The sequence below is a fragment of the Ovis canadensis genome, chromosome 2 (genome assembly GCF_042477335.2).
Source record: "Ovis canadensis isolate MfBH-ARS-UI-01 breed Bighorn chromosome 2, ARS-UI_OviCan_v2, whole genome shotgun sequence".
Classification (NCBI taxonomy): domain Eukaryota; kingdom Metazoa; phylum Chordata; class Mammalia; order Artiodactyla; family Bovidae; genus Ovis; species Ovis canadensis.
In genome coordinates this window covers 225966969-226222225 of record NC_091246.1, presented here as the reverse complement: position 1 = coordinate 226222225, position 255257 = coordinate 225966969, and the positions used below count along the sequence as shown (strand labels likewise).

Genomic DNA, 255257 nt, shown 5'->3' with positions numbered 1-255257 from the left:
GGGTGTAAGAAAAAACCACAGATGCAGGTCCCAGGGGAGGAGGCAGATCTGAGAAAGGAAGGATGAGCAAGTGGAGAAGAGAAAAGAAATGGAGAAACGTTGGCCTAGGCACACAGGGAAGCCCCTGGGTTTGCTGGGACCCCCACCCTAGGGCCGCGGTGTCCAGGTTCAATCAGCCTAACCCCTTGTCCTGGGGACTGAGAGTTCTGGTGAGGGTACTGGAGTGCTCTAGAGACGGGGGCTAGTGGCTGAGAGAGGTAGGGGGCGTGGCCCAAGTGCAGCCCCTCCCATTTTAGCCTTTAATAGCAACCAGATGCCAGGCACAGCCTCTGCACCTCTTAATTTTGGACCCAGTTGCCGTTTCTGTAGGGCAGTGCCAACTCCGGACCCTGCACACTCAACAATGCAGCCGAGGTTGGGCCCACACTCAGGCCAGATGGTGCTGAACAGGCGGCTGGAGGGCTCTGGCTGGGGGTGGGGGGAGGTCCCTAGAGGCTGCAGGTGGCCAATGACCAATCCCCTGGGAACTATTGCCTGGGTTCCGAACCCTCTGCCCCCCCCCACCCCCACCCTGCTACTGTTATTACAGATTATGAAATGCTCTCCTGATCCTGCATTCTTCTCCGAGGCAAGAATTTTAATGTATTTGTCTTTGTCATCAGGGGACCAGGGCTCTGGGACCGCCCTGCTTCTGCCTGAGGAGGGAGCGCCCCAAATCTGGTCCCTGCTCCCTCCAGACCTCAGCCTCTCTCCACTACCACCCCCTCATGCCCTAGCCCTGCCCCTCACCTCCCCCCTCCTAAGACACGGTCTCTCTGTGGGGTGGATAAAAATGATGTTATTGAAACAACAGAATTGGGAGCAGTGGCAGGGAGCAGGGATCAGCTCAGGAAACTGGGGCGTTTGCCAAGAAGCCTTCTCCCCCGCAGGCGGCCTTTCTGCCCCCACCCCCCACCTTTCCTACAAACACACACAGAACGCCCCACCCTCCTGCAGTACTCTCTCTGGCCAGACCTTGTAGAATATTTGGCCACCCCTGGATTTCCCAAGTCCTCATCCTTCCCCCGACTCAAGCACCCCAGAATCCCATTCCAGAAACAGCTGGCCCACTAGTGCCTATGGAAGCACTGGGGCAGGGAGGGGTGGGCTGCAGTCGGTGATGGGCAGGTCTCCTGAAGCCTCAATTCTCAAGGCCTCTGTTCCAAGGGCAACCTTGCCTCTGGTCACTGCTTTCTGCCTTCTCTGCACCCCCATCTAGGAGTTGGCTGGCATCTGGGCAGATTGAGAGCCATGACTTCACTCCCGAAGCCCTCAAACCTTCACAGAGATGAGTTCAGATGTTCCTGAGGCTTCAAGCCATCACTATCACCTTGGAAGACCCTCCACGGAGAAGGGCTGGGAAACTAGGAGGTGGAAACAGAGGCACACAAAGACAGATCAAGACGCATACACGTGCATGCGCGCTCACACACACCCACAGCTGGGCATAGGTTTCCAGACAGCCCTGCAGAAACCACAGGAGGCCTCCCCTCTCCTAGACGATGCTGGTAACGTTCATCCACAGGTAGGGCTGGCCACACAGGTGGGCTGGCTCAGACTGAGACACATGCTGGCTTTCCTGGAGATCACGCACACACACGTGCACACACACACCACCTCTGTAGCATGGATGGAGTGCCACTCTGCTCTCTTTCTCTCTGTCCTCCAGGCCCCTTCCACCTCTTCCCCCATCCCTCCACCTTAGGTCTAGGCCTGTCCAAAAGAGAGGCGGGGAAGGAGAAACAAGGTTGTCTGGCTATGGGGTTGGAGAGGAAGGAGGGGCAAAAGTGGGGACTGTGGAGGGGGAGAGAGGCAGCTGGGGATAGATAACATCAGATTCGCTGCAGGGGAAAGCGGAGCCCTCTGTCGGATTCTCTCTCTCTCTCACTGTCTTTCTGTGTGTCTTTTCACGTCTTTTCCATCTCCATAATTCGGTCTCTGTTTGTATCTGTCTCTAAATCATTTTCTCTGTTTCTCTGTTTCTCTGTTTCTCAGAACGACTCAAGCTGCAGGAGCCCAGGAATTTGGGCCTGTGACCCTTCCGCTCCCAATTACCTCTCTCTCCCTCTCGCTCCCTCCCCACCATCCTCCCTTCCTCCTTCTGCAGCAATGAGACCTGACTCTAATTCCTTTAGGGTGGTGATGGGACTTGAGAATTCCTCAGGGTCCTGGGTCTCTGGGTCCCAAAAGAGAGAGAGAGGAAAGGCCAGCCCTCTAGAGAGATGGAGAGAAGGAAAAAGATGAAAGGAGGAACCGCTGTCCTTTCTGAATCCCAGATGCTAGTCCAACTTTTTCCAGCCCACCTGAAGTCATGAGAATGTGCCTTTCCAGCCCAGAGTGGGAACTCAAACGCCTGGTTCCCAGCTTTAGCCAGTCTAGGTCAAGTGTCCCCTGAGATTGCCTCTGGGCCTTTGTCCAAGGGAACCCCCACCCCAGGCCCTAGTTCCCCATAGAACCCACCTGCCTTATATCTTCCACATCTCTCAACCCTATCCGTGCTCCAGCCTTCGCATCACTCCATCAGTCAAAGGGAGAAAGAACTCGGTGGGGTGGGAGGGTGGGACAGGGGGAGGGGGAACAGAGGCTGAGAGGGAGGGATTGCTGCTCGCCCACCAGGACTGGGCTGGTGGGAAGCCAGGGAACATTTGTTTCCACTTAGCTCAGCCCCAGTGGCCCCAAGGAGGAGTGGTTGGGCCCAGGAGCCTCCCCAGACATCCCTGTCCAGGCCTGGCTCCAGCATTAGAGGCCATGGGGTAGGCAGAAGATCCCTGGCATGGCCTCTGCGGTTCTGGAGACAAGTCCCTATCCTCTTCTCACACTATCACTCCTTCCCAGGTCACACCGCCTATCCTCACTGCTTCAGCCCTCACCTCTCAGGGAATCAGATCTCCTCCACCCAGACCCAGACTCCCTCCTAACCGCGTTGGTGTCTGCTGGCTCTCTCTCCCTGGATAACAGTCAGCAATTTTTTTTATAGATCACACACTATGTGCCAGTTGTTGTTGTTATTTAGTTGCTCAGTCATGTCCAACTCTTTATGATCCCATGGACTGTAGCCCACCAGGCTCCTCTGTCCATGGGATTTCCCAGGCAAGAATACCAGAGTGGGTTGCCATTTCCTTCTCCACCGATGTGCCAGGCACCCAGCTAAATAGTGGAAAGACAATGGTGAGCAAAAGCAAACATAATCCTCACTTTCATGGAGCCGACGGTTTTTAATCATATCATCTCACAAACAAATGGAAAAATCACAACTCTGACCTGTGCTTCAGAGAATAGAGACCACTGTGAGAGGCTCAGGCAGACGGTTGATCAAGTCAGGGAAGGTGGAGAAGGCCTCTCAGAGGGGGGAACCCCCCAAGTGAGATACAAAAATAAGTCAGAATTAACTGGGAGCTACAAGGGAGGGAAGAGCATTTCTGGCCAGGGGAGCAGCTGAGAAAAAGCCCTGCAAGGATATGAAGAAGGCATCAGGGTGGGGGTGGGGAACATCCACTCAAGGTTGGCTTGAAACTGACAAGAGAGTAGAAAGCAACCTGGTGGGAAAGAGGCTGGAGGGACAGGAGCAGGGGCTGATCAGACCAAGCAAAACCTTACAGGAATGGAAGGGAAGTTTTTTCTTACTTTAAAACCAATGTCAATTCTTTTAAATACATGTGAAGAAGGGAGCATAAAAGATAGGGGGGAACTGCTAGATTAAAAGAGAACTAACAGACGTAAATTTTAAAAACCAGCCAAATATTTTGGGAGCTCTAACATTTCAGGATGCAGGCTTGGATCACAAAGAAGCATCTGTGGATGCTTACCATAAAAGTCAGGTTAGTGGTTTCTCTGGGGGTGAGGGAAGGTGGCACATGGAGTGGGATGGTAGCCAAGTTCTGCCTCCTTTCATGGCAGCTGGTTACAAGAGTGTTTCATTTGTACATTGGGTCTATACTCTTTTCTGTATCATCTTAATAAAAAAATGTTTTTAAGCAATGGGAAGCAGTGGAGATTTCACTGGGACAGTGGGTAACACTATCAGCTCTCCATTTTGAAAAGAGGGGGTTGGAGAGGAGCAAAAGTGCATGTAAGAAGATCAGTTAGGAGATTCCGCAGTGGCCCTAAGTGGTCCAGGAAAGCCTCTGCAACTTCCACCTGCGTGGACCACACAGAGGTGAGGAAAGAAGCTGCCAGTGCTGACTGCTGTGGAGGAAGTAGAGTCAATGGTCTTGGGGAGAGGTTGGAAATGGGATGAGGAAGAGGGAGGGGGCAAGGGTGGTGCCTCTGAGATATTTAACTGGTCCCACAACAGAATGAATGCCGGGAAGAGGACCAGCGTTTGGCGAACTTGAGTGGGAGAGTTTGAGTCATGAATTGAAGATGCTTTGAAAACATTCAGAAGGAGCTGTCAAAGAGGCAATTGGATATATGGGTCTGGAGCTCAGAGGGGAGGCCTGAGACATCCTGAGGTCGGGTGTAATTAAGCTGAGCCCAGAGGAGAGTGCGGAGTGAGAGCAGCCTTCGTGAAGTTGTGTTTCATGGCTGGATGAAGGGGAAGAGGCTGCAAAGGAGACTGAGGCAGGTCACAAAGGCAGGAGGGGGCAAAAGCGTCACTCTTTCCCAGAAGCTGAGGTGGCTCAGTGATAAAGAGTCTGCCTGCCAGTTCAGGAGACACTGGTTGGATCCTTGGGTCAGGAAGATCCTGTGAAGAAGGAAATGGCAACCCACTCCAGTGTTCTTGCTTGGGAAATCCCAGGGACAGAGGAGCCTGGAGGGCTGTGGCCCTTGATGTATCCACAGAACACGCTTAGGAAAACCACTGAATCAGTTAGATCTCAGGCTATTTTGCCAGAGCACAAGGATAAACCCGACCATTTTATTGCTGTGACACTTTCATGAGCATACCTCTTACAAAACCAAGTCCATGCTTCTTGGTGTGGCATTCAGGCCACACTACAATTGGGCTCTCTTGGGGTCTCACCAACCTCATCTGCCTGTTAGTCTCCACCAGAGCTCCAGACTCACAGTTGTTCTTGGTCAGGCCCCCACCCCTGGCCCCTACCTCCTCCCCTCCATGCTCTGCTCACCTGCCTCTTGTCCCAGCTGACCCAGCTCAGCCCCCATGTCCGCCAAGATCCCACCCCGTAGTTGGAGACAATCTTTCCAATTCCCAATCCCTCAGCGCACTTGGAAGCTGTTTTATAGGAAGTATAGCATTTCAAGTTGATTTTGTCCTCCACTTGCTTGTGAGTTTTTGAGAAGGTGTGATCTATGTCTCCAGTCCCATCATTTCATGGCAAGTAGATGGGGAAAAAATGGAAACAGTGACAGACTTTATTTCTTGGGCTCCAAAATCACTGTGGATGGTGACTTCAGCCATGAAATTAGAAGACACTAAAAAAAGAAGATGCTTGCTCCTAGAAAGCATATTAAAAAGCAGAGACATCACTTTGCCTACAAAAGGTCCATGTAGTCAAAGTTATGGTTTTTCCAGTATAGATGTGAGAGCTGGACAATAATTGATGCTTTCAAAGTGTGGTGCTGGAGAGACTCTTGAGAGTCCCTTGGATTGCAAGGAGGTCACACCAGTCAGTCCTGAAGGAAATTAACCCTGAATATTCATTGGAAGGACTGATGCTGATGCTGAAGCTCCAATACTTTGGCCACCTGATGCGAAGAGCTGACTCACTGGGAAAGATTCTTATGCTGGGAAAGATTGAAAGCAGAAGAAGGAGGCCACAGAGGATGAGATGGTTGGATGGCATCACCGGCTCAATGGACAGGAGTCTGAGCTAACTCTGGGAGATGGTGTAGGACAGGGAAGCCTGGCGTGCTGAAGGCCATGGGGTGGCAAAGAGTCAGACAGGACCTAGTGCCTCAACAGGTCTATGTCTGGCCTGCAGTGGAACGAGGGTGGTAGATACACCACTAGTGGGGGCAAAGCAGATTCAGCAGGGGGCGGGTGTCACCTCCTCACCCAAACCAGGTCTTTCGGACCTCAGGTGTGAAACTGGGGTTCCGGTGGGGAAAACCAGAGGATTTCTTGATATCCCCTCTCCTGGTACACACACATACACACACACCCCGCCGCTAACAGGCTGCTTAGGCTGTCTCAGGAAGCCTAAGCACAGAGTCACAGCGCCATCTCTTGGCAAGATGGGACACTGGTCCCTAGGCCTTAAGAGAATACTTTCTGCAAGGTCACCATAACAGAACTGCAAATTTAAAAAATATTAGAACCAAGAAGAACATCAATTTGTTAAGTCAGTAACAAAATTTTAGAAGGTATTTCTAAATTCAAAACTGACCGAGAAAACCCTTGCATATTGCTTGTGGCACTATGAATTTGACCATGCTTTCCAGAGGGCATGCTGACAAAACTGATCAATCATATGCTTTGCATGATTTTACCTCTGAGGTGATACCCAGTGTAAGCTACGTAAGAGGAAAAAAAAAGAACTTATTCTATGCATACAAATGCAATTATAAATATGTTTTTCTATGTTGGTGAAGATCTAGAAGTTTATGCAGTACTTAGCCAGTAATAGGATTTAGTTAAACCAAGTATGATCTGATCATTCAGTAGAATATTGTGCAGGCATTACAATGACAAATACATTCACTGTATTGAAACAAGAAACAGTTCCTATAAAATAATGCCAAGTGACCAAAAGAGCACCCAAATTGTTATTTTTACAATAAAGACTATGCAGGACTTCCCTGGTGGTCCAGTGGTTAAGAGTCCATCTTGCAATGCAAGGGATACAAATTCTATCCCTGGTTTGGGAAGATACCTAATGCGATGGAACAACTAAGCCCATGTTCCACAACTACTGAGCCCACAAGCCCAGCGACTGGGCCCATATGCCCAGAGCCCACACTCCGCAACAAGAGAAGCCAAGAAATGAGACGACCATGCGTGGCAGAGAAGAGCAGCCCCTGTTTGCTGCAACTAGAGAAAGCCCCAGTAGCAATGAAGATCCAACGCAGCCGAAAACAAATAAATAAGTTTTTTAAAAGACTATGCAGTGGAAACAGCGAGAGCAGCAATAAGGATCAAGGGAGGATTTTTAAATCTTACAAGTAGTTGGACCATAAAGAAGGCTGAGCACCAAAGACTTAATGCTTCCGAACTGTAGCGTTGGAAAAAACTCCTGAGAGTCCCTTGGATTGCAAGGAGATCAAGCCAGTCAATCCTAAAGGGAATAAACTTTGAATATTCATTGGAGCTGAAGCTCCCATACTTTGACCACCTGATGTGAAGAGCCAACTCATTGGAAAAGACCCTGCTACTGGGAAAGATCGAAGGCAGGAGGAGAAGGGGGCAACAGAGGATGAGACGGTTGGATGACATCACCAACTTGATGGGCATGAGTTTGAGCAAACTCCAGAAGATGGTGAAGGACAGGGAAGCCTGTCATGCTGCAGTCCATAGATCACAAAGAGCTGGAGAAAACTGAGCAACTGAACTGAACTGATAGTCAATTAACAGTGTTGTGGTAGTTTCAGGTGAACAGCGAAGGGACTCAGCTATACATATACATGTATCCATTCTCCCCCCTGGAGAAGTCAATGGCAACCCACTCCAGTACTCTTGCCTGGGGCCAGAATCCCAGGGACAGAGGAGCCTGGTAGGCTACAGTCCAGGGGTCGCACAGAATCGGACACGACTGACGCGACTTAGCAGCAGCAGCAGCAGCAGCGTTCTCCCCTGCAACCCCTCTCCTGTCCAGGCTGACACATTGCACTGAGCAGAGTTCCATGTGCTATGTAGTAGGTCCTTGTTAGTTATTCATTTTAGATATAGCAATGTGTCTATGACCTTCCCAAAGTCCCTAACTATCCCTTTCCCCCAGCAACCATAAGCTCATTTTCTAAGTCTGTGAGTCGTTTCCTATTTTGTAAGTTCATTTGTATCATTTCTTTTTAGATTCCGCATATAAGTGATGTCATTCGATATTTCTCCCTTTCCATCTGACTTAGTGTGACACTCTCTAGGTCCATCAATGTTGCTGCAAATGGTATTATTTCATTATTTTAAATGGCTGAGTAACATTCCCTTGTATTAATATATTTATTTCTTTCCTTATTTATTTGGCCATGCCAGGTCTCAGGTGAGGCATGCAGAATCTTTTTTGTTGTTGTGTTGCAGCATGTGGGATCTAGTTCCCTTACCAGGGATCAAACCTGGGCCTCCTGCATTGGGAGCTTAGAGTCTTAGCCACTGGACCACCAGGTAAATACCTGTATTAATAGATATGTACCTCATCTTCTTTATTCATTCCTCTGTCAATAGATGTCTGCTGCTGCTGCTAAGTTGCTTCATTCGGTTGCTTCTATGTCTTGGCTATTGTAAACAGTCCCACAATGAATGTTGGGGTGCACGTATCCTTCAGCTCATGTTTTTCTCCAGATAAATGCCCAGGAGTGGGATTGCAGGGTCATATGGTAGCTCTATTTTTAATTTTTTAAGGAACCTCCATATTGTTCTTCATAGTGGCTATACCAATTTACATTTCCACCAACGGTGTAGGAAGGTTCCCTTCTCTCCACACCCTTTCCAGCAAGTAATGGTTTTTATTTTGTTTTTAAAGGGAGGAATTCTGGGTGGGATCAAGTCTTCTTGCACTAAATGCAGACAGCGAGGGCTCAAAGACAATTCCGAGGGAACCAGATCCATCTATGAGTCATCACCCAGGGAAAAGCGATTCATTCCCTCAGACTTTGAAGTTTAAAATGAGACATTTTAAAGAAACATATTAAGTAAATTATAATCTGAGTGACTCGTGGACATGCAAAATCCATGAAGGAAGCTGTGAATGATGAAGTTTGGGGAAGCACAGGCTATGCCTAGGGCATCATTAAGTCCATCCAGACTCTGATGGGAGCATTGAGGTGTATTAAAAAGCAGAGACATTACTTTGCCAACAAAGGTCTGTCTAGTCAAGGCTATGGTTTTTCCAGGAGTCATGGATGGATGTGAGAGTTGGATGATAAAGAAAGTTGAGAGCCGAAGAACTGATGCTTTTGAACTGTGGTGTTGGAGAAGACTCTTGAGAGTCCCCTGGACTGCAAGGAGATCCAACCAGTCCATTCTAAAGGAGATCAGCCCTGGGATTTCTTTGGAAGGAATGATGCTGAAGCTGAAACTCCAATACTTTGGCCACCTCATGGAAAGAGTTGACTCATTGGAAAAAGCCCTGATGCTGGGAAAGATTGAGGGCAGGAAGAGAAGGGGATGACAGAGGATGAGGTGGCTGGATGGCATCACCAACTCAATGGAGATGAGTCTGAGTGAACTCTGGGAGTTGGTGATGGACAGTTCATGGGGTTGGACACTACTGAGCGACTGAACTGACTAAACTGAGAGAGGGCAGTAGGGCCACTGCCCTAGAATACAGCAATGGAAAGGTCCAGCTCAACATTCAGTCCCTCCCCAACATGGCAGGAGGGCTCCTGAGGATCCATGTGGAAGGTGGCCTTTTCCCCAGCCTTGGAGTCAAGTCTGCCATCTCCTATGTCTTCTGCATTTCTTCCAACGACGGTGTGCCAGAAAGAGTGCAGAAAGAAGGGTCAGAAGGCCCAAGTCTTAGCCCAAGAAGTTTCTTTGCTTTGTGTTCTGGATCCATGCTGCCTCAGTTTCCCCTATGACTTTGGGGAATGAAAGAGCTGTTAAGTTCAGTGCAGGTAGGGTGGTCCTTTAACGATTGTGGTGAATCCTCAAAGCCAGCAGAGGGCGCCAGACCCTAAGGAGCAGATTCGAGGCACCCCTCAGACCCAGTAAAGGGAGCAGATAGCCACAGCGGGACAGGAAGAGTGACAGCTGCCAGCAGAGATGGCGTAACCAAGGGACTGACTGGAGGGGCAGGACTGCTGAGGAGAAACAGCTCCGTGTGGACGCAGGGCGAGCAGTGTCCTAGCCTGGCTCTGGGCAGGACATTTATCTCTCTGGGCTAATTGCAATGAGAGACCAAACCGACAGTATCCAAGAGCATCTTTCCCATTCCTGCCCTGCATTCTTTTAGGAGCCTCCATTAATTGAGTGGGTGTTGAAAATTAGTCTCTCTCTCCCTTTTCTGTCTCTCTTCCTCTCTCTGTCTCCTGCCCTCACAAAAATAGTTTTAAATACGTGAGGAAAAGAAATGTAGCAACAGAGGAAACTATTGTATTCCCCATAAGACTCATCTAAGTTCACATTATAACAATTAACATTTTAAGCTGTTTAAGTAAGACAGCTCATTAGTATATTACCAGTAATGGTTTTGTTTTAAAGCTATAAACAAATTTCAATGGGAAATAATTATCTAGATTATAGCATGCTGCTGCTGCTGCTGCTGCTGCTGCTGCTGCTGCTAAGTTGCCTCAGTCGTGTCCGACTCTGCGCTACCCCATAGACGACAGCCCACCAGGCTCCGCCGTCCCTGGGATTCTCTAGGCAAGAAGACTGGAGTGGGTTGCCATTTCCTTCTCCAATGCATGAAAATGAAAAGTGAAAGTGAGGTCGCTCAGTCGTGTCGGACTCTCTGCGACCCCATGGACTGTAGCCTACCAGGCTTTTCCATCCATGGGATTTTCCAGGCAAGAGTACTGGAGTGGGATGCCATCGCCTTCTCCGATATTATAGCATATACTACCATAAAATATGGGCTCTCCCGGTGGCTCAGTGCTAAAGAATCCACCTGCCAATGCAGGAGACTGGGGTTCCATCCCTGGGTCAGGAAGATCCTCTGGAGAAGGAAATGGCAACCCAATCCAGTATTCTTGCTTGGAGAATCCCATGGACAGAGGAGCCTGGTGGGCTACAGTCTGTGGGGTCACAAAGAATTGGACGCGACTTACCAACTAAACTTTTTCCATTTAACAGTGTGTCCTGAATACCTTTCTGTATTACTAAAAATATCTTTCCCATCTTCTTCGTTCCCCGTTTCCTAATGTATGTGTTTAATGCTATAAATTTCTCTCTTAGCACTGCTTTAGCCATTTTCAGTTCAGTTCAGTTGCTCAGTCATGTCCGACTCTTTGCGACCCCATGAATCGCAGCACGCCAGGCCTCCCTGTCCATCACCAACTCCATTTTAGGGATGTAGAAATCAAGATTCAAAGAACATAAGTGGTTTGCTGAAAATTACACACGCAGGGGGATACTGTTGGCTGGGCAGAGCAGAAGCTCTGCTGAGGCCCAGACTTCTCAAAAAAACCTCTCTCTGTGCTTCTAGGTAGACTAATCGGACTTCTCAGGACAGAAATCCCTTGAGTTTGCATGCCTCCAAGGGGCTCTGCAGGAGAAAATTTGGCCTGTCATTGGCCTTTAAACATGTGCAGCTGGTGGGCTGGGCTTTCCTGAAGAAGGTAGACTGGGAAGGGCACCCAGGGGAAAGCGAGCCAGCTAACGAGCCCAGAGGCAAAATCACAGCCTGTGAAAGAAATCTGTACTGAGCAGCAGGGCTGGGATGCTGAGGGATGCTGCGAAGCCAGGTGGGAAGTGAGGCTGTGTGTGGGCATGTATACTAAGTCACTTCAGTCATGTCTGACTCTTTGTGACGCCATGGACTGTAGCCCTCCAGGCTCCTCTCTCCATGGGATTCTCCAGGCAAAAATACTGGAGTGGGTTGCCATGCCCTCCTCCAGGGGATCTTCCTGACCCAGTGAGTCTCTTACGTCTGCCTGTGTTGGCAGGCAGGTTCTATACCACTAACGCCACCTGGGAAGCCCAGGAAGTGAGACTGTACTTAACCATAATCCAGTCTGCACTCCACACCCTGAGACTCTGGGAAGAAGGCTCTGGTACAAGGGAATGAAGGATATTTCTAGGGGTCAGAAGTTTGACTATGACAACCCATTTTGAAATAGCTGATCTGAAGTAGGTGGAAAGTTTCTGTTGGCCAAAGAGAGAGTCAGAAGCCCCAGAGGTCTGTGGTCAGAGGAGTAAGGAAATGGCATAGGGAGTGGTGTGGGCAGTGGGGCAGCCTCAGCCGGTGGAGAGAGGGTGGCTAGTGCAAGGGGCAGCAGGGCCACGGGACCCTAGCCCAACACGAAAGAACTGACTGTGTGTAGAACAGACTCGAGCTCAGAGAAGGAGTGGGGGGAAGGGCTAATCCCAGAGCAAAATAATAGGTCTTTTGCTAATCAAAGGGCATCACTTTGAGCTCTGGGATTTTGGCATATCAGAATCAAAAGCAGCATTGTTACAATCAGCAGGTGAGAAATGAGTACACACAACTCATATTGGTTTCTTTTTGTCGTTTTTAAGTTTAAATCAGTTTCACAGCCTCCGTAGCAGACATTTTTAATCTCATTTAATAGCTGAGGAGGCTTAAGCTCAGAGTTTCTAAACGCATGTAACAAGACACACTCACTTCATTCCCCCACCCAGTTTCTCTTAAATCAGGTGCATGTAGCTGACTCGATGGAGAGACGTGTACATCTCCCAGAAATGCTGGGTTTGCACCTGGATGCATAATGAGATGAAGTTTGGATGGTGCTTTTTTCAGTAGTGTGGGAGCACATTTCATTCGGTATGGGCGTTTCTGAAGTGTGTGTAATGAAGCATGGAGGGTGAATGTGAATATTGGGCAACTAAAGGGGAGGACTGTAGTTATGGTCTTCCAGTGAATCCATTCCGTTCCTCCTTATTTTGTAGCAGCCATACCACTAGGAGGATTGACCTCAGTCAAGGATGAGCCTTGGCTAGTCTTACATTCCTTTGCCGGCAAAGGTACGTCTAGTCAAAGGTATGTTTTTTCCAGTAGTCATGTAGCGGGCTACGACTTCCCTGGTAGCTCAGAGGTTAAAGTGTCTGCCTGGAATGCAGAAGACCAGGGTTCGATCCCTGGGTCGGGAGGATCCCCTGGAGAAGGAAATGGCAACCCACTCCAGTACTCTTGCCTGGAGAATCCCATGGAGGGAGGAGCCTGGTAGGCTATAGTCCATGGGGTTGCAAAGAGTCGGACACGACTGAGCGACTTCACATGTATGGATATGAGAGTTGGACTATAAAGAAAGCTGATAGAATTGATGCTTTTGAACTATGGTGTTGGAGAAGACTCTTGCAAGTCCCTTGGACTGCAAGGAGATCCAACTAGTCTATGCTAAAGGAAATCAATCCTGAATATTCATTGGAAGGACTGAAGCTGAAGCTGAAGCTCCAATACTTTGGCCACCTGATGCAAAGAACTGACTCACTGGAAAAGACCTTGATGCTGGGAAAGATTGAAGGCAGGAGGAGAAGGGGACAACAGAGGATGAGATGGTTGGATGGCATCACTGACTTGAAGGACATGAGTTTGAGCAAGCTCTGGGAGTTCATGATGGACAGGGAGGCCTGGCATGCTGCAGTCCATGGGGTCACAAAGAGTCGGACATGACTGAGCGACTGAACTGAACTGAGTCTTAGGTCAATTGTGTTCTTCTGGTGATAGGGATTGGTTCTAGAATAAGTACATGGCTCAGTTTGGGCCAGTAGGATACAAACAGAAGTTTGCGAAGGTTTTTTGGAAGGTATTTCCTTCTCTTAAAAGAAAGTACAGGAAAAGATGGTCTCTTTTCTTCTGGATGTGGTTGGGCTTTGATAAGGAGTTCAAAACTGCTGCTGCCACCTCAGTAGTTGAAGCTGACACAGGAGGAAATCATGACTAAGACAATCAAGGGGGAAGTATATCCAAGCCACTGGATCAAGATCACTGGAAGCCCAGATTGCCCCCGGACACCCTGTTAAGTGAACCAGCAAGACTCCATCTTGTTTAAACCAATTTGAGTTGAGTTTTCTATGATTTGTGCCTGATACTGACTGATACAGCCTGCCTTCTGAGAAATTTAATCTCAATGAAATCAGGGTCTTCTCAGCTCTCCTGGGTTTGTGTCTAAGTTTCTGAGTACTTACACGAAGCTGAGGTTGGAATGCCAGAGTAGGTATTCGGGTTCTCAGTCCAGCTGTCCACCTGGGCATCCACAGAGGCACCCATCACATTACGTGGTCCTTAGCTGATGGACCATATAGGCTGCTGTTATAAACACAGCACAATAAACACTCTTGCCATGTGGATGTTAGGCTAGATCAAAGTCATGTGACTTTCAACAGCTTGGTCTCCTGCAGTGCTTTTGGATGCTACAATCCAAGGAGTGCTCCTCTTACCATGCTGGGTTTGGAGAAACTCTGTAAAGTGACCTAAGGGCCCCTCTCCCCACATAACACCATGTGACACTTCCTACTTTGGATTTTATCTCGGAATTGAGCACAGGCCACCTCTGCTCTCAGATACCTAACACACTAGCCAGAGCGAGGGGTTAGTGGGTATGGGGAGGAGGCAAAAGATAGGCTGCCCCTCTTCAGGGACCCACAGCTGCTCACCCTTACTTCCCATCTAACTCTTCTCTTCCTGCCAAACCACGAGATCTTTATCTCCTCTTGGGGCTACAGAAGTCACTCTGTTTCATATTTATCTTCTGAAACCCTTCAGAGGTACTATTTGTCCCATTTGTTCTGTTGTTTCTTTCTCTCCCATTTCTTCCTTCTTTTATTTGCTAGCTCTGTTTCTGTTCTTTTTACAGCATGCATGATTAATAAATAAAAATTGAAAATTAATCAAAACTTTTTCCTCTTCCCAGATAACACAGAGATTTTCAAATACTTCATATACTCCACTTTCACCACCTCTGATTTGTATGTAATGGTTGGCAATATTTTAATTCTAATCTCACAGGACATTGTAATTCTTAGGCTTAATGTGGTTTTCTGCAGTTATGATTCATTTAGATTTATCTATTTTTTTTAAACCATTTTCCTTGTTATTTCTCATATCTAACATATGGGATCACTTTCTTTCTGAAGCACATTCTTTAGAAATTTCCTTTCCTGAGATGAACTCTGTTTTTGCTTGTCGTAAAATATTTTTTTTTCTCTTCCTTATACATTTTCTCTTTGTATAACATTGTAAGTTGGAAGTTACTTTCTTTCAGCACTCTGAAGGTACTGTACTCAGTTCTGGGTTTCCATTTTCTACCAAGAAGTCAACTATTAGACTGTAATTTTTTTCACATTTTTCCTCTTTTTCTTTGATTTTCTGCCGTTCTCATTATGATGTTTCTACATGTGGGTTTCTTTCATTTATCCTCTTTGGGATTCATAGGCTTTTCAAATCTAGTGATGATTATCATTTATCAGTTCCAGAAAATATCAACTAATCTCTACAGAAAGCACTTTTACCCCTTTCTTTCTCTACTCACCTTCTGAGATTCTATTTAAATATATTGTAGGCTTTTCAACTTAACATCATGCCTCTCACTCTCTATCATATGTATTTTTACAAAGTTTTAAGCTTTCTGTAGTACACTGTGGGTAAATCCTGACCCAATATTCAGTTTTCTCTTCGAGCTGCGTTCCATCTGTTAACCTCATTTATTAAGTTTTTGCTTTCATTTGTGTATTTCTCATTCATTTCTAGTTCTATGTGCTTTTTTTTTTTAAACTGATTTATTTGGCTGCTCCAGGTCTTAGTTGCAGCACATTAAATCTTTAGTTGCAGCATGTGGGATCCAGTTTCCGGACCAGGGATCAAACCTGGGCCCCCTGCATTGGGAATTCAGAGTCTTAGCCACTCAGCCACCAGGGAAGTTCCTATTTGCTTTTTTTAAAAAAATTTAAAATAAGTTTCTACGTTTTTATCTTACTTACTTAATCTTTGTGGCTGCGTACAGGCTTTCTCTAGTTGCGGCGAGCGGGGGCTACTCTCTAGCTACAGTGCATGAGCTTCTCATTACGGTGGCTTCTCCTGTTGAGAAGCATGGGCTCTAGGGCCCAGGCTCAGTAGTTGTGGTGCAAGCCTAGTTGACCTGCAGCAAGAGGAATCTTCCTGGACCAAGGATCAAACCTGTGTCTCCTGCATTGGTAGGTAGATTCTTAACCATTGGACCGCCAAGGAAGTCCCTGCTTTAAAACAAAAAAAAGTCTTGCTTTTTATAGCTTCGCATTTGCTCCAGGCTTTTTCAAACTTGTCTCCTATTTTATTAAGGAAGTATTTGTTATAAATAAAGTGTCTGTAATTCCAGTTTCTGAAATTATTCTGGGTTTATTCCTGTTATGTGTATTTTATGCTGGCTCTTGTTCATAATTCCTAGTTTCCTTGTATATCTAATTATTTTCAACTATGTACTGGATGTTGTTGGAATTGTTTGTGGCTTTGGAAGAGATAATTTTTTCCAGAGAACATTTGTTGTTTGCTTCTGCCAGGCCTTGAGGTCATTACTGACCTTACCATACCCTAAACCAAATTTGAACTTTGACACTCCCTGAACCACTCAGACAGGGAAGACAATGACTGCCAACCTGTGTAAGAGTTAGCTTGCTTCTGGAGTACATGTAGAGGATGTGGTTTTTTGAGATCCCAGTTTTTTATAGATGGGATCTCCTACATACTCCCAACTTGTATGAGCCCTTGGCCTCCATAACCCCATATGGCTCTTGATAGAATTGGCAGGTGCTCTAGAGCAGTGGTCCCCAACCTTTTTGGCACCAGGGACCGGTTTCAGAGAAGACAATTTCTCCATGGACCCGGGTTGGTAAGGGATGGTTTGGGGCTGATTCAAGCACATTACATTTATTGTGCAGTTTATTTCTGTTATTATTACATCAGCTCCACCTTGATTATCAGGCATTAGATCCCAGGGTTTTTGGACCTCTACCCTAGAGCAAAGCCACCTCTTTTCTCACTAACTTCGCTGTGTGCCCATTTTCCTTTCAGTTGGGCCTAGTCTTTACTATCTTATTTTTTCCGTGCTTTTAAGCAGATGCTCTTTATTCACTAAGTGTTTTTAGTGGAATATATTTTCTCAATAACCTAGCCCGTCAAAGCTCTCAAATCCTTTGTTTAAGCCAAAGGTATTCCCAGAAGACTAAATCACTTTTGAAACTCAAAAGCCAGAAGATGCTCTTCTTTATATTGAGTCATTTCTTCCTTGAGACTATAAGCAGAGAAACTCAAATGGGCAAAGGACTATTGGGGAGAAAGAAGTACCCCTCAATTTGGATATTATTTAAAAATATTATCCCTTCACATATGTCAACTGCTTAACTTGGTGCCTAGTCCATAGTTAGGGTTCAGCAAACAGTTGCTGTTATGATTATTATTTCTATGTCCAAACTCATCTTGTCTATGAGGCCTTCCTTCTCTAACTTTGTCCCATTCCAGTTCTTCTTTTACTGCATTTTATCAAGTTAACTTAGCCTGCTATCCCTTGACGTCATCTTGATCACTCCAATTGTGTTTTCAAATGTCCCTTTTTTTCTTGGGAAAGTGCAGTGAATGAACATCATGCCCAAAAGCTTTTGCAAGTGTCTCGGGGTTGTTTCTTTGGTAAATCTGGTATCAGGGCTGTTTCAGCTGCAGGTGGCAGAAGACTCAGTTCAAACTGCATTAAAAAAACAACAACAAAAATATTCCATTGGTTAATGTGACAGAAAAAAAAAACCAACAACAGTATAAAGTCTTCAGGTACAGTTTGATCCAGGGGCTCAATGAACGTCAAAGAGGACCTGATCTTTCTTATTATATCGTGGTTCTTTTACTCTCTTTTTTGTCTTCATTCTCAAGCAGCTCTGCTCTGTGTGGTAGCAGTATCTCCACACATACATCCTCATAGCTTCAAACCCAGTTGGAAAGAGTCCCCATTACCTGTAGCAGAAGTCCCAGGGTTCACTTCTATTGGGCTAATTCGGTCCATGCCCCTTCACTGTGGTCAGGGGAATCTGATGTGCTCATTGGCTAAGTCTGAGTCAGCTGTATACTTCCTGGAATTGATGGGTGAGCTCCTCTGAGATTCAGATGCTCTGAGATTGGAGGAAATGTGGTTCCCTGAAGGAAAACTTGGGCGGTTGCCAAAAGAGGGGTGAAATGGATCCTGGGTAGACCAAAGCACCATCTGTCCATTTCAATCTCCAACAGTTGACAGAAAAAGGCCCAGGAATGGGGCCTGCGGGGCTGACTAAACTGTAGTAGCAAGGTGCTGGTTCAGTCCAGGTCCCTGCGACACCAGCATAGAAGCTGCTTGGTTTCAGCCACACACAGACAAGACAGGAGCTGGGGTCTGGGTGACTGGCATAAAGGTTGCTCCACAGCCTCCCAACCACCCTGGCACAGGGGACCTCCTCTGTGATTTATCAGTAATGGTCTCATCCAGGCTATTCCCTGGACCCCCTCCGGCTGCTTTACTCCTTCTGATATAAAAATAACACTTAAACAGGATCCCAACCCCATGTCCTAGACAAATCAGTGATCCAGAGATGGTGGCCAATTTCACCGTAGGGTCAGAGGGCAGTGTCCTTATTACACCCAGTTTTGAGATGGCGCCGAGAAGGAGGGTTTCAAGAAATATGATACCATTGCCAGAGACTAAACTCTAACACCCAAGAAGTATTTATTTCCCAACCAAAGCCAGTACCTTCTGCTGATTCGCCCAGCCGAAGAGGATGGGTGGGGCTGGGCTGGCTGCAAGAGCAGGTGTGGGAGCTCCTTTTTCACAACTGGAAAATCACTATGATTTTAGTGTTGGGCAGTGCTGGTGCGTGCCCCAGCCTGGCCTTCTTCCATCCCAACCTTGGTGCCACCATGAGATGACTATTGGAGAGTCAGAGACCCCCCCACCACCCTCTCCAAACCCCAGCCTGCCTGCTTTCAGAACCTTGTAGCTAGAGGGTTAGGGGGACTGGAAGCAGGCAGTGAGGTAGTAATTATAGTAACCACTTACTGAGCATATATTACATGCCAGGCCTGTGCTTCGTTTATATTACGCTTAGTGGCTGAAAGTGTGGTGCTAGTTCAGAAACACCAGGTTTGACCCTGGGCAATGTCTTGGGCTTCCCTGGTGGCTCAGCTGGTAAAGAATCTACTTGCAATGTGGGAGACCTGGGTTCAACCCCTTGGTTGGGAAGATCCCCTGGAGAAGGGAGCTGCTACCCACTTCAGAATTCTGGCCTGGAGAATTCCATAGACTGTATAGTTCATGGAGTCTCAATGAGTCGGACATGACTGAGCGACTTTCACTTTCATCTCTCTAGCTCTTGGATTTTGATCAAGTTACTTAATCCCTTGTGCCTTGATCTTGTGATCTGTAGAATCATAGCAGTAAAGCATTCACCACATAGGATTGTGAGGGATACTGCCCACAGTGTGTTTTGCAGTGTCTGGCAGATCTTTAGCACTGCATACATATGAAGCATCATTATGTACATTTGTAATTTTTCACCCTACCCCAATCCTGCCATGTAAATATATTAGTTAGACAGAGGCTTGGCTGCTGTAGCAAAGTTTCTATTGACTAGTGTCTTAAACAAGATAGATGTTTATTTCTTTTTATAACATAACAGTTCAGAGATGAGGAGTGGATGAGATTCTATTATTTTCAACCTCAATTCTATTTTCAACCTCCCACTGACGAGTTGAAATGACCAATCCAGCTCCCACCATCGTATTATAATTCCAGTCATTAGGAGGAGGAAAATCTGCTCCTTCCTCCTGAGGGCATCCTTAGAGGTTGCAGATAACGTTGCTGTGCAGATCCCATTGGTCAAACTTAGTCACATGGCCATGCTATCTGCAAAGAAAGCTGGGAAATATAATCCTGCACTTCATTAAAATTGTGGGGAATTACCAGTAGAGGAAGAAGGGGAAAATAACTATTGCTTTGCCAGAGCCCATACTGGGCCACCCTTCACCCTACCTTGCATTTAGCACCCTCTGAAGAGAGCCACCAGAGCTGAGGCCATCACCGATGCAATGAGCATGAACTTGGGCAAACTCCAGGAGATGGTGAGGGACAGGGAGGCCTGGCATACTGCAGTCCATGGAGTTGCAAAGAATTGGACACGACTTGGAGGCTGAACAATAATAACAATGAAGAGAGGCAAGGCAGAGTTCCATCTAGACTCAGCTCCAGCTCAGAACTCAGAGTATGTGAGGGCCTGGGGACGGATGGGATCCTCAGGGTCTAGAGCCCTGTGAACCAAAAGGCAGGTAATCGGGCCCTCTCCCTCCCCGAAGTAACAGTGGAGGAGGAACAGGATAAACTCCAGAACACAAAGAACGGCAAACACCTGGCAGTCACCTGATCTTTAGCAATAACTAAATCCAGTTGGACAGGAATTGCAGCATGGCTTCCCCACAGAGGAGTGGGTTCTAGGGGAGCTCATCCAGCCACTGCTGGTCCTGCTCTCTGGGAGGGAAGCTTTCTACTCTCCTAGTGGCTTCTGCCATTGCCTCCTGGAAGTTATTTCTCACATGACACCCCCTAGGCTGCTGGTGAACATGGCTGTCCTTGTGGACCTTGCACAGCCCTCTTTCTGCTGGTGCAGATTTCGAGAGCTAGGGACAACTGGGTGAGGGGTGGGGAGCAAACCAGTCTTTGCTGACCAGGCTTAGAGTTTCTCTGCCAATGTTACACCCTCAAAATCTCCCAAGTCTTCTGATTGACTTCATATTTGTGTAACCACAGCCAAAGGTCTCATCATTTTCCTGCTTGATTATTCTGGACTTGGCGTTCTTCCCATTCTCTCTTGAACTGCTGGTGGTTACCTTGAGGTCGTCAAAAAAATATGCTTGGTTATAAAGTGTTAGTCACTCAGTCATGTCCGACTCTTTGTAATCCCGTGGACTGTAGCCCACCAGGCTCCTCTGTCCATGGAATTCTCCAGGTAAGAATACTGGAGTGAGTTTGCCATTCCCTTCTCCAGGGGATGGGGTTCCCCACCCAGAGAGCAAACCTGGGTCTCCTGCATTGCAGGCAGATTCTTTACTGTCTCTGAGCCACCAGGGAACTTTCCTGTTTTGCCCATGGGACTGGTTTCCATTATCTACAGAATTGGGTGCACTCAAGAAAGGTTTGGCACCTTTGCTAAGGTTGCCTCTTTCAAGCCATCACTTACAACTCGCTGCCTGAGTGCATTTTTCTTATAAGACCTTGCCTGTAGCAGCCAGCAGAAGCCAAAACACGCTAGTTTCCATGAGCTACAGGCTCTGTTAGCATATGATGACCTTTCAAGGCATCATAGATGACAGATCATAAGTTTTGCTGTAACATAACAATGGTCACCAGCTTACCAGCATGCAATAGTTTTCTTTGCTACCTGAATTCCAATTTCCAAACCAATGCCACTTGTTTTAGGCTTTTAAAGCAGTGTCACTTCCAGGTATCAGATTTTGCGTTAGTATACATGTTCGGTTGCTATAACAAACAGTAAATTTAAGGATGACTTAAACAAAGGAGTTTCCTTCTCTAGTGTTGTAGTCTCCAGACAGTCTAAACCTGGAAGGGTGACTCTAAAAACTTGAACAAGCATTTTCCATCTTGGCTGTGAGATAGCTGCTTTAGCTCCTGCCATCACATTAGCATTCCAGCCATCAGAGGAGGAAAGGAACTCATACTCTTTCTTTTAAGGCCGGATCCAGAAGTTGCTCCCATCACTACTACTCACACTGGTCAAATTAAGTCTCAAGGCCAGATTTAACTGCAAGGGCTGGGAATTTAGGTCTTTGTTATAGGCAGCCATTCCAATTAAAATTCAAGTGATTCTATTACAAAAGCAAGAAGAGAGAAAGAGTTATTAGGAGGCAACTGGCAGTGTCTGGCACGGAATGTTTTTATCCTCATTTTACATTCGCGGAAACATGCTCAGAGAAAACAAGCAATGCTTTCCAAGGTCAAATGGCAGAACAAGAATTTTAACAAGGTCGATCTGACACCAAAACAGATTTTCCCTCACATCCAACCAACATAGTGTGGTCATCAAGGTACCCAGTGTTCACTAAGAGATAAAAGACATTCACACGTGAATAATTATGTGAGTGCCAGCCCAGTGTACACTGAGATGTGCACACAGAGCATGGCTATAGCATCAGTGCAATGAGGGTGATTGAGCAAACTACCACTCCTAGAGATGGTGAAGGACAGGGAAGCCTGGTGTGCTGCAGTCCATGGAGTCGCAAAGAGTAGGACACGACTGAGTGACTGAGCGACTGAACGACCACAATAAGGGTGATGCCTCAGGGGAGACTTTATTGGAAGAGGAGCCCCTGCTTCTGGTCTTGCAGGTGAAATATGTCTGAGGAAAAGGGGAGAATGAGGTATTGCAGGAGAAGGCAGTGGTGTGAGCTGCACAGGTTCTATATCTGGCTTCGCTGTGAAGGTGTCCAGAGAATAAGGGGATGGGGCTTTACAGGACTGAGGCACTACCTATCTCCGGGGATGGTCTACATGACCTTTCCCCCATTTGAAATGTCCCATTGGCTGTGCCTTTTCTATTCCGTCATCTGGGACCAAACAGGAACAAGCCTCAGGGGCCCTGCAGAAGGGGAACTGCACACTCTCATCCCCAGTACTGACCAAGACACACGTGGCAGGCTAGCCTCTTCCTGGCTCTGTTCTCCTCCTCCATCCCCATAGGCAGTACAGGGGCTTTGAGGGATGATGGGAAATACGTTCACTAAATCAGCAAGAAATCCAGTAACCCATTACGGAGCATCCGTTCACTCCATGGTGAGATCGGGATGGAAGAGGCTGGAAACAGAAGAAGAAGGGGAGGGGGGCAGAGAGGAGAGCTGGAGCAGCTGGGTCAGCATTCCCAATTTGGACGCTGACTCAGGCCCCAGGAATGCTAAGGAAGGGGGGGTGGGTGGGCAGCCACCAGAACCAGCTGGGATCCTGTTGGCCCCAGGAGACGTAGAAACAGCACACACAGTGGCATGAGGGGACAGTGGCTCCTGCACACCTGGATCTACCTCCACAGGTACAAACAGGTGTCTGTCACACTGGAGACAAGTGCAAGCCCACCACACGTCGTCAAGGTGATTCTCAGGACTCCCCACCTGCCTGAACCGTCCAGTTCCAGATCCTTCACCTAGAGAACGGGCCCCTGGGACTCGAATAGTGACATCTGGACACACACTGACCACTCTCTCAGTACCACCCACAAAACTCTTAGCCCCAACCTGCTAGCCGGCTGCAACCTGCCCTTTCTAATTCCAGCACCACCCATGACCCAGGTTTGTACAAGAGAGTTCAGCTCAACTGCCTCTGTTTTTCCTCCTTTGGCACCTGACAAAGATGAGAGGGGCTCTCAGAGGAGAAACCCCAGGGCTCTGAAAGACCCCCTCCTCCCACACCAGCGCCCACCCTCCCCCCACAGCAGGGTCCTTCTCTCCCATCATCGGACACGCAGGAGGCACACAGAACCAGGCATCAAGATTCCAAGTGCACCCCTCCCCTCACCTCCCCAGCAGCCCCCAGGCTTCAGGGCTGGAGCAGCTGCGCGGGTGGACCCCTTCCTCCCCAGTGCCCGACACCCAATCAGAGAGAACCCGATCCGGGAGGGCAGGGTGCCAGGGGCCGGGCCCAGAATAGTGCTGCCCAGATACAGTGTTGCGCACTCGCTCATGGAGCCCGCCGAGCTGGAGCACGCTCTGCGCAGGGTACCGGGGTCCCGGGGGGCCGGAAGCTGGGGCAGCTGAGGCCACAGGGCTGAGAGCACCCTGCCGCATGGATATGTGCGTGCATGTGGGTGTGTTTGACCACGATTTCCTCTGTGTATAGGAGCAAGAGGCTGTCTGCATGTGTATATTCTTGGTGTGAGTCTATGTGCCTGTGTGTGTCTGGAGAGGGTTGAATATGGGAGTTTCTGAGTGTATGTAAGTGTCTAGGTGGGTTGAATGTGTTTATGTGTGTTCGGGGCGGGGGGTGGGTGTTTGAGTTTTGTGGGGGTGTGTGTGGTTGTGTATGTGTGGCAGGAAGGGCAGCTCCTGTGGTTCTGAGTGTAGGATGTTCTCCCCACCCTTTCAGTCACTCTTCTCCACACAGACCCCCTCCTGGAGCAGCTTTGGGGGACCTGAGCATCAAGGTAGGTGGGGCTGCCCCTCCTTATGGGCCCAGCCTCTTCTTCCACTTCCTCTCCTACCACGTCTCTGGCTCCCAACCTCTCCCACCCCACTAGCCTGTCTTCTTCTTTTCCTTCTTTGTTCCTACTTGCTTCTTCTTCCGCCTTTTCCCTCTCTCCTCCTTCCTCTTTCAGAAGAAGAAAGGAGGGGGGTGGATCTAGAGTCTGAAGATTTGGAGCCTCCTGACTTAATCACGTGCTAGCTGTGTGATCTGTGGCAAATTGCTTAACCTCTCTGATCTCAGGTCCCTTGTCAATAAAATAGGGATGATACTAGTGCCTCCCTTACAAGACTGCTATGAGGTCTGAATGAGAAATACACTGGAGGAAAAGACCTTTGGACGTTTGCAAATATGGAATATTATTGTTAATAACATTTCAATTGTTTTACTGTGTTACTCCCATTAACCAAACAGGCTCCATTCCCCCTTCCAGAGATGAGCTTCCTAGAGCAAGGAGACAGCACTTCATGGCCATCACCAGCCATGACCACCAATGCAGAAATAAGCCTTGGGGAACAGAGGACCAAGGTCTCAAGATGGACAAGCCAGGAGGATGTAGAGGAAGGGGAGCTTCCAGGCCTGGAGGGAGGTGAGGCCACGGCCAGTTCTGGGGAGATGGGACTGGGGGCAGTGGGAAGTCCCCGAAACTGGAGCTGGCCTTGCCCTGGATCCCTCCATAACACAGACGCTTGACATCCTGTGGCCTCAGTTTCCCCACATGAGAGAGGGCAACTGCAGTGCTGATCCAGGGGCCCAGCAAGGCCAGCTCAGGACAGAGCCACCCTCTGGTGTGACTCTCTCGGCTCTCTCACTCGCAAAATGGGGACCTCCGCATCCAGGCTTCCCACGCTGCTCTGAGGATGAAGGGAGACAACAGATGGGAACATGCTTTGGAAGATGGAGTTACTGTCCTCTCCCCATGAACAGGTCCCCAGTCCAGGCCAGCTGCTGAGTCCACCGGGCTGGAGGCCACATTCCCCAAGGCCACACCCTTGGCCCAAGCCAATCCCTTGTCTGAGGTGGGCACCCCCACAACAGAGCGAGACAGCCTCCCCGCTGACTGTACAGCCTCTGCTTCCGGCTCCAGCACAGACGGTCTGGATCTGGGCATAGAGTTCTCAGCCCCAGCAGCGTGGGGGGATGAGCTCGGCCTGGTGGAAGAGAGGCCGGCCCAGTGCCCGCCCCCGCAGGTGCCGGTGCTCAGGCTTGGCTGGGATGATGAGCTGCGGAAGCCAGGGGCCCAGGTCTACATGCACTTCATGCAGGAGCATACCTGCTACGACGCCATGGCAACCAGCTCCAAGCTGGTCATCTTCGACACCATGCTACAGGTGAGGCCGCCGTTCTGCCCCACCTGCATACTCACAGCCCCCAGGATCCCCTGCCAGCCCTGCCCGGCTACACATTCCTTCCAGAATTCCTTCTTGGCACCATGGAGACCAGGGGAGGGGAGCTTTTGCTCTCTGTGTGCACCCCCTAATTGTCATCTCAGCTCTACAACTCAGTATCTATAGGGTTTGGGGTAGGTCTTTTTACTTGCTCAGCTCTAAAATGGGGACAGGAATGCCTGCTTTACCCTACAAGTTTCAGAGGACTCCTGGGCCAATCCAGGATGACTGGGAGCATTTTTCACACCCAGAATTGTATAGAAAGCATTTCTTTCTTGCTGTGTATCGAACAGCAGACTGTAGTGTAGAATAGAAACAAGGTATATCTATGACCCACGGTTCACTTTGATTCTAGCGGTATATGAAAAAATATATTTAATTTAGTAGCTTTGCATTTATTTTGATATGTGTTACGAAGCTACAACTAGCATGTATGGATAGTATTGCTTCAGATGAGGCCAAAATGAGTCAATGTAAATATATTTAGAGAAAAATATTTTGTAAATATCAGAGAATTACACCTCTAGTATTTAGATTGGCACAAATTATCCTGTATGCATCTGTACACTTTGGACCTTGGTGTAGAAATACTAGGTTTGTCTCCTATGCCCTGGTGTGCCTGTTAAGGGGTCACCTAGTGCCCCCGGGCACCTGCAGCCTTATCTTTGTAGCAAACGTGCCCATGAGGGTCACGTCGATTGGCAGGCAGGCTCCTGGAGTGGAGGGCCTGTGAGAAGGCCCCTTGGAAGGCCCCTGGTCAGGACAGGGGACTCTGAGGGGTGGTGAGTAACTCACCCTCAACTGTTCTCCCTGTGGCTCAGATCAAGAAGGCCTTCTTTGCCCTGGTGGCCAACGGCGTCCGGGCTGCACCTCTATGGGACAGCAAGAAGCAGAGCTTCGTGGGTGAGGAGGGGCCGGGGAGGGAAAAGGGGGCCTTGTGGGGCGATTCAGGGGCTGAGCTCTGGGGCAGGGCCCTGGCTTGGGGGGAACAGGCTGGCTGGGAGACCCCCATCTGTGGGACAGCTGTAACCAGCTGATGGAGAAGGGGCTGAGCCCTCCACCTGCCTCTGCCACAGGGCCCGGGGTGAACCCCACTCCTCTCTCTCCCCTCTCCCACCCCCACAGGGATGCTGACTATCACAGACTTCATCTTGGTTCTGCATCGCTATTACCGGTCCCCCCTGGTGAGGAGTGGGCTCAGGGTCCCGGGGGCACCCATCTGGACTGGGGCGGAGGGAGTTCAGGGAGCCCACGTCTGACTTGGGAGTTCTGTTGATGTTCTAGGTCCAGATCTATGAGATTGAAGAACACAAGATTGAGACCTGGAGGGGTGAGTGGGTAAAGGGTCCTGCAAAGGGGCTGTGTAGAGGGTGTGGGGGGCCAAGGACCCGGGGTAGAGGATGGGTGGAGGGGAATTCCTGGAGGGGGCAGGGGAAGGATAATAGAGAGCTCAGAGGGCCCAAAGGAGGGGAGATAGTCTGGGGGCTGCTGGGTGAGACAGGGTGGCCAGCACCCTTGCCCTGACTCTGCTTTTCTGCAGAGATCTACCTTCAAGGCTGCTTCAAGCCTCTGGTCTCCATCTCTCCCAGTGACAGGTAAGCATCCCCAAATGACCACTTAAGCCTCCTTGCCCTGCGCAGACCCCCCGCCCCCTTGCCAGCTAATCAGTTCTGAAGTCATGGGCTCATTCTTGGTGGACTGCAGATAAGGCAGCCTCGGCACCCTGTCCTCCTTCCTCGGGGCTGGGATAAAGTCACCTCTCCCCAGGCAGCCCCAGCCTCATTGCTCCAACTTCTGCAGCCTGTTCGAAGCTGTCTACACCCTCATCAAGAACCGTATCCACCGCCTGCCGGTCCTGGACCCAGTCTCAGGTGCCGTGCTGCACATCCTCACACACAAACGGCTTCTCAAGTTCCTGCACATCTTTGTGAGCCTGGGCACAGCCTCAGGGGACGACCAGAGGGGCAGAGAAGGCTTCTGCCCTAGGGGTTGGGAGGGAGCAGCTGGGAGCCCCCTGGGGGCTACTCCACCCTGAACCCTACCTGTCTCCAACCCAAGCAGGGCACCCTGCTGCCCCGGCCCTCCTTCCTCTCCCGCACCATCCAAGATCTGGGCATTGGCACATTCCGAGACTTGGCCGTGGTGTTGGAAACAGCACCCATCCTCACTGCGCTGGACATCTTTGTGGACCGGCGCGTGTCTGCACTGCCGGTGATCAACGAAGCTGGTACCTACACCCAGGATGGGGATTCTGGCTGGGGTGGGGCTGTGGGGAGCCAGGGTCTATGTGGCCTAAGCTTGGGACCCAGGATGGAGTCAGGGCTTGAATCTCTGCCTGCTTTGAGCCTTGGATCAATCATTTAGCCTGTCTAAGCCAGACATCAGGTTCTTGCTCTGAAAATCAGCTGTAAACTGCTTCAAAGTTAAAAATTAGCATAATGAAGTTGGCTCTCAAGAAACGTTTTACTTTATCTTTGATTATGAAAAATTTCAAAAGTATAAAAATGGTAGAGAACACTGCGTAATGAGCCTCATGGATCCACTTGGATTAACTATTAACACATTGCCATAACCAGTTCCTCCTCTTTTTTTTATGCTGAAGTAATTTAAAGTATAGAATCATGTCGTTTCACCGCAACACTTCATCTGCATCTCTTAAATAAGTATATTTCCTACATCACCTGACAAAATTACAAATAATGTATTAATGTTATCTAAAATCCTGTCCTAACTCTCATTTCCCTGTTTTTCCCAAAAGTTATTTTTTTACAGTTGATTTGTTCAAATCAGGATCCAATTAAGGTCTACGCTTTGAATCTGCTTCTTTTATCCCTTAAGTGTCTTTTATTCTAGAACAGTTCCTTCCCCGCTTAATTTTCATGGTATTGATGATGGGAAGCCTGGTTTCTACAGCATGTCCCGTTTCCAGAGATCTGCCTGTTAGCTTTCTGCAGGTGGCCTTTACATTGGTCCTCTGTTCCTGTGTTTCCTATAAACTGAAAATTAGATCTAAAGGCTCACGCAGATTCAGGCTATATATTTGTGGCTAGACTGTCTCAGAAATGATGCCACATACTCATATCTTGTCACATCGGGAGGCACGGTGTTGAGTGTCCGTCTCTGAGACACTGTTTGATCCCTGGGTTCAGGGTGGTGGCAGCCTGATGCCTCGTTATAAAGCCAGCAACCTGGAGGGGTGTGGAGGATGTTGAGGAGTTCATTCTGAAAGCCCACGCTAGGCCCTTGCACAGCATCCTGCTTCTGACCTGACTCTTTCCCCTGTCTTTCTCTCACCTTCCCCCCTGCCCCTCCAACTCCTGCAGGACAGGTCGTGGGCCTCTACTCCCGCTTTGATGTGATTGTAAGTGCCTGGGGGGATGGATTGTAAGTGCTGGGGGTGCCACAGGGAGGCTGTGGTGTGAGGATAGGGATGACCAGGGGGTCCTTGAGCTTTGAGGAGCTGGAGCCTGGGGGAGGGCTGACGAAGAGCACTGCTCCCTCCCTGCCCAGCACCTGGCAGCCCAACAAACGTACAACCACCTGGACATAAGTGTGGGAGAAGCACTGAAGCGGAGGACGCTGTGTCTGGAGGGAGTCCTTTCCTGCCAGCCCCACGAGACCTTGGGGGAAGTCATCGACCGGATTGCCCGGGAGCAGGTACCCCATGCCCCTTCAGACATGCTCCCAGCACATGGGGCCAGCCTTCTCATGAGCAGCTCCAGCTCGCTCTATCCATCAGGCATCTGCCCCATGCTCCCATCACATGGCCAAGCTCTCGGTGTCCACACTGACCAGCTACGGCGCCTGTCCCTGGGGCCCTCGGGCCAAGGGCCCCAGCCAGTGACCACCTCAGGGCAGGCAGAGCTCCTGCTAACTGGGAGACACTAGCTTACTGGGAGACACTCTCTTGCTCTTCCAGTTATGTCAAATTGTTGTCCCTGATTCTTGGTGTCAACCTCATCAGCTGCTGTAGCCATACGGCGCCACCACCTCACTGAGCCTCTGTGGACCCACAGGTGCACCGGCTGGTGCTCGTGGATGAAACCCAGCACCTCCTGGGCGTGGTGTCCCTCTCCGACATCCTTCAAGCTCTAGTGCTCAGCCCCGCTGGCATCGACGCCCTCGGGGCCTGAGAACACCGCAGTCCTCACGCTCGGGCCACCTTCCACACCTGGAAGCCAGTGAAAGGAGCCGGGGACTCGGCCTTCACCTCCCCCATCCCCTTTTGTGGGTTCTGCTCCTGTTCAGGTAGGCTCTGCTCTGTACTACTGACCTCATTCCCAGCCCCTTAGACTCCCCTGGAAACCCACATCTCAGATTGGGGCCCGCTGAGGAGGGGAGGGGCCCAGCTCGGAGCTGAGCAGCCTCATGAAAACTCCAAGGCCACTGCTTTGTCCCGTTCTCAGCTGAGGGGAAGGAGGCCCTCACAAGAGGGGTACACAGGAACCAGAGTAAAGGCAAGGCCAGCGATGTGACTTCAGGGGGCCCCGGAAAAACTGACCTGCCCTCTCAGTGTTCAATTTCAGCCTGCTTGGGCTTCCACTGGGAGAGAGCCAGTTACTAAACCTGGGCTGAATGGAATTTCCACACCCAGTAAGAACTAAGGCTGAAAGGAGAGAGCTTTTCTCTCTAAGTAATCATCGCAGTCCACTGGACATGATCTCACACTCTTTCCTGGCAGCACATTTGCCAGGGGGTTGCAGAGGGTGAGGGCACAGGTTCCCCCTGCTTGGCAAAGGATGGCAAGACTGAGGTTGTCCTATCAGAAAGGCAACCTCCCCTCCTTACTTAGTCTTCCTCTTTCCCTCACAGGCTTCTCTAGCCCTCCCCAATTGCCCCCTGCCCTGCCTGTGCTCCCAGAAGCCCTCAGGAATGCCCGGTCTACCGTGAATGATGAAATTAAAGAGAACAGCTGAGTCAAGCCCGGAGCTCTTGGATCAGAGGCACTAGGTTTACCCCGGGGCTGACTGCTCCGTGCCCCCCACGCCGCTCTCCCCCACCTGGCCCCAGTGGGGTGGGGAGCCCTCAGGCAGGGGCTCTGGATTCCTCCGCTTCTGGATTACCTGGCATCAAGCCCCCAGCTCCTGGAGCCCCAGCTGTGCTTCCCCCATGGGAGCCGCCCCAGCGGCTCCTCCCGACTTTGTCACTGTCCTCCTGCTCCCCCAGCACTGCATTTCAGGGCTGCCTGCAGGGCCCCACAGAGCAGCAGTTTCGTAGAGCTGCCGGTTGGAGTGGGGTTCCCTCTCCATTCTCAGCCTTAGCTCTCACCATCGAGCAGTGTTCTCAGTCCCCAGGGAAGGCCTGCATTTGGATCACTGAGGATGAACCATCGAGACAACAAAAAGGAAACGAACAGCCCATGAACTCAGATTTTATCATTTTCACTCAGAAAATGCTATGGTCATCTGATCTGAACTTGTGGCAAGACCCCCCCGCAACCCCCGCCGTCCTTTCTGAATTCAAAGACCCGAAGGAAAATCTGTAATTGACAAACTCTGCAAGTGGCGTTTCTGTTGCTTATGGAGTGTTATTCCACCGAAATGTCTTTTTCATCGTTTGTTTATAACAAAATTACAAAGAAAATGTTAGTTACTTATGTACTGGGTACAATTCAGACCCCAAACTCTAACCTACAAGAAACATATAATTTTTCTAACATTGAATGCAACTTCTTCTATGAACTCCATTTCACCAGGTGGTAGAAATTAATCTCAGTCAATTTAGGGTTCCCCTTCCACCTTTTCTCAGGGTTAAGTTCAGTGATGGGGGAGGCTTGGGATGTAAGACTTTGCTTCATCCACCCATGCCAGCACCTGCTGAAATATCCCTATTTCCATGTGACTGTCCCTTGGTTGGTCACCAGTGGGTGTGGGCCCTGCTAGGTGCCCCCTCCCTCCCAACCATGAAGCTTCTTTGGGTCTGCCTGCTGGGGTGTGAGGACATTCTAGCTCCTGGTCCCACACCCCTCTAGACTTCAGGAAGCTTTGCAGGGCCATACTAAGCCCACCTGCTGAGACAGGCAGCAAGTGGTCCGGTCTACCCTGACTTTTCCTATTCTCCCAGCCTCTACCTGGGAAACATGGGGCCCAGGGCTTTCCTACCCTTCTCCTCTCTGAACTTCTCTGAGGTGTTTGTCATACTCCCCTCTCACTTCATACACTGCTCCCTCGTCAGGGCCCTTTTCTCATCCCTCCTGCCTATAGTCTCTTTGCTTCCTCAACTCCCACCAGCCTGTGGAATCTACGCAGCTGGGGAAAGCAGGGGCCTTTTGCTCTAGCCTGTCACATATTCTTCCAAATGCACTGTAAGCATCTGAGTTCTTGCCATCTGCCCCACTGAGTCATGCTGGGCTTTGTTGTGTCCCCCCTCCCCTGTGATAACAGACACTGCAGGTCTGCTGTTGTGGTGGTGGGGGGTGTGGGGAGGCTAATGTTTCTAGAATATGATCCTACCCTGTTTACCTAATAGAGCAACAGAGTGGGGCCATCTGTGCTGATAAGTCAGGCAGTAAGTGAAGGCATTTTCTCATAGACACTCAACTTCTGTTTCCGGTTTTGTTATAACCAGTGGATCAGCGCTGATTCTGCTCTGGTCCCACCTAGAGAGGTCCTGGGTCTTGGGTTCAAGTGGGAGGATGGGATGGGGTACCCTCAGCACTGTCTCAAGTGAGTGTCCTTGGGGGAACTGGGGAGAGCTGTCTTGCCCAGCTGTAGGATGAGTATAGCAGGGCAATGCCCCACATGGCTCAAACCAGGGCTGATGGCCTGGTTTTTCACTCTCCAGAGAGAAAGTTGCATGGGAAAGAGCCCACATATTATATCACATCTATCCTGTGGTGTGTGTTTTTCTTTTTCAAATTTGTTTGACTGTGCTAGGTCTTAGTTGTAGGTTTTGGGCTCTAGTTCCCTGACCATGGATCAAATCCAGGTCCCCTGTGTTGGAAGCATGGAATCTTAACCAATGGACCACCAGGGAAATCCCTGTGAATGCTTTCTAAGCCTTATGGGTTTTTTTAAATTGAAGCAGAGTTTATTTACAACATTGTATCCAAAAGGTATTTTATATATTTGAATGAATCATTGACAAAGTATTTTTTTTTCCATTTACACTAAGTGTCTTGTACACACAATGAGATGGAACATAAACTGAGAGAGGCCATTTTTAATTCCCAAGAAAAGCCAAAGAACTTCATGTATGCTAACTGCCATATTTGTTTTTCTATAGGCATATTTCAATAAACAGCCAGTGAGAATTTGCTTTATGACTCAGGGAACTCAAGCCAGGGCTCTGTGACAACCTAGAGGGGTGGGATGGAGAGGAAGGTGGGAGGAGGATTCAGGAGGGAAGGGTATATGTATACCTATGGCTGATTCATGTTGATGTATGGCAGAAACCAACCCAATGTTGTAAAGCGATTATCCTTCAATTAAAATAAAATTTTAAAAATATAAAGAACCTCATGTATAAAGAGACAGCTTCTGACCATGCCCATACTGAATTTTGTCTTTTCCTGTTTTGAGTAGGAGTCTTTGACACTTTTCTTCCCAGAGCTGTGTCTGTGGACTCTCCAGTAGCAAACTCTGGGCAAGGTTTCACAGCTACGTTAATAGCACTTCAGCTCGTCTTTTAGAACACAACCTGTCACTTGTCACTTGCAGGAGGAAGCCTCTGAGGCTGTGCCTACACTTCACCAAAATGTAAGGGGATATAGCCTGCTCTTTGATTCAGCCTCACGAGGACATCATTACATCACCCATCCTCTGAGCTCTTGTCTCGGTTCTCCATCTCTGATTTCTGATTAGAGACTGGATTTTAGGCCCTTCAGATGTACAGCAGGGCACTGCTGCCTCAGTTTTCTGTGGTGTCTTTGGAGATATAACTTCCAGGGGCAGCTATTTCTACAATAATCTCACCAAACTGGTCTTTATTAAAAACTGGTCTTTTTTAAAACTGGTCTTTATTAAAAACTGGTCTTTTTTAAAAATTGAGATGTAACTCACATACTTTTAAATTCACTGTTTCAATGGGTACAATTCAGCAGTACTTAGTATATTCACGTAGTCATGCAAACATCACCACTATCCAATTTCAGAACACACTTATCACCTTAAAGAAACTCTGCATCTGTTAGCAGTCACTCCCCACACACTTCTCCAGGCAACCACTAGCTCACTTTCTGTCTATGGATTTGCTTATTCTAGACATTTTTATGTCAATGGAATCATACAAGATGTGGTCTTTTGTGTCTGGTTTCCTTCATGAACATAACGTTTTCAAAGTCCATCCATGAGGTAGCATGAATCAGTACCTCATTCCTTTTTTATGGCTGAATACTATTCTAACCTACACATATACCAGATCTTCACAGATTTTGATGTGAGATTAGCCTATAAATTCATTAACTGAGCCACAGACCATGAACCTTGACACTCTTCTGCAGCTGCTAAAAACCTCAGTCCCAGCCACATCACATGACTTCCTCCTCCCCTCCACCCTCGACCCAAACTGTGAGCACTGAGGGGTCCCCGTGGTTTGGGCAGCTGACCCGTGGTGGTCTGGAGGAGCAGCCTACTGGGAAAGGCAGCAGTCTGCTCCGGTAGACTTTGTGCAGAGATCCTGGCCCCCTCAGTGCCCAGCCCCCATCCTGGACATTTACAAAGAGCTCTCACTGGTGAAGCCCTACACTGGTGGATTTGAGAGCCATGGGCTTGTAATCAAGCATCCCCACTCAGTTCTCTCCAGGTTTCTCTTTTTAATATGGAAAGCTCTGTAGCCTCCACTCTCCTTTCCTTCCTCCTAGTCTAGTCTCTTCTCATTCAACATTTATTCATTACCTTGATTAACTCTATGCTAGACACAGAGTCAGACAGTGGGATTGTGCCCTCCGCGGGTTTCCCAGCTGGCTGGGGAGACAGTCAGGCCTAGGATGCAGGGAACATGCCGAGTGCTTGCTGTTATGGGTGGACAGGGGATAGCACAAGAGGAAGTGTTCCCACTCGCCCAGAGAGGTCAGGGAAGGCTTTGCAGAGGCGGTGACATTTGAGCTGAGTCCTGAGGAAGAGCAAGTTCTCTGAGACGATACGCCAGTTGGTGAAGAGGGTGTTCCAAGGAGACGGGACATGAAGTACCAAGCATTGAGGCTGGAAAGAGCAGAACGTGCTCGGGGGAAATACAAGGAATTAGGGACCGCTGTGGAAAGGGTGGAGGCGGTGGGCGAGTGCACAGAGCAGGCTGCTGGAACACCAGCCTTCTAAGCCACCGTAAGGACTTTAGACCTTGCCTCAGGACTGAGAGGAGCCATGGAAGGATCTTAATCAGGGCAATGATGTGTGTGTGTTTTTTTTTAATAGGCTCAAACCCAAATCCCTACAGACAGAAGAAAGTCCAGCTTTCTGTGACTAAGCAGAAATTTCCCACTGGGGCTGGGCCTCCTCGAAGCTGGGATTAGTCGATTTTTTAGGCTTGTGTTACTGGGCACTGGATCTCCATGCTAACCTACTTTCCTTCTAGTTGGCTTCCTGTACTGAAGGGGCTGGAAAATTAAAGACTACAATCCCCAGACTGTCTCAGAGCTGGAGTTCCAGGTAGGACCTAGGCTCTGCCTCTTAGCTGTATGCAGGAGATCTGAAAGGTGTTCATGAGGCAGAGACCACCCTCTGCAGCTCCTGTTCCTTCTGCTGTCAGGGCGGTTGGGAGGAGGGGGCATCTTTTCTTTTGGTGTTTAGTCAGCACAGATCTGGGAGACATGGAGTAGCTTTGGGGCCAACAGTCATGGTGAGTTTCCCAAACCCCATCCTCCTGAGTGTGGCTTCCTGGACTGATGAGCCTCCCCAGGGGTGTCCCTAGAATCCTTCCTGTAGGCCTATCCTAGAGCTCTTCCAACCATTTTTGTGACCTCACTGCCTGTATCTAAGCACTTTCTGTTCAAAATACGGTGTCCTCTCTGTGCCTGGGGAGTGGACTGGCAGCTTCTGCCTGGATAGGGCCTCAGCCGATGCTAGGTAAGGCCAAGACTTCTCTGTGAGGCCTGGGAAAGCATAGGATGTGCTCAGCTTCCATGGAGGGAGGTGGCTCTGCCTCCCACCAAGTTTTCTAAGTGAGAGAGCGTGTTCCTCAACCACAGAAAGAGCTTCAGATGCTGGGTTGTCAACAAGAATGACAAAGATCTCCAGTTATGAGATCTTTATTTTATGAGATTAAAAACCCTTTATTCAGTATTTTCCCTCAAGGTTAGCAATGTGCCATGGCAGCAGCCTTTCATTTGAGAGAGAGAGATGCTCAACATGATACAAAGTAGCAAAAGCTCAGGTTCTGCAGGAAGCACCCTGAGGTTCTCCAACCTCTGGCGCCTGGCATATGCTTTCTCTCCATCTTTGTGTGCCCAGAAAGTGGGGAAGCAAGGGCTCAGCTCAGCTCTGTCTCTGCAGGAAACGCAGGCCCACCTTCTTGTTGGGAACCAGAACAATGCGAGCCACACTCGTCACCTCCCCTGTCTCAGGGGCCAGGACCACCTCATACTGCTGGATCAGCTGGGACATAAAAGCATAGGGGCGCTTAGTCTGTGACCTCCATCCACCGCCCTCCTCAGCATGCCCCAAACCGTGCCTCACTCCCCCATCAGCCTCCCTGGCCCACACACCCTTCCAGTCTCTCCCCACTCACCCTTGTCAGCAGCAGCTGCATCTCCAGCTCTGCAATCCTGCGGCCCAGGCAAGCCCGAACCCCATAGCCAAAGGGCACAGAACCAAAAGGGTGCTGGGTTTTGAGGGCATCAGGCTGGTTTTTCCGCAGCCAACGCTGGGGCTGGAAGCTGTCAGGCTCAGGGTAGATGTCAGGGTCCCGGGAAATCACGTAGTGGCACAGCACAAACTGGGTCTGCACACACAGGTTACGGCACATCAGTATAGGTCTGGGAGGGGCCCCCGGGAACCCTGGCTCTCCCGCCCCACTCACATTCTTGGGAAAGAGGAAGCCACCAACTTCAATTTCCTTGTCCACGACAACTCGGGAGTTCACAGGGACCACAGGATAGAGACTGCAGGGAAAAGAAAGTGCAGGCCTGCCTCTGGATCCAAGGAGGGTCAGAGTGCCCACCCTCTCGGCCACACCCCTCTGGTCCCCCAGTCCCCTCTTCCCATTTCATCTCTGACCCTGGCCACAGTCCCTCAGCCCCCACTTCCCACTCCTGTCTCTGAGCTCCCCTCCACACACAGACCCTTGTTCCTGGGGACAGTATCCTACCGCAGAGTCTCCTTAAGCACAGCTTTGAGCAGGGGCATGCGGGCTAAGTCCTTGTGCTGGGGCACCTGCCCAGCAGGCACCACGCCCACCACTTCCTTATGCAAGGCCGCCTGGATCTCTGGGTTCTTTGAAAGATGGTACAGGGCCCACGTCAGCGTGTTGGATGTCTGGGAGGTACAGTAAAAGATGAAGTGAGCAGCGATTTCTAGGAAAGAGGCTCAGTTAGATGGTGGGAAAGTGTTTGCATGTTTGCAAAATGTGGGAGAGAAAGTAAATCGCTTCGAGTATGGCAGGGCTTCCCTGAGGGCTCAGATGGTAAAAAAATCTGCCAGCAATGCAAGAGACTCAGGCTCAATCCCTGGGTCAGGAAGACCCCTGGAGAAGGGAATGGCACCCCATTCCAGTATTCTTGCCTGGAGAATCCCATAGACAGAGGAGCCTGGTGGGCTACAGTCCACGGGGTCGCAAATAGTCAGAGATGACTGAGCGACTAACACTTTTATACAGCAGGATTGGACTCCAGGGTTTATATGACCCTCTCTCCAATGCTCAACGTGGCTTCATGCAGGATAAGGACCGATATGATAAAGAATCACACTGTAACAGCATAGGAGACTAAAGGAGAAACCCAACAGGACAAAAGCACACAAAAGAGGCCCTACTGTGAAGGTGCTATGGGCAAGCTCTTCAACTCTCTGCTTAGATGACAGCATGAAGGAGTAGATTAGGTGTGAGATGAAACTTCCCAGCTGTCAGAGAGGCTCCATGGAGTGAGTGAATCCCTCACACTGGATTCCCTCCTGGCCCACCTCTGTGAGGCTGAATGACCCCCATTTTCCTTCCAGCTCTAAATCCACATTACAGAAAGAGAAGCAGGTACCTGGAGGGACGAAGGTCAGGCTCAGGTGGAGGATAGTGGGGAACTGGCCCAGGATGAGAGCTGGGAGGCCCTGGCCTCCGCGCCCGCCCCTCTCACGCACCGTGTCTACTCCAGCCAAGAGTAGCTCGGGCAGGCTGCCCTCAGCCTCACGAGGACTGAGCTGTCCGCTGGTCAGCAGGAAATGCAGATAACCAGATATCTGGGTCTTCTCTGGATTCCCTGTCTTCAGCTGGGCCTCCATCTCCTCCAATTTCTGATCAATCAGCTTCTTTCCTACAGGGACAATGGGGAACTGGGAGGATGCGGCCAAAAGCCATGCTCTCCAAGGACCGAGGGAGAAAGTCCTGGGAGAGAGTACTGGGGGCTGTTACTGCGCTGACCTTGGGACCCACGCCCCCACTTCTTCCCCTGGACTCCTCACCAAAAGAGAATATGGTGTTCCAGCCATCCAGGTACCGCTTCCAGAAGGGCAGCAGGGGACGAGTCCACTTGGGGAGGAAGGTGGCAAAGAGAGAGTTGTGGAACATGAGCCCGACAGATCTGACGAAAGTCTCGGTGTCCTTGGGGATGGAGCGCTCCAGGCAGCCAATACGTTTCTCAAATAGGATGTAGGAAATAGCTGGAGGTACATGGCGGCCATCATCAGGGGAGAGTACAGCCTACCCCTAACCCACACCTACCCCTGACACACGCCCACCCGGCCCTTCTCCCCACCAGAGTACCTTCCAAGGCAAAGAAGTAGAATTGGTGAGCGATGTCAGGCACGTGGTCCCCCGAGGCACTCTCCGCCCGCAGCTGTTTCAGTTGATCCATGAAGTCATCGATCACCTCATTCAGAGCATCCGTGTAGAGCGCGGCCTCGGCTGGCTTCAGCATCCGCTGGTTCAGAGTCTGGCGCAGCCGGTACCACTGCTCTCCCATCCTGCACACGACGGAAGAGTGATACCAGTGTCAGTATTTGAGGACTGGATTAGGTGGTATCTTCCCACCCTGAGACCCTTACAGAGTTGAGGAAAATCTCAGACTCCTAGACCTAGAATTATGGAATTGCAAGCTCTCAAATGACAGAATCTTCAAATCACAAAACTTCAGAGTTTCACTAACAGCATAAAGGAAGTAGTTAAGGTGAGCATCTGAACCAACCTGTGCCCTGCTAGTGCTAAGTCGCTTCAGTTGTGTCCAACTCTTTGAGACCCTATGGACTATAGCCAGCCAGGCTCCTCCAGTCCAAGGGATTCTCCAGACAAGAATACTGGAGTGGGTTGCCATGTCCTCCTCCAGGGGATCTTCCAGACCCAGGGGTTGACCCCCCCCACCCCCGCCATCTCTTATGTCTCCTGCATTGGCAGGCGGGTTCTTTACCACTAGCACCACCTGGGAAGCCTTCTGAACCAATCTGCCTAGGGTCAAATCATAGGTCAGATGATGTCGGCTGAGTGACCTTAGGCAAGTGACTCAACTCTTCTGTGCCTCAGTTTCCCTTCTGTAAAATGGGAATAATAAGAGCACCTATCTTAGTAGGATAATTAATGTGTTTAGATTGGTGCCTGGCAAATTCGTGATACTTAATGAATGTTGACTGTGATTATCTTAGGATGACACAACTCTGTAATCTTCTGTATGTGAAATGAGCTAGGCAGCTACAGTGGCTCTGGTCCCTCTGTGTCGAGGATGGGGGATAAAAGAGAGCAACTGAGGGTTCTTGTGGTGCTCAGAGGAACTTTGTGCTCTGCTAGGCTCAAGGCGCCAAGGAGATGGAGAGCATTATCTGGCTGATGCTCCAGGTCCTCTTGCCATAGCCATGCAGGAGGTAGCTGGGTCCTCACTCTGGTTAGACAGGGATGCTCATGGGGATGGACACACACTTCCCATTCAGGGGCTTAATGTTCCCATCTTCAGCAGTCCCCCAAACCTGTTACCTTTCCTAAGCAAGCTGGGTATGGGTCAATTTTTAAAAAGCTAGATGTAGAGTAATAAGTACAACATGGTAAAATTTTAAGAGGAAGAGAGGAAACCCTATATATCTACATGCATATCTGTATGCTCACAGAGAAGAATATACGACTTCCCAGGTGGCGGTAGGGGTAAAGAACCCACCTGCCAATGCAGGTAGATGTAAGAGATGCGGGTTCGATCCCTGGGTTGGAAATATCCCCTGGAGCAGAGCATAGCAACCCACTACAGTATTCTTGCCTGGAGAATTCCATGGATGGAGGAACCTGAAGGGCTACAGTCCAGGGGTCACAAACAGTTGGATACAACTTAGCGACTAAACAAGATAAGAATATATACCAAATTGTCAGGATTATTTAGGAGGATGGGATGGGACCAAGGGGTAGGGAGACAATATTTTATTACTGGAATTTTTACAATAAATATTACTTTTGAATTTTAAAAGTTCATAAGGTCTTTAAAAAAGAAAAACATTTACAAGTATTAAGGCAAGAATCAGGTATTTTATTTTGAACTATTGGGCTTCCTGGTGGCTCAGACAGTAAAGAATCTGCCTGCAATGTGGGAGACCTGCGTCCAATCCCTGGTTTGGGAAGATCCCCTGGAGGAGGGCATGCTCCAGTGTTCTTGCTTGGAGAATCCCCATGGACAGAAGTACCTGGCGGGCTACAAAACAGGGGGCTGCAAACAGTTGGATGCGACTGAGTGACTGAGCACAGCACAGCACTGTAAGCCAACTATACTTCAATAAATTTGAAAAATGTATTTTACTTAAATGAAGCTTAAAAAACAAACTAAATAAATAAATAAATGAACTTCAAACCCTAGGAGTTTTCTTTCTTATATTGGTGTGTGTGCTAAGTTGCTTCAGTCATGTCCAACTCTTTATGGCCCCATGGACTGAGCCCACCAGGCTCCTCTGTGCATGGGATTCTCCAGGCAAGAATACTGGAGTGGGTTGCCATGCCCTCCTCCAGGAATCATCCCGACCCAGGGATTGACCACGTTGTCTCTTAGGTCTCTTGCACTGGGAGGCAGGTTCTTTACACTGGTGACATCTTATGTTGCGGAAAACTGCAAAAAGGTAAACTAAAAGTGTGGCTAGAAAAGAAATGAAAACCAGAACAGACCTATTTATTGGAACTTCAGGTTTGGGTGCTTCTTCCAAGAATAAAACTCTCCCAACAATAGGAACAGATTTGCAGAACTTAAATGAGAACCTTTCTGTGGTTGTTAAAATATTTCTTGGGGAAATGATGCTTCAGAAAATGAGATTTTAAATATATATATATATATTAAAACAAAAAAGTCTCATAGGTTAGCAAAATAACTCTTAAATACACATATTATATAACATATTTAGGAAACTGGCTTTAGACAAAATGGGTATAATAGATCACAAAGGGGCATATATATATATATATATATATATATATATATATATATACACGTTTAGCTCCAGTTCTAAATCTGAACCATCAAGTCCAGTGATGGCCTGACCTGGTAAAAAACTGAGACCTAAATCTTTTATTATTATTATTATTGATTTATAATTGACATATAACATTATATTGGTTTCAATGTAATGATTTGACATCTGAATACATTGCAAAATGATCACCATAATAAGACTAGAATGTGGGAGGAGAAGGAGACGACAGAGGATGAGATGGTTGGATGGTATCACCAACTCGATGGACGTGAGTTTGAGTAAGCTCTGGGAGTTGGTGATGGACAGGGAAGCCTGGCATGCTGCAGTCCGTGGGGTCGCAGAGTTGGACACGACTGAGCGACTGAACTAAATTGACCATCTGTCACCATAAAAAAATAAACTTTAAGGATTTACTCTCTTGGCAAGATTTGGGTCTCAAATATTGTACAGCATCCTTGAGACTAAAATCTTGCTCTCGAGGTCAGATATCAGGCTAAACAGCTCTTAAAGAACATTCTCTATTCTCTTCTCAGAACTTAGAAAAAAGGACCCAGGAATTAAGTTCTGAAACCACCCACCTATGAAGGAACTAGGAAAAGAGAAAGCTATGAAATGAGAGAATGAATATACAGGCATCAAAGACATAGAAAATGAACCTTCCAACCAGTCTGTTCCTTTCCAAACATGTCAAGGCAGTAGGTCCTTGCATTCCAGAATCAGAGATATCTATACCACTACTCACTGTGTCACTTCTGGCAAGTAGTACCAAAACCAAACCCTTCTAGGCCTCAGTTTCTTTATTTGTAAAATGGGGATTAATAATACTATCTACTTCCTGGCCTTGTTGTGAGGTTAGAATGAAATAATAAATGTAAAGAGACTAGCTTGATGTCTGGCATGTCATAAACACTTAGTTATTATCAGTGTTGTTGCTATTATTTCAACCACCTGGATTAACTTTAATCCCTTAAAAAATGACTTTAGAAATGTGGATGTCAGACAACTAGGGAAAATAAAAAGCCATTCATTGTTTTGGAAGCTCTTTTAACATACTATAGCAAAAAGAAGCCTGTAATATACCCAATTACAAGTTGTGGCACTGGGAATGGTTTATCACCAATGATTCTCAATTATTTACCTTAATTGGTATTTGAATATATAATATACTCAGCTCATCTTTCAATGTGTCACTGCCAAAATAATCTTAACTTTTCTAGGTATGACTTTGAGGCTAAAACCTACACGTATCTCTCTGTGTTGAGAGCATCCATGAAAGTTATAACCAACAACAAGTATATAATACATAATTTGGAAAATATTCTTAAAATTAAATTGAGCCCTCCCAACTAAGATGATGCTGCTATTTTTTTTCAACTATAAGTAAATATGTCCCAGTACGATTTGAGTTAATATATTTTCAACCATAATACAGAATCATGGAGCTTGAAAGGTCTAAAAGATACCTTGGAGATCCTGTAATTCAAGCTTCCCATTTTATACATAAGAAACATAAGCCCAAAGAGAGTATATTATTCATTTGTCATAGTCATAGGATATATTAGTGGAAAAGCCAATGAATGGTCCATGGGCTTCAGTCCAACCCAACCACCACTTTCTAGACACAGAAGCTTTTTTCTAGACTCAGGCTCGGGGGACACAGGGAGATCCTACTCTGCGCGTTATCCTCTGGCTGCCCAGTGCCACCGTTCCTGGGCCTGGCCTCTGGGGCCCTCTTCCAGTCCCTCCGGCCCCAGCTCACGTGGTGAAGGGCCCATAGGACAGGCCTTGCTGGTCCCGGTGCTCCTTCCATAGTTTCATGTCGTCCCGCACTGGGTACTTGCCCTCTTGGCGCATCACTTGCTCCAGGAGTGGGGCACTGGCCAGGTGCACGTGCATCTGAGGCCCTACTCGGTTTATCCATATTGGGCCGTACTTGGCCTTGGTCAGCACCTGTGGGGTTCAACCAAAGCTGAATCATCATGGCCTAGGCAAGCAGGCACTTCCTGGAGAGGAGAAACAGGATAGAGGAAATGTCCCATGGCCACACCGGAGCAGGTGGGCTGGGCAAAACTCATTGTGTAGGAGGTAGGTGCTGGGATGGCCTGCAGTCTTAAAAGGAGAACCCTGGAAAAAATGGTTACACAGGAGTTAACATATTGAGAGCAATGAGTAGCTGGCAGAACTGGGGGAACTGAGGTCTTAGAGGAACGAAATTTTGGGAAAATGAGATACCTGGTAAACTGGAGTAGGCTGAGGTATTGGGGGTCCAGGGTTTTAGGGAAACTGAGCCCTTAGTGAAGTATAGTAAAATGTCTATGTCCTCTTCATGTGTGTGTGCTCAGCTGCTCAGTCATGTCTGATTCTTTGCATCCCCATGGACTGTAGCCTGCCAGGCTTCTCTGTCCAGGGGATTTCCCAGGCAAGAATAGTGGAGCAGTTTGCCATTTCCTACTCCAGGAGATCTCTCCAACCCAGGGATCCAATCTGAATCTCTTGTACCTCCTGTCATAGAAGGCATTTAAATTTCCTGCAGTTTTCTTCCAAACATAAGATAAGCATCTCGTATAACCAATAAGAAAAAAGAAATACAGTTAGAAATGCCAGGAAAAATAAGAAGCTGAATGAGAAAATCAAGATGTAAGTATGAAGTAAACTATGTGGCATGAATTTTTTTAATAAAAAATTTTATTAGCTGTGTTAAGGAAAGTAATTCTCAATATTTTATCTTAGAATTTCTAAAGCACTTGACAGTTGAGACACATAACATCTGTGAAATTGACATTGCAATGAATGATGTTTTTATAGTTGTTGAAAATAAGGGAGAAAACAATATGTTTTGGCAGGGGGAGGTAAAACTTAAAAAAATCCAGAAATACTAAGATTAAATTTATTAGCTAAATTACACCTATAAACTGAAATAAAATGAAACATAGTGGTTTCCCAAGTACTTCATCTTTCATAATCTGTTACTGAATATGTTTTAAGAGGATCAGAAGTGTTCCAATATCAAAATTAGTCCAAAGGGTTTCTATAAAAGAAACATTATAATTATGGAGACAAGGGACTTCCCTGGTGGTCCAGTGGTTAAGAGTCTGCCTTTCAATGAAGAGGACACGGGTTTGATCCCTGGTTGGCAACTAAGATCCACATTCCACAGGGCAATTGAGCCCACTTGCCGCCACTACCAAGCTGTGTGCCACAACTAGAGAGAAGCCTGCCCATTGTACTGAAAGATACTACAAAGATCCTTCATGCCATAGCTGGGACCTGACACAGCCCAAAATAAAATAAATAAACTTTTTTTTTAATTACAGAGAAGAGATCTATTATGTAAATTATAGAACTCATAGTCCATAGAATCATCAATTTTACTGGGTCTTACTGTTGACATTAAATACTAGGTTCTTATCTGAAGTTTGATTTTTTTTCCTTCTGTTAAGTTCACGTAAAATGACATGTAATGTTTTTATATAACGATGCAAACAATGCTTATCTCTAAGTCATGGTTTATAGATAGTTTCCTTTCTTCTTTATACTGTGATTTGTTTTTCAAGTATTCTACCTTCATCTTGGAATCAGAAAAAAATCATATTTTAAAGGACCAGGTTAATAAGCTTGGGCACCACTTCTTGCCTGGAATCCAAAGCTCCTGGCACCACTTCCTGGCTATTGGTTTGGAATTTTCTGGGACATTTTCCCCCATGCCTAGACATTGCTTTCTTCTCTCTTCCTTCATACTCCTCTTCTCAGTTAGTTTACTCGGTGGAACTTAACAAGGATCTATTTATGTAAGAACTTATTTTAGAAAGACACCGGAATACTTGCTGAGAGATGTGTGCTATGTCTGTGAGCCTACCATTAAGCCGTAACCTGAACCAGTTAGAGAGCCCCAGCGTTCTCAGATAGGTCCTATCTAAATGCCCCTTTGCAGAACCAGAGTCCCCTGGAGATCATCTTCCAGGATGAATGAGAGGGCTAGCCTCCGCCAAGTGAAATTCCAAAGATGGACAGTATTAAATTCATCCAATACTCATTTATTGAGCTCATATCCTGTTCCTCTTATACTGATCTAGGGGCTGGGGATACTGCTGTGACCTACTCGTTTACAGTTTATTTACATCCTAAGGCATGAGCCACATAGTTAAGAATTGGATTACTTATGCTTATAAATCGTTCCTTAATTTTTTTTAAGATTTTTTTTATGTGGACCATTTAAAAAGTCTCTATTGAATTTGCTACAATACAGCTTGTATTTTATGTTTTGGTTTTTTGCCCGAGATGCTTGCAGGATCTTGGTTCCCCAAACAGGGACCAAACTCATACCCCCTGCACTGGAAGGTGAAGTCTTAATCACTGGACCACCAAGGAAGTTCATTTCCCAAATTATTTTGTAGATGTAGATGTCTGTTTCTTTAACTAAATTGAAAGCCTTCAAGGGCAGGAACCATGTACTTCTTTATACCTCCCCTACTGCTAGAAGCAGTGATAAACACATTACAGGCACTCAGTAAATATTTAGCAGTTGCCAACGAATCAAGTGGAAGAATAACAAGCTGCAGATAAGACAGAGCTTATGAGACAGAGTCAGAAAGGAAGCAGGGGAGAGGATACATAGGACACTGATAACAATGGCTCCACTGGGGCAGGCATTAATTTGAAAAAGCCTGGAAGGATAATATGGAAAGGAAATTAAGAGAATAATTCTAATAGATAATTATAATAGCATCTTTTATGGACTGAATGTTTGCATCTCTCCCAAACTCACAGATTGAAGCCCCAACCCTCAGTATATATTTAAAGAAGAGACATCTAAGAAAGTATGATTAAATAAGAGTGGGGCCCTGATCCAGTAGGATTAGTAAGTATCCTCCTAAGAAGAGATATCAGAGAGTTCTCTGTGTATGTGCATATACACACACACACACACACACCAAGCAAAGATCATTTAAGTACACAGGAAAAAGGTAGTTGTCTGCAAGCCAGAAAAACTGCTACCAAATGCAAGTCTGTGTGCCCAATGCACAATGAGGCCAAACAATACCAAAACATCAGAATTTGGAGCAGAGAAAGGCTTACTGCAGGGCCATGTAAGGAGACAAGTGAGTGGCTCATGCCTTAAAACCCCTGAACTTCCTGAAAGCTTTCAGCAAAGCCCTTTTATAAGAAAGATGAAGGAGAAGGAGGGGTATGGTTGTGCTTGCATGCTTAGTTGCTCAGTCGTGTCTGACTCTTTGCAACCCTATGGACCGTAGCCTGCCAGGCTCCTGTGTCCATGGAATTCTCCAGGCAAGAATATTGGAGTAGCTTTCCATGTCCTCCTCCAGGGGGTCTCCCCGACCTAGGAATCGAACTACACATTTCTTATATCTTCTGCATTGGTAGGCCAATTCTTTACCATTAATGCCACCTGGGAAGCCTAGGGCATGGTTTAGTTGTTCCAAAAAAAAATTTTTTTTTCTTGGTGTCAGATCCTTTGTTCTTGAGGTCAGATCACAGTCAGGTCACCATGTACCTGTAAACCTCCACCAAGACAAATGTTATTCTCTATTCTGACAAAAAAGGGCAAGGTCATGGCTCAACTTTCACTCTCTCAGATTCAGGCTAACAGGAGGGGGTCCCTGTGTGGGCTCATGACCCTGTTCAGCAGCATTCATCTAGTACCCGGTCTGGGTCCTCTCGCCAGTGCCCACTCCTGGCTGAAGAGGCGGTTCTCAGCTGGTGGTGCCTTCAGGACTAGGTTCCCAGGCTCAGCCCAGCTGTCATCACTGAGGGAGCCAGGTACCCAGGACCGAGCTGGCCCTCAGGCTTTTCACTTAACTGGAGACAATCATTTGTATAGCATCAATAGGAATACTTGTTGTAGCACATACCAACCAGCTCACAAGAATTGCCCTTCTTTGAAAATAGCCCCAACCACAGAGGTGGACCTGAAGTAGTGACGTGAAATGTCCTTTCAACTTAACCCTGACCTCTGGTCACCTCCTAGGAGCAGATAACCAATCTAAACTGTACCTATTTTTGAAACTTGAATGGAAAGCCTGAAGTTGGATGAAGGTTACTTTCATGGCAGTGTCCAGTTTCTGAGGCCCACATGGACTGTGACCCATGAATACTACCACTGCCATTAGGTTGCAGAGGTGGGGATGGGGGAGAAGTTCACTGCTGCCTTGAAGCCTGGGCCCAGCCAGTGGGCGGCCCTTGCAAGGGCTCAGGAGCTCTTCAGGACACAGCCCCAGCCTTCAGCCCGTCCCTGGGCCTCTCTAGATCACCCCACCAGCCCCAAGACCTGAGGGCCTGGAGTGCCCTGGGGAGAGGACCACGATCCACCTCTTACTGTACCCTTTACCACAAGGACCACAGTGAGGTCTGCTATTGGTAGAGTGGGACCTCAAACCACTGTGCTAAGGGTGTCACACTAACAGTCTCCAGCTAATGGGCATGTGCCCGCTCTACTCCTGTTAGAAAAAGACTCTCACCAGAAATCAACTATTCTGGTACCTTATCTTCTACTTTCAGCCTTCAGAACTGTGAAAAACACTAATTTTGTTGTTTAAGACACCCAGTTTGTGGTATTTTGTTAGAGCAGCCAGAGTAAACTAATATATAACATCCAAAAGAATAAAATTACTAACAATAAATTTAACCAAGGAGGTAAAACACTTGTACACTGAAAACTACAAAACACTGCTGAAAGAAATTAAAGGCCTAAATAAATGGAAAGATATCCTATGTTCACAGATTGGATAACTTAATACTGTTAAAATGGCACTGCTCTCCCAAGTGACCTACAGATTCAATGCAATCTCCATTAAAACTTTCATGGGCTTTTCTCAGAAACCAATCCTCAAACTCATATGAAATTGCAAGAGCCTTAAATGGCTGAAACAATGTTTAATAAGAAAAACAAAGATGGAAGACTCATACTTTCTGATTTTAAAACTTATTACAAAGCTACAGTAATCAAAACAGTTTGGTAATAGCATAATGATACACGTATAGACCCAAGGACTAGAATCAAGATATCCAGAAATAAACCTAAATATCTATGGTCAACAGATTTTTGACAAGAGTGCCCATATCATTCAGGGGGAAAAGAACAATCTCATCAATAAATAGTGTTAGGACAAATGGATAACCAAGTGCAAAAGCGTGAAGTTGGACCCCTACCTCACTCCATATACAAAAATTAACTCAAAATGGACCAAATCCCTAAATAAAAGAGCTAAAACTATAAAACTCTCAGAATAAAACACAGTGGTAAATCGTCATGATCTTGGATTTAGCAATGGTTTCTTAGATTTATGGGGAAACAGTGGAAACAGTGTCAGACTTTATTTTTTTGGGCTCCAAAATCACTGCAGATGGTGACTGCAGCCATGAAATTAAAAGACGCTTACTCCTTGGAAGAAAAGTTATGACCAACCTAGATAGTATATTCAAAAGCAGAGACATTACTTTGCCGACTAAGGTCCGTCTAGTCAAGGCTATGGTTTTTCCTGTGGTCATGTATGGATGTGAGAGTTGGACTGTGAAGAAGGCTGAGTGCCGAAGAATTGATGCTTTTGAACTGTGGTGCTGGAGAAGACTCTTGAGGGTCCCTTGGACTGCAAGGAGATCCAACCAGTCCATTCTGAAGGAGATCAACCCTGGGATTTCTTTGGAAGGAATGATGCTAAAGCTGAAGCTCCAGTACTTTGGCCACCTCATGCGGAGAGTTGACTCATTGGAAAAGACTCTGATGCTGGGAGGGATTGGGGGCAGAAGGAGAAGGGGACGACAGAGGATGAGATGGCTGGATGGCATCACTGACTCGATGGACATGAGTCTGAGTGAACTCTGGGAGATGGTGATGGACAGGGAGGCCTGGCATGCTGTGATTCATGGGGCACAAAGAGTCGGACACGACTGAGCGACTGAACTGAACTGAACTGAACATATGAGCAATAAAAGGAAAAAACAGAAAACCTGGACTTCATAAAAATTTAAAACTTTTGCATATCAAAGGACTTTATCAAGAATGTGAATAAACAATTTACATAATGAGAGAAAATATTGGCAAATCATATATCTGATGAGGGTTTAATATCTAGAATATACAGAAAACTCTTTAAAACTCAACAAGAAGACAGTCCAGTTTTCAAAGGATGAAAGCACTTGACATTTCTCCAAAGATATACAAATAACCAATAAACACACAAAGAGATGTTCAACATCACTGATCATTAAGGAATGAAAATCAAAACCATAAAAAGGAAGCATTTCATATCCACTTGTTGTTTAGTCACTACGTTGTATCTGACTCTTTTGTGACCCCGTGGACTGTAGCCCGCCAGGTTCCTTCATCCGAGGGATTTACCAGGCAAGAATACTGGAGTGGGTTGCCATTTCTTTCTCCAGGGGTTATATCCACTAGAATGATTTAAATCCAAAACACTGAATATAACAAGTTGTTGGCAAGCAGGTAGAGAAACTGAAGCCCTTGTACATTGCCGATGGGAAAGTAAAAATAGTGCAGCTGCTGTAGAAAACCATTTGGCAAGTTCCCAAAAAGTTAAACATTAAGAATTACCATATGATCCAGCAATTCCATTCCTAGGCATATACTCAAGAGAAATGAAAACATATACCACACAGAGACTTGTATAGGAATGTTTACAGCAGGATTACTTATAATCATCAAAAGGTGGAAACAACCTGAAAGTCATCAACGGATGAATGGGTAAGAAAATTGTGGGATATACATACAAGGGAATAGTATTCTGCCATAAAAAGGAACAATCCTGCCACACCCGTGGTAGATTCATGTCAATGTATGGCAAAACCAATACAGTATTGTAAAGTAAAATAAAGTAAAAATAAAAATTAAAAAAAAAAAGGAACAATTCCGCCATAAAAAGGAACAAAGTACGGGAGTACAAGACAAGCTAAAATTTGGATGAAATTTGAAAACATATGCTAACTGAAAGCAGCTGAGACAAAAAGGTCTCATATTGTATGATTCCATTTGTATGATATATCTGAAAAAGGCAAATCCATAAAGATGGAAAGCAGATTAATGTTTATACCAAAGGGTGGCATTAAGGGGAATGAGGAGTGACTAATAACAGGGTCTCTTTCCAGGGTATCGAAACTTGGAAAAGTTATGAAACTAGAGAGAGGCAGTAGTTTTATAACATTAATAATACACTAAATGCTGCTGAATTGTGCACTTTAAAATGGTTCGTTGTTTTATACTTCGTGAATTTCCCCTAAGAAAAAGCCTAGAAGTTTGTGATACTTAAAACCTCCAGAGGCTCAGAAAGGGCCCTGCAGAGATTTCCCCTCAGCAAAGAGAGAACAGAAAGGGAGTGAGGGGGCTTCCCCTGAGTTGGCCCTTCTGTGGTTCCAAGACTTCCTCTCTTGTGAATCGAGAAGAGAGGACCAGACCAACATTTCCTTTGCCTTGCCAGCTACTTATATAGGATTAAAGATCAGGTTTTTAGGGGTGTTTGCTCATTTGTCTATTTGCTCTGGGAAGAAGACACTGGCAGAGACTCTTTTATAATGGGAACGCCCCCTATTGCGCAAAACTGTTGCCCTTATAACTTCTGGAGGATGATTTGGCAGCCAATATATATCAAAGGCCTGCATGAAATCTTTTACTGCACTAATTCCACTTCAGGAGAATTTATTTTAAGGAGCTAATTCACGATGTGCATGATATTTAGCGATAGATATACTTATCAAACCTTTATACATTTAAAAATCTAAACATATAACAATAAGCTTCAGTATATTCTTATGTAGCCACAATGCAATACCCATTAAAAACTGTTACTCAAGTGATAGTAAAAGATATTCACATTAGTAAAGGGCAGGTTATAAAAGAGAGTATATGCTATGCTTTCATTCAAAAAGTACATATGTGGATGATGCATGGGGGAAGTGTGGAAGTCTATTCACCAAAGACAAACAAGCAGGATTAATACCTACTTGCCCTAAAGACTATGTGTATATTTATGCATTCATTTCACAAATGCTTTTTAAAAAAATTCTATTTATTTATTTTTGGCTGTGCTGAGTCTTCATTGCTGTGTGGGCATTTCTCTAGTTGCAGCACGCAGGGGCTGTTCTCTAGTTGAGGTACGCAGGCTTCTCATTGTGGTGGCTTCCCTTGCAATGCACAGGAAGGCTCTAGGGCACAGGCTCAATAGTAGTGGCACGTGGGCTTAGTTGCTCTGCAGCATGTGAGATTTTCCCAAACCAGGGACTGAATCCATGTCTCCTGCATTGACAGGTGGATTCTTTTCCACTGAGTCACCAGGGAAGCCCACAAATGCTTATTAACACCTATGTGTGCCAGACACTTCATATGTAGAGGGTGTTGAGATGGAAGATTTGGATTTTCTTTGTTTTGTGTCTTTATATTTTCTGATTTCTCTACAATACAGAAATTTATCACGTATTACTTCTGCAAATTACTTCAACTAAGTCGAAATGACATGCTCTTACATGAGTTATGTAATCACAAATAATTAGTAGGCAACTCATATTTATTTGCCTTTTTTTAGAAGAAGGGTCATTTTATAAGGAAAAAAAAAATGTGCCTGTCTCATTGTCATGGGTTTTGAATTCAAGTCAGTCATCCACAGCTGTCTTGTTCATTTCAGTTGAGGGGTCAAGGATTGCCTGGAAGGAGACTTTTGTCCTAGTTTCAGTTCCAGCTCAGAGGCTCTGTCACTCTGTTGGATAATAGACTGGCGGTGGCCCCCTCCCAATCTTGCATGTGTCTGCAGACTCAAAGGCTTGAACCCTGTGTCAACCGAGGAAAATGCACAACCTAAAAGTTGAGAATTATGTTTTATTCAGTGAAATTTCTGAAGACTTAAGCCCAGAAGGCAGCCTCTCAGATAGCTCTGAGGGACTGCTCCAAAGAGGTAAGTGAGGAAACAGTATATGTAACAGCTTTTGCAACAAAACCCAGGTAGTTGGAACATCAGAAGATTACTGTTACTTAAAGAAAACCAGACATCTGCAATTAACGAACTTAGTGCTTTTCTATGTGAAACTGTTGGGTGGCATTGTGAGGGTCCTCTGAAGAGCTCTGTGTGGTTCTTTATGTCTCGGTGCAGAAAGAATTCCACAAGAAGCAAAGCGATGACAAGAAGTGATTTATTAGAATAGGATGTTTGTGAGGCTTACAAGCAGGCAGGTGAGGATGCTATACCTCAAGAACTTACTCAGCTACAGTTTTATAATAAAAAGAAAAGTAGGGTGGAGGGAGAACACCTTGTTTTTCTTGAGTAGATGTCACGCTTCCATCATTAGTTCCTCCTCCAGGTTGAGCAGGGGAGTTTACATGTCTTTATATGGTCAAGCTAGGTCCAGAAATTATTGCTTTTTATGTGTGTAGAGAGCGTGTCCTAACTCACTGAGCTCACTGGGCAAGCTGTGGGTCTCATGCCACCATTGTTTTATTGCTTTGGGGCCTGTCTCATGTTTCTATTTGCATGGTTTTGTTGCTCATTAAGCAAGCTTGCTCGGTTTTGTGGTTAAGTAAACCTGCAAGGAGATCCAACCAGTCCATTCTAAAGGAGATCAGCCCTGGGTGTTCTTTGGAAGGAATGATGCTGAAGCTGAAACTTCAGTACTTTGGCCACCTCACGCGAAGAGTTGACTCATTGGAAAAGACTCTGATGCTGGGAGGGATTGGGGGCAGGAGGAAAAGGGGACGACAGAGGATGAGATGGCTGGGTGGCATCACCGACTCAATGGATGTGAGTCTGAGTGAACTCCGGGAGATAGTGATGGACAGGGAGGCCTGGTGTGCTGTGATTCATGGGGTCGCAAAGAGTCGGACATGACTGAGCGACTGAACTGAACTGAACTGAAACCTTCTTAAGTAATCATTAACTTAACAGGGGTATCCTATATTTTTTCTACTTATAATCCCCTAGTAGGATTACTTATTTAATTATCAACTTTGTCCCTTTATTCTGTCCCTGTCACATATATGCAAGAGTCTGGGCTCATTGAAATCATTCCTTTGATATGCACCTTAGCTACCTAGGGCCAGTATCTTGCTCTTTTCTACCCTGGATCCCCTCTCAGCAGATTGCTGGGGGCAGCTCCAGTGGCCAATGACTTAATGACCACTGTATCCTGTGTTGACTGATATGGCAGGCAACATTTTTTTGTCCAAACCAGCCTTCCCTGAGGCCGAATGCCCTTTCCTCCCATAACAGAACTGGAGACCTGCATGTAGCTGTCACCCAGCTATCTCCCTCCCTATGTCCCCTATATCTCCTGACAGGCATAAGTCCTCAAAATCCTGAGAGTTTCCCATTGCCTCTGAGTTCTGACCAATGTAGCCGTGCTGTTCTCCCCTCTGAGAAAAGAGCTACAGATAATAAAATCTCTTCCTGCAGGCTAGCAGGGACTCCCCAACAACCTGGTACTCCACAACTCAGCATCGCAGTCATCTGACCCCTTTTGTTTAGGGCTGTTCTTTAGCGTGTGAGGGGAGGAGGAAAGTGGTGGTGGGTGGAGGGGTTGGGTGGCCAGGTTAGGAGAGAGTAGACTCATCCTGCAGAGGAGTAGGGGGTCTTCTCACAGTCCTATCTATTTTGTCCATAACCAGCCACTGAAAACTGAAATTGGTGCTTTCTGGTAGTGGGTGGGGTTGGCTGCCTGCGCTGGACCCCTGGGCTTCCAGCCACTGTGGAATTCCTGAGGTGCCTGTTCTACATTCCCGTGTCTGGGTTTCTGTAAAAAAAAAAAAAAAAAAAAAGCAACTATAATAGTTTGGGGCAAGAACCACAGTGAAGAGAGAACAAAAGGGGAAGTGATCCTGCAAGTGAGACGTCTGAGGCCATTCCTCCTACTACTTTGGCAAAAATGTGAAACCAGTAATACAATGTTTAATTATGTGACTTTCAAAAATGTTAGGAAACTTCCTCTGATGTCCAAAGTTTTAAATGTATAATGTCTTTTTAAAAAGAATAATTTTATTTATCTATTTATTGTTGGCTGTGCTGCATCTCTGTTGCTGCATGGACTTTCTCTAGTTGAGGTGAGTGGGGAGCTACTCTTTAGTTGAGGTGGGCAGGTTTCTCATCGCAGTGGTTTCCTCTCATTGTGGAGCATAGGCTCAATACTTGTGGTTCTCAGGCTTAGTTGCTCCACAGCACATGGGATCTTCCTGGACCGGGGACCGAACCTAAACCCGTGTCTCCTGCATTGTCTACCACTGAGCCACCAGGGAAGCCCTGAAAGGAAATCTTGATTAGCAAGATAAAGATCTCAGCAGGGTTGACTGCTAAGCCCCAACAAGGTTTGGAGTGAGCTTGTCAAGTGGTTTCCCCAAACAATGTTGGAGTGACAACACAGAATCCCGCTGGCAGTCAAAGAAAAATTGCTATCTTTTACCAACTAAAAAGCAGTATGTTCCTGATATAAATACTGTACTTGCAAAAGGAACCATACTCCAGGGGTGTTGCCCCCCTGCTCCTGACAGACAGACTACATGGGATTTTGAACCCTCTCCTCCCAAATATTGCTGCCAGAAATATCAACAACCTCTGATATGCAGATGATAACCACTGGCAAAAAATAAAGAGGAACTAAAGAGCCTCTTGATGAGAGTGAAAGAGGAAAGTAAAAAAGCTGGTTCAAAACTCAACATTCAAAAAACTAAGATCATGCATCCGGTCCCTTCACTTCATGGCAAATAGACAGGGAAAAGAGGAAGGAGTAACAGATTTTATTTTCTTTGGCTCCAAAATCACTGCTGATGGTGACTGCAGCCATGAAATTAAAAGACATTTGCTCTTTGGAAGGAAAGCTATGACAAACCTAGGCAGAGTATAAAAAATCAGAGACACCACTTTGCCAACAAAGGTCCATATAGTCAAAGCTATAGTTTTTCCAGTAGTCGGGTATTAGATGTGAGAATTGGACCATAGAGAAGGCTGAGCGCCAAAGAACTGATGCTTTTGAATTGTGGTGCTGGAGAAGACTCTTGACGGTCCTTTGGACAGCAAGGATATCAAACCAGTCAATCCTAAAGGAAATCAACCCTGAATATTCATTGAAAGGATTAATGCTGAAGCTCCAATACTTTGGCCACCTCATGCGAAGAGCTGACTCATTTGAAAAGACCTTGATGCTGGGAAAGATTGAAGGCAAATGGAGAAAGGGCAGCAGAAGATGAGACAATTAGACAGCATCACCAACTCAATAGACATGAATGTGAGCAAGCTCTGGAAGATAGTGGAGGACACAGGAGCCTGGTATGCTGCAGTTGATGAAGTTGTAAAGACTCAGACACGACTTAGGGACTGAAAAACAACAACCTCCCCAAAGCTGATAAAGTCACAACATCCTTTTAGAAAAATGAAAGTGGGACCCCAGCAGGCCAACTCACAAGGTATGGAATGGGCTCCCAGTGGGCAGTGGCAGGACCTGATTGCTGGTGTACTTAGCGACAAGGGGGCTGGAGTCCTTGACCGTTGTCCTGAGAGCCTAATGAATTCCACTGATGCTTAGAGTTAAAGAGAAAAGTGTTAGTTGCTCAGTCGTGTCTGACTTTGTGATCCCATGGACTAGCTTGCCAGGCTGTTCTGTCTATGGAATTCTCCAGGCAAGAATATGGGAGTGGGTAGCCATACCCTTCTCAAGGGGATCTTTTCAAGATCCCTGAGCTCAGGGATTGAGCCCAGTTTCAGGGAGATTCTTTACCACCTGAGCCATCAGGGAAGTCCTTTAAAAGGGGCCTTTTAAAGGCTCCACACAGTTTTTTAGAAGCATTCCATGATTGTTCCTTTCCCTTCTGTATCACCAGGAAAGCGAAATTGCCTGGCTAGGACAGGAGGTTATGACCATACATAAAATATCTTTACTCATCCAGGGCAGTCAGCTTCTCAGAGATAGACCAAGATCCCTTCTTACAAGGAGCAGGAAAGGAGAAACTGGAAATAGATTTGGCTAAAAATCTAATGAGACTCTTGAAGTTTGGTTGCTCCCAGTAGCAGATGCAAAAGCCACACCAGTTCTGCTTGTTGAGAAGGCATGGAAATCAATTCATCACCTAATGACTGACTTCAAGCTCCTAGAATTCCAGTTGAGCTATTTCAAATCCTAAAAGATGATGCTGTGAAAGTGCTACACTCAATATGCCAGCACATTTGGAAAACTTAGCAGTGGCCACAGGACTGCAAATGGTCAGTTTTCATTCCAAAGAAAGGCAAATTCATTGCCAAAGAAAGGCAATGCCAAAGAATGCTCAAACTACTGCACAACTGTACTCATCTCACATGCTAGCAAAGTGATGCTCAAAATTCTTCAAGCCAGGCTTCAATAGTACATGAACTATGAACTTCCCAATGTTCAAGCTGGATTTAGAAAAAGCAGAGGAACCAGAGATCAAATTGCCAACATCCATTGGATCATTGAAAAAGCAAGAGAGTTCCAGAAAAACATATATTTTTGTCTTACTGACTACGCCAAAGCCTTTGACTGTGTGGATCACATCAAACTGTGGAAAATTCTGAAAGATATGGGAATACCAGACCACCTGACCTACCTCCTGAGAAATCTGTATGCAGGTCAGGAAGCAACAGTTAGAACTGGACATGGAACATCAGACTGGTTCCAAATAGGAAAAGGAGTACATTAAGGCTTTATATTGTCCCCCTGCTTATTTATCTTATATGCAGAGCACATCATGAGAAATGCTGGACTGGATGAAGCACAAGCTAGAATCAAGATTGCCAGGAGAAATATCCATAACCTCAGATATGCAGATGATACCACTCTTATGGCAGAAAGTGAAGACGAACTAAAGAGCCTCTTGATGAAAGTGAAAGAGGAGAGTGAAAAAGTTGACTTAAAGCTCAACATTCAGAAAACTAAGATCATGACATCTGGTCCCACCACTTCATGGCAAATAGATGGGGAAACAGTGACAGGCTTTATTTTGGGGGGCTCCAAAATCACTGCCAGAAAAGGCAATGGCACCCCACTCCAGTACTCTTGCCTGGAAAACCCCATGGATGGAGGAGCCTGGTAGGCTGCAGTCCATGAGGTCGCTAAGAGTCGGACACGACTGAGTGACTTCACTTTCACTTTTCACTTTCATGCACTGAAGGAAATGGCAACCCACTCCAGTGTTCTTGCCTGAAGAATCCCAGGGACAGAGGAGCCTGGTAGGAGGCCGTCTATGGGGTCGCACAGAGTCGGACACGACTGAAGCGACTTAGCAGCAGCAGCAGCAAAATCATTGCAGATGGTGACTGCAGTCATGAAATTAAAAGATGCTTGCTCCTTGGAAGAAAAGTTATGACCAACCTAGATGGCATATTACCGGAGAAGGCAATGGCAACCCACTCCAGTACTCTTGCCTGGAAAGTCCCACGGACAGAGGAGCCTGGTGGACTGGAGCCCATGGGGTTGCGAACAGTCGGACACGACTGAGCAACTTCCCTTTCACTTCTCACTTTCATGCATTGGAGGAAACGGCAACCCGCTCCAGTGTTCTTGTCTGGAGAATGCCAAGGACGGGGGAGCCTGGTGGGCTGCCGTCTATGGGATCGCACGGAGTCGGACATGACTGAAGCGACTTAGCAGCAGCAGCAGCAGATAGCATATTAAAAAGCAGAGACATTGTTAACAAAAGTCCGTCTAGTCAAAGCTATGCGTTTTCCAGTTGTCATGTATGGATGTGAGAGCTGGACTATAAAGAAAGCTGAGCGCCGAAGAATTGATGCTTTTGAACTGTGGTGTTGGAGAAGACTCTTGAGAGCCCCTTGGATAGTAAGGAGATCCAACCAGTCCATCCTAAAGGAAATCAGTCCTGAATCTTCATTGGAAGGGATGACGTTGAAGCTGAAACTCCAATACTCTGGCCACCTGGTGTGAAGAACTAATTCATTTGAAAAGACCCTGATGCTGGGAATGATTGAAGGCAGGAGGAGAAGGGGACAACAGAGGATGAGGGTTGGATGGCATCACCGACTCAATGGACATGAGTTTGAGTAAGCTTTGGAAGCTGGTGATGGACGGGGAGGGCTGGCGTGCTGCAGTCCATGGGGTTGCAAAGAGTTGGACATGACTGAGCAACTGAACTGAACTGAAATGAAGCTCCTAGCCACTCTGGCCATGAATACCTTACTGATGACATGTGGGTGGAGGAAGAACAGGTAAAGACTAATTAGGGCTTGTTACAGTGAGTCTTTACATCCACAATGAAGCCATCATCTCACAATCACCCACAGATGACAAGAGAGGAAACTATAACTTCCTGGAGGGCCACTGTAACTCAGGCCTGGATTTATAGTGGAAATCACGAATGCCCAGATGATAAGATAGTCACTCAGGGTTAGGTGGAGCAGTTTATTCAATGAGTACCATCAATCTTTAAGGGACAGTTATATCTTCTCTTGTGCCCCAAAGAGAGATGCTGGAAAACTATTTGGTTCTAGGCAACCAATTTTCCAGAATGGAAGCCTAGACACAGATCGAGATAAATGCCCTTCAGGCTAAAAGAGGGTGTTATGGCTTGAACTGGGTCCCACTGGCAAATTTATCTGTTGAAGTCCTAAGCCTAGTACCTCAGAATGTGACCTTATTTTAAGATGATGTCTTTATAGAAGTAATCCAGTTAAAATGAGGTCACAAGGGTGGACCTGAATCCAGTATGACTGGGGCCCCCATAAAAAGGGGAAATTTGGACATAGACGTTCAGGGGAGAATGCCATGTGATCATGATGATAGTCATCTACAAGGCGTGTGTCAGTGACTAACAATTATGCAGACAGAAGCTGTGGCAAAGTTACGTGGCCACTAGGCACTGGCTCTCTAGGGGTTTGGACGTGGTGCTTGCCTGACATCACCACTTAGAACACTCCATTTGAAAGATACTGCCTAGCTTGTTTTTGAGTTCTGGTGGACATTGAGAGATAGACAAAGCAAAGTGTTGCTGTACCCTGATGTGCCTCTCATGAGATGAGTCAGAAAGGAGAACACCAGAGGAATTCCCTAGTGCTCCAGTAGTTAGGACTCTGTACTTTCACTACTGTGGCCCGAGTTCAATCCCTGGTTAGTGAACTAAGATACTACAAGCTGCACGGCAAGGCAAAAAAAAAAAAAAAAATGGTGGGGCGGGGGGAAGACATGAGAACAATGTCCAAGAAAGAAGTAAACCTAGCATTAAGTGGTTAGTCACTCTCTAGATGTGCTGATTCAAATGCAGGGTATATACTTAAACCTTGGGTTTCTTGGGGGCTTCAACACACTGAGGTTCCTGACAATGCCTTGGCCTGTTTCATGGATGGATCAGCTAAGTTGAAGGCCGTGGGGTGTACTGAGCAGCTACTGTTGTGCAACACAAAGAAAAATGTTTAAAAGTATGCATGATCTGCATGGAAGGGGCATCCCTGGCAGTCCAGTGATTAAGACTCTGTGCCCCCAAGGCAGGGGCACAGGTTCAATCCCTGGTCAGGGAACTATGATCCAATATGCTGCAAGGTGCAGAAACTATGCGCAGAAATGCCACTTACTGGGCAGAGTTATGAGCTATGTTATTTGCCTTGAAAAGACCTATCCATAAATACCCTGTTACATTTTCACTGATTCAGGGCAGAATGGGCTGTTACTTGGCTGCAGGATGCCTAGCTAGTCAAGTCTCAGCCTTTCTGAGGATACCATTGTGGCAGCAGATTACACAAGATCCACACTCCCTGTCTGTGACCCAGGTGATGTCTATGGAAAAGGTGTTCTTGGATGAACATCAGTGGAATCAGCAAACTGATAAGATCTGGGATGCCCATTGCACAAGGCATGGTAAACGGTTCACAATTCAAGACTGAGCCCCAAAACAAGTTGTTTGAGCAAAGTCAAGAAAACTTGGCAGACTGCCAGCTACAAAGGCCAGTGGCAAAGGACACTTTGGGGCACATAGCAAAGGGGTACTGGATCTGGCCTGTCCTGGCAAATAGACTGTGTAGGTCCCCTATCATTCTCATAAGGATGGCATTGGACACTGGCTGCAGTAGATACCTTTTCAAGGCATGGCACTGCCATCTTCATCCACACAGCAGATAGGGGTGGAATAGGTGCATAGTCAAAGACCCTTAGATGGACTGTATTACATATTTGGATTCCCAAGAGCATCCAATCAGACAGTGGCACCACCTTTATAGTAACAACTGCCTACCAGCTACTTGGGGGTATTCACTGGATCTTTCATGCCTCATATCACCCCCAGGGAGCAGGTGCCACTGAAAGAGGAAACAGACACTTAAAGGAGAAGTTGAAAAAGATAACTGGACAACCAAGGCTCAGTTCCCAGTGGACACTTAAGAAAATCAGTTTGGACTATAAATGTGGCAGTTCACCAGAAGAGTACCTCCTGTTCAAGCAATTTTTCATTATGATATGGGGAAGGTGGCAAGAGGTCCAGATAGGCTGTAAGAGACCCGAACTACATAATTCCCTCTTCTCATTCTTCCACTTTTCTTCCCACACCTACCTCCTTAGGAAACCAGGCCACCAGAAATTGCAAGTAGAAAGATGAGTCAGGGAGTGAACTACTCAAATGATAGGGGACCTACACAGTCTATTTGCCAGGACAGGCCAGATCCAGTACCCCTTTGCTATGTGCCCCAAAGTGTCCTTTGCCACTGGCCTTTGTAGCTGGCAGTCTGCCAAGTTTTCTTGACTTCAAACAACTTGTTTTGGGGCTCAGTCTTGTTTTGGTGCTTCTTCAGTCCCCATCTTTGCTTGCCGCTGTTGCACAATCATAGATGTTAATGGTAATGACCTTGATATGAGGTGACAACTCCTAAGATGGTCTTGATGTGGCCCCCATGTCAGGAGGTGGGAGATGTTCTAGGGTGGTACCAGGTATACAAGAAAGAAACAACTGAGGCACCTCAGGAGAAACCAGGGATCATGTGAGGGTAAGACCCAGGAGGATGGGGACAAAGAATGGAGTGACTGCTAGAGAGACTGCTCAAACTGGTCATGTGGCCGTGGAAATGACAGGTGCACCTGTGCGGTGTGGGACATTGGAGATCAACCCTGGGAGGCTGGGGGTGGAGGGAGGGACTATTAATCTCTCTCTTTCAATTCTTATCTACAGACATCTTACCAGTTTAATCCAGACTGCTGTCACCACCCTCAACTTGACCACTGGCCAGAGAGAATCTGATCTGAAAACTCTCAGAAATGTCCCAAGATCCAGTGGCATCAGAAAGAACTAGTCTCCACTAAAGATGACAGAGCAAGATTAACTTTCTGGACATTGATTTGGCCTCTTCGGCCTCATCCTGCTACTGCTGGCCTCTTTTGTTTATTCATCAGTCACGGGTTGTTCTACAGGCTTCAGCATGGGTGGCAATAGACAATCACACTGCCCAGAACTTCTGTGGCCCAGCTGAGGTGGGGGAGGTGTGGCTGCTGACAACTCTAGTCGTCCCCTGAACGAGGAGCCTGGGTGCAGTCTGCTGCCGCTGCTGCTGCTGCTAAGTCGCTTCAGTCGTGTCCAACTCTGTGTGACCCCATAGACGGCAGCCCATCAGGCTCCCCCATCCCTGGGATTCTCCAGGCAAGAACACTGGAGTGGGTTGCCATTGCCTTCTCTGGCAGTCTGCTGCAGTCCAAATAGGCCTAGTCAAACTAGAGAGAGTCATGGTTGTAGTGACTTCCACCTGATGGTGCCTAAGACAAACAGAACAGATTTGGTATGAGCTCCTAACAGTAAAATTAGAATATCTATCTGGGGACTTCCCCAGTGATCCAGTGGCTAAGACGCCGTGCTCCCAATACAGGAGGCCAGGGTTTGATCCCTGGTCCAGGAACTAGATTCCATGTGCCACAATGAAGATCTAAGATCCCACATGCCCGATGCAGCTAAATAAATATATAAAAGTAAATATTTAGAATATCTGTCTGATGGGGTGATCTCTGCCCCTGAGAATCCTTAGTTGGATCAGTGAAAGGTCAGGGTTGGAGCCATGGGGCAAACTCACACACATATCCACACATTCAAAGACCTGAGCTACAGCTTAAGAGCTCAAAACGTGAGTTTTGGCAGACTTTGTGATCCCCCTGGAACATGAGAGACTGGAGGACTGTATGGTAGGTCATTATACCTCAAGAAAGCTGTCAGAAGGAAAAAAAAAAACACACATTAAAATCATCTAAAAGTGAAAGTGATAGTCACTTAGTTGTGTTCGACTTTTTGCGACCTCATGGACTGTAGGTAGCCCTCCAGGCTCCTCTGTCCATGGGATTCTCTTGGCAAGAATACTGGAGTGGGTTGCCATTCCCTTCTCCAGGGAATCTTCTTAAACCAGCAATCGAATCCAGGTCTCCTGCATTACAGGCAGGTTCTTTACAGCCTAAAATCTCCCTTCAAAAAAAAACAAAAAAGGAATATTGCCTTGTGATGTTCTATTCTCCTACTCAGGGGCCTGTTTGGTTTACTGATGATGGGTTCTTTGGGGAGGCTCTCAGCGCAAGAAAAACAACACTGAAACAGCAAGTAAATAGTCCTGAGGACAAAAGTGAACTCAAACAACCAGTACTTTTTGGCCAGTGTCAACAAACCTGGCCCGAAAAGCTGGCAACCATCAGGTAGATAAACAGATGGAGAGATGTAACTTCAGGCACAGGGCACCCTTTTGCCTCTCCTGACAGATGCCAGCAAGAGGCATCATTTAGGGTCAAAGGTGAAGAGGAGTCCAGCTGGGACAGCCATGAGTCAGTGCTGTCCAAGTGTCATCAGGAGTTTAGCCTCAACCCCCTCACACAAGTGGAATTCACGTTTCCAAGTGACAGAAGGTGCTAAATATTTAACAGCATTCCCAGGTTCTCCTTGCTCTGAGTCTTGCCTTGAGCGCTCTTCTCAAAGATCAGACCAAGCCAGGGGTCCATATGGACTCATGATGAACATGATTACTTGTATTTTTTATTTTGAATATTTTAATGTGGGTGATTTAAAAACTAACACTATATACTGTCCCTCCAGAATCAAGAACTGTTAATATTTGTCATATTTGTTTTAAATACTTTTTAAACATGAAAGCATTTCAAAGTCCCCTTTTTATCTTTCCCTTTGCCCTGGCCCCAGAGCAACCACTATCTTGAATTTGAAAAGTGTTTGTTCTGTCAATATTTATGTAATTTTGTTACATATTATATGTATATATATATATACACACACTATGATAGCTCATATCATCTTCATGTGGCTTTTAATTTCTAGAAATATTAACAGTGTCTTACATATCATGCTTATTTAAATTATATGCAGAGTACATCATGCAAAATGCCAGGCTAGATGAGTCACAGTCTGGAATCAAGATTGCTGAGAGAAATATCAATAACCTCAGATCTGCAGATGACACAACCTTAATGGCAGAAAGTGAAGAGGAACTAAAGAGCCTCTTGATGAAAGTGAAAAAGGAGAGTGAAAAAGCTGGCTTAAAACTCAACATTCAAAAAACTAAGATCATGTCATCTGGTCCCATCACTTCATGACAAATAGATGGGGAAACAATGGAAACAATGACAGACTTTATTTTTGGGGGCTCCAAAATCACTGCAGATAGTGACTACAGCCATGAAATTAAAAGACATCTGCTCTTTGGAAGGAAAGCTATGACAAACCTAGAAAGCATATTAAAAACCAGAGACATCACTTTGCCAACAAAGGTCCATATAGTCAAAGCTATGGTTTTTTCCAGTAGTCAGGTACTGATGTGAGAACTGGACCATAATGAAGGCTGAGTGCCAAAGAATTGATGCTTTCAAACCATGATGCTAGAGAAGACTCCTGAGAGTCCCTTGGACAGCAAAGAGATCAAAGCAGTCAATCCTAAAGGATCAGCCTGAATATTCATTGGAAGGACTGATGCTAAAGCTGAAGCTCCAATACTCTGGCTAGTTGAAACGAACAGCTGACTCAGTGGAAGATCCTGATGTCGGGAAAGATTGAAGACAGGGCAGGAGGAGAAGAGGGCTATAGAGGATGAGATGGTTGGATGGCATCATCGACTTAATGGACATGAGTTTGAGCACACTCAAGGAGATAGAGAAGGACAGGGAAGCCTGGCGTGTTGCAGTCCATGGAGTTGCAAAGAGTAGGACACAGCTGAGCAACTGAACAACAACACATATCATTTTATACTCAACTTTGGTTCTGAGTTCTATTTCTTTAACGGAAGATAGTTGATTTACAATATTGTATTAGTTTCTAGGTACAGCAAAGTAATTCCACTTGACATATATATATATACACATATGTATATATATTTTCTTTCTCATATTCTTTTCCATTATAGGTTATTACAAGATATTGAATATAATTCCCTGTGCTATATAGTAGCTCCTTGCTGTTTATCTATTTTATATATAGTAGTGTGTATCTGTTAATCCCAAACTCCTAATTTATCCCTCTCCCTGCTAAGTTCTATATTGATATATAAAAGCTTGTGTATTCATTACAACTATTGCATAGTGTTCCACTATATGACTATATCACAATCTATCTACCCTGTTGATGGGCATTTAACATGCTTCTGAATTTTTTATTTTACAAACAAAGCTACGAAAAAAATTTTGTGCATGTGTGCAGCCATTACTTCGATAATCATAAAAATGTCTGCTTTTATGCAAGACAGAAGCACTGTCATAAGGTTACAAAGACACGCACAGGATAGGTGAACAATAAGAATTTCCCTCTGATTGTTTATTGTAGAGAAACAATGGACTGAGAATAGAGGAAGATCTAAAGGTGATCCAGGAAAAGGCACTGCCTGCGACATCTTCAGAGAGGCTATTAGGAAAACAGAAGCATTTCCCATCCAAAAGCCACACTCCTGACACACCCAGAGGCAAACCTCTGTACAACTGTGTACACCTGCAAGTTGGGCTGGTCTGGAGTGGAACAATGAGAGTATCCCAAGAACAAGGACAAGGTGACTAGCAATGGACACAGAACTAAAAAGAGGGTGCAGACGCAGAAGTGGACATCAAAAGTAAGGACACAGAGTCAAACAGGGGTACAAGAGGAAGACCTATTAAAGACTTCAAAATATTATGCTGGACCAGGAAGCTAGGTCAGCCATCCTTTTATCTCTTGCTTTCCATTCTTTTGTTGTTGTTCTTAAAAATTTTTAAGGTAATATGTATATGCACACTGTTAAAATGTAAACAGTACAAAAAGGGCACAAAAAGACTCAAAAGTTGGTGAATTATGCCTGGGCAGGATGAAGCCAGAGGAAACTCTGATGGAGGTTCATAGCAGTCCTGCAGTAAAAAGTTAAGTCTTTCTCCGAAGTCTCATCTCCAGACTCAAGACCCCTACAGAGAAGCAGCCAAAATTACCAATTTCTCGTGTGTCCTCCCAGGGGTATTTTATACACCTTCTCTCTCTCTCAGTAAAAAAATTTCAAACAGTAAAAAAATTTTGCCTGCAATGCAGGAGACCCTGGTTCAGTCCCTGGATCAGGAAGACCCCCTGGAGAAGGGAATGGATACCCACTCCAGTATTTTTGTCTGGAGAATTCCATGGACAGAGGAGCCTAGCGGGCTACAGTCCGTGGGGTCACAAAGAATTGGACACAACTGAGCGACTAAGCACGACGGCATATTATATAGTTTTGGACCTTACTTTCCGCCCATATCACAGTAAGAAATTCATATTAATACACATAGATCTGCCCCTATTCTTTTTTAAAAGATTTAACATTTTAAGATGTTTTTATTTGTTTATTTTTATTTTGGGTCTGCTGGGTCTTTGTAGCCGCATGCAGGCTTTCTCTAGTTGCAGCAAGAAGGAACTACTCCCTAGTTGCAGTGCACATGCTTCTCGTTGCAATGGCTTCTCTTGTTATGGAGCACAGGCTCTTGGGCATGCAGGTTTCAGCAGCTGCAGCACGTAGGTTTAGAAGTTTCGGCTCTCAGGTGATGACTCAGTAGCTACGGTGCACAGGCTTAGCTGTCCTATAAGATGTGGAATCTTCATGGACCAGGGATTGAACCTATATCTCCTGCACTGGCAGGCGGATTCTTAACCAGTAGACCACTAGGAAAGCCTTCCTGCCTCTATTCTTTTTAATGGTTGCATAAAATTCCATTGTATGAATGTACTACAACTTATTTAATTAGTTCCCTACTGCGACATGTAAGTCATTCTAACATTTCCCAATCAGAAATACTGCTATATTGAATAGTCTGGAATATTTCATTGACCACAAATTTTATCTGTAAGATAAAAATTCTGGCAGTGCATTTGCTAAGTTGGTATAAGTGACACTTTATACCCTACTGGTAACGGCAATCGCATCTGACTCTGCGACCCCACGGACTGTAGCCCAACAGGTTCTTCTGTCCATGGGATTATCCCAGCAAGAATATTAGAGTAGGTTGCCACATCCTCCTCCAGGGGATCTTCCTGACCCAGGGATCGAACTCGAGTCTCCTATGGCTCCTGCATTGGCAGGCAGATTGTTTACCACTGAACCACCTATACCCTAATACCTAGTTTCAAATTTCCCATCCCTGAGGCTTTAAAGCGATACATTAGATTCCACCAGAGTCTCAGGGACAATTTGTAAATGTCTGCCAGATGAGACTGAGGAACACTTGAGCCAAGTCAAGGTAACTGGAGGATAATCTCGGGAAGGCTTGATGGTAACCTGAGCACTGGGAAAGAAAATCCATCTAATCAACGGTATTAGCCAAACTGAAGAAAGAATGTGTTAACAGGATGAGACAGGTCATTACAAAACCCAGAAGGAGGAGCCAAACAGCAAAAATAGGCAGTGTTTATCTCTGAAGAGAGAGAGATACTTAATCTAATGAACAGGCACCAGAGAAGCACATTCAGACAGGTTTCTCCAAGGCCTAGAAGAAATTTTTTTCCACGCAATTCTATGCTTTAGTTCTGTACACCAGGCAATCGATTAAAGCAATTACTAATTCCTCTCCCTAGGTACCTGGATTCTAGGAAGAGGTTAAGCCTATTAAAGAGAGCCACATACTTTTTGATATCTCTACCATTAATAGGTCAGGTCTCCATCTTCTTCTCTAGGTTCTGGGTGTGCTCTGTAACTGCTCTGATGGGTAGAATACAGCAAAGATGATGCTATGCCAGTAAGAAACTGGCAACTTCCACTTCCATCTCTTGGAATATCCACTCTGGGGGAAACCAGCACCCTGGAAGAAGTCTTGACTATCCAGAGACCCACCATGCTGTGAGGAAGTCCCAGGCTAGCTATGTGGAGAAAGAGACACTCGGCCATTTTGGTCAAACTAGTCCAGGCACCCAACATGCAACTGAAGACGCCATCTTGGAAATTCCAGCCCCAGCATATGTGACATGAAGAAAAGTTAAGGAAACCAGCTAAAAGTCAGACCTGAGGCCCAAATATATGGCCCTACTTGATCCATCTCAGACATCTTCACCCATTCAAACTAAAGCTCCACTCCACTGTGAAGCAGAGATAAGCCACTTCTGACATGCACTACCCAAATTCCTGACCCACAAAATCATGAGGATAATAACAAACTGTTGCTTTAAGTTGCTAAGTTTCGGGGTAGTTTGACAGGTAGGAGCAACTAGAATAGGGGGCTTTTGTGTGATGAAGTATAAGCTTCCTGGGAGGGCTAAGTTTTGTAAATAAATACTCCACTCCACAATATGTTTCTGTGGGTTTGGCCAATGAAGGTCAGTCCCCAATAGTCTACGCATGCTGAATGAACTGACAAAATTAGGTTCTGAACCTACAAAGCCAAAACCTGAAGGGCCAGTCTTGATCAATATGCCCATCTCCATCATCATCTGTTTTTCACTCTATCTTATGTTAAACAACTCAGATTAGGGAGCTGAGAAGAGTCGCACAAAGTTTACCACCAGATGTAGCTACTGCTCAGTACCACTCACAGCCTTTTGACTGGTACATGAAATGTATTTATTTATCAAACATTACCAAGAACCTCCCCTGTACCCAGAACTGTGCCTAGTGCTGGGGGGACACAGAGCTGGGAAAAACATAGGCCCATCCCTTGGAACGTCACACCCCCGTCTCTAAGCCACATAAACAGGCAATGATAAGAAACAAAGGCATTTAGGGGACTTGCCTGATGGTCCAGTGGTTATGACTTTGTGCTCATAATTCAGGGAGCCTGGGTTCAATCCCTGGTCATGGAACTAGATCCCATATGCCACAACAAAGAATTAGAATGCTGCAATTAAAGACCTGCACGCCACAACTAAAGATCCCACATGCTGCAATGAAGATCAAAGATCCCATGAGCTGCAACTAAGACCCAGCACAGTCAAATAAGTAAATAAACATTAAAAAGAAAAGAAAGAAATACATGCACTTAAATATATAGCAAACCTAAAAGGAGAAAAAGATAGCAATACAGTAGGAGACAGAAAATCCACATCATCATCCAGACAGAAAACCAATACAGAAACATTGACTCTAAATGACACATTAGGTCAGATGAACTTAACAGATTTACACAGAACATTCCACCCAAAAGCAACAACATACACATTCTTTTCAAGCAAATATGGAACATTCTCCAGTATAGATCAAATGTTAGGCCATAAAAGAAACCTTAATAAATTTAAGAAGACTGAAATCTGATCAGGCATCTTTTCCCACATAATGGTATGACTAGAAATCAACTGCAAGAAGACATCTGGACAATTCACAAATACTGGTTAAAGGGATAAAACAACATGGAGATTGTGGAGATTAAACAACATGCTACAGAAACTAGTAAGTCAAAGAAGAAATCAAAAGAGAAGTTAAAATAACTAAAGATGAATGAAAATGGAAAATACACCATACCAAAACTTAAAGGAAGGGGTGCCTAGGTAAAGGAGGCTGGGGATGCAAATGTTTGCTTGAGATATTTAAGGACGATTCCCCAGGTCCTGTGGGGATTCCTGAGCAAGTGAACAACTAATCAAACATGCTTTTAGGGGCACTGATGTGGCAGTGGTGTATGGGCAGATTGTTGTGGCGGATCAAGCAATAATGGAGACCAAGCAGGAGGGAACACCCAGACATCATCCCTTTCCAGAGTCACTATGGGGCTGCCCATGCTGCCAGCCAAGATGCAGACAAGCAAGGAGGTTGACATGGTGATGAAGCTGCTGAACATGGGAATGATATCCTCTGTGTTGGGCAGAACAAAGCCCACTGGGTTCAAAAGGTCACAGATCATCTGGCCTTTGATGTTAATGTCCAGTAGAAGGTGGGAACCGAGGCTTTGGGAAAGGATGCAAAGAGTGGTAAAAGCCAAAATTGATGGCAGGCAGCAAAAACAGTTTCAAGAAGGAAGTTCATAGCAATAAATGCCTACATTAAGAAATAAGAATGATGTGAAAGAAAGAAGAAGAAAAAAAAAACAAGGAAGGTCTCAAACAACATAATGTTACACCTCATGGAACTAGAAAATAGAAGGACAAACTACCCCCAAAGTTATAGAAGGGAAAAATTAAGATCTGAGAGAAAGAAATAGAGACTAAAAAGACAATAGAAAAGATCAGTGAAACTAACAGCTGGCTTTTTAAAAAGCCAAACAAAATAGACAAACCTTTAGCTAGACTCACAAAGAAAAAAAGAGAAGAGAACTCAGATAAATAAAATCAGAAATGAAAGATGAGACATTACAACTGATACCACAGAAATACAAAGGATCACAAGAGACTATTGTGAACAATTAAATGCCAACAAATTTAATAACCTAGAAGGGATGGATAAATTCCTAGAAACACACATCATACCAAAATTGAAACAAGAAAAATAGAAAATCTGAGCAGATCAGTTACTAGTAAAAAGATTGAATCAGTCATCACATCTCTTAACAAACAAAAGTCAAAGATCAGATGGCTTCACTGGGGAATTCTACCAAGCCTTCAAGGAAGAATTAATACCAAACTTTTCCTCAAAAGTGGGGGAGGGGAGGAGGGAACACTTTCAAACTCATTTTATGATGCTGAAATTTGCCTAATACTAAAACCAGACAAGGACACTACAAGAAAAGAAAATTACAGGCCAGTATTCTTGATGATTATAAATGAAAAATCTTCAACAAAATACTACAAACCAAATTCAACAACATATTAAAAAAAAAATTCTCCATGATCAAGACAGATTTATTTCAAGGATGCAAGGATGGTTGAACAACTGCAAATAAATGAGTGTAACAACACATTAAGAAAATGAAGGATAAAAATCATAGGGTCATCTCAACAGATACAGAAAAAAACATTTGACAAAATTCCACATTCGTTTACGATAAAAATGCTAACAAAAGTGGGTATAGAGAGAATGTACTGTTAACATAGGAGTTCTCTTGAGAGTCCCCTGAACTGCAAGGAGATCAAACCAGTCAATCCTAAAGGAAATCAGTCCTGAATATTCATTAGGAGGACCAATGCTGAAGCTGAAACTCCAATACTTTGGCCACTGATATGAAGAACTGACTCATTGGAAAAGACCCTGATGCTGGGAAAGATTGAAGGCAGGAGGAAAAGGGAACAACAGAGAATGAGATGGTTGGATGGCATCACCGACTCAATGGACTGAGTTTGAGTAAGCTCTGGGAGTTGGTGCTGGACAGGGAAGCCTGGCGAGCTGCAGTCCACGGGGTCACAGAGTTGGATACGACTGAGCAACTGAACTAAACTGTTAACATAATAAAGCTTGTATATAATAAGCCCATGGCTAATATCAGAGTAAACTGAAAAGCTGAAAGCTTTCCCTGTAAGATCAGGAACAAGACAGATGCTCACTCTTGCCACTTTTATTCAACATAGTATTGGAAGTCCTAGACAGAGCAATTAGGCAAGAAAAAAAGAAGGTATCCAAATCAGAAAAGAAGTAAAACCATCACTATTTGAAGATGACCTGATATTATATACAGAAAACCCCAAAGACTCTACCAAAACAACTATTAGAAGCAATAACTGAATCCAAAAATCAAAATACAAAAATCAGTTGAATTTCTGTAAGCTAATAACAAATGGTCAGAAAGAGAAAATACTCTTAAGAAAATACTCTCATTTACAATTGTATAAAAAAAATAAAATATCCAGGAATAAATTTAACCTGTTTACTGAAAATTAGACATTGAAGAAAGAAATTAAAGAAGACAAACAAGTGGGAAGATATTCCATGCTCATGGATTGGAAAAACTACTATCCAAAGCAATCTACAGATTCATTGCAATTCCTACTAAAATTCCAATGACATTTTTCACAGAAATAGAACAAACAATCCTAAAGTTTGCATGTAACTAAAAATGACCCTGAATATTCAAAGCAATCTTGAGAAAGAAGAACACAGTTGGAGGGTTTGTGTCCTGATTTCAAAGTATATTACAAAGCTATTATGCCAATAGGTATTGGCATAAACACATATACACACATTAGCGGAAGAACAGAGACCCTTGAAATAAGCCCATATATATATCATAAATTATTTATGATGAGGGAGTAAAGAATATATAATAGGACAGCCTCCTCAATAAATGGTTTTGGGAAAACTCGATAGCCACATGCAAAAGATTACTATCTTACACTATACACAAAACTTAACCCAAAATGGATTAAAGATCTGAACATAAAATCTGAAACCATAAATATCCCAGAAGAAACCATAAGTGGTAAGCTACTTGATGTTAGCCTTGATGATGATTTTTTTTGGATTTGACAGCAAAAGCAAAGGTAATAAAAACAAAAATAAACAAGTTGGACTACATTAAGCCAAATAACTTCTGCACAGCAAAGGAAACCATCAACAAAATGAAAAGACAACCTACCAAATGGGATAAAATATTTGCAAATCATATATCTGATAGGAGTTAACATCCAAATACATGAAGAACTCAAACAACTCAATAGTAAAACAAACAAATAAAATCCAATTAAAATATGGGCAGAGGATCTGAATTGACATTTTCCCATAAAAGACATACAGACGGCCAACAGGTAAAAGAAAAGGTACTCATTGTCACTAATCATCAGGGAAATGCAAATTAAAACTTTAATGAGATATCACCTTGTACCAGTCAGAATGGCTCAAAGACCAAAAAAAAATAAGCGTTGGGAAGGATGTGGAGAAAAGGGAACTCTTGTGCACTGTTGGTAAGAATATATATTGGTACAGCTACTATGGAAAACAGTATGAAGGTTTCTCAAAAAATTAAAAATAGAACTATGATATGACCTAGTAGTTCTACTTCTGGGTATTTACCCAAAGACAATGAAAATACTATTTACCTTAATGTTCACTGCAGCAGTATTTACAATAGGCAAGCCATAGAAGCATAGAAGCAACCTAAGGGTTGATCAATGGATAAATGACTAAATAAAGTGTCTCACACACACACACGGGAATATTATTCAACCATAAAAAACAAGGAAATCTTGCCATTTACAACATGGATATACTTGAAGGAATTATGGTAAATGAAATGTCAGACAGAGAAAAGCAAATATTGAATGATCTCATGTATATGTGGAATCTAAAATCAAAACAAACTAAAACAAAACTCAAACATACGGAAAACCGATCACCATCGGTTGCCAGAGGTGGGGGATGGGAGGAGGGAAAAATGGATGAAAGTGGTCAAAATGTACAAATTTTCAGTTATAAAATAAGTGGGGATTACAGGACTACCTCCCAGGGTGTAATACACAGGATGGTGACTATGACAACACCGTACTGTATATTTGAAAGTTGTTGAAAGAGTAAATCTCAAAGTGCTTCTAGCAGGAAAAAAAATTTTCTTAAGTATATACATATATAAAAAAGAAACATGATACATGAAATGACAAATATGTACAGGAAGCATTAGGGAGTCACCAACCCAGGCAGTCCACAATCAGAGCTACAGAACAGACAGTTGATCTTATCATTCTCAGGGTCGACACCTTTGAAAGATATCAATTTGTTGTAAATTTACATATAAATTTAAGATATGTTCACATTTCACTTTTTCAGCACTCTTGTCATTATTTTAGTTAGAGAAGAGAAGGGAACTGGCATTTATGCACTTGCCTGATTCTCACATGTCTCAATTCCCAGTCCGACCCCTTAAAGTCCTACAATGCTTCCCTAAGCTGATTTTATTAATTTTATGTGTAATATGCAGTTTTGGACAACTGATGGTACAGGGGACATTATGGTCAGCTACCCTTATCTCAATTCCACTCCTCCTCCTATGCAGTCGACACCTATTTAGGTGGCAGGGATCCCAGTCCCAGCTTTAGGAGTGAGCCTGCATGAGTCTAAGCTATAGTGCACCTTTGGCCACTATGATGGGTTCAGGAATGGGCAATTAACCCAGGCCAATCAACTGAGTTCTGTGAGACAGCAGAGCCAAGAGAACTTCAGAAGAATAAAATGGTGGGTTGGATGGTCTCATGAATACCTGGAGCAAACTATGCCTGATGGGCACACAATTATTAGACTTTTCTAATAGGAACCAATAAAGCTGCTTCATAGTTTAAACCAGTGAGAATGGCAACCAAACAGATTTGAACTGATACAAAGTGAGTCACTGGAAGCATCCTCTTACTCAAAAAAAGGGTATTAATGGGCTTTTAAGGATGCGCAGCCCTCCACTCTATACTAACTCACACCAGCCACACAGCGGAGGGGTTAATGTATTGCCCATGGAGCAGCCCAGGTTCATGTGACTCCAGATCTTTGAGATACAAAGGCTGGAGCCAAGAGGCTCTGAAAAATTCGAGTCCTAATCTCTCCTTTAAAAGGCCACACATTTCTGGCTTTCTCCTGCTTCCTCTTCCACTTTCTAGGGCAGTCGAGAATTTCTTTGGTAGTTACTGCTATAGAGATAATCCTGAGGAAAAGTTCCCGGTAAACTTTCCCTGAGAAATGGTAAGAAGTCTTAGTACCCACCCTTGGGGCATCCACTGGGCTGCTCACATTTCTAAAGGTTAAATCAAGCAGGAGAAGCTCTCAGGACTTTGTTTCTTGGCTTACTTGGTTTCTTGGAGCAGAGCACACAGCAAATGATTTTTTTTAACCATCTCTGAGTGCATTGTGACCTGCCCACCATATCTCAAAAACATGAACCCAACAGAGAAGACCCCAGGGAAGATGGCAGTGGCCCAGCCAGGTGCAGAGAAATTGTTCAGTTTGGACTTTCAAAGCCTCACAGTCATTTTCTCTCTCATTGTTAACTCTCAGTCCAGTTTCCAGAGGGTGAGGGGAGGTGGTTGCTCAAATACTGCCATTTCTATTGCTATCAGAGGCTCTGCTTCTCTTGCCCAATCCATCCCATGGCACATAACTGGGCAGTGTCCCTTGGAAGCCATCTTCTCCCCATGCCTGCTCAAGAGCCCACCATGACCCCTCAGAGGAACCCCCAGCACCCACAGTCTGGCCTTCAAGGCCCTCCTCAAAGGCCTGTCATATCCCAAGTCCCCACAGTTCCTCCTCATTTTTCACTACTGCCCAGCATAGCCACTAGGTGACCAGTCAGTTCATCAGCCCAGCCCAAGGGCTGTCTATGCTTCCTGTCAATCACTAATAACCTCACATGTGCCTGCATGGCACAGTCTAATCAAAGGTCCCCAGCCCCAGACTGGCTTCTCCTCCCAGAGCACTCAGGTCTTCTTTCTGAAATTAGTTGATTACTGATTTGTTTACTCCGACTCATTGGAAAAGACCCTGATGCTGGGAAAGATTGAAGGCAAGAGGAGAAGGGGATGACAGAGGATGAGATGGTTGGATGGCATCACCAACTCAACGGACATCATGAGTTTGAGCAAACTCCAGGAGCTGGTGAACGACAGGGAAGCCTGGCGTGTTGCAGTCCATGGGGTGGCAAAGAGTCAGACACCACTTAGTGACTGAAAAACAACAATCCCCCTCTTCCCGAAAAGGAGCATTTAACCTCCATGTGGATATTGGTCATAATTTATTGAAGCTCAGTTCTTAGAAAAGTTCCTGGGGCAGAGTGGGTGCGTTAATATTTAATAGTTATCAGGAAGACAGATCCCACATGAATCTCTTCGGTTCACTTCCTAAAACCTCTCCAACTTAATCAACATTGGGTTTTCCATTGACAGTGGGCTATCCATCCCTGCCTCATAACAGTGTTCCACTGGATAAACCTCTCACTGGATATTGATTTCTTAATAACAAAAATGTGCCTTTTCATTAATGTCTATGATTTTCCTTTCACTCTTTTAAGCAATGACATCTTTCTTTCCATTAAGGGCAAATTTACCCTGCAAATTGCCAAACCTCTGCAATCCTCCAGAAACCACTTCCTTTGAAAGAAGTCTGGTAGGGATAGCACCACAGAAAAAGTGGTTCTATAACATCACGCAGCTTGCACACTTGCATCTGCTATTCTATTACCAAGACAGTTCCCTTCTCTCCCAACCTCTATTCATTTTAATCCTAGCCTCCCGACTCATCTCTTACCTGTGCCCTCCGGCTTCACGCCCCTCCTTGACCTGTTTGTTCATTTCAACTCAGAACCGATTCACACGTCCAAGGTTATGACCACAGCCCCAGTCGGTCCCGGGCTACGTTCTCCTGATGTCCTCCACTTTTTGTTCATTGTCTCCTCATGCCCAGACTCTCTGCCCCGGTGCTCACCGCATCCCTTTGGCGCGAGCCCCACCACCACCACCACCACCCTCCCTCGGTTACCTGGAGCTGGTGCAAATGCAGAACGTAGCCTTGCACCAACAGTTGGAATAAGAGGCGCAGCTGCCCTGGCCCTGAAAGCTCGTCCAGGCTCCGCAGCCTCCGATCTCCAGGCCCGGTTCCGGGAGCCTCAGCCGCCTGGGCCGCAGGGAGGGCGGAGGGGATCGCCGCCTTGGCTCTGGCCCCGTACGAGCCGAGGCCAGGGAGTGCCGCCCGCGTACCCAGCAGCGCCAACCGCAGCCTCGCGGAGCCCAGAGCGCCCATTCGGTTCATGGCTCGCCCCGCCGCGCCTTTGGCTCGCGAGCCAGAGAGCCTGGAATTTGCCCCGAGACAGAACAGCAGGGGCGGGTTCAAGGGTACCGGTGGCCCAGGGCGGGCCGGACTAAGGCGGGCCCTTATTGTTCCCTTTTCCTCGCGGTCTTCAGTCCCTCCAGATATGACCTAAGGGACTCACAGAAGTCACCCTTTCCAACTGGAAGCCTCCTGGCTCGGGAAGGGGCCAGACAACCCCAAGGCAGAAGATGCACGGGGGACTTAGGGGAGCCCGACGGAGCTCTGACGATGGCCGCCCCTCCCGCGACTGCCCACCTCGCACTTCCGCAAGCTCTCGAGGAGAACTCGAAGTTCGCTTGGTCTCAACTCCGGGGAGGAGTGCAGCGAAGTTTTGAACAGCCCCGGAGCCCTCCAAGGCCGCGAGGCCCCACCCAGGGAGACCGGCCTTCGCTTGCCTGGCGGGCTGGCCTCCTCTCTCCCCAGGGGCCAGATGGAGCCGGCCGCTGGCTTTTTCCAATTAGTCCCCAGGATTAATCCCGGAGTCCGAGCACTGAGCAAGGAAAGAGCCAAAAAAAAAAAAAAAAAAATCCTCCAAAGGAAAAACAAAATCCCAGAAAACCCGATCCTGTATCCAGGGTCGTCTGATTCTTTGGAGGGAGGAAGCCAAAGTAACTAATTTAAATATTAGGTGTTTTTTTTTTTTTTTTTTATGCAATTCTACCCTCTCTCCCTCCCCATCACCCACTCACTCCCTTGTCAGCTGCGGGAGGATTTCTCAAACGCTAGGTTGAGATTACTGGGTTGAGATTACGTTTAATGAATGTGACCAAAATGATCTTTTAATAAGATGGAAAAGAATAAAGTAGAACAGAAAATATTTCAAGAAGTATTATTTCATGAAATCTTCGTTTCATATATGTATATTCGAAGTACAAGTTTCAAAAAGTTAAAAACATGACTTATACACATATAAGATAAACAAGGAGTCAAAGTTTACTCAACCCATTGGAGGTGGAACCAGCAGAACTATAAAGTTTGTCCTAAGAGCATTTGAAGGACTGGTTATTCATAGGCAGGCGGAGGCAGTAAAAGCCTGTTAAGATCAAGAGACAACAGTTAGACTGATAGCTCATGTAGCTAGTTGTGGGTTTCTTTTTACTTATCCCCTTAGGGGGTCATAGAGTTTCTTGACTCTGTGACTGAATATATTTCATTAGTTCTGGAAGTTTTCAGACTTTCAAACTTTCCTTCTACCCCATGTACTTTTCTCCTCTCCTTCTAGGACTTCAAATTATATGTTAGACTTTCTAAATGTATCCTCCCTGTATCTTACCCTCTTTTCTGTACTGTTCTATCATTTAGTCCCTTCTAGTTCATTAATTCTCTCTTCAGCTGTGTCTATGTTAAATCTATCCACTGAATTTTAACTTTCTATTATTGTATTTTTCAGTTTTCAATTTTGATTAGTTTTCTTAAATCTACTTTTTAAATATTTCTAATTTTGTACCAAATTCTTAATTTTATTTTTTCTTATCCCCTTTACTTTTGTAAGCATAGTTACAAAAGTTCTAAGGATTATGACCAATAACTCCAATATATGGAAGCTATGTGGAACAATTTCTATTGTCCATTATTTCTGGTGGTTTTGTGCATATTGTCAGGTTTCTTCCTGGGCCTGGTTTCTTTTGATTGTGTGTTCATTCAGAAAATGTATTCTTTTAAGTTTCTGGTGGAAAAAATTTGAAGTTTAGGATGATTTCATTTTCCTCGCAGAAGATTTACTTTTGTTTATTGACAGTTGCCTAAAGGCACCCACAATCCAGAATCACCAGAATTCTAGTTTCAAGGAATGAGATGCTTTGAAGCTGTACTGCCATCCTTTAGAAGGCTAGTGTATTTCTAGTTCTTAATCCTTTGGGGTTCCAACTCAAAGTTTGGGTATAAGAGATTATGGACTTCAGTTATACTTCACATAGCCCCATAAATCTAAACCACTCAGCTTCTCAGCTTCTTTCTCTGAAAATGGGAAATACTACTTCAAGGAACGGGCTTCTCCTGTTGCTCAGTGATAAAGAATCTGTCTGCCAATGCAGGAGACTTGAATTCAAGCAGGAGATGTGGGTTCCATCCCAGGGTCAGGAAGATCCCCTGAGGAGGGCATGGCAACCCACTCCAGTATTTTTGCCTGGATAATCCCATGGACAGAGGAACTTGGTGGGCTACAGTCCATGGGGTCGCAAAGAGTTGGACATGCCTGAGCTTCTGAGCAGCATGCACTAAGAGGACAGTGGTACCTAATACTAACTTACCTTGGGAGTTCTGTCTTCTCCTGGTTCTTATCTGATAACCCTTTATTGCCTTGTTCGTTCTCTGATGCTGATACCTTTAGGAGAATGCTGGTCATATTTGATTCAGCTTTTCAAGTTATCCTTTGAAAGAGAGTTGAGTCCAGTATTAACAGAAGTGGAAATCCAATTTATGCTTTTATCTTTATTCATTTTCTGCATTCTGGTTTCATTTTCTTGATATATTTTATTTTTGTTGTTGTGAAGTCACTCAGTCATGTTCAACTCTTTGCCAGCCCCATGGATGATAGCCTGCCAGGCTCCTTTGTCCATGGGATTTTCCAGGCAAGAATACTGGAGTGGGCTGCCATTTCCTTCTCCAGGGATCTTCCTAACCCAAGGATCAAACCCAGGTCTCCCACACCACAGGCAGACTCTATCGTTTGAGCTACCAGGGAATTCGATTGTATTTTTAATCTTTTTTTAAAAAAATCATTGTTTAATACAATTTTGTTTCCTAATAAATGGATTTAATGCTGCATATTTTCTTTTTTTTTAATATATTTTATGTGTTTGGCTGTGCTTAGTTGTAGCATGTGGGTTCTAGTTCCTCAACCAAGAATCAAACCCGAGCCCCCTGCATTGGGAATGCAGAATCTTAGCCACTGGACAACCAGCAAAGTCCCCATATTTTCATGATACTATTTTGGCCATATCCAATGAGATCAATATGCAATTTCTTTCACTGTCCTTCATTTCCCAATAGTTTGTAATTTCCACTTTGATTTTTTTTTTAATCTAACAGTCATACAGAAAGTTCTTTTTATTTACTTGTAAATGGTTGTAGTTTCCCTTTTATTTTGAAAAGGACCATTCATTTATTATTAATTTATAATATTATTTTGTGGTCAGAGTGTATATGATCTGTTTTTTAGAATTGTTAATGTGTCTTTGATGGTCTAGTCCTTTCTGAATGTTTCACATGCATGTTTGAAAAATATGTATTTTCTGTTTATTAACTTATCAATTTTGTTATTTAAATCTTCTGTAGCTTTACTTTTGTTAATTTCTGAGAGAAGCCCATTCAGGTATTCCCCAAATTTTATGAATTTGTGAACATCTATTTTTCTTGTATTTCCAACATCTTTTGCTTTATATTTTGAAAATCCATTTTTAGTTTCATAAAAACTCATGACTATTTTATAGTCTTGATGGATAGCATCTTTTATAAATTTGAAATATTAAATTGCTTTGGATTTAGTTTGTTTGACTTTAATATTGTTCAGTTCAGTTCAGTTCAGTCGCTCAGTCGTGTCCGACTCTTTGCGACCCCATGAATCGTAGCACGCCAGGCCTTCCTTTCCATTGCCAACTCCCAGAGTTCACCCAAACTCATGTGCATAGACTTGGTGATGCCATGCAGCCATCTCATCCTCTGTCGTCCCCTTCTTATCCTGCCCCCAAACCCTCCCAGCATCAGGGTCTTTTCCAGTGAGTCAACTCTTCACATGAGGTAGACAAAGTATTGGAGTCTCAGCCTCAGCATCAGTCCTTCCAATGAATACCCAGGACTGGTCTCCTTTAGGGTGGATCTCCTTGCAGTCCAAGGGACTCTTAAAGAGTCTTTTCCAGCACCACAGTTCAAAAGCTTCAATTCTCTGGCGCTCAGCTTTCTTCACAGTCCAACGCTCACATCCATACATGACCACAGGAAAAACCATAGCCTTGACTAGATGGACCTTTGTTGGCAAAGTAATATTTCTGCTTTTTAATATGCTATCTAAGTTAGTCATAACTTTCCTTCCAAGGAGTAAGTGTCTTTTAATCTCATGGCTGCGGTCACCATCTGCAGTGATTTTGGAGCCCCAAAAAATAAAGTCTGACACTGTTTCTACTGTTTCCCCATCTATTCCCCATGAAGTGTTGGGACAAGATGCCGTGACCTTAGTTTTCTGAATGTTGAGCTTCAAGCCAACTTTTTCACTCTCCTCTTTCACTTTCATCAAGAGGCTTTTTAGTTCCTCTTCACTTTCTGCCATAAGGGTGGTGTCATCTGCATATCTGAGGTGATTGATATTTTTCCCGGCAATCTTGATTCCAGCTTGTGCTTCTTCTAGCCCAGCGTTTCTCATGATGTACTCTGCATATAAGTTAAATAAGCAGGGTGACAATATACAGCCTTGATGTACTCCTTTTCCTATTTGGAACCAGTCTGATGTTCCATGTCCAGTTCTAACTGTTGCTTCCTGACCTGCATACAGATTTCTCAAGAGGCAGGTCAGGTGGTCTGGTATTCCCATCTCTTTCAGAATTTTCCACAGTTTATTGTGTTCCATACAGTCAGAGGCTTTTGCATAGTCAATAGAGCAGAAATAGATGTTTTTCTGGAACTCTCTTGCTTTTTCGATGATCCAGCGGATGTTGGCAATTTGATCTCTGGTTCCTCTGCCTTTTCTAAAACCAACTTGAACATCAGGAAGTTCACGGTTCACATATTGCTGAAGCCTGGCTTGGAGAATTTTGAGCATTACTTTACTAGTGTGTGAGATGAGTGCAATTGTGCAGTAGTTTGAGCATTCTTTGGCATTGCCTTTCTTTGGGATTAGAATGAAAACTGACCTTTTGCAGTCCTGTAGCCACTGCTGAGTTTTCCAAATTTGCTGGCATATTGAGTGCAACACTTTCACAGCGTCATCTTTCAGGATTTGAAACAGCTCCACTGGAATTCCATCACCTCCACTAGCTTTGTTCGTACTCCTACTTTATTTTTAAGCATTTGTTTCATATATCTTTTATTAGTCTCTCCTATTTTTCAGTCATTCTAGATTATTTTGATTTAGAAGTATCTCTTATAAATACCATGTGGCTAGATTTTTTCTTACCTAACAAGAGACTCTTTAAATAGGAAACATTATTTTTATAACTTGAATGAAAGTTTAAAAGTAAATAAATGAAAGAAAAAGCATAATTAGTGGATAATTCATAGAAGAGGAGATATGCATAGAGGAAGGAATATTGCTCTTTAGCACATGCAAAAATGTTCCACTTTACTTGCAAGAAAGACAAATCAGAATTACATTAGAAACCATTTTTCACCTATAAGACTGACAAAGATCAAAAGTTTGATACCGCTATGCAGTTGAGGGTGTAGGGAAACAAACTCTCCATCATGGTTTAAGGGAGTATAATTGCTGCAGAGTTTTCAAAATTTAAGGTGTACTTACTTTTGAGCCAGAAGTCCTACTTGTAGTGATATTTTTCCTACAAATATACTTGCACATTTGCAAAATCAAAAGTATATAAGGATACTTATAACAGCGTTGTTTGTACAGACAAAGAAAATAATGGAAACAACCTGAACATATCAGTAAGGGACTAATGAAATAAATTCTAATAAATCCATGCAGTGGAATCATTTGGAACTCTTTTGAAAAAGAAACAGTGATACAGCTCTAGGTGTACTGATACACAACAACTTCCAAGATATATTTTTTAAAATAAAAAGCAAGATGTAATGGTATGGTAGGCTACCACATAATGTTTGTATATGCATGGAATATCTCTGGAAGAATACACATGAAATTTGTATTAGTAATGGCCTTTAGGACAAAGGTGACAGGGATGTAACTTCACAGGATGCTTTTTGGCTCTTGGAATTGTGTAATGTGTATTGTAATATGCCGTTTTTTTTTTTCAAGTGGCTTATTCAAAAGCCACTAACAAGAGAAGCCACATAGTAAACCTTTTTTTTTTTGACATTTCTGGAAATTTGTTTCCCAATGTAACATCTGACTGTTAACTTGGTCACTTGGGTCCTCACCTAAAAGTAATTGTTGTTCAGTCACTCAGTCATGTCCAACTGTTTTCGACCTCATGCACTGCAGCACGCCAGGCTTCCCTGTCCTTCACCATCTCTCGGAGTTTGCTCAAACTCATGTCCATTGAGTCAGTGATGCCATCCAACCATCTCATCCTCTGTCATTTCCTTCTCCTCCTGCCTTCAATCTCTCCCAGCATCAGGGTCTTTTCTAATGAATTGGCTGTTCACATCAGGTGGCCAGATTATTGGAACTTCAGTTTCAGCATCAGCCCTTCCAATGAATATTCAGGATTGATTTCCATTAGGACTGACTAGTTTGATCTCCTTGCTGTCCAAGGGACTCTCAAGAGTCTTCTCCAACACCACAGTTCAAAAGCACCAATTCTTTGGTGCTCAGCCTTCTTTATGATCCAAACTCTCACATCCATATACGACTATTGGAAAAACCATGAGTTTGACTAGATGGACCTTTGTTGACAAAGTAATATCACTGGTTTTTAATACACTGTCTAGGTTTGTCATAGCTTTTCTTCCAAGGAACAAGTGTCTTTTAAAAATGTATTAAAACAATTAAATCCTTACATACATACAGTACCTTATTTTTTTCTTTATTTACTTCTTTTTTTCCTCTTTCTTTCCTATTTCAGGGGAAGGAGGTATCTAGAAAGAAGTGTTTGGGGAAAAACATATATTTGAAGATATCCAGGAATTAAGTACAAGGACAAATATTATGCATAAATAATGGTTTGAGATGTGAGAGTAGGTAAAAACTAGTCTGATTCTTTTAATTAACTCATACATTTTGGTGATTTTGCAAATGAAAATAAACAAACAAAAGCTTTCTAAGCCTTCTGAGCATAGACAATTTATGTTTACATTGCTTCCCAAGGAATTAAATTATACAGCAAAACATCCCCAAAGTAAAAATCACCAATAAAGCACCACTTGAAAAAGTATATAAAGTAACAAATTGAAAGATGTCTGCTCTGCTTCCCCAATTACATTCCTTTAAAATGAAGTCCTGTTCATAATTTACTGCATATTCTTCCAGACCTTGTTCTATATTTATATAAACTCTTTTTTTACCTGTCGGTGAAAAAAATCATGTTGATACTTTAATGCAAATCCTTTAAATACTATTAAGTCTCAGGGCTTTAAAAAAAAATATGTCTTGTGACTATTTCTATTTCTTCCATGAAGTCCTTAGTCATATCCTTTGATCTTTTTCCTATTGGATTTTTTTGCCTTTTCTTATTAGTTTGTTGGTGTTCTTTTTCTACTTAGGGAGATCTGTTACATGTATTGCAAGTATTTCCTCCTGGTTGTCTGTTCTTTATATCTTGGCTATTATTTAGGGTACCTTTGTTAATTTCTGTGTGGTGCAATCTAGTGTTTTTTTTTTCCTTTTATGACTTCTGAGTTTCATATTTTGCTTAGGACAATCGCAAGATTATTAGGGAAAAAAATCCTCCTATGTTGTACCTTATATGTGACAACTTCATTATTTTACCTGCTACTTTTTTTTTCACAGTTAGCAATTCAATCCATCTGGAATTAATTTTTGGCTTTGGTGTGATCTAGGATCTTATTATCTAATTATTCCCACATCACTTAATTAAATAATATACACAAATAATTTATTAATTAAATGAATAATAACAATTTAAATAATAAATTGTTCCAACATTTTATTAAATGATAGCTCAGGATTTTGATGGATACCCCATCTCCTATCTGGGAGCAACATTCTTTACATTACAGGACTTAGTTGGAAATTTGATCTTCCATTCCACTCCAGAACATTCCTTTGGTGCCAAGTAGCTCTCAAGAATTGCGTCTAGATCATCCCCTGCTGGGCTTCTCAGGTGGCTCCCACCTGCCAATGCGGGAGACATGAGAGACGTGGGGTTTGATTGCTGGGTCAGGAAGATCCTCTGGAGGAGGGCATAGTAACCCACTCCGGTATTCTTGCCTGGTGAATCCGGTGGGCAGAGGAGCCTAGTGGGCTACAGTCCACAGGGTTGCAAAGAATCGGACACAACTAAAGCAACTTACATGCATGCATACATCCCCTGCTACTGTGATGACTATCTGGAGTTCAGAATTCTAGTCCACTCAAGCGTGACCCTCCATCTCCACTGGAGGCCAGGAGGAGATGGGAAGAACAGGCCTTTCTACCTCATGCCACTCTGCCTCCTCAGTGTTCATAAGACCAGACAACACTTGTCCCTTTAGCAAAAAGTTAGGACACTTCCAGAGGTAAATCCCTGCATAAGAGAATCAAACATGTTAAATCTCACTTCTCCTTTAAGTTGTACAAAAGTGGGCAGCTGGTGGCCCAGACCATCCAGATCCTGTTCTTCAGATGCTTCTCAAGCGGTTCTCTGTGTCCTTTGGTTTGTTCATTGTTCCTCTTGCATCCTCTTCTTCAAGTCTTAGAAGAAACCAGCCCTGCTGAAACCTTGATCTCAGCCTTCTAGCCTCTAAAGCTGTGAGAAAATAAATTTCTGCTAAGTCACTCAGTCTGTGGCACTTGGTCTGCCTTTCTTGAGTCTCTGGCAGCCCTAATAAATAAATACATCACCTCTTTATAAAAAAACCTCCTGCTTATAGCAACTTATTTGAATATAACAGTCTCCCTGAGTAGTTAGAGGTTCTTCTTCTTCTCCCCCCGATAATGTAAATAAAGTTCAGTGAGGTAAAGAACAATAAGTGGGGCAGTCCTAAGATGGCAGAGAAATAGGACGGGGAGACTACTTTAAATTCCACAAAACAACTTCTGAATGTGGGGTGAGGACATCAGGCACCCAGAAAAGCAGTCTTCAAAAGGAGGTAGGAAAAAATATAAAAGATAAAAAGAGAGACAAAAGAGGTAGGGACAGAGATCTGTCCTGGAAAGGGAGTCTTAAAAAGAGAGGTTTCCAAATACCAGGAAACACTCTCACTGGCAAGTCTGTGGTGAGCCTTGGAACCTCAGAGGGCAACATAACCAGGAGGAAAAATAAATAAATAATTAAACCCACAGATTACGTGCCCAACAGTAACTCCCAGCAGAGAAACAGTGCAGACGCCCACATCCACCACTACCAAGTGGGGGCTAGGCATGGAGGCGCAGGCTGCATTTCTTAGAGTAAGGACCGGGCCTGAATACCACGAAGGCAATCTGAGGGAACTAACTTGGGATAGCAAACCAGACTGTGGGACAGCTACCACGCAAAAAGCCATATCCTTAGACACCACCAGGCCCGCTCACAGAACAAAGGACTGACTAGAGCTAGCTGGCTGCGGACCGGCCCATCACCCACTGGAGACAGGCAGGCGAGGGCAGCCAGAGCTGGAATGGGGCAATCGCGGCCCCAGAGAGGCATCATTTACCAAACTGCAAGCAGGCTTCATTGCTAACCAAGACTTCTTGGGATTCTGGACGGTCGGCATCTGCCTGAGGTGTGCTGGTTGTACATCCAGAAAACTGAGCAGCAGGGACAGGGGAGGCGATAAGTCACAGTGACTGTGCTCGCCAAACACCTGGTCACCTGAGCTGCTCAGACCTGAGAAGGGCACAAAACACAGGCCCGACCAAGTCTGCGCCTCTGAGGACTAGCCAAGTGCCTGAACCTGAGCGGCTTAGACCTGGGAAGTGCATACAAGCCAGGGCCAGCCTCAGTTCTTGGCAGAGCAACCTAGAGCCTAAGCAGTGTAGACAGGGAAAGCACACATGCCACGAGCGGGGCAAACCCAGTGTGGCCAGGACACTGCCAACACATGCCAGTGTTATTTGTTTGCAGTGTTCCTCCCTCCCCACAGCATGACTGAACAAGTGAGCCTAAAAAAATGTAGACACTGAAGAGACCAACAAACAGAAGAAGCTAAAACAAACAGAGGGAACTGACTTGGAAGTGACAGATGGAGAAGTCTTGAGGCTTCTGTAAGAATAAGACTGAAAACCAGAGGCAGGAAGCTTAAGTCCAAATCCTGAGAACACCAGAGAACTCCTGACTCCAGGAAACATTAATTGATAGGAGCTCATCAAACGCCTCCATATCTACACTGAAACCAAGCACCACCCAAGGGCCAACAAGTTCCAGAGTAAGACATACCACACAAATTCTCCAGCAACACAGGAACATAGCCCTGAGCTTCAATATACAGGCTGCCCAAAGTCACTCCAAACCCACTGACATCTCATAACTCAGTACCGAACACTTCATTGTACTCCAGAGAGAAGAAATCCAACTCCACCCACCAGAACACCGACACAAGCTTCCCTAACCAGGAAACCTTGACAAGCCACCAATCCAACCCCACCCACAGCGAGGGAACTCCACAATAAAGAGAACTCCACAAACTGCCAGAAAACAGAAAGGCCACCCCAAGCACAGCAATATAAACAAGATGAAGAGACAGAGGAATATCCAACAGGTAAAGGAACAGGCTAAATGCCCACCAAACCAAACCAAAGAGGAAGAGATAAGGAATCTACCTGATAAAGAATTCCAAATAATGATAGTGAAAATGATCCAAAATCTTGAAAACAAAATGGAGTTACAGATAAATAGACTAGAGACGAGGATTGAGAAGATGCAAGAAAGGTTTAACAAGGACCTAAAAGAAATAAAAAAGAGTCAACATATAATGAATAGTGCAATGAATGAGATCAAAAACACTCTGCAGGGGACCAACAGTAGAATAATGGAGGCAGAAGATAGGATTAGTGAGGTAGAAGATAGAATGGTAGAAATAAATGAAACAGAGAGGAAAAAAGAAAAATGAATTAAAAGAAATGAGGACAATCTCAGAGACCTCTGGGATAATGTTAAATGCCCCAACATTCGGATCATAGGAGTCCCAGAAGAAGAAGACAAAAAGAAAGACCATGAGAAGATACTTGAGGAGATAATAGTTGAAAACTTCCCTAAAATGGGGAAGGAAATAATCACCCAAGTCCAAGAAACCCAAAGAGTCACAAACAGGATAAACCCAAGGCAAAACACCCCAAGATACGTATTAATCAAATTAACAAAGATCAAACACAAAGAACAAATATTAAAAGCAGCAAGGGAAAAACAACAAATAACGCAAAAGAGGATTCCCATAAGGATAACAGCTGATCTTTCAATAGAAACTCTTCAGGCCAGGAGGGAATGGCAGGACATACTTAGAGTGATGAAAGAAAATAACCTACAAAAAAAAAAAAAGAAAGAAAGAAGAGAACCTACAGCCCAGATTACTGTACCCAGCAAGGATCTCATTCAAATATGAAGGAGAAATCAAAAGCTTTGCAGACAAGCAAAAGCTGAGAGAATTCAGCACCACCAAACCAGCTCTTCAACAAATGCTAAAGGATATTCTCTAGACAGGAAACACAGAAAGGGTGTATAAACTTGAACCCAAAACAATAAAGTAAATGGCAACAGGCCCACACTTATCAATAATTACCTTAAATGTAAATGGGTTGAATGCCCCAACCAAAAGACAAAGACTGGCTGAATGGATACAAAAACAAGACCCCTATAAATGTTGTCTGCAAGAGATCCGCCTCAAAACAAGGGACACATACAGACTGAAAGTGAAGGGCTGGAAAATGATATTCCACACAAATATAGACCAAAAGAAAGCAAGAGTAGCAATACTCATATCAGATAAAATAGACTTTAAAACAAAGGTCATGAAAAGAGACAAAGAAGAACACTACATAATGATCAAAGGATCAATCCAAGAAGATATAACAATTATAAATATATATATGCACCCAACATAGGAGCACTGCAATATGTAAGACAATGATAACAAGTATGAATGGGGAAATTAACAAAAACACGATAATACTGGGAGACTCTACTCACACCTATGGATAAATCAGCTAAACAGAAAATTAACAAGGAAACACAAAATTTAAATGATACAATAGACCAGTTAGACCTAATTGATATCTATAGGACATTTCATCCCAAAACAATGAATTCGAACCTTCTTGAGGATAGATCACATCCTGGGCCATAAATCTAGCCTTGGTAAATTCAAAAAAATCGAAATCATTCCAAGCATCTTTTCTGGCCACAATGCAGTAAGATTAGATCTCAAATACAGGAGAAAAACTAGTAAAAATTCCAACATATGGAGGCTGAACAACACGCTGCTGAATAACCAACAAATCACAGAAGAAATCAAAAAAGAAATCAAAATATGCATAGAAACTAATGAAAACAAAAACACAACCCAAAACCTGTGGGACACTGTAAAAGCAGTGCTAAGGGGAAGGTTCATAGCAATACACGCATACCTCAAGAAACAAGAAAAAAGTCAAATAAATAACCTAACTCTACACCTAAAGCAACTAGAAAAGGAAGAAATGAAGAACCCCAGGGTTGGTAGAAGGCAAGAAATCTTAAAAATTGAGGCAGAAATAAATGCAAAAGAAACAAAAGAGACCATAGCAAAACTCAACAAAGCCAAAAGCTCATTCTTTGAGAAGATAAATAAAATTGACAAACCATTAGCCAGACTCATCAAGAAACAAAGGGAGAAAAATCAAATCAATAAAATTAGAAATGAAAATGGAGTGATCACAACAGACAACACAGAAATACAAAGGATCATAAAAGACTACTATCAGCAATTATACACCAATAAAATGGACAACTTGGAAGAAATGGACAAATTCCTAGAAAAGTACAACTTTGCAAAACTGTACCAGGAAGAAATAGAAAATCTTAACATACTCATCACAAGCACGGAAATTGAAACTGTAATCAGAAATCTTCCAGCAAACTAAAGCCCAGGACCAGATGGCTTCACAGCTGAATTCTACCAAAAATCAAGAGAAGAGCTAACACTTATCCTACTCAAACTCTTCCAGAAAATTGCAGAGGAAGGTAAACTTCCAAACTCATTCTATGAGGCCACCATCACCCTAATACCAAAACCTGACATAGATGCAACAAAAAAAGAAAACTACAGGCCAATATCACTGATGAACATAGATGCAGAAATCCTTAACAAAATTCTAGCAAACAGAATCCAACAACACATTAAAAAGATCATACACCATGACCAAGTGGGCTTTATCCCAGGGATGCAAGGATTCTTCAATATCTGCAATTCAATCAATGTAATTCACCACATTAACAAATTGAAAAATAAAAGCCATATGATTATCTAAATAGATGCAGAGAAAGCCTTTAACATAATTCAGCATCCGTTTATGATAAAAACCCTCCAGAAAGCAGGCATAGAAGGAACAAACCTCAACATAACAAAAGCTATATATGACAAACCCACAGCAAACATTATCCTCAATGGTGAAAAATTGAAAGCATTTCCCCTAAAGTCAGGAACAAGACAAGGGTGCCCATTTTCACCATTACTATTCAACATAGTTTTGGAAGTTTTGGCCATAGCAAAAAGAAATAAAAGGAATCCAAATTGGAAAAGAAGAAGTAAAACTCTCACTGTGTGCAGATGACATGATCCTCTACATAGAAAACCCTGAAGACTCCACCAGAAAATTACTAGAGCTAGTCAATGAAGATAGTAAAGTTGCAGAATATAAAATCAACACACAGAAATCGCTTGCATTCCTATACACTAATAATGAGAAAATAGAAAGAGAAATTAAGGAAACAATTCCACTCACCATTGCAATGAAAAGAATAAAATACTTAGGAATATATCTTCCTGAAGAAGGCTGAGCGCCAAAGAAATGATGCTTTTGAACTGTGGTGTTGGAGAAGACTCTTGAGAGTCTCTTGGACTACAAGGAGATCCAACCAGTCCATTCTGAAGGAGATCAGCCCTGGGATTTCGTTGGAAGGAATGATGCTAAAGCTGAAGCTCCAGTACTTTGGCCACCTCATGTGAAGAGCTGACTCATTGGAAAAGACTCTGATGCTGGGAGGGATTGGGAGCAGGAGGAGAAGGGGAAGACAGAGGATGAGATGCCTGGATGGCATCACTGATCAATGGATGTGTCTGAGTGAACTCCGGGAATTGGTGATGGACAGGGAGGCCTGGCATGCTGCGATTCATGGGGTCGTAAAGAGTCGGACACAACTGAGCGACTGAACTGAACAGAACTGAAAGAAACAAAAGACCTATATATAGAAAACTATAAAACACTGGTGAAAGAAATCAAAGCAAACATTAATAGATGGAGAAATATACAGTGTTCATGGATCAGAAGAAAATGGATATACTACCCAAAGTAATCTATAGATTCAATGCAATCCCTATCAGGCTATGAACAGTATTTTTCACAGAGCTAGAACAAATAATTTCACAATTTGTATGGAAATACAAAAAACCTCGAATAGCCAAAGCAATCTTGAGAAAGAAGAATGGAACTGGAGGAATCAATCTGCCTGAGTTCAGGCTTTACTACAAAGCCACAGTCATCAAGACAGTATAGTACTGGCACAAAGACAGAAATATAGAACAATGGAACAAAATAGAAAGCCCAGAGATAAATCCACACACCTATGGACACCTTATCTTCAACAAAGGAGGCAAGAATATACAATGGATTAAAGACAATCTCTTTAACAAGTAGTGCTGGGAAAACTGGTCAACCACTTGTAAAAGAATGAAACTAGAACACTTTCTAACACCATACACAAAAATAAACTCAAAATGGATTAAAGATCTAAATGTAAGATCAGAAACTACAAAACTCCTAGAGGAGAACATAGGCAAAACACTCTGTGACATAAATCACAGCAGTATCCTCTATGATCCACCTCCCAGAATACTGGAAATAAAAGCAAAAATAAACAAATGGGATCTAATTAAACTTAAAAGCTTTTCCACAGTGATGGAAACTATAAGCAAGGTGAAAAGATAGTTTTCAGAATGGGAGAAAATAATAGCAAATGAAGCAGCTGACAAAGAATTAATCTCAAAAATATACAAGCAACAATTGCAGCTCAATTCCAGAAAAATAAATGACCCAATCAAAAAATGGGCCAAAGAACTAAACAGAGATTTCTCCAAAGAAGACGTACAAATGGCTAGCAAACACATGAAAAGATGCTCAACATCACTCATTAACACAGAAATGCAAATCAAGACCACAATGAGGTACCATTTCACACAGTCAGAATGGCTGCTACCCAAAAGTCTACAAGCAATAAATGCTGGAGAGGGTGTGGAGAAAAAGGGAACCCTCTTACACTGTTGATGGGAATGCAAACTAGTACAGCCACTGTGGAGAACAGCGTGGAGATTCCTTAAAAAACTGGAAATAGAACTGCCATATGACCCAGCAATCCCACTTCTGGGCATACACACCAAGGAAACCAGAATTGAAAGAGACACGTGTACCCCAGTGTTCATCGCAGCACTGTTTATAATAGCCAGGACATGGAAGCAACCTAGATGTCTATCAGCAGACGAATGGATAAGAAAACTGTGGTACATATACACAATGGAGTATTACTCAGCCATTAAAAATAATACATTTGAATCAGTTCTAATGAGGTGGATGAAACTGGAACCTATTAAACAGAGTGGAGTAAGCCAGAAAGAAAAACATCGATACAGTCTACTAACGCATATATATGAAATTTAGAAAGATGATCATAATAACCCTGTATGTGAGACAGCAAAAGAGACACAGATGTATAGAACAGTCTTTTGGACTCTGTGGGAGAGGGCAAGGGTGGGATGATTTGGGAGAATGGCATTGAAACATGTATATTATCATATGTGGAAAAACAAAAGAAAAATAAGTGGCAGAGCAAACATCAAACCCAAGGCTTTGGGTACTGAGTTTAATGCTCTTTCCACGAGATTTGAGTGGAGGGGGAAGGACTAGGTAATATGAATGTTTCTATTGCAGAAACGGGAAGTCAAGAGGAGCCTACTATCATCCTGGTTACCAGACGCTGGGTGATGGTCAATAAGAAGGTAGAACCACTTACCTGGTCCTGCGTGATGACAGATTTCTGAAGCAAATAGTACTCCTCAGCCCTAGTGACTTCAGGGGTGGGTAGCTCACTGTTATCCCATCCAGGGCATCCGTGCTGAAGTCTCTAAAAATATCAAGGGTATGTGCTGGCCTTCTGAGTCTGCACACTTTTATTTGAAATTCCATTTTGTATCATAAAGTTTTCTTCAGTAAATTTAGGAATACCTGCCACTGTATAATAAACAATCTGTTGGGTCTTTGTCCCAGGTTCCTGAGATAGAGCTTTTAATTGTTGGAATTTTGTCAGTGATAGGAGCGTCTTTGTTATTCATGGTGGATCCCTAGACAGTTTCAGGATGGAAACTGGCCATGCTGGAAAAACTGGTCACATAATTAGATGGTTGAAGCTTCAAGACAGGGGATACCAGCTCAACTTCTGGGAGGGGGAGGGAGGCTGGAGACTGGGTTCATGGCCAATGATTCATTGGCCAATCTCTGCCTATGTAATGAAATCCCAATAAAAACTCTGGACACCAAAGCTCAGTTGAGCCTCCTGGTTGGTGCTAGAAGGGTAACACATCCTGATTCCATGGGAGAAGACATGGAAGTTCCATGTTCAAGACCCTTCTAGAGTTCATCCTAGGGAATTCCTTGGCAGTTCAGTGGTTAGGGCTCTGTGCTTTCACTGCTGGAGGACCTGGGTTCAACCCCTAGTCAGAGAACTAAAATCCCACAAGCTGTGTGGTGTGGCAAAAAAAACAACAACAACAACAAAAAACACCTTTATAGAGCCAGTCTTATAGGTCTCTTCTTTTGGCTGGTCCTGATTCATATGGTTTATAATAAAACTGTAAGTGTAGAGCTTTCTTAAGTTCTATGAGTCATTATAGTGAATTGTCAAACCTGGAGGGGTTGTGGGAAACTGAATTTGTAGTCAGTTGGTGAAAACTACAGGTAGCCTTCTTGTTTAGTTGCTAAGTCGTGTCTGACTCTTTGCAACCCTATGAACCGTAGCCTGTCAGGCTCCTCTGTCCATTGGATTCTCCAGGCAAGAATACTGGAGTGGGTTGCCATTTCCTTCTCCAAGGGATCTCCCTGACCCAGGGGTTGAAACCATGTCTCCTGCATTGGCAGGCAGATTATTTATCACTGAGCCACCAGGGAAGCCAAACTTGTGGCTGGCATCTGAAGTGAGGGCAGTCTAGTTGGGGATGATGCCTTTGACCTGTAGAGTCTGCACGGACTTCAGATAGTTAGTGTCAGAATTGCAGTATTGTACTTGCCCTTTCCCTTCCTTGTGGTTGGTTCTAATTTTGAGGGATTACTTAGTGTCCACATGTGAGGTGCCCAAGCTTGTCCTTAGCTTGGCCTCAGTTCAGTTCAGTTCAGTCACTCAGTTGTGTCCAACTCTTTGTGACCCCATGAATCGCAGCACACCAGGCCTCCCTGTCCATCACCATCTCCCGGAGTTCACTCAGACTCACGCCCATCGAGTCCGTGATGCCATCCAGCCATCTCATTCTCTGTCGTCCCCTTCTCCTCCTGTCCCCAATCCCTCCCAGCATCAGAGTCTTTTCCAATGAGTCAACTCTTCGCATGAGGCGGCCAAAGTACTGGAGTTTCAGCTCTCTGCCTTCTTCACAGTCCAACTCTCACATTCATACATGACCACAGGAAAAACCATAGCCTTGACTAGACGGACCTTAGTCAGCAAAGTAATGTCTCTGCTTTTGAATATACTATCTAGGTTGCTCATAACTTTTCTTCCAAGGCGTAAGTGTCTTTTAATTTCATGGCTGCGGTCACCATCTGCAGTGATTTTGAAGCCCCAAAAAAATAAAGTCTGACACTGTTTCCACTGTTTCCCCATCTATTTCCCATGAAGTGATGGGACTGGATGCCATGATCTTCGTTTTCTGAATGTTGAGCTTTAAGCCAACTTTTTTGCTCTCCTCTTTCACTTTCATCAAGAGGCTTTTTAGCTCCTCTTCACTTTCTGCCATAAGGGTGGTGTCATCTGCGTATCTGAGGTTATTGATATTTTTCCTGGCAATCTTGATTCCAGCTTGTGTTTCTTCCAGTCCAGCGTTTCTCATTTTGTGCTCTGCATAGAAGTTAAATAAGCAGGGTGACAATATACAGCCTTGACGTACTCCTTTTCCTACTTGGAACCAGTCTGATGTTCCATGTCCAGTTCTAACTGTTGCTTCCTGACCTGCATACAGATTTCTCAAGAGGCAGGTTACGTGGTCTGGTATTCCCATCTCTTTCAGAATTTTCCACAGTTTATTGTGACCCACACAGTCAAAGGCTTTTGCATAGTCAATAAAGCAGAAATAGATGTTTTTCTGGAACTCTCTTGCTCTTCCCATGATCCAGCAGATGTTGGCAATTTGATCTCTGGTTCCTCTGCCTTTTCTAAAACCATCTTGAACATCATATGCTGCCATTAACTGAAACATCTTCATTTCTACCTGGCTTCACTTTCTACCCCTATTCCTGACCCAAAAGCTCTCACATCCATCTCTCTCTCCTCTCCCTCCTCTCTCACTTTCTCTCTCCTACTTTCCCACTTCCACATCTTTTATGGGTTCCTGGGAGCATCTGACTCTTTCTGAAAAACTGTAGGTAATCTCAGGGCTATCTACCGATATGCCCAAACATGTAGGTAAGATGTCCTCATCCTTGGCATGAGGGAATTTCTGGGACTTACCTTCCAGGAAGGAGGTACAGGTGTGTCTTGTTCTCAGGTTCTTAGTCATTGGCAGAGAAGTACAGGACACGGTTGCTATATCAGGGACACACATCAGCCTAGGAGGAGGAGCGGTGGAGGAGGAGAAGGAGGAAGAGGAGGAGGAGGAGGGAGAGAAGGAGGATGAAAAGGAGGGAGGGAGGGAGGAGGAAGAAGATTTAACACTTGAGGACTTGCTATGTGCCAGGCACTGTTTTGACCATTTCTAATATGAGTTCATTTGATTCCCTCATCAACTCTAGGAGTTAATAATGTTACTATCTTAATATTTCACAAAACATGGGGCAGAGATTAAAAACAATTTTCTCAAGTCATACAGCTAGTAAAGTCAGAACCAGAATTCAGAGACCAGGGTCCCAGTGATGATGAATGCTCTGTACTGGCTTCTTTTCCAGGAGCCCTCAGCCTCGCTGCCTTCTCTCTTACCAGCTAAGGTAACTCTTTTGCTCTCAGAGCAGAAAATACCGGCCCCCAGTAATCAAATATTTTGTTTGAAATATTCCAACACTTGTCTGAACTTCAGCTTTTGCAAAGCAAATAATTGACTATTTTTTCTCTGCCTGTGTCAATCTTTCCCTAAAGGGAATGAGATGAAACCCTCCAACCACTGCTTCCTTAATGTGGGAGGGCCCCTGGATTACATGAGGGCGTCTGGAGGTGGTGCTGTACTTGGACACTTGAATGGGGCTCCCTATCCTGAAACAAAAGAATTTATTGAAAAAGAAACATCATGATTCAGTGAAAAGAGCATGAATTTTATTAAAATGCTTACAATGTTTCATTAAGAAACAAAAGCAAGTTACAAAACCCTTTCAACAGTTGAGTCTCTGTCTCTCTCTCACACACACACCTTACTGGAAATACACACACCAAATATAATAATGATTCAACTTTATAATTTAAATTATATGATAATTCTATTTTATTCTTTATACTTTTCTGTATGTTTTCTGAATTATTTAACTGAATTTCGTTACAGTTAGAAAAATACTTGCTCACAACAGCAAAGAACATAGGTTGTAAAGCAGTCATCCCCAGTGGCCAGTGGACATCTGCTTTAAGAGTCCTTGTGTTCTCCTTGATCCTTTGCATGTTCAAACACATGTTTTATTATTTTACTTTTTAAAATACTTTTTGATGTATGTTATATAGAGTAAAATGCTCAGATCTCAAGTGTACAATTGACTAGTCTTGAAAAACATATACACCAATGTAATCAACCACCCGTAAAGCACTTTTATTCCTTTTTCCAGCCATCTCCTTATGCCAAAGCAATCACTGTTCTGATTTATATTACTAAAAAAACTAATATGAGGACTTCTCTGGTGGCACTGTGGATAGAAACCCATTTGCCAGTGCAGGGGACATGGGTTCAGCCCCTGGTCTGGGAAGATTCCATATGATGTGGAGCAACTAAGCTCAAGCACCACAACTACTGAGCCTGTGTGCTGCAACTACTGAAGCCCGTGCTCCGCAATGAAGAGTAGCCCCCTCTCACCCAACTAAAGGAAGCCTGAGCACAGCAATGAAGACCCAGCGCAGCCAAAAATAAATAAGTAAATAAATAAAAATTTTAAATTATTTAAAAAAACAACATAAGAGAAATTAGATAGCATGTACCCTTGTGTATGGTTTCTTTTATACAATATAATATTTTGGAGATTTATCCACATTGTTGTATATATCAGTAATCCATACCTTCTTTATTGCTGAGTAATATTCCATTGTAAGAAATATCAAAACTAATGATTTATTTTCCTGTGGCACATTTGGGTTGATTCTTGTTTGGGGATATTATAAGTAAAGCTGGTAAGAACCAAAAAGATTAAGAACATAGGTTGTATGAACATACAGACACAGGTTCTGATCCTGGCCTTGTTGCTTATTAGCTATAAGATTTGGGGCAAGTTATGTAACCTTTGAACAAGCTTCAGTTTCAAACAATTAAATAAAAATGAATAATACATACCAAATTTACATGGCTGTGTGAGAATGAAAGATAATATCAGCAAAGCCCATCAGTTAACAAATGGTCATTATCATAATGTATGGGACTTCCTGGGTGGTGTTAGTGGTAAAGAATCCGCCTGCCAATGCAGGAGATGCAAAAGACTGAGGTTTGATCCCTGGGTCAGGAAGATCCCTGGAGGAGGAAACGACACCCAACTTCAGTATTCTTGCCGGGAAAATTCCATGGGTAGAAGAGCCTGAAGAGCTATAGTCCATGAAGCTGCAAAGAGTTGGACACAATTGAGCAACTGAGCACACCCAGGTAATGACAAGGCATCTGGCCGAAAACCATATACTAAGTAGCAGGGTCTACAGGGATGAAGACACCAGTGATGATGAACTTATAGCTGATTACTTATTGACGTTTTCATACTGGCAGCATTTGTAGATTCCTGGAATGGGCAGGAGGTTGAAGTTCAGGTTTTACTAAGAAGGAAAGGCACCCTCAAGCACTCAACCACTTTTCCCTTAAAGACCTTTACCAAACTCTGGGGATGCGCAGAATGGGAGATTGAAATCTAAGGAGAAAAGCCTCCACAAAGCCGAATGTTGCTTTCATCAATCTTGAGATATATCTAGCATTACAATGTACTGGCTTGGCCAAAGTTTATTTGAGTTTTTCCATGTGGAAAACCCCCAATGAAATTGGCTAACCAATGTTTCAATAGTTAAGAGGTTCTGTTCCCAATTCCAATGGAGTAGAAGTTGTTTCCATACCACCAAACAATGTTCCCATACCAGCTTGGGTGTCCCATAACTACTCAATTCTGACACTAGCTACTCTGATAAGATTCCATGAGTTAGAGGCTCAGTCCCACAAGACTAACCCCCACTTCAGATGCCAATCACAAGTCCAGATTGTTACCCGTGCTTCTAACTAACCAGCTACAGATTGGAGGTTCTCCTTTTCTTCAGACATCAGTCACAAGTCAAGGCTGTTATCTGTACTTCTGATCAACTAGCTATAAATCAGATTCCGACGATTCCCTTCTTGGGTTTGATTAATTTGCTAGAGCATTTCACGGACTCAGGAAACCCATTTACTCATTAGATTACTGGTTTATTACAAAGACTATGAAAGGATACAAATCAACAGATGAAAGGACTAGTTGGAGCAAGGAACAAAGGAACTTTTGTCCCCATATAGTTTGGATCTGGCACAGTGGCATGTGGAAACATTGTTTCCCTAACATGGAAGCTCTCCAAAACCTTCCTTTGGGTTTTATGGAGGCTTTATTTTTTATTTATTTATTTTACTTTACAATACTGTATTGGTTTTGCCATACATTGACATGAATCAGCCACGGGTGTACATGAGTTCCCAATCCTGAAGCCCCCTCCCACCTCCCTCCCCATATCATCTCTCTGGGTCATCCCAGTGCACCAGCCCCAAGCATCCTGTATCCTGTATCGAACCTAGACTGGTGATTCGTTTCTTACATGATAGTATACATGTTTCAATGCCATTCTCCCAAATCATCTCACCCTCTCCCTCTCCCACAGAGTCCAAAAGTCTGTTCTATACATCTGTGTCTCTTTTGCTGTCTCGCGAACAGGGTTATCATTACCATCATTCTAAATTCCATATATATGTGTTAGTATACTGTATTGGAAGAGGGTGCTTGCTATGACCAGTGCATTTTCTTGGCAAAACTCTATTAGTCTTTGCCCTGCTTCATTCCGCATTCCAAGGCCAAATTTGCCTGTTACTCCAGGTGTTCCTTGACTTCCTACTTTTGCATTCCAGTCCTCTATAATGAAAAGGACGTCTTTTTTAGGTGTTAGTTCTAAAAGGTCTTGTAGGTCTTCATAAAGCCGTTCAACTTCAGCTTCTTCAGCATTACTGGTTGGGGGATAAACTTGGATAACTGAGATATTGAATGGTTTGCCTTGGAAACGAACAGAGATCATTCTGTCATTTTTGAGATTGCATCCAAGTACTGCATTTCAGACTCTTTTGTTGACCATGATGGCTACTCCATTTCTTCTGAGGGATTCCTGCCCACAGTAGTAGATAGAATGGTCATCTGAGTTAAATTCACCCATTCCAGTCCATTTTAGTTCACTGATTCCTAGGATGTTGACGTTCACTCTTGCCATCTCCTGTTTGACCACTTCCAATTTGCCTTGATTCATAGACCTGACATTCCAGGTTCCTATGCAATATTGCTCTTTACAGCATCGGACCTTGCTTCTATCACCAGTCACATCCACAGCTGGGTATTGTTTTTGCTTTGGCTCCATCCCTTCATTCTTTCTGGAGTTATTTCTCCACTGATCTCTATTAGCATATTGGGCACCTACTGACCAGGGGAGTTCCTCTTTCAGTATCCTGTCATTTTGCCTTTTCATATTGTTCATGGGGTTCTCAAGGCAAGAATACTGAAGTGGTTTGCCATTCCCTTCTCCAGTGGACCACATTCTGTCAGACCTCTCCCCCATGACCTGCCCATCTTGGGTGGCCCCACAGGGCATGGCTTAGTTTCATTGAGTTAGATGAGGCTGTGGTCCTAGTGTGATTAGATTGACTAGTTTTCTGTGAGTATGGTTTCAGTGTGTCTGCCCTCTGATGCCCTCTTGCAACACCTACCATCTTACTTGGGTTTCTCTTACCTTGGGCGTGGGGTATCTCTTCATGGCTGCTCCAGCAAAGCACAGCTGCTGCTCCTTACCTTGGATGAGGGGTATCTCCTTACAGCCGCCCTTCCTGACCTTCAATGTGGGATAGCTCCTCTAGGCCCTCCTGCGCCCGGGCAGCCACAGCTCCTCAGGTTGCTCCTCCCAGCTGCCGTCCCTGGCCTCCAGAGCGAGGTGGCTCCACCCGGCCGTGGCCCATGGCCTCGGGTGTGAGGTGGCTTCTCTCAGTCGCCCCTGGCCTCAGACGCAGGGTAGCTCCTCTCGGCTCTGGTCATAGCAAACACCCTCTTCCAACAACACAAGAGAAGACTCTACACATGGACATCACCAGATGGTCAACACCGAAATCAGACTGATTCTATTCTTTGCAGCCAAAGATGGAGAAACTCTATACAGTCAACAAAAACAAGACCAGGAGCTGACTGTGGCTCAGATCATGAACTCCTTATTGCCAAATTCAGACTCAAATTGAAGAAAGTAAGGAAAACCGCTAGACCATTCAGGTATGACCTCAATCAAATCCCTTATGATTATACAGTGGAAGTGAGAAATAGATTTAAGAGCCTAGATCTCATAGATAGAGTGCCTGATGAACTATGGACAGAGGTTCGTGACATTGTACGGGAGACAGGGATCAAGACCATCCCCATGGAAAAGAAATGCAAAAAAGCAAAATGGCTGTCTGGGGAGGCCTTACAAATAGCTGTGAAAAGAAGAGAGGCGAAAAGCAAAGGAGAAAAGGAAAGATATAAGCATCTGAATGCAGAGTTCCAAAGAATAGCAAGGAGAGATAAGAAAGCCTTCTTCAGCGATCAATACAAAGAAATAGAGGGAAACACAGAATGGGAAAGACTAGAACGTGAACATGAAGTTGCTCAGTCGTGTCCGACTCTTTGCAACCCCATGAGTAACCTACCAGGTTCCTCTGTCCATGGGATTTTCCAGGCAACAGTACTGGAGTGGATTGCCATTTCCTTCTCCAAGGAATCTTCCCAACCCAGGGATCGAACCCAAGTCTCCCACATCGTAGACAGATGCTTTACCGTTTGCGATCACAGCCAAAAGGCCGAGAAGCAATGAGATCTCTTCAAAAACATTAGAGATACCAAGGGAACATTTCATGCAAAGATGGGCTCGAAAAAGGACAGAAATGGTATGGACCTAATAGAAGCAGAAGACATTCAGAAGAGGTGGCAAGAATACATGAAAGAACTGTACAAAAAGGATCTTCACGACCCAAATAATCATGATGGTGTGATCACTCTTCTAGAGCCAGACATCTTGGAATGTGAAGTCAAGTGGGCCTTAGAAAGCATCACTACGAACAAAGCTAGTGGAGGTGATGGAATTCCAGTGGAGCTATTTCAAATCCTGAAACATGATGCTGTGAAAGTGCTGTACTCAATATGCCAGCACATTTGGAAAACTCAGCAGTGGCCACAGGACTGCAAAAGGTCAATTTTCATTCCAATCCCAAAGAAAGGCAATGCAAAAGAATGCTCAAATGACCACACAATTGCACTCATCTCACATGCTAGTAAAGTAATGCTCAAAATTCTCCAAGCCAGGCTTCAGCAATACGTGAACCGTGAATTCTCTGATGTTCAAGCTGGTTTTAGAAAAGGCAGAGGAACCAGAGATCAAATTGCCAACATCTGCTAGATCTACCAGACATCATCTTGCCAACAAAAGCAAGAGAGTTCCAGAAAAACATCTATTTCTGCTTGACTGACTATGCCAAAGCCTTTGACTGTGTGGATCACAGTAAACTGTGGAAAATTCTGAAAGAGATGGAATACCAGACCACCTGACCTGCCTCTTGAGAAACCTATATGCAGGTCAGGAAGCAACAGTTAGAACTGGACATGGAACATCAGACTGGTTCCAAATAGGAAAAGGAGTACATCAAGTCTGTATATTGTCACCCTGCTTATTTAACTTCTATGCAGAGTACATCATGAGAAACGCTGGACTGGAAGAAACACAAGCTGGAATCAAGATTACCGGGAAAAATATCAATAACCTCAGATATGCAGATGACACCACCTTTAAGGCAGAAAGTGAAGAGGAAATAAAAAGCCTCTTGATGAAAGTGAAAGAGGAGAGCAAAAAAGTTGGCTTAAAGCTCAACATTCAGAAAACGAAGATCATGGCATCCAGTCCCATCACTTCGTGGGAAATAAATGGGGAAACAGTGTCAGACTTTATTTTTTGGGGCTCCAAAATCACTGCAGATGGTGACCGCAGCCATGAAATTAAAAGACGCTTACTCCTTGGAAGAAAAGTTATGACCAACCTAGATAATATATTCAAAAGCAGAGACATTACTTTGCCAACTAAGGCCCATCTAGTCAAGACTATGGTTTTTCCTGTGGTCATGTATGGATGTGAGAGTTGGACTGTGAAGAAGGCTGAGTGCCAAAGAATTGATGCATTTGAACTGTGGTGTTGGAGAAGACTCTTGAGAGTCCCTTGGACTGCAAGGAGATCCAACCAGTCCATTCTGAAGGAGATCAACCATGGGATTTCTTTGGAAGGAATGATGCTAGAGCTGAAGCTCCAGTACTTTGGCCGCCTCGTGCGAACAGTTGACTCATTGGAAGAGACTCTGATGCTGGGAGGGATTGGGGGCAGGAGGAGAAGGGAACGACAGAGGATGAGATGGCTGGATGGCATCACGGACTTGATGGACGTGAGTCTGAGTGAACTCCAGGAGTTGGTGATGGACATGGTAGGCCTGGCATGCTGCGATTCATGGGGTCGCAAAGACTTGGACATGACTGAGCGACTGAACTGATACTGTATTGGTGTTTTTCTTTCTGGTTTACTTCACTCTGTATAATCAGCTCCAGTTTCATCCACCTCATTAGAACTGATTCAAATGTATTGTTTTTAATGGCTGAGTAATACTCCATTGTGCATATGTACCACAGCTTTCTTATCCATTCATCTGCTGATGGACATCTAGGTTGCTTCCATGTCCTGGCTATTATAAACAGTGCTGCCATGAACATTGGGGTACATGTGTCTCTTTCAATTCTGGTTTCCTCGGTGTGTATGCCCAGCAGTGGGGTTGCTGGGTCATAAGGCAGATCAATTTCCAGATTTTTAAGGAATCTCCACGCTGTTCTCCATAGTGGCTGTGCTAGTTTGCATTCCCATCAACAGTGAAAGAGGGTTCCCTTTTCTCCACACCCTCTCCAGCATTTATTGCTTGTAGGCTTTTGGACAGCAGCCATTTTGACTGGTGTGAAATGGTACCTCATTGTGGTCTTGATTTGCATTTCTCTGATAATGAGTGATGTTGAGTATCTTTTTATGTGTTTGTTAGCCATCTGTATATATTCTTTGGAGAAATGTCTATTTAGTTCTTTGGCCCATTTTTTGATTGGGTCGTTTATTTTTCTGGAATTGAGCTGCAATTGTTGCTTGTATATTTTTAAGATTAGTTGTTTGTCAGTTGCTTCATTTCCTATTATTTTCTCCCATTCCAAAGGCTGTCTTTTCACCTTGCTTATAGTTTCCTTTGTTGTGCAGAAGCTTTTAATTTTAATTAGATCCCATTTGTTTATTTTTGCTTTTATTTCCAGTATTCTGGGAGGTGGATCATAGAGGATCCTGTTGTGATTTAAGTCAGAGAGTGTTTTGCCTATGTTCTCCTCTAGGAGTTTTGTAGTTTCTGATCTTACATTTAGATCTTTAATCCATTTTGAGTTTATTTTTGTGTATGGTGTTAGAAAGTGTTCTAGTTTCATTCTTTTACAAGTGGTTGACCAGTTTTCCCAGCACCACTTGTTAAAGAGATTGTCTTTAATCCATTGTATATTCTTGCCTCCTTTGTTGAAGATAAGGTGTCCATAGGTGTGTGGATTTATCTCTGGGCTTTCTATTTTGTTCCATTGTTCTATATTTCTGTCTTTGTGCCAGTACCATACTGTCTTGATGACTTTGGCTTTGTAGTAGAACCTGAAGTCAGGCAGGTTGTTTCCTCCAGTTCCATTCTTCTTTCTCAAGATAGCTTTGGCTATTCAAGGTTTTTTGTATTTCCATACAAATTGTGAAATTATTTGTTCTAGCTCTGTGAAAAATACCGCTGGTAGCTTGATAGGGATTGTATTCAATCTGTAGATTGCTTTGGGTAGTGTACTCAGTTTCACTATATTGATTCTTCTGATCCATGAACATGGTATATTTCTCCATCTATTAGTGTCCTCTTTGATTTCTTTCACCAATGTTTTATAGTTTTCTATAATAGGTCTTTGGTTCTTTAGGTAGATATATTCCTAGGTATTTTATTCTTTTCATTGCAATGGTGAATGGAATTGTTTCCTTAATTTCTTTTTCTACTTTCTCATTATTAGTGTATAGGAATGCAAGCTATTTCTGTGTGTTGGTTTTATATCCTGCAACTTTACTATATTCATTGATTAGCTCTAGTAATTTTCTGGTGCAGTCTTTAGGGTTTTCTATGTAGAGGATCATGTCATCTGCAAATAGTGAGTTTTACTACTTCTTTTCCAATTTGGATTCCTTTTATTTCTTTTTCTGCTCTGATTGCTGTTGCCAAAACTTCCAGAACTATGTTGAATAGTAGTGGTGAAAGTGGGCACCCTTGTCTTGTTCCTGACTTTAGGGGAAATGCTTTCAATTTTTCACCATGGAGGATAATGTTTGCTGTGGATTTGTCATATATAGCTTTTACTGTGTTGAGGTATGTTCCTTCTATTCCTGCTTTCTGGAAAGTTTTTATCATAAATGGATGTTGAACTTTGTCAAAGGCCTTCTCTGCATCTATTGAGATAATCATATGGCTTTTATTTTTCAATTTGTTAATGTGGTGAATTACATTGATTGATTTGTAGATACTGAAGAATCCTTGCATCCCTGGGATAAAGCCCACTTGGTCATGGTGTATGATCTTTTTAATGTGTTGTTGGATTCTGATTGCTGGAATTTTGTTAAGCATTTTTGCATCTATGTTCATCAGTGATATTATGGAGGCTTTATTACACAGGCTTAAGGAAATCACTGGCCACTGGTGACTGATTCAACCTTCAGTGCCTCATCCTCTCCCTGGAATTCAGGGGGTGGAACTGAAAGTTCCATCTCTCAAGGTTGGTTTCTCTGGCAATCAGTCCCCGTCCTTAGGGCTTTTCCAAAAGTCATCTCATTAACAAACAATTGTGGAGGAAAGGGGCTTGTTATACCGGATAATCATTTCACTTTTCCAGTTCTGAAACATTTTCAGGAACTGTGAACAAGAGACCAAATATAACAGAAGATTCTCCCATTGCTCTTATCTCTTAGTACATTCCAAGAGTGTGGGGATGTGTGAGCCAGGAACCATGGATGAAGACCAAGTATATATGAGAAATATATTTTGGCTATCTGAAAAGCCACATACGTATTTCTTATTAATCATGATAATAATGCAAAAGGCAGAAAGGGGTACATGGAGCTAGAGGATATGAACGTTCTAGCATTATGCAATAAAACCAATAATTCATGTTAAACTTTTGTTATTGCTGCCTAATAAAGTGTGCAAGTACTTAGCAACTAAAACAACAGTCATTTTACTATAGGTACGGAGGCTGAACATAAGGAATTTAGAATGGGAACAGTGGGAATGACGTGTTTCTGCTCTGTAATGTCTGAGACTTCAGCTAGGGAGACTTAAAGACCGTGGGTTGGAAGAATCTGGAAAAGCCTGATGACTCAGAGGCAAGGATTGCTGTCCCAAATGTGTCCTCACATGGCCCCTACCTGTGGTTTGGCTTCCTCATAGCATGGCAGCCACAGAGTATAGGATTTACTACATGTCAGCTCAGTGCTGCAAACGTGAATGCTCCAAAGAATAAGGCAGAAGCTGCGTGATGCTTTATGACCCAGCTTCAAAGGTGACACAGCATCACTTCTGCTACACTCTTTAGTCAAAGTAGTCAGATGTTCTCCCCAATTCAAGGGGGAGGATATTAGACTCCATTTCCTAATGAAAGAGTGGCAAGGTCAGTTGTAGATCTGCACGTGTGTTGAAATTGTTGCAACTGCCTTTGGAAAAAACAATCTCTCATGTTAGGCATCATGGAAATGCAAATTCTATATATACCATGTATAGCATAAATTACTCCAGAGATCTGTGTACTAAGACTGATAATGTCATTATTACAGCCTTATCTACTGATCTCATGATTGGTTTCGAGCTGACCTGACATGGAAAACTCCACTCTGATGTATACATTTGTGATGGAGGGAATCGTGTGCCTCCAAATACATGTGCTGACATTCAGATCAAACTGTGACCTTATTAGGGAACAGGGTCATTGCGGACGTAACAAGTTAAGACAAGGTCATACTGGAGTAATGTGCATGCATGCTAAGTCACTTCAGTCATGTCCGACTCTTTGCAACCCCATGGACTATAGCCCTCCAGGCTCCTCTCTCCACAGGATTCTCCAGGCAAGAATACTGGAGTGGGTTGCCTTGCCCTCCTCCAGGGGAATCTTCCCGACCCAGGGATCGAATCTGTGTCTCTTATGTCTCCTGCATTGGGAGGCAGGTTCTTTACCACAAGTGCTACCTAGGAAGCCCATCCTACAGTAGGGTGGGCCCCTCTTCCAACATGACTGGTATCCTGATGAAAAGGGGAAATCTGGAGATAGATATGCACACAGGGAAGATATCATGTGAATGTGAGGGCAGAGATTAGCATGATGCGTCTACAAGCCAAGGAATGCCAAAGACTGCCAGAGTGCCACCAGAAACTAGAAGGGAGGCCCAGAGCACATCCTCCCTCACAGCCCTTAGAAGAAAGAGACCCTGCTGACACCTTGATCTCAGGTTTTTAGCCCCTGGAACTGTGAGACAATAAATGACTATTTGACTATTATTCTCAAGTCACCCAACTGTTGGTGCTTTGTTACAGCAACCCTAGCAAACTAATAGAACATTCAAAAGAACAGAAAAGAGGCCCTCAAGAACATACACACAACATGAACATATAAACAACATGAATGTGCATACAACATGAACACACATACAACATGAACATATACATAACATGAACTCAGACACACGTTCACAACAGCACTATCCACAACAGTAAAAAGATATGGTCCAAATACTCAACAGTAGGTCAACAGATAAATGGTAGTAAATATATATGATGTAACATTATTCAGTTGAAAAAGGAGTGAAATGCTGATGTTACAAAGTAGAGGAACCTTGAAAACATGCTATGTGAAAGAAGTCAGTGGCAGATCACATATTGTATGATTCCATCTATATTAATATGAAATATCCACAATAAGTAAAGCCACAGAGACAGAAAACAGAAAGCAGGGGTTAGGGGTCCAAGAGCCTTGGTTTCCTTTTAGGCTGATGAAAATGTTCTGAAACTAAAGGCCATGGTTGCATAGCATTTTGAATGTACTAAATGCCACTGAATTGTTTACTTTAAAACAGTTGATTTTATGTTACATTAATTTCACTTTTATTTCTAAAACAATTGCTGTCTTCAAATTAAGGCAGAGGTAAATATACTGTCTGATGGGTTTTAACTAGTGCATTACCTACAACATCTGAGTCAAGAATAGAACACTGCCATCACTCCAGAAATTTCCCTTGTACTCCTTTTCTTACTATACTGTTAACTCCCAGAGGGAACCATTGTTCTGATTTTAATCAGTATGGGTTAGTGTCCTCTGCTCTTGAACTCCATATAAATAGAATTATTCAGTATGTATTCTTTTGTGTCTGACTTCTCTCACCCAGGATGTTTTTGAGAATCATGTTGCGTTAATCAGTGATTTATTGCTAAGCAGTACTCCAAACCAGTTTATCTAATCTCCGGTTAAGAGACATTTGAATTGCTTTCAAATTTTTGTTATTATTTAAAAGCAATAAGCATGTTTGATGGACATATGATTTGATTAAGGTGGGGAGAGAACACCTAGGAGTGGAATTGCCAAGTCACAGGTAGGTAGGTAGTTAATTGCCAAGTCATGTCATAGGTAGAGATGTATGTGAACTTAGAAGAAACTTCCAGTTTTCACAGCGATTGAACCTGCACCCTCACACCAGTCATATGTGAAAGCCCCAATTGCTTTACATCTTCTCCAACAGTCGGTCTTGGCTGTATTTTAAATTTTAACTCTTTTAGTGTTCTCTCCATTGTGCTTCTATTTTGAATGTGCATCATGCAATGGAATCTCCTTGGCCTTTTTAAAGTCAGATTTATTTACTTATAATTCACCCATTTTAAGTCTGTAAGTTGATGCATTTCAACAAACATAACAGTTGTAAACCAGCATCACAATCAAGGCATAGAGTTTTATTTCCAACGTGCCCCTCAACAGTCACTTCTGTCATCTAGTCCTTGGCAACCACAGATAAGCTTGCTATCATGAGTGAGCCTTTTCTAGAATGTTACATAAATGGAATCATAAAGTAGGCAGTCTTTTGTTTCCAGCTTCTTCCACTCACCATAATAATCTTGAGATTCTTCCATGTTGTTACATGTGTCAATTTATTCATTTTTTATACCTAAGTCATATTGAGTTTGTTTATTCATTCACAATTTGTTTATTCACTCACTAGTTGCTGGATATTTGGGTTGTGTCCAAGATTTTGCTATTATGAATAAAACAGCTGTGAACATTTGCCCTGCAGGGTCATATGTTGAGTGTGCTTCATTAGTAAGAACCTACTGAGCTATTTTTCAATGTACCATTTTGCATCCCCACCAACAATGTATGTGTTCCAGCTGCTCCATGTTCACAGACACTTGGTATTTTCAGTCTTTTTTCATTTGAGCCATTCTGTGTAAGTGGTGTCTCCGTAGTTTTTTTTTCTTAAGACTCCCCATACCCCACCCCCAACAACCCCCCATCCACCCACCAAACCCTTAAGTTGAGGGCTGACTTTCAATAGATTATAGTGAGTTCTTTGGCTACACAGAAACCCTGACCCAGAAGCAGGCTGTCTACATATGTTTCAGCACCAGGTTTCCCAGGAACGTGCCTTGAGTGACATGCGAGGAGGAAGACATCCTTTCTCTGAACTTCAGGGTCTTGGCTCAGGCCACAGTCCTGCATGCCTTGTGAGTCTCACAGGGAAGGGAGAGGAGAGCTTGGCCACCTGCCTGCAGCAGGGACTGAGGGACCGACCAAGGGAGGTTCAGCCAGGCCTGCCCTGTGATTCTGCCTTGGTTCGATTCTTATTTACAGGTGCAGTTGTAATCCCACAGGTGGTAGCTTTTCCCTATTGGCTCCTCAGCCTGCATCAGTACAGGTTTAATTGCACTTCTCTGACTTAACTAATGTTAAGGACTTCAATCCTTCTAAACGAATTGTCTTGATTAAATCACCTGTTTGCTGTTCCATGTTTATCAGTTTTATAACAGCAAAATGCTACTATACTGGTCCCACTGTAATAGTAACATGCTGTTACATAGTTACTGCTCCTCTATGAAAATGGCTTTGGTAGTGTTAATGCTTTTTCATTTAGAATTGATTTTAAATCTGCATTAGATATGTATCAGGTACTTTGCTAGGTGCTTTATGTATATATATCCTCTCCCTTCCCAACCCTCATAACTACCCACTATATTAGTTACAATTTAGATCATTATCTTTACAAAATTGTTAGATTTCCCCAATGACAGTCTGCAGCATTTCATGCATCTCAGTCCATTGTAATAATTAAGGCACAAATGAGCTTTAGAAAACACCCGCCCTGCTATTGATGCTTCTTGAATTCTTTCACCTATGAGAAATCTGCCAAGGACAACCTAAGGTTGCTCGCAGTTCTCAAGACTCCAAAGCTGATGAAGAGTCAAGTCAAATGAGCCTGAAATTATCAAGGGTGCAAACTGCTACACGGGGATCAAAGGCCGAGTGTTGTTCGAGAGGCTGGATTAGAATGTCAAGTGGCATGAAATGGAGCTCCCTCAACTACACACCTCTGAAAACCATCAGTGTTCCAAAGCAGTCGAGGATTTGAGCCATAAACAGAGCTGAGCCTTAGTCTTAGGACAAATCCAGACGAAGCCAGGAGGGGAAGTCCCCCAGCTGCTTTCACTGACTGTTATTTGTGTAACTGATTCAGCTGTGTCCCTAGATTATCAGCCTCCTTCACTGGCTTGGTACTTGATGGTCCCTGAGCACAATCAGGTGTGTCCTCTCAAGAGGGTGACAGGAGACATAATCACCCTCAACTATTAATAAATAGCCTGAAATCACAAGAATGGACTTATAACCATAAGCGTCCCTTGGCACAGCTGTTGCGTTGGTGCATGTTCTTTGGCTCCAGTTCAAAGTCTCTATTTTCTGTGCCCTGCTCCTCCCTTCTCCAGCCTCTAGGCATCCACTGCTCCCTTGCAGCACCCCCCCCCCCATTTTTTTTTTTGTTGTTGAGGGGGAAAAGACTTTTTTAAAATTAATTTCTTTTAATTGGAGGCTAATTACTTTACAATACTGTAGTAGTTTTTGCCATATATTGACATAAATCAGCTGTGGGTGTACTTGTGTCCCCCTTCCTGAACCCGCCTCCCACATCCCTCCCCATTTCATCCCTCAGGGTCATCCCAGTGCATCAGTCCTGAGTGCCCTGTCTCATCCATCGAACCTGGACTGGTGATCTAGTTCAAATATGGTAATATACATGTTTCAATGCTATTCTCTCAAATCATCACACCCTCGCCTTCTCCCAGAGTCCAAAAGTCTGTTCTTTACGTTTGTGTCTCTTTTGCTGTTTCACATGTAGGGTCATCGTTACCATCTTTCTAAAGTCCATATTTACACGTTAATATACTGTATTGGTGTTTTTCTTTCTGACTTACTTCACTCTGTATAATAGGCTCCAGTGTCATCCACCTCATCAGAACTGATTCAAATGCATTTTTAACAGCTGAGTAATATTCCATTGCATATATGTACCACAGCTTTCTTATCCATTTGTCTGCCGACGGACATCTAGGTTGCATTCCCTTTTTAAGTCAAAGCTTCTCTCTGAATAGAACTGAATAAGCCCAATTCACATACTTTTAATTTACATTCTGTCTGTGAAATATTTAACCAAAGAAATAAATCCCCAACAAAGATTGAAACAGTAGAATGAATAATAGTGATAGGGTTTCTTTGTGCACCGGGGTGGAGGTAGGCTTGATAAGGTATCTAAACCCTGTCCTGGCCTCTTCACTTCTAAAATGTCTCTAGAGTGCCTTCATTCCCCCATGGAAAGGGTTTTACATCTCTAGCCTGCCTTTCCCTACCCATAATTTCCATAACCTTGCAATGCAGGTATTAAATTCATATTATTGTAAAACTTTAAAAAGCTAGATGACATGCCAAGGCTGCACAGAGGAACTAAGATTTGAACCCGATGTCAGACTCCCAAGATCCACACTGTTTTCTTAGCCCCATGCCACCTTTCCATTAAGTATTCATTCTAAGTTCTTGATCAAGCTTGAGTAAATCGGAAGCAAACAAATAGTGACCACCCTCCTTGCTGCTGCCCCTGCACTCAAATCCTTGCTCCAGTGCTTCAGAAATACCCTGTACATGGCATCTTTTGCCTCAAGAGCACTTGCTCCCCTTTCTCCAAACAAGGACTAGGTACATTATCAAGTTAGGAAAAAACTGACATTCAACATTCAAAAAATAAAGATCATGGGATCCAGTCCCATCAATTCATGGCAAATAGATGGGGAAACAATGGAAACAGTGACAGACTTTATTTTCTTGGGCTCCAAAATCACTGCAGATGGTGACTGCAGCCACGAAATTAAAAGACGCTTGCTCCTTGGAAGAAACGTTATAACCAACCTAGACAGCAGAGACACCACTTTGCTGACAAAGGTTCATACAGTCAAAACCATGGTTTATCCAGTAGGATGGATGGACATACTAGTACGTATGGATGTGAGAGTTGGACCATAAAGAAGGCTGAGTGCCAAAAAAAATTGATGCTTTTGAACTGTGGTGTTGGAGAAGATTCTTGAGAGTCCCTTGGACAGCAAGGAGATCAAGGCAGTCACTCCTAAAGGAAATTAAGAGGGTAACAGGCAGGAAGGCCAGGGGTCTCCATACGGAGGAAATAGCCTGCAAGTGTCAGACATTTTTTCTCTCTCTTAAGAGGCAGGAGGAAACAAACTAGCAATATCTTTTCCTTCTCTATACAAATTTAAAAGGAGGTTTCTCTTAACTTCCTTTCTCTGTGTTGCCATGACACTTGCTTTCACCTGAAGTTAACTATTCTCAAACCTAGAGATAACCAATGCATTCCTCTAATGGAAATGTTTATCTTAAGCTATGCTAATGTACTATGCATTTACCCAACTCTGTCTTCAAGTCAGACTTGACAAACCAGTATGTTATATTCAGATATTGTTCCCCTAATCTATGTAAACAAAACTATTTGTATGGTGATCTGCCCTTCTTCAAGATTCAAGTTAATCATTTTATGGCCCAGGATGAACCATTTGGTGCCAAGATGCATCTTATGGGTGAGGGGCCTGGTGCCATCCTGAGTTTTAAGACATTCCTTTCTTTTATTAACAGACTGCTAGTGACTATATTGGAGAAGGAAATGGCAGCCCACTCCAGTGTTCTTGCCTGGGGAATCCCAGGGATGGGGGGGCCTGGTGGGCTGCCGTCTATAGGGTCGCACAGAGTCAGACACGACTGAAGCAACTTAGCAACAGCAACAGCAGTGATTATATAACATCCAGCTGAAGACTAGCAGGGGGGTACTCTTTCTACCCCCTTTGATGCCTATGTCAGAAGCTTTCTCTGTCTCCTTTATACTTTAATAAAACTTTATTACAAAAAAGCTCTGAGTGATCAAGCCTTGTCTCTGGCCCCGGATTAAATTCTTCTCCGGGGGCCAAGAATCCCAGCATCTTTTTCATTCAAAGTCAACCCTGAATATTCATTGGAAGAAGTGATGCTGAAGCTAAAGCTCCAATACTTTGGCCACCTGAAGCGAAGAGCTGACCAACTGATGCTGGGAAAGATTGAGGGCAAGAAAAGGGGGCAAAAGAGGACAAGATGGTTGGATGGCATCACTGATTCAGTGGACATGAGTTTGAGCAGACTCAGGGAGATAGTGAAGGACAGGGAAGTCTGGTGTGCTGTAATTCATGGGGTCGTAAAGAGTGAGACATGACTAACCAACTGAACAACAACATTCTCAAACTTAAACTTTCCCCCAAATCTCATTACTTCCCCCTAATTGCTTATTTAGCCAAACACCTTATATTGTGGGTATGCACTGCTAGTTCTAAAAGGTCTTGTAGGTCTTCATAAAACCGTTCAACTTCAGTTTCTTCAGCGTTACTGGTTGGGGCATAGACTTGCATAACTGTGATACTGAATGTTTGCCTTGGAGACAAACAGAGATCATTCTGTCGTTTTTGAGACTGCATCCAAGTACTGCATTTCAGACTCTTTTGTTGACCATGATGGCTACTCCATTTCTTCTGAGGGATTCCTGCCCACAGTAGTAGATAGAATGGTCATCTGAGTTAAATTCACCCATTCCAGTCCATTTTAGTTCGCTGATTCCTAGAATGTCGACGTTCACCCTTGCCATCCCTTGTTTGACCACTTCCAATTTGCTTTGATTCATGGACCTGACATTTCAGGTTCCTATGCAATATTGCTCTTTACAGCATCAGATCTTGCTTCTATCACCAGTCACATCCACAGCTGGGTATTGTTTTTGCTTTGGCTCCATCCCTTCATTCTTTCTGGAGTTATTTCTCCACTGATCTCCAGTAGCATATTGGGCACCTAATGACCTGGGGAGTTCCTCTTTTGGTATTCTATCATTTTGCCTTTTCCTACTGTTCATGGGGTTCTCAGGGCAAGAATACTGAAGTGGCTTGTCATTCCCTTCTCCAGTGGACCACATTCTGTCACATTCTGCAAAAGCAGGAAGTCAAGAAACACCTGGAATAACAGACAAATTTGGCCTTGGAATGCAGAATGAAGCAGGGCAAAGACTAATAGAGTTTTGCCAAGAAAATGCATTGGTCATAGCAAACACCCTCTTCCAACAACACAAGAGAAGACTCTACACATGGACATCACCAGATGGTCAACACCGAAATCAGATTGATTATATTATCTGCAGTAAAAGACGGAGAAACCCTATACAGTCAACAAAAACGACCAGGAGTTGACTGTGGCTCAGATCATGAACTCCTTATTACCAAATTCAGACTCAAATTGAAGAAAGTAGGGAAAACCGCTAGACCATTCAGGTATGACCTCAATCAAATCCCTTTTGATTATACAGTGGAAGTCAGAAATAGATTTAAGGGCCTAGATCTCATAGATAGAGTGCCTGATGAACTATGGAATGAGGTTCGTGACATTGTACAGGAGACAGGGATCAAGACCATCCCCATGGAAAAGAAATGCAAAAAAGCAAAATGGCTGTCTGAGGAGGCCATACAAATAGCTGTGAAAAGAAGAGAGGCGAAAAGCAAAGGAGTAAAGGGAAGATATAAGCATCTGAATGCAGAGTTCCAAAGAATTGCAAGGAGAGATAAGAAAGCCTTCTTCAGTGATCAATGCAAAGAAATAGAGGAAAACAACAGAATGGGAAAGACTAGAGATCTCTTCAAGAAAATTAGAGATACCAAGGGAACATTTCACGTGAAGATGGGCTCGATAAAGGAAAGAAATGGTATGGACCTAACAGAAGCAGAAGATATTAAGAAGAGGTGGCAAGAATACACAGAAGAACTGTACAAAAAAGATCTTCACAACCCAGATAATCATGATGATGTGATCACTAATCTAGAGCCAGACATCTTGGAATGTGAAGTCAAGTGGGCCTTAGAAAGCATCACTACAAACAAAGCTAGTGGAGGTGATGGAATTCCAGTTGAGCGGTTTCAAATCCTGAAAGATGATACTGTGAAAGTGCTGCACTCAATATGCCAGCAAATTTGGAAAACTCAGCAGTGGCCACAGGACTGGAAAAGGTCAGTATTCATTCCAATCCCAAAGAAAGGCAATGCCAAAGAATGCTCAAACTACCGCACAATTGCACTCATCTCACATGCTAGTAAAGTAATGCTCAAAATTCTCCAAGCCAGGCTTCAGCAATACGTGAACCGTGAACTCCCTGATGTTCAAGCTGGTTTTAGAAAAGGCAGAGGAACCAGGGATCAAAGGGCCAACATCCGCTGGATCATCAAAAAAGCAAGAGAGTTCCAGAAAAACATCTATTTTTGCTTTATTGACTATGCCAAAGCCTTTGACTGTGTGGATCACAGTAAACTGTGGAAAATTCTGAAAGAGATGGAATACCAGACCACCTAACCTGCCTCTTGAGAAATCTGTATGCAGGTCAGGAAGTAACAGTTAGAACTGGACATGGAACAACAGACTGGTTCCAAATAGGAAAAGGAGTATGTCAAGGCTGTATATTGTCACCCTGTTTATTTAACTTATATGCAAAGTACATCATGAGAAATGCTGGACTGGAAGAAACACAAGCTGGAATTAAGATTGCCGGGAGAAATATCAATCACCTCAGATATGCAGATGACACCACCCTTAAGGCAGAAAGTGAAGAGGAAATAAAAAGCCTCTTGATGAAAGTGAAAGAGGAGAGCGAAAAAGTTGGTTTAAAGCTCAACATTCAGAAAACGAAGATCACGGCATCCAGTCCCATCACTTCATGGGAAATAAATGGGGAAACAGTGGAAACAGTGTCAGACTTTATTTTTTGGGGCTCCAAAATCACTGCAGATGGTGATTGCAGCCATGAAATTAAAAGACGCTTACTCCTTGGAAGAAAAGTTATGACCAACCTAGATAATATATTCAAAAGCAGAGACATTAATTCGCTGACTAAGGCCCGTCTAGTCAAGGCTATGGTTTTTCCTGTGGTCATGTATGGATGTGAGAGTTGGACTGTGAAGAAGGCAGAGTGCCGAAGAACTGATGCTTTTGAACTGTGGTGTTGGAGAAGACTCTTGAGAGTCCCTTGGACTGCAAGGAGATCCAACCAGTCCATTCTGAAGGAGATCAGCCCTGGGATTTCTTTGGAAGGAATGATGCTAAAGCTGAAACTCCAGTACTTTGGCCACCTCATGTGAAGAGTTGACTCATTGGAAAAGACTCTGATGCTGGGAGGGATTGGGGACAGGAGGAGAAGGGGATGACAGAGAATGAGATGGCTGGATGGCATCACAGACTCGATGGACCTGAGTCTGAGTGAACTCCGCGAGATGGTGATGGGCAGGGAGGCCTGGCATGCTGCAATTCATGGGGTCGCAAAGAGTCAGACACGACTTGAGCGACTGAACTGAACTGAACTGATGCACTGCTAAGTATGTATGCTGAATGCTTAATAAGCAAGATTTCATTTTCTCTTAAGGTTGAAAGGGAAGTATGATACATAAACCTCATTCCTTTCTCCCATCCAGCAACCCACTCACATCTATCAGACACTCAAAGGTGATGAAAATTTTAAAAAGTACAAACATGTTTTAAACTATTGCTGTACTTAGGTGCTCAGTCATGCCTGACTCCTTGCAATCCCATGGGTTGTAGCCCACCAGGCTCCTCTGTCTGTGGGGATTCTCTAGGTAAGAATACTGAAGTGGGTTGCCATGGTCTCCTCCAGGGGGTCTTCCCAACCCAGGGATCAAACCCAGGTCTCCCACATTGCAGGGAATTCTTTACCATCTGAGCCACCAGAGAAGCCCTTTAAACTACTGAGAACAGTCTGTCCCCACCACTCATTTAATTTCCTCACCACTCACTCCCTTGCCTCTCATCATACTGCAAGGCCAGTCCCTCCTCCAGTTACGGGAATGGAAGTGATTGTGCTCTCTGGGGATTCTCAGAGGCATGGTATTGAAGCTGGTTTCCAGGGAGTAGCACAGCTCAGTCAGGCCTCTGCACCTGAGCCCTTGCACCAGAGGACCAGCCACAGCCAAACAGCTTAAGCAGGTGGCTGGTCTCATAGGAAGGCTGCTTCCTGTCCTCATCACAAGGTTTGTTTTGACATCTGCGCTAGGACATGGCACCCACAGAGGACAAGAGGGAGCTGGCTTCCAGGCTATCAGAAGAGATTGAACAGGACTGTCAAGCACCTCTCCTGTGGCCCTGACTTTGAAGTCCTTGCCATCGAGCAGCAATGCCTCAGGACTTTGCTATCCAGCTTTCTTCCCAACTGTCAACATGGTCTTCACATATCAGCGGTATGGCCTTAAACCCAGTCAGGCCTCTCAGGGCTTTTTCCAGGGTTCCCTTCCAACTCACCACAGAACTCCCAGAGCAGGGAATGGAGCAGGCTATCTTTCCAAAGCTCAAGAACAAAGGCAGAGAAAGCCTTGTTCACAGTCTGGGGTCAGACCATGAGCAGAGCTTCCTGCCTGATACACTAAAGGGAAAACCTGGGTATCAGAATCAAGGGACCAAGTGGCTTCTTGTTGGGCCCTGCTGGGACAAAAATAAACTGAAGTAAGAAGGGACTGTAGGGCTGGGGAGGGGGCCGAGAGGCAACCAGGAGGTGTCAAGTTAAGGAGGCGCATAGTTCAAGTGAAAATAAACTTTCTGGTCGAAACTCTCCCACCTTGGCTTCCCCCTGGGCGGCACTTCAGCCCAGGCAGGAGGAGAACTTCTGGTTTAGGTGTTCGCATTCTGGGAGATCTCCAATTCACGTGAACAACATTTACTAAACACTCACTACTGGCTGAGTCTTGGGGCAGGAGGTAGATCCAGTTCAGTGTATGAGTTTAGCCAGGAGCCTGACTGGAAGGCCACGCTACAGGGGTGGCTGTTTCTGAAACCTGCCAGCCAGGCCACCAGAGTCTGCATGCCCCAGAGACCTGTGAGCCAGACCTCGATCACCAGAGTGAAGGGGGAACATCAGCTCCTCCACCCTTCTCTTGGGATTATCTGGGCTCCTTTACTGCAGCCATGAGAAATTCACAAAGTTCACAGAAGCTCTCACCTAAGAGCTAAAGAGGTAACATCCTTGAGAGGGAAGTCTAGAAAGCTGAACAAGTAGTGATGTGAGGTCAGAGCAGGAAGACCAAAGGCTACTGGCTGGGTGGGTACATGAAAGGAAAAATGGTCTGAGGTGGTGATGCCCCCAAAACAAGGACGATAGGAAACTGGTTCTGCATGTCATGATCTCTGTTTGCCCAAGTACTGAGGAAGTTCTGAAGGTTTCTGAAAGTGACTCCTCAGGATAGGGGTTGGGAAGGGGAGAGGGTGAGACCTGAGGAAATAAGGACCCTCAGGGCAACCTCTTCAATTATATAGAGAGCAAGGGAATTCAGGCCCAAATATGTTCGATATGCTTTCTCCTCTTGACCAAAACCACTGCACCAAAACAAACCACACATGGCTCTCTGAAGGTAGAAACCAAACCCTGCTTTATAAGGCTGAGTAGCCATCATTAGCTTCTCTGCTGAGACATAAGCTGCCAGCCAGTGAACCTGTCTCACCTTCTCCCCCTCCCAACCACCCCTCCAGCCCGCCAAATACCCATCTCTACAATTCAACCACTTCAAAAAATACTCTGAGGAGGGGCAGAGTGGAGGGGGTAGGGGCTCAGGCTGGCCGGCCGGCCGGTTCCCGTGAGGTAGCTGACGCTGGTATGCCTGGGCAGGCTAATGGAGAGAGGCCTGTCACAGGCTCACAGCAGCCAGGAGGGAGCCACCAGCTGACTGGGAGCTGGTGGAAGCGGAGAGTCTTGAAGTCTGCCCAGAGTACTTGATCACAGGTAACAACTGGGTGGAGAGGCTGGGCTCTTTGCTGGTGTCCTCACTGTCCTCTGAGGAACTGAGTTTCCTGGGAGGAGGGGAAAGGCCAGCTTGTGTCTTCTTCAGCTTGGGCATGGTCCCATCTTCAGACAGCGGTATATTTTGCTCGGTGGAGCCATGTTTTCTGAAGGGAACAGGAGGAAAGAAATGGCTGAGACTCTGTGTAACTGAGACTTTAACCCACAGTCTGCTCCCTGTGGAGTACAGAGCAGGCATTCACAGTATTCATTGCAGTATGGCTGAAAATGGCTGCTTCTGGGGATGAGTCTGTGCTCCAGCTCAGCTTTACGAGGCATACCAAAAGCCACCTGGAAGAGGAGGCTGTGACAGAGTATTCTGATAGTCCCACCAACCCCCAACTGGAGAATACTGATCTCATCAGAATCTGGGAAGAGAGGAAGGAAGGAAACTCCCTGAATTCACCCCCAGCACCCTTCCCTTGTCCAGGCAGCACTCACCTCAGCTTGACAGTCTCCTGCTTGGAGAAAGCACTGAGTGTCACATCAGCCTTTGGGACAGTCAGAACTGAGGCCGGGAGAGTCCACTGGAAGCAAAGGAAGCAATGACACCAAAAGGGCTAGGTCAAGATCAGGGGAGAGTCTGGGTCTTGGGCCTCTTTCCCAGCTCCACCTTGGAGTGACTAAAGGGCGACCCTGCCAGAATGGGCCCATGTTGGGGAGAGTAAGTCTTGGCCCCCTCCTGATTCAGACAAGAAGGTGAGGCTACAAAGCACTTTTGATTCTTGAAAGAAAGGTATCCAGGGAATGCCGGAGGCAAGTATCCCTTGAAAGGGAAGGGTCCTGAGACACAGAGGCCTGCGGAACCCTAGGAAGAAGTGAGAGGGTCTGGACCCGCACCCAACCCAGGCTGAACGCTTAGGGCAGGAGAGGGAGGAGCTGAGGCAGGGCCGTCCCCTGTATCCTGGCAGCATCACTCACCACTGGAGCAGAGTCAGAGATGGCTCCTGTGTGGAACCCTTTGTAGCACCAGCTCCGAAGCAGATCTACTCCTAGGATGAGATTAACAAGGGTGGACTCAAGAGGATGGAATCTGAATCGTACTTCCCTGGTGGTCCAGTGACTAAGAATCTGCCTGTTGATGCAGGAGACACAGGTTTGAACCCCAGTTTGGGAAGCTCCCACATACTGTGGGACAACTAAGCCCATGCATCACAACTACTGAGCCTAGGCCCTAGAGCCTGCTTGTCACAAAACTAGAGAAACTCCATCCACAGCAGTGAAGACCTAGTGTAGCCAAAATAATTAATTAATAAAAGAGTCATCTTAAAAAAAAAAAAAAGGTGGAATCAACTGGCCTATTCTTGCCAGAGGCCTGTTTCTTGGTCTACTGGGATTTAATCTTTCATTAAACATGGCCTCCTGGGGGCAGGGAAGACACATCACCTTTGAGCTTGTTGCCATGGTACTTCTGTTCCCACTGGGTGGTGAGAATGTTGAAATATCGTGGCTGCTCAAAAAAGCGGAGATAGCGAGAAGAGATTCGAGATGGGAAAATGCGTTCGAATTGACCACGGCGAGAAAACTCATCCTCCATCTCGACTAGAACCCGAACATCATCTGGTGTCAGGACATCCAGCACAGATGCGTAGAAGTCCTACGGCCCAAAGACCGGGGGTGGGGTGGGGGGCGGGGAGAAAGGAGCGGCAAAGCACGTAAGCCAGAGGCAGAGAATGAAGAAACTGGGGGTGGGGAGCACGGCTTCAGGGTCCTAAGGCTCCGGGACTTTCCAAAGACCACTTAAGGCAGGCTGAGATGGCTAGCTTTGGACCTCATCTATTCCCAAATCTATTGAGCTTATTCAGAAGATGAAGAGATTCTTGGCAGGGGTGAGGAGAGCCAGGGGGCAAGACGTTAAATGATTTGTTGGATGAAGTCAAGATCAGAATCCAGCAACTCAGATCTGGCCACAGCCTTATGTTTGCCATCCTTCTGTCAGACTCCCTTATCTGCTCTGAGAAAGTTAAGCCTTCCAGGAGCTCAGTGCCCCTCTGGGAAAGAAACCCAAAGGGTCAACAGCTCTACAAGAAGGGTGGACTGGTACAGTATTTTGCTAAGAACACTGGTTGTCGAACAAATACTAAAGGCCATCAGCTCTCTCCTCTAATTGCCATTTCCCTCTTCAGGGGATCTTCCTGACCTATGGATCAAACCCAGGTCTCCCACATTGTAGGCAGACGCTTTACCATCTGAGCCACCAAGGTAGTCCCCTCTAGTGACAAACATGCCAGCAAATCCCTGCACGTGGGTATGTAAGAAATCCTGCCTGAGAGGGATGAAGAGCTGTTTGCCTCGGGGCTCCATGGGTTTAACGAGGGAAGCTTTCTGCTGGCACTGTGGTAAAGGCAGTCTCCTACCTGATCAGGAATTTTCTGGGTCAGGTAATAGGCTTTCTTCATCTTCTGTGCAGTGAAGTACTCTGGGGCCACTCGACATCTGTCCCTGGGAGAGCTGGGCAGGCTAAGGCAGGGGGAGGGAAGGGGGCAAGGGGTAAAGTCAGCAGCTTCACATCCTGAGGACATGTATAGAGAAGGTTCAGCCTAGAAAGACATCCTCCTCAGGAGAAGAGAAAGAGGATGGACAGAAGTTTGTTACTGGAGTAGATCAGACTGCAGTGCACTACACTCAAATAGCCCAAGAGTCAAAGATCAAGAACCACGAAAGAACTAAAAGGGTACCAAGCATCCTCTTTAAGATGTATTTAAATGGAAAGAAAAAAAAAAAAGACCATGGAATAATCACTGTATACTTCAGTGTAGTTTAACTGAGCAAACACTTACTAAATACCCAGCTTGGCCCTACTGGCTGTATGATCCTGGATAAGCTCCCTGACGCCCTGCCCCTTACTTCACATTACTACAATTACTACTGACAGACACAAAGACGGCCTCCAAGGAGCTCACGGGGTGGCCCGGGATCAAACAACAACTACAGCACAGAGCCAAGTCTAAAACTATGAGGTACAATGCGGAAAACAAGTCTTGTTGCTACAAACTAGGATTTGAAGCCCAGCTCTATAGCTCTGCAGATCAATGACCTTGGATGGGTCACTTAATCCCAGTGATTTTTCAGTTTCCTCATCTGTAAACTGAGGATACTAATACCAACTTCATGGGCTACTTTGGAGAGAAACTTTAGGCTTTTCTGTACACAAAGGAGATAACAACTAAATATTAGCTCCCTTTCCTCAAGTGTGGTTCTGAGTGTTTTGAGGGTGTGGAGGAGAGCACACATTGAGCTGGTTTCATGTAGAGGTTGCCTTCAGCTAGGCTTGGATGGATGGGTAAGGTCAAAACAGGGAGGTCTTGCTGAGTAGAATTTCAGGAGGAAGGAACCCCACGAGCAGAGGAGGGGACACCATAGGGGAACAATGAGAGGCAGCACACAATTCAGAGAGGAGACTGGACTAACTAATCCTTAAGGATCCTTCCAACCCTGAGGTTCTAAGAGTGATCCAGTTTGTCAGAGCACATGAGCTGGGAAGAGGAGTAAAGGGAGGGGTGCCTGGGAAAAACCGGCTAGGGCCTTGACTGCTTGAGGAATTTAAAGCTGGTTCCTAGGCCCTGTAGGGATTCCCCGGCAGGGGAGCAATTAACCAAACATGCCTTTAGGAACACTGACATGGCAGTGGTGTGTGGATATATTGCAGTGGGAGATGGAGCAGCAAGGGAGACCAAGTAGGAGGGAACACCCAGACGCCATCCCTTCCCAGAGTCAGACAAGCAAGGAGGCTGACCTGGTGGTGGAGCTGCTGGAGCTGCTGGAGCTGGAAGCAATATCATCTGCATTGGGCAGAACAAAGCCTGCCAGGTTCAGAAGGTCACGGATCATCTGGCCTTTGATGCTGATGTCCAGCGGAGAGTTGGAGTGGAGGCTTTGAGGAAAACATGCAAAGAGTGCTACAAGCACAGACACTAAAACTGTTTCCAGTCCAACTGTTTCCAGACACTAAAACTGACATGTCCAAGTCAACACCAGCCACATTTACATCCAAACTCATGACCATCGTGGGGGTCTTCCTGCCCCACAGATAGCGAATAATAACCTCACTCAGGGAGGCTCCTGCCTGTGACTTTGGTTTGCTAGAGGAAAAGCATGCAGTAGGTATCAAGTTTAAAAGAGCAACTTTTAACAGCCTGTCTCCAGTATCAGAAAACCTTGAGATGATGGCAAGAACAAACAAACAGTAAATGGTAAACTAACTATGAAGGGATTTAGGGAAGGAAAGGTCTTCCCCAAATCAGCAAGACTGGAGCAGAAATAGGACCAGGAGGCCAAGAAAAGGCTCCTATTGTGTGCCCTGAGAACACCTACCTGGGGGAGATGTTCACTTCTAGAACCCAGGGCTTGAGTTTCTCATCCAGCATGACATCGAAACCAAAGAGCTCGTGGCAGCTGTAAGGCCGCCTCACGTACATCTTCAGCAAGCTGGTCACATAGGGTTCTGACCTGGTCCCAGGGAAGATAAAGTATTCAGTTCAGCTCCTCCCAAAGACCCTGCCTAGAGCTGCCTAGGCCCATGGAGTGGCTCAGAGATGGGAAAAAAGAAGCCACCCAAGAAAAGCAGCTCTAGAGATGCCTGCGACCTGGAGCCAGCTTCTGGGGATGCAGTTCAGTAGAGCAGGATTTAAGTCTTCTCTATTCCTTCCTAAACCCTGTCCTCAGAAACGGAAACACAGCATGGTCTACAGTCTAGAGAACAGCAGTGTGGAGGCCCACAAGAAAAAGAGGATTTGGTGGCAGGCCCCACACCCAGGGTGGCAGTGTGACTCACGAGATGATGGTTTTGACAACAACATCCTTTATCTTCTCCCAGATGGCATCACTGTTGACTCCCTTCTGGCTCAGGTAGCTCCATAAAGCCTTCAGTGCCCTGTGAGGCAGGGGAGAAGAAGGGAGTATTTAGGGTTAGAATCTATGAATGATCAGCCAAGAGGAAGAAAAAGGAGTAAGAGGCCCAAAGGTATCTTCTTCATATGTCTTCTTTTTATGTTTTGAATTAGGACAGAGAGGAGTTTGGATACAAACACACCAATTCTGAATTGCCAAGTATTTATATAATCTCTGGGTCTTATATTACTCCTCCATTCACCACTCCCCTGAAACCTCCCCAAACCCTAGAACCCTGTATTCCTCCAGGCCTCCACTTGATGGGGACACTGTCTAGGTACCATTTGTGGCCCTGGCAGGCTGTTTCATCTTCATTGGCCTGGTACTCAGCATTCTTTTTATTGACACTGTAGTTGGTCAGATGCATGAATTTGTTGCCAAGGCTCTTCATGGAAGGGGAATACCTGCAAGTGAGAGGAAAGGCAGAGGGGAGATGGAGATACAGCAGATGGATAATGGTCCAAACATTTCTCCAGATCCTGAGCAGGTAAGTGGATAGATCTTTGTGGATGCAAAAGAGTCTGAGAAGCACATCTGCTGGTAAGGTTTCTAGAACACTACAGCTAAACTTATCTCCTATTTTATCCCACCTCAGTCTGTAGAAAGACCCTCCCTGTTTAGTGATGTAGAGAACCCCCTTATTTCCCATTCTGCAGGTAATACTGTGATTTATAATAAATATGTATATATTGGACCCTGCCCCCACTCCCAGACACAGAGCTCCTGAAATCTTTGTAGATTTCTAAGTGATACAAGTACAAGGGGCAACTTTGTTCTCAGATTTGGTGTTTTGACCCCAGTTCCTGACACAGGGGACAGGTTTCCTGCTGAAACCCTTATAATTTCCTGGGTAATAGGAGCATCTTTTGTTCTAACGAGGCGACACTGGGTGAGCTCCTGATGGCTCCTGGATGATAGCCAGTCACTAGAAAGGCCAAGACATAATTAGATGCTTGGAATTTTCAGCTCCCCCCACCCAACTCCCATTATCTTAAAAAAGGGAGAAGGGCTGAAAATGGAGCTAATGATCAATCAAGCCTAAGTGCTGAAGCCTCTGTAAAAATTCCCCAAATATGAGCGCTTCCAGGTAGGTGAACCTGTGGAGATGCTGGGAGAGCGGCCCTCCCAGAAAGGGCATGGAAGCTTGGTGCCTCTCCTCACACACCTTGCCCCGTGCAACTCTTCCATCCCCCTGTTCTGTATCCTTTATCACATCCACTTTTCATAAATCAATAAGTATAAGCAAAGTGTTTTCTTGAGTTCTGTGAGCTGCTCTAGAAAATTAACCAAACTGATACCCCCAGCCCTGAGGAGGGGGGTCACGGGAATCTCTGATCTATAGCCCACTGGTGAGACGCACAGGCAGCCACCCGCACTTGTGACTGGCATCACAAGTGGTGGAGGGAGGTGCAGGTTGGCGAGACTCAGCCTTTGACCCATGGGATCTGATGATGTCCCCAGATAGACATGTCAGAATTGAGTTCAACTGCAGGACAGCCAGTTGGTTTTGTATAGAAATGCTTTGTGTGAGGAGAAAAAAACCCACCATCTGGTTATAGGTGGTGTCAGAAGTGTTTGATGTACAATTAAAGCTATCACACAGGAGAAAAGGAAGACAAGGTTTTCCCAAAGGCACTCCACCTTCTCCTTTGCTAACAAAAACTACCAAAACATTGGCTATTTTCCTGTTTGGTGTCCTTCAGCTTCCCTCCCTGGAGGGAAAGCAAATTCCCTAGGCTGTCAGGGTGAGCCCCCACCACCACCACATACTTGCAACTGGCAAAGCGGACGAGCCCATCTGAAAAGAGGTAAATCCGTAGAGGATCGTAGGAGGTGACGTAAACATAGATCCGTAGATCGAACTTGCTGCCACTGATGAGGTAGGGTTTGTGGAGATACCTACACAGAGAAAGGCCAGCTTCAGGGACAGGACAGATGAGACAGGGCTTGGTAGGTGACTGAGCCACGGCAAAAGCCAGCTAATGGTCCCAGGATGAAGACCTTTAAAGAGTGGGCTGAGGAAGGTCTTTGGCTGGGAGGACAAAGGACAAAAAAACGTGGTGAAAAGGGGCCCTCCGAGGCTGAGGAGGTGGGAAGCAGGGAGCGGGGTCTCAGCTGGAGACGGGCTCACCTCTGTACCAGAAGGGGCCTCCTCTTGGGGAGCTGACTCCATTTGTGAATGACCTGGATGCCGATTCCTCGAGCAGACGCTGGCTAGAGGTCGAGTGGAGAAGAGAGGAGAGGATTTGTCTACCTGGCCCGATACTCTGGCGCTCCCACTCAGGCCCTGCCTGCCACCCACCAGGACCACTCACTGGTTTAACAATCCACTTCTGGCGGCTGCTGCTCTCCCAGGCTTTGCGCAAGAGCTTGGCATCCTGGGGCAGGATGAAGGACTGGGGGAAGAAACTGAACTCCTTCTTGCCAAAACGGCTCTGCATGCGGGACAGGTTCCGCCACAGTCGGTCCTTGCGCCCAATCTGGAATGAACCTGGGAAGTGGTTTAGCTGCAAAGGGGACAGAGGGTGGGAGCAGGGAGAGACAGGGCCATGTGAGACCACAAGGAAGACAGCAAGACTCACTACACCATTCCAATATTCTAGGCTCCTGTTCCATCTGACTGTCACAGTCTAAAGGTCCTTAAGTATCCCGCGCTGAGCATCCACCAAAAAAATGATTAAAACACAAACATAACACAACACAACGTAGTGCCCTTTAGTTCACGATGTAAAAGAGTAACTAAGACAGACATAACATTCACCGTAAAAATAAAGAAAAACCTGTTAAGTCTTTTTCCATGCCTCTAGGACAAAGAAAAGCACCTGGCTTTCCTGGGGAAAAGGGACTGACTATTCATTCCAAATGAGAGCTCTTTACACATATTCAGCTTGGACAAACAGAGGCAATGTACAGTGGTTAGAAGAAAAAATGATAAACTGAAAACAGACACTGTGTCTCAAGATACACCAGAGAAAAAGTGTCTTAGATGCTGTATCTGTCCAAGATACTGTAGCTGACCTACTAGGTGTGCACGATCCACTGGGGGCTCACACAACACCCACCTCCCATACTTTCTCCACCCTCTGAGCCCTCCTGACTTCTCTATGGTCGTCCTTCTCTTCCCTACTTCTACTACCAACTTTTCCTTGCCCAAGTCCAGGGGAAGAGCAGCTCAGAAAAGGCCCCTACCTTCTGATGCTCCTGAATGGATCGGAAGCTAGGAGACTTCATGTGGTGACCCCAGCAGCCCAGCCAGTCATCATTCCCTATAGAAGGCACATCAGGAAGTCAGTCTTGCTAGCAGCTCGGTCCCTGGGACAGAGAGTGGCTCAGAGGCCCCAGAAATACCACCAGAGCCTGGGCATAGCTCCCAGCCCCGGTTTTCTAAGAGTTGCCATGGAGCTGTCTTACATGAGGCCCTGGGGTCAGGACTAGAACAATGGCTCTCTGTCTTCCAATTTTGAGGAACAGGCTCCAGGCAGAGGGATTTCAGACCTATGTCCTCTTATGAAGTTGGAAACTTCAGGACAGGGTCCTCACACAGCAGGAGCTAATCTAGGGGTTCCCTCCTGCCCAGGGCCCATCTGCTGGGGCAGAGGACAGGCTTGAAGTAAGGCAAGTGACTCACTCTTGCTGATCTTGAAGTGGGAACGTCCAATGGTCTGCTTGACAATGTTGGGGGTCACTGTGCTCATCTTCCACCGGAGCAGCTTCCTCTGCTCCCAAGGAAGTTTCTCCACTGGGGAAAACAGGGGGCAGTAGGGGGGGTGGGGTGGGGAGGGTGTGGAGAAGAGCAGGAGAATCATGGTGAGTAGAGGTAAGAGGTGGCACTGTTGCTCAACATACCCTGTAGGCAAGTCAGTAAGTCTTATTCTACGTCAGAGTTTCAAAGGAGCACACTTTGGGGAAGAAAGGGGACTGCACAGGAATGAGGAACACAGAGAGGAGAGGAGGATGAAAAGGGGAGAGATACAAGGTTAAAGGTCAAGAGTGAAGCATGAGGTTACGGGGCCGAGAGGGTCAGCTAAAGGATGGACCAGATAAAGATCCCCTCATCAGCCTGGTGGACCAGGTGGGTGACCAAGCACCAACACAGCCATTCTGGAAAGGCCCTTCCACCCTACTGCCAGCTCCACTAGCATCCTTTTCCCGGGGGCTGTTCCAGGTAGATGCACGGCCAGGCTTACCTCTCTCATCTGGAGTGCCAAAATAGATGGTAGGGGGCACGTTGGGAAAGAGACTGTAGATGAGGGCTGGTCGAACAACTTTCTCATTGGAAAGGGGTTTGGTCAGAAACTCCATGCAGTTCCTAAGAAGAAAAACAGCCATGTGGTAGAGAAAGGCAAAGCCACAACCTTGAGTGCTGTTACTCTTACACATCGTTTCTTTCAGGGTGCTATCTTCTACACTGCGATTCTACAGAGACAAGTGCTCAATAATTACTTTGCAAATATTAATCCATGCTAAGGCTAACCTATACACAATCACACCATAAATGTCACCTAAAGACAAAGTTTTCCAATACTGCATTCTATGATACAACTAAAATTTCCTGTGACGAGCTACAGGCTGGGGAGGTCCCTGAAAAGAGTGGCTCTGAGAGCAAGTAAGGAGTTTAAGTGGATGTCAGTAGAGGAATATGCTACGCTAAGACAAAGAGAAATAGGTGAGGAGACAAAAAGAATGATGTGGATTAAAAAAAAGAGGATGAAAAGCAGAAAAGACAGAAAGAACCAAGAAGTAAAGAGGTTTTTAAAAAGAAAAAGGGAAAAAAGCAACAGAAAGAAAAGAAGCAGTGCTACTTCTAACTCATTTTATATTTATCTGAAGATATATGGATGATTAATGCTCTTCTCTGTTTTGAAAACAGAGACATCAGACATTCGTAACATCAGACTTTTATGTAACACTGTGGTAGTAAGACAGGTCTGGGAATCTGGAGCAGTAGGCCATGGGGTCCCTACTGTCATTTCAATAAAGTCTTGATCAAGGCTAGCTCAAGGAGTCTCAAAATAGGAAGACCTAGACTATCTATTGGATACAAGCTGACAGACCCAGACAATTTCTTCAGATAACATTGAAAATGGAGAGGATAGTTATGACCCTTTATATCAGGCTGATGTGATCCACAAATATTTATTATTTAAGATTAATTTTCAGTTTATAAAGAGATACTCGACCTGTTATTTTTCAGCACAACAGAAATAGGTACTGTACATAAAACACCTCAGTGTTTCAAACCTGAGAAATTTTTAATGAATTTTATTGGGTTGAGTTAAATATTAATTCCAATTAATTAAATAAGTCCAATTAATTCAACTCTATTTCTCATTTCCAAAATTTTTTACTTTAAAGACTTTCCATTTACTGAATATTAGAATTTAAGATTGTTGAAAATCAAAAACAATGAGTTCATATTTAAAAACAAAGACAAGCAGGAATATAAAATGGTATAGCCACTCTGGAAAATAGCTTTGGCAGTTTCTTAAAAAATTAAATGTTCAATTACCATAGAACCCAGCATTTATCTCAGAGACATAAAGACTTAAGGTTCATTCAAAAATATGTACACAATGAGCAGCTTTATCTGTATAGTCAAAAACTGGAAACAAAATATTCTTCAGCAGGTGGCTGGTTAAACAAACTGTGGTCCATCCATATCATGGGCCACTACTCAGCAATATAAAGGAATGAACTATGGATACGTGTAACAACTTGGATCAATCTGTACAGAATATGCTGAGTGAAAAAAGCCAATCCCAAAAGGCTACATATGGCTATCATTCCATTTAATAACATTCCTGAACAACAAAACTATTGGTTATGAAGGGTTAAGAAGGGGATGAGAGTAGGAGGAAAGTAGGCGCGGCTCTCAGGGCAACAGGAGGCATTCTTGCAGTGACAGAAATGTTCACATCTTCACTAAGTTAATGTCTTGGTTACATTATATTGTACTATGGCTGTGTAAGATGTTACCATGGGGGACACTGGGTAAAGAATTCAGGGAATCTCTGTATTATTTCTTAAAACTGCATGAAAATCTATAAATGTTTCAAAATCAAAAGTTTAATTAAAAAAAAAGAAAATCTTTGTTAGCTGCCTCTCAAGAGTACTGAACTTAACCTCAAAAGGCATGACTTTTGGTCTAGCAGTGCTAAAAACCTTGACCTTGCAAATAGTTACTTAATTTCTCTGTTCCTCAATTTTCATATCTGAAAAAACAGAGGCTGAACTTGACCAATGCTATCTCTAAATTCACATGATTCTTAGAAAAAGAATATTCAACAGGAAAAGTAATATACTATTGCTGGACAGAGGAAACAGGTAGTGTTTTCAATTATTTTTCTGTGACTGCAAAATTTTCTATAATAAATAAATAAATCTTTCATAATTGGGGAAAAATAAGACTTCAGCAATCCAAAAAGATGCCTGATTTTAGTTAAAATGCAAAATGGTTTAAAATTCTTCAACCTCCATTTGCTTGACCTCATGTTTTAAGCCTCATATAGACTGTACATTCTGTAGAAATTAATTAATGAACATAGAATTAACAAACACCTTTTGTGAATTTTATCTTAAAAATCAGAAAGGTTAAACAAAGGGCTGTGCAGCTGTCTTGAACTAGGCCTGAAGACAAACCTAGAAGTGTGGAAAAGAGGCTCCAAGTCAATTAAATGTTAAATGTGTTTCTCTTTGAGCAAGTGGAAGTCCTTGGTCAGCATCTAATATATATGGCCAGAAGTAGATTTGCTTATCTGAAAGAGCAATGGGTTAGGCTTAAAGTAACAGAATTTATGCACCAGATTCAGGATACCTATGACAGGATTTCTACCAACCTTCACAGAAAGTCCCTATTCTGTCTCTCCATTTTCTAAACAACTCTCTCTACCTTGCTGGTTTGGAACTCTAAAACTGGGACAGGTGCAGCCACCATCACAGTCAGAGATGCAGCCTGCCTCGTCCATACTAATCTTAGATGAGAATAACTCTTCCTCTTAGCTTCATCTAAGGCAGAGCCAACACAAAGGAAAGCAATCAGAGTTTGGCTGCTCCACATGCTAGGCAAGCCTTGACATGTATAGCCAGATTAGAATTAAAATTAGAATAGGAACTTTGTTTTTTTAACACTTTCAGTAGAAGTTATTTTTCAAAAGAAAAAAACTTTAATGGTTGATACTTTGTGAGGGTTCTTTTTAATACCTAAAAATAATTAATGAAGATAAGAGCCTCATATTGAGACAAGGTTGGAAGTGATGAAGGGAACAAGGAAGATTATACTGAAGAATGTTAACTTTCTACCCAGGGAGGTGGTCTATATGATCTGTAAGCAAGTTCTAAAACTCTTTAGCATAAAGACATGTCCTCATTTACAGTAATTTCCTCTTAGTCCTGTGTTCCTTCCTCCCCCGATTCCACATCTCAGTTATGCACCATTCTACAATTATCTGTTCTACAAAAGAAAGGTCTACATTAAGAGATGGGCTTCTCAGTTTCCTAGGTAGAGATGGGTATCACTCAGATTCCATGAAGGGCAGTCAATAAAATACTCTAGATTATAGCTAGAGAATTTTAAATTTAATTTATTACTAAGGTCAACTTTAGTCTTATAAAACCAACTTCCAAAGGGAGCAAAAGAGCACTGAAAAAGAGCTCCAATTAGTGATATTATCTATCTCAGAACTGTTTCTGACTTGGGGACACATTTAAAATGCAAGGTGGCAAATATCCTCACGTGTGCAGCCTAACTAAGAATCTACCTCAAACATTGTCTCTTTGTGAAATCAGTTATTAATTTTCTAACTACTTCTTGAGATTATTTGCTTTTTACTTGAACAATTTCTTGGAGCCTAAAGACTAAATTGCAGCGCAAGAAGCACAGTACTGATTTTAAGCTCAGCTGATAAAATACACTTCTGTTGCCTCCCACTGATTCCTGTTTGAAAACTAAAGTCCTTACTGTAAAAATTTGGCCAAAGTGAGTTAGGGTTAACAGGGCCATTAATTAATAACTTGGGTGATTCATCCCTTTATAATCCTCAAGAGATGGTAAATGAGTGTCTGCCAACAACCTACACAGTCAGGACTCACCGAGAGATCACTGCTACTGACTCGCTGGGGGAGACAGCACTGCACGAGGAGCACTCTGAGTCTCCTAGGGGGAAGAACAGAGATGGCCCAGGTGGGAGAGGCTGCCACTCAGTCACCAAGCCCAGGTGGCTCTTCCTCGGACATCCTGGCTCAGCTTTCTCGAAGAGCCACAAGCACCCATTACTGCCTTGCACCGCCTCCCCTGAGCTCAACAGCTGCAGGGAGAAGGCAAGACTCGGGGGACAGAGGACTAGAGAACAAGCCCCCTCAAAGCCACTCCCACCCTCAGACCTCTAAGGTGAATGATAAACGCAGGTGACAAAGTGAGTCGAGGAGCTGGTATATAATCGTTAGCCCCCCTTCCAGAGCTGCTGCTGCTCCCCCGTCCCTGGGATTCTCCAGGCAAGAACACTGGAGTGGGTTGCCATTTCCTTCTCCAATGCATGAAAGTGAAAAGTGAAAGTGAAGTCACTCAGTCGTATCTGACCCTCAGTGACCCCATGGACTGCAGCCTTCCAGGCTCCTCTGTCCATGGGATTTTCCAGGCAGGAGTACTGGAGTGGGGTGCTATTGGAGGCAAGAGAGTCCTCTACTCACCCTCCTCCTCTTCGTTCTCATCCTGGCTGCAGCAGTCTTCCAAACCATCTAGTAGTTCTTCTTCCAGATCTTCCGTTTCAACTGGGTCTAGCTGGAGGTCAGTAGCTGAACTGTAAGAAAGAATCATGCCCCCAGCTCAGCCAGCTCCGTAAGAGAGGTCACGCTGGATTCTCCTTCCTTCATCATTTCCCAGTGTTCGTCTCTTCCCTAGTCACCAGTCTGCTGGCCCTTGCCTGGGCCTTACAACCCACTCCTCTTGCTCTCAAGAACTTCGGCCTGGCCACAGTTCCTCAACCCCACATCTCCAGCTCCGCAAAGAGGTACTCTGCCTTCCATTTTCCTTGAAGTACCTCATAGCATATAAATACAAAGTTCTGAATATAAAACACCATCAGTCAATGGGTAGTAACAGACATCAAAGGTCCCTAGACCTCTCTCTAGGAACTCAGAAAAGGCCTTGGTGGACCATGGTTCCAGAGAAATAACAAGGCACAAGAGGCCAATTAAGTGTGTGTCCTAATTCTGAAACAGCTGTCATACCAGGAATGACTGAGAACCTGATTTGGTTTGGAATTAAGCAGAGAAATCACAGTCCCCAACACATGATGTTTGAAATTCTTATTTTTCCCTGGTTATAACCTAAAGCAGGGCTTAGCAAGCTCTTCCTCTAAAGGACCAGAGAGTAAATATTTTCAGTTTTGTGGGTCATTCAGTCTGTCGCAACTATGCAACCCTATCATTAAAATAAGAGAGCAGCCATAGACAGTAGTAAACGAATAAGGCTGCACTTCAATAAAGCCTTATTTACAAAAGCAGGCAGAGGGCAGGATTTGCCCTGAAAGGTGCAGCTTGTCAACCTCTGCCCTAAAGTGAAAACCAACATTCCAGGGCACTTAAAAAATAAAAACCAACCTTCAGAGACACAGGGTCAGTGTCACCAGGTGTGTATACATTCTACTACTTTAAATGGACCAAACACTTTCTTCACTTACCCAACAGTCCTAGGAGGTGAGTTCAGCTCCCTGGCTTCCTTAGGCCCTTCTCTCCCAAGTTTGCCCAGATGGATGGAAGAGAGGCGGGTGGCTACCTCTGCTACACCAAGGGGCTGAGGTGGAGAAGGCAGAACTGGAGTCTTGCCTTCTCCAAGAAGTGAGGAATCGATCGCAGATCCACAGGCAGGGCTATAGCTGAGCCCGTTGGTATGTGAGGCAAGGAGGTGAATGCTGATGCGTTTGGTACAGAAGACTGCACTGTCCAAGCCCCCAGGGTCTGAGACTGCAGGGAGGACCCTGTTGTCTGCTCCAGTGTCCTCCTGAGGGACCTGCTGGCCGGCCACAGGAGGTTTCCACCGCCTGTTCTGGTTGAGGAGATCCCACTGCAAGCTGGGGTTCATGAAGTAAGTCTGTTCAAAATGGTAGCCTTGCCTTGGTTTCTTCTCAAGGCCTCTTGCAGTCAGCTTCCTCACAGCCTCAGTGAACCGAACCTCCTTAGTCAGAGTCTGGGAAACAGGGTCACCATCCAGGCCGTAGGGATGTGACTCAGTCCTGGTGACTAAGTTACTCCGGTTGTAGAGGGAAGAGGCAACACTGGTGGTGGAGGTGTCCAAGGAGCTGGGGGTAGACAGCGTGCTGTGGGCAGGGGTGTCGTCTAGGGCAGGGCCACTGCTCTTGGGCGCCTTGTGCTCAACAGGCTGGGACGCACAGTCTCCAGTGCCCCCTGAGTGATGCCAGGAGATGAGCTGGACCTTGGGTGAGGATACTGGCTTCAGGCCCTCTGTGGCCTGCGATAAAGGCACTTTAGTGCTATTTGGCCGCATGAAGGAGTTGTTGTTCAGCATGGGTTTGTAGGAAGATGAAGAAGAGGAGAGTGGAGATGGGGTCTTCCCTGAGATGGCAGAGGCCAGGCTCCTCCCTGAAAGACTTTCCCCGGCCGCTCCCAGTGAGGAGTATGGTTCCATGGATGAGGACGCCATGGGGATGAGCTTGGAAGATGTGGCCTTGTTGGCAGCGAGTCTGACGGGGAGCCTCTTTTGAGGGAAAGAGAAAGGTCTTTTTTCTGACGGGCCTGAACGCAAGCAGAAAGACTCCAGCTGCTGGTATGCTTTGTGCCTATAGTTGGAGCGGCGGTACAGCAGGGTGCTGCTGAACAGGTCTGGGAGGGAGTGCAGGTAACAGCAGTTGCTGTGGCCCGCAGTGACAGCCGCGGTCCCGGAGCTACATAGAGAGCTGGGGCAAAAGAAGTACGCTGGCTGCGGGGGTGCACCCAAGAGGCCCGGGCCCAACCCTGCTGAAAGTGTCCCCACGTGTTTCTTCTCCAGCCGCCAGATTGGCTTCACCTGCTGATGAGCCTGAGCCCAGACTTTGCCCTCGGAGGGTTTCTCAGGTGACGGGGTAGGCGCTGTGCCTGCGGGCCCACTCTGCTTCAAGCTGTGTCCCCGGCGGAGGCTGATATCGTAGTGCTCTGTTCTTGCTGAGGCCATGAGGAGCCCACATCATGGCCACATGGCCTCATGGCCCGGCTCAGGTGAGGTGCCAGGTGCCTCCAGCAGTAGCAGCTGCATCCTTGAAGTCCGTCAGCCTGAAGGGGAGAGAGACAGCTGGGAATGTTCCAGTCCCAGGACAGACACAAGGCTACAGTGGTACCCTGGCAAGCAAGAGCCCTACTTTAGCACTTCTTGGGCAACCAGTCTCAGTCATCATTCAGGGCCCTGGGAGAAGAACACTAGATTTTGAGGGTGTTCTCCATGGACTTCCTGCTGTCCTCATGCCTTGATGAGCTGGTTTCATCAAGGACTAGGATGTTAAATTGCCACAGGGTGAAATCTGTTCACATGCTCCCATTCTCTCACTCAAAGAGCTCGTTCCTCTTTCTCCAAAGAAAAATTCACACCTTTCTGCCTCATCGTCCACAAGTTTACATGAGTGGCTTCATTCCATCACCTGACACCGTGTGCCTAGGAATAAGGCAAGCCTGGGTGTGGCAGAGAAAACAGCCAACACCTTCCTCCTCATCAACCAATTCTGAATGCTCAGAGATCATGTGAGAAGCAGATTTCACATGTACTGTTCCCTCACCAATTCTCAAGCTGCCCCGGATGTGGTCTGCTTTCCACGGACTAAGTGAGACAAGTTCAGGGATCTCTCCTGTTGACCTCTGGGGTGCGTTCTGTAGCTGAAACAGTAATTTCATCTCTTCAAGAGTCTAGCCAACTATACAGGCTCATGAGATGTTAAGGGTTCCTGGAATAAAGTTTAAAAAATAATTGACTTGAGGGTAATGAATATTTTCTAGGTCAGTTATACCTCCACAAAGCTGTTAAAAATGAAATAATTTTTTTTTTTTCCTGAGGGGATAAGAAAAGTAAAGAACTGCAGAGCATTCTAAAGATAAACAAAATGGCCTCAAACATCTCTTTCTATTTGCTTGGCTAGCTCTGTCCAGTTCCTAGTCCCTCACCTGCCTCACCAAACGCAAGTCTGTTTAGTAGTGTCCTGCCTGCCTTCCCTGGATCCAACTTCTCTTCTTCTAAAGCAACCAGTCTCAGGAATCTCAACCTTCTGCCCCGCCATCTTTAGACAACATTCAGAAGCGGTCTATCTCATTCTGCCTTCCACTTTTTATGGGGCGTTTTGCCTCGAGTTTCTTCCTTAAGTGAGAGTGAATGATGAGCAGCCTATGCTAGAAATACTATGACTGTTGTCTCAAACCACCAGGTCTCCAGAGGCCAGGCCAGACCAAACCAACTTGGACAAGGTATCTATTTCTACAGAAAGTAATTATTCATTACACACTGACTATATCACTCTCCTATATTACAGGAGTGTGTGGCTCTTGGGATCTGCAGTTTCCTTTTCCTCTTCTGAGAGTTTCCCTCAGTCACCAGGGGAACTCAGGACATCAGAAACAGTTCAGAGTCTAGAGTCACAAGATCTCTGATGAGATCACTTTAGTTGCCCAATAGTTATGTAAGAAGATAGAAGTGACTTGGCTGGAATCAAACAGAATGAGGAGTGTAGGAATCAGACACATTTTCTCTTAAGAGATAAATCCCAAACTCTGTCTCCCTAAAGAAAGTTGCAGGAGCATGGAACTTCTGTAAAGACTATTGAGAAAGAAAGGTCAACACGCCAACCTAATGAGAAGGGAGGGCCAATAGAAGTTGAGAGGGGCAGCTCTTATAGAACACAGTTATTGCAAAAGTAGTTAGCCAACCTCAGGGGGTAGAAACAGCTTATAGCAGCTAAAGCTAAAGGAGGTCCATCTGCAAATTACTGAAAAGTGGAAACAGTTGAAGGCTTAACGTAACTAGGGGTTTCCCTGGTGGGATGGGGGAGCCTGGTGGGTTGCGATCTATGGAGTCGCACAGAGTCAGACACAACTGAAGCGACTGAGCAGCAGCAGCAGCAGCAGCAGCAGCAGCAGCAGCAGCAGCAGCAGCAGCAGCAGCAGCAGCTGGTGGCTCAGACGGTAAAGAATCTGCCTGCAATGCAGGAGACCTGGGTTCAATCCCTGGATTGGGAAGATCCTCTGGAGAAGGGAATAGCAAGCCACTCCAGTGTTCTTGCCTGGAGAATCCCATGGACAGAGGAGCCTGGCAGGCTACAGTCCATGGCATCGCAAAGAGTCGGACATGACTGAGCGATTAAGTACATCCTAACATAATTAAGTGACTAGCTCTCCTGAAGCCCTGACCTTCAGCAGCTTCAGAAAGAAACCTTGGGTGAGCTTGAAGGCAGTGGTCCTTAAAGTGTGGGCCCTTTCAGGGGTTCCACTAGGTCAAACTATTTCCATAACAAAACTAAGATATGATTTGCCTTTTTAACTGTGCCAGCCTTTCAACTGATGGCGCAAGAGCAATGGTGGGTCAAACTGCTGTTTCCCAAGTAGGATTCAAGCCAAAGGTACCATGTGAGATTTTTCACCCACCACACACTTCTTCACTGCACAGCAAAGGAAGAAGTCCCAGGTTTACTTAAGAATGTCCTTGATGACACAGTAAAAAATGAAATCCCAATCCTCAAGTACATCTTTTTAACATTCTGTGTGATAAAATAAGTACATATAAAACAGAAGACAACGGTTGTCTGTAAGTAAAGCACTTGTTTGAATTGCAAAATTTTTCTGTGGAACATCATGTTTACTTGAAAGAATGAAGGATACACAAGTGATGGTTATTCAGACTTTGATACTTGGCAGGCGTTCCCTAGAAAATGAAACAGAGGAAGCCTGTCACTTCAAGGGAAACAACTGATGGCGTTTGTTGCCAATGATAAAATTTGAGCTTCCAAGAGAAAATGAGAATTTGGGCAAAATTGTATCCGCCACCATGAGCTTGACAGCTTCGCCATACTTAACCAGTTTTCTGATGACTGTGGTGATATTATTTTTTTATACTGTCAAATAGAATGTGGCAACAACTCAATGAACCAGTATTTTCCAAATTATCTATCATACAATGTCAAAAAATCAGACATGGGTAAAAGATCTGGTCAGAGATAGACCAATGGATTCTAATGTAACAAAGTACGAAAAGCTCCCTGATAACATTTCAGATTCCACAGCAGCTAACCTTCATAACACCACCCCTTGTTAACATCTGTGTAGTACCAAAGAATCAGAGAAGGCACTGGCAACCCACTCCAGTGTTCTTGCCTGGAGAATCCCAGGGACAGGGGAGCCTGGTGGGCTTCCGTCTATGGGGTCACACAGAGTCGGACATGACTGAAGCGACTTAGCAGCAGCAGCAGCAGCAAAGAATACCCACTATCTGAAAAGGCTACAGAAACACTCCTCCCTCTTCCAACTAATTCTCTATATGAGGCTAGATAATCCACATAATTCAACCAAACAGTACACTGAACCAACTGAAACAATAGAAAAAAATAGGAAAATCCAGCTGTCTCCAATTAAACCAGACATTAAGAAGATTCTCAAAAATAATGCCACTCTTCTAACATTCTTGAACAATAGCATTTTTCATGTTTAAAACTGCTACTTATGTTTATTTTTAATGAGTTTATTATTTCTAAGTGAATTAATAAATACTTCAATTTCTAATGTGGAGTAGATATATATTCCACATTAAAAAGAATATACTGAAGATTCCAAAGATCTTTAATAAAAAAGTGCACGTAAGAGACCAAAAAGCTTGAAAGCTCTGGTCTACAACGGCATTGCCTGTGCAGAATATCCAAGAGGCTCCTAAGGATGAGGTCTGTTTGATTTCAGGGCCTAAAAGAAATTAGCATTCTCGGTATTTATTCCAAAACACCAGGTCTGGCTTCCCAATTCCGCCAGAAGAGATGGTGAGAGGTTAAGAGCATTACAGAAAAGTTTTCTCACATTTCACTGACAGATCAAAGCATCTGATTTCATGCTCAAGTCCAGAAAGTCTATGACTAGACAATTCCAAGGTCATAGGATGAAGGAATCTAACAGGAAAGCTAAACTCAACTTCACATTATAAGTACCAGATCCTGTGGTTAAAGGTTCCCTGCAATGCAGAAGACCCCGATTCGATCCCTGGGTGGGGAAGATCCTCTGGAGAAGGGAATGGCTATCCACTCCAGTACTCTTGCCTAGTGAATTCCATGGCCAGAGGAGCCTGGCAGGCTACAGACCATGGTGTCACAAAGAGTCCGACACGTCTGAGCGACTAACAATTTTTCAGTGAAAAACTTTTGTCAGTGAAAAAGTGACTTTTCATTTACGTACTCATTTTTGGATTTGACTTTAAATATTCTGCCTCCCTTCTTCCATCCCTTTTCCCCTATCTACTCCCTCAAAGTCAGTGTCCTCCACATGCAGTCTTCTTTCTCCAAAAGGAGGTACACAATAAGTGCTCAATAAATGGCAGATCCAACTATTAACACAGATTCTCCCAGAGCAGCCTCTTTCATCCCATGACCTCAACCACGTCCTACATTCTCCAATTTTCTTCCATCACTCAGACCTACAGAACAACCACTCAGGCTGAAGGAGCTTCAACTCACCATGTCCAAAGTGTAACTTCTTTACCTTTCTCCTCAAAGCTGCCCCTCCTCCTTCTGCCTCATCCTGCAGCACCACCCATTTGAACACTAAATTCAGAAACCTAGGATCATTCTAGACTGCTCCTTGTCCCACTCTCCTGACATTTACTTTGCTACCAGATTGGGCTTCAGTCCATTGGGTCGCAAAGAGTCGGACACGACTGAGCGACTTCACCTTCACCACTGTTAAAGTGAAAGTCGCTCAGTTGTGTCTGACTCTTTGCAACCCCGTGGACTACACAGTCCATGGAATTCTCCAGGCCAGAATACTGGAGTGGGTAGCCATTCCCTTCTCCAGGGGATCTTCCCAACCCAGGGATCGAACCCAGGTCTCCCACACTGCAGGCGGATTCTTTAACAGCTGAGCCACCAGGGAAGCCCCTACCACTGTTAATCTCTCTCTAAACCCTCTCCCCCATCACAACCACCATAAAGCTCTCATGGTGTCTAGCCTGGTCTCTAGTTTTCTCACTGACTTCCAGATTTCAGTCTAAAATCTTACTTATTCAAACTGCACACTGACACTACGGTAACCTTAAAGACAAATCTGATGTTACCTTCCTGCTAATTATCTTTCCACGGTTTTTCCACAATATACTCTTTCAGATTTTATCCAAGAATTCCCCGAGGAATTTTTAAAACCATATATTCCTTAGGGAGTTCCCTGGTGGACTAGTGGTTAGGATTTGGGCTTTCACTGCCATGGCCCAGGTTCCAATCCCTGGTCAGAGAACCAAGATCCCACAAGCCAGAGGGATGGTACAGGCCAAAAAACAAACAAACAAAAAAATTAAACCCTTGTATTCCTTGTACATCTTGAAGTTGAACTCTAAAATTTTTCATCACAAGTTTCAACAAGTTTATCCTTTTGTTAAGAGAAGGTAGAAAATACTAAACAATTTATAGAAAGAACTAAGGTAAGGGTTAACTGTAATTGAAATAAACATTTCATGATGATTTAGTGAGCTTTAACTATCTGACTGAATAACAGGCATTTAAACTAAAAGACAGGGCTTCCCTGGTGGCTCAGTCAGTAAAGAGTCCCCTGCAATGCAGGAGACCCAGGTTCAATCCTTGAGTCAAGAAGATCCCCTGGAGAAGGAACACTCCAGTATTCTTGCCTGGGAAATCCCATGGACAGAGAAGCCTAGCAGGCTACAGTCCATGAGGTAGCAAAGAGTTGGACACAACTTAGTGACTAAACCACCACCAACCAAACTGAAAGACATCTCTTTTTAAAAATTCTATGCAAGTTTTATCTAATATAGCTTGAAAAATCAGTTGTCCCCAAAACATCTTAGACTCATTTAACTGTTGTATTCTTCTGAATTCAGAATATCCCAACAAAGAACAAGTTTCACCTTAACAACGTGTATTACACATGGGAACACAGTAAACTTTCTGGGTTTGGGGGGTAACAACCAAAGGAGGCCTCCTTGTAATTAGTATTTCCAAAATATTTCGTTTGCCAACCTGAAGTTTTAATTAATTATTTTAATTGGAGTCTAAGTACTTTATAATATTGTAGCGGGTTTTGCCCTACACTGACATGAATCAGCCATGGGTGTACATGCGTCCCCCATCCTGAAGCCCCTCCTCCCACCTCCCTCCCCATCCCATCCCTCAGGGTTGTCCCAGTGTACTGGGTTTGAGTGCCCTGTTTCACGCATTGAACTTGGACCGGTGATGTTTCACATATGGCAATATACATGTTTAAATGCTATCCTCTCAAATCATCCCACCCTTGCCTTCTCTCACAGAGTCCAAAAGCCTGTTCTTTGTATGTGTCTCTTTTGCTGTCTCGCATGTAGGGGCATTGTTACCTTCTTTCTAAATTCCATATATATCATTAACATACTGTATTGGTGTTTTTCTTTCTGACTTGCTTCGCTCTGTATAATAGGCTCCAGTTTCATCCACCTCATTAGAACTGATTCAAATGCATTCTTTTTAATAGCTGAGTAATATTCCATTGTGTCTATGTACCACATCTTTCTTATCCGATGGACATCTAGGTTGCTTCCATGTCCTGGCTATTATAAACAGTGCTGCCATGAACATTGGGGTTCACCTGTCTCTTTCAGTTCTGGTTTCCTTGGTGTGCATGCCTAGCAGTGGGATTGCTGAGTCATACAGCAGTTCTATTTCCAGTTTTTAAAGGAATTTCCACACTGTTCTCCACAGTGGCTGTACTAGTTTGCATTCCCACCAACAGTGTAAGAAGGTATCCTTTCCTCCACACCCTCTCCAGCATTTATTGTTTGTAGACTTTTTGATAGCAGCCATTCTGACCGGTATGAAATGGTACCTCATTGTGGTTTTGATTTGCATTTCTCTGATAATAAGTGCTGTTTGGCATCTTTTCATGTGTTTGCTAGCCATCTGTATGTCTTCTTTGGAGAAATGTCTGCTTAGTTCTTTGGCCCATTTTTTGATTGGGTTATTATTTTGCTGGTACTGAGCTGCAGGAGCTGCTTGTATATTTTTAAAATTCTTTCAGTTGCTTCATTTACTATTATTTTCTCCCATTCTGAAAACTATCTTTTCACCTTGCTTACAGTTTCCTTCGTTGTGGAAAAGTTTTTAAGTTTAATTAGGTCCCATTTGTTTATTTTTGCTTTTATTTCCATTACTCTGGGAAGTGGGTCATAGAGGATCCTGCTGTGATTTATGTCAGAGTGTTTTGCCTATGTTTTCCTCTTGGAGTTTTATAGTTTCTGGTTTTACATTTAGATCTTTAATCCATTTTGAGTTTATTTTTGTGTATAGTGTTAGAAAGTGTTCTAGTTTCATTCTTTTACAGATGGTTGACCAGTTTTTCCAGCACCACTTGTTAAAGAGATTGTCTTTTCTCCATTGCATATTCTTGCCTCCTTTGTCGAAGATAAGGTGTCCACAGGTGCGTGGATTTATCTCTGGGCTTTCTGTTTTGTTCTATTGATCTATATTTCTGTCTTTGTGCCAGTACCATAATGTCTTGATGACTGTGGCTTTGTAGTAAAGCCTGAAGTCAGGCAGGTTGATTCTTCCAGTTCCATTCTTCTTTCTCAAGACTGCTTTGGCTATTCAAGGTTTTTAGTATTTCCATACAAATTGTGAAATTATTTGTTCTAGCTCTATGAAAAATACTGTTGGTAGCTTGATAGAGATTGCATTGAATCTATAGATTACTTTGGGTAGTATACCCATTTTCACTATATTGATTCTTCCGATCCATGAACACATTTCTCCATCTGTTTGTGTCTTCTTTGACTTCTTTCATCAGTGTTTTATAGTTTTCTATACATAGCTCTTTCTATACATAGGTTTCTTCAGATAGAAGAATAGCAAGAAGAGATACGAAAGCCTTCCTCAGTGATCAATGCAAAGAAATAGAGGAAAACAACAGAATGGGAAAGACTAGAGATCTCTTCAAAAACATTAGAGATACCAAGGGAACATTTCATGCAAAGATGGGCTCAATAAAGCAAAGGAATGGTATGGACCTAATAGAAGCAGAAGATATTCAGAAGAGGTAGCAAGAGTACACAGAAAACTGTACAAAAAAGATCTTCACGACCCGGATAATCATGATGGTGTGATCACTCATCTAGAGCCAGACATCTTGGAATGTGAAGTCAAGTGGGCCTTAGAAAGCATCACTACAAACAAAGCTAGTGGAGGTGATGGAATTCCACTGGAGCTATTTCAAATCCTGAAAGATGATGCTGTGAAAGTGCTGTATGTACTCAATATGCCAGCAAATTTGGAAAACTCAGCAGTGGCCACAGGACTGGAAAAGGTCAGTTTTCATTCCAATCTCAAAGAAAAGCAATGCCAAAGAATGCTCAAACTACCGCCCAATTGCGCTCATCTCACATGCTAGTAAAGTAATGCCCCAAATTCTCCAAGCCAGGCTTCAGCAATACGTGAACCGTGAACTCCCTGATGTTCAAGCTGGTTTTAGAAAAGGCAGAGGAACCAGAGATCAAATTGCCAACATCCGCTGGATCATCGAAAAAGCAAGACAGTTCCAGAAAAACCTCTATTTCTGCTTTATTGACTATGCCAAAGCCTTTGACTGTGGATCACAATCAACTGTGGAAAATTCTGAAAGAGATGGGAATACCAGACCACCCAACCTGCCTCTTGAGAAATCTGTATGCAGGTCAGGAAGCAACAGTTAGAACTGGACATGGAACATCAGACTGGTTCCAAATAGGAAAAGGAGTGTGTCAAGGCTGTATATTGTCACCCTGCTTATTTAACTTATATGCAGAGTACATCATGAGAAATGCTGGACTGGAAGAAACACAAGCTGGAATCAAGACTGCTGGGAGAAATATCAACAACCTCAGATATGCAGATGACACCACCCTTATGGCAGAAAGTGAAAAGGAGCTAAAAAGCCTCTTGATGAAAGTGAAAGAGGAGAGTGAAAAATTTGGCTTAAAGCTCAACATTCAGAAAACGAAGATCATGGCATCCAGTCCCATCACTTCATGGGAAATAGATGGGGAAACAGTGGAAACAGTGTCAGACTTTATTATTTGGGGCTCCAAAATCACTGCAGATGGTGACCACAGCCATGAAATTAAAAGACACTTACTCCTTGGAAGGAAAGTTATGACCAACCTAGATAGTATATTCAAAAGCAGAGACGTTACTTTGCTGACTAAGGTCCATCTAGTCAAGGCTATGGTTTTTCCTGTGGTCATGTATGGATGTGAGAGTTGGACTGTTGAAGAAGGCAGAGCACCGAAGAATTGATGCATTTGAACTGTGGTGTTGGAGAAGACTCTTGAGAGTCCCTTGGACTGCAAGGAGATCCAACCAGTCCATTCTGAAGGAGATCAGCCCTGGGATTTCTTTGGAAGGAATGATGCTAAAGCTGAAATTCCAGTACTTTGGCCATCTCATGCTAAGAGCTGACTCATTGGAAAAGACTCTGATGCTGGGAGGGATTGGGGGCAGGAGGATAAGGGGACAACAGAGGATGAGATGGCTGGATGGCATCACAGACTCGATGGACATGAGTCTGAGTGAACTCCAGGAGTTGGTGATGGACAGGGAGGCCTGGCGTGCTGCAATCATGGGGTCGCAAAGAGTCAGACGCGATTGAGCAACTGAACTGATTCCTAAGTATTTTATTCTTTCCATAGCAATGGTGAATGGAATTGTTTCCTTAATTACTCTGTTTTCTCATTGTTAGTGTATAGGAATGCAACAGATTTCTGTGTATTAGTTTTATATCCTGCAACTTTACTATATTCATTGATTAGTTCTAGTACTTTTCTGGTGATGCCTTTGGTTTTCTATGTAGAGGATCATGTCATTTGCAAACAGTGAGAGTTTTACTTCTTTTCCAATCTGGATTCCTTTTATTTCTTTTTCTTCTCTGATTGCTGTGGCTAAAACTTCCAAAACTATGTTGAATAGTAGTGGTGAGAGTGGGCACCCTTGTCTTGTTCCTGACTTTAGGGGAAATGCTTTCAATTTTTCACCATTGAGGATAATGTTTGCTGTGGGTTTATCATATATGGCTTTTATTATGTTGAGGTTTGTTCCTTCTATGCCTGCTTTCTGGAGGGTTATCATAAATATGTTGAATTCTGTCAAAGACTTTCTTTGCATCTATTGAGATAATCATATGGTCTTTATCTTTCAATTTGTTAATGTGGTGTATCACATTGATTTGCAAATACTGAAGAATCCTTGCATCCCTGGGATAAACCCCATTTGGTCATGATGTATCATCTTTTTAATATGTTGTTGGATTCTATTTGCTAAAATTTTGTTGAGGATTTATGCATCTATGTTCATCGGTAATACTGGTCTGTAGTTTTCTTTTTTTGTGGCATCTTTGTCTGGTTTTGGTATTAGGGTGAGGGTGGCCTCATAGAATGAGTTTGGCAATTTACCTTCCTCTGCAATTTTCTGGAAGAGTTTGAGTAGCATAGATGTTAGCTCTTCTCTAAATTTTTGTAGAATTCACCTGTGAAGCCATCTGGTCCTGGGCTTTTGTTTGTTGGAAGATTTTTTATTACAGTTTTGATTTCCATGCTTGTGTTGGGTTTGTTAAGATTTTCTATTTCTTCCTGGTACAGTTTTGGAAGGTTACACTTTTCTAAGAATTCATCCATTTCTTCCAAGTTGTCCATTTTATTGTCATATAGTTGCTGATAATTGTCTCTTATGATGCTTTGTATTTCTGTGTTGTCTGTTGTGATTTCTGCATTTTCATTTCTAATTTTGTTGATTTGATTCTTCTCCTTGGTTAATGGTTTGTCTACTTTATTTATCTTCTCAAAGAACCAGCTTTTAGCTTTGTTGACTTTTGCTATAGTCTCATTTAGTTTTCATTTATTTCTGCCCTAATTTTAATGATTTCTTTCCTTCTAACAACCCTGGGGTTCTTCATTTATTTTTCTAGTTGCTTTAGGGGTAACGTTAGGTTATTTTTCTCGTTTCTTGAGGTAAGCTTGTATTACTGTGAACGTTCTCCTGAGCACTGCTTTTACTGAATCCCATAGGTTTAGCTTTGTCTTGTTTTTGTATCCATTCAGCCAGTCTTTGTCTTTTGGTTGGGGCATTCAACCCATTTACATTTAAGGCAATTATTGATAAGTATGATCCTGTTGCCATTTACTTTGTTGTTTTGGGTTCAAGTTTATAAACCTTTTCTGTGTTTCCTGTCTAGAGAAGATCCTTTAGCATTTGTTGAAGAGCTGGTTTGGTGGTGCTGAATTCTCTGAACTTTTGCTTGTCTGTAAAGCTTGTCATTTCTCCTTCATATTTGAATGAGATCCTTGCTGGGTACAGTAATCTGTGTTGTAGGTTTTTCTCTTTCATCACTTTAAGTATGTCCTGCCATTCCCTTATGGCCTAAAGAGTTTCTATTGAAAGATAAGCTGTAATCCCTATGGGGATCCCCTTGTGTGTTACTTGTTGCTTTTCCCTTGCTGCTTTTAATATTTGCTCTTTGTGTTTGAACTTTGTTAATTTGATTAATATGTCTTGGGGTGTTTCACCTTGGGTTTATCCTGATTGGGACTCTCTGGGTTTCTTGAACTTGAGTGGCTATTTCCTTCCCCATTTTAGGGAAGTTTTCAATTATTATCTTCTCAAGTATTTTCTCATGCCCTTTCTGTCTTCTTCTGGGACTCCTATGATTTGAACGTTAGGGTGTTTAACATTGTCCCAAAGGTCTCTGAGGTTGTCCTCTTTTCTGTTTTTTTCTCTCTCTGCTTCACTTAATTCCACCATTCAATCTTCCACCTCACTTATCCTGTCTTCTGCCTCAGTTATTCTACTGTTGACTCCTTCCAGAGTGCTTTTGATCTCCGTTATTGCATTATGCATAACTGATTGACTCTTTTTTATTTCTTCTAGGTCCTTGTTAAACATTTCTTGCATGTTCTTAATCCTTGTCTCTAGTCTATTTATCTGTAACTCCATTTTGTTTTCAAGATTTAAGATCATCTCTACTATTATTATTCTGAATTCTTTTTCTGGTAGACTCCCTATCTCCTACTCTTGTATTTGGTTTGGTGGGCATTTATCATGTTCCTTTACCTGCTGAATTTTTCTCTGCCTTTATATTTTGTTTAGATTGCTGTATTTGGGTTGGCCTTTCTGTAGGCTGTAAGTTTGTGATTCCTCTGTTTTGTGGAGCTTGCTCCCTGTGGGTGAGGTTGGTCTAGTGGCTTGTCAAGCTTTCCTGACTGGTTAGAGGAGCTTGCGTCTGTGTTCTGGTGGGTGAACTGGATCTCTTCTCTCTGGAGTGCAATAAAGTGTCCAGTAGTAAGTTTTGGGGTGTCTATGGGTTTGGCATGGCTTTGGGCAGCCTGTATTTTAACGCTCAGGGCTGTGTTCCTGCATTGCTGGAGAATTAGCAAGGTATGTCTTGCTCTGGAACTTGTTGGCTCTTAGGTGGAGCTTGGTTTCAGTGTAGGTATGGAGGCTTTTGGATGAGCTCCTGTCTATTAATGTTCCCTGGAATCAGGAGTTCTCTGGTGTTCTCAAGTTTTGGAGTTAAGCCTCCTGCCTCTGGCTTTCAGTCTTACAGTAGCCTCAAGACTTCTCCATCCACACAGCACAAATGATAAAACATCTAGGTTAATGGTGAAAAGATCCTCCAAAGTGAGGAACACCCAGAGAGGTTCACAAAGTTACATGGAGAAGAGGGAGGAGGGAGATAGAGGTTACCAGGAGAAGAGGGGGAGTCAAAACGGAAGAGAGCAACCTAGCCAGTAATCAATTCCCTATGCATTCTCCACAGTCTAGAACACCCAGAGAGGTTCACGGAGTTGCACAGAGAAGAGAAAAGGGAGGAAGGAGATAGAGGTGATCAGGTGGAGAAGAGGGGGGAGTCAAAAGGGGAAAGACCAATCTAGCCAGTAATCAGTTCCCTAAGTGTTCTCCACAGCCCAGAACACCCAGAGAGATTCAGAGTTAAGCAGAGAAGAGAAGGGGGAGGGAGGAGATAGAGGTGACCTGGGGGAGAAAAGGGAGAGTCAAAGGGGAGAGAGCAATCAAACCAGTAATCACACCCCTAAGTGAAAAAAGATACTGAAGATTAGATTCTTAAAGGTACAAAATTGATAACAAATACCAAAAAGCAAAGATTAAAAATCTAGAGGTTAGACTCTCAAAAATACAATGTTAAAAATACAAAAACAAAATCAATCACAAAAATTATAAAATATATATATATATGAAACTTGCTTTAAAATGCAGTCTTTTTTTGCAAGGTAATGGTAAGTTATAAAAATGAAAATTAAAGGAGTAATAGAGAATTTAAAAACAAAAAAATGGTAATAGTAAAAATATATCTAGGAATTTCTCTGGAGCTGTTGTGGGCAGTGTGGGGTCAGTTCAGTTTCAGATAGTTTCTTGTTCTAGCTTGTACTTGTTCTCGAGATCTAATTGGCCCCTTCCAATGCTTAGTCAATGTTAACTAAACGGTTTTACTCTGTTGCACCTGTCACTTTCAGAATGGTTTCCTTGTTTATTTTGGCTTCCTCTTTTTGCAAGTCTCTTCAGTGTCTAATTTCCGCTCTGACACAAAGGGGCAAAGGTGGCCACTTATTTAGGCTCACTTGTTTAGTTGTATTGTGGGGAGGGAGGAACACTACAAACAAATATCACTGGTGTGTGTGGGGAGTGCTCGCAGTGTATGGACCACACTGGGTTTGCCCCAGCTCACTGCAGCGTGTGCTTTCCAGGTCTACACTGCTCAGGCACCAGGTTGCTCTGCAGGGGTACTGTCCAAAGTGGGCCCTGAATTTCGCGCACTTCCCAGGTCTAAGCTGCTCAGGTTCAGGTTCTCAGCTACTCCGCAAGGGCAGACTCAGTTGGGCGTGCATCTTGTGCCCGTCCCAGGTCCGAGCAGCTCAGGTGACCAGGTGATTGGCGAGCACACTGTCCCAGATGGGCCATGTGTTTTAATCACCTCCCTAGTCCAGCCACTCCGTTTCCCAGGTGCGTAGCAAGAGCACCGTCTCAGGTGTGCCATGTCTCCTCTGGGGAGATGATCTCAGGCTGCGACCCTCCTGGCAGAGGTCAACCATCTAGGATCCCAGGAAGACGTGGTTACCAACTGGGAGCCTGCTCGCAGTTTGGTGGAGGATGCCAGTCTCTGGGGCCAAGATTGCCCCTTGCCTTCTGGCTCTGGATGTCACACACCTGCCTCTCTGCCTCTGGTTGGGGAAGAAGCCTGTACGCAGCCAGCTAGCTCTCCTTTGGTATTTGCTCAATCCTCTGTTCTATGATCCGGTCAGGCTGCAGGTTGGGTTAGGTTAGAGCCTTTCGCGGTAGTTTTTTTTTCCCTCTCTGGCTATCCCACAGTTTGTGTTGCTATCCCACGTTAGCTCCCTCAGATTGCCCTCAGGGCATTCTGGCCCAGTCCTTACCCTAAAGCATGCAGCCCGAGCCTCCCTGTCCAGCCCCCCGGTGGCTGGTGTCGGATGCATGCCTACGACTAGGCTACCTCTCCGCTGGGAGTTGCGGTTAGGCGCCTATTCTGTGGGTTTTTTTTTTTTTCCTCCCGGTTATGTCACGCTCTGAGATTCCAAAACTGCCCACAGACCCACCAATGAGAGGGTTTCCTGCTGTTTGGAAACTTCTCCTCCTTCACGACTCCCTTCCCAGGACAGATCTCCATCCCTAACTCTTTTGTCTCTTTTTCTGTTTTATATTTTGTCCTACCTCCTTTCGAAGAGAATGGGCTGCCTTTCTGGGTGCCTGGTGTCCTCCGCCAGCATTCAGAAGTTGTTTTGTGGAAGTTGCTCAGCATTCAAATGATCTTTCCATGAATTTGTGGGAGAGAAAGTGGTCTCCCTGTCCTATTCCTCCGCCATATTGGGACCGCCCCCAACCTGAAGTTTTTATACACAGAATAACACACTATAGTAATATTTGGAAGCCTAAGAGATATGACACTCTCTATCCCTTTTTTTGTAAGGTCAGTTTTAGAAGAGTTCATTTGGAAACTAAGGATCTGGAAATTGATTCTTCTAAAACTGCATGTGGGGCTTCACTTGTTTTCCAGTGCTTGAGACTGAGCTTCCACTGCAACGGGACTCGAGTTTGATTTCTGGTCAGAAAGATTCCCTGAAGAAAGAAATGGCAACCCACTCTGGTATTCTTGCCTGGAATATCCCACGGACAGAGGAGCCTGGCAGGCTACAGTCCACCGGGCAGCAAAGAGTGGGATAGAATTGAGCAGGAAAGTTCCCTCCAAACCCAGCTCAGGTCTGTCAGACTGTTTCCAGTTCTCTTTTCAGGCCTTGCTGTATCTTTACTAAAGCTACTTTGTATCTGGAAGGTCCTCTCACCTCTTTATTCCCAGAAAACATTTGATGATTTTTCAATGCTACATTAAGTCCAATCAATAAAGAGCTGGTAACTTTGGGGAACTAAGGGGGGGGGTGGTTTTCATACAAACAGTACCTCAGTATTTATTGCAAATGACTAAAGATAGAACACTTTCCCAAAGGGTTCCCCTGCTACTTGTTGACTGCCTAAATCAACAGGTAATTAAGTTAAGGAAGATGGAATCTGGAGTATCTGAGTAGGTAGGAGTAACTCGCCAAGGAAGGAAGGATTAAAACATTTCCTAGATGCACAATGGAAATGTGAAGATAATAGAGTTTTCCAAATAAATTTGGGTTAAATATTTTTCTAACGTTCTATTAGAACACACCACACAATATGACAAACGCTGTTTACTGCTTAAAATTTCCCCTAAACTCTGTGCAAACACGCCTGCCGTGTGCACGCCTGTATCCCCCAGTGCCTTCCATAATACCCTGGCTGACTAAGTATTTGTCGATGCTTATTAAAAATTGTTGAATGATTAAAGGAAGTAATAGATTGATGAACACATGAAGAGTTAAATTCTCTACAGTTAAGGAAAGTATTTCTCTACAGACAGTGAAGATGGGGAAGTTAAAAGCGGGGTATTCATGTTAAATTCAGCCGTGAGGCCTGAGAGGAGCTTGGGCTCACACTAAAGCGAGGGGAATTTAAACTACGGCGGGGCGGGAAAGGAAGCGGAGGCCTAGGGTGAAAATATGCTGCAGGGTTCGGGAAACCAGAGGAGCGGCGACCAAGTTCACTGGGCGCGGCGGGAAAGGGGGCAAGAAAGGGTGCAGAGGGGTTCCGACGAGGCGCGAAGACCTGGCAGGGTAGGAGGCCGCGGATCCCTCTCTTCCCAGGTGATGGAGAGGTGGCTGGCAGGAAGTAGGGCTGGACCGGAGCAGCCAGAGGGCTGGAGGCCGCGTCAAAAGGCCCGGGGCAGAAGAAGGGGCGGGAGAGTCGAGCCGGCAGAGGGTCGTTGCCCCGGCTCCGCGGCCACACTCACCCAGCGGACGCAGCTTCGCCGCGGCTGGGCGCCGGCTCCGCGCTGCTTCCTCCCTCGGCCTGCGGGCGAGCTGGCGGCCTCAGGCGCCCCTAGCAACCACGCACGGCCACGCGACCCGCGCTCTCAGCCGCCGGCGCGGCTGCCACCAAACACGCACTGCGCGCGCCCCCAGCGGACGCACCGAGGGCCTGAAGGGGCGATCCCAGCGGGAGGGACGCAGGCGCGCGGAATCTCGGGGCTTATGGAGCTTGGAAAGGCGGTGGTCACAGGGCTCGCGCAAGCGCAGCCGCTTCAACGCGGGTGGGACTCGCACAGCGGCATTCTGGGAGATGTAGTCTCGAGGTTAAAGCCCTGAAAGTCTACGTTCTGGCACGCCAGGACCCTGTATACTTTGATTCTACCTAACCCCTATGGACTCTTTCTTTGGCCGTGCCTTAATTCGCTCCTCTAAAACCAAAGAACTCAGACTTCATTAAATAATTTTCTTGTAGCACTTTCCAATTAAAAGCCTTTCAGTTTGACCCCAGGAAAGAAGAGATCGCCAGATTCGCTATGCTTCGCTCTACCTACCTTCCCCTAACCCCAATCCAAGCAGTAGGCTCCAATTAAAATCACCTGCTTTCTGAGCTTCAAGTGTGAACATTAGCAAACACTGACTCAATTAATTATCTCCCCAGACAAGATAGATAGTGCCCCCTCAGACTCATATGTCCCTGGTTCTAACGAATTCAGAGATCTCAAAAGAATTGGAGGGCGAAAAGAGCTTTTCTAAATAGTCTGCTACAGAAATAATAGGAACAATAAGAGATGAAACTAATTTAAGGAAACCAATCCGAGCCACAGCAAAGATGCTTAATAAATAATTGATTCAGGCAACAGTCATTGATCAGCTATAAATTATATCTCATGATGTGATGCAATTTGAACTACACAGTAACACTAGGAAGTAGTATATTTTTGTCTAAAAATCAGTTGAATCTGAATTCAATCAAGCTTTTAGCTCCAACTTCCAGTTTATAGGAAATAAAGAGAAACAGTGTCACAAGAAGGCCATCTAACAAATCCAGAATGTAGGCCAATGTATAGAGGAATGACCTCATTTCTTCAACATATTTAGAGTATAAAAAATGAGTGAGGTTTCCTATGTTGTAAGATACTTAAGAGACATAATCACATCAATGAGTGGACCTTGTTTAGATACTGATTCAAATAAGCCAACTGCAATTGTCTTTTGAGACAATAGAGAAATCTGAATATAGACAGGGGACATTAAGAACATAGATAACGTTAAGAAATCATTATTAAGTTTTTTTAGTTAGTTTACTGAATGGTGACAACCCCCCTCCCCCCAATATATCCTTGTCTTAATTCTAGGAACCTGTAAATATTACCTTATTTGGCAAAATATGTGATTAATGATTTTGAGATGATCTTGAAAGGATTAAGGAATTTTCCTGGATTATCTGAATGGGCCCTAAATCCAATAAGAAGAATCCCTAGGGAGGCAGAAAGAGATGGGAGAGACACAGAGAAGACAAAGAAAAAAGAAAGAGGCAACTTGTGACCAAGAAGGTAGCAATCAGAGCAAAGTAGAATGCCTGGGGGCACCAGAAGGTGGAAGAGACAAGAATGGATTCTTCCTTAGAATCTTCTGAGGAAATGGGGTTCTTCAGACAGACTGATTTCAGAATTCCGGCTTCTAGAACCATGAGAGAATTTGTTGTTTTAAGTCACCAAAGTTGTGGTAATCTGTTGGCAGCCACAGGATGGATACTGTGACATTATTTAAGAAGATATCCTTATTTTTTACCAGATACTTTAAGGTATTAAACGTCATGATGCCAAGGAGTTGCTTTTGTGTGTGTGTGTGTGTTTGTGTGTGTGATGATGCCAAGGAGTTGCTTTTGTGTATGTGTGTGTGTTTGTGTGCTTTAAAATACTACAGCAAACACTGGAGCAGCAATGAGCACACCTAACACCTAGGTCTTAGTTTCTAATATCACTCCATTACCAGGAACCAGGGCTTCCCTAGTGGTAAAGAATCCACCTGCAATATGGGAGACCTGGGTTCAATCCCTGGGTTGGGAAGAGTCCCTGGAGAAGATAATGGCAACCTACTCCAGTATTATGGCCTGGAAAATCCCATTGACAGAGGAGCCTGGCGGGCTACAGTCCATACGGTCTCAATGAGTTGGACATGACTGAGCGATTAAGCACACCAGGAACCAGGGCTCCTCCGAGAAATGGCTGATTCTAGGACTAGGGCAGGAAATACACAAAATGAGCTGGAAGCACCTGGTAGTGCTAGAAAGAAAGTGTTACCAAAACAAACCAAAACAACAGACTGGTGGGAAGATGTAACAGGAGCTAACTGAAAGAACTCCCAATGACCCAAGTTGGAACAATTTGAGCAATAAAATTAAAGGAACAGTGCTTTTATAACCCAAAGCATGAAACAAATATCCATGAGTCACTGGTATAAATAAATGGTTGAGGACTCCCCTGGTGGCTCAGTGGTGACTCCTGCCTACCAATGCAGGAGACATGGGTTTGATCCTTGGTCCAGGAAGATCCCACATGCTGCAGAGCAACTAAGGCCTTGTGCCACGACTGCTGAGCCCATGTGCTCTAGAGCACATGCCCTGCAACAAGAGAAGCCACCGCAATGAGAAACTCACTCACTGCAACTAGAGAAAGTTTGCATGCAGCAATGAAGAACCAATGAAGCCAAAAATAAATAAAATTTAAAAATAAATAAATGGTTGAATGTGTTCACAAATGTGATAAAGAGCCAAATCTCCTATGCAAAAAAAATTAAAGGAAAAAATGTAGATATTTAGCCCTAAAAGTGGGGAAGCATAACCCACATTCCTTAAGTTTGGGCTGTGCAGAGTGACTTCTTTTCAAAGAGTACAGTATGGAAAGGGGGGTAGCGTAAGGCAAAGGTAGTAACAGTAGAAAAATCTGACAAACATCACTTCAGCCAGGTGATCAAGGTCAACATCATGTAGATAGTATATGCCCTTGATAGATGATGAAAATGGCATTTTGCTTTTGTGATTTTCCTCCCCAAAACTCATAACCCCAGTCCAGTCGTGAGAAACATCAGGCAAATTGCAATAGAGGAGCATCCTGCAAAATGCATGACCAGTACTTCTCAAAATTGTCAAGGTTATCAAAAACTAGATATTTCTAAAGAAACTCTTATAGCCAGAGGAGCCCAAGGAAACAACTAAATGATGTGTAATGAGATCCTGGAACAGAAAAAGGACACTGAGTAACAATTAAGGAACTCTGAATAAAATGCAGGTTTTAGTTGATAATACAGTTCACCCTTAAACAATGTTTGAACCACATGAATTCACTTATTTGTGAATCTTTTTCAGTAAATACATACTACGGTACTGCATAGTACACAGTTGATTGAACCCTCAGGTATGGAGGGCTGACTATAAAGTTATACTCAGATTTTCAACTGTGTGGGGGTAACAGCCCCCACAAGCCCTAAGTTTTTCAAGGGTCGACTGTGTATCAATGTTGATTCCACTAATTGTAACAAATATATCAAAGTAATGTAAGATGCTAATAGGGGAAATTATGTATAGATAGAGGCAAGGTATAATATATGAACTTTCTGTATTATCTGCTCAATTTTTCTGTAAATCTAAAACTGTTCTAAAATATAAAGTCTTTATATATAACCCTAAAAAAAAACCCCAAAAACTAGCAATATAAATTTGCCTAGTCCACCTTAACCAAATCATAGGTGTAACTTCACCAATAATGGAAATAAGTTATATCATCAGCCTCCAGATACAATGTACTAAGAGGACACATCATCACTTACATAGCGTTTCTACCAAAAATGTATAACCAGTATCAAATCACACACACACAAAATCAGATACACCCAAACATCAGATTTACACAAACCACAGAGAAATATCAGACATACTCAAAATATCAATCACGATCATAAAATTAAGGAAGGAATGAGGAATGGTTCTAGATTTGAGGCAAAAGAAATCTCATAACCAAACACAAAGCATGATCTTGGGTTGGAACCTAGACCAGGAGAAAAACTGGTATAAAGAACATTATTGGAACAATTGGGATATGATGGCTGTAGGTTAAATAGTATTATATCAATGTTGAATTTCTTATACTGTGATTATATAAGTAAATATCCTTGATCTTAAGAAATACAAGTCTTGGGGGGTCTGCACTGCATGGCATGCAAGGAAGTTTCCCAACCAGGGATCAAACCTGTGCTCCCTGCACTGGAACTGCAGTCTTAACCACTGGGATGCCAGGGAAGTCCCCAAAAGGCAAGTTTTCTAACAGTAAAGAAGCATGGTATTTACAGCTTAGCCTCATATGGTTCAGAAAAATATGATAAAACCAATTGTGGCAATTTCGTGAATCTGGGTAAAGGGTGTATGAGAATTCTTCACACTGTCCTTATTATTTCCAAAAAATAATTTAAAACTATAGCAATAACAATAAAGAAGACTGAGCACCAAAGAATTGATATTTTTGAATTGTGGTGCTGGAGAAGACTCTTGAGAGTCCCTTGGACAGCAAAGAGATCAAACCAGTCAATCCTAAAGGAAATCAACCCTGAATATTCACTGGAAGGACTGATGTTGAGGGTCAAACTCCAGTACTTTGGCTACCTGATGTGACGAGCTGACTCACTGGAAAAGGTCCTGATGCTGGGAAAGATTGAGGGCAGGAGAGGAAGTGGGTGACAAAGGATGAGATGGTTAGATGGTATCACCAACTCAATATACATGAATTTGAGCAAACTCTGGGAGATAGTGAAGGACAGGGAAGCCTGGTGTGCTACAGTTCATGGGGTCACAAAGAATCAGACACAATTCAGCGACCCAACAACAAATAGCAGTAACAAAATTTAAAATGGAACAGGTAGAACCAGTGTGACAAAATGTTGATAGCAGCTGAATTTGTGAGATCAGGACATGGGTGTTTCACCTGCCATTCTACTTTTTTGTGTTTGAAAACTTTAAGCTCCTTCTTCCCTCCCCAAAAGTTAAAATACATACACCCTTGTATGCACGTATGCTCAGTCGCTTCACTCCTGTCGGACTCTTTGCGACCCTATTGACGTAGCCCACAAGGCTCCTCTGTCCATGGGATTCTCCAGGTAAGAATATTGGAGTGGGTTGCCATTTCCTTCATGTATGCATGTAAAAGAAGCACAAATCCTCAAGCCTTCCAGACATTCTCTAAATCCCAGGCACCACTTAGACTTCACTCCAAATCCCCTCAGCACTGTGATAACTGCTGGGTGTAAAACTGTTTACATATTTCTAATCCTCTAGATTGTAAACTCACAGGGATGGGAAATATTTTCTTATTATGCTTCCTCTAAACTGATTATTGTTTGATACAATACATAGCCTAGAAAGTTTTTACGTAAATGTGACTTCTCTACGTTAAATTGTTTATGTATCAGATAAGCAAGATAGTTCAAGCTAGTATTTAACAAATTATTTGGAAAAGGCAAACAATTCTTTTACAAGGTAATTTCCCCTTCGTTTATCTTTTAAGAAAAAAATATCCAGATTTAAAGACACAATACTGTTTACATATTTGTCTTAATGTAGACAGGCCTTAGGGAAGTACTATGGTTTTGATAAAACCAAAAACCCAAAAGCTCTAATTTGTTAGCGATAAAAGTACTCAAAGATCAGAAAAAAAAAAAAAAGTACTCAAAGTAATCAAAGTATTCATGGATAGCATTATATGCTGTCCAGGATTTGTTTTACAATACTCAAGTAAAAAAGAGGATAAGGTAGCTACTGAAGTGGCGATGGCATTCACTGAAATAATCTTTTTGTGTGTACCTTCGAAAATTTCCAACTAATAGACATAATATATTCAAAATTAAACTTGAGTTTCCCTACCCACTACCACTCCACTAATGGCCTTCCCCATTTCAGTTAACAGGAATTCCATCCTTCCAACTTTTCAGGCCAAAAAGTCATTCTTGACTGCTTTCTTTTGTTACATTCTCACATCCATTCAGTCCAGAAAATTTATTTTCTCCCTGTTCAGAATATATTCAAAATCTGGCTACTTTTTACCATTCCATTGGCACCACCCCAGTCCAGGACACCATTATCTCACAGGAGGAGTATTACAAAGCCTCCTAAGTACTCCCCCTACTTCGCATCCTCCCCATTCCTCTGTCCATTCATACCGCCAGAATGAAGGGCAATCTTCTAGAACATAAGGTAGATCTTAGAACTCCTCTGATCAAACTCTAATAGATCCCTGCTCTGTGTAAAGTACAAGGTCTGCAAGGCCTACATCTGGTCCCCATTACCTTCCTGTCCTCATTTCCTACGATTCTGCCCCTTCTTCACGTCTTTCATCCAAAACGGCCTCCTCACAGCTCCTCCAGCACTCCAGGCACACTTCCATCTCAGGGCCTTTGAAGACCATTCTCCCTGCATAGTTGTTCCCCTGAGAGAGCTGTACTGCTTCGTTCAAATGTTTTTGTTCAAACGTCACCTTGTAAGTAAGGCCTACCCTAGCTATCCAACTCAGCTCTCCTCATCCCCTTCTTCCTGCTTTACATTTCTCTGGAGCTTTTATCACATTCCTACATACTAAACAATTCACTCATTTTAATAAGCTCTCTATCTCCCTGACCAGAATGGAAAGTCTCTGACAAACAAGCACTGTTTTACCTCCAATGCCTAGAATAGTATCTGGCATATAGAAAGGATTCAATAAATATATGTTGTAGAAAACAGACTGGTGGTTGCCAAGTGGGGAGGGGTGTGGGAAAGGGTTGGGTTGGGAGTTTGGGTTTAACAGATGCAAACTGTATATACAGAAAGGTCTCACTACCCTATAGAGCACAAGCAACTATCTTCAACATCCTGTGATAAACCATAATGGAAAAGAATATGAAAAAGAACTGTTGTTCAGTCGTCTCCAACTCTTTGTGACCCCATGGACTGCAGCATGCCAAACTTCCTGGTCCTTCACTGTCTCCCGGAGTCTGCTCAAACTCATATCCATTGAGTCAGTGATGCCATCCAACCATCTCATCCTCAGTTGCCCCCTTCTCCCCCTGCCCTCAATCTTTCCCAGCAAAAGAATATACATATACATATATATATAACCGAGTCACTTTGCTATACAGCAGTAATTAACACAGCATGGTAATTCAACTATATTTCAATAAAAAAATAAATTTAGGGACTTCCCTGGTGGTTTAGTGGTTAAGAATCCGCATTCCAATGCAAGGAACATGAATTCAGTCCCTGGTTGGGGAACTAGGACCCCACATGTGTTGGGGCAACTGAGCTGGCTCATGGCAACTACTGAGCCCACATGCCCCACAACTAGAGAAACGCATGCATCCCCCAAAAAAGATCCTGTGTGCTGCAACCAAGACCCGACACAACCAAATAAATAAATTAAAAATAAATAAATATTGAAAATAAATTTAAAAACAAATTAAATATGTTGAATTGAAATGAAATAACCTGGATAGGAAGAAATTATGGTGGTCTCTAGAAAACATGTTATTTTTGCCGAAATATAAATACAGACAATGGGCAATGAAAATAAGGTCTAAATAAAAGAACCTGCTGGGGAAATTTCAGGAGCTCCAGAAAGGAAGAAAACCTCTCAGGCAGAAGGTGTCCTGGAAGCATGCCCCTGGGGTTAAAAGGCACATTATTGGAGAAAAGACCCTTTGACGTAGAGAAGAAACACATCTCCTCTGGTACCAATAATCATGAAGTTTACTGGTTAAAATCATCCTGAATCTGGGGGAAAGGAGGAGCTTTATACATAAATCTCTTCTAGGTTCTCATTCTCAAATCAGCTGATTGGCGGCTTGTCTGTTTCAGTCTCTTTAGTAGGTGGCTTGTTGAGTAGAAGGAAGGGTTGGCAAAATTAGGGCAACGAAGGTTGGACCCCAGCAAGCTGGGGTCATGTACTGTGTGTTGGCCTCAGGAGGTGGATGAGTTTCCTGCAGTGTTTGGCAGAGGCAGGCCTGGGACTGCTGTGTGGCAGTAACTGATTCCCCAGAGAAAGCAAGGCTAATTTCTCACTGGCGCCCAGGGACACAAGCACCTGTGGGACAGAGAGAGATGACAAAACACGACATGCAGAGTACTCTCATTTGGCCCAGCAATTCCCGCTCTAGAAAAGAAAGCAAAAGAGTACGAGCTCTCAGGGACTCAAAATAGATTATGTGGGAAAAGAAAGATTTTGGAGACAGGAACCACTAGAACCAGACTACTTCCATTCTCTTTGGTCACAGACCATGAAACCAAGGCACCAAAGGACCCATGAACTTGTCCCCAGGAAGAGATAATAAATGCCGCAGCCAGAAGGTGAGACTCCCAACTGTGGATCTAGACCAGTGTGAATTACCACCAAAAATCCCTTTTATTATTTCCCCACACAGACCACAGAAAATTCTGTAGTATATATCATCACCATCCTGTCAAAACTTCTCTTCTGCAAGAACTGCCCAATGCCACCACATGGAGCTATTATAATTTGGGGGTTTAGCTTTATCATGGGCTTCCCTGGTGGTTTAGACAGTAAAGAATCTGCCTACAATGTGGAAGACCTGGGTTCAATCTCTGGGTTGGGAAAATCCCCTGGAGGAGGGCATGGCAACCCACTCCAGTGTTCTTGCCTGGAGAATCCACATGGACAGAGGAACCTGGAGGGCAACAATCCATGGGGTCTCAAAGAGTCGGACATGACTGAGCGACTAAGCACTCACAGCACACAACTTTATCACAGGTAGATGTGTGATTTTCAACTGGGCTGTTTATATACTGAAAATTTAGCAAAAAAAACACAACAGAATAAAGCAGTAACGAGCATGGGCTCTAGGGACAGTCCAATGGTTAAGAGTTCAAGCTTCTACTTCAGGAGCCATGAGTTCAATCAGGAAGGGAACTAAGACCTGGTATTCCAAATGGCATGACAAAAAAGAACACGGGCTCTGAACTCAGACTCTTGAGTTCAAAAGTCCAATCCCACATGTTAGCTATGTGACTGGGACAAGTGATTAAATTCTTTGTGCCTCAGTTTCATTGCCTGCCAAATGAGAAGCATAGCTTAAACCAGATAATGAAGGTAAAATGCTTAGCATGGTACTTTTCATATGGTAAAGCGCTAGAAAAGATAGCATCTTCATGGCCCTCAGAAAAAAACTCTATGCCTCAGCACCTCTAGTCTTCCCTCCCCTTCTCCTGCACAGCCTCCAGAAGAGAGTAACACTGCTCCTTGACAACCCAGGAATTTCCAAGCCCAATGGAGCCCTCTTCAGGCCCCTTCACATCTCCAGGTGGGAGATATTAGGTGAAAAACTCATGTTCAAGTCATGCCCCCTGAGTTTCCTGCTCCCAGAAAAGGAGGCAGCTTGGGTTTCCAGATGTTCCAATTCCTTAAAGACTATCTCAGAAAAAATGTAAAAACAGCCCTGTCGTGGTGATTCACACGTCCCCTGGGATGTACCTGATGGATGCAGGGCTCCTGTCGGAGGCTGCGGAGAGCAACGAGGGCGGCTTCCTTCACATTTGGCTGGGGGTCTCCACACGCCATCTCCAGGAGCCGCTGGGGCACTTGGCACTGTAGCAGCTCCTCCCCCAGACCCTCAGGCCCCAGGTTGCCCAGAGCTGATACGGCATTGCGCCGGATACCAGCCTGAGGATCTTCAAGCAACTGGGTCATACCAGGTACTGCAGCTGCCAGGGCAGGTCCCAGGGGACCAGCTTGGTAGGCTGCATTGCCTACAGCGAAGCTGGCTCCACGCCGCACAGCAGGGTCCTTGTCTCCGAGCCCCAGCAGCAGAAGGTTGAGCAGTCCTGCCTGGCTCTGCAGGGCCCCACGCAGGGCCATGCTGTGTTGGAGCAAGTGTCCCAGGAGCCCGGAAGTACGGGCTCTCACAGAAGTCTCTGGGTGGCTCAGGAGGCTGCGCAGGGGCCGATAGGATTCATCGGAGCCAGCCAGGAGTTCATGGATAAAAGACAAATGGCTAGGAGACAGTAACCGGGCAGTGTGGGCCAGGAGGGAGAGAAGGTCAGACGTCAGCAGAGGCTGGTCACCCAGGAGGGCAGTGGAGAGGAATGAGATGGTGGTTCTAGGGGAGGCAGCCACTGTGTTCACGAACTGGTTGAGAAACGCGGGACCCGAGAGGGCCAGGCGTGTGAGGAGACTGATGGGCAGCTCGACTTGTGTCACTGGGAGATGGTGGCAGCAGACCTGAAGAAGGGGAGGGGTGCAAGCGAAACAGTTCAGGGAGAGGGAGAATGCGCTGCTGAGAAATAACAAGAAGCCCAAAATCTGGGGGAGAGAAGCCAAGTTCTGCAGAGAATACCACAGAGGGCCAAAGACCTGTCACAGCACCGCACTCGAGACAGACACACCCTGGAGCCTGGGAGAACATGTCCTTCCCAAGGCCAGGCTGCGGTCTGCAAGGCCTCGGTCTCTCTGCCTTCAGAGACCCACTCACTGCTTAGTGCCAACCATCGCCAGAGAAGCAATTCCTGGCTGAGGAGCAGCGTCTCCAGGGCCCAGACCGGGATAAGAGAATCAGGAGAATCCAGACAGGGGACTGCTAGAGAGAGGAGTCACCAGCCCAGCTCCCACCACAGGCCTCTGTTTAGGCTTGCATGCTTCCTCCACTCCAGTCTCAGATGCTGTATGCCTCCAGGGACCTGGGAGAGCCCTAGCGCTGTCAGGAAGTGAATGTGACACAAGGGTGACCACTTTCCTTCCTGGCTGGCTTCCCTGGTACCTGCAGTAGGTGGGCGGTGACTTCTGAGTCTGTGAGGTCAGCCAAGACACCTTCAAGGAGGTCAGCATCCACATCCAGGGCAAAAGGGAAGCAGAGGAGCTGGCAGACAGAGAGCACCACGATGGGGAGAAACTCAGACCCTTGTGACCTAAGGAGGGCAGCGGGGAAGGATGGACTCGGTCTGGCTCACCCAGCCTTCCATATTCTTCCCCCAACTCTCCTTCCCCAACCTCAGTAATCACATTTCTTGCCTCACAGGTCAAGCTGTCAGCTCTTTCTCTCCTGCCTCCCCCCTGTCCATCTCACCCATAATAGCACTGAAATTGAAATTTTCAACTCACGCCTGGCCCAGGTGATTCAGGAAGCTGGGCGAAAGCAGATGCTTCAGGGTGGACATGAGGATACTTCCACGCTGAGACAGGTGCCTCAGGCATAACTGGGGCTCCTGGGTAAAGGTGGCCATGGCCAAGCTCAGCAGGGCTGCCATGCCTAGAAACACCAGCAGTGGAGACCCAGTGGAGTAGGCAAGAGGCCTAGATGCCCCTGCATCCCCACGGTTCTCAGGGCCACCACCTGTTCCCTGATCCCTTCCCCATCCTTGAGCAGCTCCTGCACAGACTCTGCCATCCCCTCCCAAGGCAGCAGCACTAGTAGCCCTCTCCATGGGCCAACCCAGTTCCAGGCTGTTTCCTCTTGAAGAAGGATCAGTACACTGGCCTGACAAAAGGAGCCACGCTGTCAGAAGTGAGATACCTTGGGGTGAGATGAGCGTCCAGTCTGGCTCTGAGCTTTGTGGGCTGGACAGTGACACCTCTTCCTGTGTAGATGCCTCCTCAGGGAGCCTCAGAGCCATGAAGAAGCGGTGCCACAGAACGGTCCACATTTCTGAGCTGGCCACGTCCCTTATAGGATTACCCTTCTCCTGCTAAAGCAAAAATTGAGAAGGGGAAAGGGGGAGGTCCAAGTCAGGAGTCAAAAATGCCCTTTTTTTCACACTTCTTCCTGATCTATGAGGAAGGGGAGTCCCAGAAACAATTTTTTCTGTTTTCCCACCTAAGATTTCCCTGTAGTCTCAGTTTCCTCTCTTATCACATCTTAACCCCCCTGACCTCTCAACCCATGTGTATGCTTACTGGAAACCAGGCAATTATGGCTTTCTTTCCACCGAATCCCAAGGGATGCAGCTGAATGGTTATCCTTTAAGGGTCTGTACTGGGGCAGATGGGCCCAATCTTAGGCCATCACTGGTAGTCTGAGAGGGGAGGTGACTGTGTGGCTTATTCCCTCCTCTTGGCCAGTGGCCCCCCAAAGCGCCCAGTTTCTCTCTCCTTAGTTCCCATGCATTCTGGGATGCAGCTGTACCTGGGTAAGGAGCTGCAGCAGAAGGATGAGGAGGCCGTCATAGAATCCACAGCCACCAGGTGGAGTCAGCCGGACCTGGTAGAGAGAGTCAGGAAGACAGTAGATCCCTGAGAGGGGAGAGCTGACCTCACAGACCTGCACAGCCAACTCCAAGTCAGGCAGAAGGAGCTCTTCTTCAGCCCAGAGTAGTGGGGAGAGTTCTTTTGGACTTAGGGGTCTTGGATGGATGGATGCATAGCGTGCTCAATTGTGTCCGACTCTTTGTGACCCCGCAGACTGCAGTCTGCCAGACTCCTCTGTCCATGGAATTTTCCAGGCAAGAATACTGGAGTGGGTTGCCATTTCCTCCTCCAGGGGATCTTCCTGACCTAGGGATCAAACCCACATCTCCTGCAGGTCCTGCAATGGCAGGCAGATTCTTTATCACTGTGTGTCTTGGTTCCTGCCTATTCATTCAACAACTATCTCTGTCCTAAAGACACACAGTTTGGTAGGGTAACCAGCCACAGAAACAATTACAGTTTAGGAAGACACTTACTGAACAAGAGGCTGTGAGGTAGGGGCTGTGGAGAGGGAGGAGGAATAGCTGAGATGCTAACTTTGCCCTTAGAGGTAGGAAACGGATGGGATTCAAAGTTTCAAATGCAGACAAGGAAGGAAGAAGGCACAGCTTATATAAAAGACAGGTCATGAAAGGCCACAGTGAATTTTTGAAATGTGAACTCTTTGGTAGAGGAGGATTAGAGAGCCCAGGGATAACGGATGAGCTCTGTGTAGCCTGCTAGCAAATGTGGACATTAACCCAGAAACTCCATGGGAAGCTGCCGAGGACCTACACAAGTTCCATCCATATAGGTAAGACTAGTGCCTGGTACTCAGCACATAGTTAAGTGTGAAATGACTGGTTGAGCAATCAGGCAGGTTCTCCTTTAAGAAAGCTCACTTTGGCATCAGGGAAGAACACTTGAGAGTAGAGATCCTTCAGGAGGCAAGGGCCAGAGCCTGAGAGAGAGAGCAAGAGGGAGGGAAGGAGGGAGAAAGATGATGCCTCTTCCTCCCCCTTCAGAGGTCCTGTGTGTTAACAACAAATCTAAAGCCCTGACAGTCGGGGTGACAGGAAAGACTCCTGGATTCCCTCCAGGTTTATTGGAATTTCAGGTTTTTCTCCCTGAACACAGACCTTATCTGACTCAAAGAAAACACATCTCTTCATTTAGCACTGAGAGGACTCACCTCTGCAGGGGCAGACAGGGCATGTGTAGCTGCAGCGATCCACTCCACAGGCTGGAGGTCCAAAGTCACACCTTGCTGACCAAGCTGCCCCAACAGACAGGCCGCCGCACTCTGTGGAGAGTCAGATGAGGAGGAGGAATGTCCCAATCTGAATGGTACTCAGGACAGGCAGAGAGGGTGTCTGCCTTCAGAAGAATGCCTCACAAACAGCTGCATATTAGGAAACAACTCTTCTGCTCCCAGAAGGTGGGATGATAGGGTGAAAAGGGGAGGAAGATGAACGCTGAGAACTCACCATAAGAGAGACGATGTGCGAATGCGTAAAGACAGTAGCAATCTCACTGCCTAGCTTCTCCATTCTGGAATAAGGAGATATATCAGGGATGCAGCTGTGTGAAAGGAGGCTGCTGAGTGACCTGCCCTCTCCCTTAGATGGCGCTCTCCACCAAAGCTGCATGTCCGCCTCCAGGGCACAGAGTTGGTGGGAATCTAGGTCTCTTCTTTGCAGGGAAACCTTCACTCTGTCCTAGTCCCTCCCAAGGACAGGCTGTATGGTGTCACTCCCCATAATCCATGTCAGGGTGACCTACGTGGGTGGAAGGTATCCATGTCAGGGTGACCCTACTTTATGACTCACCCAGAAGGCAGATCTTGGAGGCGAAGGACAAGAAGAGAGAGGAGGTAGAGAGTCACTTCAATAGACTCTTCCCTATCCACTACCTTTACCTATAAAGGAAACCCAAGGCATCAGAGTGTCCTCTGATTGAGATGGTGGGACCCCTAAGAGATGCCCACTTGTGCCACTGGCCTACCTTGCCCTGGGCCAACTTCAACAGTGAGTCCAAGGCCAGGGGTTCTTGCCCGAGAAGACGGCATAAGCGCTCACTGACGTGGCAGCAGGAGTAGAGAACCTAAGGGGTGTGGGAAGGAGGTGGTCAGGGAGGCAGGTCCTAGACTGGAAGGCTCAGCTGAAAGCAGGCTAGCCTCTCAACAGATCTAGAGGTGTCAGAGAAATTCAGGCCATGTCCACCTCTTGCTGAGAGACTGAGATGCAGACATGTCTCAGTTCTAGTGAGGACTGGCTGACATCTGGGCTATTTCAGCTGAACTGATTTAAAAGCAGAAAGGTGTCCTCCTCTGTGGGGGAGCATCAGCGGGGGGTGTCTCTCATCTCTCTCTGTTTCTCTCAGTGTCTCTTTCCCTCTCTTTCTCATTCCTGGAAATGAAAAAGAAATCTGAGGGGCCAAGAGTGCTGGGCAGGCAGTACCTTGAGAAGGGGTAGGCACAAGATGGGATGCTGCAGGGCAGAGATGAGGGATGACCTCAGGTGGTTGCTGTCTTTGGTGAGCTGATCAGCCAGATGCTGAGAGATCTGTGGAGACATACCTGAAGACTCAATCCCATTCCCTTTATTCCAATCCTATTCCTCTCATATCTCCAACTAATCAGGGCTCTCAACCCCTTGCTTGCTACTCTTCCCCAGATTCACCAGGAACCTCAGACCTCATTCTATCCCCAGTCTTCATGCTCAGTGGAAAAGCAAAAGACAAGGCCTAGGTAAGTCCCACTGCAGGCGGGTACAGAGCAAAGTGTTGCTGGCCAAAGGGAGCGGGAAATCTGAACCCTAAACCCTCGAGCAAGCATCAACTGTGGCTTCAGATCAGCCACCCCACCACATGGGCAGTTTGTCATGGAGCTCTTCAATCAGCTGGCCAAGGGCCCTGGGATTCTGGCTATATCATGTTTGACAAGTAGCCCAAACCTAGTGGTTAGCATCTGCTTCTGGAAGTAATGAGTAAAGGCAGGCAGAGAAGCTTGTTTTTCTGCTTTTCTGAGACACTGGGACCAACCTCCCCAACCCTGGCAACAGCGACAACAAGAACAAATAACTGCAGTTCAGGACTTCCCAGGTGATCCAGTGGTCGAGAATCTGCCTGCCAGTGCAAGGGACACGGGTTTGCTCCCTCACTCAGGAAGATCCCACATGCAGCAGGGCAACTAATCCCATGCACCATAATCACTGAACTTCGGCTCTAGAGCCTGGGCTTTGCAACGAGAGGCTACCATGAGAAGGCCATTCGCTGCAACTAGAGTAGCCCCTACTCTCTGAAACTAGAGAAAGCTTGAATGCAGCAACCAAGACCCAGCGCAGCCATAAATAAATAAATAAAATTTAAAATAAAAATGGAAAAAAAAATGTGTAGCTTAGACCTGCTCTTTGGCTTCCCAGCAGCCTGGCAGCCCCACGGGAGTCGTGCACATGGCCGCCAGTGCCGAAGAAATGGCTCCAGGCAGATCCTCACTCTGCTCCCGAAGCGGCTGGCTCACCTGGGGGGCTCCTGTGCAAAAGGCAAAGAATGCAGAAAGGCATGGGTTGTTTCAGATTCTCCCTTCTTTCTCTCAGTTCACAGTTACTTGCTGCTGCTGCTAAGTCACTTCAATCATGTCTGACTCTGTGCGACCCCATAGATGGCAGCTCACCAGGCTCCCCCATCCCTGGGATTCTCCAGGCAAGAACACTGGAGTAGGTTGCCATTTCCTTCTCCAATGCATGAAAGTGAAAAGTGAAAGTGAAATTGCTCAGTCGTGTCCAACTCTTCACAACCCCATGGACTGCAGCCTACCAGGCTCCTCTGTCCCTGGGATTTTCCAGGCAAGAGTACTGGAGTGGGGTGCCATTGCCTTCTCCATCATAGTTACTTAACACAGGCTAAATGCCAGACACTATTCTAGGCAACCGGCAAGATAAAGAGCAGTGCTGGTCCTGCTGACAAGTCAGTCAAGAGAACCTCCCCTCCCCATTCCCATTACCTGGGGGGCTATGGAAAGGGAGCTGTGGGACTGTCAAGCCATGAAGGAGCCCGTCCAACACAGCCCGATGTGTAGTCAGCAGGCTGGAGTAGAAGGCTTTGGAGATGGTCCAGCTATTCCCGTCCATGGCTTCACACAGAACAGTAAAGCACTAGGGGAGACGGGCAGGGTTCACATTAGCACATCAGAAACCAGACTGGACTCAGGGTAAGGAGCAAGGGTTCCTGGAGAACCTGAGAAAGGAGGGGAAAAACCCAGGGGGACCAGTTGTTGAATTCTAAGTATTCCTCACACAGAAAGTGCAGAGTGATTGCCTTCATGTTTGGGAACAGGAATTTTAGGTGTCAATCCTATTTTGATCAGCTGCTCACTAAATGATATTTCTCGAAGTAGTATTGTGGACCCCAAGTATAAGAATTCCTGGGGATTCGTGGGTCCTTCCCAACCTGGTCTTCAGAATTTATTCCAAACACCCCATGCTACTCATTGCACAGTGACATATGAGAAGTGCTGACCAATAATGTGAGTCACTACCGGCCAAAATTTAGGTTAGACATTAACAGCTTCCTGACCAGAAAGGATGAGGGATGTTAAGACAGGCCCCCAGACTAGAAGAGATTGAATGGACTGCTAGCTGGAGGTAGGACTGCAGCCACATCTGCGCTTCCAGTTGCCAGTCTGAAACTAATCAGACAATCGTTTCCTTCCTTGCACATGTTCATCTCTTAACAGTCTCTTCTGAGACCAGTCAGAATTCGGCTATTTTCTCTTTCAATCCTCCCTTCCTGTCCCTCACATGCAGAGTCCAGGAGTCACTTCATGGGAAATAGATAGGAAAACAGTGGAAACAGTGTCAGACTTTATTTTTGGGGGCTCCAGAATCACTGCAGATGGTGATTGCTGCCATGAAATTAAAAGACGCTTACTCCTTGGAAGAAAAATTATGACCAACCTAGATAGCATGTTCAAAAGCAGAGACATTACTTTGCCGACTAAGGTCCGTCTAGTCAAGGCTATGGTTTTTCCAGTAGTCATGTATGGATGTGAGAGTTGGACTGTGAAGAAGGCTGAGCGCTGCAGAATTGATGCTTTTGAACTGTGGTGTTGGAAAAGACTCTTGAGAGTCCCTTGGACTGCAAGGAGATCCAACCAGTCCATTCTGAAGGAGATCAGCCCTGGGATTTCTTTGGAAGGAATGATGCTAAAGCTGAAACTCCAGTACTTTGGCCACCTCATGTGAAGAGTTGACTCATTGGAAAAGACTCTGATGCTGGGAGGGATTGGGGACAGGAGGAGAAGAGGACGACCTAGGATGAGATGGCTGGATGGCATCACCGACTCGATGGACGTGAGTCTGAGTGAACTCTGGGAGATGGTGATGGACAGGGAGGCCTGGGGTGCTGCGATTCATGGGGTCGCAAAGAGTCGGACACGACTGAGCGACTGAACTGAACTGAACTGAAAATAGGTCACACTGCATACTGCTTCTGCACCTTAATATAAATTACTGTTTCTGCCTGGAATGTCCTCCCTGCTTCCTTGCCTCATCCACCTGGCAAACTTCTGAGCATCCTTCAAATCCTAGCAGAGATGATTTCCTTCTTCAAGGTTTCTTCTATGATCCTATGTCTTTCCCTGATGATCCATTGGTTAGGACGCCACACTTCCACTATGGGGGTCCCAGCTTGATCTCTGGCTAGGGAACTAAGATCCCACCTGCTGCATGGTGCAGCCAAAAAAAAAAAAAAAGGATTTTCCTATGACCCTCCAGGTAGTGTGAGTCTTCCTCAGTGGTGCTTCTGTGTTTTATATGAAGTTCTAGTGTTTTTATTTTATTACTTTGATAAATTTTATTTTAAAATTTATTTATTTGGCTGTACCATCTTGGTTGCAGCATGTGGGATCTAGTTCCCTGGAGTCTTGGCCACTGGACCACAAGGGAAGTCCTTCTACTGTACTTTACACACTGCTGTCCTTCATCACATTTATCCTACTAGACTAGTCCTGATCCCTTGAAGATACGGACTTCCTCTGACTTAGATGGTATACAGCACATAGTTGGCAGGCAACAAACATTTGTTGTATTACTTAATCTAACCCTATACAGTCATGAGAAACAGAATGGGAGGAGTATGGGGAAAAGCAGAGACAGAAATCTGGAAGGGAGAGCAGATTACCATAAGGCTGTCCCTCCGCAAAGCCTGCTCAGACTCATCTGGCTGGGCCAGCAGTTTCCCCAGCAGGTCCAGAAAGAGGCTGGCGGCCTCCTGAAATACCTGTAGGCTGGGAAAAAATGAGTCCTGGTTTCTTCTCATCTCTCTACTAAATGCCCACATGTGGTGAATGGGTCAGTTCACAGCAGATAGGAAAATCTCTGCAAAGGAACACATCAGAACGCTCTCCCTCTCTCTCCTCACACATACACACAGAGGCTCACACACACCTCCAGGCCTCTTCTCTGCCATTTTCTCTAGCTTATTCCCACCCTGAGCCTTCCATTCAGTGTATGGTAACTACCGCTGACCCTTAGAACCTGAAATTCTGTGGGCAAATTTGGAGGTGACTCAAGGTCCTTAAAAGGACTTGCTGGACTCTGAGAGGTCACTCAGCTGACCCTTAAACCTGTCACAAATCATGGGTTCTCCTTACTTAGCCTCTTCGTAATGGGGAGGGGAAAAAATGGGGGTAGAAACTGAAGCCAAACTGGTCAACAGCACAAGACTGCCTCTCATCCCACCTGTCACCTGTCTGGCTCCTCTCCAGATTGAAGGTGCAGGCAAAGTAGGCCTGAATCACAGCCACCAGGTCCCGTACGAAGGCCCCATACCAACATTGCTGCCAGGGAAGAGGACAGAATTAGGGCAACTCAGGGGACAGAAACAAAGAGCAAGGGAAAAATGGGTCAGAGATCCAGCTAGGCTGACCAAACAGAAAGGGACAGAGTGAAGAGAACCTTCAGACAAAGAGAGGAGATCTCAAGGTCACAAGTGGTGGCCAACAGGCTATGAACAGCCCAAAACGTGTCCTCTTTGGTCTGAACAGCATTTTGGAGTGTAGCAGGTTATATTTTTCAAAATAGCACAAATTCTCTTCTAAATGCCTTAAAAACACTCAAGACTAACACTCATCAGCAGAGTGTACTTCTAGCCACCCAAGCCTTGGCCCCAGTAAACACTTCTGCATTCCAGACTCTTGGTTCAGCTGTGGCGGGACACAGCATGGGCACATGGATATTGAGTCTCAACCTGAGCTCTCCTGCTGATCGTCTCTGTGACCATTTACAGGGTAGTGCCCATGGGTGAGCTAATCTATGAATATTGAGGAATTACACTGAAAAATCTGGATTTCTAGCTTCTCTCAGAAAACTGGAGGATGTGGCACCATAAGCCCATTTTCCCACCGAGCAACAGTGAGCTGGATGGGTCTGGGCACGGGACCTCAGTTCTTCACATTCCTGCTATTCATACAGTCACACATGGTCTACTCCCCTGGTGACGGTATCTGCCTGGCCTTGGAAGGCATGAGAATTTGCAATTCGTAATCTACTAAGTAGATAGGAAGAAGAAAAAGAAAAGGCAGAGGGGCTGATAGAGATGGCAGTTCGAAGAAAAGAAATACAAAGAGAAGAAATGCCAGTCAGTCCTGAGAGGCAGCACTTACCTGCTGGATACTGTTGTTCTCCTGGCTGTGTCTGAGGAGATGGAGCAGCAGCCCAGGGAGCCGGGCCTCACGGCAGAAGGAATACAAGGGAATAGAGTCACTGCAGCTGGACAGGAGACCGCTCAGGACCCGGAGTGCAGGAAGGATGCGGGGAGCACCCTCCAGGACGCCTTTTAGGATCTGGGTGACATGAGGGAAAGAGACAGTAAACTGTGTTGTGAGAGATAAAAGAGTCACAGACACCAAGTGTCCCCAAGATGCTGACAAAGAAGACCCCGTGTTCTTACTCCTTTTTCTGGAAATCTAAAACCCAGAGAAGGAGAACAGAGGAACAGGGAAAGTGCACCAGGAAAGGGAACTGTAGGTGGCCAGGACCCCTGACTTAGAGGTGACTAAGGGGGAGCAGGATCGCCCCCTCAGTCAGTGACAGACCTAGTGACCATTCCTATCTGCTCCCTTCCTTCTCCAGCCCTTCACCTTAAAAGAAAATGAAATGAAACCACACACACACATTTCTGAAAATTAAAAACAATGGGCACAAAACAGTGCTGTTCAACTCCAGATAGACAAAACAATATTATTCAGCTCTACCTCTGGGGTTAACAAATTGCGACCTGCAGGCCAGATCCAGCCTACTACTTACTTTCATACAGCTCATAAGCTAAGGACAGTACTATATTTAAATGGTTATTTTTTAAAAGGTTATTTTTCAAAAGAAGACTAACATTTACATCAAGTACTTTACAATATGCCACTCATCATTCTAAATCTGCTCATTTATTTACTCAATCTTTACAATAACCTCAGTTACTGTAGAGTAAATACAGTTACCAACTTTATAGGTAAGCAGACCGAAGCTTTCAGACAGATTAAGTAAACAGTCAGTAATCACACGCAGGGGGCTTCCCTGGTGGCTCAGTGGTAAAGAATCCTCCTGCCAATGCAGGAGACGTGGGTTTGATCCCTGGTCCAGGAAGATCCCACATCCCAGGAGGAGCAACTATGTCCATGCGCCACAACTACTGAGCCCTTGCTCTTGAGCCTAGGAGCCGCAAGTACTGAAGCCCATGCACCCTAGAGCCCGTGCTCCACAAGAGGAGCCACTTGTGGAGAAACCCTTGTGCTGCCACCGAGAGTAGTCGCCACTCACCACAACTAGAGAAAACCTGGCAGCAGGAGACCCGGCACAGCCATAGACAAAAAACACACACAGTAGTTCAGCTGGAATTCCACCTCAGAAAGTCTCACCCTGGAGGCAGAGTTGCTAACCTCCTTTCCCACTGAAAAATTATCTGACACAAGGAGGACATGTAGGGGCCAAACAAGAGGCGCAGGGTGCCAAGACAATGCAATGGTCAAAGGAGAGTCTTTTCAACCAGTGGTGCTGGGATGATCATATATCCACACACAAAAAGATGAATTTAGATCTCTACCTCAAAATACATACACAAATCAACTCAAAATGAGTCAAGAGACCTAAATGTCAGAGCTAAAATTCTGGAAAGTTTTTATTTAAAAATAGGAGAAAATCTTTAAGACTTTGGGTTTAAAAAAACATTTCTTAATATAATATCAGAAGCAAAATCCACAAAGGGAAAAAATGGTAACTGGACTTCAAAATCCAAAACATTTGTGCTTCAAAAGACATTCTTTAAGAATAAAAGGATAGATTAAGACTGGGAGAAAAAATTTGCAAATCGCATATTTGATAAAGGTCTTGTATCCAGAATATATAAAGAACTCTTACAATTCAATAAGAAGACAACTTTAAAATAAGCAAAGCAAATGATTAGACAGTTCACCAAAGAAGATCTACAAATGGCTGGTAAGCACATGAAAAGATGCTCACATTAGTTATTAGCAAAATGCAAATTAAAATAGCAATGAGATAGTATTTTACACTCACTAGGATGACTATATTCAAAGAGACAGATAATAATACATGTTGGCTGACTTTAGTTTTTGGGATTCCAAAATCACTGCAGATGGTGATTGCAGCCATGAAATTAAAAGATACTTACTCCTTGGAAGGAAAATTATGACCAACCTAGATGGCATATTGAAAAGCAAAGACATTACTTTGCCAACAAAGGTCCATCTAGCCAAGGCTATGGTTTTTCCAGTAGTCATATATAGATGTGAGAGTTGGACTATAAAGAAAGCTGAGTGCCGAAGAATTGATGCTTTTGAACTGTGGTGTTGGAGAAGACTCTTGAGAGTCCCTTGGACTGCAAGGAGATCCAACCAGTACATTCTAAAGGATATCAGTCCTGGGTGTTCATTGGAAGGACTGAAGCTGAAGCTGAAACTCCAATATTTTGGCCACCTGATGTGAAGAGCTGACTCATTTGAAAAGATAGAAGTTGGGTGGGATGGGATATTGGGAAAGACTGAAGGCAGGAGGAGAAGGGGACGATAGAGGATGAGATGGTTAGATGGCATCACCAACTCAATGGACATGAGTTTGGGTAAACTCCAGGATTTGGTGATGGACAGGGAGGCCTGGGGCGCTGCAGTTCAAGAGGTCGCAAAGCGTCAGACATGACTGAGTGACTCAGCTAAACTGAACTGAACTGAATACATGTTGGCAAAGATGTAGAGAAATGAGGACCCTCATACGTTGCTGGGAATGCAAAATGGTATAGCCACTTTGGAAAACAGATTAGCAGTTTCTTAAACATAAATTTACTATCTGACTCAGCAATTCCACTCCTATGCATAGGCCCAAGAGAAATGAAAAAATCATTTCATTTCAAAACTAAGAGTTCAGTTGTTCAGTAGTGTCCAACTCTTTGCGATCCCATGGACTGCTGCACACCAGACTTCCACGTCCATCATGAACTCCTGGATCTTACTCAAACTCATGACCACTGAGTCGATTATGTCATCCAACCATCTCATCCTCTGTCATCCCCTTCTCCTCCTGCCTTCTATCTTTCCCAGCATCAGGGTCTTTTCCAATGAGTCATGTCTTCGCATCAGGTAGCCAAAGTATTGGAGCTTCAGCTTCAGCATCAATCCTTCCAATGAATATTCAGGACGGATTTCCTTTAGGATGGATTGGTTGGATCTCCTTGCAGTCCAAGGGACTCTCAAGAGTATTCTCTGAGACCACAGTCCAAAAGCATCAGTTCTTTGGCACTCAGCTTTCCTTCTGGTCCAACTCTCACATCCATACATGACCACTGGAAAAACCATAGCCTTGACTAAATGGACCTTTGTTGGCAAAGTAATGTCTCTGCTTTTTAATATGCTCTCTAGGTTGGTCACAGTTTTTTTCCAAGGAGCAAGAGTCTTTTAATTTCATGGCTGTAGTCACCATCTACAGTGATTTTTGAGCCCAAGAAAATTAAGCCTGTCACTGTTTCCATTGTTTCCCTTTCCACATGCCATGAAGTGATGGGATCAGATGCCATGATCTTATTAGTTTTCTGAATGTTGAGCTTTAAGCCAACTCTTTCACTCTCCTCTTTCACTTTCATCAAGAGGCTCTTCAGTTCCTCTTTGCTTTCTGCCATAAGGGTGGTATCATCTACATATCTGAGGTTATTGATATTTCTTCCAGCAATCTTGATTCTAGCTTGTGCTTCATCCATCCTGGCATTTCGCCTGATGTACTCTGCTCAGAAGTTAAATAAACAGGGTGACAACAGCCTTGACGTACTCCTTTCCCAATTTGGAACCAGTTGTTCCATGTCCAGTTCTAACTGTTGCTTCCTGACCTGCATATAGGTTTCTCAAGAGGCAGGTCACGCGGTCTGGTATTCCCATCTCCTTAAGAATTTTCCACAGTTTGTTGTGATCCACACAGTCAAAAGCTTTGGAGTAGTCAATAAAGCAGAAGTAGATGTTTTTCTGGAACTCTCTTACTTTTTCTATGATCCAATGTATGTTGGCAATTTGATCTCTGGTTCCTTTGCCTTTTCTAAATTCAGCTTGAACATCTGGAAGTTCTCGGTTCACATACTGTTGAAGCCTGGCTTGGAGAATTTTGAGCATTACTTTGTTAGCCTGTGAGATGAGTGCAATTGTACAGTAGTTTGAATATTGCCCTTCTTTGGGATTGGAATGAAAACTGACCTTTTCCAGAAAAGAAACAGAAAACATATGTTCACACAAAGATTTCCTCATGGATGTTCAAAGTAGCATTGTTTATAAAAGCCAAAAAGTGGAAACAACCCAAATTCCCATCAATTTGTGGAATAAACAAAATGTGATATATGCATACAATAGAATACTAATTAGCAATAAAAAGGAACTAAGTACTGATACAGGCTACAACATGAATGAAACCTCAAAAAACATTATGCTAAGAGAAGGAAGCCAAAGACCATCCATTGTATGATCACATTTATGTGAAATGTTCAGAAAAGGCAAATCTATGAGACAGAAAGCAATCTCCTTGTAAGTGCTATGAGTAGGAATGATGATTAACTATAAATAGCTACGAATTACCTTTTTGGGGTAATGAAAATATTCTAAAACTGAATTATGGTGATCATTAGTATACCTATATTAGAAAATATAATAAATTGTTACATCTGTATTTTTTATTTTGTCAAAAATTTTGTAGAAATGTGTTTTCTTTCATTAGAGAAGTAGTTATGGGACTACCCTGGCAGTTCAGTGGTTAAGACTTCGCCTTCCAGTGTAGGGAGTGTGAGTTCAATCCCTGGTCAGGGAGCTAAGCTCCCACATGCCTCTGGCCAAAAAACCAGAATATAAAACAACAGAAGCAGTACTGTAACAAATTCAATAAAGACTTTAAAAGTGGTCCACATCTAAAAAATCTTTAAAAAAGAAGAAGCAATTAAACGATATCCTCCATTTTTTTCCCTCTTGGCAGTCAATGCCTAAAAAGGATACAGCTGAAAGCTTTCTTATCCTTGCTCTGAAGAATACTTTTCCCCTTTAGAAAGAGAAACCCAAGGTCTGCTCTTTCCGTATTACTAAAATAAATTATCAAATCTCCCTGAATTAAACAGACAGTAGTGAAAGAAAATTGGAAAGGGACTTTCTCCTTATACTAATTAATGTTTTTTAACACCTCATCTGTGAAAACAGTCTCCAGTCCCATCCATGGTATCCTTCTGCCAGTTACCTGCTCTCCAGCTTCATGCAGCTGACTCTGGATACGCTGGCAGAAGTCAGGATTGCACAGCAGGGTGAGAGGGGCCTTCAGCTGGACGGGCACAGGCTCGGTAGTCTCTAGCAGGTATTGCCACTCATCATCGCTGTCTTGCTCCTGAGGCATCGGGGAGAGAAAGAGGTCAGGAGGAGTGTGTCAGGTTCGAGGCAATAGCTCACACCCTGGGGAATCATGAAAGTAAAGTGAAAGTTTTAGTCACTCAGTCATGATGGACTCTTTGAGACCCCATGGACTGTAGCCCCCCCGGGCTTCTCTGTCCATGGGAGTCTCCAGGCAAGAATACTGGCATGGGTTCCCATTCCCTTCTCCAGAGGATCTTCCCGAACCAGGGATTGAACCCAGGTCTCCCACATTGCAGGCAGATTCTTTACCTGGGAAGCCCAGGGAATCATAAAGTAACTGCAAAAAGCCAGCGACTCCTTTGGCACAGCTGTATTTTTTTCAGCCACCAATTTAAAAAGATACAATTAGCAGTATGTGAGAGGTCTTGAAAAGTCTCTTGGAGAACACTAGCACGTGTGAATAAAGAGACACCTAGGAAAATGTCCACTGCATGGTTTATAATAACAACATAAAGCTAGTCATAGAGGAGCTGCCCTGCGTCCGAGGTCAGGGGCGGCCAGGAGGAGACACCCCGCATCCGAGATCAGGGGCGGCCAGGAGAAGCCACCTCACGCCCGAGGCCAGGGGCGGTGACCTTGAGGAGCCACCCTGAGCCCGAGGCCAGGGGCGGCAGCCTGGAGGAGCAACCCGAGGAGTGGTGGCTGCGCAGGCACAGGAGGGCCTAGAGGAGCTATCCCATGTTGAAGGTCAGGAACGGCAGCGGTAAGGAGATAACCCTCATCCAAGGTCAGGAACAGCAGCTGTGCTTTGCTGGAGCAGCCGTGAAGAGATACCCCATACCAAGGTAAGAGAAACCCAAGTAAGATGGTAAGTGTTGCAAGAGGGCATCAGAGGGCAGACACACTGAAACCATACTCACAGAAAACTAGTCAATCTAATCACACTAGGACCACAGCCTTGTCTAACTCAATGAAACCAAGCCCATTAAAAAGAATACATTTGAATCAGTTCTGATGAGATGGATGAAACTGGAGCCGATTATACAGAGTGAAGTAAGCCAGAAAGAAAAACACCAATACAGTATACTAACATATATATGGAATTTAGAAAGATGGCAATGATGACCCTGTATGCAAGACAGCAAAAAAGACACAGATGTGTATAGCAGACTTTTGGACTCAGAGGCAGAGGGAGAGGGTGGGATGATTTGGAAGAATGGCATTGAAACATGTATACTATGATGTAAGAATCGAATCGCCAGTCTATGTCCGAAGCAGGATACAGCATGCTTGGGGCTGGTGCACAGGGATGACCCAGAGAGATGTTATGGGTAGGGAGGTGGGAGGGGGGTTCATGTTTGGGAACGCATGTACACCCGTGGTGGATTCATGTCAATGTATGGCAAAACCAATACAGTATTGTAAAGTAAAATAAAGTAAAAATAAAAAATTAAAACAAAAAAAAACATAACCACAATTGACAAAAGAAAAAAAAAAAAAGAATGTGGTCCACTGGAGAAGGGAATGGCAAGCCACTTCAGTATTCTTGCCTTGAGAACCCCATGAACACTATGAAAAGGCAAAATGATAGGATACTGAACAAGGAACTCCCCAGGTCAGTAGGTCCCCAATATGCTACTGGAGATCAGTGGAGAAATAACTCCAGAAAGAATGAAGGGATGGAGCCAAAGCAAAAACAATACCCAGTTGTAGATGTGACTGGTGATAGAAGCAAGATCCGACGCTATAAAGAGCAATACTGCATAGGAACCTGGAATGTCAGGTCCATGAATCAAGGCAAATTGGAAGTGGTCAAACAAGAGATGGCAAGAGTGAACGTTGACATTCTAGGAATCAGTGAACTAAAATGGAATGGAATGGGTGAATTTAACTCAGATGACCATTACATCTACTACTGTGGGCAGGAATCCCTCAGAAGAAATGGAGTAGCCATCATGGTCAACAAAAGAGTCCGAACTGCAGTACTTGGATGCAGTCTCAAAAACAACAGGATGATCTCTGTTCTTCTCCAAGGCAAACCATTCATATCACAGTTATCCAAGTCTATGCCCCAACCAGTAAAACTGAAGAAACTGAAGTTGAACAGCTTTATGAAGACCTACAAGATCTTTTAGAACTAACACCCCAAAAAGATGTCCTTTTCATTATAGGGAACTGGAATGCTAAAATAGGAAGTCAAGGAACACCTGGAATAACAGGCAAATTTGGCCTTGGAATGCAGAATGAAGCAGGGCAAAGACTAATAGAGTTTTGCCAAGAAAATGCGCTGGTCATAGCAAACACCCTCTTCCAACAACACAAGAGAAGACTCTACACATGGACATCACGAGATGGTCAACACCGAAATCAGATTGATTCTATTCTCTGCAGCCAAAGATGGAGAAGCTCTATACAGTCAACAAAAACAAGACCAGGAGCTGACTGTGGCTCAGATCATGAACTCCTTATTGCCAAATTCAGACTGAAATTGAAGAAAGTAGGGAAAACCACTAGATCATTCAGGTATGACCTACATCAAATCCCTTTCGATTATACAGTGGAAGTGAGAAATAGATTTAAGGGTCTAGATCTGATAGATAGAGTGCCTGATGAACTATGGATGGAGGTTCATGACATTGTACAGGAGACAGGGATCAAGACCATCCCCATGGAAAAGAAATGCAAAAAAGCAAAATGGCTGTCTGAGGAGGCCTTACAAATAGCTGTGAAAAGAAGAGAGGCGAAAAGCAAAGGAGAAAAGAAAAGATATAAGCATCTGAATGCAGAGTTCCAAAGAAGAGCAAGAAGAGATAAGAAAGCCTTCCTCAGCGATCAATGCAAAGAAATAGAGGAAAACAACAGAATGGGAAAGACTAGAGATCTCTTCAAGAAAATTAGAGATACCAAGGGAAGATTTCATGCAAAGATGGACTCAATAAAGGACAGAAATGGTCTGGACCTAACAGAAGCAGAAGATATTAAGAAGAGGTGGCAAGAATACACAGAAGAACTGTACAAAAAGATCTTCATGACCCAGATAACCATGATGATGTGATCACTAACCTAGAGCCAGACATCTTGGAATGTGAAGTCAAGTGGGCCTTAGAAAGCATCACTATGAACAAAGTTAGTGGAGGTGATGGAATTCCAGTGGAGCTGTTTCAAATCCTGAAAGAGGATGCTGTGAAAGTGCTGCACTCAATATGCCAGCAAATTTGGAAAACTCAGCAGTGGCCACAGGACTGGAAAAGGTCAGTTTTCATTCCAATTTCAAAGAAAAGCAATGCCAAAGAATGCTCAAACTACTGCACAACCGCACTCATCTCACATGCTAGTAAAGTAATGATCAAAATTCTCCAAGCCAGGCTTCAGCAATACGTGAACCGTGAATTCCCTGATGTTCAAGCTGGTTTTAGAAAAGGCAGAGGAACCAGAGATCAAATTGCCAACATCCACCGGATCATCGAAAAAGCAAGAGAGTTCCAGAAAAACATCTATTTCTGCTTTATTGACTATGCCAAAGCCTTTGACTGTGTGGATCACAATCAACTGTGGAAAATTCTGAAAGAGATGGGAATATCAGACCACCTAACCTGCCTCTGGAGAAATCTGTATGCAGGTCAGGAAATAACAGTTAGAACTGGACATGGAACATCAGACTGGTTCCAAATAGGAAAAGGAGTATGTCAAGGCTGTATATTGTCACCCTGCTTAGTTAACTTATATGCAGAGTACAATGAGAAATGCTGGACTGGAAGAAACACAAGCTGGAATCAAGACTGCTGGGAGAAATATCAATAACCTCAGATATGCAGATGATACCACCCTTATGGCAGAAAGTGAAGAGGAGCTAAAAAGCCTCTTGATGAAAGTGAAAGAGGAGAGTGAAAAAGTTGGTTTAAAGCTCAACATTCAGAAAACGAAGATCATGGCATCCAGTCCCATCACTTCATGGGAAATAGATGGGGAAACAGTAGAGACAGTGTCAGACTTTATTTTGGGGGGCTCCAAAATCACTGCAAATGGTGACTGCAGCCATGAAATTAAAAGACACTTACTCCTTGGAAGGAAAGTTATGACCAACCCAGATAGTATATTCAAAAGCAGAGACATTACTTTGCCGACTAAGGTCCGTCTAGTCAAGGCTATGGTTTTTCCTGTGGTCATGTATGGATGTGAGAGTTGGACTGTGAAGAAAGCCGAGCACCGAAGAATTGATGCATTTGAACTGTGGTGTTGGAGAAGACTCTTGAGGGTCCCTTGGACTGCAAGGAGATCCAACCAGTCCATTCTGAAGGAGATCAGCCCTGGGATTTCTTTGGAAGGAACGATGCTAAAGCTGAAACTCCAGTACTTTGGCCACCTCATGTGAAGAGTTGACTCACTGGAAAAGACTCTGATGCTGGGAGAGATCGGGGGCAGGAGGAGAAGGGGACGACCCAGGATGAGATGGCTGGATGGCACCACGGACTCGATGGACGTGAGTCTGAGTGAACTCCTGGAGATGGCGATGGACAGGGAGGCCTGGCGTGCTGTGATTCATGGGGTCGCAAAGAGTCGGACACAAGTGAGTGACTGAACTGAACTGATCAGGGAATAATAAATAATGGCACATCTATGTTAGGAGACACTAAGAAGTTATTAAAAAGACTAGGATTTCCCTTGTGGTCCAGTGGTTAAGAACCCGTCTGCCAGAGCAGGGGACACGGGTTGGATCCCACATGCCGTGGGGCAACTAAGCCTACATGCCACAACTACTGGAGCCCACGTGTCCTAGATCCTGTGCACCACAAGAGAAGCCACCACGCTATGAGAAGACTGCTCACTGCAACCAGAGTAGCCCTCCCTTGCCGCAGCTAGAAAAAGCCTGCATGCAGCAACAAAGACTCAGCACAGCCAAAAATAAACAAACAAGCAAATCTTAAATAAAAAAAAAAGATTGTACTGACAGCGCATCATCACTCATGTAACATTTCTACCAAAAACGCATGACTCGTATCTAACCATGTGGAAGTATTGATCTGAGGAACATTCTACACGATAACCGACCTGGGCACCTAAAATCTGTCAATCATGAAAAACAAGGCAAGAAGTATAACATCTAAATGCAGTGAATGACACGGGACTGGATTGTGGATCGGGGGGGAATGTGTTTTTGCTATAAACATTACTGGAGCAATTGGGAAAATCAAAATATAGATTATAGATTAAGGAACAGAATCATATCAATGTCAGATTTCTGACTTCTATGAATTGTACTGAGGTAGTGCAAGTGCATCACCTAGCTCTTAGCAAATATGCACTAAAGTCTTTGGCAATGAAGGGGCATATCTGCAACTCACCCTAAAATGAATTTTAACAACTGGTGAATCTAAGTAAAAGGGTATATAGGAATTCTTGGTGCTATTTTCACAATTATTCTTTAAATTTGAAACCTTTCCAAAATAAAAAGTTAAAACCCTAAAAAAACAAGATTGAAGTAGGTATAGAAAATTCTTTACAACAGATTATACAGTAAGAGATGCATGAAGAAAAAAAATACCTACAGTCTGGACTCAGTAATGTAAAAACAGCCAAACTATATATTCTGTGTAGCTACATACATACATATAAAACCACAGAAAGTCTGGAAGGAGACAGATACCTTGGGACTGAGATAAGGCTAAGGGGGACTTTCCTTTTTACTTATGTACTCCAATTTTTTATAACTAAATGTTCACATACTATGCAATTAAAATCTATGAAGAAGGAAACAATTTTTAACACAAGGGGACTCATCCTTAAATGGTTGGAATCACTGTTACAGAAAACCACTACCAAGACCTAACACCCATGGCAGGGACAAAGCCAAGAGGAACCTCTAGGGCTCACCTCATTTTCCAGATCCACTGCATCAAGGCTTTGCTGGCCCATCACCTCCAGCCTCAGCTCTGGGAATGCTCGCTCACAGTCCTGAGTGATCCAGTTTTCCCTGACAGAGGAAGCAGAGAGTAGGATGAGTTCCAGACCTGTGAGGCTTAGGGTTAACTTGTCCCTCCCTCTATGTCCAGCATAGGAATGGAAAGCCACAGAGGACTGGCTACAGGAGATCTTCTAGGATCTGGCCAGGACAGCATATGTTCACTACACATATATCCTTGACTGCCCTCCCACTGTGAATCTTATTTTCAAATCTACCTTGGTGGCTTTCCCCTATAGCTCTCAAGTCAAATACTCTTTCCATGTGTCTGGAGATGATTTTTTTTTCCTTTTTGGTTAGTGTACAACTGAGACATAGAGAAAGGAAAGTTACCATGTTTCCTGATGAAATCAGGAAAGCATCTGGAATCAGAATTCAAGAACCCAAAACTTAGACTCCCAGGGCCCTGGCCACATTTAGGCAGTGATGAGTGACAGGACCATGCTGCATTTGCTTTGACTGGAGCCAAAGCTCTGCAAGTCATGTCATCCTATAGACCCTGGGCTCTACCCTCCTCACCGAGGTACAGGTGGCGCCTCTCCAGCACCCCACTCAGCCCAACTGCTCTTCATTTCTGATGCTACAACCCCAGTTAAGAGGCCTGGTTCCTGAGGAGTGTCCTTGAGTTTGGGCAGAGGGTCTGTGCCAGGAGCCACCTTGCTGGTCCTATCCTCTTGCTCAAGGGGAGGTCCTATGTTCTGGTGTTTCTGCAAGAAATGGGCAGGAGACACTGAGTCAGAACTATCTGGTTGCCATAAGACACTATGAATTTCATTTGAAGCCCTTTCCCAACCCTAGAAAGTCACCCTCCTGCTCTACCTTCCCAAGTCACTAGTCTGGCTAGGTCACACATACCCCTCTGCCCCGCTCACCTTCTGCTTGGCCTCCTCAGCCATGCGTTTACAGGCTTGCCGCAATATGTGAGATCGATTGCCCTTGGGGGCCAGCCGATGAGCCTGTTGGTCCTTTAGGACCTGAAGTTCTGGGGGTAAGCGACTGGTGAATGGGGTACCAAAATCTGGGCCTGCTGGCTCGGTTAGTACTGCAGAAAGAGAAGAGGGAACACATGATCATACTGGAGCTGTGCCGCTGTTTCCACCTGGCCAGAGACAATGGCAGCATCTTCAGGCTTCTGTGCAAAGAGGCCCTTTTGACAAAGTGACAAAGAGGGAAGGGGGTTGCAAGGGAAGTGTAAGGGTCATGCAAAAGGCTAAAAAGAAAATTCAAGCTGGAGGCGTAAAGAATGTACTTTGGATCCACATGTTGGGGCCAGGGGTTATATTGGGTAGAAATGCGAGAGCCCTGGGAACCCTAAGGACTCACTGGTGACTCGACCAGCAATAAAGGGGTGATGTAAGAGGTCTGGCCAGGACAGACGCTGCCGGGGATCCTTGGTGAGCAGTCCCTGAAGGAAGTTCTGTGGAAAGAAAGGATACCCCATCAGTCTGCACTTCTCCATGGGCTCTCAAACTCATCAGAACTGGTCAACCGAGACTTTTTTTTTTTTTAATACCTATTTATTTATTTGGCTGTGTTGGGTTTTAGTTGCAACACTTGGGAGATTTTGTTGCGGAGCACAGACTCTCTAGCTATGGCACATGGGCTTAGCTGCTCCATGGCATGTGGGATCTTGGTTCCCCAAACAAGGATCCAACCCATGTCCCCTACATCACAAAGCAGATTCTTAACCAATGGACCACCAGGGAAGTCCCCAGAGTGCATTCTTATAGCAGACATGTCTTAAAAGCTGAGCACACACGCATTTATTTATTGCATGCTCGCCATGCAGGGATCAAACCCATGCCCCCTACAGTGGAAGCCCAAGTCTTAACCACTGGACCACCAAAGAAGCCCCTCCTTTGTTCAGATTCTTTTTGGTCATTATTTGGGCCTCCTTAACTAAATAGGTTTGGGAGAAACTTGTCTCTTTTCATCTTAGCTAAAATAAAGGAAAGTTATAATGAGATTTTACTCTGGGAGAAGGCTGCATTTATACTTAATTGAAGGCTCAAATCAGGCCCTTGAAATAAAAAGGGTTAACTCTTTTTCCTCCCTCCCTGGCCTACTGAGATTTAACTGCAATGAACAGGCACCATCTCTATACTCTGCTCCTAATCAGTGAGCTAGCTCCACTAGCTCTGGCCATTAGGATATCTAAAGATTGTTCCTTTCAGGAAGAGGACTGATGGCTCTGTTGGCAAATCTAGAAATCATTTGGACATTGCATCTGATAGGAAATTAGGAGAATAGAGAGTGTGTAAAGGAGAAAAGGAAAGAAATAAGCATCTGAATGCAGAGTTCCAAAGAAAAGCAAGAAGAGATAAGAAAGCCTTCCTCAGCGATCAATGCAAAGAAATAGAGGAAAACAACAGAATGGGAAAGACTAGAGATCTCTTCAAAAACATTAGAGATACCAAGGGAACATTTCATGCAAAGATGGGCTCAATAAAGCAAAGGAATGGTATGGACCTAATAGAAGCAGAAGACATTCAGAAGAGGTAGCAAGAGTACACAGAAGAACTGTACAAAAAAGAGCTTCACGACCCAGATAATCATGATGGTGTGATCACTCACCTAGAGCCAGACATCTTGGAATGTGAAGTCAAGTGGGCCTTAGAAAGCATCACTACGAACAAAGCTAGTGGAGGTGATGGAATTCCAGTGGAGCTATTTCAAATCCTAAAACATGATGCTGTGAAAGTGCTGCACTCAATATGCCAGCAAATTTGGAAAACTCAGCAGTGGCCACAGGACTGGAAAAGGTCAGTTTTCATTCCAATCCCAAAGAAAGGCAATGCCAAAGAATGCTCAAACTACCGCACAATTGCACTCATCTCACATGCTAGTAAAGTAATGCTCAAAATTCTCCAAGCCAGGCTTCAGCAATACGTGAACCATGAACTTCCAGATGTTCAAGCTGGTTTTAGGAAAGGCAGAGGAAGCAGAGATCAAATTGCCAACATCCGCTGGATCATCGAAAAAGCAGTAGTTCCAGAAAAACATCTATTTCTGCTTTATTGACTATGCTAAAGCCTTTGACTGTGTGGATCACAATCAACTGTGGAAAATTCTGAAAGAGATGGGAATATCAGACCACCTAACCTGCCTCTGGAGAAATCTGTATGCAGGTCAGGAAGCAACAGTTAGAAGTGGACATGGAACAACAGACTGGTTCCAAATAGGAAAAGGAGTATGTCAAGGCTGTATATTGTCACCCTGCTTAGTTAACTTATATGCAGAGTACATCATGAGAAATGCTGGCCTGCAAGAAGCACAAGCTGGAATCAAGACTGCTGGGAGAAATATCAATAACCTCAGATATGCAGATGACACCACCCTTATGGCAGAAAGTGAAGAGGAACTAAAAAGCCTCTTGAGGAAAGTGAAAGAGGAGAGTGAAAAAGTTTAAAGCTCAACATTCAGAAAACGAAGATCATGGCATCCAGTCCCATCACTTCATGGGAAATAGATGGAGAAACAGTGGAAACAGTGTCAGACTTTACTTTTTGGGCTCCAAAATCACTGCAGATGGTGACTGTAGCCATGAAATTAAAAGACGATTACTCCTTGGAAGGAAAGTTATGACCAAGCTAGATAGCATATTCAAAAGCAGAGACATTATTTTGCCAACTAAGGTCCATCTAGTCAAGACTATGGTTTTCCCAGTAGTCACGTATGGATGTGAGAGTTGGACTGTGAAGAAAGCTGAGCGCAGAAGAATTGATGCTTTTGAACTGTGGTGTTGGAAAAGACTCTTGAGAGTCCCTTGGACTGCAAGGAGATCCAACCAGTCCATTCTAAAGGAAATCAGTCCTGGGTGTTCATTGGAGGGACTGATGCTAAAGCTGAAACTTCAATACTTTGGCCACCTCATGCAAAGAGTTGACTCATTGGAAAAGACTCTGATGCTGGGAGGGACTGGGGGCAGGAGAAGAAGGGGACAACAGAGGATGAGATGGCTGGATGGCATCACGGACTCGATGGATGTGAGTCTGAATGAATTCTGGGAGTTGGTGATGGATAGGGAGGCCTAGAGTGCTGCATTTCATGGAGTCGCAAAGAGTTGGACACGACTGAGTGACTGAACTAAACTGAACTGAACTGAAAGGGATCAGTAACTGTTTCTGGGATCTTGAAATTTCTTCTTCATTTTGATATAGGACCACCTGGCAGACTCTCAGGCTTGGCAGACCTTAGGTCACCCTCCCAGAATAAGCCCCTGCAGTGCAAAAGCAAGGCAGCTTGCCCCAGCTCCTGCATTAATTCAGTAACTGCAAAGTGCAACCCTAGCTCTGGAAAAAAAACTGTGGAAAAGGGAATAGGACAGAGACAGGTTACTGATGCAAAAGCAATCTGTCAGTATCCATTACCTTGAAGCAAGGACTAATGGTGGGGGGCCAGCGCACAGGGTCCTTGAGAATAAGGCTGACCAGCTGAAAGATGCTCGTGGTATAGAAGGGAGGCGTGCCTACTGCCAGCTCATACAATATGCAGCCCACCGACCAGAGGTCTGCAGTGTGGTCATAAGGTCGTTCCTCCACCAGCTCTGGGGACATGTAGAGTGGTGTGCCTTTGATGGATGTCAGCACCATTGTGTTAGTGCTCATAGCCCGGGCAAACCTGCAGGAGATGATGGAATGGAAATGGAGAGAAGATATTCAGTCAAAACTAGAGGTGCTCACTGCCAACTATTACTGTGTGAGATTTCCCCAACCTGAACAGAGAGAATGTCTTCTAAAAGACCCAGCAGAAATCCCATTCTCTAGCCCAGGTTCTAAAAGGAGGCCCAGGGAAGTCAAGCATACAGGACAAGGCTCCCTGCAAAACCAGAAGTGGCGACACAAGGTCAGGCTCCTCACCCAAAGTCACAGAGCTTGATACCACCACCCTTGGCAAGAAGGATGTTCTGAGGCTTCATGTCTCGGTGGAGGATACGGTGGGAATGCAGATAGTACAGGGCTGACACCAACTGAGCAGCAATGGCCTGAACCTACAGGTCAAACAGTCAGGCGGGAGGAAGAAAGGAGAGGTCAAAGGAAGGAGCCCAAGGACTCCACCCTAATAGTACTGTAGACATGACCTTCTCTTCCCTCCCTTTCTTCCAGAGCATCACACAATATATTTCTTAGTTCTTGTCTTTCATTTGTTTAAGGAAAATAAATTGAGTTTCACTGACTACCTGCATGACCACAGGCAAATTTTCTTGTGCCTCACAGATTCATTCATCATTCATTGATAAGGCAACAATAATGATTTTACTTGTCTCATAGGATCATTGTGAGGATTTAAAAGAGTTCAAGCATGTAAAGTGATGGAACACTCAGAATGGTGCCTGGCACTTAGTAAGCATTCATATATATTATACATACTATATGTATTATATATTCATATATATTAACTGTTATTACATAAGACAAAGTCCCTGTTCCCAAGAGCTGTAGCCAAACAAACAAGACAGACAAAATAAACAAGGTGATGACTTACAAATAATGATGGTTATTTGGAAGGAAGCAGAATGCTGTGACAGAAGTCCTGATGGGGGCCTACTTGCCCGAGTACACAAAAATCCCTGGAATGAATACGGCTGGAGAATGTGTTCAACTTACTGCTAACTACTATGTCTTGGTGGTGAATCCTGCCTTAACCACAACTCTTATCCCTTCCTGTCTCTCTGGTACCACCACACCTAGACTTCTTTCCTAAAGGTGCCTAACAACAGGAATAATATTAGCTTCCTAAAATAATAGCTAACTATTGAATAGTGTGTGTCAGATACTCTTTCAAACACTTTACATGAATCAATTCATTAATCTTCCCACTAATGCCTTACGAGGTAGACATTATTATTATTTCCATTTTAAAATGAGGAAACTGAGTAAAGAGAGGTAAATAATTTGCCCAAGAAGACCAAGCTAGAAAGTGTCAGACCTAATCTCTGTATTCAGAGAACTTGGGTTCCAGTTTTCACATACCTTACTGTCATGCCACATTGCCTCCATATACAAATAGACTCTTATATTTTACTCAGGAGTTTTCAGGATAGAGACTCTCTGCACTCTCAGCTCTCCCTACAGTTCTTAACCTGAGGAGAGGTCAGGGGCGGGAGAAGTTTGAGCTGGGAATACCTGGTCTTCTGGAAGTTTTCCGTCATCTTCGAGGATCTGAAAGAGCTCTCCTTCAGCATAGTCTGTCACCACCACCACCTGCAGGGAATAGGCAGTGCTGCTGATGGCTTCAAATGTGTGCATTTTGAGGCTGGGAAATTCCTGGGACCCTTCCTCTTGGGGAGAAGTGACCCCCCAAACCAAAGCACACCTCTTTGTCAGTCTCAAAGCTATCAAGCATATGCACAATGTTGGGGTGCCGCAAACCCCGCATGATTTCAATCTCCCGTTGCAGATTCCTCAGCTCCTTCTCTGAGCGTCCCAATTTTGGAATGAACTTCAGGGCCACCACCTGTCAGTGGTAAGGTCAAGAGTCAAGGCCTAATTGCACTATTGAAACATTAGCCTCAGGGCTCCAGAGCTGACTTTAGATTGTCTGAGAACAATTATCACTGTACTTTGCTAGTCTCCCAATCCACTTTACCCATGGTACCCTCCCTGGGTACCCTCCAACTGACATTACCCAGGCTTCCCCTGCCTCTTGCCCTAGGAGGAAACTGCTTTTGTCAGTTAGATCCTTTGGGTGGATTCTGGGAGAGGTGTTCTGATCTGGATAAAGAACTCAAGGTTTAAGGGATTTAGGAGAAAGAGAAGGAAGGAAAAATGAAGAGGGTAGAATAGAGCTCAAGTGGTTTATCCCTTCCTATATTGTAAGCGGAAGTGTTAGTTGCTCAGTCGTGTCTGACTCTTTGAGACCCCATGGACTATGGCCCACAAAGCTCCTCTGTCCATGGGATTTCCCAGGCAGGAATACTGGTTGCCATTCCCTTCTCCAGGAGATCTTCTCAAACCACAGATTGATCTTGGGTCCCCGCACTACAGACAGATTCTTTACAGTCTGAGCCACCCAGGAAGCCCCAGATACTACTACTACTCATAACAATAATTTGTTTGCTAGGTACCAGACACTGTGTCAAGTGATTCAGTGTGACATCATACTTGACCCTCAAACCCCATCACTCAGACACTGTTCTTAATTTCATTCTATAGATGAGAAAACTGAGACATAGAAAAGTTGAGTAACTTGTCTATAGTTCTAAGACTAGAAAGTGGTGGAGCTATGATCTGAACCCAAGTAAGCCAATTTCAGAGCTCATATTTTGTAAGTATGAAGGAGTCAGTGTCTTAGGAACACAGGTCATTGCTCTGGTCCCTTACTCCACTGGGGTTCAGAGTGTGGAATCCCACCCAAGATGTCCCTCCTTGTTCACCACCTGAGCACTGTATTTTCTTCGACCCTTGTACACCCTCCCAAAAGAGCCTTCTCCAATCATCTCCAATACGTGGTATTTTTCCATGACAGAGATTTCAGGATCACTCAGAAGGAAGGAGGCAGAGATGGTGACGAAGGGCTACAGCTCCAGGGACAGTTCCGCACATCTGGGAGGCCTGGCTCGGAAAGGGAAAAAAGGTTAACGTTAGCCGCCTTGCCTTTTCTTTTTTTTTTTTTTTTATAACAATCCAGGTCTCATAAACAAGGTAGGGTGCAGTGGATGAAAAGATGATATCTTGGAGCAGACCGCCTCCTGTAGTTCTTCCTTTTCTCCTGCTGCCCCCCAACACAACCTCGTTCCCACCCAGCGAGACCCATTCCCCGTCCACCCAGCCTAGCCCACCCGACCCTAGCCCCCTTCACTCGGCCTCTCCCCTCGGCCCCGCCCTCTCCACTCAGCCTCACCGCCCCCCGACCCCGCCCCCTCAGCCCAGCCTCGCTACCGCCGACCCCGCCCCTCTCCGTCCAGCCTCGCCCACCGACCCCGCCCCTTCCAGCCACCCCCAAAGTTCCTGCCACTGCCACCCTCCTCAGCACCCTCACCCCGCGCGCTCAGCGGACAGGAGCCCCTCTCTTACCCCCAGCCTAGGAGCTTCAAGCTCCTCAGGCCGAGGGACGCCGGCCCTGGCCTTCAGCTCCGCCCCTTCTGGCTGCCTTCGTACTTTGCCTGAGTTAGCGTTCTTCTCCACCCCCACTACCAGTCTCTTTAGACTCACACTGTTACCAATTTTACTCGGTAGAACTGGTCAGAGGTTCGGAGAACAGAGAGGTTCAGGGGTGTGGGCGAGACAGTGGGCCGCCCATAGGCACTTCCTAAGGGCGCTTCCGAACCGTCCCTTGGCCATCAGGACCATCTAAGGACCCGGACTCGGCGGTTGCCTAGAAACGGCCTCTAGCCGCCCTCCCTCCGCTGTTTAACTCGCTGCCTCCGACTGCGCGAAGAGTATTTCCGGTTCCGGCTGCGGGCCGCAGGAGACATGGCGGTGTCTGCGTCGGCAGCTGCAGGGGATGAGGACTGGTAACTTTGGGGGCATGGGCTTTGGCTGACCGCCTGAATCCGGTTCGGGGGACTAGCGGCAGCCGCGGACGGTCCGTACGGCGTTTGTGTGTGGCGGGGCGAGGGATGAGGGATGTTAGAGACGCTGACATTTCTACTTAAGAGAGTTCTGGACTGAGGAGCGGGTGGGTGGTGGAGGGGCGCTTGTCTGACCAGGAGACCGCATCAGCGCCGGCCTAGCGAGTTCGGGCCGCGCCTTATCTGGTTCGATCATCCAACTTCGCCCCGTCCCATTTTCTCTATCTGAAGTGGATTTGCCCAAGGTCCCAGTGCGGGGGAATGCCTGTTTATCAAATCTCTCCCCCATCCCTTATCCCCGGAACCGACATCCTCCAGTCAGTCCCCCGTTCCTCATTCCCCTTGAATCAGACTATTTCGCTGAGGCTTTCCTCAGCCTCAGCCTTCTCCCTTACCGATAGCGCTAATGAAGACTGTCGTCTGAATAAAGCTTTACACCTCACAAAAGCTCTCCTAGTTCCTTCTCTTAAGCATTCTTAACAAGGGGACCAGAACCTGGAAGGACTCAGGGGTTTGGAAATAGATAAATATGGATTCACTTCACACTTTATTAGCTATGTGATGCTGACCAGGCCACCTAGCTGCTGTGAGTCAGTGTCCTCAAATGTTAAAAAAGTGGGTGTGTCATCCACCTCAGAATAGCTGAGAGAATCAAGATGGATTTGTAACATACAGAAGCCTCCTTTTCATTAGCAACTCTGTGGTGTAGCACCTGAGACGACCTGACCTGAAGAGGTTAAATGATTTGCCAAAAGGTACATGGTTATCACTAGGAATCTAGGTTATCTGATTCCAAAACTTATGTTTTTAGTTCTAGGGCATTTTACAGTTCCCCTTCCCCTTTTTTTCTGTCATCATCTTATCCCATATCTCACATCCAGAGCCCAAGTCACAGGTAGGGTGTGTAAAGTATTGAAGGACCTCTTGATGGAGGCTGTACCTCAGTGTTTCATTGGTTCACGGAGCCCAGCCGGTGCTGGCCTTTTTTGAGACCTCCTAGATGTGGTTTACAACTTATTCAGGGGGACTTTAAGATTCTAAGGGGACACTTTGTGCCATGACAAGGGCAATATTGATTGTACAGCTAGTCTGTGGTGCTCTAACATTCTGACGCTCTTGCCAAACAGAACTACTCAACTGTTATCTACATTATCTATTTTATATATTGTGTGCTTAAGACTTAAAAAGACTTAAAGTTTTGAGAATCAATCTTTCTCTGTACACACACACACATATATCTAGGGCAATTCTGTTCTTAGTGAAGAAGGAATAAGATATAAGTATGAGAAAGCAAACCAAACATGTATCTTTCCACATGTTATCTGGGTAAAGCTGTGCCCTCAAGCCAGCCACTCATCTTCAGTGGCATTACATCTCCTGTTTCTTTTAAGGAAACGTGGGTCTTTTGATTTACATCAGGACCACAGGATCCTGACCTGGACAGGTTGAGCTAGATCAGTCAGACAGCAGGGATCATAAATATATTGAGTATTAACTACATCCTTCTGTCTTTCCTTTTATGGGAAAAGGTTATACACAAACAGGAAAGAAAGGGGACATAGACTACTATAGTCAGAATACTGTTAGGCACTTCACATAAACAAACCACCTTCCATCCTTATGATAACCCTGGAGTGGGTGATAGTATCTATATGTGGTAGACAGGGTAATTCAGGCTGACAGATAAAAGAAACTACTCAGATCACATAGCTGGTAAGTGATTGGCACCTGTTCCTCATTCCAAGGCTGGTGGCTCTTCCATTGCAACACAGCCTTTACAGCACATAGATCTGTTCTGTTCAAGTTGGTATCTCCTTTGAAGAGGTTTGGAATGACTGGTATTGGCAGTGTGCGTAGACTCTGGGATCCATGATGAACACTGGTGTAAGGAAAGCCAGAAGTGGTACTGGTAACTTTAATGCTAATCAGTGAATGTCATAAGAAATATGACACTAACAAACAGCCAGCAGTGCAATGAAGCTTAAAACAGGGAGCTGGAAACCTATTTCTGGTTCCAGTTCTGACTTCATTAAGCCTTGAGATTTGGGCTAGCCTTTCATCTTTTTGGGAATCTGTTTCCTCATCTGTTGGCAGAAATGATCTCTAAAACTCTGATTCCCATGCTTCCTACCTGGCCACTTGACAAATTATAAACATTTCCTGAATTTTTATGGAGGTCAGCAAGAGAATACACTCAGACAGATGACCGTTTTTCTACAAAGCCAGACTTTGTTGACCTTAGTAGGACTTAATATGAAGAGTTGTAACAGTAAGATAATTTCCCCCTGTCTCTCTAGGGTCCTTCCCTCTGAAGTTGAAGTGTTAGAGTCTATCTACTTGGATGAACTACAGGTGGTTAAAGGAAATGGCAGGTACGTGTTCAACTGGAGATGGGCAGGAGTCCCCTTGGTAATAAGAGGATTCCATGCAGTATCTATGAGCCTTGATTCAAAAATATTTCTGTCATGTGGACAAACATTGTTCCTTTAATCATACCGAAAGAAAGAGCCTGATGCTCACTTCTGCCCACTTCACTCTCTTCCCATCAAGCCCCTGCACAGTCATATCCCAGGTCTCTACTTCATCCACCTGTAGGTCATCGCCATGGGAAATCTACATCACCCTGCACCCTGCCACTGCAGAGGACCAGGATTCCCAGTATGTCTGCTTCACTTTGGTGCTTCAGGTTCCAACACAGGTGAGGCCTCTATGGCAGCAACAGGAGGAAGGGAGAGGCCTTGGGGGTAGAGGGCTTTAGCAGTAATATGTTATTTTCTCCCTCTAGTATCCCCATGAGGTGCCACAGATTTCTATCCGTAACCCCCGAGGACTCTCAGATGAACAGATCCACAAGTGAGTCAGGCTAGTCAGAGCAGGGAAAATGTGGGAAACAACTCAATCTGGAGAGGGAAGGGGGAGGCCTCATGTTTGCTTTGCCCTCTCCCGCCAGGATCTCACAGGCGCTGAGCCATGTGGCTGAGGCTGGACTGGGTACTGCCATGCTCTATGAACTCATCGAGGTAAGATATGTGCTAGCCTGGAGAAATGTCCTTCCCTTCCAGCTACAGCAGTGTCTCTCAACAGAGGTTATGGGCCTAGAATCTTAAATATGTTTGGAGACATTCATTTAGTTCTTGTTTGGGTAAGGCCTAAACTGATCCAGAAAGATGTGACTGTCTTCTGTTTCAAAAAATCTCCCCAAAAGACAGCACTATAGCTTCCCCAAGTTGCCTATTCCAGCATCTTTTTTTTTTTTTTTTTTACTTTACAGTATTGTTTTGGTTTTGCCATACATTGACATGAATCCACCACGGGTGTACCAGCATCTTGACAAAATTATTTTTCCTCTTTAACTTGTATTTTTCGTGCTTCACCAAGAGTGCGTTTCTTGTTCTCCTGGCATTGGCAACTGATAGTAGCTAGAGATCTTGCCTGGAGGGTCTAGCCATAAATGAACATTTGAAGGGTAGTCTGCCATTTCAGTTCAGTTTAGTTGCTTAGTCACATCTCACACATCTCACATCTTCTCACTTTCATCAAGAAGCTCTTTAGTTCTTCTTCACTTTCTGCCATAAGGGTGGTGTCTTCTGCATATCTGAGATTATTGATACTTCTCCCAGCAATCTTGATTCCAGCTTGTGCTTCATCCAGCCCAGTGTTTCTCACAATATACTCTGCATAAAAGTTAAATAAGCAGGGTGACAATACACAGCCTTGACGTACTCCTTTTCCTGTTTGGAACCAGTCTGTTGTTCCATGTCCAGTTCTAACTGTTGCTTCCTGACCTGCATACAGATTCCTCAGAGGGTAGGTCAGGTGGTCTGGTATTCCCATCTCTTTAAGAATTTTCTACAGTTTGTTATGATCCACGTTGTGATCCACACAGTCAGAGGCTTTGGCATAGTCAATAAAGCAGAAGGTGTTTTTCCAGAACTTGTGCTTTTTCGATGATCCAACAGATGTTGGCAACTTGATCTCTGGTTCCTTTGCCTTTTCTAAAACCGGCTTGAACATCTGGAAGTTCACAGTTCATGTACTGTTGAAGCCTGGCTTGGAGAATTTTGAGCATCACTTTACTAGTGTGTGAGATGAGTACAATTGTGTGGTAGTTCGAGCATTCTTTGGCATTGCCTTTCTTTGGGATTGAAATGAAAACTGACCTTTTCCAGTCCTGTGGCCACTGCTGAGTTTTCCAAATGTGCTGGCATATTGAGTGCAGCACTTTCACAGCATCATGTTTTAGGATTTGAAATAGCTCCACTGGAATTCCATCACCTCCACTAGCTTTGTTCCTAGTGATGCTTTCTAAGGCCCACTTGACTTCACATTCCAAGATGTCTGGCTCTAGGTGAGTGATCACACCACTGTGATTTTCTGGGTCATGAAGATCTTTTTTGTATAGTTCTGTGTATTCTTGCCACCTCTTCTGAATATCTTCTGCTTCTATTAGGTCCATACCATTTCTGTCCTTTATTGTGCCCATCTTTCCATGAAATGTTCCCTTGATATCTCTACTTTTCTTGAAGAGATCTCTGGTAGTCTGCCAATGGAGCTGACTAGAAAGAGTCTTGGTTCTTTTCCTCAGAGTTTCTACCCTAATGAAAGAAACAACCCAGATGAAATTATGCCTAGAGCTACAAGTTAATATACACAGCTAACTTTTGTTTGAGATCAGAAACACAAATGCAGCCTTATTTTCCTCTGCTTTCAGTTTTTAAGGAAAATGTTCATAAAAGAATGAAGGTGGGTGGCCTGGAGTTAGATTGGGCATTGGAGCACTGTATCGTTTCTGAATCAGCCTCCACGATGCAGCTTTGAACTTTGTGGAATTCCAGAGTAGTCGCTATCTAAGTGACAGTGCACATGTGTATTTCATAGTGTGCTGCCTTTCCAGTTCTCTGTCCATGTGGGGTGTCCATGCCTTCACTTTCTTTCTGAAAGCTGACTCCACAACAGGCTCATTGAGGGAGAAATACTTAAAGAAAGGCCTCCCAGAAGATGTGAGTTTTAACTGAACACTTTTTTTTTCTAAGTTTTTATTTTCATCCCCAGTGTTTCAAGTGACTTAATGAGTGGAAAAACAATTAAATTGGATTTTGGAGCTAGGTAGATTTCCGGGGGAGGGGTGGCGCATGGGGAAGGATTGATTCTAAGCAGAAATTAGCACCAGAACTGAAATGCCTGACCATGAGGCAAACTGGCCCCATGGGAGATAGCCCTGCCAGTCACTCCTGGGAATAGCTTGACAAGCTTCATTCATAGTTCCGGCCCCTGCCTCCCTATTTGAACAGCTTTTTCTCCTCTCAGAAAGGGAAGGAAATTCTCACGGATAACAACATCCCCCATGGCCAGTGCGTCATCTGCCTCTATGGTTTCCAGGTGGGTTACTCTCTTGGGACCTGGGGGTCTGCAGGTGACACACATAGGGGCTCAGGGGAGAGAGTGCTAACAGTGTCCCACCTCCACCCTCCCTCCAGGAGAAGGAGGCCTTTACCAAAACACCCTGTTACCACTACTTCCACTGCCACTGGCTGGCCCGGTACATCCAGCACATGGAGCACGAGCTGCAGGCCCAGGGACGGGAGCGAGAGCAGGAACGGCAGCACACCACACCCGAAGAGGTCGACTCCTCACCCCTGTTTGCATGACTCACAGCCTTTCTATCCCTCCATTCCAGGGCCTTCTTAGCCTTTTCAGGGTCATAGGTACCTTTGAGCTGAATAAAAGTTCTCCTCTGTCCAGGAAAAAGGGCATCATTATATCTACATAATGATATTGCATGTGGTTTCAGAAGGTTCTCAGACCTCTAGCTCAGCAGCCCCTGCTCTGTCCCCACTCACTGCTGGGTGGGTAGGCCCATGCCCCTTTGTCCCAACCCTCTGCAGTTGAGGCTGGCCAGCTGGTGAGTGCCTTGGGCCGGGAAGCAGGGGTGTGATTTCACCTCTCTTTTCAGAAGGCCGTTGGTGTGCAGTGCCCGGTGTGCAGAGAGCCACTTGTGTACGATCTTGCTTCCCTGAAAGCAGCCCCTGAACCCCAGCAGCCCATGGTAAGAGAACTCTCTTCTAATCTAAATCGAGATCAATGGCATCTTGTCTGCTTCGAATGGGACTTCTGGAATTGGGCTTAAGCTGCCTGGGCCCCCTCTGCAAAGCCGTGGCCCCCAGCAAAAATCTAAAGTTTGTTCCAAATGAGCCTAATCAGTTCAGTTCAGTCGCTCAGTCATTTCTGACTCTTTGCGACCCCATGGACTGCAGCATGCCAGGCCTTCCTGTCCATCACCAACTCCTGGAATTTACCCAAATTCATGTCTATTGAGTTGGTGATGCCATCCAACCATCTCATCCTCTGTCGTCCCCTTCTCCTCCCGCCTTCAATCTTTCCCAGCATCAGGGTCTTTTCAAATGAGTCAGCTGTTCGCATCAGGTGGCCAAAGTATTTGAGTTTCAGCTTCAGCATCAGTCCTTCCAATGAACACTCAGGACCAAGCTCCTTTAGGAGGGACTGGTTCGATCTTGCAGTCCAAGGGACACTCAAGAGTCCTCCAGTATCACAGTTCAAAAGCATCAGTTCTTTAGCGCTGAGCTTTCTTTATAGTCCAACTCTCACATCCATACATGACTACTGGAAAAACCATAGCCTTGACTAGATGGACCTTTTTTGGCAAAGTAACGTCTCTGCTTTTTAATATGCTGTCTAGGTTGGTCATAAATTTTCTTCCAAGGAGTAAGCGTCTTTTAGTTTGATGGCTGCTCTTTTCCAACACAACTTCTCAGTCATGTCCAACTCTTTGCGACCCCATGGACTGTAGAGTTCATGGAATTCTCCAGGCCAGAATACTGGAGTGGGTAACCTATCCCTTCTCCAGCAGATCGTCCCGACCCAGGAATCGAACCAGGGTCTCCTGCGTTGCAGGCTGATTCTTTACCAACTGAGCTATGAGGGAAGCCCTCTAATGAGCCTAATCCAAGGGATAAAACCAAGAATCTTGAGCCCAGCTCCTGAGGCAGTCTGGAAGAGCAGGGATTTCAGGTCTGCCTTCTGTTTATTCTTCCCTTCGTTCCACTCTGCTCCTTTCCCTCCAGGAGCTGTACCAGCCTGATGCAGAGAGCTTGCGCCAGCAAGAAGAGCGCAAGAGGCTGTACCAGAGACAGCAGGAGAGGGGGGGCATCATTGACCTTGAGGCTGAGCGTAACCGGTACTTCATCAGCCTTCAGCAGGTGAGAGAAGGGTTTCCCTCCCCTCCTTTGATGACAGCTACCTTCCTAACCAGCACCCCCCTGCCATGGCCCACAGGTGAGCTTTGCTCTACCCTGGGAGGTCTAGGCTGATGGATGTCGTCTTGAACTCTGGGCAAGGGTCCTGCAGTTCCCTGCTGTAAGGAACTGTATCTCTGTCACTGTCTGTGCTCACTTCCTCCTAGCCTCCTGCCCCTTTGGAACCCGAGTCAGCTATAGATGTCTCCAGAGGATCCCACCAGCCCAGCACCCTTGCCACCGAACCATCCACCACATCAGCTACTCACACTGCCCTGTCAGCTCCTCTGCCTATCGCCTCCCAGTACACATGTGAGAAGACTCCAGGTGCTGGGCCACATCTGCCAAAGCTGGGTGAGACCAAGAAAGCTGTGCTTGATCCCCGCCGAGCCAGTCGAGGCCCATGGAGACAGCCTGAATGGAGGCATCTGAAAGGAGGGGAGTGCAGTACCCTCAAAGGTACCAGTGACACCCAGGAACTGCAGTCTCCTGAAGGGCCCCTCAAGGAGTCCATGGACCTAAAGCCAGAGTCTCGTAACCAAGGGGGTGAAGGTCCCCAAGATAAGGGGCCTGGCGAATGGCAGGGTCCCCCACCCCGCAGGACTCGGGACTGTGCCCACTGGGAACGCACCAAGAGTCGGACACCGGCTTCTTCCTATCCCCGCCTGCCTCGGGGTCGGGGAGCCTACCGGCCTGGTACTCGAAGAGAACCTGTGAGCCTCGAGTCAGAGGATGGTTCCTAGCAGTACTGTGGGGGGACAGGGAATTGGGTCGGGAGTGGGTAATAAAGAGATTAGCCTTGTTTGGCTTTCCTAACTTAGCAGTGCCTAACCCATGAAGTGTGGCTCTTTCTAAATTTCTAGGAAGACGAGCATGCCAGAGTAGCCCCAGTTTTGTTCTGAAGTCTCTTCTCCCAAGAGATCAAGGTCTGGATAAAGGAAGAGTCTGACATCTCAGCTAGAATAGTGGGTTCCAAGGAAGACTAGAAGAGGCCAACATTTAAGCAGAATATGCAGGCCCCCGCCTGCTGCATAAGCCACTGTGCATGCAGCCACATCTCTCTGTCTATATTTGAACACCTTTAAGGTGGAGGATAGTACTTTCCTGTTTACTACAGTCTCTCTTCTTCCCACCTTGTCTTAGGCAGGCTGTGTCCCTAGCATTTGTATTCGTGGATACCTGAGGGTCCCTGGAGGCATCTATATTTACAGCCGCAGGATTTTACTCAAGTGCCAACATGGGGAGGTAGGAGGAAAGTCAGACACTAGCTTGGCAGCTGTTTATTGATCTCCTGGAGAAGAAAGCTGGGCACAGCCCAGTTGTCACCTCCTCAGAGATTCTGCATTCTGAATGGCCCCTGCAGGGTCATTTTTATACAGCATGAAGTAGCCCTGCACCTGGGCAGGACTGATCTGTGTTGTAGCTTGAAGGACACGGTCTGCAAAGGTCTCAGCCAGGGAAGTTGCTTGCCCCGGGTAGAACCTCTGGAACATCTGGGTCAGCTGCCAGCGTGAGCAGTGGCCCACGTACTCCTTCATGTCTACTCGCCCGGGGCGTATCAGGGCAGGGTCGAGCCTAAGAAGAGAAGGCAGCGAAAGCAGTCGTGAGCAGCAGTGCCACTGGCACCCCCCCAAAATGGTTCCTCCGAACCTCCTGATTCTCCAGAGGCGCTGAGGGGGATGGAGTCTTGCCTCCAGGTCTGAGTACCTCACTCCTTACCTGTCGACATGGTTGGTAGTCATGAATACTATGCGTGCTTCGGTGGAAGCCACACCGTCCAGGGCATTGAGCAGGCCACTGAAGGTGAGCCGACCTAGACCTTGGTACTTTATGGGGTCTGGAGGAAGACAGAGAGGAAGCATGAGTGATCACAGCCCTCCTTCAAATTAGCACCCCTCTCTGCTCCCTGCTTACCGTGCCCCACTACTTATTCATGTCTCTAGTGGACTCTGATTGCTAACCCAGCTGCCCTCCACCTGCTCTCTGGATTTCTCTTTTCTTCCACTGTTCCTCATTTAGAAATACCCACTTTCCATCCCCATGCCTTGAACCCCCCCTCACTTACTCTCGGCGGCCAGGTCTCGACTGAGAAAGGCAGCATCCACATCCTCCAAGAGCACCAGGCTCTGCTGTGGGGCCACGCTCAGCAGGTGGTTGAGCCGGTCATCTGAGAGGCTGGAGTCCGTGAGACTCAGCAGGCAGATGCTGTGCTGCAGTTCTCCAGCCAGGGCTGTGCTATGGAGGAGGGGTGATAGGTAACTGGCAAGCCGGGAACTGGTCCTTGGGTCCAACTGCCTGTCCCTCCCAGGACTGGCTTTGAACCTGAGGCCTAACCCTTCCACCACCTCACACTAGTGTTCCACGTGTCGCATGCTTTCCTGTTCCCCACATTTATTTCCCTTTCCAACCCCACCAGCCCAATTTCTCTCCAGTTTGCGAGTTAAGAGAAGTTTGACTCTACTCACATAAAACTGCTCTTTCCACAACCAGGGGGTCCATAGAGTAGGTAGCCACGTCTGTAGGGAATGCCTAGGAATACAGCCAGGATGATCATCAAGACAAATGAATCATGTACTCTGCCCTAGATGTCCACATTCATCCCCAACCCTGCTCCCTGGAGGCCTGATGGCCTTGGCACTGGATGCAGTCATTCCTTTTAGGCAACCTTTCTTTCCCCTTCTTCTATGGGAATGAGGATAGAGCTTTGTATTTGCCCCATCTGGCCACCAAGACCTCAGCTGCTTCTCACCTCTGTCAATGTACCACTTGGGGTTATCAATGAATTCCCGGATGTCTCTGACAATTCGGTCAGTCAGACCCTGTTCGAGAACCACAGAATTCAGTGGCCGGCGGCGGCGTGGATAGCCAAAGGGGCGCCATTCAGAGCCCACAGCAGTGTACATCACTGTCTTCCCTTCCTCCTGCTGCAGAGCTAGTTCTCGAGCTGGGAGGGGGAAGATGAGACAAAACCCATAATTACCCTTTGCCATGCTACTAGGCAGAGCTGTGCCCAAACAGTCCCCAGGCCCTGCTCCCATGGGCCCAGAGCCTCCTATTCCGGCTCTCCAAGCTTCTCCTCCTTTGATGTCAAATACTCCATCCCTGTAACTGCCGCCTCCCCCTCAACCCCCAGAAAGGCTGTCTGTGCCATCCCACACCTTCCTCCAGGATGTTGAAGAAAACTTTTCGGTCAGTGCCCAGAGCCGTGAAGGTGACAGATTCCCAAGGAGTCCCCGTCTGCAGGTCTATCATCTGCATCTCTCGGCTCCGTTCCACCCGGATCCATTTCCCCTGATACCTGAGGTGAACAAACAGGTCAAGTCCACCTCCTCTCATTCTTTTCCACTCTCAGAGCCCTTTCTGGCTTCCAGCCTTACCAGATAAAGTGGTTTCCAGGGCTGGGGACAAATTCAAACTTAGTGGAGATGCGGCCACTCTCGTGCTGAAGGTACGACGTCTCAACGCTGAGGTGCTGAGTTCGGGTACTGTGGCGGGTGAGCCAGCTAAGCAACCAGGCATAGCTCCGGTCTCGAGCAGGGACTTCCAGTGTGATCATGTAATGGCGCCGGAATGCCACCAAGCCCAGTTGGGCGCCCTTCCGAGCCAGGGCCAGGGCAGTGCCCACACCCACCAGCCCAAATCCAGCCCCAAAGTAGGGATTGTCCTTCAGGGCCAGAACAAAGTCTGAGAGGGGCATCTTGAAAACACTGAACCTCACAGGCCCCGAGGCATTTTCAAGACCTGGAGAATGGGGAGCAGTAGAGATGGGATAAAGCACAAGATGAGTTTAAAAAAAGGACTCAAATTCCTCTCCCGCCCCACAGAAGCTGGGAGAGGAAAGACAGGTCAGTATTACAATGTGCTTCAGTATCCTTCTTGGGGTGGGGCTGGTGTTGGACCCAAGGGATGAGACTCTGAGCCACTTGTCCCATTTTGCCTTTCACTATCCTGTTTCATACCAGTGTCCTGCCAGACAACTATTCTGGAGATTCCTTAAATTTGACTGAATGATATAACTTTCAGGATAATAGATGGACAGCATTTTTGCGGTTCCTGGGACCAGTTGAGATAGGGGCCCACTGGCCAGAATGAGCAGGGGATGAAGTTACTCTCTTCTGTCAACCTGTCAATATCCTCATGCCTTGCTATCACGTATCATGTCTTTCAGGTATCCTCTCATCTATTTCACATGTTCATGTCCTGTTAGCCCTTTTATTACCTCCCATCTAAACTGTCTCTTCGAAATTAATTTTAATTCTTGAAGTGGTATCTTAGTGGATCTCCACTTTGGTCATGCTTCACCAAACTGCTATACAGGGGTCGAGATTTTTCCTCATAAGGCTCTGCTTCAATGCCATTAGTTTCCCTACTCCAACACCTCCAATGATTGGCTCTCAACAAGTCCCTGAATTAGGTGAAAACGCCTCTGCCTCTACAACACGGGGCCAACGTACCTCTAATGGCTTAGTTCCCAATATTCTCTGTTGAACAAATAAACAAGCCTCCTTCCTCCTTGACTCAGAATGCCCATTTTATTTCCCCCAATCTCTATAGAGTTCAAATCCCGCCCATCTGCTACCTTCTCCACGGAGATTCCCCCGAATTCCACTCCCCGCCCCGCAATAAAATGTGATTGGGCCTGATTCTAGGCTGTAAGATCCCGGAGGGGTAGGCGGTCAAATCATTTCTAGCACACTTCACCCGACCCCCCGCCGGTTAGCTTTATGCCGGCACGCAGGTGAACTGACAGCAGTGACCTCTGCTGAAGCTCAGAACAGGATCCAGAATTCCAAAATTCCTATGCGTGGAAGGCCACAGACAAAGCCCTTTCCGCTCCTGGTACTTGTCGGACGCCCAGAAGCCTCCTCCCGAACCCCCTCCACACCCCAGCTCGCGCCTCCAGCAGCGTGGTTTGCAGCAATCGGTCACTCCTCCCCCTTACCGCCATGACTCTCTGGCCCTTCCTCTCGATGGTCTCACCCCTCGGCTCTTCGGGCACTCTCCACTTGGCTTCGCCCCCGAGTTCTTTCATCTACTTCCCGTCACACCTACCGAGACGACCACACCACTCTGCTCCACAACTCTCGATGGTACTCTCTGGGCTTCAGGGCCAGGGGAGGTGGGGGCTGGGTGGGGAAAAGATAGGAAGAACCATAGAGAAAGTACTCCACCAGCCTCACAAAGAAAGAGAGAGCGGCCTCCATATGCCGCGGTCCTGGAGGCTTCTGGGCCGGAGGCGGTCGCACAAAGAGAGTCCCGGGAGGCCACTCCAGCCGCTGGACGACCATAGAGATGAGGCTCCTGCCCGCCTAGGGCTGGAGGTAAGCCGGAGGCTGCGGGGCGGGAACTAATAGGGAGTGCGGGCGGAGCAGGCCGGAGGCAAAAGTTTCTGAAACCGCAGAATGAGAGGTAGGCCTGGGCGATGGGAACGCTCGGGAGAAGTGCAGAAGGGAGCGCGGCGACGAACGAGGCCCCGGCGCATCAGCTCACCACTGCCGGCGTCATTGCTGTGGACCCCACCCGGTTACACGCTGCCTCTCCTTAGGACAGTAAGCATGACGATGCTCCCTCCTTAGCCTCGCAGGTTACAAGACGGTTTTCCCGTTTGCCGGCAATTGTGATTCCCGCTCCCGCCCAACGATGTGGAGGCTGTCTTCGCCTCCACTTTACAAACAGGAAAGCTGACATCCCGGGAAGCGAGGGAACTACAATCTGCCGAAGGCCACGCAGTGAGTAGAGCCCACAGGCGAGTGGAAATCGGATGCCTTGGTCCCCAGACTCGATCTCACCCTTTCCCCAGGCCTTCTCTCTGCCTTAATGTGTCCTTTCTCTTCCTCGGTACCGCTGCCCCGAAGATAACCTCATTTCTTCTCTTGTGCCCACCTGTGTCCCACCTCACTCGGCCTTCCAGCGGCTGACGGTTCTCAGTCTAGACGGCACCCCTTGGCTCACCGTTAGGGCAATTATTACTGGAGCTGGAAGATTCCTTAGAGCAGCGATAAGTGGAGTCAGTGGTTTCCAGAGAACCCTCTGAGGGCGGAAGTGCGCTGCTCTACCACCTTCTAAATTTCCCTAATCTGAGGCTTTGAGTTGCAGAATTCTCATGTACAAAATGATTTTCTAGCCCTAGGCATCCCTTACCTGACCTTCATGGCTCAGTTTCATGGAGTGATTATACTATCATCCTTAATTCCTAATTACTCAGCGCAAACTAATTTTAGCAGTGTATAACAGGATATGCAATTTAGTTGACATTCACTTCTGAGTTGAGTTCCCGTGTTCAGTATTAGGTCATAGTCAATGAATGAGAAATTTCTCCAGGTGTGTTACTTTATACATAAGGCGCCTCTGGTTTGTTATCTTAGTAGAAGCCTAGCCTTGCATCTCTGTGTCTGCGGTTCTTAACTGTGTGTGAGTGTGTGCTTAGTCGTGTCCAACTCTTTGTGACCACATGGACTGTGGCCCGTCAGGCTCCTCTGTCCTTGAAATTTCCCAGGCAAGCATACTGGAATGGGTTGCCATTTCCTACGCCAGGGGATCTTCCCGATGCAGGGATCAAACCTGTGTCTCTTGTGTCTCCTGCATTGGCAGGCAGATTCTTTACCACTGCATCACAGTTCTTCATTAGAATCCCTTGTCTGACTTGCATAGGCTGTTGTGGTTTATGTTCAGTGACGTGATAACTTCAGTAAAATCCACTCAGAAAGCTCCAAGTCCAGGGAGGGAGACTGACAAGTAAACAATAGTGCAGTATGACATGTTTCTGGTAGAGCTATGTACGAGGTGCCATGAGGACCCTAGAGAGAGAAACTTAGATGAACCGTGTCAGGATGCCATCATAATAAAGTGACATTTATTTATTTGGCTGCTCTAGGTCTGAGTTATCTTTGATCTTACTTGTGGCTTGCAAACTCCTAGTTGTGGTACGTGGGATCTAGTTCCCTGATCAGGGACCCCTGCAATTGGGATCGCCAGTCTTAGCTACTGGACTACCAGGGAAGTCCCTGTACAGATTCTCAAAGGATAGTTAGGAGTTGGTTAGCCAGACAAGAGAGATGACAGAGGGGAGAAGGCCCAGCAAGCTGAGAAATGTATAGTATATAGAAGCAGAAGAGAAAGTGGTGAGTCTGGGAAAGGGCAAATCAATGAAAAGTTGAATCACTGGCTCAGAGAGAGGTGGGAGATGAATCTAGAGAGGGCAGCAGGGCCAGATCATGCAGGAAGGGCTTTGAGCTAAGGAATAGTGAGATCCTAAGATGTTAAGAGGGGAAGGGACCTCTGAGATCCCTTGAAAGTGAAAGTGAAAGTTGCTCAGTTGTGTCCGACTCTTTGCAACCCCATGGACTATACAGTCCATGGAATTCTCCAGGCCAGAATACTGGAGTGGGTAGCCTTTCCCTTCTCCAGGGGATCATCCCTACCCAGGGATCGAACCCAGGTCTCCCACATTGCAGGCAGATTATTTACCAGCTGAGTCACAAGAATACTGAATAGCCTATACCTTCTCCGGCGAATCTTCCCAACCTAAGAATTGAACCGGGGTGTCCTGCATGGTAGGTGGAGTCTTTACCAGCTGAGGTATCAGGGAAGCCCTGATAGCTTGGCCCCATCCAATTTTGTTGCAGATAAGAGAACCGAGACCCAAATTGCTTACTGATATGACAAACCTCACTTAGCTCCAAGAAACAATGTTTAGTATATGGGTCACAATTTCTTGTCTCGTTCCTATATTGACCCCTATTATCATTTTAATGCCTTTGTTCTAAACATTGTCTTCTTTTTTTCTCCTTTAGCCATGGACTTTATTGTTTGAATATTTGCAACTATTATTCTATACACAAGTTTTAATTTCTTACAAAACTCTATATTCCATATTGCTAGGTCACTTCACTTTCCATTTTATGCCACATTTCTGTCAAGAGATATTTCCTGAAAATGGAGCCTATTATACAGAGTGAAGTAAGCCAGAAAGAAAAACACCAGTGCAGTATACTAACGCATATATATGGAATTTAGAAAGATGGTAACGATAACCCTGTATGCAAGACAGCAAAAGAGACACAGATGTGGGACTCTGTGGGAGAGGGTGAGGGCAGGATGATTTGAGAGAATGGCATTGAAACATGTAAATTATCACATGTGAAACGAATCACCATTCCAGGTTCGATGCATGATACAGCGTGCGTGGGGCTGGTGCACTGGGATGACCCAGAGGGATGGGATGGGGAGGGAGGTGGGAGCGGGGTTCAGGATGGGGAACACATGTACACCCATGGCGGATTCATGTCAATGTATGGCAAAACCAATACAATATTGTAAAGTTAAAAAATCACAATCTGTCTGATTGTGTGTTGTTGTTCAGTTGCTAAGTTGTGTCCAGTTCTTTGCAATACCCTAGACTGTAGTCCCCCCAAGCTCCTCTGTCCATGAGATATCCCAGGCAAGAATACTGGAGTGGGTTGCCATTTCCTTCTCCGGGTAAATATTGTCTTAAAAATGTCTATGTTAACTAGATATGGCATGCTGCCATGCAAGGAGATGCCTAATTGGGGCAGGCATTAGGCTGTGCACCCACCCCAACTGGGAAGAAAGTGAGAGATCTAATTATATGTTGTTTGATTTTTCTTCTGGTTGGTTTATCAGCATATAAAAGGCCACAGCACAGAAACTGGTGATGATGACAGACACCGTGTTGGACTCACAGCCAGCCAACAGCACTGGGGAGATGGATGGACTGTGCCCTGAGCTACTGCTGATCCCCCCACCTCTCTCTAACCATGGAATCCTAGAGCCTGTCCATAGCCCCTGTCCTTCTGCAAACCCTCCACCTTTGCCTCCTGACCCAGGCTGCCTGTTGGTAGAAGCCACAGCCACTGAAGAGGACACAGGGAACATGGAGATCATTGTGGAAGCAGTAGCTGGAAATCTGTCCCCAGGTGCTCCTGGAGAGACTCCAGGTATAAACACAGTTGCTCGCAGGACAGTAGGATAAGCAAGCCTGAGTTATTTGTCTGTGCTATTTTTGATCCTTGCCTATAAACAAGATGAAGACACAAGATAGCATCCTATTTTTATACTTAGAGATGTTGTAATTTGATTTGCAGTTGGTGAATGTTTATTGGAGGCTGGCAAGGTGGTGCACAACTTGTACCAGGCTCTTGGCAGTCTATCCCTGAGAGGGCTTCATGTCTGCTAGGCGGTAATCCAGGAGGGAAGACCTTTCTGACACCTCTGCCCAATTCTTACTGCTATAGTCCTCAGGGATTCTTTTCTCCACGTTGACCCTCCCACCCAGGGACTGTAGCCAGGGGTTAAGCAAAAGGCCTAGCCTCTCTCCACCACCCAGGGCTTGGCAGGGCTTCCTAGAGGTAATCTGCTATTTCCCTGCTCTGATTTCTTGTGGATAACATATTTAACTCACCCAAGGCATGCGTTATGACTGGGAATTGAACAATTTATGTTAGAAGAAAGATTCTCCCTGTTATTCTTCCTACATCTACAACTTCTTATTTTTGGGTAGCTTCCCTATTTTTTAACTGTCATCTTCCAGCTACAATTGTACCAATTTTGCTTGTCAATGTGCAAAGAATACTGGGAAGGATTAGCTGGTTTAATCGTATAACATTTCTAAACTTTAATGTGGTGAAAGAAATAGTAAATAAATTGAGAAGGAACCTAGAAAGACACTTGTAATATATAAGAAGAGTTAATATCTTTAAAATTCAAAGAGCTGAACAATAAGAAAAAGAAACAGTTTTGTTTTTTTCTTTTCTTAAAAAAAAGGGAGGGGGGAAGAAACCTACATGCAATTCACTAAAAAAAAAAGTCACTAACCATAATCTCTCTAAAAGACAAATTCCAGTTAAAAGTACCTATGAGATGCCACTTCTATTTTGCAACACTTGGGCAAAAATCAAGCTTTTTTTTTTTTTTTTTTTTAAACTAGTGTTGGTGAGGCTATGGGAAGCAGACCCTATCTTATAGTTTATGGAGAGTATAAATTAGTGTGATCTTTTGAAGGTCAGTTTATCCACATAACAAAATTTAAATGAGTGTACTCTGACCCAGTAATTCCACTTCTAGGGATACAGAATGGTCTATAGAATGTGTCACATATGTGCACAAAGATACAGGAATAAGGATGTGTAGGGCAGCTTTCTTTACAGTGTTTGGAAACAACCCAGATATCCATCAGTAAGGGTGATTTCATTTTTCTCTATCCATGCTCTGAAGTATTATGAACTGGACAAAAAAAATATGAGATAGATCTAAATGTACTACTTTTAGATAAAAATATCTTTGATATATAGCAAAGAAAAAAAAATTATGAAAATGTGACCCCTATGAGGCCTGAAAAGATATAGACCAAATTGTGTGTGTGAGGCCGGGAGGTGGATATTCTTATATAGATGTGCTATTGCACTGGATTTTTATTTAAACAAAGAAAAATATAAAGAGAAAAAAGACCACCAGAATGCAGGACAAACCTGGACTCCACCATTAACAAGCATGGTGGCCTTAACCTTGCAGAATCCCAGGTCCCTCTTCTCATAGGGCAGTTGGAGGACCAAGTAAGAATATTTTCCTAAGCCTTTCTTTGTCAAGGTCCTGCCATTACTTAAGAAATGGCAGCAATTACTGTAAATGAGATTTGGCTCATTTCAGAAAGGATGTCCTCCACTTTACGAGTCACTGTGCATTTGAAAGTCTTTTCACAGCGTATAAAAGTAAATATATGTATTGTCATGTATGTCACAGACGTTACCCCCAGATTGTCATTTTCTTCTTGTGAGAGTTTCTAATTTTTCATTTGGGCAAAATATATTACCTTTTCTTAATGCTTTTTGGATATGGTTAATGCTTGTTACATCCACTTCACAAATATTTATGAAATGCCTACTTTGTGCTGAGTATCATGTAAGATAGACTGTCCTTGACCTTAGGGGCTTACAGTCAGGCGTAGAATCAGACTTAAGCCATCTCCATTCCGCAGACATGAAAAGATCCACTTTTATTTTCTGCTGGTAACTAACTCCTCTGAGTCTCATTCTGTCTGATTCTGTGCCTTTCTCTGTCGGTCCTCTGCCTACAGGTGTCCTGGTAAAGGTGGTGGAGGTGTACTTCTGTGAGCGCTGTCAGCAGAGCTTCGCAGAGCCCACTCTGCTGGCCTTGCACCAGTGCACTGAGACACTTATTCAGCCCGTGCAGGGCCTCCCTACCCCGCCCTGCTCTGTAGAGCTGCCCCCCAGCAACCTCACTCTCCCCGGCCCTCTGCAGGGCCAGAGCCCACCAGATAGCCCCCTGCCATGCCCTGTGTGTAGACAAGAGTTTGCCCAACCCCAGACCCTGAAGAGCCACTTCAAGATGCACTGGGGCACCCCTGACACCTTCTCCTGCCCAGAATCTGGCTGTGTGTTCTCCACTCAAGATCGCAAGGAGCTCCACCAGCACCTGAGGCAGACCCACAGAGCGCTTCCAGTGCCTTGTTCCTTCCGGGGCTGCCCCCTGCTCTTTCGGAGCCAGCAGGGCATGGAGCTGCATCGGCAGACCCATTACCCTTTCCACTGCAACCGCTGCAGCTTCGTGGGCTCCAACGTCAAACTCTTCCGGCAGCATCAGCGGAGTCATGGGGCTGGGACGCAGCAAGAACCGTCTGCTGTAATGGGTCTTCCTTCCCAGGAGTTGCTGCCAGGTATGAAGTCAAGGGCCCAGCAGTCCCCTGCCTGGAACACAGCTGCAGTTGGTCTGTAGAAGAGGCTGATGTTACAGATGCCATGAATGTATGCATGAATTTAAGAAAATCCAGAGTAGTGGCTCAGGAGGTCAGGATTACTGACCGACGTGGGAAGGCATCTAGACATTCTGGACCAGGCAGACAGTGACTGAAGATTGGCTTAGGCTGCACTGAAGTGATTTAACCAACATCTCTTCTGATCCATCTCAGAACTTTCTGAGGGCAGAAGCTAAATTGCCTTGCCCGTCAGTGGCTATAGCCACTGGTGGAATGCCTGTGGACTCCTGTTAGAGCAAGTGGAATTGGGCAGGAGAAGCTGGGGTTATTTCAAAAAGAAACCTTCAGTGGAGGTGGTGCTTCAGTGATTCTTATTCCTCTTGGTCTCAGAAAGAGAGCGTGAGGTGAGTAGAGGAGCAGGAGGAAATAGAGAAATCAGACCAGCGGGGCCAGGGTTCTGATGAGAGAATTTGGCTTGCTAACACTGATTTGTGCTCTGGTGCAAACAGAAGATTCTTCTTTCCTGGAATGAAAAAGTCATACATCTTTGCCTTAACCGTGGCAGCTGCCTCTATTGAGGGATAGAAGGAATGGGTTTGGAGCGCAGGGTGTGTCCCTGAATTGCTGAGTTGGATTTTGCAGTAGACAGTTTAGACATCAGGAATATTCGCCTACAATGAGCCACTAGCTGTTAGCCCTGGGGACCTGAGTCAAGGAAGTACAGTCTAGTCTGTCCTCCTCTACCTCTGTGCCCCTCTCCCCATTCCAGTGACCTCAAAGCTCTTACCTTCAAGGGGTCTGAGTTTGGTGTTATCTGAGGTTTGATTTACTTTGTGAAAGTGAAATTCCCTTAGTCATGTCCAACTCTTTGTGATCCCATGAACTATAGCCTGGCAGGCTACTCTGTCTATGGGATTCTCCAGGCCAGTATACTGGAGTGGGTGGCTGTTCCCATGTCCAGCGGATCTCCCCACCCCAGGGATTGAAACCAGGTCTCCCGCATTGCAGATGGATCTTTACTGTCTGAGACACTATTGGAGCCCTTGACTTACTTTAGATTGGAGCATGACTAACAGCTTAGCTCCTGGTCTTTCTGTCCCTGTGGGAATAAACGTGTGTGCTTAGAACCCGGGATTTTCTTAGGCTACACGGTGAGAGGTGATTCTTCCCGGCTAGTAAGAGGGAAATTCGAGCACTCCATGCTGCGCTGGCTTCTCTAGTCATCCAGTTCTTTGCACTTGCAGCTCCCAAAGTGCCTCCAGGAATGGGAGAGACTTCAGAGGAGACAGGAGCACCCTCACCTGGGCAGGAGTCAGTGGAAGAGGAGGAAGAGGAGTGTGCTAGCCGGAAGAGCTCCCAGAAAGCCCTGGAGCTGGAAGGTAATGACATGATGGGCTTGAACCTCTCGGTGGGGAGGAACAGACTGGTGGGGTCTGGCATTGAGGCCTGGGGTTTGGTTTTCTGAGTTTTGGTTCGCATCCTTCGTTTCTAACATTCTTGTTCGACACAGCTAGTGGGGAAGTGATAGATGGGCACAGTCCCTAGTGACACAGCGCATCTGCGCTAAAGTCGCTTCAGTCTGACTCTGTGCGACCCCCTAGCCTGCCAGGCTTCTCTGTCCATGGGATTTTTCCAGACATGAATACTGGAGTGGGTTGCTGTGCCCTCCTCCAGGGGATCTTCCCGACCCAGGGATTGAACCTGTGCTTCTTACATTGACAGGCAGGTTCTTTATCACTGGTACCACCTGGGAAGCCCCTGGTGATGGAGGTGAAAGGTAAATAGCATTTGCTTTTGGAGTTGGTTTTCCTCAGGCAGAAGGCTCTTCTGTGAGGAGAGAGGGTGATATTCATAGAACAAAGATGCCAGAGGTTATTGACTGGCAGCCTGTCTTGTCTGACATTGAGCCCCCTAAGACTGCATTTCTGAACCCTTGCATTCTCAGTTTCCCATCTGAGTAGAACAGCATTTGAAGCCCATCCCACAGGGAGCATATTTACCAACAGATGACCAGGAAGGATCTGATTATATTTATTACCAGCTCTCTGACCGGAGTATTCAGAAGTAAGAGTACTTTACCTTGTCTTCCCTCTGCTCACTCCCTGTGAGGTCCTTCTCCTTCCAACCAGCCCTCCTGATTCTTCCACCTGCCCCCATGGAGGGTAGGAGGAACAAGAATGTTCCATCAAGATTGTTCTTTTGAGCTTTTCTGGATAGAGGCTTAGGAATAGAGGGTGGCTGGGTGAAGCACTTCTTACAGGCCACAGCATGGTCTGAGAAGTCCTTGTGATTTTGTTTCTCTAAATACTTGAATATGTCTTGTCTCTTCTTTGAGCCTGCAGAGTTTGAGATGCTACTGTTTGGTTTCCGGGAGAGAAAGGAACGAGGCCATGCAGGCATGCATGTTTTGTCTGGGCAGACTGTGGTTCTCCCATTATACGGTCAGTCCCTGGCCTATCGAAGAATCTCATTGCCAACCCTCCCCTCCGTTTTCCCTCTCCCAGGCACTGTGGCTTCTGGCCCCGAGTCCCTCTTCAAGACCCACATGTGTCCAGAATGCAAGCGCTGCTTCAAGAAGCGAACTCACCTGGTGGAGCACCTACACCTCCACTTCCCAGACCCCAGTCTCCAGTGCCCCAACTGCCAGAAGTTCTTCACCAGTAAGAGCAAGCTCAAGACCCACCTGCTGCGGGAACTGGGCCAGAAGGCCCATCGCTGCCCGCTGTGCCACTACAGCGCCGTAGAGAGGAACGCCCTCAACCGCCACATGGCCAGCATGCACGAGGACATCTCCAACTTCTACTCGGACACCTACGCCTGTCCCGTCTGCCGGGAGGAGTTCCGCCTCAGCCAGGCCCTGAAGGAGCACCTCAAGAGCCACACTGCGGCCGCCACGGCCGAGCCACTGCCCCTCCGCTGCTTCCAGGAGGGCTGCGGCCACACGGCACCCGACCGCAAGGCCTTTGTGAAGCACCTGAAGGAGACGCACGGGGTGCGGGCCGTGGAGTGCCGCCACCACTCGTGCCCCATGCTCTTCGCCACGGTGGAAGCCATGGAGGCCCACCACAAGAGCCACTATGCCTTCCACTGCCCCCACTGTGACTTCGCCTGCTCCAACAAGCACCTGTTCCGCAAACACAAGAAGCAGGGCCACCCCGGCAGTGAAGAGCTGCGCTGCACCTTCTGTCCCTTTGCCACCTTCAACCCGGTGGCCTACCAGGACCATGTGGGCAAGATGCACGCTCACGAGAAGATCCACCAGTGCCCTGAGTGCAGCTTTGCCACTGCCCACAAGAGGGTGCTCATCCGCCACATGCTGCTGCACACCGGTGAGATGGCTTCCGCCCTTCCCTCGCTCCATGTTGTGGGGGCGATGATGGTGATGATGGCAGCAAATGGGAGCTTTCCGTGTGTGCCGGGCATGTGGTGGGGCTTTGCATATGTTGCATAGGACTCATGAGGTAAAGCTAGCATCTGAAGTTCACAAATGAGCCTTAAGCTGAATGTCCGTCAGCTCAGAAAGTGGTCAAGCTAGGGTTTGAATCCAGGCTTTCTGACCCAGGGGCTTCCCTGGTGGCTCAGATGGTAAAGCATCTACCTGCAATGCAGGAGACCTGGGTTCAGTCCCTGGGTCAGGAAGATCCCCTGGGGAAGGAAATGGCAACCCACTCCAGTACTCTTGCATGGAAAATTCTATGGCTGGAGGAGCCTGGTAGGCTACAATCCATGGGGTCGCAAAGAGTCGGACACAACTGAGCAACTTCACTTTCACTTTCCTCAGACCCTGTGCTCTTGTGCCTCACCTTTAATGCCCTGGTGGGTTCTGCCCACCCCTAGTCAGGCATGTTTACCCAGCCTGTTAAAGCAAAGAAGCCCAAACCAGGACAGATGGCTGCCTTTGTAACCCAAGTTCTGATGGGCTGTGAGAGATGGGGCTGAGGGGGCTGAGCCACCCTCACATGTTACAGGCTTGGCAGCCGTGACACTGAAAGATGATCACGTCTCATGACCAGAAAGTTGCAGGCTTTTCAGCTCAGACTTTTTAACTGGTTATCAGCATTACTGATACTTTGAGTAAAAACCAATTCAGGCTCCCTAGCTATATAGCATCTGCCCATTTGTGATCTCTATGTAAGTATCAGTGAATTGACCAGACATCTAAAAAATCTCATCAAAGATTCTTTAGTTTGGGAGGCCAGTTTTTAGGCAGCTTGTGGCAAAGCCATTGTTGTTCCCATTAAACAGTTCATTTCTATACAGGCTTTAGTCACAAAATCTCATTTCGGGGGGCCTTTCTTAAAACGTCACATCAATATAGGCGTATTTTCTTTTATTGTACTTCACTTTACTATTCTTAGAAGATACTGTGTTTTTTATAAATGGAAGGTTTGTGGCAACCCTGCATTGCCAGGTGATGGTTAGCATTTTTTAGCAGTATTTTTTAATCAAGGCATGCACATTGTTTTGTTAGAATGCTGTTACACACTTGATAGACTTCAGTGCAGCACGTGAACATAACGTTTTTATGTGTACTGGGAAACCATGAAATTTGTGTGATTCGCCTTGTTGCAGTATATGCTTTACTGCAATGGTCTGGAACTGAGCCCACAATGTCTCTGAAGTATGTTTGTGTAGCGCTTTCCAGTTTACAGAGTTCTTTCATATTTATTATTCATAACAATCTTGTGAGGAAGGCAGGTGAAGATGAGAGACCCTGAACATTTAAATGGCCCGTTTCAGGATCCCACAGCTGGTATTAGAACCAGAGCCAGCTGGTTGCTTTTCTTTCACCATCAGGGGAGGAGCTGAGTGGGTAGCAGGGGCCTCAGGGAAAGGTCTTGAAAGGAATATGGCCCCAGCCTCACCAGTCAGCGCCAGGTCTTGACCAACTTACAAGGACTGCTCGTCCTTGAGTCCTCTGGGCATCTTATTTAAACTTTATGTCTACTATGTGAGGTCAGTATTTTTGTGTCGCCCCCTCCCCCTACCTTCCCCCCCCCCCACCTTTTTGGAAACCAGGAAACTGATAATGATAAATGACCTGCCCAAGGCCACACAGTAGTAATGTGGAATTTCAACCACTGCCTAATCGCTCTATGGTTTCTCTGTGCCTCAGCTTCTTCCTCTGTAAAATGGGGTAATCAGAACACCTGCCTCGCAGGGCAGTTGTGAGGATTCAGTAAGGGGAGGCATTTTTATAAAGTGCTCAGAAAGGCGCCTGGCACATAGTGAGCACTGTGTAAATGTCAGCTATTAATATCTTTATGACTGTGTTGGACTCCAGAGTTGTTAACCACTATGTCATATTACCTAATTCTTTCCTCCTCCTCTTCCACAAAACTAAGTGAATTGGGCTAAGTGGAGCAGTTGGCCATCAGTGCCAGTAAGCTGTATAACAAATCTAGAACTGACTTTGAGAAAAGCTGGGTCTTTGTTTTTTTTGTTTTTTGTTTTTTGTTTTTAAGCTGGGCCTTTGTTTCTGCCCATCTTCCCTGGTTTCGGGGTGGAGGCGAGGTCATCTGAGAGGGCCATGGGGCAGTGTTGACTCTGCCATCAGCACCTCAGCTTCCGCTCCTGCCGGGCATCAGGGCGTCCCTCAGTCGCTCCATGTCTGACCTGTGTCCTCTCCCCGCTCACCCCACCCCCACAGGTGAGAAGCCCCACAAGTGTGAACTGTGCGACTTCACTTGCCGAGACGTGAGCTACCTGTCCAAGCACATGCTGACCCACTCCAACACCAAGGATTACATGTGTACCGAGTGCGGCTACGTCACCAAGTGGAAGCACTACCTCAGCGTGCACATGCGCAAACACGCAGGCGACCTCAGGCATGAGCGCATGTGTGCCTCCCTCCCCCGCCCAGTGACCTGGGGTTAAGCTGGCTAAAGTCGGCTCCCAGCCCCATCTCTCTTCCGGCCCCGAGAGACCCCTCCTCATACCCCTCTGCTCCTGTCATTTCTGTAACACTGCCTTCAGCTGACCTCTGCCTGTGGCCCAGGCTGCACAGTGAGACCTCTCTGGGCTCAGGGAAGGGAGCGCAGACCCAGAGGAGAGGCCCGGAGGCCCGGAGACTGAGGTGTCATTTGAGCTCTGAGCCCAGTCCTGGTGACATAGATGGGCTATGCTTGTGACCCCAATCCTGGCACTTCCGCATCCCGACAAGTTCCCCTCTGGGTTCAGCTGGCTAGGAAGTCTCTCCTTAGCTTTCACGCCTCTGTGGAGAGCGGGAAGTCGGTGCAGAAACCTGCCCGAGGGGCTGTAGCCATGTCAGCACCCTGGAAGTCTACAGAAGTTTGCTGATTCATGATATCTTCCCTTTAGGAAGAAACATAGATTAAGAGTTAGAACACAAGCCCTGAAGCTAGACTGTCTCTGCCCTTCACTTCCTTTGTAACTTGAAGCAAGTTATTAACTTCTATGCCTTAGTCTCCTCACTGATAAAATGGAGATACCTAGTTCATAGGGTAGCAGAAAAGACGATTCTATTAGATGACGAGGGACTTCCCTGGCAGTGAAGTGGTCTTTGCCTTCCAATGCACCAGGTACGGGTTTGATCCCTAGTTGGGGAACCAAGATCCCACATGTCTCGTGGCCAAAAAAAACAAAACAAAACAGAAGCAATATTGTAACAAATTTAATAAAGACTTAAGAAAATGTTTTAAATAAATCAGATGACACATGTACAAGTGAATGTGGAACCTGGCCCATGATATGAATTTTGAGTGACTGGTAGTGGCATGAGTAACTCAATAACTGATCTTTCCCTCTTTGCCAGATACCAGTGCAACCAGTGCTCCTACCGCTGCCACCGGGCCGATCAGCTGAGCAGCCACAAGCTGCGGCACCAGGGTAAGTCCCTGATGTGTGAGGTGTGTGCCTTCGCCTGCAAGCGGAAGTATGAGCTGCAGAAGCACATGGCTTCCCAGCACCACCCCGGGACGCCAGTGCCGCTCTACCCCTGCCGCTACTGCAGCTACCAGAGCCGCCACAAGCAGGCGCTGCTGAGCCACGAGAACTGCAAGCACACCCGCCTCCGCGAGTTCCGCTGTGCCCTCTGTGACTACCGCACCTTCAGCAACACCACACTCTTCTTCCACAAGCGCAAGGCCCATGGCTACGTGCCCGGCGACCAGGTCTGGCAGCTCCGCTGTGCCAGCCAGGAGCCAGAAGGGGCCAGGCAGTGCCCAACACCCTCACCAGACTCAGAGCCTGCAAGTCAACTGTCTGCCCAGCCTGAGGGGCCGGACCACGACCGAGGGGCTGTAATGGACCCCACCCTGATCCAGGCCCTGCCAGAGACCAGTGAGGAGGGCAGTGCTGAGAAACAGGACCGCAGCGAGGTTCCCCAGGGGGATGACCTGGTTGGCAGCCCCAGTCCAGCGGAGATAGATGAGGGCGGCTGCACACTACACCTCGAGGCCCTGGGGGTCGAGCTGGGACCTGTGGCTGACCCACCCCTTGAGGAAGTCACCGAGACAGCTCCTGTGGAGTTCAGGCCCCTGGATCCCCCGGGGCCCCTGAGCCTGGAAGGGCCAGAGGGAACTTTGACAGAGCTGTCTACCTTTGAGGGTGCTGGAACTTCTGACTTGGGTGCTGAAGAGCCCATTCTGGAAAAGCCAATCTCTCAGCCCCCAACCAATCCTCCTTCCTCAGAGGAGCCCCCAGATGACTGGGTGGGAACCTTCAAGGCAACTACACCCACTGAGACAGCACCCCTGCCCCAGCTCCCTGAATCCGAGTCATTACTCAAGGCCCTAAGGAGGCAGGACAAAGAGCAGGCAGAGGCATTGGTGCTGGAAGGGCGAGTCCAGATGGTCGTGATTCAGGCAGAGGGGAGAGCTTTCCGCTGCCCACACTGCCCATTCATCACCCGCCGGGAAAAGGCCCTGAGTCTGCACTCCAGGGCTGGGTGCCAGGGCCGCCGAGAGCCCCTGCTCTGCCCCGAGTGTGGCGCTAGCTTTAAGCAGCAGCGTGGCCTCAGCACGCACCTGCTGAAGAAGTGCCCCGTTCTGCTCAGAAAGAACAAAGGCTTGCCCAGACCAGATTCACCCATTACTCTGCAGCCTCTGCCCCTAAGCACCCCGGCCTCAGAGGATGCAGAAGGCGGGAAGACCCCAGCTGCACCATTAGAAGAGATCATGCTCCCAAGAGATGCTCCTTCTGAGCCTTCTAGGGAGCCAGAGAAGATAGGGGAGCCTCTTGCTGTGCTCTCTGGCTCTACAGTCCCTCCTGTGGGAGACTCCTCACCCTCAGAGGCCCCTGAGAAGTTCCACTTCGAGCAGGGCAAGTTTCACTGCAACTCATGCGCGTTCCTCTGCTCTCGCCTCTCCTCCATCACCTCTCACGTGACTGAGGGCTGCCGGGGTGGACGTGGCGGGGGAGGAAAGCGCGGGGCCGTCCAGACCCAGCCTGCCCTGTCCCCCCTGAGCGGCGGGGATTCTGCACCCCTGAGCAGTGGGAATACAGAGCGCAGCCTGGGGGATGGGGAGCCGGCTCTGCTGCCAAAGCAGAAGGTGGCCCGCTTCTCCTGCCCCACGTGTCCCTTTAGCTGTCAGCAGGAGCGGGCTCTGCGGACTCACCAGACCCGGGGCTGCCCCCTGGAGCCCTCTGGAGAGCTGCACTGCGGCCTCTGCCCCTTCACTGCTCCTGCTGCTGCTGCCCTGAGGCTCCACCAGAAGCGCCGGCACCCCGCCGCCACCCCGGCCCGAGGCCCCCGGCCCCCTCTGCAGTGCGGGGACTGTGGCTTCACCTGTAAGCAGAGCCGGTGCCTGCAGCAGCACAGACGGCTGAAGCACGAGGGGGTGAAGCCACATCAGTGCCCCTTCTGTGACTTCTCCACCACCCGAAGGTACCGGCTCGAGGCCCACCAGTCCCGACACACAGGGGTTGGCCGCATCCGCTGCAACTCCTGTCCTCAGACGTTCGGTACCAACTCCAAACTGCGCCTGCACCAGCTGAGGGTGCACGACAAAACGCCTACCCACTTCTGTCCTCTCTGTGACTACAGCGGCTACCTCCGCCATGACATCACCCGCCACGTCAACAGCTGCCACCAGGGCACCCCGGCCTTTGCCTGCCCTCAGTGCGAAGCCCAGTTCAGCTCTGAGACAGCGCTCAAGCAGCACGCACTGCGCCGGCATCCAGAGCCCACGCTGCCCACCCCCGGCTCTCTGGCAGAGGCCGCCGAGGGCCCCCTGCACTGCACCCGCTGCGGGCTGCTGTGCGCCAGCCCCGCCAGCCTACGGGGGCACACCCGGAAGCAGCACCCCCGGCTCGAGTGTGGGGCCTGCCAGGAGGCCTTCCCTAGCCGGCCGGCACTGGACGAGCACCGGAGGCAGCAGCATTTCAGCCACCGCTGCCAGCTCTGTGACTTTGCTGCCCGGGAGCGGGTGGGCCTGGTGAAGCACTACTTGGAGCAGCACGAGGAGACTTCCAAGGCAGCTGCAGCCTCGGCCGGGGAGGGGGACTCTGGCCAGCCCCCTCTGCGCTGCCCCTTCTGTGACTTTGCCTGCCGCCACCAGCTGGTGCTTGATCACCATGTGAAAGGGCACGGGGGCACCCGGCTCTACAAGTGCACGGACTGTGCTTACAGCACCAAGAACCGGCAGAAGATCACCTGGCACAGCCGTATCCACACCGGGGAAAAGCCCTACCGCTGTCACCTCTGTCCCTATGCCTGTGCGGACCCCTCTCGCCTCAAGGTAAGGCCAGGGGCCATGGAAGCGGGAGGAAGGCAGGCTGCAGAGTTAAAACCACCTAGGTTCTCTAATCCTGACTCTTCCAAGTATCAGCTCTGTGACTTGGGTCAAGTCCCTTAACTTCTCCAAGCCTCAGGTTCCTCATCTGTGAGAAAAGGGGATAGTATTGCATAGGGTGGTTACAAAGGTAGAATTCCAGGACTTCCTGGTGGTCCAGTGGTTAAGACTCTGTGCTCCCAGTGCAGGGGGCTTAGGTTCAATCCCTGGTCAGGGAACTAAGATTCCCCATGCCACGTAGCCAAAAAAAAAAGATAGAATTCCATAATATATGCTTGGCATGTGATAAAGGCATGTAATAGGTTATAGATAATCTAGATAATAATAGCTAACATTTTTTGATCACTTACACTGTATGTTGGGCATTAATTTTAATCCTTACGAAAATACGAAATAGTTACTTTCACTGTTCCCATTTTACAGATTAATAAACTGAGAATTAGGAGTTAGGTTGCCCAAAAACACAGCTAAATGAGTGACAGAGCTGAGATCAGGTATACCTGAGGTTGGCCAAATGGATCAGGGTGGTGTCCAAGCGACTGGCCTTGGGGACCCGATTGGCAGCGGAGGGAATGGGTCGGCTTGGTGCAGGGAACAGGATTATCTGCCAGCAGTTTCTCTGCCTGTTCACCCTATTTCCACATCCAGTGAGTACCCATTAGGCGCATGTTCTCTGGGTGCTCTCTGCTCTTCTCTCCTCCAGTACCATATGCGGATTCACAAGGAGGAACGGAAGTATCTGTGCCCTGACTGTGGCTACAAGTGCAAGTGGGTCAACCAGCTCAAGTACCACATGACCAAGCACACAGGTGAGTCTGCGTGGTTTTCACAGGCCCGAGGGGCTCCACTGTGCCCTGGCACACCCAGCCTCCCCGAGGTGGTGTGTGTCATTATGCAGATTTGGGGTGCATATCAGTTTTCACATCAGGGATCAACTGAAAAGCCAGAATAACTTCCCAACCCACTGAAAGCCTATCAGAATCAGGAGAGGTGAACCTGGGGGTCTGGGCATGTGTGCTTTGCAAAACCTCCCCAGGGGATTGTGGCACACGGTCACCCCCTTCCTGTTGAGAAGCCCCAACTCGAGCATGAGGAACCAGATCTACCTGGTTCCTGTGGAAACAGGATGGAACTATCGTGAGTGAGGAGGAGAAAGTAGAGGGCTCTCCTGTTTTAACTTGTCCTTTTTTTCCCTCCTGAGTAGAGTCCGTGGACCACAGGTTCTCAGAGATGGGTTAATGATGGTGTGTCTTGATTGCTGCATATGGCCCACCCTGTAAGGGAATTAACCAGGTGCATTTCAAGACCCTCTGCCTCTATAGATACCACTACTTTTTACCTCTACCTCTTCCCTCTTAAGTATTTTCTTTTACTTCCTGAGTTGAACAAGGAATTGTATTTAAATAGATTCCCAGTTCCATGCGTACTCCAGGACCAAAGTGAAAGTCGCTCAGCTGTGTCCGACTCTCCACGACCCCATGGACTGTAGCCTGCCAGGCTACTGTGTCCATAGGATTCTCCAGGCAAGAATACTGGAGTGGGTTGCCATTTCCTCCTCCAGGGGATTTTATTGACTCAGGGATCGAACCCAGGTCTTCCGCACTGCAGGCAGAGTCTCTACCATCTGAGCCACCAGGGAAGCCCAGAGTTGATTTCACTTGTCTTGCTTTTCCCTCAACATCCTCCTCTGACCCCGGACCCCACCCAACCTTGAGTTGTCACGTCTCCTTGGGCTCCTCTGGGACGCACAGTTTCTCAGACTTTCTGTACTTTGATGACCTTGACAATTCTGAGGATTGCTCAAGGATTCTGTGGAAGGTCCCTCAGCTAGGATTTCTCTGGTGGTTTTCTCGTGGTGGCCTTGATGGGAGGGTTTGGGAGGAAGACCCAGGACCAAAAGGGGGTTGGAATTCCGCTTGTAGAAAACTTAGTATATTTGAGTCTTTACTGCTGTCAGATGGCTACTTAGGGGTCCAGTTAGTTACCAGCATCCATTGAGCACCCACTGTCTACAAGGGATTATCTGGAAGAAGGGGAGCACATCAGACAGGATCGGAACATGCCAGAGACATGGTCCTTTGTCAGCTGGCTGGCTGTGTTCCTTATGTGCCAGGATCACAGTGGCACTTCTGGTCCACTGATCCTGTTCCACCTCTTTCAGTGGTGACCCATTCCCTGTCCTTCCCCCGTCCCACAGGACTGAAGCCATACCAGTGTCCCGAGTGTGAGTACTGCACCAACCGGGCCGACGCGCTGCGCGTGCACCAGGAGACGCGGCACCGGGAAGCTCGGGCCTTCATGTGTGAGCAGTGTGGCAAGGCCTTCAAGACGCGCTTCCTGCTGCGCACCCACCTGCGCAAGCACAGCGAGGCCAAGCCCTATGTGTGCAATGTGTGCCACCGGGCTTTCCGCTGGGCCGCCGGCCTGCGCCATCACGCCCTCACCCACACCGACCGCCACCCCTTCTTCTGCCGCCTCTGCAGCTACAAGGCCAAGCAGAAATTCCAGGTGGTCAAGCACGTGCGCAGGCACCACCCTGACCAGGCTGACCCCAACCAAGGCGTGGGCAAAGACCCCACCACTCCCACAGTGCATCTGCACGACGTGCAACTCGAAGACCCTGGCCCGCCTGCTCCTGCTGCTCTGCCCACTGGACCCGAGGGCTGAGCACCCCCCACCTCCCAGACACGAGGAGGGTGTGGACCCATGTGCAGACTGGACCCGAGGGCTGAGCCCCCACACCTCCCAGACACGAGGAGGGTGTGGACCCATGTGCAGACTGGACCCAGAGCTAGCCTTAGGAGCTCAGGGCTGTGGGAGGGGCTGGCTTCAGGGCATAAATGAGGCTGGAACCCTCCTGGGAATCTGGCCCATAGTACTTGGAAGTTGATATAAAAGAGAGACCTGGACCACAAATTGATTTCTGTTGAGGCACACTGTGTTTTTGACCTGTGTGTTCCTAATTTCTTCACCATCGCCCCACCAAAGTCCCTGGCTATAAGATCGTGGATTACCCATTTCATCTCTTTCCTTCTTAACTGTGTCAAGTTCCTATTTCCTCAGCATCCTCAAAACAGTTGTATCTAACCGCATGTGCCGTTGTGCCCCCTGCTTCATAAAGCATGGTTAAATGATTCGTAGCTTATATAGACTCTTCCATGTCCCCGACTTTAATACTGCCAGGCTGTCTCTCAGTCTGCCCTGTCCCCTCTCAGGCCTCCGTCACCCCTTTGTCTCCTTCCATCTTTGCTGAGTGATTGGTTCTGAAAGAGGACCAGGTCTGCCTTCTGTCTGTCCTAGAGCCTGAGTTAGCCCTTGCCCTGCTCCTTATTTCCAAATCCCTTTGTCTTCCAGTAGATGGAGGATTGCTACCTACTCAGCCTCTTGTAGAAGCAGCGTTAACTCAGCAGCATCCTCAGACCAGCTCAGCTGCTGGACTGGAGTTAAAGCACAGGATAGTGGAAGACAGACAGTTGGGGAGGTAAATCTCTCACCCAGAATTCTGTCGATGCTTCACAGTGACTGTATCATGAATCATCTAAACTGGGACACACTGGGGAAATCAAAGAGGATACTATTAATAATTATGCTGAGACACCAGACATAAAGCAAGACTATTCCAGGCCAACTCTTTAGGAAGGCTGGGATCATGTAACTCTCTGTCTCTCCTTTTACCCTGCCACTTAGAAGTCATACTTCTTACCCTTTCTGTGTAGTGAATGCTGGGGGGCCTGGGAAACCCTGTTTTCCCACTTTTCCTATCCCACCTGTCTTACCCAAATGTCCCCCAACCCTCATATCTCCTTGCCCAACAATAAGAGACCACACTCATGCCAATTTGAGAGAGAAGCTCTATTTATACTGGTGGCACAAGTGAGCAGGAGTCCAGTGGGGACTCTCTGGGCCATGCAGTGTTCTGTTGAGAGTCATAATACAGGGGATCAGATCTCCTTCCCCAGCCTTTGCCTGGGGAGACTTGAGGCTCGATTTGTCTTTCCCTTGGCTCTGGACTTTGAGGAAGCTAGGGGTGGAGGTTTGGGTTTTGGGTTTCTCCGCCCCCAAGCCCCACTCTGGATTTCTAGCTGCAATGTGCCTTTGAGCCAGAGTTGGTGGGAAAGGACTGTCCTAGATCTGGGTATGGTGTTGAGCCTATAGCCAGAGGAAGGAAGGAATTCCAGTGTAGAGTCTGCAGAGGGAAAGGACAGGAATGATGCCGGAGACTTGTGAAAACGAAGAAAGGGAAAGAAAGAAGGTGAAAAATTGGGTCCTACATTTGCTTGTCAGGAAGGACCAAGTCATTTTGTGCCTGAGACGGCAGAGTCCAAAGCTCGGGTTTTTACCACTGTTTGCTTTCTGGAGCATCCTTCCAGGTTTTTTGGTTTTGTTTTTTCATTTTTCTCACCATCTACAGCCAGTGAATCCACTCCACCTGTGAAGTGGCTGCCTTAAGATTCAGCCTCCTCTAACACTTCCTGTGTGCAGATGTGCACGAAGATGGAAGCTGGGTGAAGGCTGAGGCCATCCTTGGAGAGCAGGTGTATGTGGCGGTAACCTGGGGGGTGGTTGGAGGGGTAGAGAGGACAGCATCAGGAAGAGCTGATCAGCATCAGGCCAGAGCTGGGGTGTGGGCCGGGAGAGGGAAGACCATCTCACCTTGCTGCATGCAGCTCCACGGCAGGGTGTACTGACCAATGAAATCGTTTCGGGATTTCCAGTCATAGTCTTTGACCACAAAACGCAGCAGGGCCAGTTCAGGTACCAGGATCCGAAAGCACAGTGTCTGCCCCCAGTATGGATTAAAACCTGAGCCAGGGAGGGTGAGTGAGGGAAGGGATGAAGGAACAGACATTGTTGACCGTGCTGGTGAGTTGTTTGCCCTGTGTTCTCTTGCTTCATTTTCAGAGTAGTCAGCACTTTACAGGTGAGGAAACTGAGTGGATAAGCAGTGTGCTTAGGTCACTGTAAGTGAGAGACCTGGCTTCAGACCCAAGTCCTCATCCTTTGTCCTGTCTGCACTGCTTCTCCTGGAGGGGGCACGAGGGGTGATGGACTGTGCTTAACAGAGACCTGCGCAGTGGGAAAGCCACAGCCATGCTCCTCCCACTTTCCCCTGCACTGCCCAGTGTCTCACCATTGTTCTCCACGTAGCTGGTCTCTTGCCGGGTTATGTCTGGGCGGACGCCAAAGATCTCCACTCTCACCAAGGGGTCCACAATGGACTGTTCTTTGGTGTTGTCCACTTTGGGGAGTTGCTGACCACTGATTACCTGCAACCAGGGCTCTGGAACCTCACTAGTTCCTGCTCAGCCCAGCCCCCCTCCAGCTCTCACACCCTGGGGGGAGGAGGAAGGCTGAGGGGAAGGGGAGACATAGGACCTTGCACTATACGCTTATGGTTTGCAAAACTAATTCTCATGGGTAATATATTTTCTTCTAGTACCTCACCTACAATTTATAGTGCATTCAAGTAAAAATTTAGTAGGGTCTGAAGGTGGGAAGGTTGTGACAGCAACCCTTCTATAGCACTTACTGTGCCCTGGGCACTGTTGTCAGCACTTCAGATTAACGAGGGGCTTCCCAGGTGGCTCAGTGGCCAAGAATCTGCCTGCCAGTGCAGGAGACTCGGGTTCAATCCCTGGGGAGATCTCCTGGAGTAGGAAATGGCAACCCACTCCAGTATTCTTGCCTGGGAAATTACATGGACAGAGGGGCCTGGAGGGCCACAGTCCGTGGGGTCACAAAGAGTCGGACTGAGCACACACACACACACACACACACACACACACACACACAGATTAATCTCAACAGTCCTGTATGTCAGGCAGTATTATTACCCCAGTTTTGCAGGTAAGGAGAATAAGGTTAAGTTTGCCAAACATTACATGACTAGTAAATGGGTTTGAACCTAGGCGATTGACTCCAAAGTCCATGCAGCCCCATGAGGAACTTTCCCTCTGTTACACTCCTGTCAGACCTAGCCGCCCCTGCCCCCGCAGGCTCTATTTCAGCTATCCCAGTTTCTTCCCAGTGGTTTTTCTTTCCATTATACCTGGATTATGAGGGTCTGGGCTTTGAATGGGCTGATGGGCCTCTCAGGGTGGAAGGAACTCTGGGCATCGCGCAGGAAGTCTGGCTTCAGCACATAGCCACAGCCAGCGTTCTGGCGGAAGAGCCCATCACACAGGTCCATCTCCAGCCCGGCTGTCTGCATGTTCATAGCCACTGAGGGCCCCAGGAGAAAAATAGGAGAAGAGTCACCTTGGGGGCCAGACAGCCATCTTTCAGGGAAACCGGACTGAGAAGTTATTGGCTGTAAAAGGGCTGCTGGCAACACTGGAGATCGTCTTTCTCAGCCCGGCACTCCCCTTGAAGCACTCTCTAGCCCCACTACCACCCAGGGATGACTTCCCATCAATTGCCCTTGCACTCCCTCTTCCCTGTCCCTACCACTCTCTCACCCATCTGGCAGCCTGCATTCCAGAATTCCTGGGGGTTGTAGTTGGATGAATCCGTCCTCAGGCCACTGGGATATACTCTGCTTAACTGCCAGGTATTGTGCTGCACAAACTCATCGCCTGTAAAGAGGGTGTGGGTACCGAGATGGTAGTGGGTGGAGTGGACCCTCCTACTTCCTTGGTCCCAAGGGCCCCCGCCCACCTACTTCACTCCTCTCTCCAGCATCTCCTAAGGCTGTGACTGTCTCTGCTCCATGCAGACCATCTCCCCCAGCTGTCTTTCCCCTAGAGCCTTGAGTCCACTGTTCACCTCCTGTCCCCATACCTGGTCTGGGGGGTTCCTTAACTTGTGCATCCCTCTGCTCCCTCATCCTCTTTCTTGGAACCCATCCTCCTGCCCATCAGACCTGACTTTACCCATCCCATTTCCATCCCTCCCTCTTGGTCCTGACCAGCCTCCTTGATGAGGCTCTTGGCCTTGGTTTCAGAGAAAGATGATGTTTCATAGAAGTGGTAGTGCTCCCTCGAGTGAGTGAAGCTGTAGAAGGTGACAGCCTTCAAGTAGACAACCAGGGCAGAGAGGGCTGGACACAAGATGGCCTTGGGTTTCTGGAAAAGGAGAGAGAGGATGATAGAGTTGAGCCATTAGCAATCCGAGAGGGAAGAAGCCAGTGGCCAAGATCTGAACTTCCCCACCCAACCTAAGGCTCTGCCCACTGCCTCCCTCCTGCCTCACCTGCTTGGGAAGGAGAAGAAGCCCAGGCTTGGAAATAGGAGCCTGGGCCATAATCTGACAACACAAAGGCCGACACAACAGCGGGCACATCACAACCTGAGGATGGGAATGGGAATAAAAGCCATCTACGTATACTAAAGGGATCGGTTTCAGCCTCTGGGCTGAAAGGGTTACTGTGCAGGTAACAGGTCTTTAACCTAGTATTGCTAAACAGAGATGTCATCCTCACTACCTCTCATCTTTTAAAACAAATTAATTTTTTATCAAAATGTATATGAATCCAGATACATCAAGGTATGCAAATGGTCATGGAACTCACACCGGGAATGATGTCAGAGTCCCAGAGTAACATCTATAGATTTTTCTGAATTCCCATTTCCATCCCTGGGCATGGCAGCAGGTGAGACAACACAGCTCCAGAGAGAACGGGATGATAAGCTAGAAGTCATTCAGCTGAGCCAAGCAAGTGCACAAGAGAGAGAAATGCAGACTTCAAAGCAAGATCTTGATGGTCCCACCATTGGTACCCCTTCCCCAACCTTTCATGCTCCTCCTCTTTGGCTATTTCTGGTCCCTTTTCAGACTCACCTTTTCCAAGAAACTTTCTAGCAATAAACACACTTTAGTTGAGGTCATAGCAGTCACTCTAGTAAGCCCTGCTGCTGCTGCTGCTAAGTCGCTTCAGTCGTGTCTGACTCTGTGCGACCCCATGGATGGCAGCTCACCAGGCTCCCCCCTCCCTGGAATTCTCCAGGCAAGAACACTGGAGTGGGTTGCCATTTCCTTCTCCAATGGAGGAAAGTGAAAAGTGAAAGTGAAGTCACTCAGTCTTGTCCGACTCTTAGCAATCCCATGGACTGCAGCCTTCCAGGCTCCTCTGTCCATGGGATTTTCCAGGCAAGAGTACTGAAGTAGGTTGCCATTGCCTTCTCTAGTAAGCCCTACTTACCTAATATAACAATACACACACACATCAGTGGTTTTTGAAGTATCATTTAAAGAGACTGGGAAGTAGTACAAAGATGTCTCAGAAGTCACCTGGGAGACCCAGGAGAGAGCCAAAGAGGTACTTTAACCAGAATGACTCTGCATATATCTATTTTGTGTACTGAGCTTCCATATAGAATTTCATTAAAGATCTCACAGCACAAAGAAGTTGGAAAGCCACTGCCATATGTCTGTATATGACATCTATATGGTGATGCTGTGTATGGATTCTCATGCCTCTTGTCATTGGAGGCAAGGAGCATTTTGCTCCTTGGCTCTCCACCCTGCCTGGCTCCAGTCTCTTCACACATGGGGTCTTAGCTTGTAGTACTGACTGATCAAACACCAGAGCAGAAAGACCACCCTCCTGGCCTACCTTCTTTTTGTCCTCACTGCGAGGGCTCAGCTCCTGGGGCTCAGACTCCAGCTGGGCCTCCAAGTCCAGCTTAGCCTCCTGCTCCGCCTCCAGTTCAGCCTCTGGCTCTTCCTCCTCTTCCTCAAGCATTAGCTTCTTTCCCTTCACAAGAATCTTCCTCCGAAGGTCCTAGGGGACGAAAACAGAGAGGCCTATCTACCTGTCTGCTCTGGGCCCCTCCTGTGGGTCGTGCAACTTCTATGCAGCTCTCATGGGACCACCTCAAAGGCAAAGGAAGCAAATGAGTGGTTGGAAGTTCCCACAGAAAGGCTACTTGATACATAGAGCAGGGATTTCTTATGGTTAAGCCAACCTGTAACATCTCTAAGGAAAAAAATACATGTGAACCCCTACCTCACATTTGACACATAAAAATTCAAAATTTACATGTAAAGAACATTAGAGTATTAGAGGAAGATAGAGACTCTTTCTGAATAGCCTCAAGGTAGGAAAGCCTTTGAAAACTCAGAAGACATAAAAAAATGATTGGCAAAGGTGACTACATAAAGCTTGAAAACCTGTAAAGCAGAAGAGGCTATGAAGACGAAAGAAAAAATAGACTGCTAGGGGAGTTTCCTGGTGGCCGAGTGGTTAGGACTCCACACGGCTGTGTCCTGGGTTCAGTCCCTGGTTATGAACTGGGTCATGCGCCGCGTGGCCACCCCGCCCCCCACCCCCCGAACAGACTGCAAAAAAGTATTTTTAAAGCATTAATATCTTTAACATTTTTAAAGTTATATATCAATAAAAATTATAAACTCATATAAAAAAGTTTGTAAATAATATCAATTTGAAAGAATAAAACAGACCTTTGTTTTTTAAAAACTTGACTTTTTTTTCATGTTTGCCATTACGAATCATCTCACTACTGGAGTTAATTGTAGTCATCCCCTTACACTCTTCAGTTGGAGTGAAATTTTTTTTTTTTTTTCTGCACCCCCCACCCCGAGGGCAACTTGACAATGATAACCAAAAATGTCAACATGCAGTTTTCAGCCCAGCAATTTTTTTTCTAGGAATCCATTTCAAAGAAAGAGTAAATGAGCAAACCTCTATGTACAAATGAAAAATTATAAACAACCTAAATGTTTACCATTTACCGGTTATTTTTACCACCTACTGGTTGAGTAAATTATGGTCAGTAACATAAAGTACAATACTATGGAACTGTTAAAAAAGAAAATATATATGAAAAAATATTTGTGATATATATAAAAGGGATAGAAAGGATGATCCCATTCACATTTTTTTAAAATGTGACCATATTTACATATATATGTCTATATAAGTGTGTAAAAAATCTATAATGTTGGCAGCTGTTATTGGAGAGGTTGAGATTATGGTGGGGGAATCTCCCTTTATATTTGTAGAGCCTGTAATAATGAACTATCAGGAAAAAAAATGAAGATCTTCCATTGAAAAAATAAATATAAAGTAAACAAATGGTTTTAAATTTAGAAAGCTATATCTGGCATTTTATGTTGAATTAGATTTTTTTAATTTCTTTTGGCCATGCCACTCAGCTTGCAGGATCTCAGTTCCTGGAGCAGGGATTGGCAGTGAAAGCTTGGAATCATAACCACTAGACCACATGGGAACACCCAGAATTCAATTTTTTAAAAATTAAAGTTGTCTCTGAGAATATTAAAGAGTAAGATGGTCCATCTGAGGATGAGAAGAAGGGAACAGATGGGCCTAGAAGGAAGAGCCAAGGCCGGTAGGGAAGCCTGGGCTGGAAGGGCAGGGTCCCTACCTCAGGGGAAGGCAGCTGAGTAGGAGGCTGCCCATCCACGGCTGTCATCAGTAGCTGATCCCCCAGGATCTCCGTCAGATGGCGCACTATGATTTCCTGCTGCTCCCAGCTGCAATGGTTCTCCAGCGACAAGATGACTGGATAGTCTGACGTCTGGTCAGGAGGGGAAGGCACGCTGGAGCCAGAGTTCTGAGGCCTATAACCTTCTTGCTTCTCCAGCTCCACCCCCACCCACCACCCCACCACCCCACCCCCTGCCAATTATTCAACTGAGTACCCTGATTGCCAAAAGTCCTCTGACGCCATGCCAGGCCTCCAGGAGATCTGCCTGGGTCTAGGCACCCCACATCTAAAAGTCACTCTTGGGACCCCAAATCTCAGATCTGTGCCAGGTCTGACCCAGGTCCTTCTGGGACTTTTGAGTTTTCAGGCTTAGAGTGGGAAAGCCAAGCCAGTGCCCCAGTCATGTTCACATTACACTTTCAGACTTTCATCCCCAGATAGCTATTTTCTACCAGCTCTGCCCACCAGTTTGTCTGTTTCCTCCTCCGCCCTCTCCCAGGTGGGTGACAAAAGTTTTTAGAAGTAATCATTACAGTTAGCAATTACTTCTATGACTACTACTTAACTAGTAACACATCCAACACTTATTCATGATAATCCCTTAATGTTTGCCTGATGCTTCACAATTAAAATCTCTTTTATGTATATGTCATTTGACATCACCTAGGTCAGGAAGATCCCCTGGCGAAGGGAATGGATACCCACTCTAGTGTTCTTGCCTGGAGAATCTATAGATAAAGGAGCCTGTTGGGCTACAGTCCATGGGGTCACAAAGAGTTGGGCTCAACTGAGTGACTAATACTTTTACTTTCCCCTGCATCCCTCCCCAACCCCAGACCCAGAGTCTCTTCCTTCAGATCCTCTTGCTAATCACCAGTATTTCCATCCTGAGGCTCCCACCTGGAAGGCATACTGTCCTATAGCGGCCACAACATCTTTGAATGGGATGCGGGAGGTCAGGGTGTGTCCGTGGTAAACAATAGGTTCCCCGCTTGGTCCATCCCATATATCCACCTCCACACAGCGGCACCCCCGCTTCAGGGCCCTGCAAGAACCCCACCCCCAGGGACAGGAGGGGTCAAGGTGTGATCTTTCACCTAGGGACCCTCTTCCCTCTCTGGAGAAAACAGTGCTCACCGGCACTCACCCATCAAGACTGTCAATTTACATCTCCATGGATCCTTCTCCGTCTGCTGGGACACACCTGCAGCTCACACTGATCTCCACCCCGCCCTACTCAACAATCCGCCCTTAGGGAGCCATCACAGAATGCCTTCTGGTGTTCTGCTTGTATATCTTTATATGACACTCGAGTTATTCAAACTCTCGGTAAATTTACATTTTACTTCCTTACTAGGCTTCCTAGGGAAGTTGGACTTGAAGCGACTAGTTCAGCTGCTGGCATTAAAAGATGCCTTGACTATTTGATCTAATGCATGGTTAATCACAATAAAAGCATGTACCATTTATTACCTATTGACACATAAATTACCTTATTGAATTCTCACAACAAGCCAGACAGAATAGACAGAATAGTAATCATCTCTGTGTCTCAGATAGGGAAGCTGAGGCAGAGAGAGGTTAAGTATTTGACCTCAGAGTACCAAGTGAGGGAGCTAGCAGTTCATCTCAAATGGTCTGACTCCAGAACCTCTGTTTTTAAATCCTCTTCCCTACTGCCTCCCATTTAACATTGAGTTTATTTATTTGTTCAAAATAAATCTGTCAGGACCTCTGGTGCCAAGGTAATTTCATGTCCTATGAAAGAGAAGCTCTGTTTACCCACAGGGTTTCCACAGCACTCTCCTGCCAGTCTCCAATATCTCTTCCAAGTCTCTCAGGGACCCAGGAATCCTCAGCTCAAATCCCCCCACAACAGCGTTTCAGTTCCTGCAGTCTGCTAACAATTCCCCTCCAACTTCCCACAGACCTTCCCATCTCATGAACTGGACCCCTTCACCCCCAGCCCCACAGCACCGTATGTATCCCTCCACGCTGCTCTGGCCGCAAAGCTGGTCCCCCACCAGGTAGGTGTTGTGGGAGGAGTTGATGTAGTAGTGGTTCAGGGGTTGAGTCATGTCCTGGTAGAGGGAGTGGCAGGTTGGATTGAAGATGTCTCCGTCCTTCGAGCAGAGGTAGCCGAGGAAGCCGTCCAAGCTTAGCACATGCCGCAATTTGCCTGCGGTGTGGAGTGGCTAGAGTGAGAAGCTCTCAGTGGTAGTGCTCAGAGCACCCCACCCCTCTCCAGGGCCCGGCCTTTCAAATGGTGTCCACTCCCAGCCTCCAGACCCCAAAATTGCCCTCTCCAGCCCGTCATTTCAAGCATCCCCATCCTCAGAGAACGGTAAAGATACAAAGGGAATTATTAAGATCATGCTAGTCCAGTGCTGCCCAACAGAACTTTCTACAGTGATGGAAATGTTCTCTGGTCTGCACAGCCCAGTACGATAGCCTCTAAATAAATAAAGCTACCGAGCATTTGAAATGTTGCTGTGTGACTGCAGAACTAAATTACAGTTTTGTATTCACAGGAGATTGGCTCCAGGACTTCCCCCTTCCCCATAGCAGATACCAAAATCTATGGACGCTCAAGTGCCTAACACAGAATCGCATGGTACAGTCGACCCTCTGTATCCATGATGTGGCACCTGTAGATACAGAGAGCCGACTGTAATTTAAATTTAAATAGTCACATGGAGCTCAGGGTTACCATGAAGGACAGCACAGTATTTAGTCCAAAGGACTAATTTCATAGATGGGGCAACCGAGGCTCAGAGAGGATCAAAGTCAAAGACTTGTTAGTGACAAGACCAAGGTGCATGCATGCATGCCAAGTCACTCACGTCTGAAGACTCTTTGCGACCCTATGGGCTATAGCCTGCCAGGCTCCTCTGTTCTTGAGATTCTTCAGGCAAGAATACTGGAGAGGGTTGCCAAGCCCTCCTCCAGGAGATCTTCCCAACCCAGGGATCAAACCTACGTCTCTTACATTTCCTATATTGGCACAGGCGTTCTTCAGCACTAGCACCAGCTGGGAAGCCCCAAGACCAAGGTACCTGCGTGTTATGCCCTGGGCTGTGTAGCTACTGCCTACTATGGCCTGAGGGTTTCTTGAGCATTGCTCTCTGTCAAGGACATAACATGCAGCATCTCCCTTAATGCTCTCACCAACACAATCAGGTGGACATAACATAATCTGCCCTGAAAGCTTAGGTAACATACCCAGGGTCACATCTGGGGTTGTTGTTCAGTTGCTAAGTCATGTCTGACTCTGCAGCCCTGCAGCATGCCAGGCTTCCCTGTCCTTCACTATCTGCCAGAGTTTGCTCAAACTCATGTCCATTGAGTCAGTGATGCCATCCAACCATCTCATCTTCTGTTGTCCCCTTCTCCTCCTGCCTTTAATCTTTCCCAGCATCAGGGTCTTTTCTAATGAGTCAGCTCTTCATATCAGGTGGTCAAAGTATTGAAACTACAGCATCAGTCCTTTCAGTAAATATTCAGGGTTGATTTCCTTTAGGATTGACTGGTTAGATCTTCTTGCTGTCCAAGGGACTTTCAAGAGGCTTCTCCAGCACTGCAACTTGAAAGCATCAATTTCAAGGCGTTCAGCCTTCGTTATGGTCCAACTCACACAGCTGTACACGACTACTGGAAAAACCATAGGTTTGACTATACGGACCTTTGTCAGCAAAGTGATGTCAGCAGAGAGTGTCTGCTCTTTAATATGCTGTCTAGGTTTGTCACCGCTTTCCTTCCAAGGAGCAAGAGTCTTTTAATTTCATGGCTGCAGTCACTATCAGGTGGTGCTAGTGGTAATGATCCTGCCTGCCAGTGTAGGAGACATAAGAGACCCTGGTTTGATCCCTGGGTCAAGATGATCCCCTGGAGAAGGAAATGGCAACCCACTCCAGTATTCTTGCCTGGAGAGTTCCATGCACAGAGGAGTCTGGCAGGCTACAGTCCATAGGGTTGCACAGAATTATACATGACTGAAATGATTTAACACGCACACAGTCACTGTCTGCAGTGATTTTGGAGCCCAAGGAAATAAAATTTGTCATTGTTTCCACTTTTCCCCCTCTATTCGCACAAAGTGATGGGACCAGATGCCATCACTTCATCATTCATCACATTCATCACCAGATGAATGTTGAGTTTTAAGCCAGCTTTTTCACTCTCCTCTTTCACCTTCATCAAGAGGCTGTTTTGTTCCTCTTCACTTTCTGCCATTAGAGTGGTATCATTTGCATATTTGAGGTTGCTAATATTTCTCCTGGCAATCTTGACTCCAGCTTGTGATTCATCCAGCCTCACATTTCAGGTAAGATACTCTGCATATAAGTTAAATAAGCAGGGTGACAACATATAGCCTAGACATACTCCTTTCCCAATTCTGAAGCAGTCCCTTGTTCCATGTACAGTTCTAACTGTTGCTCTTTGTCCTGCATACTGGTTTCTTAGGAGACAGGTAAGGTGGTCTGGTATTCCCATCTCTTGAAGAATTTCCCACAGTTTATTGTGATCCACATAGTCAAAGACTTTGGCGTAATCAATGAAGCAGAAGTAGATGTTTTTCTGGAATTCCCTTACTGCTTTTTCTATGATCCAACGAATGTTGGCAATTTGATCTCTGGTTCCTCCGCCTTTTTTAAACCCAGCTTGTATATCTAGAAGTTCTCAGTTTGTGTATTACTGGAAGCCTGGTTTGAAGGATTTTGAGCATTAAAAACTTGCTAACATATGAAATGAGTGCAATTGTGTGGTAGTTTGAACATTCTTTGGCATTGCCCTTCTTTGGGGTTGGAATGAAAACTGACCTTTTCCAGTCCTGTGGCCACTGCTGAGTTTTCAAATTTGCTGATATATTGAGTGGAGCACTTTCACAGCATCATCTTTTGGGATTTTAAATAGCTCGGCTGGAATTCCATCATCTCCACTATCTTTATTCATAGTAATGCTTCCTAAGGTCCACTTGACTTCACTCTCCAGGATGTCTTGCTCTAGGTGAGTGACCACACCATCATGACCATCGAGATCATTAAAACCTTTTGTGCAGTTCTTGTGAGTATTCTTGCCACCTCTTCTTAATGTCCTCTGCTTCTGTTAGGTTTTCACTGTTTCTGTCCTTTATTGTGCCCATTCTTACATGAAATGTTCCCTTGATATCTCCAATTTTCTTAAAGAGATCTTTAGTCTTTTTTATTCTGTTGTTTTCCTCCACTTCTTTGCACTGTTCTCTTAAGGTTTTCATATCTCTTCTTGCTATTTTCTGAAACTCTGCATTCAGTTGGGTATCTTTCCCTTTCTCCCTTGCCTTTTGCTTCTCTTCTTTTCTCAGCTATTTGTAAAGCCTCCTCAGACAACAACTTTGCCTTCTTGCACTTCTTTTTCTTTGGGATGGTTTTGGTCACCACCGCCTGTATAATATTATGTCACATAACTAATAACTAATAAGTGAAGGAGCTGGGATTTGAACCCAGGGAGTCAGATGTCAGAGTCTGCCTTACACTGCTGGACTGTGAAGTCTCACTGAGGATAACTTTGCTACAGGGGAGGCAGAATAGCTTGACTCTCATGCCCAGCTTCCTCATACCAGGTGTGACAAGGCCTGGTGATGATGGAAAATGGCAAGAAGTTGGGCACAAAGTTTCATTCTTTCTATATTTTGGCCGTGACTTGAGACATGCAGGATGCTAGTTCCCCGATCAGGGATCCAATCCATGCCCCCTTCAGTGGAAGCTCGAAGTCTTAACCTCTGGACTGCCAGAGAAATCCCACGAAGTTTCATTCTTGACTGTAATGACTCAAATTGCAAATTGCTAAAATCTATAGCTACCAGGTACTTTTCATGGGCTTTATTTCATTTGATCACCAGTTATTTTACAAATGAGAAAACTGAGCCTCCAATAGGTTAAGCGACTCAGTACTCCATAAGAAGCAGAGTGGGAACTTGAGCCCCTGTCTCCTGACTGATACCACACTTTGCAGCCACAGTGTTATTGTATCTGATAGTCAAGTGAAAAGGGAAGGAACTCCAAGCGGGGTGGATAGAATAAATGTGGGGCTTCCCAGGTGGCTCAATGGTAAAGAATCTGCCTGCCAGTGCAGGAAACCCAAGAGACAAGGATTCAGTCCCTGGGTTGGGAAGGTCCCCTGGAGTAGGAAATGACAACCTACTCCAGTATTCTTGCCTGGAAAATTCCATGGACAGAGGAGTCTGGTGGGCTACAGTCCATGGGCCACAAAGAGTTGGACAGAACTGAGTGACTGAGCATGCACACAGGCAGAATAAATGTAATGATGTGTGCTGGATTCTGCATTGGAAATAGAGGATCTTGTCTTAACTCTTCAACTTTCTCTTCTGTTTAGTTTTCTGAAAAGATTGCTTCACAGCCCTTTTCTTCTCTGAGCACCCACATAAATCTGGAATCAGTGATTCCAACACTTTGTTTGGCTCCACGGTCCATAAGGGTAGTGTTCTTGTCTGACCTACTACCGTATCTCTGTTGCCTATCATTGGTCCTGGCACATTACAGATACTCAGTGAGCATTCGCTGAAGTAGTGAATGAATGAATAAAAGGGAATGGGAGTTGAGACCTAAGAAACCTGGGTCACCTGTCCAGCTCACATTCCTCTCGTGTCTTATCCTCATTCTCAAGAGAGGCACCAGGTAAGAGTCAATGATCTGGCTTTGAATTCCAATTCCTCCTTTCATTAGCTGTTGACTTTGAGCAAATCATTTAATTTTTCTAAATCTCAGTTTTCCTCTTCTGTACAACTGAGTTGATAATAGAAATCCACTTCCATGGATTGTTGGAAAAATTAGAAGAGAAAAGGCATGTAGAGATATCATCAGCACATTATGGGATGCTTAGCAAAGGCCCAATAAATATTATTGCTTTTGATTTACAAGGATGTAATGAGTACTGAGGGCTTCCCTCAGATGGTAAAGAATCTGCCTGCAGTGCAGGAGACCTGGGGTTCAATCCCTGAGTTGGGAAGATCTCCTGGAGAAGGGAATGCCTACCCACTCCTGTATTCTTGCCTGGGAAATCCCATGGACAGAGGAGCCTGGTGGGCTACAGTCCATGGGTTCGCAAAGAGTTGGACACGACTGAGCATCTAACACACGCACATACTCACACACACACACACTCACACACACACACTCACACACATACTCACACACACACACTCACACACACACACTCACACACACACTCACACACACACACAAAAGATTAAATAAAGTAAGAGCTATAAAGTGAAGTAAAGTGAAAGTCTCTCAGTTGTGTCAGACTCTTTGCGACCCCATGGACTATATATATAGTCCATGTAATTCTCCAGGCCAGAATACTGGAGTGGGTAGCCTTTCCTTTCTCCAGGGGATCTTCCCAACCCAGGGATTGAACCTAGGTCTCCCGCATTGCAGGTGGATTCTTTACCAGCTGAGCCACAGGGGAAGCCCAAGAATATTGGACTGGATAGCCTATCCTTTCCCCAGTGGATCTTCCCAATGCAGGAATCAAACTGGGGTCTCCTGCATTGCAAAGGGATTCTTTACCAACTGAGCTATCAGGGAAGCCCTCTTTTTATTAATAATGTAAGTTTTTCGTGCTCTGCAGGGAACGAAGGGCAGGAATGTGTCTACTAAAGGGGCAAGGAGAAGGTTTGAGGGCAGAGAGGGCATATTTTAACTGCTTGTTAACAGCTAAATGATTGTCTACCTCATCATCCCCCTCAGCCAGGGACTGACTAGTTGCCCAGCTCAGGGACTTAGGACTCAAAAACCACCTGGGGAACTTGGAAAAAGTCCAGGAAAGGGCAGAGAGCCAGCACTTGAAGAGACAGCAAACAGGAACCATGAAGGGAACTAAAGGGAAAGGAATCATATGCACTACAGAAGAAGCCAAAAATAAGAGGAGCAGGATTGTGTTTCCACTGAGGACAAAGGTTGATATCAGGAAGAACAGTGTGAAAGTGAAGGATGAGAAATATGAGCGTGGTGGAGGAAAGGGGACTTATGGAATGTTCTTCCTCCTAAGAGATAACAGCACTACAGAGGAGACTCCTGTCTTATGTGGGCAGGAAATGGCTTTCTCCTTTTGGAGGAGTGATTGAATAAGATGAAGATGATTGAGAAGGGGGTCTGGGTAGGACTGAATTTTCCCTTAGTTAGGCAGAAGGCTAGTTGTCTCTTGGTCCCCCTATCTGGCCCCCATGTATGGTGCCTCACCACCTTAGTCCTCTTACCACTTTCTGAAGGCTCATAGCGGTCAATGAGTTCCAGAGCAAGATCAGAAGCCCGTTCTCCTTCCTTCTGCTCCTCTTGGAGGAAATCCACAAATTCCAACAGGGTCAGTTTCTGCCCATCAGATGAAAACTTTTCAAACAGTTCCTGCACCTCTGGACGCTGAGTCAATGACTTATAGAACTCTACAAATTCTTCTCCCTCCAGAGTCCCAGACTGGGATGTGTCTGCTGTCTGCAGAAGAGGGTTTAGAGGAGAGTAAAAAACCCTTTAATGCAACATCTGTTAAAAGCAGATGTTGCAGTTTTGACTTTCCTTGTAAGGGTCATATTATTGATGGAGCCAGGCAGGCTTCCACAGAACTCCTGACTACTGTTCATAGGAGAAGCCACTACAGGGAGTAAAAAGCAAAATTTCAGCCATACCATTTGCTACTGGAGAAAAATTTCAACTAGAAAGAATTAAATGTCCCTAAAAGATCAGAAGATCTCTTTTTCTATTTACTCACATGCCAGTTGGAGTTTTCCACTGTACTAGGCACTTGTGAAATCCTGGCCAAGGACAGAGAGGTCCCTGAGGTCTGATGTAATAACATGTTGTTATTTACCTTTCATAAGATTATGAGTCATCTTTCCAACAAGACTGAAGGGTAAGAACCATGTCCTACCCACACTTCCCAATGAACCTGGTGTAGTAGGAGAGATTCAACAGCTGTGTGTTGCTGGAGAGGGTTGGAGGACTTCTGACTAAGGGAGAATGTGGTCTTGATTGGCTTCTGCTAACCTTTCCCCAGAAGACTCACCTGGAAAAGCTGAAAGGCATGTTCCTGGTCCATTTCCACATTCATCAGGTGCAGTAGCCGTTGGACCTCTCCGAAACTCATCCGGCCATCCTGGTTTTTGTCTCCACGCTGGAACCAATCACTCAGCCATCCAGGTCTGAGTCAAGGCAAAAGCACTGAGTGTGTGTGTGTGTGTGTGCAGATGTGCGTGCACATTCATCCATTGACATCTGCTGCTCTGTCTTTGCTGCCAGTCCCCTCCCCAAAGCCAATTCATTTTCCACATTAGCTTCTGGAATAATCTCCCCAGAGCACCAATCTATCTTGCCCCTGCATGGCTCAGGTGACTTTGGGGACCTCCCTGTTGCCTGCAGAAAGAAGCCCAACTTCCCTAACATAGAAATTAAGATCTCCTTCACCCCAGTGATCTGGCCCCAAACCAGCCTTTTCAACACAGAAATGACTACCTTGTACCTCAGACAGATTCAGCAAGCCCCTGCTTGGTATGTCCCAGCTCTTCAGCTTCCTACCTCTGGGCCTTTTTTCCTGATGTTTCCTCAGACACAAGTGCCTTCCCTTCCTCTTCCCTTCAGTTCAAATTCTACTCATTTTCAAGGCTCAGCTCAAATGCTACTTCCTCCTGAAGCTTTCTCATGACCATCTCAGCTAAAAATAAGTATTTCTCCTTCCTTTGAACACCCATATATCAGCTAAGTACTGTAATGCTGGTAAATTAAATTATTTACACAATTCTATTTTCTCTGCTGACTAAAACAATATCTGAGCCTCATTAATCCTTGTATCCCTAAAGCCTGGCATTCTGCTTAATAGATGGTGAATAAATGAATGGACCAGCATAGAAGGTGAATACAGTCTAGGAAACATGAAGTGAGTTGATCCCACTAAAGCCCCCTAAGGAGTTGCTCCCCATCCCTGTGGGAGTTAATGCCACTGGGATCTTCTGTTCAGCTCTCAGGATCAGCACCTAGTTTGCCTCTCACGGTCCCTTTACCCAATCCTGGGGGCCATGATTCCTCTCCAAACTCTGTTTGACTCTGCCTGTGCCATCCCAGGCCTTCATTCTTTCCTCAGTATCTCAGCCTCACATCAGCCCAAGCTGTCCCTGGCCACCCCATCTGGACTCTCAGGCCCCTCTATCCCTGTGCCCCCTCCTACTTGTCCCTAGCCCTTCAGAATTTGGCTCCTTCAGTGACCCCTGGATCCCACTCTGACTCCATCCTGCTGATACTGGTCCAGCCTCTCCTGTTGGTCCATGTTGGTGACAAAGCCCACCAATAGCTGGAGCCCGTGCATCCAGGTCTGGGCTTCCTGGACACTGTTGGCCACCAGGTCTAGGTTGGAGCGGCGGCCGTGGAAGACGATGGTGAAGCCCTGCTCCAGGGGGAATTCCTCTGCCAGGTTGCGCAGCAACTCAGACTCGTGGCCCTCACGTACTGTGTCCACGTCGGAGATTGAGACTGCCGGGGAAGAAGTGGGTGGGGGGCCCTGAGCAAAGGGTCCAACAAATCATAGCAGCTGAGAGCCAAGGACCAGTACTCCCCATTCTTCTCTCTGAAACCACAGGAAGAGGGACCCCAGCCTCCACAGACTAAAACCCCCAAAGCCTTAGTACAGGGAGATGCAGATTCTTGGAATTCAGTTGCCGCATGAGTCGTTGTTTTCATAGCAGCATGACAAGGGGCCTGTGCTGCAAGATCCTGTCCACCCACATGTCCACCCCTGGCTATCCACATCACTCACAGCTGGGCTTGGCCCTGCCTCCGGCCTGCCGGGCATGCCAGACTGTCATGCCATCGTCCTGAAGTCTGAAGAATCTTAGCTTCTTCCAGCTTTTGGACCTCACCTTGCGCATCAGTGTGCCTTTCTGCATCAGCAGCAGATCTTGATTGACGGGCAGCCCTGAGCCAGGAGAAGTAGGGAAGGTGGAGGGCTCAGGAGGAGCTTTGGAACAGGAGTCCAACCTCCTCTCTGTCTCTGGGTTGTCTCCCCAAGCCCTCTTCTGCAGGGGTACTCACGGCCTTGCAGCAGATACGCCATCACCCAGTGCTTCACCAGCTGATGCCAGAGTCACCTAAAGGAGCGAGGAGCAGCAAGGGGCTTCAGGTTAATCTTGAGATCTTAGAGTAATAGATCAAGGGAGGAAGAGAAGGAAATTAGTGTTCCTTGACTGCCTGCGTTGTGTCAGCTCCTTCATCTACATAATTTGTAGCTCTTTTCACTTCTAATTTGAGTTTAGTGATTGAGGCTTAGAGAGGCTAAGAAACTTGTCTCAATCACACAGGGACGTGGAATTTAAACCCAAATGCATCTGATTTCAGAGTTTCTGCCGTTTCCCACGGCCATCTCCGAAAGGGCCAACCCAGCGGTTTCTGCCAAATACCCTCTTCTTTCCCAACACCCTACAATCCATGAGGTCACGTTGACCACACCTCTCTCAGTTCCCCATTATTAGGAATCACCAACTTGCTGGCTGCCCGCTTTCAGAACTTGGAATCTCTCTGCATCTTAGCCTTCCTTTCTCCAAGTGGAATCATCTCAACTTCCCTTCCAGGAGCCCTCTCCATGCTCCTGTGTGGATCCTCCAGCTCTGGACAGGCTACGCCAGAGTATTTCTTTTGTCTCTGCTACCACACTTAGTGCTGCGCCTTGCTAAATAAGCCACTTCTACCTTCACATGATAAAGTATAGCTCATACTCTTACTCATAATAGTAACTCTCACAGTTTTAATGGACCAGATAAGTTACATAGTCTCAGGACTGCATGCTCAAGTTTTCTCTACCTACTGAAAGAGAGTTCCTACCTTTAAATATGTGCTCATTTAGGACTGGTTATTCCATTGGTCATGTATGGATGTGAGAGTTGGACTGTGAAGAAAGCTGAGCACCGAAGAATTGATGCTTTTGAACTGTAGTGTTGGAGAAGACTCTTGAGAGTCCCTTGGACTGCAAGGAGATCCAACCAGTCCCTCCTAAAGGAGATCAGTCCTGGGTGTTCATTGGAAAGACTGATGCTGAAGCTGAAACTCCAATACTTTGGCCACCTCATGTGAAGAGTTGACTCATTGGAAAAGACCCTGATGCTGGGAGGGATTGGAGGCAAGAGGAGAAGGGGACGACAGAGGATGAGATGGCTGGATGGCATCACTGACTCGATGGACATGAGTCTGTGTAAACCTTGGGAGTTGGTGATGGACAGGGAGGCCTGGCGTGCTGTGATTCATGGGGTTGCAAAGAGTTGGACATGACTGAGCGACTGAACTGAACTAAAGTTATCATAAGAGCTAACAACAAACTTGCCTTGAAAAGAACTAGATGATTTGATTTGTGGCCACTTTGATCCTAGCTTTGTGCCTAGAAGAAACATACTCAGTGCTTAAAACCAAATCATGCTGAAACTGGCAAAGTCCACGGAACATAAAGCTTTATGCTTTTGTATAAGCAAAGGATCCATGCTTGAAGAGAAATATTGTGGGTTTTAATTAGTAAGTTTAAACTTTAAAAAAAAGTCTTTCCAGCTGCCCTTTGCAGCATGTGGGATCTTAATTCCCCAATCAAGGATCGAACCTGTGCCCCCTGCAGTGAAAGTGTGAAGTCTTAACCCCTGAACTGCCAGGAACATCCCTGAATAAGTTTAACAATTTGTCAGAGGTGAATATCTTAAAAAAAAAAAAAAAGAATCCTTAAACTAATTATTTAGTTAGTACTCCATTTAAACATCATGTAGTTCAACTCCCTACATTAGACCAGAAGTCCAGAAACATGATGTGGCTTGTCTGAGGTCACACAGCATATTAGTGCCCCATCTCCCTTAAGTAGGAAGAGCCGTAAAGCCACCCAGGGTGACAGTCTTCAGGAATGATGTAGAGGTCCCTGAAATTACAGCTCTCCTGACTGAAGGACCTAGAGAAGACTTTCCAAAGGAGTAGGAATGTGCAGGAAACCAATCTGAGTCTAAGCAGAAGAGATAAGGCAACTCTCAGGAGAGCAAGAACACAGCTTGAGTCCCAAGAGGGAAAGGTTTTACTGGCTGAGGCTGAACGTAGAAGCCTGAGTGAGACCAGAAGAGACCTCTGGAAGGAAGAAGGACGGAAAGAAGACAGGAAAGCATTTCTGCTTTGCTGGGTGGTGTTGCACAGCTTGGAATCCAAGGTTTGCAAAAGTTCTATGAAGACTAAAACGTAACAGATCTCCATTAAATGTCTTAAGAGTTTCAGACTCTAAGAAAGGTTGGGGTCAACCTGGGGCTGAAGTCTAATCACTTTTGCCAACATTCTGCCTCCTGTCTCCTCTGAACTTCTGGGATGGGTGGGCTTTGGCCCTGGGAGAAGACAGAATTACCTTCCATATGCCTCTTCCATATGCCTGTGTCTGGGAGCCTCACTACGATGTCCTGAGACATGAGAGGTCTGAGAACAGTCCCAAGCACAGGGACACCCCTACTTCATCTCAAACCAGCCTTAGAAGATGATTTTATACTTTTTTGTCAAACTCTTTCAACCTCAGAGCTTGGCGTGCCCTGCTCCCATTCTTGAGTCACTGTTTTAAAACTGTATCTAGGTGACACGTGGCTGATAGAGGGCTAGGTTCAACTCAGGGAGCCACAGGATGTCAGAGCTGGACTTCATTTTGTAGAAAAGGGACAGAGGAGCTCTTTTCTCTGCCATCCTACGTGTAATTGAGTTTGCGCCTCACCATGTCTTCTCACAAGACTTTCAGGATCAGGCGACTCCTGACCACAAAAAAAAGCAGAATCATCCCATTCCTCAGTAGATTCCAATGAAAACAGGTTATCAGATACAACTCCAAGAGAAGACACTGGAGAAGAACCAAGATGGCTGTGTCAGAAGCCTCACGTATGAAGTGGCACACATTTATCCTGTGTTAAGGTTGTACGCTAACCAACCAGATCACAGAACATCACTGCTCTCTGAACAACTCACAGGGGAGACGAAATGCTTGGCTCCCGGTGCTTTCTGTCTCCCCACCAGCGGTCTATGCAGCTCATTAAAAGTATGGGAATCCTTTTGTTAGAAAAAATAAAGGGGACAGAAGGCTAGCTGAACTACCAGTCACCTAATGAATTAAGTGGCAGAACTGGGGCTAGAACTGATGTCTCCATTTGACCAACTCAGAGACCTCACCAAGACTACCCTTAGAAAAGGCTTTCTCTAGGAAGCCGATGAAAGCAGAGCTAGGACTCAGTGAGGGACATTGTTCTCCCTCCCCGCCACCCCATCATTTTCTGTTCCTACCATATCCCACTCAATAGCCTTTCTTTTCCTTCTTCTTATTTTCTTCCCCTTCTCCCTCTTCTACCTGACCCCTTCTTTTTCCTTTCTTCCTAGTTCACTTTTCTCTCTCCTGGCCCTCCCTTTGCCTTCCTATTTGCTTACCTAAGTCAGCCTCTCTTTGCTCTTGACTTCTCATCCTTCTCCTCATCCCTTCTCCTCATTAGTCCTTGCTCTTTCATTTCTCTTCTAATTTGCAATGGCTCGGATTCTCGTCCCCTGAAAGGTGCTTGAGACTTTGGTTCAGGAAGGGGGACTCTTGGGTTGGGATCCTGAGTAACAGATCCTTCTGCTCAGCTTCATCTTCCCCTGTATCCTAGGAGACTGACTAAACAAACTACTCAGAGAATGCAACTTAGAACTTAGGTGTTCTAGGTCTTGGTGTTTCCTCTGGCACCTGAAGGTGGAATGAGGAGGATGGTCACAACTGAGGCAGGTACAGTTTGGAGAGGAGGGAAAAAGGATTTGGGAGTGGGAGCAAGAGAAAGAGGCAAGAACCAGAGGACAATGACTGAGAGAGAGGTTGGGTCTTAACTGTTTACGCCTAGGCACATATGTGGAGCTCCCTGAGGATACAGATAGTTATCTCTACAATACAGATGAGAAAATAGACACACAAATAGGGCAGGAAGTGGCCAAGGGTTGCCAAGCAAGATTTGGTCCTCAACTGACAGGTGGCTTCATATCTCCTGGAGATGGACATTGGTAGAGTTGCCTGTGACTTATAGTGGAATTCGAGGTTGTCTACAGTCTCCCTGAGGGCAGGAAGGAAGAGAATCATCCTGTTTACTCTCTTTCTTTGGAGCAGGATTATGACAAACCTTATTCATATGAAGAGGACAGAATGGCTCCCGTCACAGGTCATAGCCCTCAGAATGTTAGAGCTTGAAGACTCATACAACACATCAATCTAGTGGTTCCTGGTTATATCAGTGTCTCCTGTAGACTGTCTTAAAATAGAGATTCCTTAGCCCTACCTCAAATCTACCAGATCAGAGTTTCTAAGGATGGGGCCCAGGAATATTCATTTTTAACAAGAGCTCCTGAGACACAAGCAAATCTAGGGAACCCTCTACTCCCTCCCACAATAGATCAGGAAGGCATGGTCCAAAGTCACAGAGCTAGTTAACATCAGAGACAGGACTAGGAGCAGGTACTCTTCCCAATATTTTTTTTAATAATGATTCCCCAAAAAGGCAGCTTTATTTAAAAAGAAGTTACAGTAAAAATGAAAGAATATTTCCTGTGCCTAGAAAGATTCTGTTGTACTCTTGTGCACATCAATTTAATGTTCTCATGGACGCCTGTGAATCAATCAGATTTGCTTATGCCTCCTCTCATCCCATAAATTCTCAAGTGCCTCCTATTTGACAGCACTTGGTCAGACCTAGGAGGCAGCTGGGAATAGGTCAGACTGAGTCCCTGAAGTGTGAATTGTTGTTTTGGTCTCAACACCAACTTATCTGAAAATCATAGTTTTTCAGTTCTATAATCCTTCCCATTAGGCCTCTCTTTCATGGGCACCGAAAAAGTGCCCTGGATCATTGAGCAGGCTAAGAATGAGGCATAGAACTCAAACCCTGGCTCTTTCCATGGAAGTCTCACAACTCTCTGCCTATTATCAGGGGTTTCTGTATCCTCCATGGGTCTTGGCCAACTCTCATGTGGTAATCCTCAACAATCTGTTAATGAATTTGTGCTGAAGCATGATTGCTCCAGTTCTCTCTCTTCCCTTCCTGGGGTGGGCTCACCACTTGTCTACACAGTGGCAGCCCTGGGTAGCTAAGAGGTCCTCATATAAAAAGGTAACTGATATAGCTAGTAGGAAAACTATAAGTCCAAGTGGATAAGCTAGAGAAAACCAGCAGGTTGGGGGCCCATAAACCTGTTCAGGCAAAGGAGTCCAGGGTATGATTTAGTCAGGGGGAATAAGCATGTGGAGGGCACGGGCAAGGACTTGGGCATGTCGGAGCTAGGAGCAGAGGCTGGTCAGAGCCTCCAGCCCTTACCGTGGGCAGGATAGCCGTCCTGCGTCTGAGCTCTGGGATGCTCTCCGCCGTGGGGCAAGGAAATCCAGCGGGGCTCCTTTGCTCTTCTTGCACTCGCTGGCTTCCTCTCCTCTTCTGCTGCAGTTTGCTGCTGTCGCTGGCTGACTTACAGCCAGATGGAAGGAGTGGGGTGGGGAGAGGTGTGAGTTCTTTCCTCAGTCCAGCCCATCCAACCCTTAAAGGCCCAGGACACTGGTCAGTGTGAGGCAGTCGTGGGGGTGGGGTGGGTAGAACAGGATTAAGGGGAGGGATTGATGAGCAGTGCATCTCCAGGGAGGAGCCTGTCTGCCCTTCATCTCCATGCCAGCCCTCACTGACCTCAATCTCGCAGTAACTCTCAGAGCGAAACCCAAGGAGTATCCGAGTGGCAGTGCTCCATGAATCACTGCTTTTCATCCTGGTTGGTTTCTCTCTGCATGTTGTACAGCTGCCTTTGCCCTTATTTCATCTGGCTCCCTTCCGTGGTGTCTGTTTCCATTGGCCTGCTTCTGTGTCTCTGCATCCTGTCTTGCTGAGCACTCGGTCTAACTTTATGGCTCAGGGAAAGGAGAAAAGATATGGTGGGAAAAGGGGAAAGGTGACAAAAGGAGGAAGAATGATTTTAGAGTGTAGAGGGAAAAGTTGGCATCTCTCTATATATTAGATATCTGCTGAATATTGAAGGAATGTATATATGAATGTAGGAGACAATTTGTTTCATATGTTCATTCATCCTACAACCGTTTGTTCAGCATCTCTAACAGGCAAGGACATATCTGTGTGTTTATAAAGGTACATGTAGAAATGAAGCAGACTCACAGTGTATAAGGATCAAAAGCGAAAAAGAGGAACACAAGGCTAGAAAGACATCCAGCTGGGAAAGCAAGGTAATGAACTTCTTAAAGCGTGTATGAATAGGCAGCGGAAACAAACACCTAGACTGAGGAAAGGGGGTCAAGTTAGGAGAGGAATAGGGGATTGTCAAGGGCTTTATTACGGCCCCATAGTTCACAGTGAGAAACGGAGGCCCAGTGAAGTTTCAGCAATGGCCCGGACTCACAGGTCAGAGCAGAGACAGCCAGGGTCCCTTACACCCTCCCCAGCACTGTGAGTTGGGACCTACTTTTGCTCTGCCTTGGGAAGACCGTGGGGTATGGTTCTTTTTGGGTGTATGACAGAATGGATCTGAGGGTAGGGGCACAGCTCTGTACTTGGACTTCTGTGGGGAGTTATGTCTTAATCACAGGCACAGAGGGAACTAACTGTACAAAGTGGTGTCATTTCTGAGTGTTCTGGGACCTGGCTGCCTCTCGTGGCTCCTCCAAACATCGCTCAACTGCCTAATATTCTACCATTAGTGCTTATTTATAGCTAAACCTTTAGTCCCATTAAAATAAAATCCTCCTGAGTAATTCCCATAAATGTCAGGATAGTGGTTACTTTGGGGAGGAGAGAGGCATTGCGGTGGGATGGGGCATGTAGCTGGCTTCTGAAATAGCTGGCCAAGTTCTGTTTCTGGTCCTGGGTTGCTGATAAGGGTCTTCATAATAACTTATGAAGCCATACATTTTATGTAGTTTTCTATAGCTTTGTTATATTTTACAACAAAAGGGTTTCACGTTTTAGTAACTGGTAATTTCTGAAGCCTTAAGAGTCTCAAAATTTATACCTAAGTCAAGTTTACTGCACTGACAGCAGGTTTTAATAAAGGAAAAGGAATATGCAGGGAGTAGAGGCAGAAGAGGGAAGGCCATTCCCGGAGAACAGGAAGATTAGGAGGCATTAAGGTTTAAACTGTGCTGATTTCATATCTCACTTCATATAGGCCGTTTCCCATGCTTGTCTTATTCTCCCGTTTCCACTCCTCCAACATTGTCCTGTCCTTATTTTTCTGTACTAGCCCTTCTACACTCCCCTTCTACACTCCAGGATTTTTTTTTTTTTTTTCAATTTGACTACTTTGGGTCTTAGTTGCAGCCTGGGGGATCTTTGCTGCATCATGTGGGATATCTCATGGATTCTCATGATCATAATCTCATGATCAGCTCATGGACTCTCTGGTTGTGGCACATGGGCTTAGTTGCTCCATAGCATGTGGGATCTTAGTTCCCTGACTAAGGACTGAACCCAAGTACCCTGCATTGCAAGGCAAATTCTTTTTCTTTTTTTAAAAAAATTATTTATGTATTTTTATCTTTGGTTGTGCTGGGTCTTCGTGGATGTGCATGGGCTTTCTCCAGTTGCAAAGAGCAGAGGCTACTCTTGGTTGTGGTGTGCAGGCTTCTCATGGTGGTGGCTTCTCTTGTTGTGGAGCACAGGCTCTAGGCGGGCGGGCTTCAGTGGCTTCAGTCCACAGGCTCTAGAGCACGTGGGCTCAGTAGCTGTGGTGCAGGGGCTTAGTTGCCCTGTGGCAGATGGGATCTTCCCAGAACAGAGATTGAACCCATGTCCCCTGCATTGACAGGTGGTTTTTTATCCACTGAACCACCAGGGAAGTCCATACACTCCAGGAGCATATATATGGTTCGCCTCTCTGAGTCACTATTTGCCTCACCTAGTTGCAGCACAACCTCACTCTCTTCTGGGTGTTCTATGAGAGGTGTTATCACTCCTCCTGGATTTTCTTATGGAGTCAAATCTCAAACATTGTTTCAGTGTTCTTATAAGCACCCCAGATTATGTATTCTGATTTTGGGGAAAGCCATCAGAAAACCTTCACAAGGTTACTGTGGCTCCAAGGAATGGCTTAGAAGACAGGTCCACTGCAGGATACTCTTCAGATCCAAGACAGGAGCAGACAGACAGGGCCCTGAGCACAGGAACTGTCCATCTGGTTTAGTTGCTCCTCTTTCCATAATGATCCTGTCCCATCCCCACACTCTTGTCTATTATTAACAGATCCAGAAACCTGATCAGGGCAGCAGCAGCAGCAGAGGGATTTTCTGGGAACCATGCCCAGGAAAGGCCTAGAAGCCCTAAATTGAAATGAAGGGGCAGCTGGCAAAGAGGAAGACCTAAACAGTGTACCCTGACACTGCTGCACAGGCAAGCATAGGCTCTCCTCCTGACTCTCAGAGGAGACGCCTTAAACTTCTCTGTTCCAGGGCTGGGGTTTCAGAGACTTACTTTCCAGACCATTCAGTCTAACTTCTCACACTTCTGAAATAAAACTCCCCTTTCTCATTGGTCAAAAAGGAATACTCAAAATATTAAGTTCCACCTAAAAAATAATCTATGAGACCACTGGTTGATTTGGGCTTCCCAGGTGGCACTAGTGGTAAAGAACTCACCGCCAATGCAGGACACACAAGAGACTTGGGTTCGATCCCTGGGTTGGGAAGATCCCCTGGAGGAGAGCATGGCAACCCACTCCGGGATTCTTGCCTGGAGAATCCTATGGACAGAGGAGCCTGGTGGGCTACAGTCCATGGGGTCACGAAGAGTCGGACACGATTGAAATGACTAAGCACAACTGTTTAACTTAAAAGCCAGGATATATAACTTTGAAAGACAACAGAATACATGGACACTTCCATTCCAGAGAAAACACTCACAAAAACCTTCAAAATAACCCCCCTTTCCCAAAAAATCAAGGTTGGGGGGAAAAGAAAGTATAAAAGAAATCAGAGATCAAGATGATAGAGATTAGAATTTAAAATGCAACGCCAGGGCTTCGCTAGTGGCTCAGTGGTAAACAATCTGCCTACCAATGCAAGAGACATGTGTTTGATCACTGGTCCAGGGAGATCCCACAAGCCTCAGAGCAGCTAAGCCTGTGCACCACAAGAGAAGCCGCAACGAGAAGTTAGCATATTGCAACTAGAGAGTAGGCCCCACTCACGAAAAGCCCATGCAGCAGTAAAGACCCAGCACAGCCAAAAATAAAATCTTAATGCAAATGGTATGACAGACCACTGTGAGAGATGAAACTTTCAGAAAGTTCACGAAGTAAAATACAACTATATGCTATTTATAAGTCATGTCTCAGAAAGACGGGTCTTAAGGGTTGACAGTTAAAGGAGGGTATCTGGGTGTGGAAGGACTCCAATCTCCTTTTTCTTCAAGACTGTTTTGGCACTATCCATTTCCATGAAATAAAAAAAAATTAATTTTATTTTTTCACTTATTTATTTTTGGCTGAGCTGGGTCTTCATTACTTTGCTGGGCTTTTCTCCAGTTCCATGCAAATTTTAGAATCAGCTTGTCAATCTTCACAAAAATAAACCTGCTGGGATTTTACTTAGAATTGAGTTTCACTGGCAGATTAATTTGAGAGAACAGGTATCCTTCCGATATTATTTTCCAGTCCATGGAGTGATACATCTCTTCATCTACGTCAGTCTTTTTTTGTTTGTTTGTTTACAATTAAGATGTTTCAATTTTTTTTTTTTTAATTTTCAAAATGTACTCATGTTGTTGTCAGATTGTAAAGTCATCCCTGAAATTTCATTAGGGTTAAAAATGTTTCTCTAATGGTATCTTATATACAATTTAAAGAAATAAAACTAAGTTATTGTGAAACATAGTGAGATTTCTAAATACTTGAGAACATAGACAAGTTCCCACTTTGTTTCCAATAGATATAAGCTAACCTATACCAAGGAAGAAAAATATTAGGTGAATCGACGTATATGACTTGACCACATACCTGTCAATCTTTCTTTCCAGAATGTTGTTTGCAATGTAGAGTCTGCATATCTTTTGGCATATCTATTTTGAGCTATTCAATTTATTATGCTATAATAAACAATATATTTTTGAATGTCATTTTCTATTTATTGTATTTAGAAACACATAATTAACTTTTTTGAGGTGCATATTGACTGTATTCTGTGACCTTGCTAAATTCACTTAATTCTAAGAATCTGTAGATTCTTTTGGATTACTTACATATACAATCATGTTGTCAGCATGTTTTTTTGTTTTTTCCCTTTATTATCTTATTTTCTTGACATCACACTGGCTGGGACCAGTTTAATGATATATAGAGTTGTGATAGTGGACATCCTTATCTTATTCTTCATCTCGTGGAGAATGATTTCAGTATTTTATAACTCAAGTTTACTACAGGTTTTTTAAAAATAGAATTTTATCTATTTGGCTGCATCGGGTCTTAGTTGGCGGCACTTGGGACCTTTCCTTGGGGTGCAAACTCTCCAGGTGTGATGAGTGGGTACAGTTGCTCTGAGCAATGCGGGATTAGTTCTCTGATCAGGGATCAAACCTGCATCCTTTGCATTCCAAGGTGGACTCATAACCACCGGACCACCAGGGAAGTCCCAACCATAGAATTTTTATTAAGATTTTGTGTTTTCATGAATATGAAACTTTTTCTTTTAAATCTTTAAATTACAAATGAATTTGAATTTTTAGGTCAAAATAATTATGCACAGATATACACATAGGTATATCTACATATACACACATATAAAGATTTTTATTAGATTAAGGATACCCCCTTCGATTCCTGCTTTCCAAAGTTTTTAAAACTCATGAATAGGTATTGAATTTTTTTTTCCTGTAATATTTATTTAGCTGTATCAGGTCTTAGTTGCAGCACAGGGGATCTTCAATCTTCACTGCGGCATGCAGGATCTTTAGTTTTGGTACGTGGGATCTTACTTTCCTTACCAGGGATCAAACACTAGACCCCAGCATTGGGAGCATGGCGTCTTAGCCACTGGACCTACAGGGAAGTCCCAGTATTGAATTTTGCAGTGCTCTTTCCTGCACATATTTCATGACTGTGATTCTTCTCCTGTTTTTTGTTAATTGAATTCAAGCATCAAGTCAATCTTCTATTGTTGCAGTAAACCCAAATCAGATATGACCCATTATCTTTTCTATATGTTGCTAGATTTGACTTGACTGGAAATTTTACATTTACATTCATAGGAAAGGCTAGCAGCTAGTTTTCCTTGCTTCTAATATCTTTGATAGTTTTTCGTGGCTGAGTTATACTGCTTCAAAATTTAATTTAGTTCAGCTCAGTTGCTCAGTCATGTCAGACTCTTAGTGACCCCATGAATCGCAGCACACCAGGCCTCCCTGTCCATCACCAACTCCCAGAGTTCACTCAGACTCATGTCCATCGAGTCGGTGATGCCACCCAGCCATCTCATCCTCTGTCGTCCCCTTCTCCTCCTGGCCCCAATCCCTCCCAGCATCAGAGTCTTTTCCAATGAGTCGACTCTTCGCATGAGGTGTCCAAAGTACTGGAGTTTCAGCTTTAGCATCATTCCTTCCAAAGAACATCCAGGACTGATCTTTAGAATGGACTGGTTGGATCTCCTTGCAGTCCAAGGGACTCTCAAGAGTCATCTCCAACACCACAGTTCAAAAGCATCAGTTCTTCGGCGCTCAGCTTTCTTCACAGTCCAATTCTGACATCCATACATGACCACTGGAAAAACCATAACCTTGACTAGATGGACCTTTGTTGACAAAGTAATGTCTCTGCTTTTGAATACGCTATCTAGGTTGGTCATAACTTTCCTTCCAAGGAGTAAGCGTCTTTTAATTTCATGGCTGCAGTCACCATCTGCAGTGATTTTGGAGCCCAAAAAAGTAAAGTCTGACACTGTCTCTACTGTTTCCCCATCTATTTCCCATGAAGTGATGGGACCAGATGCCATGATCTTCGTTTTCTGAATGTTGAGCTTTAAGCCAACTTTTTCACTCTCCTCTTTCACTTTCATCAAGAGGCTTTTTAGTTCCTCTTCACTTTCTGCCTTAAGGGTGGTGTCATCTGCATATCTGAGGTTATTGAGATTTCTCCCGGCAATCTTGATTTCAGCTTGTCCTTCCAGCTCAGTGTTTCTCATGATGTACTCTGCATGCATAGAAGTTAAATAGGCAGGGTGACAATATATAGCCTTGACGTACTCCTTTTCCTGTTTGGAACCAGTCTGTTGTTCCATGTCCAGTTCTAACTGTTGCTTCCTGACCTGCATATAGGTTTCTCAAGAGAAACCTATCCCCATCTCTTTCAGAATTTTCCAGTTTCTTGTGGTCCACAGTCAAAGGATTTGGCATAGTCAATAAAGCAGAAATAGATGCATTTCAGGAACTCTCTTGCCTTTTCGATGATCCAGCGGATGTTGGCAATTTGATCTCTGGTTCCTCTGCCTTTTCTAAAACCAACTTGAACATCTGGAAGTTCATGGTTCACGTATTGCTGAAGCCTGGCTTAGAGAATTTTGAGCGTTACTTTACTAGCATGTGAGATGAGTGCAATTGTGCAGTAGTTTGAGCATTCTTTGGCATTGCCTTTCTGTGGAATTGGAATGAAAACTGACCTTTTCCAGTCCTGTGGCCACTGCTGAGTTTTCCAAATTTGCTGGCATATTGAATGCAGCACTTTCACAGCATCATCTTTCAGGATTTGAAATAGCTCAACTGGAATTCCATCACCTCCACTAGCTTTGTTCATAGTGATGCTTTCTAAGGCCCACTTGACTTCACATTCCAGGATGTCTGGCTCTAGATGAGTGATCGCACCATCGTGATTATCTGGGTGGTGAAGATCTTTTTTGTATAGTTCTTCTGTGTATTCTTGCCATCTCTTCTTATTATCTTCTGCTTCTGTTAGGTCCATACCATTTCTGTCCTTTATCAAGCCCATCTTTGCGTGAAATCTTCCCTTGGTGTCTCTATAATTTTCTTGAAGACATCTCTAGTCTTTCCCATTCTGTTGTTTTCCTCTATTTTTTTTGCACTGATTGCTGAGGAAGGCTTTCTTATCTCTTCTTGCTATTCTTTGGAATTCTGCATTCAGATGCTTATATCTTTCCTTTTCTCCTTTGCTTTTCCCTTCTCTTCTTTTCATAGCTATTTGTAAGGCCTCCTCAGACAGCCATTTTGCTTTTTTGCATTTCTTTTCCATGGGGATGGTCTTGATCCCTGTCTCCCGTACAATGTCACGAACCTCATTCCATAGTTCATCAGGCACTCTATCAGATCTAGTCCCTTTAATCTATTTCTCACTTCCACTGTATAATCAATAGGGATTTGATGTAGGTCATACATGAATGGTCTAGTGGTTTTCCCTACTTTCTTCAATTTAAGTCTGAATTTGGCAATAAGGAGTTCATGATCTGAGCCACACTCAGCTCCTGGTCTTGTTTTTGCTGACTGTATAGAGCTTCTCCATCTTTGGCTGTAAAGAATAGAATCAATCTGATTTCGGTGTTAACCATCTGCTGATCCATGTGTAGAGTCTTCTCTTGTGTTGTTGGAAGAGGGCGTTTGCTATGACCAGTGCATTTTCTTGGCAAACCTCTATTAGCCATTGCCCTGCTTCATTCCGTATTCCAAGGCCAAATTTGCCTGTTACTCCAGGTGTTTCTTGTTTTCCCACTTTTGCATTCCAGTTCCCTATAATGAAAAGGACATCTTTTTTGGGTGTTAGTTCTGAAAGGTCTTGTAGGTCTTCATAGAACCGTTCAACTTCAGCTTCTTCAGTGTTACTGGTTGGGGCATAGACTTGGATTATTGTGATACTGAATGGTTTGCCTTGGAGACAACAGAGATCGTTCTGTCATTTTTCAGATTGCATCCAAGTACTGCATTTCGGACTCTTGTTGACCATGATGGCTACTCCATTTCTTCTGAGGGATTCCTGCCCACAGTAGTAGATATAATGGTCATCTGAGTTAAATTCACCCATTCCAGCCCATTTTAGCTCACTGATTCCTAGAATGTTGACATTCACTCTTGCCATCTCTTGTTTGACCACTTCCAATTTGCCTTGATTCATGGACCTGACATTCCAGGTTCCTATGCAATACTGCTCTTTACAGCATCGGACCTTGCTTCTATCACCAGTTACATCCACAGCTGGGTATTGTTTTTGCTTTGGCTCCATCCCTTCATTCTTTTTTTTTTTTTTTTCATCCCTTCATTCTTTCTGGAGTTATTTCTCCACTGATCTCCAGTAGCATATTGGGGACCTACTGACCTGGACAGTTCCTTGTTCAGTATCCTATCATTTTGCCTTTTCATACTGTTCATGGGGTTCTCAAGGCAAGAATACTGAAGTGGTTTGCCATTCCCTTCTCCAGTGAACCACATTGTGTCAGACCTCTCCACCATGCCCGACCATCCTGGGTGGCCCCACAGGGCATGGCTTAGTTTCATTGAGTTAGACAAGGCTGTGGTCCTAGTGTGATTAGATTGACTAGTTTTCTGTGATCATGGTTACAGTGTGTCTGCCTTCTTGCAACATCTGTCTTACTTGGGTTTCTCTTACCTTGGACGTGGGGTATCTCTTTACGGCTGCTCCAGCAAAGCGAAGCCGCTGCTCCTTACCTTGGGTGAGGGGTATCTCCTCACCGCCGCCCCTCCCGACCTTGAACATGGAATAGCTCCTCTAAGCCCTCCTGTGCCCACGCAGCCACCGCTCCTTAATTTTAATTCAGACCTGTTTTTTCACTATAGCTTCTGAAGTTCATGAGATTGGTGACTAAGATATAAGTGATGTCTCTTTTATTTCATTTCTAACATTCACTTTTTTCCAGATCAGTCTATAGCTTTATCAGTTTTACTGTTTTTGAGGGAATGACTTTTGGTTACTATACATGTTTATTTCTTTTTTTTTTGGCATTTCTTCTACTTCTTGAATTTGCTATTCTTTCCTAGTTTATGATTTGGCTGGACAAGGTCCTTGCTGTGGCACTTGGTATCCCCAGCCGCAGCATACAGGTTTATT

The 255257-nt window shown here is 45.5% G+C and overlaps 8 protein-coding genes across 37 annotated transcripts; 3 read left to right on the top strand and 5 right to left on the bottom strand.

Moving 5' to 3' along the window:
- Positions 1-16607: 16607 nt before the first annotated feature.
- On the bottom strand, positions 16608-76478 carry CYP27A1 (cytochrome P450 family 27 subfamily A member 1). Of its 2 annotated transcripts, none has more exons than XM_069574542.1 (9): positions 75535-76447; positions 42591-42781; positions 38169-38368; positions 37868-38065; positions 37547-37719; positions 36567-36733; positions 36279-36360; positions 35988-36200; positions 16608-17424 (listed from the first exon to the last, which is right to left on the bottom strand). In XM_069574542.1, exons 1-9 carry the CDS (start codon positions 75802-75804, stop codon positions 17326-17328), a joined length of 1593 nt encoding a protein of 530 aa, XP_069430643.1. In that variant the 5' UTR covers positions 75805-76447; the 3' UTR covers positions 16608-17325. The 2 variants fall into 2 exon arrangements, with proteins under 2 accessions (XP_069430643.1, XP_069430642.1); XM_069574541.1 differs by lacking the exon at positions 16608-17424 and adding an exon at positions 35508-35854 and having other exon boundaries at positions 75535-76478.
- On the top strand, positions 23406-32811 carry PRKAG3 (protein kinase AMP-activated non-catalytic subunit gamma 3). 12 transcript variants are annotated; one of them, XM_069574546.1, is made up of 14 exons: positions 23406-23474; positions 23842-23899; positions 24371-24526; positions 24865-25268; positions 26147-26228; positions 26451-26509; positions 26610-26655; positions 26866-26920; positions 27126-27252; positions 27387-27552; positions 28649-28686; positions 28836-28982; positions 29342-29573; positions 30138-32811. In XM_069574546.1, exons 1-13 carry the CDS (start codon positions 23439-23441, stop codon positions 29456-29458), a joined length of 1491 nt encoding a protein of 496 aa, XP_069430647.1. In that variant the 5' UTR covers positions 23406-23438; the 3' UTR covers positions 29459-29573; positions 30138-32811. The 12 variants fall into 12 exon arrangements, with proteins under 12 accessions (XP_069430647.1, XP_069430646.1, XP_069430655.1 ...); XM_069574545.1 differs by having other exon boundaries at positions 23421-23474; positions 27384-27552; positions 30138-32777; XM_069574554.1 differs by having other exon boundaries at positions 23422-23549; positions 24352-24526; positions 27384-27552; positions 30138-32777.
- Positions 76479-117598: 41120 nt separating the features above from the next.
- On the bottom strand, positions 117599-150775 carry TTLL4 (tubulin tyrosine ligase like 4). Of its 7 annotated transcripts, none has more exons than XR_011254026.1 (19): positions 150474-150731; positions 132590-134174; positions 131598-131707; positions 131001-131064; positions 127100-127221; positions 126541-126651; positions 126102-126178; positions 125228-125419; positions 125044-125126; positions 124683-124811; positions 123194-123316; positions 122797-122895; positions 122337-122471; positions 121759-121896; positions 120380-120482; positions 119409-119619; positions 118944-119097; positions 118464-118549; positions 117599-118129 (listed from the first exon to the last, which is right to left on the bottom strand). XR_011254026.1 is itself a non-coding variant. In XM_069574537.1 (19 exons), the coding sequence occupies exons 2-19, from the start codon at positions 134074-134076 to the stop codon at positions 117871-117873; spliced, it is 3600 nt and encodes a 1199-aa protein (XP_069430638.1). In that variant the 5' UTR covers positions 134077-134174; positions 150474-150775; the 3' UTR covers positions 117599-117870. The 7 variants fall into 7 exon arrangements, 4 of the variants coding, with proteins under 4 accessions (XP_069430638.1, XP_069430640.1, XP_069430639.1 ...); XR_011254027.1 differs by lacking the exon at positions 150474-150731 and adding an exon at positions 134672-134836; XM_069574537.1 differs by having other exon boundaries at positions 118944-119014; positions 150474-150775.
- A 7467-nt stretch (positions 150776-158242) lies between these two features.
- On the bottom strand, positions 158243-189634 carry STK36 (serine/threonine kinase 36). Of its 3 annotated transcripts, none has more exons than XM_069574531.1 (27): positions 189532-189634; positions 188895-189069; positions 187832-187972; positions 187642-187719; positions 186376-186506; positions 185887-186136; positions 182840-182933; positions 182389-182558; positions 182036-182223; positions 181429-181528; positions 175448-175591; positions 170347-170526; positions 169424-169521; positions 168864-168969; positions 166687-166837; positions 166087-166214; positions 165143-165247; positions 164688-164786; positions 164513-164601; positions 164171-164234; positions 163876-163986; positions 162643-162717; positions 162034-162205; positions 161622-161769; positions 161281-161428; positions 159999-160745; positions 158243-158594 (listed from the first exon to the last, which is right to left on the bottom strand). In XM_069574531.1, exons 2-27 carry the CDS (start codon positions 188976-188978, stop codon positions 158451-158453), a joined length of 3945 nt encoding a protein of 1314 aa, XP_069430632.1. In that variant the 5' UTR covers positions 188979-189069; positions 189532-189634; the 3' UTR covers positions 158243-158450. The 3 variants fall into 3 exon arrangements, with proteins under 3 accessions (XP_069430632.1, XP_069430633.1, XP_069430634.1); XM_069574532.1 differs by having other exon boundaries at positions 189497-189601; XM_069574533.1 differs by having other exon boundaries at positions 162034-162202; positions 189532-189601.
- On the top strand, positions 189453-198101 carry RNF25 (ring finger protein 25). 2 transcript variants are annotated; one of them, XM_069574536.1, is made up of 10 exons: positions 189453-189971; positions 192326-192400; positions 192624-192726; positions 192814-192881; positions 192979-193048; positions 195336-195407; positions 195506-195649; positions 195985-196074; positions 197111-197245; positions 197449-198101. In XM_069574536.1, the coding sequence occupies exons 1-10, from the start codon at positions 189931-189933 to the stop codon at positions 198022-198024; spliced, it is 1374 nt and encodes a 457-aa protein (XP_069430637.1). In that variant the 5' UTR covers positions 189453-189930; the 3' UTR covers positions 198025-198101. The 2 variants fall into 2 exon arrangements, with proteins under 2 accessions (XP_069430637.1, XP_069430636.1); XM_069574535.1 differs by having other exon boundaries at positions 195982-196074.
- A 445-nt stretch (positions 198102-198546) lies between these two features.
- BCS1L (BCS1 homolog, ubiquinol-cytochrome c reductase complex chaperone) lies at positions 198547-203319 on the bottom strand. 6 transcript variants are annotated; one of them, XM_069578361.1, is made up of 9 exons: positions 203165-203319; positions 202224-202407; positions 200659-201022; positions 200440-200579; positions 200031-200225; positions 199747-199810; positions 199347-199516; positions 199001-199118; positions 198547-198856 (listed from the first exon to the last, which is right to left on the bottom strand). In XM_069578361.1, the coding sequence occupies exons 3-9, from the start codon at positions 200976-200978 to the stop codon at positions 198604-198606; spliced, it is 1260 nt and encodes a 419-aa protein (XP_069434462.1). In that variant the 5' UTR covers positions 200979-201022; positions 202224-202407; positions 203165-203319; the 3' UTR covers positions 198547-198603. The 6 variants fall into 6 exon arrangements, with proteins under 6 accessions (XP_069434462.1, XP_069434461.1, XP_069434467.1 ...); XM_069578360.1 differs by lacking the exon at positions 203165-203319 and having other exon boundaries at positions 202224-202474; XM_069578366.1 differs by lacking the exon at positions 203165-203319 and having other exon boundaries at positions 202334-202401.
- On the top strand, positions 202576-221901 carry ZNF142 (zinc finger protein 142). 3 transcript variants are annotated; one of them, XM_069578357.1, is made up of 10 exons: positions 202576-203010; positions 205925-206238; positions 208374-208973; positions 210257-210391; positions 211517-212341; positions 214663-214840; positions 215788-218713; positions 219471-219576; positions 220965-221463; positions 221527-221901. In XM_069578357.1, exons 2-9 carry the CDS (start codon positions 205956-205958, stop codon positions 221432-221434), a joined length of 5523 nt encoding a protein of 1840 aa, XP_069434458.1. In that variant the 5' UTR covers positions 202576-203010; positions 205925-205955; the 3' UTR covers positions 221435-221463; positions 221527-221901. The 3 variants fall into 3 exon arrangements, with proteins under 3 accessions (XP_069434458.1, XP_069434457.1, XP_069434456.1); XM_069578356.1 differs by having other exon boundaries at positions 202750-202830; positions 220965-221901; XM_069578355.1 differs by having other exon boundaries at positions 202923-203010; positions 220965-221901.
- Positions 221902-222604: 703 nt separating this feature from the next.
- On the bottom strand, positions 222605-245772 carry PLCD4 (phospholipase C delta 4). Of its 2 annotated transcripts, XM_069578358.1 has the most exons (16): positions 245531-245772; positions 240249-240304; positions 239974-240132; positions 239462-239690; positions 238234-238369; positions 237434-237665; positions 231154-231355; positions 230077-230221; positions 229114-229266; positions 227322-227489; positions 225675-225831; positions 225226-225342; positions 224817-224989; positions 223899-224034; positions 223421-223570; positions 222605-223319 (listed from the first exon to the last, which is right to left on the bottom strand). In XM_069578358.1, exons 2-16 carry the CDS (start codon positions 240268-240270, stop codon positions 223213-223215), a joined length of 2286 nt encoding a protein of 761 aa, XP_069434459.1. In that variant the 5' UTR covers positions 240271-240304; positions 245531-245772; the 3' UTR covers positions 222605-223212. The 2 variants fall into 2 exon arrangements, with proteins under 2 accessions (XP_069434459.1, XP_069434460.1); XM_069578359.1 differs by lacking the exons at positions 239462-239690; positions 239974-240132; positions 240249-240304; positions 245531-245772 and adding an exon at positions 238687-238795.
- Between the last annotated feature and the right edge of the window lie 9485 nt (positions 245773-255257).

Excerpts from the sequence above, each read along its gene's own strand:
- STK36 (XM_069574531.1), bottom strand. The coding sequence starts at position 188,978 with ATGGAAAAATACCACGTATTGGAGATGATTGGAGAAGGCTCTTTTGGG. Across the intron at positions 170,527-175,447 it reads TGCATGAAGCTGGAGAGCAG|ATCCTAAAAGGCGTCCTGGA; the intron begins GTAACTGGCAGA and ends CATGTCACCCAG. Across the intron at positions 162,718-163,875 it reads CCCTGTCTGCCCCTGCAGAG|GTCCGGCTGACTCCACCTGG; the intron begins GTGAGTCCTCTC and ends TCTCTCTACCAG.
- PLCD4 (XM_069578358.1), bottom strand. The coding sequence starts at position 240,270 with ATGGCGTATCTGCTGCAAGGCC. Across the intron at positions 231,356-237,433 it reads CTATGAGCCTTCAGAAAGTG|GCAAATTGCGGCATGTGCTA; the intron begins GTAAGAGGACTA and ends TCCACACCGCAG. Across the intron at positions 223,320-223,420 it reads GTGGAGCTGCATGCAGCAAG|GTTACCGCCACATACACCTG; the intron begins GTGAGATGGTCT and ends ACCACCCCCCAG.
- CYP27A1 (XM_069574541.1), bottom strand. The coding sequence starts at position 75,804 with ATGAACCGAATGGGCGCTCTGGGCTCCGCGAGGCTGCGGTTGGCGCTG. Across the intron at positions 37,720-37,867 it reads GAACACCATATTCTCTTTTG|GAAAGAAGCTGATTGATCAG; the intron begins GTGAGGAGTCCA and ends TTGTCCCTGTAG. Across the intron at positions 36,361-36,566 it reads GTGCTTAAGGAGACTCTGCG|TCTCTATCCTGTGGTCCCTG; the intron begins GTAGGATACTGT and ends TTTTCCCTGCAG.
- PRKAG3 (XM_069574543.1), top strand. The coding sequence starts at position 23,779 with ATGTGTGGCAGGAAGGGCAGCTCCTGTGGTTCTGAGTGTAGGATGTTC. Across the intron at positions 26,229-26,450 it reads CAAGAAGCAGAGCTTCGTGG|GGATGCTGACTATCACAGAC; the intron begins GTGAGGAGGGGC and ends CCACCCCCACAG. Across the intron at positions 27,253-27,383 it reads TCAAGTTCCTGCACATCTTT|CAGGGCACCCTGCTGCCCCG; the intron begins GTGAGCCTGGGC and ends CTCCAACCCAAG.
- RNF25 (XM_069574535.1), top strand. The coding sequence starts at position 189,931 with ATGGCGGTGTCTGCGTCGGCAGCTGCAGGGGATGAGGACTG. Across the intron at positions 192,882-192,978 it reads TCAGATGAACAGATCCACAA|GATCTCACAGGCGCTGAGCC; the intron begins GTGAGTCAGGCT and ends CTCTCCCGCCAG. Across the intron at positions 195,650-195,981 it reads AGCACACCACACCCGAAGAG|AAGGCCGTTGGTGTGCAGTG; the intron begins GTCGACTCCTCA and ends CTCTCTTTTCAG.
- TTLL4 (XM_069574537.1), bottom strand. The coding sequence starts at position 134,076 with ATGGCCTCAGCAAGAACAGAGCACTACGATATCAGCCTCCGCCGGGGA. Across the intron at positions 131,708-132,589 it reads TCACCTCCTAGGACTGTTGG|TTCAGCTACTGACCTCCAGC; the intron begins GTAAGTGAAGAA and ends TCTTTCTTACAG. Across the intron at positions 119,015-119,408 it reads CCATGGCAACAAGCTCAAAG|GAGTAGATCTGCTTCGGAGC; the intron begins GTGATGTGTCTT and ends ATCTCATCCTAG.
- ZNF142 (XM_069578357.1), top strand. The coding sequence starts at position 205,956 with ATGATGACAGACACCGTGTTGGACTCACAGCCAGCCAACAGCACTGGG. Across the intron at positions 218,714-219,470 it reads CGGACCCCTCTCGCCTCAAG|TACCATATGCGGATTCACAA; the intron begins GTAAGGCCAGGG and ends TCTCTCCTCCAG. Across the intron at positions 219,577-220,964 it reads CCACATGACCAAGCACACAG|GACTGAAGCCATACCAGTGT; the intron begins GTGAGTCTGCGT and ends CCCGTCCCACAG.
- BCS1L (XM_069578361.1), bottom strand. The coding sequence starts at position 200,978 with ATGCCCCTCTCAGACTTTGTTCTGGCCCTGAAGGACAATCCCTACTTT. Across the intron at positions 200,580-200,658 it reads CCTGGAAACCACTTTATCTG|GTATCAGGGGAAATGGATCC; the intron begins GTAAGGCTGGAA and ends TGTTCACCTCAG. Across the intron at positions 200,226-200,439 it reads CTTCAACATCCTGGAGGAAG|CTCGAGAACTAGCTCTGCAG; the intron begins GTGTGGGATGGC and ends TCCCCCTCCCAG.